The sequence below is a fragment of the Mustela erminea genome, chromosome 10 (assembly GCF_009829155.1).
Source record: "Mustela erminea isolate mMusErm1 chromosome 10, mMusErm1.Pri, whole genome shotgun sequence".
NCBI classification, from domain to species: domain Eukaryota; kingdom Metazoa; phylum Chordata; class Mammalia; order Carnivora; family Mustelidae; genus Mustela; species Mustela erminea.
In genome coordinates, this window is record NC_045623.1 from 93,182,603 (window position 1) to 93,438,889 (window position 256,287).

The 256,287-nt window shown below is 53.1% G+C and overlaps 3 protein-coding genes, 1 long non-coding RNA gene and 1 pseudogene across 11 annotated transcripts; 4 read left to right on the forward strand and 1 right to left on the reverse strand.

The window, feature by feature from the left end:
* Positions 1 to 2,511: 2,511 nt before the first annotated feature.
* Positions 2,512 to 6,033, forward strand: TEX46 (testis expressed 46). The gene is made up of 2 exons (XM_032303229.1): positions 2,512 to 2,846; positions 5,074 to 6,033. The coding sequence occupies exons 1-2, from the start codon at positions 2,655 to 2,657 to the stop codon at positions 5,368 to 5,370; spliced, it is 489 nt and encodes a 162-aa protein (XP_032159120.1). The 5' UTR covers positions 2,512 to 2,654; the 3' UTR covers positions 5,371 to 6,033.
* A 13,450-nt stretch (positions 6,034 to 19,483) lies between these two features.
* LACTBL1 (lactamase beta like 1) lies at positions 19,484 to 32,235 on the forward strand. The gene is made up of 7 exons (XM_032302981.1): positions 19,484 to 19,547; positions 21,927 to 22,036; positions 23,841 to 23,998; positions 24,990 to 25,225; positions 28,278 to 28,383; positions 29,344 to 30,365; positions 32,200 to 32,235. The coding sequence occupies exons 1-6, from the start codon at positions 19,499 to 19,501 to the stop codon at positions 30,323 to 30,325; spliced, it is 1,641 nt and encodes a 546-aa protein (XP_032158872.1). The 5' UTR covers positions 19,484 to 19,498; the 3' UTR covers positions 30,326 to 30,365; positions 32,200 to 32,235.
* Positions 32,236 to 47,868: 15,633 nt separating this feature from the next.
* Positions 47,869 to 229,812, reverse strand: EPHB2 (EPH receptor B2). Of its 4 annotated transcripts, none has more exons than XM_032302011.1 (16): positions 229,578 to 229,812; positions 167,296 to 167,360; positions 163,527 to 164,211; positions 90,830 to 90,985; positions 89,335 to 89,670; positions 72,489 to 72,613; positions 64,508 to 64,670; positions 62,365 to 62,473; positions 61,706 to 61,770; positions 54,846 to 54,968; positions 54,023 to 54,270; positions 52,822 to 53,037; positions 51,774 to 51,923; positions 50,475 to 50,668; positions 48,614 to 48,769; positions 47,869 to 48,155 (listed from the first exon to the last, which is right to left on the reverse strand). In XM_032302011.1, exons 1-16 carry the CDS (start codon positions 229,636 to 229,638, stop codon positions 48,047 to 48,049), a joined length of 2,961 nt encoding a protein of 986 aa, XP_032157902.1. In that variant the 5' UTR covers positions 229,639 to 229,812; the 3' UTR covers positions 47,869 to 48,046. The 4 variants fall into 4 exon arrangements, with proteins under 4 accessions (XP_032157902.1, XP_032157900.1, XP_032157899.1 ...); XM_032302009.1 differs by having other exon boundaries at positions 61,706 to 61,773; XM_032302008.1 differs by having other exon boundaries at positions 61,706 to 61,773; positions 64,508 to 64,577; positions 229,578 to 229,715.
* LOC116567127 lies at positions 76,631 to 77,101 on the forward strand (annotated as a pseudogene).
* On the forward strand, positions 94,775 to 116,226 carry LOC116567128. 5 transcript variants are annotated; one of them, XR_004276112.1, is made up of 5 exons: positions 94,775 to 95,002; positions 96,226 to 96,314; positions 99,637 to 99,767; positions 100,799 to 100,890; positions 102,194 to 103,034. It is a non-coding gene; the product is annotated as an uncharacterized LOC116567128 (long non-coding RNA). The 5 variants fall into 5 exon arrangements; XR_004276113.1 differs by lacking the exons at positions 96,226 to 96,314; positions 102,194 to 103,034 and adding an exon at positions 115,433 to 116,226; XR_004276115.1 differs by lacking the exons at positions 96,226 to 96,314; positions 102,194 to 103,034 and adding an exon at positions 105,483 to 105,547.
* Positions 229,813 to 256,287: the final 26,475 nt, after the last annotated feature.

Below are 256,287 nucleotides of genomic sequence, written 5' to 3' on the forward strand. Positions count from 1 at the left end.
AAGTCCAGGAAATTTAGAAGCTGTGCAAGAAAAAAAATGTAATCATAGTTCAACATATGGCTCAGCTATAAACTACACTGACATAGCCATAATAACATAAGGATTAATATTGTTTTAACCAAATCGATAGAATTATACTGAAAGGGTGGGGAAAAGAGGTGTGTGGAGGAGAGGAATGAGAGGGGTTTACAGAATCAGAGATAAAATGGGAATGGGAGAGATTCTGCCTGGGAGCTAAATTCTCATCTTCCATCATAAAAAGATCATATAAAACATCAAAATTGAAAAATCAAGAACTAACAGTACAAGCATACAATTTATATCAAGATAAATACCAGAAGAAACAGTTAAAAAGCTGGAACGGGTTGTCTGGGTCCTATAACTTGAGCATGGAAAGGGACAGATAGAGAGCAAAGATTGTTTGTTTCAAACCCTGTGGGATCTGATTGTGCATTTAACAATTTGGTAAAACTTAAAATTAGATTTTTAAAATATGTATATCTTTTAATCCAGCAATTCCACTTTCCAGAGGATATTCTAGGAAACTATTTAAGTATGTGTACAAAGATTTAACTTTAGTACTGTTTACCTCAAATTATATATAATAGCAATAAAGAAGAATTAACCTAAAGGCCCAAAAATGGCCACTAATTGAATATATTAGAGTATTATAGCCATTAAAATTGACACTTCAACATGAAGAACTCTCATACAAAATAGTGAGCATATGTCAAAGATTTATTTAACTCATTATTGAGAGAACCAGTAAGATGACAATGCTGGTTCAAAGGAAAACATGAAAATCTGATATATAGTCACTAGTCAGTGGAAAACAATGCTGGGATAAAATTGCAAAGTTAAATAAGAAACAAATGGTTTCAATGTCTTCCAAGGACATAAAACTGTAGACTTTGAGGTTATCTTTTCTATCAGACACAACTCATTCGCCTCTATTTCCAAAAACAACAACAACAACAAATGATTTGCAACTTAAGGCATTTTAAAAATTTTGTGGTAAATGATACATAATATAAAATGTATCACCTTGACCATTTTTAAGTGTATAGCTCACTGCAGTTAATTACATTCTCATGTTTGTACAATCTCTAGAACTCTCATCTTATAAAATTCTGTGCCCATTAAACCATGACTCGTCATTTCTCCCTGCCTCCTCCTGCCTCCTCCTGGCAAACACCATGCTACTTTCTGTCTCTGTAACTTTAACTACTCTGGGTATCTCACGTAAGTGGAGTCAAATGACTTTTGTGTTTTTGTGACTGGCTGCTTTCACTGAACATAACCGCCTCAAAGTTAACCCATGTTGTAGCATATGTCAGAATTTCCTTCTCTCTTTTTTTTTTTTTTTAAAGATTATGTATTTATTTGACAGAGAGGGAGAGATCACAAGTAGGCAGAGAGGCCGGCAGAGAGAGAAGGGGAAGCAGGCTCCCTGCTGAGCGGAGAGCCCTATGCGGAGCTTGATCCCAAGACTCTGGGATCATGACCTGAGCTGAAGGCAGAGGCTTCACCCACTGAGCCACCCAGGCACCCTTCCTCTTTTTTTTTTTTGTTTAATGTTAGTTCATGTCTTTTTTCAACCTGTATACAATTACGTGTACTCTGGTCTGTCCAAGCGGTAGGTCAGACAACATTTGCTACAATAACATCTGTTAAAGTGTTAGCCATAAGAACACCAGCATCACATTCATTTGAAGGGCACACCCAGCAAAGGTAATTGATGTAGCCCCTTCTCATTTACCTCAGAGATAGTATTTCAGGACGGCTGGCTTAATCATGATCCCAGGGTCCTAAAGCCCGCATCAGGCTCTCTGCTCAGCGGGGAGCCTGCTTCCTCCTCTCTCTGTCTGCCTCTCTGCCTACTTGTGATCTCTGTCAAATAAATAAACAAAATCTTAAAAAAAAAAAAAAAAGACCCAGATTTTGGGGTCTCTCTGCTCATCAGAGAGACTACATCTCCCTCTCCCACACCACCCCCACTCCCACTTGTGCTCACTCTCTGTCAAATAAAAAAGTAAAATCTTAAAAAAAAAAAAAAAGAAAGAAAAAGATCCAGCTTTCAATTACTTTAGATCTATATTCCAAAGTGTAATTGCTAGAGCGACTTATCCAACTTTTACAAAGGTAACATCTGACTTCACAGAGTCAGGACTCTATCTGATATTAAACAGTACTGTCAAAGTTACCTTCCCCTAAAGCATCAGATGACCAACAGGTAGACCAACTGGACAATATTCTAATATGACTGCATAGACAAGCTTGGAGTAATCTCTTCGTCTTATTTCCAGATCTTGGGTAGTTTTCCTTTGCAGTCTCCCTCACAATGAGGGTAAGGGCTCTGTGCTGCTGACCATTTTATTCCCAGGGGCGAGGCCCAGAAGTACTGTTGAATAAATGAAGTATCACTCTAGCCGACATCACCTGGCTGTTGTGAGGACATCATGAGATGTTGCTTACAATCTGCCTGTCAAAGTCTGGCACATAGTGGCCGCTTAAGACATATTATTGTTATGCGGCAGCAGAGCGGCTGGTTATGACTCAGAGGAGGGGGCAGCCACGGCTCCTGTCATGGAGGCCAACTGTCCTAGAGGGGTCACCAAGGCTGGGTCTTGGGGCCTGGGTGCCTCCAAGCCATAATGCTGGGGGAAATAATGTCTCTTTTTAGGTATCTCCATGGGATACTTGCTTCCTCTGGCACCGTAGGAGCACTGGTGGCTTGGCTGATAGGCTATAAGCCAGCCTTGTTTGGCTTCCTATTCCTTCTGCTGTTGCTTAGCAACTGGCTGGTCAAGCATGAACTCAAGCCCACTCCCCCAGAGCCCCCAAAGGTGAGCAAGAGGGGCCTTAGCTTCAGCTAAGGATGATGGGATATTTACAGCTAGACTGGGGGTGGGGGACAGGGAAGATGTCAGGATAATGGGGACAGGACTGAAATATCCACAGCTCTCGGTCTAAGCCCCTGTTCCACAACTCCCACTTGGGGGATGGAGGACAAAGCACTTCTTTTACAAGGTGTCAGTTGCCTGGGCTGTGAAATAGAGACCATCCCTAGATGAAAAGCAAAACAAAACAAAGAACTGGTGGTTGCCAGGGGGGTGGTAGGTGGGAAACGAATGAAATATGTAAAGGGCATTAAGAGTACACTTATCTTGATGAGCACTGAAAAGTGTATTTATACAGTCATAGAATCACCATGTTGTATACCCGAGTATACAACAATTAGTATACACTGTATACTAGTCATACTTCAATAGAAAGAAAACAAAGAGAAAAAAACTTGTTAAAAAAAATGGTGGGGGCGCCTGGGTGGCTCAGTTGGTTAAGCAACTGCCTTCGGCTCAGGTCACGGTCCCAGAGTCCCGGGATCGAGTCCCGCATCGGGCTCCCAGCTCCATGGGGAGTCTGCTTCTCCCTCTGACCTTCTCGCCTCTCATGCTCTCTCACTGTTTCTCTCTCAAATAAATAAATAAAAAATCTAAAAAAAAAAAAAAATGGTGGACCATCCCAGACTCTCCTACTTCATGTCTGACATCAACATGGTTTGGCAACAGTAACCATTACTTTAAAGTGGAAAAATCTTAAATGGATGAACTAAAGATACCGGCGGAACATAGACGCTTCTCTAGAATGGCTTAAGGAAGACCGTGGAAATGTATGCAGATTGCTATATCTTTTATGGAAAGATAAAAAAGCACATGAGACCATACACCGCCTTGTCTGTGGATGCCTGTGCATAGGGAAAATATATTAAGGTTGGATCTCTCCACCTCTGGGCGTTTGATATTTTGAGTGAGATAATTCTTGATTGTGAGGGCCTGTCCTGTGGATTGTACCATGCTTAGTGACATCCTTAGCTTCTACCCACAGATGCTAAGAGCACCTCCCGGCCCCCCTATTGTGACAACCAACAATGTCAGACATTGCCAAATGTCCAGTGAGGGAGGCAAAAGAGCCTCCCACTGAGAACCACTATGGTAAAGAAATATATGGGAAAAATAACTTCTGAGTTCGGGATTGCCGTTGAGATGAGGTTCAGAGGGAGAGGGAACTCTATGAGAAGGACCCACAGGGGACTCCAGTTACATTTGTCATATTTTATTCCTCATACTGGTATGGGAATGTGGGTATTTGTTGTAATATTCACCTTTTTTTGCATGTCTGAAATTAATTTTTTAAAGATTTTTTATTTTTATTTATTTGACACAGAGAGAGAGATCACAAGTAGGCAGAGAGGCAGGCAGAGAGGGTGGGGGAAGCAGGCTCCCCGCTGAGCAGAGAGCCCGACGTGGGACTTGATCCCAGGACCCTGAGACCATGACTCGAGCTGAAGGCAGAGGCTTCACCCACTGAGCCACCCAGGCGCCCCTGAAATTAATTTTTTAAAGATTTTTATTTATTTATTTGACACAGAGAGAGAGAGAGACAGCACACAAGCAGGGGCAGCAGCAGGCAGAGGGGGAGGGAGAAGCAGGCTCCCCACTGAGCAGGAAGCCCGATGCAGGACTCTATCCCAGGACGACCTAAGCTGAAAGCAGATGCTTAACTAACTGAGCCACCCAAGTGCCCCTGCATGCCTGAAATATTTAAAATGGTTTTAACGATGAGGATCTTGTAGCTGACTCCAAAGAGGAAAAAAAAGTATTATTAATGGCGTAGAGAAAGATGAGGATGACAGAGATCAGACAGTGTCATGAGACCACAGGAAAAATTGGCAGGTGGTGATTTTTATGAGGCCTGACAACAGTCTCAGGCACACTGGGAAAAACACACTCTCCAGGAGACAGCTATATCTTGGTTAAGTGCTTTCTGTCCCCTGTGGGTACAGATGAGCAGGCCATTTCATTTATTCCTAGGAACCAAAGGCAAGTATGGGTCCTAGGAGTTCAGGGGCTCCCAAACTGAGAAGAGGACCTTTCCTCACTGGACCCCAACTCTCTCAACAACAAGATGTGGCAAAGATGCTCTCCTTGAAGGCTGCTTGTGTGGACTGATTAATGGGCTGTTGGTAAATCGCTATTAACCAACATTTCCTTTTTTGGGGTGTGGGGAGTCTAGGAAGAGGCAGAGAAACCAAAGCCTCCTGAAGTCAAACCCAACAGCCACGCCTTGAACACGAAAGAAGTCGAGAGATTGCATGCCTGCTTTGCCCTCCAGGACAAGGTCCTTGAACGGCTTATGTTCAGTGAAATGAAGCTGAAGGTCTTAGAAAATCAGATGTTCATCGTATGGAATAGAATGAGTCATCACAAGAGGTCGAGCAGGCAGCGGACTTTCCCCATGAGGAAACACAGAGTAAGGAGACATGACTCAGTTTTCTCCATCATCTCTGACTGCACTTCAAATTCCCCCTAAAGAGGTCAGACAGACTGGGGTGGGCTGACCTCTTCAGATGTTACCTTTACTCAGTAAAACTCAGTCAGAGACTATTGAATTTTCTTAGTAAATCACACTGGAGAGCAGGATTGGAGGCTGAAAGTCCAATCGCCTTTGGGAAAGAAAGCTGTCCTCACTCGGTCAGCTGTGTTATGCTCTAAGAACAACCTGAGGGGGCTCTAGAACCTGGCTCCTCCTCTCTTTTGGCTGACCACATTAACCTAGTCCAGGGCCCTGTCCCTGTTCACCTAGAGTCTTATAATGGCCTTACCTGGGCTGCTGCAGCTCCCAGTCTTCCCCTTCCCCTTCCCCTTCACCTCTGCTCGAGGCCAGAGCCAAGCTCTGCCAAGTGGGCAAGTTCACTGCCCGTTCTTGAGCCTACACCTGCTGTGGTTGACAGAAGAAAGGACACACTCCTTACCGTGGTGTTCAGACCCTCCATGATCTGACCCCTTTTCCAGGCTTGCCCCCGATCCCCTTACTCTCCCTCATTTGCTTTATGCCTTGTGCTGAAATATCCTAAACTTCAGTCATCGGGTACCCCCTTTGTGATTTTTGCCAGAGCCACGAAGCACCTGAATGTTTAACTCAATATCGTCCCTTTAAATGGACTCATTTCCTTAAATAAATGTACCTGTGAAAGAAAAGTCATAATAAACATAACTAACTGTACATTAAAAAGCTGTATTGTTTGGCTAAAGTAGAACATAACTGTCAAAAAAAAAAAAAAAGGAAGAAGAAGCAGACAGTGAAGACAGATCCATGTTACTAAAGTTCCAACCAGAGCTTGGTTGCCCACCGGAAAAGTCTGAGCCTGGGAATTTGGGGTTAAAAAGAGAGATTAGTAACTATTAGTGTTTGAGAGATATGTTAGCACCAAGCTAAGACTTTTCTCCATAAGGAGAACTAGAAGGAAAGCACTACCTCACCATGGGATCCAGTGTGGCTTAATGCCTTGTTGGGGCCCCACCTAAAAGCATCTCTAATCAAACCAGATGGCTGGTCATCCCCCAAATGCATCCGCATTTTTGCTTGCATGATTTCTTCCCCTGGAATTCCTTATCTTCCCCCCCCTCCTTTTTAAAAAAAGAGTTTATTTATTTGACAGAGAGACACAGCAAGAGAGGGAACACAAGCAAGGGGAGTGGGAGATGGAGAAGTAGGCTTCCCACTGGGCAGGGAGCTTGATGCGGGGCTCGATCCCAGGATCCTGAAAACCCCAAGACCATGACCTGAGCCAAAGGCAGACGCCCAACCAACTGAGCCCCCCAGGTGCCCCTATCTTCCCCTTTCAACTATTAAACTCCTTTAGTAGTTCCTAAACTACACCTCCGGAGAGCTTCCCTAACCCAGCTGGGAATAGTGTCTGTCCTTGGCGAGCCCCCGCATTTTATCTTCAGTTTGGCAGTAGAAAGTATCACGATATGCTGGGATTTGATCTGCACACATTTCTGGATTCCCTCCCCATCCTCCAACTAGATTATAAATTCTCTGGGGGCAAGGACGGCATCTTGTTCCTTTGTCTACTGCCCCCAACAGGACCCAACACTGATGCTGGTGCTGGTATACAGTCAATTAGTGCTTCCTAAATAGCATCTCTGATGGTTGATCACAGTCTTATGGGTTTTCTGCACCTTCCTTTTATAATGACTCTCTTATAACTTTTTTTTTTTTTTTAAGAGCAGGATCTCTGGAGCCTCACAGCCTGGCTTTAAATCCCACCTCTATGCACTCCCAGCTGTGTGCTCTCAGACAATTCTAATTGTTCGTCCTCGCTGTACCTCAGTTTGCTCAACTGTCAAATGGGGAGAGGAGCACTATCACCCTCCTTGCATGCTATGAGGGTTTGGTGAGTTACCACGTGCCCTCAGGTCTGTCTTCCCATGACCTCCCTACCTAAAACCACAAGCCTCCCTTGTGGGTCAGGTACCTTCTCCTTGCCTCTCCAAGTCCACTCTCCACTCTGGGGTTGTGTCAGGCTACTTTAGGGCTGACTGGGTTCCTTCACAGAGGGTCACTCCTGTCAGGGAGGCTCTCTCAACAGGACCTTCTTCTTCCAGGTTCCCTTTGGAGCCGGGGGAGGTGTATCCCCCCCAGTTTTCCAGCCCAGGGGGACTACACTCTTTTTTAGATGCTTCTCACACCTTTGTCAACAGTCCCTTTCACATAGCTTCATGGGCCATTGCTAATGGTCTTGCGGTATGGCCAGGTCATGGGACCACCTAGAACTGGACCATCAGGAGCATCTCTGCTATGGAAACAGATAAAGCAATTTGGCCACAAAGTCCAAAGGAGGTGATATGTGAACGAGCTCACAGTAAAACACTGGACACTAAATCCTTCCGTGGACCTACCAATAACAAAACCATCATGGAGGTCCGAGGTGGCCCAGTGAAGATCCACTTGACCCATGAAGCACTCGTACTCACACAGTATGACTCACTTGCAAGAAATGCTGGCCTGTGGCTCAAGGTCTATCTCAAGAACTTGGTCATCTGACCAGTTCATAATGGCCAAATTGGTGGCAGTGGATTCTGACTGCCATAGACCTGATTTAGGATAGGGGGTGGCTATTCTCTTCACCCAGCTAGATTCCTAAGGTTCTGATGAGCACCTTTGCCATGTGCTAAGTGTAAGGTTTTATAGGCGAGATAAACACGACACCAGGCGAGGTAGGCACAAGGCAAGATTTATTAAAGGTGCATTCCGGCGAAGTTTCAGGACTCAGGAGAAGGGTAGCCAGGAAAGTTGTGCGGGGAGGAGGTGCCCCCTCCCACCGCCCCGCGAGGTTCTTCAGGGGAGGTTCCTCGACTCTGGAAAGGGGAGTGGGGGATAGTCGCACTGGGAGGGAGTCGGCAGGGGGGTCTTTTATTGGGCCAAGGCAGGGCATGGGCTCACATATATGTTAGGGTATTTGGTGATCAGAGGGTATGGGGTGGGGGGTCCTAATACTTCTGTTTCCTGCATAGGTATCGGGTTACCTATGAAGCTGTGACCTGGGCATACACCCTTTTGGCAGGAGAGTCAAGGGTTAAGGAAAGGGAGGGAGGGGCTTGGAAGATGGCAGGCAGGCTATCATTTCTATTGTTCCTCCTGCACTCCGGGAGCCCTCCGACCCAACACTAAGATTTCCTGCTATGACACAATCTGACAATGGAACTCTGTTTAAAGCTGCTGCCGCCCGGTTGTGGGCTCTGTCAATACGGAATTCTCTTGCTCTTCCACACTTGCCCCCTGCAGATGGTGGGTACAAGGGAGCTTTGGTATGGCTCGTTCAATGTGCCATTAGATCAGCACTCCCTCATCTTCTGTGGGCAGCTAGGAAAGAGAAGGGTACACCTGACGTGTCAGGCGGAATGCTGACTTCTGGGTTCCTGTGGAGAGCAGAACTCTGGAAAGGACAAACGATCCGGCTCTTCCCGGGTTCATGACAGCCCACAGGTGACGATCCGTCAGAAACATACGCCAGAGATCTGAGGCAACTGACCAGGCTGGAGGGCTAAATAAACTTGCCTTCTTCTCCAGAGTGGGCCAGGCAACACTGAAGGGCCTCTAGCAGCTGCTCAGGCCAGAGCCCATGGCGTGAACCTATCACAGTGCTGAACATACCCCCACACTGACCAACCCCCCCACCCTGCACCATCCCCAGCTACAGGAGATTTACCATCGACTCACTCTCTGACAATGGCAAGGACATTGTTCCTAGCTGGCCGCAGCCACCAACAGCTGTGTCTTGGGCCTCCACAACCATGTTTCCATCCCTCAGGGATGGATAATTCCTCGCATCTGGTGTGGACTGCACGGCCATCGTGGACATTGTACCATCACTCCAGGCTCTTCCTTCCCCCTCCGGTGTCTCCCCACCCCCCCATTGGCCAACAACAGCTGGAAATCCTCTTAGGAGCCCAGCTGATTTCTCCCCCCCCTTGTTTGTTACACTCTTACTGAGCTCCATCCCTAGCGGGAAGGCTTATGTTCGTGAGCCCTGGGTCAGGGGATGGACCTTGGAAAAATCTGGATTGTATGGGAAGACCCTGGGGGCTCACTCCAGGTTCCAGCAATGAGATGACAGCAGGTGGGCTCCAGGTAGCGGCTCCCGGCTCCCGTCCCCAAAGCAGAAACCACTGCACAAGGTCTCCCCTTCCCTCAGGGCCTTCAGGGACCTCAGCCCCGCAAGCAATTTCCCTAGTGCCTGAGTTCAGACCAGCTTTTCTTTACTTGCAAGGCTGACCTCACTCGGTCTATACAGTAGAGTAGTGTGGTAGGGGTGGGGGGTTAGGGGGGTGTTGGCGTGGGGTGGTGGAATCTTCTGGAACACATGTCAGGATGTTTCCGTCTTGAACCTTGAACCTCTCTCCATACGATGATGAGAGCCAGCATAATGCACCAGCACCTCATAAACTGCTGACCCGCCGCCTCTGGGTCCCCTGGTAAAGCCCAATTCGCACCCACGATGCATGACTTCATGGTCTTTGCCTCCATCCCGCACTCCCAGCTCCTCGACCTCGGCGCTCAGGGCTCAGAACCTCTTCCACTTCATTTCACTCCCTGGTGATGGCTTTAAATATTCTCTATTTTCTAATGTCAGTGATTTTCTAAATTATATCGTTGATACGGACCTCTAAGTTCCAGATTCAAATGGCCCAGTGCCTACTTCTGTACTTTCACTTGGCTCAGAATTAATGACAGTCCTGAACACTGTCCCTTTGCCCCAAACCCCTCCCACACACAGCTTCCCCATTCTGGTGGCTTTGGCCAAAACCTCTGGGGCCCTTCCTGAGTCTTCTTCTCTCCTGTTTGGCTTTAATTCACCAGCGAGTCCTATGGGGTCCAACTCCGAAGCATATCAAGAGTCTGGGACTCTAGGAGCCTCCACCGCTGCTTCTGAACAGAGCCCTGGCCTCCCCGCCCCTACCCTGGCCCTCCACACACAAGCCTGAGTGGTCCTTTAAAAATGTGAGTCAAGTCCTGGCACTCCTCTGCTCCGCACCCTACAAGGGCTCCCATATCACTCAGAGTGAGAACCAACGCCCCCTTCCCACAGCCCATGAGGTTTCCCATGACCCGGTCGCCCATTACCTTCCCCACCTGGCTGACTGCCCTGCCCCCCAGGCTGCTGAGACGCCCATCTCCTTGCTTTTTCCTTTGGCACACTGGGCACATTCTCGCCCTCCGAGAGGCCTTTGCATTGGATGTTCGCCCCACCAGGGACTCTTCCTCTCCTGGCCATATACCCAACTCCCTTACCTTCTTTGGGTGGTTTACTGGATGTTTCTTTCTCAGGGAGGCCATCCTGACCTCCCAGTGTAACCCTAGAACCCCCACCTCCAGCTCTGCTTACTTTGCATAGCCTGCAACACGGTCTAATGCGCTACTTACTTGCTCGGCTGCTTCTGCTAGAATGGAAGTTCTACAAGGTCAGGGATCTGTCTTGTTCACAGAGATAGTTCAAGCACCAGGAACAGTGTCCAGCACTTAGTAGGTGCTGAACAACTACATGCTGGGGTGCCTGGCTCGCTCAGTCGGAAGAGCCTGTAACGCTTGGTCTTGGGTCATGAGTTCAAGCCCCATATGGGGTGTACAGATTACTTACATATATACATTTTAAAAATACACATGTGTTGACAATGAGTGCTTGTTGCTACCTCTGCCTTGCCCTATGTCCACCCCTAGATCCGAGCATAAGATCCGGCAAATGGTAGATCCTTGGTAAGTGTTTGTTGGGTGAGTCAGTGGGAAAGTGAGTGGACAGGCGCGCCCGGATGGCTCAGTATGTTAAAGCCTCGGCCTTTGGCTCAGGTCATGATGCCAGTGTCCTGGAATCAAGCCCCGCATCAGGCTCTCTGCTCAGTGGGGAGACTGCTTCCCTTCCTCTCTCTCTGCCTGCCTCTCTGCCTACTTGTGATTTCTGTCAAATAAATAAATAAAATCTTAAAAAAAAAAAAAAAGAAAGAAAGAAAAGTGAGCGGACAGATGGATCAATTAATCAATACAAGCCTGACCAGGGAGAAATGCTAAGTATCTTCCCAGATACTCTGGGGAAGATACTTTCCTTTTTCAAGTTTAGTTTGTCCTTGACATCTTTTTGTCCCCTTTCTCCATTCCAAACAATCCTGATGCTGAGGGTAGGTACAGTCATTTTCTCTCTCTGGGGATGTTCTGGAGTGGATTTGGGATTTGGAGCAAGAGAGCAACCTCAAAACAATCCGGGCAGCAAGCCCCGGGGACCTCCGGAGAGAGTTTCAGGACGGGCACAGACAGAGGAAGGCAGCAAGAGTCCCTCAAGCCCACAGTCCACGTGAGCTCGGGAGCCTCTTCTCCCCCTCCGCGTTACAAGTCCTGCTCCTAGTTCTAAAAACCCGAGCATGGTCTTCAGAAAAGAGACATCAGGAAACACCTCCAGGAAGTGTTGGGACAACTGGAGCGAGTTCTGAAACTAGAGGGAGAATGATGGAGAGAAGAGGGTGGAAAGGATGGGAAGGGGAGGCGGGGGAGAAGGGGAAGGTGGGCAGAACAGGGATGAAGAAAGGGGAGGAGGCCCCGGGGCAGGGGCACGAGCGGGGAGCACTGGGAGGAGACGTAATGGGACCTTGGTCATCACAGGGGCTCACATGTGCTTAGCTAGTGCAATCCACGCTCTCACCCTAACGGGGCAGGCTCTATTTTATTGTTCTCTTTACCGATCAACACATGGGGGTCCAAGAGAAGCCCAAGAAATCCAACCAAGGGCGCGTAGTCAGTGGTGGAGCTGGGATTCCAACCCTCGCAGTCTGGCTCAAGGGTTGAATTTTGATTCTTTCGAAAAGCAGTGGGCAGGCATGGAAGGTTATTTAAGTAAAGGACGGATATGATGTCTCCCGTATAAAGAGGACAACGACTCCTCCCTCGGGGGGCTGTTGTGGGGATTATCTTTGCTCAGGCACAGAAAGCCCTGGACAAATGCCTAGAGAAGAGGTAGCGCTCCGGGGCCCAAGGGTTCTACATACGGGCCTCTGCTGCCACCGTGTGGCCGTTTTTCTGTATGACATGCTGCGGATTCTCCCCGGCTTAACTTCAGAAAGGGCAAAACTGGGCTGGGTTGATGACAGGTGGCTGCTTTGGGGAGGGAGGAGCTCTGGAAGCAGCTGGTGTCCTGGGGGTGAGGGTCTTTGTCAGCAGAGGTGTGGAACCCTGATGTGGACTGATGTGAGTATTTGGCCCCGATCTGGGGACAAACCAGAGTGAGATGTGGTCCTCACCCTGGAGGGGGTGGGAGACAACACGGGAGTCGCCCCGATATTCAGGAAACGGTGTCGGGACACAATCTGTGACCCAGCAGCAGGCTGCCCGGCAAAGACTGACCAAGTGGGCTGGGTACAGAAGACCCGGGTTCCCGCCCTGCCGCTGTCCCTAAGCTTGCTATGTGACTCCAGGAAGTCACCTCCTCTCTCAGAGCTGGTTTCACCAGCCCTACAACGTGGAGTTGGGGAAAAACCACTCAGCCCTCTTCTTGTTCTAATTTAGTAAGTCTCTATTCTGGGCCAGCCCGGATTTGGGGCCACAGGGGATGCAGACTGAGATCCAGAAGGCCTGCCTCCACCGCTTCACATAGGGGACCCTAAGCATCAACAAAGTGGGGAGAATCGTTCCAGTCCTGTCAACCAGGGGGTGGCTGGGAGACAACTGTGGGACCCTACTGAGATAAGGGTATGGCAGCTGGTGTGATCCACGAACTGTAGAGGAGACATGCTCCTCAAAATGTGGTCCATGGCCCAGCCTCGACCTCACCTGGGAGCTGGTTAGAGGTGCAGAATCTTGTGTCCTGCTCCAACCCCCTGACTCAGAGCCTGTAGTTTGACTTGACCCCAGGCTGTTCCTACAGACATTTAAAGTGAATTGGAGACATACTGCTCTAGGGCAGTGCTTCCTAACCTTGACCACACAGTGGCATCACTGAGGCCACATCCCTGAGCATCTCTAGGTGTGGAACCCAGATACCAGTGGGTTCGAAGCTCTCCAGGTGATTCCAATGTGCAGCCGTGTCTAGGGGCAGGAAAGCAAATATATTTACACTTTTTGTGTCAAGGAAGCCCAATGGGATAGTAACTTTCTAGAATGTTCACCGAGAAGGATCTGATGTCTGACACGGGGGCTGGGGAGAATTGCACCACAAAGCTACATGATCACAAGAAGCTGGTCTTTATGGGGTCTTTACTCAGTGAAGGGTCCTAGGCTACCTGCTTCACCAGCATGCTGCCATTTAAACCTCCCGTCACCAAGATAGGATTATCCCCATTTTATAGATGAAGAAATAAGAAGGTCTACATGAGCAGTAACAGAACTGGTTATTTGAATATTTAACAATTGGTTTGACCCCTGGTGGTCTTCAAAGTATGTTCATTGGAACCCCGGGTGCCTCAGAGGCAGCTGAGGAGCTGGTGTGGGGGCATGGATGGGTCTGGGAGGCCTGTGGGTCATCTCTCTGGCACACTGGGCTTGGCAGACACTCCTTCCAGAGAGAGCATTCCCTTGCCCGCCAGCCTGGAACATCTTGGATCACGTGGTGTTGCCCAGGCTCTCTGACAGATGTGCCCCCCTCCCTGCCACTCACAGACCCCTGGAATTAATCCTAATGGTGGGGGGCACGTGGAGGGATTAATGCTGGGGTAATCCACACTACATCTGCCAGCTCCTGGGGAGCCTGGGTGAAGTCTGCATCTCGGAGCCCAGGACGCCATTCCTGTCCCCTGGACCACGGGGACTCATGGAGGACCTGGCCAGCCATGGCCAGGCCTGAGTTGCCCTGTCCTTCCTGAGCCTTCCAGAAAAGGGTGAGTTGGGGCTAAGGACCTGGGGGTCAGATAGGGTTGTTTCCGAGGCTGGAAGGGGAGGCAGGGCCAGGAGGATAACCAGCTGACTTGATTTTCCCAGGATGGAGGGATCTGGAACTTTCAGTGCTAAAATCATGACAGAGCCGGGCAGACCTGCACAGCTGTTCAAGTTCGCAGGTTTTCTGAGGTGGTTCCCTTTGCCTTGGAAGTGGAGCTTCACGGCGGGGGGCGGGTGCTTCGCCCACCCCAGCCCATCCACATCACACCCCACCCCCCTCCCATCGCCTTCTCACATTTCTGTCCCCTCCTCTCTTTCCCAGACTCCAGGACCTCTCTTGGCCTTTATTCCTCTCAGTTTTCCACTCACAGGGTCTCTGGGGCTGTAGACCAGAATCCTCAAGGAGCTGGAGTCTTTCACACCATGGAGAGAATGAAGACCCAGGTGAGAGAGAGCCCCACAAGGCTTGCTTCAAATAGTGCCTAAATCGCTCCGCATCACCTTCATCGTCCTCACTAACATTTCTTCCATGGTTGGCGCCGTAGGCCAGGAACGGTTTCAAGTCGTTTACATGTACCAACCCACTGAATTCTCAAAATCAACCAGAAATCACGGCCCTTCCTTCTCATATCCCCAGGCCCCTGGCAGGAGTGCCCCCCGTTCATCCCCACTACCTCCCACCCAGAGGCTGAGTTCATGGGTTCCTTGGAGGCCCGAGAGCTGTCTGCTCATGTTCTGTTTACATCTCCCTCCCAGAGAAATTTCTGCACTAGCACCAGTTAGTGGACAGCTTTCTAGGGGCTTTGCATGCATTATCTCATTTGCCCACATCTAACTTCTATGAGGTGTAGGAATGATGGTCATTCCCATCACACAAACAAATGGAGACTCAGAGAGGTGAAGCTCAAGGCCAGTAAGGGCAGAGCCAGCATCGAGTCTTGCTTCACCTGACTCCAGAGTCCTTCTGTGTGGCCACTCCCCCATCCTGCCGGCTCCACGGGGGACAGATGTTGGCCAAAGGCTCTGTAGCACTGTGCCCAACACACAGCTGACCCCTGGAGACTGTATTCTGGATGAATGACTGGACAAGGAGGGTTATACCAAGGTGGGCAGTGAGAAGGAGAACGGAGGTGAGTGTCTTGGGTCTGTAGACTGCCTTGGGAAGGAGCTGGCGAGGGGTAGGATTTGGGGGAAGTCAGACTCTTCCTGAACCCTCCCCTTGCCAGGATGTTCCAACTGGGAAGGGAGAGGGGAGAGATTCCTAGTGGCTACTGCAAGTCAGCATGTGAGCAGCTGGTGAGCAGCTTAGAGGTGAAATACTGACTCCGCCGTTGGGTCCCTTGGAATAAATCCTGAGGCTGGAGACAGGCATGAGATGAGACTGGGCCCCAGAGGAGGGCTGTAGATCAGGAGTGCAGCAAGCCCAGTTACGTGGTGAGGTGGGGTGCGGTGCTGCAGAGCACGGAGCTCGAGTCCCATTAGGTCATGTGCTGTCCACGACTTCAGTGAGTGATTTAGAGTCTCTGAATTTCGTTCTGCACTTGGAAATGAAACGCCCATCTTCTGGCCCCTGTGACAGAGGCCTGTTGGGGGAGATCAGGTTGCCCTCCCACCAGGGCTCCCTCCCTGGCCCTGCCCCAGGGGTCTTGTGCTCATACTCAAAGGGAAGCCCCTTCCAACGTCCCTCCTACACAAACAATGTCAGAGAACCCCGCCATCCACTCCTTGTGCCTGAAGCCCCGTCTTGCATCTGATGTTACCCCTCTGACACCTAGGTGGGGAGACATCCTAACGCTCTTGGGCTCTTTAGTGGGTTCATTTGAAAAAATGGAGGTATAGTTTATGTGCATTCGAGGGTCACTCTTCTGGGTGGACAGTTCTATGAGTTTTGATAAATGCACCCAATCCTGTGACCACGATCTGGTTATAGGACGGTTCTGTCCCCTCCCACAGTCCTTTCTGCTCCTCTGTAGTCTACCCCATTCCTACCCCCAGATGGCCACCGAGTGGTTTTCTGTCCCTACAGTTCTGCCTTTTACAGAATATTATGAAAATGGGATTATATGGGCTACGGCTTTTTGAGTCTGGCTTATTTCACTTACCAGAATGCATTTGAGATTCGTTCACGTTACTGGGTGTATCAATAGCTTGTTCCTTGACACTCCTGCAAAGTGTTCCATTGTAGGGATGTAAGAGAGTTTGTCTATCCATTCACCAGTTCAGGGACATTTGGGTTATTTCCAATCTTTGGAAATTACGAATGAAGAAGGGCTTTAGTGGGAACCCCAAATTCTAGAGATGGAAATTGAATGAAATTTCCAGGTGGAAATGTTAACTGTTTACAAATAGTCCATCCTGCTCCAACGGCTGAAGACACTGGGGCCCAGCAGGGGAAGGGACTTGTCTATAGTTACAATCAGCTCAGGAAATGCGGCTGAGATTTGAACCCAAGACATCCAGCTTGCAGAACAATGTAAAATCCAAAACATATTTCCTGGGCATCCCCAGCAGAGTGCTAAGAGCTGTGGGTGTAAAGGCCAAAAAGGAAAGATCCTGGTGTGGGCGACATCTTGCCCCAAGGAGGGAGCCAGACCAAGAAGCCAGTAGTGACCAGGGCGGATTACTATTACGAGGCAGGATGGGGTGTGCCTTAGAGACAAGAGGCCCTCAATTCTGCCTAGGGGAGAATGAGAAGGCTCTAGAGATGCCCAGGGGTCTTACGGGAAGAAGAGAAGTTTGTCAGGTGAAAAGGACAGAAAGGGCCTCACAGAGGGGAATGACAGGTGCAAAGCCCTGGAGAGGGGGACGAGGCATAAAGAGGCCAGGGGGAGGGGAGGAGGAGGAGAGGCAGGAAATGGGCCCATGGAGCCAGTTAGGGTCAGCTCAGAGCAAGCCTCTCCAGCCGGACTGTTTCCTGTAGGACAGTGTCATGGTTCTGGGCTCAGCATTTGAGCTTCCTTCCTCATGGAAAAGTGTGTGGGATTGGACGGAGAGGCAAGGAATTGCAACTCAGTGAGACCCTAACAGAACAGAGCCTACAAAGCAGGCATTGGTAGGTACAGACCCTTGGTGTGTTTCAGGGACGACACAGAGGCCAGTGGGGGACAGGACTGGAGTATGTGATACATGGCGCTGAGATGACTGATTATGCACATGGAAAAAACAAAATTAGATTTCTTCTTTATACCATAACCCAAAATATTTCTGTGTATGAAAGTCTAGAAATCCACATTTACAACCTCTGTATACACACACACACACACACACACACACACACACAGAGAACAAACAAAAAAGACAATATTGATGAATTTGATTTGATTGGCAGGAGCCAAAACCAAAACTAAAAGCCCTTATTTTATTTATTTTTTTTTAAAAGATTTTATTCATTTAACGGACAGAGAGGGACAGCAAGAGAGGGAACACAGCAGGGAAGTCAGAGAGGGAGAAGCAGGCTTCCCACTGAGCAGGGAATCTGATGAGGGGCTCAATCCCAGGTCCCTGGGATTATGACCTGAGCCCAAGGCAGATGCTTAACAACTGAGCCACCCAGGCACCCCCCCAAAGCCCTCTATTTAACAATAGTATCTCCTAGAGCTTACTGTGTCAAACAAAATCTACTTTACATATATATTAACTCACTAAATCTTTACTAATTTATGAGACAAGCACTATTATCATTTCCATTTTACAGGTGCAGAAACAGGCACAGTAGGGTAAGTGACCCTCTTAAGGCCACACAGTCAGGAAGTGGTTGAACTGACATTCAAAATTAGGTAATCTGGCCACGCATTCGCCACTACACTATTCTGCCTCTCAACAAGTTATCATAAAGACAATGTAAAAAGACAAAACACGAGCAAGAGTATCCAGAACCTACAAAGAACTCTAATACATAAAGAAAATTGAATAGGAAAAAACAGGGAAAGGATCAGCACAGTCCCTTCACAGGGAAGCAAACCGAAATATACACAGTACACTCAGGAGAAAGTGGTCAACCTTCTCAATGAGAAATAGCAACGAGAATCACAGGTGGTGGGAGCGCCAGCTGGAATGACAGCACCGGAGAGCCTGGACAGTATCCAGATAAGCTGGAAAGGGCCACACTGTGCCACTCAGAAATTGCACGGCCAGCCACAGTGCTCTACTCAAATGCATAAAATAGGCACTTAAAAAAAAAAAAGATTTTACTTATTTATCTGAGATAGAGCACCCAGTTGGGGGGGGGCACACAGAAGGAAAGGGAGAGGCAGATTCTCTGCTGAGCAGGCAGCCCAACCTGGGACTCCATCCCGGGACCCCGGGGTCATGACCTGGGCCGAAGGCAGATGCTTAATGGACTGGGCCACTCAAAGCGCCAGAAAAGAGGCATGTTTTTGAGGCCTCCATGGTCTAACTAGTACACTTTGAGGTATATTCGTACAGCAGCATGCTCTACAGAAGTTGAAGTGAACAACCCAGAGCTACATGCATTGTATTGGGAAAAAGGAGGATAATACAGTAGGATATACTTTACAGGAGTTTTAAAATGTGCAAAGCGATACTACACGCTGTTTGCAGATGCAAACGCAGAGTAAACGAATGAGAACATCCTGGCAGTGGCCAACCGCGGGATCAGAATGCGCCCTCCATCCGGGAAGAAAGGGAGGAGGCGGAGTCTGCAGGTGGGACAAACAGGGCACAGGATGGACGACCACACACTAAACAAGTAACTGACATGGTCATTTTTAAAGTGTAAAGATAGGAGGAAAATAGGGTAAAATGTTAAGATCTAACAAACTCCAGCCCTGCCCTTGGAGAACTCGTACTCCATTAGGAACATCATAGTAGTCCAACAACTGTTGTATTATGGAGTTGGACTTGTATCACGATGGAGATTTGTACAAAGGGCCGTGGAGGGGACCTGGATGAGGACGGTTGGGGAAGGCTTCATGGAGGAGGTGGCATTTCAGTTAGTCTTAGGTATTTTATTAAGTACACAGGAGAGAGATGGCATACCTGGCGGAGGAAACAGGTTGTGCAAAGGCCCAGAGGTGCAGAGGTACACGTGTGGCCCGCCCGTTGAAGGGGTCATACTGGGAAGGACCTTGCTTCTACAGGTGTGATATTTCCCCCAAACTGTGGGCTCTTGTGATGTCTGGGTGAACCTAAGGCACGGTGGGGGTCCTGCTGACTGCTGGGGGAGCTATAACCTGTGTCCTTCCCCTTCTAGGTGGGGCGGCCGCCCCGCCTGCCAGGAGTGAAAAAGAAGTGGTTTTTCCCAGCTTCCTGCAGCTTCTTCTTCCTGCTCTCTGTGGTTATGACTGGCTGCTTCCTGTGGCAATACCACCTTCCCAAACTGAAGACCAGTGAGTGCACCCGCAGCCTTGGGTTGCTCCCCACCCCTGTGGGTTCTGTGGGCTGGGAGCTGCCGATCCTGATCTGAAGGTGTAGGGGCGAGGCCACAAGATTTAGACCCAGAAGCTCTGGCTTTCATTAGGACTCCGACTCTCCCTAGCTGTGTATCTTTGGGCCACTTCTGTGACTTTTCTGTGTGTTGATGCTCTCGTGGATCCCAATGCCACTCGGGTTTCCTTAAACTACCTAGTGTGGCTTTAAAACTCAGGATCCTCCAATATGTGCAAACAGAGTTTCTCTCGCCTGGTCTTCAGCCCTCATGGTAGGATCGCCGGGCCCTACCCACCTTTAAAGATCCTCCCCTAGCTGTATCTAAGACCCTGGGAGGAACAATGAGGTGTCCAAGAAATGGAGAGATGCTGCCATTTCTTGGAGCCTCTCCATCAGGGGCTGGTCAAGGCTTGACAAATGAGTCACTGCTGCTGGTAATGCCCACTGCGCCTTCTGTTGCTATAGCAACTCCTCTGACCTCCATCCTGCGGGGATCCTGGATCATCCAGAACCCCAGCTCTCCGCTAAACCCAGAGAATGTCTCGCTCCATTCCTGTCATGTTACAGATATCCAGGCCTCAGGGAGGTGGTCTGAACTCCTAAAGAGTCCCGTGGAAATTGTGCAGAAATGGCTCCTTTTATTTTCCTGCTGGTTTTTCCTTTCCCACCCCAACCTGTTCTTTCTGGAGTAAATTCCTTTATCGAGGCTTCTTAGTCCCTTAAGCAAACAGTCCCCGAGTAGGTGGGTCAGCCTGTCCTCTAGGGCCATGCTTCTTATACCAACAAACTAGCAGCCCAAAGCAAACCAGGATGACTATAAATAGATACAAATGAAATTAAGTGAAAAAAAAAGAGAGAAATTAAATGAAAAAAAAAAAAGACTATAAAATAGAAGCCCAAGTTTTAAGATTCAACACAAAATTACTCCATCAAACTGCTGTCGAAATTTCTAAATGCATGCTCTCAAATTTTCTCCTTAATTTGTTCTGAATGGGAAGCAAATGGTTCAGGGACCTGTTTGGGTCTGCTGAGCATGGGGATCTAAGCACTCTCCCTCGTGTGGGTACCCCCTGACAGCCTGTTAGATATGAGGACGCTCTGGTTCTACCCCGTATCTACTGAATCAGAACTGAATTTCTTTAAAAAGTAGGCTCCATACCCAGCCTGGGGCCCAGCATGGGGCTTGAACTCATGATCCTGAGATGAAGACTTGGGCTGAGATCATGAGTTGGACGCTTAACCGACTGACCCACCCAGGAGCCCCTCAAACTGGATTTTAAGATTCTCACGTGACCTTTTGTGCCTATTAATGCAGGGCTGGAGGAACCAGCCCCCCCAGGGTCCCACCCCAGTGACACTCCAGCTTTGGCTGAGCCCTCCCTACTCCAGCTATTAGACCTGTGTCAGAGCGTTGTTGAGAGAGTTTCCTTCAGGCTTGTCATTTTTCTGTTTGGGACCCTATCACTTACTGAATGCTGAGTAAGCCCCCAAAACTACTGGCTTCAAACAAAGTGATTTATTCCTTCTCCTTATTCTGAGGGCTTGCTGGCGGTTCTGCTGCTAGTCTATCCTGGGCTCTTTCAAGGCCAGGGCCAAGTCCCGGTAGTCTCAGGAGGCAGTGCGAGGGTTCAAGAAGACGGCCGCTCCTCTGGGCACTTATACAATCCTACTCTACACTTTTTCGAGGCTGAGGGGGAGGTCTGGGGCCGCTATGATGATCTCTCAGCCTGAATCCTGTCCTGCCGGGGTCCACACCTCCCCCTCCCCCCACCGCCCCCACCCCGAGGTCCCCAGGAAGCCATACACCTGAACCAAAGCAGAATGCGACTTAGAGCAGCTATCCCTGTCACCACTCTGGTGACAGAAGGCACTGTCCCCTATGGTTTAGGCCTGAAGCCCAAGTAGAGCCCAAGTCTACTTCTCCACCCAAATACAGAATCAGAACTAGAGAAGGAGACAAACAGACAGATGTGGCTGAACCTGACCCGAGGAGCCAGGACTTTTCTAAGTCAGCTGATTACATGGAGGGAGGAAGCTGGTCAAGCAAGAGACAGGGGCTGCCAACTGAGGGCTGTGGTGTGATTGGCATTTTGAAGGCCAGTCATCATGTGGTGGGCGTGGCACTATCCCTTCTCCCAGGGAGACTCTGCCTTTTGCCTCTCGCTGCCCATGTTAGGTCACTGTGCCCCCTGTCTTCTGGGGAGGCTGTTGCCAGCTGGGAGGGCTGGTCCCGAGGCATGGCTCTGGCCTTTGCTGCCACCTTCGCATCTCTTCTAGGGTGACCCCGGGACTCCTATCCTGATCTCTGTCTCCCGCTCACCATGTGATGTTCCTTCCAGGTTCCCTGGGACCAGAGGTGACTTCTGCCCCTGTGAGGATGTGTCCCCGGCACCCGGAGCCTGTGCCCCTGGCTCACCCCCTCCCTGTGTTGAAGGAGGCCCTGGAAAAGGTCAGTGGTGATCCAAGAGGGACCTGGGTGTGTGGGCTAGGCCTGGGCGGTGAAGGGGAGGGCACGTTCTGGGCACTGGCAGTGGTATTCACTCTCTCAATCATTCGTTCATTCAACATACAATTCTTGAGCACCTGCTCTGTGTTAGGCACCAGGGAGACGGCAGGAAGAAGGTTCTGTCCTGCTGTAAAGAAGTACTAGTCTGGAAGGGACAGAATAGTCAAGACAAGTAACAACGATAACTGGGCGGGGGGTCTGTGAGAGTGAGGGTAGGGAAAGTTTAGGAACTATGGGGTACAGAGAATTGGCTCTGGGGTCAGTGGTGTCTACACTGAGATGTGAACAAGTAGAAGATACCCAGATGATAAGCATTTTTATAGTAAGGGAGCTTGGGGGAGCGAAGCGTGTACTCTGGAGAGAGGGGCCGGCACATGCAAGGGTCCAGGGGCAGCGGAGTGAGGGCAAAGCACACACAGAGAGCTACAGGGCAATTCAGGCCGGTGGGGCCAGAGGTGGGGGAGGGAGAGGGGATGTGCGGGGAAGACAGAGCCCCAACCCCTGGAGACCAGGGCCATATCCTTAAACACACCCTACAGCGTAACTGTTAGTGCTGCTAATACGTGGTCGCCAACACGAGACGGGGCTGCTGGCCGGCGCTGGTCTGTGCCCGTCAGACCCCACTCCCAGGTCACTCACCTCAGGAGACACGCACAGAGGAGAAACACGACTGGGAATCTACAACCAGCAGCACGGCGTGGGGATGTGACGCTGTCATCTGGGATGGTGGAAGGGACAGATGTGCACACGAGAGAAGGCGTGGGCCAGCACAGAGAGACACCATCAGTGCCTGCAAATATGTGAAAAGTTTAGTGACGGAGAGGAGGCAGGGCTCCAGGGTCACAGTCAGGAAATGAAACAAAGCACCAGCGATCCCCATGGCTGCTCTCTAGTGAGCACCTAGTGTCTGGGGACCTCTTTCTGTGAACCTGAGCCTTGGTCTACAGAGGAAGACACCGAGGCACATGGAGGCAAAGCTAGCGTTGGGCTGGGAACCCCAGGTGGACAGAGCTCAGCTCCTGATCTGCGAAGCCGCTTGGCGGGTGGTCTGGCTGTGAATTAGGAGCAAGGGCTAGAGTTCGCTTGGGCTTTGAATCCTGACTCCACGAACCATTAGCCACTTGCGCAAGCCACTTCGGGTCTCATGAATCCACTTTTCTCATCTGTAAAATGGGGAGAAGCGAGCACTGCCTTGTTAGGAGGATTAAGTGAGACAATGCGTGAAAATAACTTTATATGATGCCTGGCACATGCCAAGTGTCCAACAGATAGAGGAGTTCTCACCGGCACTGCATTTCATTATTGAAAACAATGTCTTTTCAGTCAATGTTCAGAGAGGGCCTGTGCACCCTCTATCATGAATTCTCCACCATTAGGGGGTCAGAACAGGCCTCCTGGAGGTGTTCTAGGGCATCACAGGGTTCAACTAGACTAGTAGTTTAACCCCTTCCTCCTTTTGCATTTTGCCAAAGTAATATTTCTTTGAACAGAAATCTTATGAGGAAGCCCTACACAGAAAACACATTTAGTGGAGCTGGTCTGGTTGCAAGTGGGTGGGGGTCCCATGCCAGGGGGGGTTCTGAGAACCAGAGGTCCGGAGGCTCCAGCAATAGTGGGGAGAGAACGGAGGGGAGCCAGGTCGGGGCTGCTGTGGGCCAGGGGTGGTGTGGGAGTGGGCCGGGTGTGCAGAACAAGTCAGGGGTGTCTCTGCACCTGCGCTCTGAGCCTCCTGCTCTCCTCCTCCAAGGTGGACGGGATCCTGCGTCAGGCACTGTCTGCCCCGGGCCTGGCTGCCATGTCTGCCGTGGTCATCCACAATGACACTGTGCTCTGGACTGGGAACTTCGGGAGGAAGAATGGCTCAGACCCAGCCTCTGGGCCCCCCAATGAGTACACCATGTACCGGTCAGCTGGGTGATCACCGAGTCCTCTGGAGGGTGGCAGGGATGGGAGGACATGGGAGACCTAGGAGGTAGGGGGACTCAAGAGAATCATGACAGTGGGTCCAAGATGCCAGGGCTGTTATTAAGTCCTGACAATTTACAGATGAGGAGACCGAGGTCCAGAGAGAACCAGAGAGTGCCCAACATCACACCACAGGGATAATAGGTCAGGAAGGAATCCCTTCTGGAGAGCCCTTAACCCCAAACCTTCCTAACTAGAAAAGACTCCCTGTGTCCCATTCCCCCCTGCCCTTCTATCTGCCACAAAGGGACTATAACCAGTTCCTGGCCCCTTGCCCCAGGTCCCTGTCAGTCAGTAGCAGTGGTCCAGATGGAAGAAACGTGGGACCCTCTGCTCCACAGCCAGAGTCTCCCCTCTGAGGAGCTGCCTGTGAGATCCTTAAAGTTGACCATGCAGAGTGAACATGGTCACTCCCGGAGATACTTCGAGGATGTCAGGGGTTCCAATCACACTGCACCTGGTGTGCCAGGCACCGGGCCAACGATTACATTTGCTATCACTTACTGAACACGTACATACCTGCCGGGTATGCTGCCAAGCACTCTACGTGCCCAATCTCATTCAATCTTTACGACAACCTATGAAATGGACAATGACTCTCAGAGAGATCTAGTGCTTGCCCAAGACCACTTGGCCAGTGTGAGGCAGAGGTATGAGCCCAATTCACGTTTGTCCCAGATTGGGAAGGGCTTGGGTTAAGGGCTAGCATGGGGATAGGTCAGGAGTGTGCCCCCACCACTGTGGTATGTTCTTAAACATCCCAATGGCAGTTTTACAGAGGCTGGTGAATTTCCATTTGAGACACTAGGGGAGGGTAGACTCGGTGCTTTCCTAGAACTCTAGAAAGTTGGGGGGTGGGGATGCAGGGTGGAGGTGCGTTGTAGGGCCAACTGCATGTCCTCTGCACAGTTGTGCCCTTAACACTGTCCAGGATCTCCAGCATCTCCAAGATCTTTCCAGTCCTCATGCTGTACCGGCTGTGGGAGGAGGGCATCGTGGCCTCCCTAGATGACCCTCTAGAGAGGTACGCCAGCACCTTCACCATTAACAACCCGCTGGGCATGGCATCAGCCCCTGAAGAGAGCCTGATGGATGGGCTGGAGCAGGTGGGCCCAGCCCCCAGGCCTTCGCCGGTCACCCTCCGAAGGATGGCCAGCCAGCTCTCAGGTGAGCAGCTCTGAACTTTCCCAGCTCAACCCAAACTGTTTCAGGTGCGGGAACCGAGCAGCAGGCCCTCACCCAGCCTGGCCATCCCACCCATTCCCCATGCCAGGCCGGGGAATATCTACAAATGGAGAATGGCTCAAAAACCTAGGAGAGAGCTATACAATCAAATAAGATGCAGCCCGAGAAAAAAGGGGTAACAATGTTCTTTATTACGAGATGGAATAAGATATAATGTTAATTTAAGTGGGACAAAAAAGCTCAAACAACATGTCATATGCTACCATATGAATGGATAAAACAATATACACTACATAGGGTGCAAATGGGTGTATGAAAGTGTATGTGTAAGAAAGTACAATGTACATATTACATGACACACTTATATAAACTATATGAATATACACATACCAGCCATTTCATCATTTCAAATGGCCTGAAGTCTCGGTTGATGGATGTGGCTGGTTATCACTTCTGAGCCCTGATGGTGTACCCAAGGCTCAGCGAGAGGACGGAGCCACCGGAAGTAGCTCATGCAGGACAGGGTCAGTCTTCTCCTTCTTCTCCCCCCCTTTTTTTTTTTAAAGGTATTATTTATTAGCAGAGGGGCAAAGGGAGAGGGAGAAGCAGACTCCCTGCTGAGCAGGAAGCCTGACGAGGGGCTCCATCCCAGGACCCTGAGATCATGACATGAGCCGAAGGCAGATGCTTAACTCACTGAGCCACCCAGGTGCCCCAGGACCAGTCTTCTTGTGGGAGAATGACCCAGTCGTTAAGGGCATGAGCACTGAAATTCCATCTCTGCCCTCTTTGATTTTTGGCAAGTCATTGAACTTCTCTGAGCCCTACTTTTCTCCTCTGAAAATGAGTGTGGGTTACATTATTCCTGGGGATTAAATGAGCTAATGACTGTAAAACACTTAGCGGGGCACCTGGCACACAGCAGGCCCTTGTCAATGTAGCTTTGGTTATTATAGCCAGGGTTGGACCTATGTTTGGTGGGGCCTCATGTGGATATAACCCTGGGGTCCTCTTTAAGAATACATTGTTACAAAATCAAAATTAGATACAGGTCTTGGAAGGGGCCATGCAGGTGAGGAGCCTGGGAAGCTTAGGCTCTTGTTAAATCCTCCAGGGGAAGGGGGAGGTGGGGGTTGGGGGGGTGTTGTTAGAACTCTGACTCCAGGGCTCCCTCTAGGGGCTGTGTTGTGGCTTCTTGTTTACCCATAAACCCAAGGACCCCAGCACCCTGTGCTTGGTTAGTTTTAAAACATCCCACATGTCTTCTCCTACAGTCCCAAGGGACTAGCTGAGCAACGGCTGCCTGCATAACTCCATTCTAAGCTCTCAAAGTCTTCTGTGATTGACTCTCACTGTTATCTGGAGCTCTCTCCCATTCCTGGAGCTTTTCATCCCCTCTCCAAGTTAAGCCTTCTAACACCTCACCTCAACACAACACCACAGCAAGTGCTTCAGCCCATTTAAAGATGAGCAAGTAGAGGCTCAGAGAGGTAAAGTACATGGTTTGTGGCCACACAGCAAGAAGTGTCAGAGTCAGGGGGCGCCTGGGTAGCTCAGAGGTTGAGTGTCCGACTCTTGATTTCAGCTCAGGTCATGATCTCAGAGTTGTGGGATCAAACCCCATGTTGGGCTTTGCGCTGGGCATGGAGCCTGCTAAAGATTCTCTTTTCCTTTCCCTCTGCCCTTCCCTCCTCTTCTTAAAAAAAGAAAGAAAGAAAAGAAGAGAAGAAGTGCTAGAGTCGGAACTTAAACCCAGGACCAAGACTCCATCTCCCAACTGCTTAACCCAAAAGCCTTTTGAGTCACCCGGACACCTCCAATCCCCACACCCTCTACATCTCCTCCAGGAGCAAATTCTGTTGGCTCCCCACTCAAAATATATCCAGAATCCAACCACTCTGCTGCTAGCGTCCGAGTCTAAGTCACCATCCATTAAACATGGATTTTTCAAGTCTCCTTACAGGCTTCCTTGCTTCTGCCACTGCTCCTCCCTCCGCCCCCTCACCCCCAACGTCTGTTTTCAAACAGCAACTGGAGCAATCCTGATAAACTATATGTCAAATCACATCACTCCACTGCTCAAAACCCCTGTGGTGGTCAAATCCCACTCAGAGGAAAAGCCAAGTCCTTCCAGTGTCCTCTAGCACCCTGTGGCATATTCCTGTCATGTCTCAGCTCCAAAGTCCTCCCCTTCTCACTCCTCTTCAGCCACAAGGGCTATTCCTCACTGGTCCTCAAACATGCCAAGGCATTTCTGCCTCAGGGCTTTTGCACTAGCTGTTCCCTCTGTGGGAGACATTCTTTCCCCACACAGCTCTCACCTGCTCAAGGGTCACCTTCTCTCCGAGGCCTTTCTCTGATATACCCTTGGATAAAATAACAATCCCTCCCTTCTTACACACAATTATTTTTCTCTACAGGATGAATATTTATTTCTTGCCTGTCCCCTCCACTAGAATAGAAATTCCATGTGGGCAGGGACTTTATTTTGCTCACTACTGAACCCCCAGTTTCCAGAACAGTCCTTGAAACAAAAGGGATGCCTGAAAACTAGAGAGGAAGCATGGAAAGAATCCCAGTCCTGTCACCCTTCCCATATTTGTTGCATCCAATAAACAGAAAATTCCAAGTGGGCAGAGGAGCGAACTGGTTCCACAAAACCTGCTCGGGTACTGACCTCAAGAATTTGGTGGACTCAAACTTCTATGGTGGATGATAACAATTATTTTTTGAACAGTTGCTATGACCAGACCCATGCTGAGCATTTTATCTCAACTAATCCTCCCATGATCCCAACGATATAGGAAATTATTTCCCTCATGTTCCAGATGAGGGGACTGAGGCTCAGAGAGGTTAAGTGACTTGCCCAATAAAACTCAGGCACGATTAGAGTCCAGGATAGACTTTTTTTTTTTTTAAGTGATTTTGTGGTCCTTACCTCTCAGTTCATGGAAGGTGGGAGAGGGAGAGCACCCAGGGATCCACTATCCCACGATCAGCTGGCCCAGCAGGTCTGATCCATGCTCCTCTGCAGGGCTGCCCAGAAGGCTCCGATCCACTTCGCTGCTGTGGACGGGCAGCACCCAGGAGGCCCTGAGCCTGCTCAAGGATGACGTCCTGGTAGCAGACCCGGGAACCAGGTGAGGAGTGTGTCTGATGCCCCACAAAAAATAGGAACCACCCAAGGTGACATAGCCCTCCTAGGACAGAGTCTGTATCACCTTGTCCTAAACAGGGATCCCTGAATGTGTTCCCTGTTCCACAGCTGGGCGGAGAGGCCCAGACAGGGGGCACAACAAGGCATGGGGAAGCTGGGCCCAGATCTAGTGTGAACTCCGTATTCTGTCGATTCATCAACTCAGCTTTCATTGAGCATCTACTCAACTGAGATACAGCACCTGGCTATTGAGATATGGCAGGGAACATTATAACCAGGCTGCTCCTCGCCAAGTGTACATTGTTCTGAGTGAACACCGGATATTTTCATCAGTGAACAGATAAACGAGGGAAATACAGATTTTGCCAAGTGCCATAATGGAAATAAATGAAATGTTGATGAGACAGGGAGTGGATGGCTGGGGTGACCACTGAACAAATCCCACCCCCCAGCCCTCCCCCTCACCCCGGCTTTGGGAGTAGTAGAGTTTGGGAGAAGGATGGGGTGAAATCCTGCCTCCTATTTGTTATACTTGAGCTAGGAGTTCCCTGTCATTTTTGCCCTACAATCGTCTCTAGTTTTCCATTAGATAAAATAAATCATACTAAAGTGTAAAGAACTAAGATTTGTTTTATCACTCTCTTAGGGGCATCGCTGAGTCCAACTCTTCCCCAACCTGCCCTGTGCCAGTGGGCAATTCTCTGCCCATCTCTGGGCTTTAGTCTTCCCAGATGTAGGATAATGACTTGTATTCAATGACTTCTAGAGTCGCTGTTGAGTCTGACCTTCGGGGATGCAATGAAGCAGGTTTCTTCTCAACCCCATCCAGTCCAACGAAACTCTGGTGGCATTTCAGACAGTCTGAGCAGGTGGCGCGGGGCTCTTTAGGGCCTGGAGACACTCCTCCAAGGCCACATCCCAGTTTCCACCCTTCCTCTTCCAGGTGCCATTACAGCACGCTGGCCTTCTCTCTTCTGGCCCACGTCCTGGCAGCGCACACCGCTGAAGGCGATTACCAACGCTGGATCGCGGAGAACGTGCTGGAGCCGCTGGGGATGGCGGACACGGGCTTCGACCTCACGCCCCTTGTGCGCGCCCGCCTGGCCGCCGGCTTCTACGGCAGCGGGCGGCCCGCGCCGCTCTACGACCTGGGCTGGTACCGGCCGTCCGGCCAGATGTACTCCACTCCCGCCGACCTGGCCAAGCTGGCTATGGTGCTCCTGGGCAGCGGGCCCCGACGTCTCCTGCGGCCCGACGCGGCCAAGACCCTGCTGGCGCCGCTGCTGGCCTGCTCGGGCGCCTACTTCGCCAACGAGACGGGCACACCGTGGGAGTTCCACGCGCAGCGGGGCTACCGCGTGGTGCGCAAGGACGGCGACCTGGACGGCTACGCGGCCACCTTCTCCCTGGTGCCGCCGCTGCGCCTCGGCCTCGTGCTGCTGCTGGCCGGGCCGCGGCCTCCTGGGCGCGACCTGGTGGCGCAGGCCTATGACGTGCTCCTGCCCGCCATGGAGAAGGCCCTCCGGGAGGCCGAGCCCCGCCCCGCGCCGCCGCCCAGCGCGCGCCCTTTCGTGGGCTACTTCACCTTCGCCAACAAGACCTTCTACGAGGTGCACCCCGGGCCGGCGGGCGAGCTGCGCCTGCGCCAGTTCGGGCCGCGCGTCGAGGCGCTCGTGCCCCCCGCCTTCCGCACGCTGACGCTGCGTCACCTGCGCGGCCGCGTCTTCCAGCTGCACGTGGCGCGCGAGTTCCCGTGCGCGCTGCCGCTCGGCGACGCCTGGCTCTCCCTCGAGGCGCAGCACGGCCAGCTCGTCCGCTTCTACCCGGTGGACCGCCACGGGCTGTCCCCGGGCTTCGACGTGCCGGGCCTTAACACCTACCGGGTGCTGAGGCTGCAGCGCAGGCCCGTGTTCCAGCCCCAGTGACGGGGGGCTCTGGCCCTCCTGAGCCTCCCCCTTCCTCGAGGTGTGGAAGGTGGAGCTGCGGAGGTGGCTCTGGAGAAGCCGACCCCAGCTGGCTTTTGAACTGTTCGTTATGCCGGGGTGGGGGTGGGTGGAAGAGTTAAGTAGAGACATTTAGAGTACGCACTTAGAAACATTCATAGCAAGCTGACAGCGTACTTTCTTTAAAAGATTTATTGGAGGGGCGTCTGGGTGGCTCAGTGGGTTAAAGCCTCTGCCTTCGGCTCAGGTCATGATCCCAGGGTCCTGGGATCGAGCCCCACATCGGGCTCTCTGCGAGGCAGGGAGCCTGCTTCCTCCTCTCTCTCTCTCTCTGCCTGCCTCTCTGCCTACTTGTGATCTCTGTCTGTCAAATAAATAAATAAAATCTTAAAAAAAAAAAGATTTATTGGAGAGCGAGCCAGTAGGGGGAGGGGCAGAAGGAGACGGAGAATCTCACGCTGACTCTAGGCTAAGCCCGAGGGGAGGTGGGACTCGATCTGACGACCTGAGACAAAATCGAGAGTGGGCTGCTTAACGGACTGAGCCACCCTCCTCCCCAGAGTACATTTGTATCTGTTGAATATAAGACAAAACATGGGCTTGTATTTTGTCTTTTAAAAATCAACCCTACTGAGGTTTAATTTGTATGATCTATATACATTTACATAAAATGAAATGCACATATTAGGCATGATTTTGACAGATATTTATGCCCACTATTATCAAGATATGGGAAATTTCCAGTGTCCCCCAAACTTCTTTTGCTGTCAGTCTCCTCCGCTGCACCCAGCCCTAGGCAACTACTGATCTATTTTTAGCACAATGGATTAGTTTCGCCTTTTCTAGAATTTCATATAAATGGAATCATTTCATTGCCTGTTCTAGAATTTCATATAATTGGAACCCCCCCCCCCCCCGCGTGCCCCTCCTCAGGATGTTTATGAGGTCCACCCATGTTTTTGTGTTTATCAATAGTTTGTTCCTTTTTTTTTTTTTTTTTTTTGCTAAGTAGCATTCCATTGTATGGGTGTATCACATTTGCTTATCCATTCACCTGCTGATGGACATTCGGGTTGTTTCCAGATTTGGGCTATTGGGAAAAAGCATTTCTGTATAAGTCATTTTGTGAATACATGCTTTGATTTCTCTCTGACTTTTCAGCTTTAGGCATGCTAGCCGTTGCGAAGTCCTATCTCACTACGGTTTTAATTGTATTGTATTTCTTGTATTGTAAAAGTTCTCTGTATGCTCTGGATACAAACGCTTTGTCAGATCGGGTATTATACATATTTTCCCTCAGTCTTTGGTTTGCTTTTCCAGTTTCTCTCTTAATGAGAGAAGTGGGTGAAGAGCTAAAGTTTTAAAATCTTGATGAATTTTATGCCTGTTGGATCTAATATAAAATTTAGGCTTGTCTTTTGCATGTCTTTTTAAAAATTAAACTTTTTATTTTGAGGCAATTATAGGTTCACATGCAGTTGAAGGAAATAACCAATGTATCTTTCACCCAGTTTCCTCCAATGGAAACATCTTGCAAAACTGTAGTACAATAGCATAAGCAAGTAATTGACTTTGATAGAGTCAAGATACAGAATATTTTCCTCAGGGCAAGAATCCCTCTTGTTGCCCTTCTCTGACTGTGCCCATTTGCTTACCAACCCACCCCCCCCCCCCAACTCCTAGCAACCACCAATCTGGTTTCCATTTCTGTAATTCTTCCATTTCAAGAATATTATAGGTATGGAGTCATATAGTGTGTAATTTGGGGAGTTTTTTTTTTTTTAAACTCAGCATAATCCTCTGGAGATTTGTTCAAGTTGTTGCAAGTATCAACAACATTTTTCTTTTTGTTGTAGACTAATGATTGCACGGTATGGATGGACCACAGTCTATTTAACCATTCATTTGATGAAAGACATCTGGCTTGTTTCCAATTTTAGGCTGTTAAGGATAAGGCTGCTATGAACCTTTGTTTACAGGTAACTGTGTGAACATAAGTTCTTATTTCTCTGGGATGAATGCCCAGGAGTGCAACTGAGGAGGTGAATGGGAGTTGTTTGCTTTTGTTCTGTTTTGTTTTTAAGAGACTTGTCAAACTGTTTTTCAGAGTGGCTGTACCATTTTATATTCTGGTTGGCAATATAGAGTGAACCAGTTTTCTGCATATATATATATATATATATATATTTTTTTTTAGTTTCCCCACATCTGTGCCAGCATTTGGTATTGTCACTATCATTGTTTTTGTAATTCTAATTTCTTAATAATGAATGAGATTGAATTTCTTTTCATGTACTTTTTTGAACAAGTTTTTTTTTTTTAAAGATTTTATTTATTTATCTGACAGATAGAGATCACAAGTAGGCAGAGAGGCAGGCAGAGAGAGAGAGAGGGAAGCAGGCTCCCTGCCGAGCAGAGAGCCCGACGTGGGACTCGATCCCAGGACCCTGAGATCATGACCTGAGCCGAAGGCAGTGGCTTAACCCACTGAGCCACCCAGGCGCCCCATCATGTACTTTTTTGCTATCCGTATAGCCTCTTTGGTAAAATGTCTCTGTGTCTTTTGCCCATTTCCTGATTGGACTTTTTAAGAAATTGTTGAGTTTTGAGAGTTCTTTATACATTCCAGATACTAGGCCCTAGTTTGCAAATATGTTCTAGTTGGCAGCTTGTCTTTTCATCCTCTTAACAAGTGTATGGTGGTATCTCATCGTGGGCACAGCTTTGGCCCCTGGGTCATTGCCATTGTGTCTTCTATGTTCCTTGTTCCTTTCTGGTTTTACCATACTTCCCTGGCCAAACCCTGGGCAGAGATTTGTATCTCTGCCTCTGACTGCTCCCCTGACCCCAGACTCACGAGTCCCACTGTCTACTTGATGTTTAAGAGGCATCTCTACCTTATGTTCAAAACAGAACTCTCTCTCAGTCGCACCCCAGACCAGCTCCTCCTGTAGTCTGCCCATCTCAGTGGCAGCTCTGTCTTTGCGGTTGCTCGGGCCAGACTCCTGGATCCTCACTTTCTCTCACATCTGTTCTACCCACAAGTAACACTGGCTTACCTTCACACTGTGTCCAGAATCCAATCCCTTCTCACCTCCTCTGCTGCTCCTGCCTTTTCTGAGCCATCATAATAACGGTTCTCTGTCTCCCCGCTTCCACCCCTGCCCCTGTGATGGTTAGTTTTCTGTGTCAACATGACCCGGGTAGATACTCGGTCATTCAAACACTCATCCAGGTGTTACGGCAAAGGTGTTTTGTAGATGCGGTTAACATCTCCAATCAGTGGACTTGAAGTAAAGGAGATGACCTTTGATAATCTGGGTGGGCCTCATCCAATCCGCGAAAGACCCGAGGAGCAAAACCACGGTTCTCAAGGAAGAAGGCTTCTTCTGCTTCTGGATGCAGCATCGGCTCCTGCCCGAGAGTTTCCGGCCGGCCAGCCTCCCTACAGACTTTGGATTTGCCAGCCAAATCATGGAAGCCAGTTCCTCGAAATAAATCTCTTCATATATATCCTAGTGGTTCTGTTTCTCTGGAGGACCCCTGATGAATACAGTCCAGACATCGTTCTACAGAGCACTCAGAATGATCCTTTTAAAAGTCACATCACGGCCCTTGTGTTCTCCAACGCTCCCAGGGCTTTCATCTCATTCAAAGAAAAGCTGAAGTCTTTATCATGGCCTGCAGAGGACCCTGGTTCTTCTCACCCTTGTTCTCTTGGCCTCAGCCTTCCCGGCCTCCTTGTGGCTCCTTGAACATGTCAGGTGTCTGTGGCCTCTGCTCCCGCTGTCCCCTCTGCCCCTGTGTTCTTCTCCAGAAAGTCAGTTACTGGTCCCTTCCCTTCTCAGCGAGGCCTTCTTTCCACCCCGTTCTTGCAAATTGATTATTTATTTATTTATTTATTAACCTCTGTCTGTAGCTGCGTAACTGCCACCGAGATCAAGGTGTGGAATGTTTCCATCCCTTCCTGTGGTTCCCTGGGAATAACTATTTGTGAATTCTACCACCATTGATTAATTTGACTTTCCTTGATCTTTTTAAAAGTGAAATCTTAGATGGGGCGCCTGGTGGCTCAGTCAGATCTGATTTCTGCTCAGGTCGTTATCTCGGGGTCCTGGGATCGGGTCCCCAGCTGAGCTCCTTGCTCAGCGGGAAGTCTGCTTTCCCTCTCCTTCTGCCCTTTCCCCTACTCCTGTGCTCTCTCTCTCTCTCTCTCAAATAAATAAAATTAAAAAAAAAATCTTAGACTATGCACTCTTCTGTGTCACTCCTCTATTTTAAAATTACAACACAGCCCTCCTGTCCTGAGAACTCCTCAGACCCTTTGCCCACTAATTTTTCTCATGGTTTCATTTCCACCAGACATACTTGTATTCAGTTGTTTAAGCACCTATCTTCCCTCACCAGGATAAGCACTCCACATGGACAAAGTTTTCTGTGTTTTTGTTTATCACTGTATTCCCAGCGCCTGGTGAACCGACCATCAGTTGTAGGCAGTCAATACATATTTGTTCAGGAAATACTGAGTCTCCATTTTCTAGATGATGACATTGAGGCTCAGAGAGGTGAAACTACTTCCCCATGTCACACAGCATTAGTGATAGAGACAGGATTTGAATTCAGTTGTTTGAACCCAAAGACTGTGCTCTTAACCTGCGGCATTAGTCCCTCCACAAATGCAAATCCGCACACTCCTATTCATGGGTCTTTATGGAAGGGATGTGGATGGGACACGAAGGTATTAATCCATTCAGAATATTTTCTGAGTGCCTACTGTGTGTCAGGCAGTGTACCAGCACCAGGGACATAATAATTAGCACAGATACATCTGTATGTTTGGATCTGTATTTCTGTGTGCATACACGTGTGTTTAACTGTAGTGGATAAACACATGTGTGTTTGTGCCTGGAGTGCTTTTCCCTATGTGTATTTGCAGGTGTGTGTCTTCTTTTGTGTATATGAGTATAACTCTGTGCCCAAGTGTGTAGGGATATGAGATAGCACAGTTTTGGGACAGACCACCTGGGTTCTAATCCTGGCTCCTGTCCTTATCAGCGATGTAACTGTGGGCAATCTTCAAAGTGGTGTACCTTAGTTTTCTTTTTTTTTTTTTTTTTTAAAGATTTTATTTATTTATTCGACAGAGAGAGATCACAAGTAGGCAGAGAGGAAGGCAGAGAGAGAGGAGGAAGCAGGCTCCCTGCTGAGCAGAGAGCCCGATGCGGGACTCGATCCCAGGACCCTGAGATCATGACCTGAGCCGAAGGCAGCGGCTTAACCCACTGAGCCACCCGGGCGCCCCTACCTTAGTTTTCTTATCTATCAAATGGGGATAATGTCTGTTGTCCACTTTCTGGCATGCTTTAGGGAATTGCTACTCAAAATAGCGATGGGACTGATGCCTGTCCCAGAACTGTTGGTCTCTGGTCTATGACAACACAGGCACAGAAACTTCAGAAATATTTGTGGGGTTGTGACATTGCCGTCACACCCCAGTGAGAGATCAGGGACCGGTCTCATGGAACAGGGTACAAACAAGTTTGGGGGTTGAGTTCGCAGTCAGACCATACACTGATCCACAAAAGAGTAGAAATTAAAAACCAAATAAAACCCTTCAAAAACAAACCTAGTCTTTCACCACAGAGAGTTTGAGAAGCAGGGATTTAAAGGATTAAGCAGGACGATACATGTAGAGCACTCAGAACCACTTCTGGCACAGAGGAAGGATTCTGAGGGTTCCCTGTGGTCATCCCGTGGGGGTGAGTGTTGTGTATACGTGACTTGGTGTGTATGGGGGGTGTTTGTATATGAGCCCGCAGCTATGGGTGCATGTGTGTGAGTGCGTGTGTGCCTGTTTGCAGCTGATGGCAAAAATGGGTGTGTATTAACACATGGGTGCCTCTGGGTGAGATGGGGTCTTACGCATGTGGGTGAGTATATATAGGGGTGGGGTCTGGGCGAGGGGGTTGGGCAGGCTTCAGCACATTTCTTAGGACTTTCCATCACGAGGTGGGGGTGGAGAGTGGCCATGGCAGCAGCACCTGTAGAAAGAGAGTCTCAGGCTTTACCATTGTGCCATCCAGGGGACAGCAGAGGAAGAAGGGTCAGCAGGGGATGAGGGCGGGCAAGGGGTGCTACTGGCCCAGGACTCCGTGTGCTGAATCATCAGGATTCTTTAGCAGGGTTGGTCCAGGCAGACATTTTAGTCTGATGGGATTGGTGGGGGTTGGGGGAGGAGGTGAAGGTGGGGGTGGACCCTTGCTACAGTCCCACCTGGTGTGGGGGGAGGGGGTTCCATGGCTATGATGCCAAACCTAGTGAGAGTCTATGGGAGAAATCTCTTTCACTGTTTCTCTTTTCTCCTTGATGGCATCTTTTTTGTTACAGGGACCTCTCTGTCCCTGTGAAATGACCGAGACTGTGGATGCCTGTTTAGAGCCAGGAGGGGCAAAGACAGGTTCCGGCTACTCCCTGGGTGGGAAAGAGGAAGGTTGAGAGGAACATGGGTTTGGTGAGGGAGTTGGTGGGGGTGGAGCAGGAGACCCAGGTCAGTGTCCCTGAGTTGGAGCAAGCCCCCATGAGATTCTGTTGGATCTTGGAATAGGCAGGAGAGTCTACGGGGAGCCCAGGATGGACCAGGGACTGGGGCAGGTGGAAGTGGGAAGGGGATCCAGACTTCTCAGAGGAACTGGCCTAGGACTGACAGAAGCTGTCAGAGGCCCCAGGCTGTTGAAGGAGGGCCCAAGATTTGCATGTCAGGCTCTAACTGTGCTGTGTGCCCACAGGTGCTGTGTGACCTAACTGGCCTCACTGTGTGCTCTCAGAATCTCTTCCACCCAGTACCCCTAAGCCCCTGATACGAGATGGCAGCTCACAGTCTGTAAGTACAAATGGGTATAAAGAATCACTTATTATTGGTGACATCACAATTCCAGACTTCAAGCTCTATTACAAAGCTGTCATCATCAAGACAGTATGGTACTGGCATAAAAACAGACACATAATCAATGGAATAGAACAGAGATCCCAGAAATAGACCCTCAACTCTACGGTCAACTAATCTTCAACAAAGCAGGAAAGAATGTCCAATAGAAAAAAGACAGACTCTTCAGTGTTGGGAAAATTGTACAGCCACATGCAGAAGAATGAAACTGGGCCATTTCCTTACACCACACACAAAAGTAGACTCAAAATGGATGAAAGACCTCAATTTGACATAGGAATCCATCAAAATCCTTGAGGAGAACACAGGCAGCAACTTCTTCAACCTCAGGTGCAGCAAATTCTTAGAAACATCACCAAGGCAAGGGAAGCAAGGGCAAAAATGAACTATTGGGACTCCATCAAGATCAAAAGCTTTTACACAGAAAAGGGAACAGTCAACAAAACCAAAAGACAACTGACAGAATGGGAGAAGATATTCACAAATGACATAGCAGATAAAGGGCTAGTATCCAAAATCTATAAAGAACTTATCAAACGCAACACCCAAAGAAGAAATAATCCAATCAGGAAATGGGCAGAGGACATGAACAGACATTTCTGCAAAGAAGACATCCAGATGGCCAACAGGCACATGAAAAAGTGCTCCACATCACTCGGCATCAGGGAAATACAAATCAAAACCACAATGAGATAACACTTCACACCCGTCAGAATGGCTAAAATTAACAAGTCAGAAAACAACAGATGTTGGCGAGGATGTGGAGAAAGGGGAACCCTCCTACACTGTTGGTGGGAACGTAAGCTGGTGCAGCCACTCTGGAAAACAGCATGGAGGTTCCTCAAAAAGTTGAAAATAGAGCTACCCTATGACCCAGCAATCGCACTACTGTGTATTTACCCCAAAGATACAAATGTAGTGATCCGAAGGGTCACATGCACCCCAAAGTTTATAGCAGCAATTTCCACAATAGCCAAACTATGGAAAGAACCTAGATGTCCATCAACAGATGAATGGATAAAGAATATGTGATATATATATATATACACACATATATATAATATATATATACAATGCAGACAATGGAATACTATGCAGCCATCAAAAGAAACGAAATCTTGCCATTTGCAATGATGTGGATGGAACTAGAGGGTATTATGCTGAGCGAAATAAGTCAATCAGAGAAAGATAATTATCATATGATCTCTCTGATATGAGGAATTTGAGAGGCAGGGTGGGGGGTTTGGGGGGTAGGGAAGGAAAAAAATGAAAGAAGATGGGATCAGGAGGGAGACAAACCATAAAGAGACTCTTAATCTCACAAAACAAACAGGGTTGCTCGGGGGTGCGGGGGGTAGGGAGAGGGTGGTTGGGTTATGGACACCGAGGAGGGTATGTGCTATGGTAAGTGCTGTGAAATGTGTAACCCTGATGAGTCACAGACCTGTACCCCTGGGGCAAATAATACATTATATGTTAAAAAAATAATAAAAAAAAGAAATATAAAACTAAAAAAATACTAAAAAAAGAAACAATTATTATTGTTTAATATGGTAGTCATGTTTGTATTTGCATTACTTACATGGTAATTCACAAAATACCTCCATGTTGATTTCATACCTTTGCATCTGCTGTTCCCTCTACATGGAATGGTTTATCCCTAGCTTCCAGGAGAACTCCTAGGCATGTTGTAATGACCTGAGTACTTACTGGTTTCCTCAATTGACAGGGGACTTCTGTAAGTGAGGGCACGTGTGTAAATCACTACAGCATTCCTGACACCAGCCTCGCGTCTGTCACCCTGTGGGTGCCAGTTCACATGCTGTGAGGTGGTGCAAATGCCCTGAGAAACTCTCCAGGGTGAGCTGCACGCGTGGGTCATTTCTGTGTCCCCCATGACATCTCATAAAGCACCTTTTGTGGAGGGGGAATACAGTAAGTACTTTTTGAATGCATGAATAAATATTGAATGAATGAATGAAAAGACAGCCTCCTAGATCACATCTTCTCTGACTTGCTACCCCACATTGTTCCTAGGCCTGACTTCAGCCCCAGCCCTGCTCTACCTCTAAGCCCCAGAGCATTACCCAAGAGCTGGTTTACTTCTCCAAATCTGCTCCCAGGGAAACGGGTCCCATGAGATGCTCTCTTTAGAATGGCAAATGCAGCAAATGATAACACTTTTTTTTTTTTAAGATTTGTTTATTTATTTTAGAGCAGGAGGAGAAAGAGAATCTCCAGCAGACCCTCCAGCGAGCGCAGAGCCCGACACAGGGCTCCATCTCACAAGCCTGAGATCGTGACCTGATCCCAATGCAGGAGTCAGATGCTTAACCGACTGAGCCACCTAGGTAGCCCGATTACACCATTTTGGACATGCTCTTTAGCATACTCAAGGCTCTTCAGTATCCTGAAGTAAAGAAATCTGGGCAACTTGTTGAAGTCCAGAATTTGCCTAGTGGATTTGACCATGAACCCTCTTTGAATCTCTCCAGGCTTTTTTTTCCCCCAAACAGAACTTCAACTGACATTTATTTGACAAATGTTTATGGAGACTCTACTATGGGTCAGGCCTTGTCCTGCAGAACATATGACAGACACGGACCTTGCTTTCTGCTCAGCAAAACACCAAGCGCTGACATCTGTGAGTGCGAAGGACTTGCTATGCTCATCTCATTCACTCCTTATCTACCCTCTAGTGTTCGGTATTATTGCCCCATTTTACAGACGTGGAAATGAGGCTTAGAGCAATTATACGACCTCTCCAAGGATGCGGAACTGACAGATGGCAGAGTTGCGATTCCGAGGCTAGGACCCCAGACAGCAGAGCTCAAAATACCACACATGACTGAATATTCTCCGTATTGCTCCAATTCCACACCCAACCCCAGCTCAGGCCAAATCCCACCCCACCGCCAATCCCAGTCCTAGCCTTGGCTCTGTTCTTAGCCCTGGAAAACTCCTAGTCATGCTTCAGGACCCCATGGAGATCCTTTAGGAGCACCCACTCGTTCCCCAGGGAACCTCAGTAGAAAAAAAAAAAAAGAAACTACCACAAACCACAAGTCCAGGCGATAATTTTTACAATTCACATTTATTTTGGGAAAAAAAAAAAAAGGTTCTGCTAAAAATACTCCTACAAAGGCATTGGAGTAATAGGGTCAGGGTTGCTCATGGACACAGCTGGTGAGATTTCCTTGGTCACAGCAGTGGGGGTCTGGAAGAGCCAGGTCTGACCCACAGCCCTCGGAACCCCAGCCACATTGCCTCCCAACCCCCCAGCATTGTCAGAAAAACCCACGTTCACGACCAAAGGAAACAGGGTTCTGTGAAACCCTGACAGGCCCCCTGGCCTCCAGATGGGAGATCTGGCCTGCATAGCACAGGCTCAAGTAAACACCTGGCATGAGGAGGGGGGAATCCAGGTCCTCACCTCCACTGCCCATGGCTCTGACAGTGGCTCTAGGAGGCCAAGGTCAAAGAAAGTGTGCCCTGAACAGAGTGCCTCCTGGGGATCTAGGGTTTGATTGGCAAAGGGTCTGACGGGGAGTGGGGCTGAGTAGGGGCCACTGGTAGCAGCAGATAGCAGTGTTTATGAGAACAGGTACTGTGGTCAGAGACTACTGGCTACTATGTGACCCCATCTCTGAGTCTCCTAGTCTGTGGAGTGGGAATTCTAATTGTACCTGTCTCACAGAGCCGCGTGAGGGTTAAGCAACACGATGTGTATCAAAAGTTAAGAGCATTTCCTGGCAGATTGTTGGCACTCAAGACATAGCAGCTATGATTAGGATTCGGGGCTGGGTAGGATCCACCAGTAATTACTCTTCTCTGGAATCCAAAGAGGTGTGCCCTGCCCAAGTTCTTGCCCCCTGCTCACTGGAGTCTCGTCCACAGAAGGGAGTACAGCCAGACTGACCACTAGTTCTTACCAATCCAGAGGCACCTCCCTGGTCTGCCAGATCCTATAGGCAGTGGCCTCACTGGAAAGGTGAAGGGGTCCTTAGAATCAGGCAGGGGCTTGTGTGGCCATGGACATTGCATCCCAAGGGTTCGTGGCAGGGCACCTGGCTCTGGGGTTCATAGCAAGACCCTGTGGTTGCCCAGTGTCAAGACTCCGGCGCTGAAAGGAAAGGTGGTGGACTTGGGGTAGTTTCCTCAACAAACTTGAGGAAACTAAGTTTCCTGCACCTTCCACCCCAAATAAGTCTCTTCCCAAATGGAGCCCATGGGGGTCCCCTCTTGGCTTCTGAGCTGGCCTGTCCTGTCTACCAGCTAGTAGGCACTACAGCCCACCTGTGGGCTTTGCTCAGCTGGGGTACCAGGAGTATTTCTATTACTTTCCCAGGACAGAAATTCAACATCACACTCAAAAGAAAGGGTCCCGGGCCCTCGTGAGGGTACCTCTCTGACTCAAAGAATGGAGCTTTCCTAGTATTTGATTTTAGCTGTTTTTCTCAGTGTCTTTCATTCTCTTTGTGACCCCTGAGCTTTAGGGACCCATGATGGGCCCTAAAGTTTTAGGTTTTAAGTTTTAAGAGCTATCAGTCTCAAATCACATGGTGATTGAATCTGAAAAATATGAAATCCTTCTGTTAGAATTACAGGGCTTGCAATCTTAAAATCTCGGAGTCTTTTCCTCTGTGGAATGTTAGCCTGGACCCTTACAGCCTCAGCGGGGTCCCCAGTGTGCGTGGCCTGGCTCTGACCTCCCCCCTCGTTCGTACCCCTCCTCCAGCAGAGGCTGTGAGGCCCCGAGGCAGGGTCCTTCCCATGCTCTTCTCCCTTCCACGAAAGCCATGTCTGGGTCTGGGCAGGACAGTTCGAAGGGGGCAGCGTATAGGACCCTCCAGGCCGAGCTGGAAGACCTGCACTGACTTCGCCTGGCCCACCCCGCCAGGTATTGAGTGAACAGGCCTGGATTATAGCCTTGGGAGCCGCGGGGTCTCCATAGGGTGGCTCTGGGTGGGCTGGTGGGCCCCCGTGAAGTATTAAGTTCCCATTTCTTCTTACTATATCAGCTTTCCCGCGGCAGCCTTCATGCTGTGAAGCTAAACTCAGAGAGATGCGGGGTCTGGGGGTCTAACTTTCCTGAAAGCTTAGCTCAGTCTGAACACATTCCTGAGGGTCAACTCAGCTCCCCCACCCCCTTCATGGGTCCTAATCCATGTCTTGAGTTCAGACATCTTATCTGACGATGTCTTGCTTTTTGCAAATCCCTGTCTAAGCCAGACCCTCCCTCCCGGCAGACATCCGGGCATAGGTTGTCGTGGGAGAAGTGAAGAGATTTCCGTATCTGGAGGAATCTCCTGGAGCAGTTTGTTAAAAGTAGATGCCCCTGGGGGTGGCCTTGGGGATTCTGACTCAGGGGGTCACGGTGCAGCCCAGGAATCCGCAAGATGAATAAATGGCCCAGAAGATTCTAATACAGATGGGCCATGGCCGACATGTTGAGAGATCCACCCGCGATGCGGGAAGGAGAGAACACTAAAGGCAGATGGCTTGTTTGGAATGCTCTGGAAATCACCCGTGGGAATCTGTTTCCTCACTAGTAGGGGTTGGTAACACCGGTAAGAGCCCCACACGGGGGGGCCTGGCGTATGGAGTAGCATCAGTGCAATGTCTGTGGCGTCAAACTCCTGAGGCAAGACTCTCACAGCAGCGTCCCTGAGCCTTCCTGTGTCACACAGCAGAGGCCAAGTCACTGGCCAGCTCCAAGGCCGCTCTTCATGCTAAGTATTACGGCAGGAGCCATTTCACAGGAGGCTGGGTCAAGGCCAGCAAGTGGTCTAGGCATGTATAGTGCAGCTCCCTAACCTCCCTCTGGGTTGCCCCAGCATAACACACTACTGAAAGCAGCAGGACCCCAGACAGACCCTTCCAGTGTGTCTGGCTCATCTCAGCAGGGCCAGGCCTCCCAGAGCCAAGAGGAGCTTCCCAAGAAGTGTGCAAGCCACCCACCCAAGCCCTAGGTACTTCTCACCTCTGCGCTCCGTTCTGTGCCCCCAGGGCTCCGCCGTGATCACCAGCCTGCCTTCCTATGCCACCACCGCCACCCATATCTACTCAACTTGGGTCATGCCCGGCCGCTCGCAGCGAGGCCAGGCAGAAATGGGGCGAGCATCCATCGAATGCAGCTGAATTAAGAATCAGGTAGCACAGATCCAACCCCGCTGTTGCAAGCAGCTGACGTGACTCTTTGGATTATCTGCCTCAGTGAGTGAGGACGGAAAGTGAAGCGGCAGGGCTTGTGTTCTCCTGGAATAAATGAGGGCTTTTCCAGGGGGCTCTTCCTCCAGGAGGAGTGGGGGAGTTCTGAGGCATCCCGTCTCCATCCGATGGCCGGACTGACTCTTCCTCCTAGGACCCACTGCTCCTGCTCTCACTGCTCTTCTGACCAAGAGCTGGCTGTGGCTAGACTGGGCATCACTTTTAAGCTACCTTACCCCCCTCTTTGATCAACCCCTACTTCTCACCATTCCTGTGGCTCATCCAGACACAACTCCTCATGGTTGGACCATTCTGGCCTCTGTATCTTTGGTTACATTGTACCTGGAATGACCTCTCTCTCAGCTTCTGTCATTTTCAAGACAGCCTCCTCCATGAAGCCCTCCCTGACAACCCCAGCCCATTTGAGCTCTCTCTTCGCTTACCAGCCAGCCTCAGACACCGCGTGCTTTATGTCCTCTAATCGAGTACGGGGGAGTGGGTATTGGGAACAGATGAACACAGCCCTGCTCTGCCCCTTCCTGGCTGTGCAATCCTGAGCAAGTCACTTCCCCTCTCTGAGCCTCAGTTTCCCCCTACCCATGGGAGGAAATAGTCTCTCCTCACAGTACTGTGATATACAAAGTGTTTTGCATGCCTGACACACCCAGTCCAATCTTCTCATTTCACAGATGGGAGATTGAGCCTCAGTGAGGACAAATGACTCACCCAGATCCATATCTCAAGTTAGTGACAGGAGCTACACTGCCACTCCGGGGTCAGGATGCATTTTCCCTAGCATCACTGGGCATCCTGTCCTTTGAATGCATTTACATTCTTTCCTCCGGCAAGAATCTTCTCGCCTTTAGTACAGTCTGGGAACCACAGGAGCCCAGGAGAAAGGCAGGAGTGACCGAGGGCCCAGCAGTGGGGTGGGCGGTGGTCTGGACCCTGGGACCTTCCTGAGCTTCCGGGCAGAGGAAGGGCTGGCTGGGAGAGCGCAGGACCTCCCAGTCTTCCCGGACGAAACCCTGATCTAAGAGGATGCAAGGCTAGTGGCTGCACACAAGGGGGTGGCAGAGAGCTCCCTGAGAGGTGACTTCATGGAGACCAAGCAGAAATGCCGGGAAAAGGCCAGCCGATGCCATCTGAGCGGGAGGTACCGCTGGTTAGCAAACAGCACCATGCCGGTCCCTGAAGTGTCCCCGACTGCCCTCGCCACCCAGCCCCCGTTCCGAGGCCTCTGGGTCTAGCACTAAGACCATTCTCTATTCTGAGTGATCTGCCCACATCTTACCAGGTGACAGAAATTTTGAACATCATCCCCCAGGAAGAAGCCTGATGATCAACAATAACCCCACCCTGGGGGGGGGTGGTTTGGGGCAGGAGGACTACCAGCCTAGCCCTCCATAAATCTGCCTGTCACACCCTCTGAGAGCAGCTGGTCCCCATTTCCATGGTGTCCTGGCCCGTGTTTACAAGGCAGCTTTCTTTCCTCCAGTACCAACTGTGTGCAGAGCAGCCGGAAACCCCTCTGACACTGTTGGGCAGGTGGGGGGTGGCACTCGGGGAGGTTGAGCCAGGAAAGGATTAGTAACCAGGCAGCGGGAGGCTCAGAGCTGTGTGCCCAGGCCAGTGGGCAGCAGGGCCTGCCCCTCCTTGCGGAGCAGCGAGCAAGAGGTGGTGGTGGTGGGGCAGCAGGGAGAGATGGGCATCTGCCTGCACCCGAGACGGTCCCAGTGATCGCGTTTCCCTGCAGTCTGGGTGGCACCTGCACTCTGAGACGCAGGCACGTGGGGGCTCAGGCCCACGGAGGACTCTGCCCTTGAGGGTGGATGGGCAAACGAGCTGGCTAGCGGACAGCAGCCTAGCAGCTTAGGACAGGAAGCCATCTGACAGCAAGCACCGAGTGCCAGCCCCCTGTGGGGTCCCAGAGTGGTGGGGGGCGGGCTGGGGAGATGGAGTTAATCTAAAGAGCATCAGGGCAGCTCCTCCAGAAGGTGACCTTGTGTGCTAGGACAGCTGCCACCCGTGCTGGGCAGCTTTGGGGCACAAAGGGTGGCTGGCTGGGCCAAGGCTGGCCAGTCCGTGGGCAGCCAGCCAATGCCTTCCCTGTGGCTCCCTCTGCTGTTGCCCCCCAGGGGCCCCTGCTCCCCTCTTAATCCCTTCCTTCCCCTTGCATCTTGGGTTCTGGAGAACAGGTGAGTGACAGACGACAGGCTGGTTCAGGCTGCCCCCCCCGGGGCCACCTGCGGCCAGGATCCTTCCCATGGGTCAGTCTCCCACGGACAAAGGGGGAAGGTCTGAGATGTGGAGCCTCTGCCTCTCCCTCCCCACCTGGACTTGAAATCCACAGCACATACGCCTTCCGGCCTCCTCCTCCCACACAAAGATTCCGGATGGCGTGTGCGAGGAGCGCATTTGCAGAGATTAGCCTTGACCGGGATAAGCTGATCTTACCTGCGGCTTTGGCTGGAGGGGTCCATGGGTACTCCAGGACCCTCACACGACCACAATCACAGCTTATGTAACACCCTGACCCCCTTCCTCTGGCCCAGGAGGGCCGAGGGCACCCCTGTCTACCCCCTGGCCCTGATGCCTCCCATAGAGGCTCACCCTAATTTGCAGGGCATCCGACGCTGAATTCTGAGCCACTTTCAACCTGCTTCTTTTGTTGCCTGTGCCTTTGCCAAGCCAGAGTCAGAGAGGTCACGTGGACCTTTGGTGTCCTTCATCCGTTTTCTCAGCCTTGGGCCTTCTAGAAGCCCGAGGAAGGAAGGGTCCCTTAGAAGAGCATCGTGGGTCACTTGACATGTCCCAGGGTGCCAGAGTCTCTCTTGGAACTTACAGAGAACAGGGGTCGTTTTATAACTAAAATGTTTATTTCCATTCAATTCACTAACCGATTGTTCCGCTCAGGTGCCTGCGTTTGCCCACAGGAGGGACTTTGTGGCCAGACCCCACGGCTGATGGTTCTCTCCTGCCAGCCCGGCTAAGACCTTCAGACCTTGGGCAAAGGGGGGTCGGAGAGAAACCATACACTTTCCCCTCAGGGGAGGAAAGGACACGCCTCTGAGGGTGACACTCTGGAGAGCTGGGATATCACAGTGAATGATCTGAGGCCCGGCTCAGGCTCCCAGAGGCAGAACCCGGCTCTGGCCATCTGAGGGCTCTCGGGAACCTCAAAGGGGCCTATTTGCCTGGGAAGCACTGGGCAGACTGGGGCAGGGGGGTGGGGAAGTGGACAAGGTGTGTGGTTCTGCAGCCCTAGGGCTTGCTTCCTTCTCAATCTGGTGCTTTCCAAAGCAGTCCTGGGTGGGGGGCTCCTCTACCCCAGCCCCTCATCCTCACTCGGTCTCTGCATGGCCCAGATGGCCCCGTGGCAGTTGGCTTTGGTGAGGCCTGGCAGCAGGGGAGGGAAACACTCTGCAGGGGGAGGAGGGAAGAGTGTCAATGAAAACCATATAAAAAATCCAGAAATGTGCATATAAAATCTCGCCCTTGGTGTATTGCCTAAGTCAGTAAGCAGAAAGCACCTTCTTCTTGGAGAAGGATCAAGTCCTCAAAATGTAGGAAATGTCAAAGTGTCACTTCATTGTCATAAAAAAAAAAAACCCCAACAAACCCCCCAAACCAAATCCACCCCTGACCAAAATACCCCCGAGTCCACGAATTGCTGTAAACAAACCCAAATGCAGGAGCAATCCTTTCTCAGTGGCAGTCGTAGCTGATGGCAGTCACCGCAGCCAACAGGCCTCCAGGCGGGGGCTGCCGGGCACCGCACGGCGCGACAGGGATGTGGCGCGGCAGTCCTTGGGGGGCCGGTCATCCTCAGGAAGGCTGACCTTTCCGGTGTCCCCATGGTCTCTCCGACTGAGGAGGACAAAAGCCCCCTTTCAGCCCCAGGAGCCGACAGGAGAAGCCAGTCTTTTTCGTCAGAGTTTCTGAAATATTCTCCAAAGACAGAAAAATTCTGTTTGCTCAGCGGCAGTGGGAACGGTTCCCGTGACGGCGGCCACCTCTGCTTGGCCTGTGGCTGTTGAATGAATCCTGGAAGAGCAGCCCAGGGTCGGGAGAGAAGGGTGGCCCCTGTCTCTCCCTTCACATTGGTTTTCCTGAAAGTGTTTCTTGGCTCTGGCCAGGTCGCCTTCCCAGAGGCAATTGGAGAGAAACTGCTTTTGGTCTCCAGTTGGGACTAATCGCGTGGATCTCCCAAGCCCTTTTTTTTTTTTTTTTTTTTTTTTTCAAATTTTTCCCTAAGAACAATGATCGCTTTCCTTATGAGAATCCTCTTTAAAAAATATTTCTTGTATTTCCCGCCCCCTCCCAGGATCTGTTTTCTTGTGTCCCTGTTCCCTTTTTTCCATCATCTGAGTTTCACATATTCCTGGTGAGGTCTCGTGGCTGGAGCGCTGCTCGGTTCTTCCTGCTGCCCGTGGCCTCCTGGCAGGCGGCTGAGCCCGCGGTGGACGTGGACGGAGAACCAGGGGTCCGGCGTGTGGGGCGGAGGGGGCGGGGGCCTGGAGGGAGAGGTGAGCCGAGGCGGGTGAGCGTCAAACCTCCACAGACTGGATTTGGTTCATCTGTGCCCGCATCACCTGGATACTGTTCAGGATTTTTTTCTGGTGGCCAGCCAAGGTGACCCCAACCCGGAGAATGTCCCTTTGGGAGAGAAGCATGTGTGTTAGGGAAATGTGCGGGTGGGGGAGACCTTGGGCCGGGTGGAGAGCTGCCTGGGCTTCTCCAGGGGTTTCCTGCTGGAGAGAGCAAGGGAAGGGCTGAGTGGGTAGATTGCCGGTGCTGGACTGACTAGTGGGGATGGAAGGAGCCTGGGACTGGGAGTCAGGACACTCAGGTGCACGGGGTCTCCTCTGCTCCAGGGAAGGGGAAGGGAACTTGCATTTATGAATTACACACTCACTGTATATCCCTTTGATCTTCCTAACGACCTCTGGTTTACAGAAAACAGCTGGGGCGCAGGGAGGTTCTGATTTGCCCTTGGTCACAGGCAGACCTGGGGGTTGATCTGAACGTGACTCCTCGCCCTCCAGAGACCCCGGCTTGCTGGGATGGCTGGGGAGCAGTACTGGTAATGGTGGGTGAGACAGCCGGGCACTTACTCCATCATCATCTGTGACACGACATCGAAGGAGGTGAAGCCGGCGTTGGCGAAGCTCTCCTTGTATTGTCCCATCTTGATGGCCTCCAGCCACTCGTCCACCGTGTTAAAGCTGGTGTAGTCGGGGATGGTGCGGTCCAGCAGCGGCAGGTTGATTCTGGGGGCGGGGGTGGGCGACAGATGGTTAGGGCAGGTGCTGGGAGCGGGGCAAGGGTGAGTGCGGGGCGCTGCTGCGGGCTTTGTACCTGCACCTGTGTATCCATCTGTGGGGACGAAGGTGAGTGTGTGTATATGTATTTCTGTATGAGAGTGGGTGTGCATTTGCACCTATGTCAAGGGGACAGGTTTGTGTGTGACTATGTGGGCGTGTGTGTGCAGGACTCAACAATGAGGCCCCCTGGGAAGTCCAGAGGTGCCTCTGAACAGGCTGCTGGGAGGCCAGCCCACAGTGGTGAGGAGCGAGATGCTTCTCCAAGCCTCTGATGATCAGGAGGGGGGAGTTCAGCCGGACTAACTGTGCTACGAGTCGCTGTGTCCCCCGTCCTTCCCCAGGCTGGGTGTGCTCTGGGAAACTGTGGGTTGTACCTCCAAAGTCTAGACGAGGCTAGCGGTGCTCATGGGAGCAAGCCAGGATGGAAGTGACCCTCATGGGGCTCAAAGCTCAGAGGGGTTTTATCCGGAGAGCCAGGAGTGGCTGATGGGGTCCTGGTGGGAAGCAACAGGTAGAGACAAATGTTAACTATGGGCCATAAAAACTTGGCAGGTGAAAGACTTGGGCCCAAAGAGTGTTTGGACAAAGCCAGCCCTGGACCCTGAGCACCCCTGGCTGGATGCCCCAGAGAAACTCTGATAGGTTCCCAAAGAGAAAGAGTGTGCAGGGCTGGTGGGGACAGGGGTCCGGTGCAGCCACCCAAGCAAGGCGGTGGTGACCCAGGTCTGAGGGAGCATATGCCTGGGGACCACTGGGAGGAGGCAGGCCTCAGATCACCGGGGATAACGCTCGTCCAGCTGAGTCAGGAACGGTGAGTGAGCGTGCGTCTGTTTGTGTCTGTGTGTGTCCGTGTGTGTCTGTACTTCTTCTTCTTTTTTTTTTTTAAAGATTTTATTTATTTATTTGCCAGAGAGAGAGAGTGAGAGCGAGCACAGGCAGGCCAAGTGGCAGCAGAGGAAGAGGGAAAAGCAGGGTCCCCGCTGAGCAAGGAGCCCGATGTGGGACTCGATCCCAGGACGCTGGGATCATGGCCTGAGCCGAAGGCAGCTGCTTAACCAACTGAGCCACCCAGGCGTCCCTGTGTCTGTACTTCTGAACACGCAGGGAGGGTAGGCGTGAGGGCCTGCAAATGGGTGTGTATCCGTGTGTGAGACCATTTGTGGGAGAGCACAAGCATGAGTTCTTGTGCCTGACGGTGCGTAGGACTGTGTAAGTGTGCCTGTGAGTGTGTGCACGCGTGTGCATGGCAGTGCTGGGGAGGATGCAGAGGTAGGTCAGAGGGTCCAGGTTTGAGCAGGAAGGGAGCTAGGAAGGAAGCCCAGTGACCAGTCAACCTGTTTACCACCCCAGATTCTGATAATTTTTTCTTAAATGCCGTCCTCTCTGACCACGGCCATGCTTTAAAAAGTGCTTCCTTCACTGTCTCTACCGCTTCCTTCTCCTCTACTGTGTCCTGGCCTCCTCTGCACGACCAGGCAGGGTCAGTGCCCAAGGAAGCTTGTGCTGGCCTTCCTTGACCCCCAGCTGCCTGCAGCCGGGGGAGCCTGGGCAGGGCTGGGGAGGGGTTGGGATTCGGGGAGAGGAAGGGCCGGCTGAGGACGGGGGCAGAGACGCACTGGGAGGGGGGGGTGAGGCCAGACCAGAGCCGTACCCAGAGGAGAGGGGTGCCATGGCTTTGAGGCTGTTGGGGTTTCGGATCATTTTGTCCAGCGTGTTGACGATCTGGCCGAACTTAGGCCGGTGGTTGCGGTCCTTCTGCCAGCAGTCCAGCATGAGCTGGTGCAGGGCGCTGGGGCAGTCCATGGGGGGCGGCAGCCGGTAGTCCTGCTCGATGGCATTAATTACCTGCGGACGACACGGGGCCAGAGTGGGGTGGGGTGGGTGGGATAAAGAGCGTCTGCCTCTCACCTGACCTATTTTTCCCCTCGATCTCTGCAGCAAGGCAGACCTATTTGGTTGCCATGACAGCTGCCTCCGCCTCCTGGACACAGCCCCAAGGATGCCCCTCCCCTGGGTTCCCACCATCTGTGGCCTCAGTCTGACCTGGGGGCTGCGTGCCTGCCCCCTCTCCCAATCTCGGGAAAGCCGACACCCCGACATTTTGCCTCAATGTCTACCAGGCTGACCCTCTTGTGGACCACTTTTTCCTTTCCTAGGACTCCTCTCTCTGGCCCTTCACCCCCGGGTGACAACAACTCTTGTTTTTGGTGCCATTTACTGCTCCAGGTGAGACATGTCTCCTGGGTTGGACCCCACCACGTGGCTCTACATGGCTCCGCCCACTCCTCTGTCAGGAAAAGGAGTGAAAAATGCCTTTCTCCAATCTGTCCTGCCATAGGCCCAGACTCACCTTTCCCAGCTGGACTGTGGGTCACCCTCCCTGCTCGAGAAGCTTCTTTAAGTCCTTCCTGTTCTGTGTTGTTGCAAATCCAAATGTGTTGGGTTGGCTTTCAAACACTCCATTATGGAACCTTATCATCCTTTCTGACCATCTTTCCTCCCTACTGTTCCCCAGCCTGCTCCCTCAGCATCCTACCTCTGGGCCTTTGCACAGCCTATTCTTCCCCTTCGACATCCTCATGTCTCCAAGTCCTACTACAGTGTGTGCTCCCCCTGTCCTGGGAACACTTCCTGACTGATCTTGCTCACGTGGCCCCTGCCTCAACCCCTACAGGACTCGACACCCGCCTTCTCCAATTTAGCACCTGCTCGTAAAGTTCCTGATAACAACTGGTTCCTGGAATAATCGCCTTGTCCCTCAGTTACATGGAAAATACCTCAGGGACAGCTATGGTCTCATTCGGGGCTGGCCGCAAGGTGAACGCATCTTGAAGGTTTGCTGAATTGTGGATGAGTAGGTCTTTCCTACTTGACCCCCAGAGAGTCCGGGATCCTGCACAGACACTAGAATCACCCAACATTGGGCTGGGCCTGGCCCTTGGAAACTTACGTCCTGGTTGGTCATGTCCCAGTAGGGTCGCTCCCCGTAGGACATCACCTCCCACATGACGATTCCATAGCTCCACACATCACTGGCTGAGGTGAACTTCCGGTACTGGATGGCTTCTGGGGCCGTCCAGCGGATGGGAATCTTCCCACCCTGGGGAGCAGAATGAGGAGGGTTAACAGGTAGGAGGCTGATCCGTGAGGCCTCTGCTCTCAATGCTACTCCTCGCCCTCAGCCCTGTGCTGTACCAATCCCATGAAGCACCTCATTCTTTCTCGAACTCACTGTGCTGCTTCAGGCCTTGGGAGTTTGCACATGCTGTTCCCCCCACCCCCTGCGTGGAATGCCTCTTCTCACTCTGCCATCTGGAAACCTCTTCTCATCCTTTAAGTGTTTCTGAAAATCTTTCCCTATGTCCCCAAGAGTTGCTCACTCTTTTTAATCCTGTGGCCCGTGTCTCTCCATACAGGAGGCACTTCTCCTACAGGGCAGTACTCAAATCATTTGCCTGTGTGCTTGGCTCTTCTTGTCCCCCATCTGAGCTCTTTGGGCAGGGGCTGGGCCTTATGCCCTTCTGTTTTGAACTCTTCAGCAGGAGAGAGTCCTGAACTTGGCATCGAGGTTCTCCAGGGTCAGCCCTGCCTGCCTCTCCCGAGTTACTGCCCACCACCTTCCCGCTTCAGTCTGTGTTCTAGTCTCATCTTGCCTTGAGAACGTGGCATCTGACCACCTTTCATTGGCCCTTCAGCTTCCAGCTCAGATATCACCGCCTCTCAGCAAGCCTTCTTGGCTTCCCCAGACAGGCGCCCTGACTCATAGCTCTTTTTATGCCATGTTTCTCTGTACATCTGTGTCCCCACACAGCCTGTGAGTGCCAAGGGGGCAGAGACGGTGGTTTGTGTCTCTGTTTCCAGGGCCCAGCATGGTGCTTGGTACGAGCAGAAGTCGGTGAAAACATATCGTAGGGAGAGAGGGACACCTAAGCCTTCTTGCCCGGTACCACGCCCCCCACCCCCCCACCCCCGGAAAGGGTTCTCTTTTTCCATCTTACCAGCGCGCTGGTGTACGTGGGGTCTGAGGTGTCGTCCTCCAGAAAGCGTGAGAGCCCGAAGTCAGACACCTTGCAGACCAGGTTGCTGTTCACCAGGATGTTACGGGCGGCCAGGTCTCGGTGGACGTAGTTCATGTCTGCCAGGTACTTCATGCCGGCCGCGATTCCCCGCAGCATGCCCACCAGCTGGATGACTGTGAACTGCCCGTCGTTTTGCTTTGGGAGAAGTGGAGGAAACACACAGTGAGCGGAAGGGCGTGATCCAGAGCTCTGGACCATCCACACAACGGGAAACCAGAGCAGGATGCGCCACCTGGGCTTCATGCTCTCTGTGGAAAGAATTCAGATGCTTAGAGAGGCCCATGAGAGGCCAGTTTCAGGGTGGAGAAAAGATCACAGGTTTCAGAGTCGATACAGCTGATCTGACTCTGGGTCTGCCCTTTGCTGACCGTGCAACCTTGGACAAGTGACCTGACTTCTTGAGTCTGTTTTCCCATCTGGGTGTAAAATGGGGATAAGTTACACCCACCTCCCAGGGCTGAGTTAAATGAGAAGGTGCATGGAAGGTGCCTGGCACATACTAGATGCTCAGTAAATGTTTGCCCAATGGCAGCTAGTTTAGTAACATGCTTCTGTGCTCTTTGTCCAGCTGATTAACTGTGATCTCCTGGCGCGGGGTTGGGGGGCGAGTGGGGGGTCTGAAAAAACCTTCCTCTCTTGACCTTAAGCTCCAGACTCCATCCCCCAGCACATATAGCTTTGGAGAAATCCAAAATCTGGTGAAAGCCCTGGACCAGGGTTCAAGAGACCTGGTTTCAGTCCTGGCTCTCACCTTGACCCTCTAGATAAGCCCGGACAAACTCTACCTGTCTTTGAGTCTCCCTTTTCTCTTGTGCATAATGAGAAGGCTGGCTAAGAGCAGAGACAGCAACAGATTTCAGTTGTATGCCAACTCTGACTGATTGGTTGTGGTTTCCTAGAATGAAAAGGATTCTGAGATGGCTTACTGGTTTAGTGGGACAGAGTTCTGGGATTGATTAGCAATGCCTGCCATGGGTAAGGGAAAGGAAAGAGGCAGCATGAAGCCATTCCTGACTTAGATCTTTCCCAAGGCCCCACCAGGCTTTGACACCATGAAGCTATGTCCACTGCTCCTTCTCCTCCCCATCTGTGGGCCCCTGGCACTCTTGATTTCCCCTACCCGGAGGAAGGAGTCCAGGGAGCCGTTCTCCATGAACTCGGTGATGATCATCACAGGCGTGCTCTTGGTGACAACACCCTCCAGGTGGATGACGTTGGGGTGGTCGAACTGGCCCATGATGGAGGCCTCACTCAGGAAGTCCCGGCGCTGCTTCTCAGTATAGCCTGACTTGAGCGTCTTGATGGCTACAAAGATCTCTCTCTTGCCCGGTAGTTTTAGGTGGCCACTGCATACCTCGCCAAACTCCCCTGGGACACACACACCAAGAGAGGCGGGATGTCACTTGCCAGGTGGAAGTGCCACCTCCCACTCCTTGTAACCTCCACTTCTGGGTCCTGAAGGAGCTTCTTCTCCCCAGTGGTCAACTTATCCTCTTAGACAAAGAACCCCTTTGTAGAATGTGGGGGCCCAGAAAGCTCCTACCCACCACTGGGTTAAGAGTAAGCTCTTCACAGCTGTCCCATGGTATTTGGCTGGGCATGGGGCAAGGCTGTAGGGGAACCTGGGAAGATGGAGAAAGGGACCTGGATGAATGGTGGGAAGGACAAAGGACTAGACTGAGTCCAGAGAATGGGGTTCTAGACCTAGGTCAATCTCTGACATGATAGGTAAGCTCCTTCCCAGCCCTGTGCCTCAGATTCCTCATATGTTGATGAGGTGATTTTACTGGGTGACCTTTGAGGACTTTTCTACCTTTGGTATTGTGAACCTTCAGGTCTTAGAGGATCCTCTGAAGTTCCTGCCCCACATCCTACCCTCTGCCCCAAGAGTACTCCCCACTCATGGCTGAGGCCATGGTACTAGGAGAGCCCCAGACACCTACCTGCTCCAATCACCTGCTCAATTTTGACACAGGAGATGTCAATTTCCTTGGCAAACTCCCGCACTGCCTCATTGGGGTCCTCATAGGTGAAAGGGTCGATGTAGATCTTCATGCCTGGGGTCACTAAGGGATAAGACCAGCCTTGGTCACATGCACAGACTCAAGATGTGGACAGACAGAAAGGCTAGCACTAGTCTCTCTGTGGAGGGAAATACACACCCGTGCAGCCCCATAAGAACTGGGCAACCCTTTGCAAATCACTTGGCCTCTCTGGGCTTCAGTGAGCAGATGGGAATTGAGCTAAGTAGAAGGGTGAGAACAGAGAGCTTAGCAGGAGAACAAATAGGTTCAAGCTCTTGTTCCAACTCTAAATGATTAGTAATGTCTTCCCGAAGGAGCTAAAGGACTGTCAGGATTGATTAGCAATGTCTGTTATGGGTGTGGGCATAAAAGGATAGATAGGTTTGTCACTCTTGTGTTAGAGAATTAGGGGTGCAAAGCAAAGAAAAAGGAAGTCAAGAAGGAAGAGAGAGAGATTTGGAACAAAAATACAGAAAGAGCAGGCAATAGCCCATGTTCTTGGGTGTCTGCTGGAGAGACCTCTCTGTCTTTTTAGGCCTAATTAAAGCATCCTCTCCCTTAGGAAAATTCCTGGCTATCTCAGCTCTCCTAGGCAGGCCCCAGAGCCTGGATGGGCTGCCCATTCACCAGGGTCTGAGGACCCATGGTTTCTGGGGCCACTGCCCAAGTCCCTCATGAGCTAGGTCTTAAATCCTTCTAGATCTCAAATTCCCTGGTGGTCAACATAAGGCAGGACATGCGGCAAATGAATGTGACTCTTGATTTGATGTACTTTTTTATTTGGTGCAGAAATTAAGGGTGCCAAACACCAAAGACTTGGATGCCAAACACCTAATTCTGACCCTAGCACTGAGCCAGCAAAACACTTGGAAGGAAGGGAAGGATGATCCATCCCACCTTCTCCCTCCGAGGTAACTGGTCTTCTGCTGTCCAGGCCTCCCTCTGGCTTCCCCAGCTCCCTGCCCACATTCTCTTATTGCTCCAGGAGCCATGACTTTGGAGGCAGTAGCTCTAGGAGTAGGGAGCTGGAGCTCCTGGGCTTGACTGGAGTAAGGCTTAACTGGTTGGTGAGTGGGGCCACCAACCCTGCTCAGCTGTGTGACCTTGGACATGTTAGTTGACCACTCTCAGTGTCTGTTTCAGACATTCCAAGAATCTAAGGTTGGAACCTTTAACACATGTGTTGGCAAACCGGCCCACTGACCATTTGCTAAATGAAGTTTTATTGGAACACAACTTCCAGCATTCCTTTGCCTGTGGCTGCTTTCACACTCTGGCGACTGAATTGAATAGATACAATAGGACCACACAGCTATCAAAACTTAAAATATTTACTCTCCTGTCCTTTACAGAAAAGTCTGCCAACTTGCCATTCTGATACATTAGCTTTATTTTGGATTATTTATGTGTGTGTTTGTCTAGCCCATCATTTAATTTATTTATTTAAAAGGTTTTATTTTTAAGTAATCTCCACCCCCAATGTGGGGCTCGAACAAAGCTCTTCATGCAATACACACTCAGTGTCTACAGAGCTGAGCAGAATCCAGGCGATTGAGATAAAAGAATGATTGCAGCTACCGCTGGTCGAGCCCTTGTGCCCAACACTGCGTCAGGCTCTCGGTATGCATTATCTCATCCGCACCCAACAACTCTTGGGGGAAGGGAATCGTTATTCCCAATTCATGCATGGGGGAACGGCAGCTCAGAAAGAAAGTCTAAGTGATCTGCCCAAGGCCACATAGCTAGCAAATGGCACTAATTAAGGCCTAATTAAAGCATCCTCTCCCTTAGGAAAGGGGTAGGACTTGAACCCAGGTCTGTCAGACCTGAGCCAAGGGCCATAGTGTTAATCATCAGACTCATGGCCTCCTGTGTGCAGTCCAACTAGATCTGGCCCACGCCTCTTCCTCCTGGACTGTTCAACCACAACTCCCAATTAGCGCTCCTCAGAGCAGGGACATCAGTTCCTGGGAGAAGCTCCTTTTCCGGCTCAAACTCAGGGCTCTGTGGGTCTTGGTGACTGACTTTCAGCCTCCCTCCAATAGGACTGGGGGAAGCCCTTTCTGTTAGGCCAGCTGCAGAGGGAGGACAGGAATGGGTCAGCCCCGGGAGCCCCGGGAGCTGAGGAGAAGCACAGCAAGAGCTCAAAGCTGACTCAGGCACTGCCAACTGTTCAGATGCCATCCCCGACCCTTGCCCAGGAGGGCTCTCCATTGTTTGCAAGAGTTAAGGCAAGTGTCTTCACCTGGCATTCCAAGCCCTCCGTGCTGGGCCCCAGCTATAGGTCCCTGCCCCTCTATATGCCACCAAAAAGAATTATTGGTCCAGAGATCCCAGACACACCTTATAATTTCTGGCCTTTGTGCTTTGTTCGTGGGGTTACCTCCACCTGCAATGAATGCCCTTCTCTTCCTCTCTGTGTCCAGATCAAATGTCACCTCCTCTGTGAAACCTGCCTGGATCCTTACAGTGGAAATCCATGCTCTCCCTTTAGGCTCTGAAGCCCTGTCTCTGCAGCCACTTGTACAGCCCTGATGTCTGTATGGCTCTCCTACCTTGTACTAAGTCTCCCATACACATGCCCACAGCCTCCTGGCTCCCCTTTCTGGACCAGTCTGCTGCCTGTGTGGACTTGCTTTCCACTCTCTCCCTCAGGGGGACAGAGGCCACGTCTGTCTAGTTCATGCTAAATCCTAGAACCCGGCACATAGAGGATGCTCATGAAATGCATATTGAAAGAGTAACAGCATTGCCTACCGGACTGTCCTCTTCTTCTCTTTCCGCCCGTTCAGGGTCATGGATGCCTTTGAGAACTTGACAGAAGCTATGAATTCTTAGCTATGAAGCTAAGAATTTCTATGAAACAGAAATTATTCATGTGTGTGTCACACTCCCAGATTCAGCATATAATTTTGGAATGTTCATGGGCCCTTGAAGCTCTTGGGGGTCTGTGAACCCCAAGTTATGAGCTCTTGCTCTAGAATGTTTTCTCTGGAGTATGTGTGTGAAGGTGGTATTTAGTAGATGCTTAATAAACACTGATTGGATGCATGGCTCTGAGCTGTCCCTGCTTCTGTGACCCTCTGGTTTCATCTCACCGTTCATATCACAATCTGCTCACAATTCCTTGTGGGTTTGCCAGGCCCCAGGCCCTGGTCTGGGTACTTTATAGATACCTATCCAATTAACCCTCCCGACAACCCTACCTGGGAAATGCTATTATTAGGCTGAGCCTTATGAAATTGTTAGTATTTAACTGTTGCTGACCTACAAAGCAGGCAATTTCATTTGGCCCAACCTAATATTATCCCCATTGTTTGGATGAGCACACTGTGGGGATAAGAAAGGTTAGACAACCTGCCCAAGATGACACGGACAGAGCTGATATGGCAGACATGGGGTCTGAATTCAGGTCGTGTGGCTGTGAGTCTACACTCTCAGCCGCCAGGCTACTGTTTTCTTCTGGATGCCTTCCCATCCTGTGTCCTGGAATGGAAGGGGACACAGGACATGTCGTGGACATGGAATGGAAGGGAAGCTCCAGGCCCAGCTCCCAGGACGGGATATTTGCTGCACTGAAGCTGGCTGAGGATCTCTGCAGTCCGAGTCTCCAGAAAATACTGGGCTGTTGTTTGGATAACTTACGATGGCCAGGGCCACTGCGTGCTGTCCTGAACCCAGAGGGGAAATTCAGGATGAAGGAGGGAGGAGGAACCAGACATTCCGAGATCTTTGGTTTGAGTTCTGGATCTGCCGGTAATAACAGTCACAAATAAGCTGCTTTATGCGTTTGAACTGAGGATCAGTTTAATGATGTTATGAACTTGAACTGAGTTTATGAGTTTGAACTGAGGATCAACCGCACTACTGATATAGCTGTGTGCCCTTGGGGAAATTACTTAACTTCTCTGTGTTTCACTTTTTTTCATATCTACAAGGGAGCCAATAAACAGTACCTATCTCATAAGGGGACTGCAAGGATTAAATGAGAATCTTTTTAAAGGGCTTAATATAGTAGTCAGGGGATAGAAAACACTGAATAATTGTGTTATATAATTGTCTATAGAGAAGAGTTGGCTATTATTGAATATTTTTAGGAAGCACTTTCCTATCCATTAATTCATTTAATCCTCACAATTCTGTGAAAGAAGCATCATTCTGGCTACTTCCCATGTAAAGACACCAAGGTTCAGAGAGGCTCAATGACTTCCCCAAGGTCAAAGAGTGGGCCATTGGTGGAGCAGGGATGAGAAACCAGGTTGGTGCCTCTGGGCCCCATCCAGTAATCACAGATCTTGGTCCTCATTCAGCACCTGCTGAACAACGGCACATGTGAGCCAGGGAGGGTGGCTTAAGTCAGTCACACACATCTCCAGGCCTCAGCTTCTTCCTGGGTCCTGACCACACACGGTTGCTAGTGGGTGTTAGGCTACAGGGCCGGAAGTGCTTTGAAAAAACCAAAGCCCTTCTTTAGATGGAGGGCGTAGGAGCTGAGCCTTAGAATGTGTTCATCCATGAACAAATCCTGGGCTCTATTTTAAAAATAAATCCCTGCTGTCCCCTATTTCCTTGTTGGTGACTCACATGCTCAACAGTGATGTTCCCACGTGGCTCCAGGTAGCAGAGCGTGTGAGGCCCCGCTTATTCCAGCTTAGCCAGGTGTGGGCAACATGGCGTGGCAAGGAGTGTGGACCTTGGCTCTGTGTGACCTCTATGGGTCTTGGTTCCCTCGTACTCAATCATATTACAAGGATAATTTTAAGGATTAAATGAACAAATGCACGAAAAGCATTTAAACAGGTCTGGGCAACAGAGTACACTTGGTACAGTCAGCCTCTATCTATAACCATGATTTCATTACTTGGGGAATAGAAGGGGGTGATGTAATTTATGACTTTTACGTTTAGCGTACAGGTGATTTTTTTAATTTCAATGTAGTTAAATCGTTCCGCTTTTTTCTTGTGAGCCTTCCACTGCTTTTAGGCTTAGAATATCAGTGACATAGTTACCTAAATTGTCTCCTGGACATTTTTAATGGTTTAATGATTTTTTACATTTATGTCTAAAATGATTTTTTAAGCTCAGGAACTTTTACTTCAAATTGGTTGTTAACCCAGAGGCTTGATATTTAGAACTCCTTGACTCTGCTCTCTCCTGCACACCCCACATCCAATCCTGCAGCAAATCTAGTATTTTCAGAACATGCCAGAGTCGAGAATCTTCCCTGGGTGATGCCAACAGCCACCTCACAGGTCTCTCTGCTTCTGTCCTACCCGGCACCCTGCAGCCCTGTCACTCCATTTGCCTCTCAGCAGCCAGAGAAGTCCTGTCAAAACTGTAACTCAGACCATGTCAGTCTTTGGTTCAGACCCTTCTAGAGGCCCTGCAATGGCTGACAAGGATCTGCATGTTGGGATCTCTCCTGCCTTCTCACTCTGCTCCAGTCACACGAGCCTCCTGGTTATTCCTAAAACCTGCCAGGCACACTTCAGCCTCAGGGCCTTTGCACTGGCTCTTCCTTCTGCCTGGGAGGCTCTTCCCTCCGGTCTGTCCACGCAGCTCGTTCATGTGTCTGCTCAACTAAAACCTTCTCAGTGAGGCCAACCCCAACAGTCCTGTCTGAATAAGCAATTCTATTGATCTGAACTTGCAATTCTCAACCCGTCACCCTGTTCTACTTTGCTTTTTGCCATAGTGCTTTTATCTTCTAGCAGGCCATGTGCTTTTCTCAGTGACTACATGTATTTCTTTTGGTCCCCGTCCCTCCCATCAGAATCTAAGTTCTGCAAGGCTGGGGATATGTGGTTCACTAACTTGTATATCCCCAGCTACCTAAAACAGAGCCTGGCATACACAGTAGGTCACAAAGACTGTGTGACATGTGAAGGGTTACGCTGATGGCCTGTCTTACCCAGTGGCATCTCAGAAGCTGTACCCCACTGAGTACAGTTTGAGAAGCTACATTGGATCCATGTGGAATTCCTGCCAGCTGTGTGAGTGGAAGTGAGCAAGAAGCTTCTCCCCGCCGACCCCTCACCCCGGCCTGCCCTATGTTGGTTCTGCAAGGGTAAAATCGAGAGGAATCTATGTCTCTGCTGGGCCCCTTGAGAGGGGCCATCTGCTCTGGGGGTGTGGCACCTGTGTGCCCCCAGCCCTGGCCTGAGATGGGATAGGACACTGGGGAGGCACTGGGTAGGGGACAGTGGTTATCCAGAGGGATCACTAGGAAAGAGCGACAGGGCCCGCCACCTCTTAGGCCAGAGCCTGGGGTCCTCAGCATCTCATGCAACTCATGGATTTGTTGTATAAACAGGGACCTACTGTGCGCTAAGTGCCGGGCAGCGTGCTGGCGTTCAGGGACACTGGTGAGCATCAGTGTTTTGGGACCTCCCACCAAAATGTTGGGGAGACAAGGACATGGCCATCATGAGGCAGCCAGGTAAGGGGGCGCTATGCAAGCACAGACCGGGCCCTAAAGTCAGGGTGGGGTGGGGGTCAGGGGAGGCTGCTCAGAGCGGTTTGTATATGCGGCGGCTGAGGCTGAGGCTGAGGGAGACGGAGGGTCACACCGGTAAAGAGAAGGCGGGCGATGCTCTGGGCAGAGGGGACGGCAGGTGCAGAGGCCAAGAGGGGAGAGTGAGCTTGTCCCATTCCGGGAATAGCTCAACATTCAGTCTGGCTGCAGCAAGGTGGGAGGCAGTGGCAGGAGGCTGGAGAGGTTGCTGAGGAACCGACTAGCAAAGGGTCCAAGGGTGCCGGCCCCACTGGGGCGTACGTACTGTGGCCACTGGTGTAGTGCTGCAGCTTGTCCGTGTACTCCGAGTCAGCACGCTCAAACCCCCGTCTTCTGGAACAAGAGCAAAGGGCTGGAGCCACCTGCAAGCCCCTGGGGAGCTGGGAGCCACAGTGGGTGATAGGGAGAGGGAGGGCAGGCCCTCAAAACCACACCCCTGCCAGAGGGCTCCCTGTCAGTCCCTGGCCTAGCAGCCTCACTCCTCCTGGACACTCCCCCCACCCCCCCCCCCCCATCGCTTCCCATCTCTCCCACTTCAAGTCCAGGCTCACTATTTCCGCATCCCCTCTCCGGCCAAGCCCCTTTCAAAGTCCTCTCCCATGGCCCCGGAAATCCCAGGGGCTTCTGTCCATCTGACCTTATGGCCCTGTCCGTTCTACAGCGGGGATCTAAGGAAGAACATTCCTTCACACTGAAGTGTTAGTGTCTCTATGTGCCCCCTCCATGAATAATGGACTTGTCGAGGCAACTCTAGCCCGAAGGGATGGACTGGAGCGAATCGTGGCCATTTAGGTAGGAGGCCTGCCCGGACCTCTCCCTGTCCCTGGGAATGATGGGAATATCCCTTTGGCTCACAGACACTGTTCAGGATCGGTTGACTGGATGGACAGCTGGGCCTGGATGGGGCTGGGGGCACCCACCCACCTGTTGCACACGATGGCAATGACGACCACAGCGATGAGGAAGACCAGGCCAGCCGCTGAAGAGCCGATAATGAGCGGCAGCTTCTCCTGGATGCTGGTCTGGTACTCGGCTGGGGGAGAAAGCACGCGGAGTGTTGTCAGCCTGGCTCTGGGAGTCCTAATGCCCCCCACCCCGTGAGGTCTTCTGGGATCCCGACTCTGTTCCTGCTCCTGAGACAGCACCTGTCCCATGCCCAGATGGAGAACAAGCCAGTACTCACTCACACGTAACCTTGAATGAGTCTGTGGACTGAGCCAACCCTTAGTTTCTCATCTATAAAATGGGCATCATACCTCAATGTTGATATGAAAATCAATAATAAGAAGAAGCTGACATACAGAGAGGCAGCCGGAAGCCCAGACTCTGAGGCCAGACTCCTTAGGTTTGAATCCTGGCAGTGTCTTCCTGCCTGGGACCTCTGGTAAAGGGACTTACCTCTCTGCGGCTTCGTTTCCTCATCTGTAGAGTGGGGACAATAGTTCCCATCTCGGAGGGCTGCTGTGTAGAGCACTCAGAAGGACAGGTAATAGGATAGTAGCCGCTCAGTAAATATGAATTATTACTGTTATTGAGTGCTTTATTTTTGGGTCACTGTGCTAAGTATGTTACGTGTCTTGTTTGATTCTCAGAATCCTCCTATGATTCAGTGCCTATGAGAGCCCCACGTACAGATGAGGGCACTGAGGCTTAGCAATGCCATGACTGGCTTGGGGTCACACAGTTAGGAAGTGGCCAAAGCCAGCATGTGAACCCAGCTTTGTGTCCAGGCTTGAAAGAGATAATGCATAAAATGCCCCCAGCCTTGGCTCGGCTCTTGGAAACCACTTAGCACATCTTCAATGCCATGAAGACCATCATTGTTTTTAATGTAATTATTATTGTATCTCGTTTGCTTCCATGATCAGACAAGAGCTTGTTGAAGTTAGGGACCAGGTAAATTCTGGGTCCTCAACACCAGTGTGCATTGCTGAGTTAATAAAGGATCTGATGACAGTCCCCCATGCCCCAGGTCGATGACACTCATCCAACATGCAAGAGGGCCTAGAAAGGTGAAGATGCTGGTCACAAGGGGGTGGGGCTTCACAGAGGAGGTAGCGTTAGCGTCCTGGCTAAGACCATTAGCCTTAGGGAGGATGTTTGTGGTAAGACAAGAACTCATGGGTCTCCAAACCTCTGAGATGCTCAGCTAGGCAAAAGCCAAGGCCCATGACCAGTGGTAAAAGCAGACGCTAAGAGGGGACGATGCCAGAGTCTGGTCATAAGTAAAGCTATTCTGGAGCTTGGCTGGTTGGTGAAAGGGCTACCAGACTCACAGGAATGGCAACTGTGACCTTAACTCTGTGTGAGACCTCGTGCCAACTCTGGGCCAGGTTCTAATGGTTCAGCCCCATCTTTACATTAGTTTGACCATGATGATCATGATAATGAGATAGCTGTCACCATCCCCGTGTATAGATGAGAAAACCGAGACTCGGAGCTGCTCATGGCCATACAGGGCTGACTGAGCACTGTAATTTCTATCTGTCCATTCTCTTAATTCTGCTGTTCCTCAAAATTATTAGAGCAGGAAGTATACTAAGAGACCGTGGGGTCCCAGACTGGGAGACACATAGCACATGGGCTGCGGTCTCCCCTTCTCTTTCCCAGGGCAGACATCACTAATCCATCCCAGCACTTCTTCCTGCCGAACTTCAGGATTCATCTTGACCCAACTACAAGTAACTGGAACAGCACACAGATAAACGAGGTGTGCTTTCAAAGACTGAATATGACGCTTTCATTTTGTAGATGAGAAAAATTTGGACCAGGGAAGGGAAGTGATTTGCTCAGAGTGTCTCTGCAAGTTAGGGCAGAGCTCTGACAGTCCCACAAGAGGAAGCCGCCTGGCTGATGGGATGGCAATGGGGGAGTCCACGTGTTTTCCAGCCACAGACATGGGGCCTCTCTGGGTGGCTTGTTCCTGACCAGAAGGGAAGGGCTGACATCTAGAAGAGGGGACACCTTTTCTTAATTTGTCCAAAGGCACTTGGAAAGAACGGGGGCCTTCTGATTTATTCTGTTGGTGGAGCCAGTGGCCTCCTCTTGCCCTCTGGATGTTGCTCACCTTCTGTCATGGTCTGGAAGTACATCTTGCCGCTGTAGCGCCCGTAGCCCGCCACGGTGCGTGCCCGCACCTGGAAGACATAGATGGCGCCGGCTTTGAGGCCCTGCACAGTGACCGTGTTGGTGGGGCTTTTTATGGCTGTGGCGTTGTACTCACTGAGCTCCTGCCGAGGAACAGAGAAGACTGTTAGCAAGCTTGCTGCCCACAGTGGGCCCAGAGCCCACTCCTGCCACTCGGGGCGACTTTGGCCATTGGATAAACATCTGTGGTTCCCGATTCTTCATGCCCTCCCTGTCACAGAATTCCACACCCATACTTTTTGCATGTGACTTCCCAGGACCTCCCACAAAAGAAGGCAGACTATATTTCTCCACTTTGTGGATGCCAAATTTATCCATGTGTCTTGCTTTGGCTCTTGGAACGTTCTAGAGGACATGATGCAAGTGGAAGCTTTACTTGTGTTTGTTGAGTTGGCTTGGCCTCTTGTGCTCCTGCCTTCGGCCATAATGGGGCTGAGCATGGTGTAACAGCTGGTTCCAGAATAAGAAACATGTAGGAAAGACCTTGACCTAACTCCTAGGCCACTTCAGCTGACCCACAGACTCCAACCAATGAGTAAGAAAATAGGTGTTTGGAAAACTTTGTATTTTGGGGACTATTTATCTCACAGCACCATCCTCGCTGATAGCTGACTAGTACACACACGCCCAGCGGCCACTTCGTGCAGACCCTGAGCTCTAGGCTGTGAGTTCCTGGAGACAACAGGAAGAGGGCCTACCTTACCTGCTTCTTCGTCCTCCTCCCTGCCCCACGCCTTGATAGCTTACGTGGAAGGATCTTTGTTTGGCTACAGCACACTTGAGTGTGGCAAGAATTAAGGCTCAGATGGGGGAAATGAAGCTGAAGGTCATGTATGAGCCGGTGGCTGCTTTGGGACTCAAAACCAGGCTCCTACAAGGAGCTACCTTTAACATCCAAGGCTTGAATACCCAAGACCCCATGTTCCCTCCTTTGAGGGCTGCAGAATTCCAGTTCTGCCTTGTGGACCACCCAAGGTGACCCAAGGAGTACAGGATAAGACAAAGATGAGATGCTGCCATGGGAATGGAGCTGTTTGAATTGGAGGCAGGTGCCCACCAGTCTGTATGATGCTCGTGCAGACAGCTGTCCACTACCCCCCCAAACCTTCCCCAGACACCCTCTTTGCACGAGGCCCTGGGGACTCCCAGGGACCAAGGCACAGGTGCTGGATTCAGAGAGCTCAGTTCAGAAAAACAAACAGCGTGGAGCCTTCAGCCCTTGGAGGATCACGAACGCCTCTGAGAAGCTGATGAAAGCTACGAGCCTCTGTGCAGAAAAATGCACACCTGATTGTGCATGCCAGTCTCGTGCATGTGCGCTGCACAGAGCCCTTGAGAACTCTCTCAAAACAATTAAATTCAGGGTGCCTCATGTCATGACAAGCACCAGAGCCTAGAGGTTAAGATCACAAGTTGGAGCCAGACTTCCTGGGTTCAAGGCCTGACTCTCCTACTTACTACCTTCGTGACCTTGGCATGTTTCTTTCTTTCTTTTTTTTTTTCCCTTGGCATGTTTCTTAACCTCTCTTGCCTCCTTTTCATCATCTGTAAAATGGGGACAAGAAGGGTCACAGCCATCTCAATGAAATGCATTACTGTGAATAAAGCACTGATACCAGTAGGGTAAGCACAGTGTGGGGGGGGGGCATGTGTCCTCGCCTGGAGGGGCATCAGGTGAAGTCAAGCAACGTTCTCTGCAGGGTGGGGTTGTGCAGTGGAATTCTGAAGAACAAACAGAAATCACCCAGGTCAAAAAGGGGGAGGGCATGCTTGGCAAGGAGTGCCAGGTGTGAAGGCAAGGAGGTGAGAAAACTTGGGACATGGGGGCTAGAGAAGGGGCTCACCTGTGAGAGCTTCCTCCCCACCCCCTCACACCTCCCGGGGAGCAGCACATAGGAAATCTCTCTTCTTGAGCCAGCTCATCTGCCTCCTCCTCCAGGAAGTCTACTTGACCTCTCAGCCAGATGTGCCTTTCCTCCTCTGAGCCCTGGAGCACTTGCGTGGATGCCCCAGGATGGGGTTTCTGCTATGTTCCCTCATCGTAGGCACAGGCTGATCACACAACCTTGACCATAAACTCCTGAAGGAAGTGGCTGTGTTCTATCCCCCTGTATTAAGCACAGAGGCTTACACACAGAGACCTGCCCCAAAGCCCACAGGATAAAGGCTGTACTCCTTAGTTTGGCATTCCAGACCCTTCATGACTCGCCCTTTCCCAGTCTTGCCTGCCACATCCCCAGAGTCCTCCAGGCTCTAGTTATACCCAAAGGCTTCCCCTCCCTTTCTTGGTGGGGCTGCCAGATTTAGCAAATAAAAATGCAGGATGCTCAGTTAAATCTGAATTTCAGATAAACAATGAATAATTCTTTTGTATAAGTTTTTCCCATGCAATATTTAAACACAATTATACTAAGAAATTATTTTTTAAAAATTTAAATGTAACTGGTGTCCTATATTTTATTTGGCAACCCTACCTTCCCTGGACACTCTGAGCCTTGGCAAGTGCTGTTTCCCCTATTGGAAATACTCTTTCCCCATCTGCCTGTTCATCAAGACTTAGTACGAGGACCACCTTTGCTGGGGAAATTTCTCAGATGTCCCAGAAAGAGTTGAAACTCCATTGTCTGCTTTCCCACCTGTTGTTCTGATATGCATGTGCTTTCTTCAAGGACTATGGGTTTCCCAAAGGCAGAGACCTTGTCTCATTTATCTCTGGGACTGCAGGCTCAGCACACAGTAAGCGCTCACTAACTAACCGTCGGAAACAAATGAATGAACATTGTAGACTAGTTAAAAAAAAAAAGGTCTATGAATGCAGAGTGCAGTACCAGGATTGTCCACTAGGTGCCGCCAGCCAACATGGCATCCGCTCTGGTTTGAAAAGGGGATGGATTCTGCAGACTGCGTGGGTGGGGGTCCACTTAGAGAGGGAGGAAGTTTTAAGTTCCTGATTATAGGATGGAGATGGGAGGTCATGCCAGTGGCATAGGCGCCTCAGGAGAATAAGGAAACCTCATGGATTGCTTCTCTAAAGCAGCAAACAGCACAGAGCGGGGGATTGGAAGTCATTTCAAATGTCGATTCTTCCCCTTACTTGCACTGTGACCTTGGGAAAGACCCTTCACTCCCCTGGGCCTCTGTTTTCTACTCCAGAAAAGGAACAGTAAATGCCAGCCTCTCAGGGTTGATGTGATCAGGTAGTATCTGGCCCAAAGCAGCTGCCGGAAAGACCTTAGTTCTTCTCCCCCTGGGGCTGGAGCACCTTTTCTGAATAAGGACTAAGCATCAACAAGTTAGGGGAAGGAATTTAGTATTAAATCCACTAGTCCTGGAGCACCTGGGTGGCTAGGTCGGTGAAGTGTAGAACTCTTGATTTCGGCTCAGGTCACGATCTCAGGGTCATGAATAGAGCCCCACGTCGGGCTCCGCGCTCAGCACGGGGTCTGCTGGAGAATCCCTCTTTCCCTCCCCCTCCTCTCCCCCATCACTTACCCACGCTCTCTAAACAAATAAATAGATAGATAAAATCTTAAAAAAAAAAAAGAAAGAAAGAAAGAAAGAAATCCATTAGTCCTTAGTTTGAATCCTTATCTGGAGACTACGGGCCGATGAGGCACTGGGTACATTTCTTAAGCCCTCTGAGCCTTGGTCTTCTCGTCTTGAAAGTGGGATAACACCACCATATGCCACACAGAGTGGGTGTGGAGATTCAATAGGAAAAAAATGGGTAAAGCTTTTAGCATAGTCTCCAGCGCACATAAGGACTTAATAAATACTGGCTCTCACCCTTGTTCTTAATAAATACTGGCTCTCACCCTTGTTCTTATCAGCACAGTGACAGGATAAGCCTTCACCAGTACTCATGAAATGGATGAACGAATACAAAAGTGAGCGAGTGTGGGAACAAGCCTGTCCACGTCCACACTGGACAACCGTCCACACTGCTCCACATACCCTGGGCCACAAGGTAGCCTGGGCCTTCATAGCTCATCTCCACTGCCCTCAACCTTCCTTCCCTTCTGCTCTGCCAAGGAGAGATTTCTGTTGAATACACACGAATCGAGGAGGCCTACAGGGGCCCATGTGCCATAGGTGGCCCCACAAAGGAATCTTCTCCTGGAGTTCTGGGGGAGCCAAAGCCAGCATGAACCTGTGTGCTCTGGGACAGCTGCCCAAGGAGGCCACCTCCCCCAGGACGCCGGAGCTGATGGAAACAGCCAGCACCAGGCTGGCCAACACCATTCGTCAGCCGCATCCAGAAGCCTTCCAGCAAAGTGGTTTTTAGCTCCGGGCTCCGGGCAGGCTGGGAAATCCCCAGTGGAGCTGGGGCAAGGCCAAACGGAGAGCCTGCTCCAAAAAGAGCCCTTTCTAAAGAAGGAAAGGAGGAGTGGGAAAGAGGGTGGGGGCAGGGCCCGCATGGGACTGCAGGGCTCGCTGCCTAACTTCCCTACCTGGGAAGATCTGCGGCCTTCATTAAAGAAATCAATTGCAGGCACCAAGAGGATTTCAAAGTGTTAGGGAAGAGTCGGCTGTGGACTTGTCAGAAATCCACCCTACATTCTAGCTCTCCCTCCCTAATGGAAGGAAGCCCGAGAAGCTGGGGGTCGAGACCGTTCCTCTCCCTGCGAGGCCATCTCCTCTGACACTGGCCATCACTCCTTTTTCTTTCTCTCCTTAGACCTGCCATCCTCCTGATTTGGTCCATCTATTTCCGTTTTATCTCTGCACGCCCCCCCTCTGTTCTTGGCTCTACCTTTCCACCCCTGGCGAGCACCGCAGGTGCCTCTCCATGTCACAAATCCACAGTGGCCCCAGGAAAAGGCCCCACCATCCACTGGGGGTTGTCCTTCACACTTCCCTGGTCCCCTGAGTTTCAGAATACCGTCCAAATCTGCCAGCCTCTCACCTCTCTGCTGCCAGCCCCTAGTCCACGCCACCATTGTTTCTCACTTGGTGTCCTGTAAGAGCCCTCTAAAGAGTTTGTGTCCCCAGGAACCCCTTCCAGTCTGTTCTCCACACAGCAAGCTACAGGGATCTTTAACATAATCAAAGTCAGATCACATCATTCCAGAACCTTCCAATGGCTTCCTGGAGTACTTTAAATTGAATCCAGACTCCAAAGGCATGGAAGGCCCACCACAACCCAGCTCTGTCTCCCTCTCCAACTCCTTCCCTACTAATCTTGCTCTTGTTCATGTTGCTCCTCCACACTTGCCTTCTCCTGCCCCGGGGCCTTTGCATGTGCTGTTCCTGCTGTCTGGAATAACTGTTCTCAACACGTGTCTGTCTGGTGAACTCCTAGCATCTTTCAGGGCTCAACTCAAATGTCACTGAAATGAAGATATCCTCTCACTTATACCCAGATCATGGGCCCCCCCTTGGTGCCCCTAAGGACCTTTGCTGGCCCTTCTGTAGCTGTCACATGGTCACATGGCTATTTATGTCTGGATCTGTCTCTTCCCCTGGACTGTGAAGGCCCTGAGGCCTCTGAGATGTCTGGCTAATCACACTATTTCCAGTATCTAGTCCAGGTTCCACCCAAAGTTGGTGACTGAATATTGAATGAACCAGTGTCCAGGTCCCACTGGCAAGGGCCAAGCTGCCCCTCACTGCACCCCAGGCCCTGGGAGGAGGGGCTGACCGAGTAGGGCCATGTCTCACCATAGCCATACTTCGGGCCTGTCCCTCTCTCACCATTTGTACCTAAGACTCTCCTTCAGATCCTGATCTTGTCCACCTTTCAATGGTCATTCCAGAAGCATTCCTGAGAGAAAACCAGAAGGCAGGAGAGCCAGGCGAAGAGCAAGGACATAGGCCCAAATCCGTGCTCCGCCACTTAGCAGCTAGGTGCTCTTGAACAAGTCGCACAAATTCTCTGTGCCTCAGTTTCCCTCCCCATCCAAGGGGATGAATGGCCCTGCTGTGAGAGGAGCGACAGGGCGGAGGCGGAGTGTGCTCAGGATGTGCGAGCTGGGGGTGGCCGCAGCTTCTGCAGGCAGGGCGTGCTGGTCCCGCCACACCAGAAGCCTGGGGATGCCGGGCTGCAGCAGAAAGTAGGGCAGAGTGGCCTCCTGGTTCACACCTGCAGCAGCCTCCCCGGCCCCTCCCATCTTGGTAGGAAATGGGTCGGAGGCAGGACCCTCGCCGGGATTCCTCATTTCCTCTCTAGTCTTTGGGGACAAACACTTTCAGTTTCGTTTAATCATAAAGCTTCTTAATTAGTTTTTTTTTTTTTTCTTTTTTTGAATTCTTAGTAGCTAAGCTGTCCCTGCCGGAGGGGGTGAAAATGCTGCTTCCCGCAGGGCCTGGGGCTTCCTGAGCCTGGGACCAGCTGGTCTGGCTCAGGCTATAGGACACCTGGCTCCTTTAAGGTGCTCGAGGGCCCAGCGAGGGGTAGAGCAGATTCCCTGGCATCAGCCTTGGCTCAGGCCATCCAAGAGCACTGCTTGAGCACCTACTGTGTGCCAGGCCGGGGAAATAGCAGAAATTAAGGCAAACTCTCCACCCTGGAGGAACAGGCCCTGGGAAGAGATCCATTCACGTATTCATTCAACCAATATTATCAAGCATATCTTTGGAGCTGGGCAGGGAGCTGGGGAGACAGTGAACGGGGCAGATGTGGCCCCTGGCCTCTCTGAACACACTGCCTAGAGCAAGGGACAAGCAAGGACACAAGCAATCATAAACCAGCTGGCGGAGGCTGGCTACAGGTTTGCAGCCCCGTGGGACTCACCAGAGTGGGGCTGAGCTGGCAGTGAAGAGAGGGAGGGCGGGGCTGGGCTGCAGAAGGTAGAGGTCCCGCCAGGGCAGCCAGAACTGCTTCTGTCTCTTCCTCTCAGCCTTGGGGGAGAGCCTTCCTACCCATTTCTAGCTCCTTACCCACAACCAAAGCACTTCCTGTAGTCATTCACACTTTAGTCTGAATGTGATCCCAATGACACCTTTCCCAGGGGCCCTTGCAGCCTCTGTGGCTGTTTAGTGCCTCAGGACGCAGGTAGGAAAAGTCTCCAGTCACAGAGAGAGTTTCCTAGACCTCTGCTGTTGAGCAGTTCTGTCCACCCCCGGGCCCCTACTCCGAGCAGGCCCCATGTTCAAAGGAATGGGCTTCACCTAGCTCACAGGTGTAGCTCTTGCCCACCGTGCAGCAGGCAGGGCAGACGGGAGGAAGGGAAACTGCCCTCTGCTAGGGCCAGGAGCCATGCTAGGCACCCAACCTGCCTTTTCTTCTTAGCCTGTGAAGCCCCCAGTTAAGACAGGCTATCTCCTTTCGACTTGGCATAGGAGGAAACTGATGCTCAGAGAGGTAAGATGTCTGCCCAAGGTCACATGGCTAGTTCTGGATGGAGCTGGGATCCAAACCTAAGGCTTCTCACTCCCTGTCCAATGCTCTTCTACAACACCAGCGCCTTCCAACCCTGGTCCCCAGGCCCTAGGGAGGCCTGAGGGTGTAACGGGGGTCTGGTTTAAAAGTGCAAAGAGAAATCACTCTCTCCCCATACAAATGGCATCCAGAAAAATGAAAACAAGTGTTTTAGCTGGAATCGGAGCTCTACTCCCATCCTGGACAGAAGCTCTCTTGAGCGGTTTTAAATCTTGGCTTCAGAATGGGTGAAGCTTTTCGGGAAACCAATTCTTCAGAACCTCAGGCCCACTGAAGTCAAGAGGAAGGAGGGTCTCGGTGAGGAAAGGGCCGTGACCACTGGCTTCCACTGGGATTGCTGGCCCAGTGCCCCAGACCAGAAAAGCACAACTCCCACAGCTGAGGATGACCAGAGTCAGAATTGAGCCAGGCAGCCCGACTCCGAGGCCAGTGCTCTCTCTGTGTCCAGTCTCGTGGGATGGTAGAACCCCAGGGCCCAGGGAGGTGGGGGTGGGGAGTGCACCCCGGAGCACACGGGTACCTTCTCATAGTACTGTAGCTCATAGTCCAGGATGACACCGTTGGGCTGGTCAGGCTGGGACCACGACAGGGTGATGCTGTCCACGGTGCGGCTCACCTGATGCATGATGGACACGGCTGATGGAGCTGGAACAGAGGTCAGAGGTCAGGGGTCAGGGGCCGCTGGAGAGGGTGCAGCCTCTGGTCCCACTTTCGAGGTGTCCAGGCAGAGAGAGTGGAGGATCAGAGAGGGGCCGGCATCTGGCTGAGGCCACACAGCCTGCTTAGGGGGCTGATGGGGGCCAGAGGGACTTGGGGAGGACTGTGCCTGCTGCTTTCATGAAACATCTGCAGATTTCAGACCCAGACCATGCTGGTCGTCCCAGGGGAGCTCAAGCCACACCAGGTGAGAGACAGATGCCCTGGCCCTTCTCTGGCCTGGCCCAAAGCAGCTGCATGAAAGGTGTTCATCCTCTCTTGGAGCTTACAGCCCGCTGGACTAGGGAACTCAGAGACCCAACACACGATGATGGGGCTCCAGGAGAGGGGAGCAGAGAGGGTGGGAGATTCCCTCCTTCCTTCTGCAAACGTGCACCGAGTACCTACTACGTGCCAGGGATCTAGCACTGAATAAAAATGACTGCCAAAAATAAATTTATAAAAATAAACCCATAGCTCCTATGGAAAACAGTTTGGCAGCTCCTTCAAGAGTTAAACATAGAATTACCACATGACCCAGCCTTGGCACTCCTAATTTTATATCCCCAAGAACTGAAAACAGGTACTCAAACAAATAAGTCATACATGAATGTTGATAGCAGCACTGTTCGCAATAGCCAAACGGTGGGAACAGCTGAGGCGTTCATCCACGGATGAATGGGTACACAAATTATGATATACACACACCATAGACTCTTATTTAGCCATAAAAGTAAACCAAGTACTGACATACGCTCCACTGTAGATGAATTTCAAAAACACTCAGAGCGGAAGACAGACACGGAGCTCATACATTTGATGAGTCCTTTTGTATGAGATACTCAGAATAGGTTAAATCCACAGACAGCAAGCAGTTGGCAGTTGCCAGGGCTGAGGATAGGGAGGAACAGAGAATGTTCTGGGCCTAGATAGAGGAGATGGTTGCCCAGCACTGCGAATGCACTAGATGCCACTGAATCGTACACATTAAAATGGTTAATCCTACGTGAATTCTACCTTGGCAAAACCCCTCCCTCCGTCCCTCTGTCCCTCCCCCTCGTGCTGCTAGCACCATCATGGAGGTTAAAGGAAGGGGACAGGGAGTCAGGGGCGGCCTGTTTCGTGCTAGGAGGACTCTTAGAAATAATGTAGTCCTGTCCCTTCATTTTACTGATGTGGAGGCTGAGGTCCGGGGAGGGCATGTGAGCTGCCGAAGTTTGCGCGATGAGTTCATGACACCCGGCCTTTTTCTGGATTCTTCAGCTTGTATTTCACCGGATCCTGTGTTTCTGGCCTCCTTTTCAAGTGGAACGAACCCGTGCAAGGCACCTACTACGTGTCACCCACAGCCCGGGGCCCTTCGCACCTGTTTCCTGAGCTGACCATTGGGCAGGGGGGCAGTATCGGCCCCACCGATGGATTAAGACACTAAAGCTCAGAGGAGCAAGGGGCTTCCTGAGATCACACAACCCCCACATCCTCAGTGGGGGAGCTGGGATTTAAACCCAGGTCTGAGGGGGCAGGGCTTGTCCCTTGCATTGGCTGGGGCAGGGGTAGACTCCTGACGCGGTCCCTCCCCATGGTGTGACTGCAGCGAGCCCCCTTGCCTCTCTGGCCCGAGGTGTTCATGGTCTCAGGAGCCGCTGAGGACTCAGCAGGGAGAAAGGAGCACCTCCTGCAGTCTCTCGTGGCTCCCGGGCAAGTTTGTGACAAGCAGGTGCCCTGTCTCGGCCCACACAGGGGTATCTGCAGGTCGAGACGGACCCTATTCCTCCTCATCCAAATCTGGCTTCCCAGGTGTGGATGTGAGCGTGGAGCAGGGGTGGGTAGGGGCCCATCGGGACTTGAAGCCTGGCAATGACTCACCTCTTCCCTGCTCTGTTTCTGTCCCTTCAGCTCAGGGTGGAGGGAACGTTATGTTGCTTAGAAGACCCAGGCTCTGCTTCCTGGTCTGGGGCTCACTGACTGTGTGACTTTGGACAAGCCGTCTCCCACCTCTGGACCCGGTTTCATCCTCTGCACCATAGACAGAAAGCAAGATCCCTGAGGTCTTGCGGCTCCAATGCTCCCTGCTTGTCCCTCCTGGGCAGCCTTCAGCTTGGAGCTGGATCAGCCCAGTGGCCAGCATGAGTCTGAGCAGGTCCAGCTTCCCTCTATCACCCCAAATACCCAGATACCCGAGATAGGGTGGCAGCACCAGCAAGAAGGACTTGGACCTTGGTCCCGGTGTCCCTGACAAGCCTCTGTTTCTTCTGCACCCAAAGGAGCGCTGTCTGGTTCCCAGCTTGGCTCCTGGCCCTGCCTCTTGGGAAGATCAGGCCCTGCTCCCCGCAGTTCCCTCCTCCAACAGGGGGACTCTGTCTTCCTTACTGCCTCCCAGAGAATCAAGAGACTCCAAGAGCAAAGGGGCCCCACTAACCATTGTTTATTGAGCACCTACTACATGCTGGGCACTGAGCTATTTCCTGGACATGCATTAATTAATCCATTTAATACATCCTTGAAAGCAGACCTCCTTCAGCCCATTTTGCAGATGGGAAAGCTGAGCATCAAGGAAAGTGTCTTGTCTGAGGCTATAGAAACAGTAAGTGGCAGCATAAAAAATACATTCTCACCAGAAGCCTGGGGATGGGAAGTGACATTTCTGGGGCTCCATGAAGTCACCGGAAGGACTTTCAGGGCTGTGCATACATGTTTAAGCAGTAACAGTGAGAAAGCCACGAACCTAACACTGACTGAGCATTTCCTCTGCGCTGTCTGGGCTCTTTACACCTATTAACATGGGTGTCACAGAGAATTCTCACAATGGCTCCATTCGCTGGGGGCTCCTAACATCATCAGTTTATAGATGGGGAAACTGAGGCTTGGAGCCGTTCAGTAGCCTGCTCAAGGGTTGTGCAGCCAGGTGGTGCGGGGCCAGACTTGAACCCAGTCGCTCAGGCTCTTCACAAGCATCGTGCCCGCCTCTGGGGAAATGCCCCCCCGGGATCAGTGAGTGAGGTTAACTAGAGCCCAGAGGAGGGGCTGTCCGAAAGCTCTGTGACTCAGTTTCCTCATCTGTGAAATGAGCCTGAGGGTAACGTTTCCCGAGGGCTGTTGGGGGGAGAAGATGTGGGAACTCGTGTCCATTGTTCAGTGGGGCATCTGCTGGGTGCTCAGCGTCGGAAGCGTTTGCCTGTGTCACTGTGTCCTCGCCACTGTGCCCTGAGCAGCTGGCCTGTGTCACCTCCTTCGGTCCTCTCAACAGCAATGCAGGATGGGGGTTAATAGCCACAATTTTCAGAGGAGGAGACTAGGCTCAGAGAAGCATGGTGACTTCCCCAAGATCACACAGCTCGTGAGGTGCTGAGCTGGGCCTAGAGCCAAGTTATCTGGCCCCAGCCAGGCTCCAAGCTGGCCCTCAGGACAGTCCCTGCTGCTGTCCCCTCATGCTGTGACCCTGTCTCTTCCTCCAGAGATGAGCACTCGGTTCTTCCAGATTGCCGGAGGCCCCGGGTCCTCTGTGAGCCCAGGCTGTCCACCCCCAACCCCCAACTGTGTCCAAAGTGGACCCTTCCCTGGCAAGGCTGATATGAGCATGAACGGAGAAATACATATAAAAACTTGACCATGGTACCTGGCACCATCGGGAGGGAGATCTTACTAAAAACATTTCAGGGGGTGCCTGGTTGTCTTAATCTGTGGAGGGCGTGACTCTCGATCTCGGGCTCGTTTGAGTCCCACACTGGGCAGAGAATTTACTTAGGAAAAAAAAAAAGAAAATTTCGATGGGGGAGGGGCACCTGCGTGGTTCACTTGGTTGAGTGTCTGACTCTTGGTTTCAGCTCAGGTCATGATCTCAGGGTCGTGGGATCGAGCCCACTTCCAGTGCCCTCCTCAGCGGGGCATCTGCTTGAGATTCTCTCTCTCCCCCTCTCAAATAAATAAATAAATCTTTTTAAAAAGGAACATTTCACTTTTACGAAGATGGCGCCCAAAGCTAAGAAGGAAGCCTCTGCCCCTCCCAAAGCCGAAGCCAAAGCAAAGGCTTTGAAAGCCAAGAAAGCGGTGCTGAAAGGCGTCCACAGTCACAAAAAAAAGAAGATCCGCACATCACCTACGTTCCGACGACCCAAGACTCTGCGTCTCCGAAGGCAGCCCAAATACCCTTGAAAGAGCGCCCCCAGGAGAAACAAGCTTGACCACTATGCCATCATCAAGTTCCCCCTGACTACTGAGTCAGCCATGAAGAAAATAGAAGACAACAACACACTTGTGTTCATTGTGGATGTCAAGGCCAACAAGCACCAGATCAAACAGGCTGTGAAGAAGCTCTATGACACTGATGTAGCCAAGGTCAACACCTGAATCAGGCCTGATGGAGAGAAGAAGGCATACGTTCAGCTGGCCCCTGACTATGATGCTTTGGATGTTGCCAACAAAATTGGGATCATCTAAACGGAGTCCAGCTAGCTAAATCTAAATACAGTTTTTTCATGATAAAATAAATAAAAAATAAAAATAAAAAGGAACATTTCAAGAGTGTAGAATGGTGCCGGGGCTGTGGGCTGGGGGAAAGGGGGAGATGCTGGTCTAAGGGTACAAACTTCTAGCTGTAAGAAGAGTCAGTTCGGGGAGCTAACCGACAGCAAGGCGACTGTAGGAAACAATACCGCATTGTGTAATTGTAAGTTATTAAGAGAGTAGATCTTAAATGTTAGAACCACACACCAAAAAACGGCAATTACATGAAAGGAGGGAGGTGTGAACTAACTATACTGCTGTAATCATTTTACAAAATACACATTTATTCAGACATCACATCGTATACCTTACACTTTCATGTTATTTGTCAATAGTATCTCAATAAGGCTGGAAAAAGTATTTCAGTTCACAGAGTGGCTATGAGGCCAGCATGACCGTGACGTTCTGGGGCTCAAGAGAGGAACCACTCAGGTCCCTGCCTTCCAGGGGCTCAGGCTCTAACGGAAGAAAGCCTATTTGTTTCACACAGTGATTGGCTCTCCAGGCTGGAGCTCCCGGGTCCGAGCTCCCGGGTCCAAGCCCCCGGGTCAGGACTCAGCCAAAGTGATCCAGGCCTAAGAAGGGGCCACGCCATTCTCTCCCTGTGATTTCACCTCCCAGCCGTGAAGAAAAGTGGCAGAACGTGTTCCTAATGATTAGTGCACTTTGCAAACTTGAGAGGGCCTAGGGAGATAACCTTTGTTAAAACTCACTTTGCTGGGCTCGCCAGCCCCGAACCCCAAGATTCTTATTCAGTAAGGCTGGGCCTGAGGATCTGTAGTTCTAATAAGCTCCTGAGGGATGCTGACATTGCTGGTGTGTGGACCACACTTTGAGGAGTAATGAATGGATCCAGGACCAGAGAAGGAAAGTGACTCGTCCAAGGTCCCACAGCAGCTAGGGGCTGACTCTTAGAGCCTACACCAGCTGAATCTTGGGCAAGTATATTTTCTACCCCCCCACACTGTTTCTCACAGCCCGGCTCCTGTAGAGACTGGCCCTCTCATCTGCCCAGGCAGAACTTCTAGAGCCTGTGGTAGGATATAAGAAGTTGTAGGGGAGGTGCCAGGCTGAGGCTGCCCAGGAGCCTGCCCTGTCCTGAAGGCCCTGGGGAGCCACAGAAGGACTGCAGTAGGCAACCTCCTCCTCAGATAAAAACTTGTCATCTTGACAGCATCTGTGTGCCCCAGGATGCCCTGCAGAAAAACAAAACAAAGGCCAACCCCTAACACCTACTTGTTCACTCTGTGCCAGGTACTTTTCCAGATGCTTTACATACTGAACTCCTTTGACACTCACATGAACCCCATGAGGCGGGTATTATTATTATACCCATTTTACAGATGAGGAAATGGAGGCACGGAAGTGATGTAGCTTGCCAGTGTTACACAGTTAGTAGGCAGTGGAGCTGGGATTTGAACCCCGGCCCACTCAAGTCCAGCGCATCCTTCCCTCTGTTGGCTGCAGCTGGTATAGGCTGAGCAGGGAGGTCTTGAAACCAGTGGACATCCGAGGGCCTCTGAGGACACTCTGGTCCAGCTCCCATACTGTTGCTGCAAACGCATTCCGCCCGGCTCCCGCTGACTCACCTCACCCACCGCCACCCAGTCCGCCTCGGCTCCAGGAGCTCAGCTGTTGGTGGGGGCAGGACCCACACAGCCATGGGGGTCTGGGCTCGGTGGGCTTAGCTGGCAGGCTTGGGTTACAGGCAGCTCACCCGGGCTCTGATCCCATAAGCCCCGTAACCCTGGGCGTGGCAAGGAGGCGGCATTTGCTGGGAAGATGATCAAGGCGGGCCCGTGGGGGCCAAGCAGGGCTGGCCTTTCTCCTGGAATCCGGGGGGATTAATGCAGGAGAAAAGGGAACAGCTGGATGTTCTCCATCCTTCTTGCCATCCACCGCCCACCCTGGGGTATCATGTTTCCCTGCAAGTTGGTCTGCAGGGAATTCTGGTATTTTCAATTACCAGCCGGGCACGCCGGCAGGGGGCTGGGGTCAGCGGTGCCCCGTGACCCCTGCAAGGAGATGGAACCCCAGGGAGCAAGTACAAAAGAGGCTTGTGGCCGAGAAGGGAAGGGGAGGCCGGCTTGGCTGGAGCAGGTGGTCAGGGGCCCTGCTCTGCCCCCAGCGAGCCCAGAGAGAGTGTCCAGTCCCTTCATTAGCCAAGACTTGGGGAAGTAGCCTTCCGGATGTGCCTCCGTTTCCCCCTCTGGGCATGAAGGGCTTGAATGAGGAGGGACTAGGACAAGGGACGAGGAGACATTGACGGGCAGGAAGACAGGAGGCCCGTGACCCTGGCCACCTCTAGAGGGTGTGGGTTTGGGCTCTGCTCAGCTTTGTCTCCCGGAGCTCCAAGGCAGGAAGGAGACCGCCGAGAGTACTCGGCCTTTACCCTTTCACGAGTCAGAAGACCCCAGGAGCTTGCAGGAGGAGGAAGTCGCTGGGTGTTGGCAGTGTGAGTCCCCCACCTCAAGGCGCAGTCTCAGATCCTGCTGCCTCTGTGACAGTGTCCCTGCTGTCGACAGCACGCCGTGACTTCCCACCGCCCCCTGAATAACACCCAGACGCTCCACATGGCCTCTGGGCCCACCTGCCTGCCACCCAACACCTCCGCACGTGCCCTTCCTCTCCTAAGCACTGTCCCCACTGGCCATCCTTCTGTTCCCAAGCACACCAAGGTCATCATTCTCTGCTCAAGGCCTTGGCCCCACAGTCTTTCTGCCCAGACGCCCCTTCCCCACCAGATCTCCATGGCCCCCTCGGAGAGCCCTCCCTGACCACCCACCCCCTCCCATCACCTGCTGTCCCACAGCGGCTTTCTTGGCTTTGCAGTGTCAACAGCGACCTGAACTCTCTTGTTCAATCCCTTATCCCTGGTGCCTGACACAGTGTGGCAGCGTGTGGCTCAGAGTAAGCACTTATCCATAGGACTGGAGGAAGGGCAGGTTCTCTCCTTTTCTAGCACTTTCGGGAACCTGGCTGAGTCACTGACCTTGGGGGCTGGAGCGTGGAGCAGCGGCTTCAGGCAGGGCAGTTTGTGTGATGGGCACTAACCTTTCACTCTCCCTCAACCCTGAGCCCACCGGTGATGTGACCTGCTGCGGAGGCCTGGAGCCTCTCGCCGACCAGCCGGCCCACGACACGACAACCCTGCATCCCAACTGTGCGTGAATGCTCCAGGATCTACAACACGAGCACTTCGCCCGCGACAAGACTCCTGACATTTCCGGTTGGTAACAGGGTCGCTGTTTTGACTGTTAGCAATGCAGTAAACTCCTGACGATCCAGCTGCAATTCTGATCCAGCTGCAACCTGATCCTAACTGTCACAACAGAATTTCCACAAATAAAATGCTTCCAGAAAATGGGCTTTGTTTCTTTCTGATTGGACCAAACATTTGTGCTGCTCGGGTGGAAAAAAAGGAAAAGCTGAGAACTGGTTTCACGGTGGCACTTTGCTACAAAGAAAAGGAGTTCTGTGGCCAAGAAAGGTAGAGAAACACAGAGTGTTCTAGACCCCTGCTTGTGAGACCCATCCTGTGCCCTCCTTTGTTCAAGGCTCTGAGAAGTCCTGCAGGGGAGAGACCCAGTTAACCTGGCAACTGAGGTCTCATTTGGCTTCGGAAACCCTTTTTCACATAATAGTTATTAATGTCTTTTGGAAGTAGCAAGTTGTGGAACAAAAAATTTTTTTGTGGGAAAAAACCCTAAAGCAAAAGAAGTCAGGTCTAGGAGATACTGTCTTTTTCCTTGAACCCGAGAAAAGTTCCTGTCTTGGGTGGCTGTTCATCTGCTCATTCATTCATCCCTTGATTTGGTTTAGATTGAACAGCACCTTCTAGAGGCTGTGCAATCAGATGGAGTGAGGTTAATCACGCCCGTTTCACAGACGAGGAAAGTGAGAGTCAGGTCAAGTCTCCTGCCTGAGGTACCTCAGCTCACGGGCGGGATTGGGACCCAGGTCTGTCTGATTCTATAGCCTGAGTTGTTCATACTCCCTGGTTACTTGGCCTGAACCCTGTGTATGATCAGAGCAGGTTAAGGTCAGGCCCTGGGCTTGGTACTACAGATACATCCAATGGCCCACCTGCCCGTGGGATGCTGGATGGCCTTGATCTTACCTGTGGCTGCTGGATGGGACCCAGTCCTACCTCAGCACCTGGACTAGCAAGATGGTAAGAACCTGAGCTTCAGATCAGGTAGCCCAGGCAACATATCTCACCCTTCAGTGCCTCAGCTTCTCCTGTATAGAATAGGGACAGGGCATGGATGTTGGAAGGTTAAATGAAAACTTGCAGGTCAAATGCTTAGCATAGGCTTCAGTCCAGAGTCAGGGCTGGGGGACATCTGCCATATGGAGCTGTCTGGGCTGCTCAGAATCTTTTGAATCTCTCTCTTTCTCTCTCTCTCTCTCTCTTTTTTTCATCTTACTTATTTATCTTAAGTGATCTCTGCATCCAATGTGGGGCTCAAACTCACAACCCTGAGATCAAGAGTCGCACTCTGATTGAGCCAGCCAGGCGTCCCTGGGCACTCAGACCCATAAGCAGTACTGTGAGTAGCTGAGTGGTGCTGGTGCTGGTGCTGGTGGAAGGAGAAAACACAGGATCCCGGGTTCAGATCCCAGCTCTCTTACGCCCTGGCGACCGTGTGACCGTAGGCAAGTCACTTTCCTCTCTCAGCCTTTTTTCTCACCTGTCCCATGGGATGTGGCAGACATGACTTTCTGCCTGCCCACATACCCATCCTTTCTCACATTTACAAAATCTTGGTTCTTAGCTGGGCACATTAGGCCCAATAATAGACTACATTTTCCCCAAACTCTCTGGTAGCTATAAGTGGCCATGTGACAAGAGGACTGCCAATGAGATATAAAGGTAACGTAATATGTGGGATTTCCAGGAAGTCTCTCTTAAAGGGAAGGAACTTCTCACGCTCCTTCTTCCATCCTGCTGCCCGGGACATGGATGTGATAGCTGGAGCTCTCCCAGCCATTTTGGTCCATAAGGACCAGAAGCTGTGTACAGGGGAGCCTGGATCCCTGATGATTCCACGGAGGTACCCAAACTCCCACCTTCTGACATCCTTGACATAGAAGAAAAACAAGCTTCCATTTTGTCTAAGCCACTACGGTAGACTGATTGAATTATTAATCACTCCCTTGTACCTTCACTCTTTGCCCTATAATTTGTGTCATCCTGCCCCCCAGCTCTGGGCTGAGCCACGTGATTGGCCTTGGCCAATGGGATACTGGCAAACATGATCTGAGTGGAGGCTGGACAAGCCCTTGTGCACATCTGCTGGCTGTCTGGTTCCCCGTGGTTGCCACAAGAACACGCCTAGGCTGACCTAGAGATATGCAGAACAAAGTTGTTGCCCTAGTGGTCCCAGCCAGGCCCGTTCTGACTATCCGACAGCAGCCAACCCCAAATATGCAACAAAGCCCTGAAAATATCCAAAGATCTGCTGAGTGACCCAGAGTCGATGGGAGTGCAAACCTATGAATGCATCCCCCCACCAGGACCCGCCCGGCCGATCCAGAGACCATGTGATAGAAAAATTCCTCTTGCTTTTCTGCTGTTGATGTTGTGGTTGATTGTCCAACAGCATTACTGGGGCAGCTGCTATCTGTTATCTTTCTTCCAGTTCTATGCAGCCAAACTCAATCTTAACTGAGACTCGAGGCTGGCAGTGACTTCCCCGCAGAAAGCTGGGAGGGATCAAAGAGGCTGATGCGTGTGGAGGGCTTGGCCTGGGGACGAAAGTGCCCTCTTCCTCTCTCTTCATTTCTCCCAGCTTGGGTCTCACCGGGGGCTCTCTTGGCCTATCCCCTTCTGATCCTCTTGGCCTTCAGGGAGAGGAGTAGGTGAGTACACGCTCCTGCGAGCTCTACAGACTGAGCCACTATATACCTGCCCCCCAGGAGGGCGGGAGGATCAGAGGCGAATGCGCTGGCAGAAGGGGCTTTGGAAAGTTGAAAGTCTTTCCATGGAAAAGCCATGTGGAGTGGAGTCCTGGACGGGGGGCTGCGATGCCTGCCCAGGGCTTTGGAGACTGGCTCTGCCACGACCTGTGTCATTTCGCACAGCCACTTAGGAACCTCTCTGGGCCTCAGTTTACCTCTTTATGAAAAAGAGAGGTTTGTACTCCAGGGCCCCTGACCATGCTAATGTGCTTTAGTTTGGCTTATGTTACCTTCTACAACAGGCAGAATAATGCCCCCCTGAGATGTCCACATTCTGATCCCAGAATCTGTGAATATGGGACCTTACACAGCAAAAGGGCTTTGCAGATGTGATTAAGGTTATGGTTCTCGAGATGGGGAGATTTTCCTGGATTATCAAGGTAGACCCAGTATAATCTGCTGAGTCCTTGAAGGAGGAGAAGCTTTCCCAGCCCAGAGTCAGAGACCCAGAGGACTGGAGTGTAGAGAGGGCTTGAACTCCATTGTAGCTTCTGAGATTCAGGAGCCAGGGGCAAGGACTGGAAAGAGGGCCCCGTGGGCCAACGGCAGTGGCCAGTTGGCAAGGACAGGGGCACTTCACTCCTACCATCCCATGGCCCCGAGCTCTGCTAACACATGAACAAGCAAGGAAACGGATCCTCCCTTAGAGCTGTCAGAAAGGAACACCACCTGCCCACAGCATGATTTGGGCCGGTGAGATCCAGACGAGTCTCCTGCCCTACAGAGCCGGGAGGCAGGAACCGAGGCTCGTGCTAAGTTGCTAAGTCTGCAGCATTTGGTTACAGCAGCAAGAGGAAATGAAGACACCTGGTTTCTCTTGAGGCCTGGATGCCGCGTCTCACCCACGAACTACGTGCTGGGTGCTCTGTCTTCGTTGTCGCTGATCCTGCCTCCCTCCAGCACAGCGGGAAGGACAGATCGGTGCCCATTCCGGAGGCGAGGACCCCGAGGCTGGGAGAAGCAGAGCCTCCCATGCAGCCTGGTCACATAGCAAAGAGGCCCGTGCTGGAAGAGAAGGCTGAGCCCAGCACAGGTGACGCCTTTTTGCCCACACGCCCCACGAGGACGGGACGACAGGGGACCTTCCTAACTAGTTGATCTCTTACTCAGCACGGGTGATGCCAAAGACTGCCTTTGCCAGCGGGGGCTGTGGCTCGCGCAGGCCCCGTTCACAGCCTCCCTCACCTCTGCAGAAGGCCTGTCTGGCCAGCACGGGGCCCCAAGAATGTGGTGCTAGAACTATTCCACCAATGCCTGCCTGGTGCCCGGGGACAAGTCACTTAACTCTCGATGCCTCATTTTCCTTCCCCGTGAGACAGGATAATAGGGCCCACCCCATAGCATCGTCGTGAAGGCTCATCGTCAAGGACCGGGGATGTTGTCTGGCACGTAGGAAACACCTGCTACTTGGGGGCCATTGTCATGATTTGGGGGAATACAGAATGATCGCCTTTCTGACCGCCTGCATGTACCAGGCAGCCCGGGAGGCACCTTGAGACCTGAGCCCAAAGCCTCCCAGCAGTCCCGTGAGGAGGGGTGAGGACGCTCGCGAGGAGAGGCATTCAGACATGGGCTAAGTGACTTGTCGAAGGCTGTGTGCCAGTGAGCAGCCAGGCTTGAGTCAAAGCCAGGTTTATTTGCCAGATTCCCAAACCCAGACCCTCCCCGGCCCTGCTGGAACTGGGCAGAGGTGCGGCTGCCCCGAGCTTGCTCTGGGTGAGACCGTGTCTGCTGCAGCCCTGGAGGCCGGCCAAGAGGACTGGGCGCGGCCCCGAGGACAAGCCCCACGTTACTGAAATGCCGCACGTGCCCACCCCCAACCCCGGTCTGTGTGGCTGTCTCTGTTTTGTGATTTCGATCTCGGCTTAAATGCTACCACCTCGGAGAGGAGGGCATTTCTTCTGGAGCCCATTCTAAGGCTTGCCTCCTCCCTCCCAACCCCTGTGTTTTTTGGTTGGTTTGTGTCAAGGACCAGAGACTCTGGACAGCAGACTGAATCCTGGGTCTGCCCCTTCCCAGCGAGTGAGCCCGGGCACGTGCTTGAGCCCTCCCCACGCCCGTTTCCTCCTCTGTCAAGTGGGGATGTGCGGCCCAGCCTGGCCTCCTTTCTCCAGGGGCCCCTGAGAGGACGCAGGAATACGGGGCGGAAAGGCGTCCTGGAACAGCGGAGTGTGGTTCGGAGGTGGCCTGATGGCTTTATGATGTCAGAAGACAGCTCTGGCCCCGGTGAGTGCCAAGGGAGTGTGAGCAAGGCCCAGTCACTTGCCCAAAAGGAATACTTTTTCCTTTTAAGGCAATGAGCTAGATATTTATATATTGAATTTTAGGGTCTGATTAAAACCGACCACTGAATGCATCTGTCTGGAAATCAAGTCCCCAGCTTTGCTTTCCAGTCTGTGGTACCTCTCTACACCCCACCTCACTCCACGCTTCTCTGAGCCCTTCTGCAAATGTTCACTGAGCATTTGCTGTGGTGCGCCCCTGGCCAGGTGCCGGGAAAACCGTGGTAAGTAAGGAAAAGCAGACCCATTGTGTACCACCACATGCCGATGGCGGGGGAGACAGACGGGAAGGACAGGATCAAAGACATAAGGCTAAAATCCCAACCAGGGAGGCTTGAGGGCCATGGTGTGTGTGGGGGGTGATCAAGTGAAGAAGGTCAGTAACGATGAGCTAAGGTCTGAAAAAATGGTGCAGAGAAAAGCAATCCAGCTAGAGGGACCATGTGTGAAAGCACCTTGTGCTCAGGAAGAACAGAAAGAGCTCTCCCTCCAGCCTGCCTCCTGCACTTGCCTCCCCGGGACACCTTTCTCTCTACATGATTCCATCTCTGTTTCTTACAAGCGTCTCCATTCTCCAGAGTCAAACTCAAATACTTCTTCCAGGAAGCCTTCCAAGATTTGCCATTCTCCCATTCTCCAGGAAGCAAGGATCTCTTCTGCTTGTGATCTCTCTCCCCTCCCTTCTACCTCCTTGGGCCCTCATTTATGCCACAGCATTGTAGATGCTGTGTTGTGTCTCATCTTCCCAATCAGGGCATAAAGTGTCAAGGGCAAGAACCGCCTCTTCTCCAGTGTAGACTTACAGTCCCATAGTGCTGGGTTTAAATCCCAGTTGAGAACACTTAGTGGTGACTCTACCTCTCTGGGCCTCTGTTTCCTCATCTGGTAAAGGGGAATAAGGTGGTGAGGGCATGGTAAGGTTGCATGGTCCCCAGCTGGGCTCTGACCATCTGAGAAAGAGTTAGGTTATCTAGGGGCTTGAAACAAAGAGGAGGGAGAAAGGGTATTTATGACCCAGAAAGCCTCAGGGCTTTGAGGGCATACACAGGCTTAGATCCGAGTTTCCAAAATCTGTCCAATAGTAAGAAACACTTGGGCCCCTCATTAAACATGTAGATGCCCAGGGCCCACTCCTGGAATTCGGATTCCATAGGTCTGGGGCGGGGTCCAGGAACCTATGTTCTGGAGAAGCTCTCACAGGGTTCTGATCCACAGTGTGGTGGAAAAATTGAGGCCCTGAGGGAGGCAGTGCTTTCCATGAGTGTGATGGGTTGGATCAGTTTTCTCGGTTTCGCCTCTTGGAACAGGATTATGTACTGACACCCCTTGCCAAGTCACTCTGCAGGGTTCATTTGCTGTGTGTGACTGCGCCACAGGCATTAGAGAGAAGTGTTTGTGTGTCATGGCTTGGCGCAGTTGCTGGCGCTCCCAACATTCACCATGACAGAAACCAGCCTGGGTGGCGGCGGGTCCAAGGGGAATGGGAGACATGTGGAACAGACTGAAGCCAACCCACATTCTGGAGTCCTGCCCAGCTCAGCGAGCCCTGCTGCAGATTAGCTAAACCTTAGCTGCCCCACAGATGAGTGAGTGAGAAAATAAATATTTATTGTTGTAAACTACTAAGGTTTGGGGTGGTTTTGTTATGCAGCATCATCGTAGTGATAACTGACTGATACACTGAGGTCCCACAGCAAATGAATGGCAAAGTTGGAATTCAAACCCAGATCTGAATCCAGTGCTTGTTTTTTGTTGCTTCTGTCTTTCAATCCGGAGGCTTCCCCCACACCCCACACTTTTCTTTCTGGAAGCCCCTCACTTCCACTCTGCCTCATCTTTATTCTCTGGGAATATCCAGCTCTAGAAAGGAAGGGTCCAGCTTGTCAAGCAGCCCAGATTCTACCCCGTGCTGCTAATAAGCTGAGGCTTCTTGAGTAAACAGTTCTACCCCCAGGACTTCTACATGGGTGCAGAAGAGGTCCCTAGAGCCAGAGAAAGAACTCCCACCTCCCCCTTCCCCCTAGAGCCTGGGAGAGGACTTGGAAGCCTAGGCTTCCCTACCTCAGGGCCCTGGCAAGCTGGAGAGCCTCCCAGCTGAGGCTTCGTAATCTGTTAGGTGTCTTTGCCAACAGCTGTTGGCTTCGGAGGGTTCTCTCGCATTGCCTGCCTTGAGTCAACTCCTTCTGAACCTCACTCTGAGCGGAGGCTTAAACGCACCCACGACCCTGCACGAACAGCAGGCACACGCTCACAACTATGTCCTCTCCGCCACAGCAATACCGCAAACACTCGGGAACAAAACCACACTCCTTCTCGTACACAAACACATGGACAGGCAGGGCCACGTTCAGACACACAAATTCATGCTCCAACACATCCCGTTCCAAGCCCCTCGGCTTCAGACACACCCATGCTCTTGAATGCATTTATAAATAAGAAGCCACATGGCCACAGAACATGCGATCCCAATCATAAACACATGGTCACCCAAACACATAGAGTGACACACCCACACATTCTTACGAATGAGCTCACTCACACGTACTATCAGACCCACAGTCTCACCTCAAGGTTCCTTGAACATATGCTGGATTGCACCCAAGCATTGGAATCTGGTAGACCTGGTTAATTCCTGTCCCTTACCCTTCCTGCTTTGTGACTCAACTTTTCTGAGCATCATCTGTAAAATGGGGACATGGATGCCTCCTACTCAAGGAGGCCAGGGGTATGCAATGAGGTCATGTATAGACAGCACTTCTCAACCAGGTGAAGGTGGTTGGCCCCTCTCCGTCCATGTCCTTGTTCACGTGCTTTCTCACTCTCAAAAGACATTTCTTTCTACTACTCCCATAAACATTTCATTGGTCCTTTAAACTTCAGGCCAAATCCTGCTTCCTCCAGGAAGCCTTCCTAGACTTCTGTCTCTGGATCCCCTGAGCACTTACGGTGTGGGCCCCACTTGACATCTGAAAGACGAGGTGGGTAGCCCACTCACCCTCTCTCCTGGAGTCTGGCCTCCCTTGGCTCTTCCTTGGACAGGGTCCAGACCATGCCCACAGCAGGGGCTTGCCAAGGGTTGTTGAGTGAATAACAGAGGGGCACACTGCACAGGTACCATGAGGTCCTCGAAAATCTCATGTGGCCCTTGGTTGGGGATGAGCCTGGGAAGTGTCACAGGAGACCCAGGGGATGGTGGCCTCGCTGGACAGAAGGGGTCAGAAGCCTAAGAGGTGTGACCGAAGAGGGATGACAGTAGTAGTGAGACTGCAATGTTTGGCAACTTTATTTGCCATGAAGGAAGCAGGCAGAAGATGGAGGGCAATGTAAGGTCCCAGAAAGGACGAGGAAAGATGAGCTGAGGGAGAAAAGCTTGTCGGAGCGGGACTGGGGTGGGCTGAAGGCTCCCAGAAGGCGTCTATGGAAACTGCTGGATATCTACTGACCATCTCCCCACCGCCACCTGGAGAGGACCACATGGCCCAGTCTCCTTTGTGGTCTGGCAAGGTCACATGACCAGGTTCTTTCCAGGGGACCATGCACAGAAGGGATGGGTTCCAGTCCTGCTTCCCTGGGCCCTCTCTCTCCCACCTTCCTGCAGACAGACACACCTGGTGCCTCAGGGTAGCTGACGCCAACGGAAGAACCTGGGTCCCCGCGTCTCCAAGTGGATCCGACCTGCCCACAGGCCTGGACTGCTCTCCCCTGTCTGAGGGAGCCTTCAACAGCGCATGTTCGCCAAATAACAGCAATTGCTATGACCGCACGTCAAGGCAGGGGTAACGCGTCCTCTCCCAGGCGAGCGCAGCCTCGGAGCAGCAGGAGCCACTCCACAGAGGGGACGGAGGCCCTGACCGGGGCCGGCAGGGTACCCGTTCAGGTTCACGGCCCTGCTCCCCCTTAGCGGGCATCTGAAGCGCTTACCTGCCTGGTTGGTGGTGATGTTCACGGAGGCGAACTGAGGTGAGAAGGGGCTCTGGTCGGTGACGCCGTTCACGGCCTGGATCTCGAAGGTGTACTGTGTGTGGGCCAGCAGGTCGCTGATGTAGATGCGCGGCTCGGTCAGGCCCAGCTGGCGCGGCGCGTACTGCACGTTGTCCCCACAGCGCGTGCAGGCACCGCGGCCTGAGCCACAGCTCTTGCAGATGATGTTGTAGACCAGGTCCTCGCGGCCCCCTGAATCGCGGGGCGGGGTCCACTCCAGCATGAGGGAGGTCTCGTTGACACTGGAGATCACCGCCTGGGGCGCGGAGGGAATGGCTGCAGGTGGGGAGAGGTGTTGGTCAGTGGGGGCTAAGGAGGTCTGTTCCCAGGAGACGGCTCTCTGCCCCCTGCCCTGGCTTTAGCCCAGGGCCCCCAAGGTTTCCGTCAAATCCCTTCTCCCCTCCGTCCCCCTTTGGGATGCTTCTAGAATATAACTCTCATCATGCTGCACATCTGCTTAACACTCTCCCCCTGGCCTCCAGCCTCCTTGGTGTCTGTTATGAGGGTTGGTCTTCATGTGTTGGGGGGCATACCCACCCGAGATCTCTTTCCCCTTCTTTCTTTTAACAGAACCCAATTTTATTCAGGGTGGCAAGATGTCCAGCTAGAAGGCTAATTTCCTAGCCTCCTGTGAGGAAGGGCTGGCCACTGACACACTGTAGAAGTTGTCGGTCAGGACTTTTTCTTAAAAGGAGACCGTTATAAAATGTTCCTTTGTCCCTTTCCTTCTTCCTCTTTCTAGAAGGTATGTGATGGCCGGAGCTTCAGCAGCAATGTTGGACTATGCAGCAACCCCAAAGCGTAGGAACCTCACACGGAGGATGGCAGCCCAGGAAGAGCGAGCCAGATCCCAGAGAACTCCGTGGATTTGCCACAATCTCCAGGACTGCCTATCTTTGGGGTTCTGCTATGTGAGAGAATAAAGTCCTATGGTTTAAGTCACTGGGGTCGGCTCTCTGGAGCTTGCAGCTGAAATCTGCTCCTGTCTGTACAGGGGTGGTAAGATCGTCCTCCCCGTCACTCCTTTCTTAGAGAACCTTGGCCTGAGATTCAGGCGGCTGCTGCCAGGTTAGAACACTGGGCAGCCTTTTTTGTCACAGACACCACCTGTGTTGGTTCTCCTTCTGCCAAGCCTCCCACTCACCGTCCCTTTGTGAATCGAGACCTTGACTTCATGCTCCACGCGACTGGCAGGAGGAGGGACGGAGCCAGATGCCAGCTCCACGGTCGCTGTGCGTTGGCAGCACGAGGACCCCAGGATGGTCCTTTTCCAACCAGTTTTTCATTTCCCCTCCCACCAGGTGCCTGGCCGCTCCCCGAGCAGGAGAGGCTGGCTGGAGCCAGGCGGCCGCCGGCCCACCCCCTGCTCCGAGCTTTCCGTAGCGGGGCTCGGGACGCAGGGGGTCCTCGCACACTCCCGGGGCCCCGAGCGTACTTGTACACGGCATGTCGAGGGGGTCCAGGTCGGCTCGGTAGTAGCCGTTCCGGCACACACAGTTGGTCGCCCCCTCCGAGGTGGTCCGGCTGTTGATGGGACAGTGCGTGCAGGCCTCGTCCCCCTGGTTGGCTTTGAAGGTTCCAGATGGGCAACCTGGGAGAAAAGACAAGGAGAGTCTGGGGAATCCAGATGAGGAGTCGGGGGCCACAAGGCATGGGGAGACCGTGTGGTCTCTCTGAGGGGTTGCACGGCATCACGGAGGGGCCATGCAACTGCTAAGAATTCCCATCTCCTAAGGCTCTTGGGGGTCTCCAGGCTCCAATAGGGCAGTCCTATCTGTGCCCAGAAGGTTCCAGGCTGCCTGGTTTCTTGTCTCTGAAGCTGTCTATGGCTTCATCAGAGGCCACTAACAATCCCTCTTCCCCTTTCCCAGGCTGGCTGTGACACTGCTTCTAAGGTCATTCCTGAATTATTCTGAAGACCCTGAAGAAGTCTGGGGCAGGACCCAGGGCCCAGTCTTGCTCACTGATGGCTGACTGAGTCCTGATTCTTGTAACTAGATCCCCAGCGTCCAGAGGATCGTGATGATTACGTTAGAAAAGTCCTAGCACAGCGCAGGCCACATAGAAACGTGATGGAGTACAGCAGAAAAGAACATTGTCTTTGGAAGTAGACCTGGGTTGGAGCTCCAGCTTGGCCTTGGGCTAGCTGTGGGGCCATAGACAAGCCAGCTAAACCATGCTTAGAATCAGTTTCCTTATTTGTAAAATTATGATCCTAAGATCCATTTCTGAAGGCCACTGGGGGAATTTGGTCCCATGTGTAAGGCACATGGCAGGAGGTCTGGCACAGTATAGGGTGCCCAGTGAAGAGTGGCTGTTATTACAGAAGGGGTTGGAGCAATTTATTCCACCAAAGGGAGCCTGCAGTACCAGGGACAGCCTGCGGAGGGAAGTGTTTCCACTTGATGGGGCATTGGGCAATCTGGGCAGTTCCAGGGGCTTTGGCCTTCTTCCCTGCTCTGGCGGGATGTTCAGGATGTGGGTTCAGGCCCTGCAGCTCAGGGCTTAGGTTCTACAAACAATGACCAGACCTGTGTGCAAATCCACACTACCCTAGCCCTGGGCTGGGCATCAGGAGACCCGGGGTCCAGGCCCTGCCCTTTTCCTGGCCTCTGTTTCTTCTGCTTCCTGGGGTTCATCATCCCAGCACTGCTGTGGAGCCTGGGGAGGGGAGACCACATAAGGGGTAAGTGAGAAGGCAGACAGGGAAGAGCTTTGCAACAGGCAAGTTCCTCGTTGGGGTCAAAGGCGGCTCAAGCAAGTACAGGCCAGGGGCGCTTGCCTGGATCACATTCCAGGCCTGTGTCACCTCTGGCAAGCGACTCCATCCCTCGGAGCGCCCATCTCCTCCCATGTAAATGGCGAACATCAATTTCCCTAAATCATTTTTCTAGGCCCGGTCTTTAAGCTTATCCTCCATGTTCAAATCTTAGCAAACGGCCCTCCCCTTGGCCCCTATACCAGCTTCAGCCTCAGAGACCCCCGCCCTCCTTGGTGCTTACATGACTCGAGGTCAGAAAGCTTTACTCCCCTGCCACAATTATTCATTCGGGGGGTCCCCTGGCCATGCTCGTGGCCCTCTCGGGATGGGAGGCGTGTCTGATTCACAGTTCCTTCCCCTGTCCCCAGCGCAGAGCCTGGTCGGCACTCAGCACACATCTTGAAGCTGCTCGCTAACGTGGGAAGGGCTTGGGCTTTGGGGACCACGAGAACAGAAAGGCAGTGAAGACTGCTGGTTAGTGCGCCGGTGGCTTGGCAGGTCCCAGCTCTGCCTGTGCCAGCGTGTGACCTCGGGCCAGTCGCTAGAGCTATTTCCTCATCTGCAAAATGGGGACAATAGTATTTATCTCCAGTTGTTGCAAAGATTATGTTGGTTAAATTTAGGCAAAAGTGCCTAGAATAGTTCCTGGCATTACTGAACTGTATCCGGTTCAAATACCAGGTTGCTGGGTGACCTCAGACAAGTAGTTCAACCTCTCTGGGCTGAAGTTTTCTCACTGGGATGACAGCATCTAACCCATAAAGTGGCCACGAGGACTCCACGCGAGGGATGGTGTCTGGCATGGGGTGGGGAGAGGCTACAGTCATAATCTCAGGGCTTGCTGGATAAAACAAGTACGCAGTACCTACGCCCCGGACATTTCCCCCCGGGACACTAGGAAACACCCTGGTGCCTTTAGTTTACCCACGTTTTGGAGGCGGCTTCCAGAACGCGGCAGCCAACTTGACAAAGACACTAGCTGATGCCCCCTTCCCAAGCCCCGTGGGGATCTCGTGTCCAGCTCCAGTCCCGTCCTTAAGGAACTAGCGGCAAGAGCAGGGTCAGGACTAACCACCCAGGCTCTCAGGATGCCAAGGAGGTTGGCGACGAGCCCTCTGGGGGCTTATTAAGCCTTCCACTGCACAGATGGGGAAACCAGGGCTTCAGAGTGTAAATATGAAACCGCCAACACTTACTGAGTTTGTATGAAATCCTGGCACCTTTCTAAGGACTTGACCCCTGGTAACCCACCTAGTCCTTACCCAGCCCTGTGATGGAGGGAAGGTTATTGCTCCCCTTTTCAGACGGGGGGCGTAAAGGCACAGAGATGGAAGTCATTTGCTAGGATATGAGCTTACAGTGGCTCCGTCTCGAGTGGTCTGACCCTCGAGGCTTCCCTAACCACCACACTACATGGCCCTGTGCAACCTACGTTCTTGTCAATGGTCCATGAGTGCTGAGATGATCTCTGTGCACAGATAATCTCTGTGCCTCAGTTGGTTCTCCTGTAGGATGGGGGTACAGGGCTCCTGTGGGGATCTAGGATCATCCTAATAGATGCCAAAAGGTTTTGGTCCTAAGATCAGGACCCTCCTGGCTCCCTCTCAGGGGAGAGCTTGCCCAGCTTAGCTCATTTCTTCCATTGGCTGGCAATTCCCTGGGCCCGGCTAGTGGGTGGCTGTCTACTCTGCCCTCCGTGCCGTGCCAGCCCCTCCATCTGGGCCTCCTTCCTGGCTGTCCTCTCCTGTCACCATGTCTTGGCCCCATCTCAGACTCCTCAGGCTGCCTCCTCCAGAAGCCTTCCCTCATTAGATGTGCTGCCGGCCACCCTCCACCCTCTCCGTGGGCATCTATCTTTTCTCGATCTATCGAGATCAAGATTTCGAGATTTGCTCCCCCAAAACCAATCTTTCATCGGGGAAGGTGAAATCATTCTCCACCCAGTCACCAGGAACCCCGGATACCTCCTCCCTACCCTCCCCCCCTTCTGCCAATGACCAGGTCTTCCCCCGCTTCCCCTAGCTGTACCCCATTCTGGCTCTTCCCCACCGCGGTTCTACGCCTGTGGGCATCCAGAAAGCTCTTCCTACGGACTCCTTAGCCTTGTGTGACCATCTTGCCTCCTCCTACCCACCCCCCCACCCCAGCCAGCTTTCTAAAGCACACACCTTTCTGTGTCACTGAAAAACCCACAATGGCACACAATGGAATATTATTCGGCCATAAAAAGGAATAAAGTAGGGCTACGCGCCACAACATGGGTGAACCTCGACGACATTGTGCTTATGAAAGAAGCCAGACACAAAAGGCTACACAGTGTGTGCTTCCATTTATAGAACAGTGTCCAGCAGAGCCGTCGATACAGACAGGAGCAGGTTAGTGATTGCCAAGGACCGGGGAGAGCAGAGAATGGGGGGGGGGGGGGTGACGGCTAATGGGTAACAGGGTTTCTTTTTGAGGTGATGAACGTGTTCTAAAATTGTGGTCATGGCTGCAATTCTGGGCATACACTAAAAATCACTGAACTGTACAACTTAAATAGCTGAATTCTATAGAACGTGAACGATGTCACAATACAACAGCTGTTTTAAAAAAAATCCATAACAGCGCTCCAAACGCCTCAAGACCTCTAGAACCCCAGCGCGGGCGCCTGCCCCTCTCCCAGTGCCCACCACGCCCAGCCTCGTGCCTGCTGCTCCACACTGTCGACTACGTATGGTCCCTGCCCAGGTCCAGCTCCTCTGTCCGTCCTGTCCTCACTCCTGTTGTCATCAAACTCCTACGACACTTTAAGACTTGGTGCAGGCACCACCTCCTCCAGGAAGCCTTCCCTAAGCCACCATCCAGGTGCCTATTTTAATTACTTACTCGTGAATCTGTAAGTGCCTGGCTGTACGTTCAGTTCCCAGCAGGATGCCGGGTACCCGGTGGGTGAGGAGCTGGAAGAGTGTCCAGGTCACCACCTTGTGTGACATTTGAGGAAACGGAGGCCAGAGAGGACCAGACACACATGGCTCTTTGGCAGCAGAGGCTGATTCTGATCCCAGGTATCCCATGTGACTGTGTGGTGTGAGGGGCCTCCGCTTTGGCTGGCCACCTCTTCACCCCCAGAACGGTCTGGAGCAGCTGCCTGCTCTCAGCACCCAGTGCCCCAGGGGCCACGCTGCTCTGGTTTTTCAGCTGGGAGGGCATCCAGTCCTGCCAACGGCTGGGTTTCAGGCACAGAACAGGGAAGTGAACAGAACTAGCAGCTGTCCCTCTGGCAGGTGCCTTCCCTGAGCCTCGGACCCCACCTCTGGAAAAGGGGCTGATGACACCTCCAAGATGTGGGTGCGGACAGGGTCTCTGTGTGGGTCTCCCTGCCCCACTTGACCTCCCCACCAATCCCCCATGGTTGCCGGGGCGCTGTGATTAGAATGAATCAGACTCACCACACTCCGCTTATTTTACACTCATCTGGGGCTCTTCACTGCCCTGAGAACTACCCCACACGAGGCCTGGCCCACGAGGCCTGCCAGACTTGCTCTGTGGCCTTCCTGTCGCCGCTGGACATTCCCTTGGCTCAACTGTGCTCCAGCCCCTGGTGGGCAAGAGCGCTGTCCCTGCTTCCATGGCTGGCTGGTCTTCTTCTATTAGGCCCCCTGTTAAATGTCACCTCCTAGAGAGAGGCCCTCCCTGACCACCCTGGTCAGAGGGATTCTCTCAAGACACGGTCTCAGTCTCTGTTTCCTTTGTTGCCCCTCGTCACAAGCTGTAATTATCTTAGAAAGGAGCTTATCAATGTGTGTGCTATCTTTTCCCTTCCCGTAGAAGTGCCTTCAAAGGGGAAGAGGAACCAGGCTGGTGTGGCTCTCACTGGTTCCTTCACTCCTGGCAGATTGATGGGACCATAGTAGGTGCTCAATACACACACTCGTTGGATGAACGAATATGCCCCTTATGGGTGTCCTAAGAAAATGTGTGGCCAGTGATTGCCATGTCATGTCACTGGCCATGACCATGACCATGTCAGTTTCATCAGGCTGCAGAGCTGCTCAGATCCGGTTCCCTCTCGTCCTCACTCCCCACAGGTCATCCCAGGAGACTGCCTACTATGGTGACAACACATCTTACTTTTCAGACTGGAAGTCCCGTGTCCCAGAAATGGCCTCAGTCTCTAGTAAGCCTCTGGTACATGTCTCTGGCCCTATCTGTCACCTTTCACCAGTTCACGGTTCCCTTGATGCCCTGGCCACACGTGCGCGCGCGCGCGCGCGCACACACACACACACACACAGGTCCCTTTGCCTGAATGCCCTTCTCCCCATCAAGCCCCCCCTTGGGATGGGGTCTGACATGGATGCCTCGGGGAGGCCCGCCTCCACCAGCTACAGCAGACGCCTCCGACCTCCACTCAGTACCCTAGACACACACACTGGGCAGCCTTGTGCTGGCCCACAGCTATCTACAGCGGGGATGGGGGGGGGAAGCCCTGATTTGTTCTGTTTGCCAATTTCTATGGCATCAAGGCTCCCAGGGCAAATTTCAAGCTGCCCATCTGACCTAACTGACCACTGAGTTGGGAAGAGATGAGCCTAGTTGGCTCTTGTCAGCCAAGCTGGCGCCAACTGGCTTCATCCTACCACGGACCGAACCCTTCTGTGACTCATCTCCGTGCTGCCCACTGGTGGGGGAACCCTCCTGGGGGAGGGGGCTGGGTCTTTCATCCCCACCTCTCTAGCCCCTAGTGCAAGGTGTGGCACATCGTAGGTGCTCAGTCAGCTCGGTTTGCTAAATGAAGGCAGGTCTGTCTCCCCAAGTGGATAGTGAGGGGACTCAAAGGCCGGGGCTGTGGGTCTGATGGGCTGATCTGCACACAGAACACACAGCAGGCACTATGTAAATGTCAGCTGTTATTATTCGTCAAGCTGGCAAGGACAAGCCAAATTCCCAGGGGTCATGGGCTCTCCAGGGGCCGAGCCCAGGGCAGGTGACTTGCACGGATTCTCTCATGAAATCTACGTGACTACCCACCGAAGTGGTACCATTATCACCACCCCCCACCATCTTACAGATGAGGAAACTGAGGCCCTGAGGGGGCAAAATGACTGTACCAAGGTCACAGAGCTACTAAATGGCAGAGCTGAGGTTTGACTCCAAGTCTTTGTGATTCCGAAGGCCTCGTTCCCAGGCACTCTTGGACGTAGAAATCATCGAGTGACTTGAGGGTCAGTACTAGAGACCCTGTCGTCAGGCCTACGAGGGGACGGGGCTTGCTGTGTCACTCAGCAAGAGAGATGCAAAGCCTGACCCCCCAAACACAGGCCTTGGGACTGAAGCGGGCAGCCAGCACGCGCCTTCTGCAGACGCCCAGAGCCCTTGGCCAGGCAGCCCAAGGCAGGGATGGCAGCCAGCCGGGAGAGGGAGGGAGGATTAGGGGGAAACAGATTTTCTCCCCACCTGCCCCCTGGGCTCCGGGGATAGGTGATAATTGACCGAGTGAGCCCTGAGTCAGGCCGAGGCAGGGCTCCATCTGGACCTGGCACGGCGGGGCCGCTAATTGGCACTGGGTGATCTTTGCAGCCTCCTTGGCAGGCCTGCCCCCGGGTTCCTCACTCTCTTCCCAGAGACGCGGCTTTAATCCCCACACCACTGAGGGCACAGCGGAGTCCACTGCTTTCAGGCTCCGTGTGCCAGCCTTGGTCGGGGAGGAAGGAGCTTCTCTGCCTTCCTGGGGGTCCTGTGGAGCCGGGGGCTCTGTCTGGGCAGAGGTGGGCTCACCATCTAGCTCCTGGGAACCTGAGCAGGATGTCCAATGGAAGTGGACCTGGGTGTAGACCGCGGAGCTGGCTGCCAGGGCTGAATCCCGGGCCTGCTAACAGTGTGACCGGGGGCGAGGTCCCTCGCGCTCAGTTCCCTTGTCTGTGGGACGGGGAGAAGGATCACCCTGACCCTCTATTTGGAGGGAGGATTGCATGAGTTAATCTAGAGAAAGCATGTGCATCCGCACCTGCCTGGGTGACAGTGAACACGGCACAGGTGTCTGCTGTACTATCTCCGTTCACTCCGGGCCCGCCACTTGCTGTGTGCTAAGCCCTGGGGATGCAGAGACGGGGAAGCTGTGGTCCTTGCCTTCAGGCGCGTGGGTCCAGTTGGAGAGCTGGTGAGTTATGAATTTATCCAATAGGCATGTTATTAAGACCCAATTATGTGTCAGGCACTGTGACATAGAGACAAAGGCCCGGGCCTTGGCCGAATGAGGTTGACTGAGCAGGGGGCTGGGCACCTTCCTTTAGCCGGGCCTGACTGCTGGCCACTGGGACTGGAGGGAGTGGGTTCCTGGCTGGCTCTGCCCTGTTTGATGAGCAGCTGGTTCACTTTCCTGCCTCAGGGTCTCCAGGACGTTCTGGGTTTGGTCTGGGGAAAGGAGTTTGAGGGGATAGAGAAGAGTCCTGGAACCAGAGAGGGGAGGCTGGGCTCGGCTGCCCCTGAGGCTCCCTGCTCTCTTTGCTCTGTGAGCCCATACCCCTTCCTAACCACTCTGGGTATGGCTGGACCATCTCTAAGGCCTCTGCCACCTGTGAGACTCTGGCTGTGGATCCAAGCATCCAACCCTGAGTCCTATGTTCTGGTTGAGCTGTGGGTAAACTGATTTGTTTATTTTTAGGGCTTTGCACTGTGAGTACATCTGGGCTGAGCGAAAGGGGTTGGGGGGCCTTCCTCATGCAAAGTGACTTTTGCAGTTCTCATGCTTCCTGCTTTTGCTGCTGAAGTTAAACCCATGGAGTCAGTTGCCCTGGTCAGAGCTGGCCAGGGTGCCTGAGGCTCTGTATCATGGGCACAGACATGCTGGAAGCAGGTGGCAAGCTTCTGGGCCGGGAGGAGCTTCTGATCACCGGCCTGGCCGGTGCTGGGCCAGCAGCTTCCCTTGCGCATAACCTCACTCAGTCCTCACCATCTCCCTGTGTAGCAGGAGGCATCGTCCCCATTTTAGAGATGAGGAAACTGAGGCTCATAGAGAGGGATGCCTTGTCCAAAGTCACACAGAGCCTGTGCTCCCACAGTCTATGTTCTTTCTACCTCCTGCCTCCGAAGCCCTCGGTGTTCTAACTTGACGAAGAGTGCCCCCCCCCCCCCACCGCAACCGTCTTTCCACGGTTCTCCCTCGCTCCTCCCCTGAGAAGGGGGGGCCCTGCTTGGCCAGGTTAAGTCCAGCGAGTGCCTCAGGCTCATTCCCCTGCTGTGGTAGCTCCTGCTGGGACCACCCAGGGGATGTCAGTCATCTCGCCACCCCCCGACTTCCCTCACATGCCCAGGCTACCCCTGCCTGCCCCTGACGGGTCCCAGGCTCTGTGGATCCTTGCCAACAGCTGGCAGAACTACAGAAGTCAGAAGGCAGCGGCAGGAACTGTGTTAACACGTCTCCCCTTTGCCTGAGGGGGGATCCCAGGGCCTCCCAAAGCCAGTCACCACACCGGCCATCTGTGGCGTTTTCTTCTCAGCTCAAAGACCCTTCCACGGCTCCCTGGTGCCTGTGGCAAGCCCAGCCTTCTTTGGCCTCTCCTCTACGGACCACCTTGCCAGCCTGTGCCCTCAGAACCTCCGAGCAGCGGCCTGGGCCCGGCCGCAGGAGGTAGTTTCCGGTTCCCCCACCAGCTGGGTTCCATCTCCCATCTCTGGGCCTTTGCTCAGGCAGTTCCCTCTGTCCCAGTGCCAGCCTGGCTTGCTCCTTTTTTATCCTTCCAATCTCGGCTCCACCCAAATCACCTTTTGACCTTCTCCTGGGATGCCATCCCCGACCTTGTTTGGGGCCTCTTGCCTGTGCTCCCGAAGCACCTGTGTTCTGCCTCTCCCGCAGCGTGATTACACGGTTCTGAGTGTCTGCCTCCTGCACTTGGCTGTAAGCCTGGGGACAGCAGGTACCGGCGATGTCTAGAACCTCCCAGCCCCAGCGGCTGAGACGTGATGGACAGGAGGCCTCAGAATGTGTGTGTTGATTGACTGATCGACGCTCAGAAATATGAAATCTTAGGTTGAAGGTCACTCAGCCAGTGTGTGGACCGGAGACTTGGTTCTAGGCCTTTGGAGCCCCCAGACCACATCAGAGGCCCCAGAACTCCTCCCTCCACCCCCAGAAATGGGGGCTCAAGCCATCCCACCTTCACCCTTCTTGGCACTTGGCTGACACCTGTCTCTACCTCCCACTCCGCCCTTTCCATCTGACCAACTATGAGCATCATAGGGCAGCCGCCATGCCCGCCCGGTTCACTGCCAGGCAGGCCCTCTGGGACACCTCCCTGAATGACAGGCTACAAGGCCTGTAGGTGCCTCAGGCCCAAGGCTAGAGACACCAGAACTTTCCTGACCATTGGGTCTTTTGATGGCTACACCCCAGCTGTATTCGTGTGGTGTGTGGGGCAGGGTGGTGCTCACCGTCTCCTGGGAAACCAGTCTTGAACCCCACAACCAGCGCAGGCAGGATTCACACCTGGTGTGTCCAGCCGCTGGGTCCCAGCGTAGGCCCGGGTCCCGGCTCTGGTCTGCCTCCCTTCGTGCTGTCCCCAAGCAGGGGCTGAGAGCTCCCGCATGCCCCGCAGGCTGCCCCATTCCTCCAATTTCCTCCCAATTAATCAAGCTCTGAACTTTTTAATTATCTGCCTGCAGGGTGACTCCCCACTCTGGTGAAGCAATTAAGGACATTTTCAAGTGCTGAGTGGCTGCCGGGAGGCAGCTTTGACCAGGCCCCGACAGAGGAGGTGAGTGGAGGGAGCGGCTGGTGACAGGACGAGTGGACAGGAGTGCCCTTGGGCTGGGAGGCTGCTGGGAGGCTGTCCTGGGGTCCTGGCCTGGGCCATTGCAGGAATCTGGGGCCACACTGTCCAGGGCCACCCGCCATGCTTCGTAGCTAGAATCTGGCTTCGTAGACCCCACCCAGCGATGGTGTGCCAAGCACTGAGTTAGACGCTTAACGGTTGAACTGCTGGGTATCGGAAATAGAATTATGTCTCGTTTACAGAGGAGGAAACAGAGGTTCAATAACATTTCAGAGATGCAGCTGGGATCGGAAGGTAGCTCTGAGTCCACAACCACTTCATCTGTTGTCTCTTGGAGATGGGTATGGGCTGTCAGAGTGCCCAGGGTCACTGAGGAAGGCGGGCGGGTCAGGGGAAGACTCTGGAGATGCCACATGAGCTTGGGATCTGCTGAAGAACACGGGCTCTCCACATGCGGAGGGGGTGGGGGGCTGGTGGCAAAGGGTGTCGCAGGCGGAGGGGGCAGCCTGTGCACACGCACCGAGGTGTGAGACGGCATGGTATGTGTATGGGAGCTACAGATAGTTCAGGGTCACTGGAGCATGAAGTTCGAGGCTGGGGAGGCATGTGGGGTCTGGGTCACCGGAAGTCAGGAGGACCTGGTCCAAGCTCCTCATTTTATCACTAGAGAATGCACAACCCAGAGGACAACAGTGACTTGCCTCGAGTCACATGGCCCAGTTAGCGGCTGATGGAGCCTGGGTTACAGCCCAGGAATCCCGACGCCCAGGCTGGAAGGGAAGCTAGAGGGTAGAGGAGCGGAGGCTGTCAGATTACTGGTTTCCTACTTCCCACCCTTGCCGGCTTACCTCTCCACTTGCCTCTGGCTGCAATCTGTTCTCAACATCGCAGCCAGAGGGATCCTGCCGAACAGGAATCAGCGGTGTGGTGCTCCTCTGCTCAAAGGTCTTTAACAGCTCCCACCTCAGAGTGAAAAAACAACAGCCTACAAAGCCCCCTTTGCCTCTCCGGTTAAATTTATCCATGGTATTTTATTCTTTTTGATGTAACTGCATCCCCCTCCCCTCTCTGAACTCACCTCCTACTGCTTTTCCTCTTGCGTCTTACTCCACTCTGGCCCTCTGGCTATTCTGGAGCCCATCTCACCCCAGGGCCTTTGCACGTGCTGTTTCCGCTGCCTGATTCAAATCCTAGCTCAGCTACTACTTCACTATGTCCCTCTCTGAGCCTCACATCCCTCATCTATAATTGGGGTTAATGCTGCCCACCCCGCCTTGCTCCCCAGGCTAACATAGGATCCTGACGACAGAGCAGGGAACAGAGAGCTCCATAAAGGCCCTCCCTCCAGCTCTAGGCTATCACTACAAGAGGGCTTGTAAAGGTCCTCACTGGGTCCTTGAGAAAACAGGCCCTTTGATGAGCAGTGAGCTCCAGGCCCACAGACCTCAAGCTGGATCGACACATTGAAGACTCCCAACCTGCAGTCCTCGGGACTCACAGATGCTGGGAAAGCAAGTGTTAAATAATAATCACGATGTGCCGGAGGGGAAGCCGGATGTGTTGGAAAGCTTGACACATCTGGCAGGGCCAGCCCTAGTCCCCCGGCACATCTGGCTGCTGTATTGACAGGTGGTGCTGTGGGTCACTGAGGAAGGGCCTGGTGGGCCCAGTCCCGGTGCCATGAGGGTGGGGGGTGACGGCCGGATGAAGCCGGGGAGCATCTCCCACGCTGCCCACAGGCCATCGTCCTCTTGCCCGTCCCCTTCAGGCCACCTGCTATACTTTGTTGGCTGTGCTCAAAGAGGCCAACTTAGGACCCAGAACCTCGTCTGCTAGATTCTATAAGCCCTGCAACGTGTTGTCGGAGCCAGCCGCCCCTGCCCGGGCTCGGGAAGTCGGGAAAGGCCCCTCCCCTCTTCAGCTGGTGGGGGTGGATTTTCGGGGTCACCTCACGTAGCACTTCCCTTTCTATGGAATCCAGAAATGTGGTCATCAGCTCCACCTGAGGGAGCCCCCTGGGCTGAGACGGGCCTCCTCCCTCCTCCCACCTGCCCCAAGAAAGCCATGGTCATTAATAAAGGACACAATTAGCTGTCAGCGGAGAACATGTCTGGAATTTTTTACCTGCTCTGTGTGCTCGGTTAAGGCAACAAAGCCCGGGACCCCCCGGGGAAGCAGCTACCACACACCTTTCGGGGGGCCCCTTCGCCTGGGCCCAGGGCAGGAGGAGCCTGTGACTTTTTCAGTATGGGCTCCACAGGCCTGGGCCTGGGCAGGATGGTTTTTTCCAGGCTCACGGAGAAAGTGACACAGTGAGAGAGATTTCCTGGCAGAATCTGTTTTTTTTTTTTTTCTTTTTTCTTTTTTTTCAACCCAATAAGCAATATAATTCAATACAACCTTCCCCCGCTTTCTGTGCCGACTTTTGAGTCTTCAGGGCTAGAAGGACTTTAGAGAAAAGCTTGTTCAGTCTCTCATTTCACACCTCATTTTACAGCTGGGGAAACAGAGACCCAGGGAGGGGAAGTGACCTTGTTTGCGGAAATAAATATGCTTCTTTAACGCAATTCGGATTTGTGGCCAAAGTCCGAAGGAATGTTTCCAAAGACCCTCCCAGTCACTCGCCACACGCCGCCAAGTCCCAGCGGTGCTGAAGTTGGGATGCAACAGTGGGGGCCGAGGAAGACGGGGGGCAGAAGGGGCTCTGCCCTCGTGGAGCTGAAGGTCTAGGACAGTGACAGAGGGAGAGAGGCACCAGACAAACACAAACGCTGTCCACGGACTGTGATGGCCATGACGGGGACCACCACGGGCTGAGGCAGGTGTACGGGGGGTCACCTTAGGGAGTGTGGCCTTTCTGAGAGGTGGCATGTGAAAAGACAGAAGCAGGAGTAATATTTGCAAAGGTAGGATAAACTTAGTGCCTCAGTTTCTCATTCAGTGTCATGGGGGAAAGAGCTGGACATAGTTATTGGGTATTTGATGCCCACTTGACCTGAGCACCTCTGTCTTAACAATGCCATGAGTTCGGGATTTGTCACCCCTATTCTGCAGTTGAGAAATGGAGGCTCAGAGCAATAGAGGGCCTTCCTCAGGGCATATGAACAGCAAACTCAGGAGCCCAGGCCTCTAATACCTGCCTCTCTCTCTCCCTGACCTTCTGGGTGCTTTCCAGGACCACCGCTTTCCCCAGGAACCCAAAGTTGGTCTGCTTGAGCCCTGGTGGCCTCTGACTTTAATGCTAATGAAAATCCCACTCGAGAGGTCCTGGCATTTGTTGCCTCGAGGAAAAGAGCTTAGAAACAGGGAGAGGGGGAGCTTACCCACATTCACCCTGAGGTTCTTAGGTTGGGGGCCTGCAATCGCTCTCCCTCCTAGGGGTATAGAAACCATCACCTCCTCCTGTTGGCTTCTGGGGAGCAGGAGTGGGCCTTAGCTAACCCAAGCCATAAATCAAATGCACAAGATGTGGCTTGGCAGCCATCCCAGCGAAAAAGATCTGGGGGTTTGAGTTGACCACAAGCCAAAAGCTGCTGAAAAAGCCAATGTGGTCTTAGACTGTAAGAGTAGAAGTAGAGTGACAGCCCAGCATCTTCCCTGTTGCTCAGGCAGGGTCAGTCTTGAGTTCCGCATTTTATGGAGGCCCAGTGAGTGACAGCAGACAGGCTTCCTTTTTGTTTTCATCTGCAGCCATCTCTGGGTGGTTCTGGGGGTGCTTGGGGTGAGGTCCCTCATATGAACTCTCCCAGGCAGCATTGTCTGGGCCTACAGCAGAATTCCAGATCCCCACTTGGCCCTGGAACATTCTCTGGTCTGGATCCCTGGGAAGGATGAGTCCTCTCCTGAATCTGGCTCAGCCTCTGCCTCCGTGTTCTAGTTCTCCTGGACGCTGGAGATTTGTGATCATGTGTGATGATTCACTAAGGGCCCACCCTTGATTTGAGCGTGGATTTACTCAAAAAAAAAAAAAAAAAAAAAAAAAAAAGCCCAACAAGTTTTTCCCTAAGTAATGACTTTATGTACAGCTCGGCATGGAGTGGAATAAGACATGAGTCTGAAAGTCCACTTCAAAAAGGGGAAGAATGGATATGATCAGTTTGGGGTGTCGAAGGAGGTTTTCCGGGGCGGGGGGTGGTGGATTTGAACTGGGTATTGAAGGATAAGCAGGAGTTCCCTGGGGCCGGAAGAAATGAAGGACATTTCAGGCAGATGAATAGTGTGTGTAAACGTACGGAGGGGTGCAAGGCAGGGTAGGATGGCCAAGCAGAGGATAGTGGGGGGAAAGATAAGATACAAGGCAAAAGGTGATCTGGGGTTATACCACAATGGGTTATGTGTGCTCGGTGGTGGAGTCTGGGGTTTCATTTTTTAAGAGCAGGAAAGCCAGTGGTGGTCTTGGGGTAGTGCCCGGATGGCCACCAGGGCCCTCAGCGCTTTCCCCCCAGCAGCCTCCCAGGCACTTGCCAACTCATGCCCCAGCCCAGCTCTGGCCTCTGCCCACCTACCGCCCCCCCCCAAGTCTGACTCTTTCCCTGTATCTCCTCCTTGTTTTCCCCTTTTCTCTCCTCCTCCAGCTCTCAACTCCTTCTTCCTGTGTTGTGAACAGTCCCACCTCTTCCGTCTAAAAATGGACTATAAAATGAATGGAGCTATTAATAATTACTGACAATGGCAGCTACCATCTGTCTCGAGGATCTACTGTGTGCCAGGTGGAGGGCTCCATGCAAGTTATTCGTGTGCCATGCGTCACAGTGGTCAGGGGCACAGGCTCTGGAGTCCGGGTCCATCTGGCCTTGAACCCTGGCTCTCCTTACTGACCTCACACAAGTTATGCAACTTCTCTTTGTGCCTCAGTTTCCCCATCTGGAAAATGGGTCTACCAACAGGACTTTCCTTGTGAAGATACAGAGTTAAGCCCATAGAGTGTGTTAGTGTTCTCCAACAATTTTTTTTAAATTTCATTTTTTAAAGTAATCTCTGTGCTCAACATGGGGTTCGAACTCATGACCCCAAGATCAAGAGTTGCATACTCCACTGATTAAGCCAGACCGGCACACCCAACAAGGATCCTTCGAGTCACTCTCTAAAGCAGATACTATTGATAGTCACATTTATAGGAATGAGTAAAGCTCAGGAAGGACACGTAATCCCCCCCTCAGGCAGCGTCAGGGCTGGGAGCAGAGTAGTGGAGGGCTACATCTGAGGCCAAAGGCAGGGTCTTAACTACTCTATCCTATGGCCTCTTGCAGGCTCTTGCCGGGACGGGGCCTGGGGACCCAATGCTCAACAGGCTCCCAGCCTCAGGGAGAAAATGCCTAAGTAAACAGGCAGTTTCCACACAGTGTGATTAGTGCCAAGGGATGCTCGAGGGGAGGAGGGTCTGGGCTGGGGTGCCCCGAGGAGGGGATTTTCCCACTGTTGTTTCCCAGAGGTGACAACACGACAACTGTCTTGCAAGACAAAGAAGGACACAACAGAAGAATGCACGGAGGGACATGCTGGACAGAGGAGCAGTCTGTCCCAAAGTGTGGCATTGAGACCCTGTGCGGCAAGACTGAGGCCCTGTGGTGGGAACCCAGAGTCTGGGCATGCAGGGGTGCAGGGGACGAGGCCGGACAGGCGAGCAGGGGTGGGGAGCAACAAGCTGCCGGCCCGGCACTGGACGGTGTACCCACGCCTCCATGACCACCGGTAGCTCAAGTACCTCTGTTATAGCATGATGGCTTGTGAACCCACAGAGAACCGGGGAGAAGCAGGTCCAGTCCTTGGACTCGAACATTCTTGGATCATAAAGTCACCCACGGCGGGGCAGGGACCCAGGGATTCCAGCCACCTCTGCAGAGCGCCTTCAAGCCTAATCCCAAACTTTCCCAGGGACAGATGGCTTCTTAAAAGGTTATTTTAAAAACACCCCATCTCCAAAGCTTGTAAAAATCCCACACCTCAGTTTTAAAGGGTCAAAAGTTGAAAATTATGAGCCAACAGCAAGATTTACAGAAAAAAAAAATGATCTCTGGCAACAGCCAGAATACTTCATGACAAATTGCCCAGACATGGTCATTCTAGAATGATCACCTTTAAATGATGCTTCCACTTTCCCCTAAATGTCTCCTTTATTTGAACAGTGTGTTTATAGGGCCTGGGGCTGCTCTTCCCAGCTTGTATTTTGGATTTTTAAAAGAGGAGAAAACTGGGAGAGAGAGAGACAGAGAGAGAGGAGGGAGGGAGAGAGAGAACACAAGACATCAAAGCAGACGTTGAGGATAAACCTCTAATCTTATTAACTTTTATCTCAGTCTTTATAAAAATGGGGAGGCCTGGTTGTCTTTGAAAGCTCATAAACTTGACAAACATTTAGCTCTAGCACCCATAGGGAAGGACTCTAACCCCTGGAAAAAGCTGGAGTTGTAGAGTGGGGAGGCAACTTCGGGTGAAGGTGCAGAGATAGCCCACGCTGTCACCAAGTGAGGGCTGGAGAGCACAGCTTCCCAGCTTACTGTCTCTGACTTCATGGTAACACTGTTGGAGAGAGTCTCCTTGGTTACAAGAGAGGCCAGAACTAATGTTTGAACATTTGTAATCTTCTGATAAATAACAGCTTGCACTTAGAGCTTACTCTGGGCCAGGCACTGTTTTAAGTGCCTTATGTGGATTAATTCATATAATCTCAAATTAGGCTACAATGATCCTCGTTTGCAGGGGATGTAGGCACGGAGTGACAAGTCACTTCCCCAACATCACTGATTCGGTGAGCGGCGGTGCAGAGGTTTAAGCTGAGACAGGTGGCATGTGCTTTTCCTTACCTGTTCCTTGCTCACTCCTTGAGGGGTTGGGCTCCAGGCTGGACGGGGGCTTTGCTCAGCTCTGCCATCCCCTCTCCTTTCCTTGCAACATCCCAATGAACTTCTGTCCCTGTTTTACTGCCCAGCAACCCACGGCTCTAGGCTGCAGGCTTTGTGTACTTGACTGGGCTTGGAGTCCTCTTCCCAACCTGAGGGATCTGGAGCCCTGCCCAGCATTGGCTGGGTCCTCAGAGAGGCAGTACAGCACAGGGGTTAGTACCTCGCTTTAACTCCGCTCTGACACTTCCAGACTGGGTGACCTTGGGTGAGTCACATAACCTCTCTGTGCCTCAGCTTTCTCATCTGCAAAATGGGGACAATAAAGCTATGTCCTCTTGGGGCATCTGGATGGCTCAGTGGGTTGAGCCTCTGCCTTTGGCTCTGGTCATGATCTCAGGGTCCTAGGATGGAGCCCCACATTGAGCTCTCTGCTCAGCAGGGAGCCTGCTTCCCCTTCTCTCTCTGCCTGCCTCTCTGCCTACTTGTGATCTCTCTCTCTCTCTCTCTGTGTCAAATCAAAAATAAAATCTTAAAAAAAAAAAAAATCTCCCTCTTGAGGTTGTCGAGGAGATGGTGAGCCCACATGAAGTATTTAGGACATGGCCACACGTGCAGTAAGTGCTCAGTAAATGTTTGATAGCATTTTTCCGTCCTCCTCTCCCTGACAGTGGGCTCTGCGCCCTGGACCCGGTTGTCAAACCAGTTAGCCGCTGCCCAGGCCCCTGATGTTACAGATAGCTGCCTGGCCAGGTCCTGCCATCCCTGTCCCTGTAGAGAAGGAGGCATCTGGGTTCAAATCCCAACCCCTCCTCTTCCTGGCTGAGGTCTTTAGGCACATGGGCCCATCTCTCGGAGTCTCCATCATCTATAAAACAAGGTAATAGCACTTGTTTTAATAACACAGCCGTAGGAGCCGAGACTTAGACTCAGATCTGGGTCTCCGCTTCCTATGATCTGCATGGCCTTGGGACAGTTGCTTGAACCCCTGGGGCCTCAGTTTCCTCAGCTGTAAAATGGACACCTGGCCTTGCTGGTTTTTTTTTTTTTTTAAAGATTTTATTTATTTATTTGACAGAGAGAGATCACAAGTAGGCAGAGAGGCAGACAGAGAGAGAGAGAGGGAAGAAGGCTCCCTGCTGAGCAGAGAGCCCGATGCGGGACTCGATCCCAGGACCCTGAGATCATGACCTGAGCCGAAGGCAGCGGCCTAACCCACTGAGCCACCCAGGTGCCCCCGCCTTGCTGGGTTTTATACTGTGAAGACCAAATGCACTTATAGCTGGAGGATGCCATGGGCCTGGCAGGGCTGGCTGAGTGGCTGTTCGTGTTAACCACGCCTCTTGCATGGGTCATTCATTCAACCGACCTGAAGCCCTACTAGGTGCCAGCTCTGTTCTGGCTGCTGGGGACACGGCACCAAATAAGACAAGATAGTTCCTTACTCTAGTAGAGCTTCTAATCAAGTGAGGAAGATGGATGATAGACGGATAGCACACAAATACACAGTGACGTGCTACAGGGTGCTGGGGGGGGCGTGTCTTCTAGCTGGGGTAGTGAGGGAGGGCTTCTCTGAGGAGGCAACATATGAGCCAAGACCCTGAGGCTGAGATCTGGGGGTGGGGAGCGCAGAGGGAAGAGGATTCCTGGCAGAGGGAACAGCACGGGCAAAGGCTCTTCCTCGGGAGGGACTAAGAAGGCATTTGTGGGGAAAGCCTCCACGATGCCTGTGTGGCTGGAAAAGGGGAACAAGGGACAGAATGGCAGGAGGACACCAAACCCCAGGACATGGAGCTTGACTCTAAATCCACGGGAAGCCCCTGGATAGTTCTAGGCAGGGCTGCAAAGTGACCTGAGTTTGGAACAGGTCCCTGTCTGTTGTGTGGAGAGAGCAGGGGGGCTGAGCCGTGGTCCAGGCAGAGGTGACAGCGGATGGACAGAGTGATGACAAGGGGTTGGGTTTCACGAGGGCTGGTGACCACCTCTTCTGCCCATGGTAACACCCCGTGTGAACAAGAGGGGGAGCGAGGTGAGATGCTGCTTCTGGGAAGGAACAGGACATGTTTCCCTCAGAGTACTTTACTTGTCAGGCAGTGCCTTCTCCCCAAGGAGACTCCATCAGCGAGTTGAATGCACATGCTTCTGGGACAGGTGCCCGGGGGGCTGGCAGAGCCTCTCCTCTCCCGGCCACGTGGAGCCTGTGGCCATGCTGCTCCTTGGCAGAAAGTCGGAAGGAAGAAAGCTGCTGCCGGCAGTTCCTGGCCCCATTTTAAGGGTCCTCCTGCTGCCTCTCACCGAACCCCAAGCTTGCGGCTCCCCAGGCTGCCCCGAGGTCTCACAGAACCCCTGCTCAAGGTCTCAGATCTCGCCCATCTCTTGGCATCTGCCCTCTGTCCCCGGCTGTGTCTCATTCTCTCTCAACTCAGCTCATGCTGAGAGAGGCCAAGGTCGCCTCTTGGCCAGGGAATCAAAATGTTACACTGGCCATTCCCTGTAAGCATTCTAAGAAGATCCCTCCTGGAGACACCAGGCCTCCATACCAGGAGTTAAATGGTGGACATCGAAGGCACTGGGACAGGTAGGGGAGGGGTCCGACAGGGCCCGGGGCTGCCGTTCATATCTCCTATGCTTCCCTACTGCACCCACCTTCAAGACTGACCCACCCACTCATGAAACCAGCCTGTACATCACAACTTTCCAGAACAACCCCAGCTCCCACTTCCGTGTTCCCAGAGCACGGCCACCGTGCACCCCACAAGGATCCGTGAGAGGGTCATTATTCTTATGCCCCTGGGACTGAGGAGGAAAGCCAGACTCAGAGAGAGAAGTGACTGCCCAAGGTCACACGGATGGTGGAGGCAGAAGTGGGCCATGACCTCCACCTCCGGCTTTGAATCGAGTCTGGTCTCCTTGGCACGGTGCCCTCCGCCAGCCAGGTTCCTTCCTGCTCTGCAAAGACGGACATGACAGCAGGAGGCCCTGGTGAGGATCGGAGGAGTAACTGACAAGGCCACTTATGGGTGGTGACAGACAGGAATGGGCAGCAGAGCATGGGTCCTAAGTGAGCTTTAAAATTGCCCATGACATTCGCTTCGATATGACACAGCCGTCCTGGATGAGTCAGGCACTGACCACTGCCCTCCGTGCATGAATTCACAGCATTATGGGAGCCTGCCACAGTGCTCTAAGTGCAGGGCGTGCGAAGATTCATTCATTCAGCTGTTCATTCATTCATTCCACAGTGACTGAGAACCTGCCAAGTGGCATGTACCTCATAGGACAGAAAGATGTCGAACACAACCCCCCCTTGGGTGCTGCTACTTAGTACTATAGCTCTGTTTCTTCCTTTCCTTTTTTTTTTTTTTTAAAGATATTTATTATTTGAGAGAGAGAGAGTGCGAGAGAGCGAGCGAGAATGAGCAGGGGGAGGGGCAGAGGAAAGAGCAGACTCCCCTGCTAAGCAGGAAGCCCGACACAGTGCTTGATCCCAGGACCCTGGGACCATGACCTAAGCCGAAGGCAGACGCCTAACCGACTGAGCCACCCCGGTGCCCCACAGCTCTGTTTCTTCCCCTGAACTGGGAGCTTCCCCAGTGGTTAAGAAAGTGGTTTTAGGAGTCGGATCATGTCCTGGTTATGTGACCTTGGGCAACTTGCTTTTCCCCTCTCTATGTCTCAGTTCACCCCTATGAGCAATGGAGATGGTAACGATGTCTACCACATAAGTCACATAAGGTTATCGTGGGGGTTAAATGAGTTAAAAGTATCTAAGCAAAGTGTTCAGGACAATGTGTCTGCACCAAGTACTTAGCTCTGTCCTTCCACGTTCTCAAGGACTTGTAGGGTTTCCCAACCAAGTTCTTGCTGTCCCAGTGGGAACCACTGAATTTTATTTCTAATGATGGTCCCGAATAACAATTTCAGGCGCCCTCTTTTTTTTTTAAGGATCCTGGCAGAGAGCATGCAAAATTCATTTGTCAGGATCTATCTGCTGAGAGAATCTTTGCACTTGAGTTTAAACAGTCATCATTATCCTTTCAATAAATATTTTTTTTGAATACCAAGCAATATTCTAAGGGCTTTAGCAGCATTATCTTATTGAGTCCTAACAATATCCCTGTGAGGTTGGTATGATTTCCCTCATTTTGCACAGGAGAAAACAGGCTTACAGAGGCTCCGTGAACATCCACCCAATCATCCACCCACCCACATTTCTATCCAACCATCCATCCATCCATCCATCATCCATCCATCCATCCATCTACCCATTCATCCAACATTTACTGAGGTAGTACCCATCATGAGCCAGGTAAGCACTGTGCCAGTGCTAGGTTCAAGCCCCAGCCAGTAAGAAACGAGACACCATCTTTGACCTATCCGGTCTCACCAGGGAAAACCTACCTTTGTCAGATAATGAGCAGTATGATGACAGCCACAAGTGTAGGAGGGCATGGGTGAGTTGAACAGGGGCCAGACAAAGCACAAAGCTGGGTATACATTGCTGGGTTTCAGCCCAACTAGGAAAGCAACCTAGAAACTCCCTCTTCTACCTCCTAAGCCACACCTCCTAAGCCCCATCTTTGCCCCATCAACATCGCAACATTTGTCAACATTGCAAACTCCTGTTCATCGGGGTTGGCGTCTCTCCCTATAACACATTCTTGTCAATTCCTGGGCCACAGAGGTCACTGATCCCCAAGGAAGCCAATGTATCTGGACGCTGTACTGGGCCTCGTGTTTGTCATATGTTTGCTGGCTGAGTGCTGACTGCAATGTCCCCACTTTGGGAAGACTTCCTCAACCACCGCCCAGCACCCCAACCCTGTCCCTGGGCCATCAGGGTGCTCCCTTCCCTGCATTCCCAGAGAAACCCGTGTGTATCTCCAACTCGCCCCCCATCATTATTGCCCTTCGGCTTTCTTCTGCACCAGGCTATGAGGCTGTAAGCAGGCCTTACTCTTCTTGGAGCCTACCAACAAGTGGGGTATGTGGTGGGTACTCTGTTTCCAGCTGGTTTCAGGAATAAGCGGAATGGCAGAACGGGTGAGAAAATCTAGGTCTGAGTCCCAACGTGGCCGATTCTAGTCAAAGTCCTCAGACAAGGGCACGATGAGAACTCAGGGTTGGTATGCAAATAGTCTCATCTTGTGCTCCCACTTCAACCCCTTGATCGGTAGCTGCCTGGCGCTGTGCTGAGAAGGATCCTGGAGTAGCACTGGATTTAGTGAGAAGAGTATAATGACGGATTCTCAACGTCTGGATTGGAGTCAGGGAGAAATGGCAATGGGTGCTCCTCATTTCCCATATCCCCGGAAAGCCGTTTTCCTCTTTAAGGCTTTGTTTTTCCCCATCTGCAAAACGAGGAGACTAGACTCAATTATATCTGATACTCTAGGGTCTGAGCCCTGCATCTCTTCTAGTGTTATCTTTCTTCGGGGACAGGAGCCACGTGCCAGTCTAGCCCAGGGCCTGGTACACAGCAGGTGCTCAGTGAATGAATGCTGGTGGGACGAAGAGTCGTCCTTGGTCATTGTGACACTGGAAGGAGAACAGCTTTTCCACCCAGGCTAATACGAGGAAGTTGGCGCTGACAGAAATGAAGTGAAGGTTCATGCCCAGAGCCAGCTACCGCCTCCTCCAGTCCCTGGGTCTTCTGACTCCCAGGCCCGTGGCTCCTGCCCCTGGTTGGTTGCACATACCTATCCAAGCAGATATTTCCCCCGATGCCAATCAAATAATGGCCCCAGCCACAATCAGTGTTACATTTTGATTCCCCAAGGCATTTTTAGCGTCTTTATTGGACTCAAGCCTCACGAGGACTCTGGCAAGAGAGAGCGCTGACCTTCACCTTCCGTCGACAGACTGGGACGCTGATGCTCAGAGAGGGCATGTGATTTGCTAGGGTCACACAGACCCGGTCTCAAACCCAGGTCTTCCGTTCTAAAACCTCATGCTCTATCCACCTGCCCCTTACCAGCCGGTTCCTCTGTCCCACTGCTCTCTGCTCTCTCTCCTCACAGCCACCTCTGCATTTTCAATAAAAGAGCGGACAGATACATGAAGTGTAACAGGAGCTAAGCTCTCCTCTCCTGTGAGGCCAAGCCCCACCTTGGGCCTCATCTTTGAGGGAGAGGCCTTGGAGGGGAGAGAAGGGGTCGTAAGACCTGAGCAGCAGGGTGCCGGCTAGAGGACTGGCCTCCCAGGTCCTTCCCTGCGACCCCGGCCTGGGCTCACACCAGCTGGGTAAACAGGAGCCAGCCCATCCAGGGGTGGCGGGGGGGCATTCCTGCCCCTCTCAGATTGCCTGTCTGTTGCTAAGGATTCTGGGAAGGAGGCGGGGAAGGCAAAGGTGAGCAGGCACACAGAAGGACTGGTCTGGAACTGTCCTCAGGAAGATAGGGTTGACCCGGAAACAGACGGGCAAATGGCTGGACCTCGTCTGGCATCCACGCTCTGCCCTCTCTTCTGCTCCAGACAAGCCTGCTTTCATCTTACACTAAATACTCTTCAACTCTGGGTATGTAACTTGGTCTCCTGTGACTCAATTTTCCCATCTGTAAAAAGGGGCCTAGGGAGAAATCCTTCAGGACCAGAGACACACTCTTTTCTCCTATCCCCACCTTCTTTTTAGAGACCCAGACCCTCCAGGTGGAGAAACTCCTATAAACATATGACCCTATAATCACCCCCTTGGCCCCACTCCACACAGCAGTCGGCTGGACCAGGGAAAGCAGGTGTCTGTCTCCGTGTGTCTCTCCCTACCTCCCGCAGCCCTGTAGGAATTTGTCGGCATCTCTGAGAATATGAAAAAGCTTTCTGCCTTTCTTATCACTGCCCTGGACTGCCCACCTCCTGAGCCTGGTGGCTTTTAAAGGCAGGGCTCTGTCTTATCCTTTTCAGTATCCCTAATGCCCAGCACAGGGCCTACAGCGTAACAGGTACCCATTACGGAGTTATTTGCCGGATGGAAGAAATAGGAAAGAGAGCTGATCACACCCGCTCCCCGGCCCCAGGTGGAAGCTCCAAAATCCCCTCCTTTTCTTGAAACACACAGAAATGGACAGACACCATGTGGGCCCCGGCAGAGAGGGCTCAGGTTTTGAACCATCTGGTGGGATCCAAGGCCACAGAGCACAGGAGGGCCCCAGAAGGTCAAGTTCAATTAATGGCTGGCTGATCCTTGACCCAGCGGCCGCCATGACGCACTTCCTCCCGCCTGCAGGATAAAAACCGTCAATGCAGAGGACAGACTGGCGCACCACTGAGGCACCCCTCCCAGCCCCACAATGGCGATCTCCCCCCACAGCGTTCCCAAATGCTGGGGAGATGGGGACAAGCAAGGTGGCCCTGATGTCTTGTCTGGTTCATCTTGGCGCCTCGAGGGCCTGGTGCCAAGGGGGACTCGGCCAAGGCCTGGAATGAGTGGCTGACCCCGGCACTGGAGCGTGAGCCGAGCGCTCAGCAGGCCTCCCCTTGGACAACACACGCTCTGTGAGTGTAGACGATCAGAAGGCTTGGGGAAATCAAAAGCAGCTCCTCAGGAAAGGCCGGGGCCCCCGCTGGAGAGGCTGCTCTGCGGGGCTGCTGGGCCCCCGGGCCGGTGATTCATGTCTCGCTTGCTTGGGGTGGGAGCACAGGCCGAGTCTGAGCTGAATTCATAAGACCTTCTCTGTTTTATCTCACAGATGTTTCTGGGATGGATGTGTCAAGGAAAAAAAAAGGCTGAAGTTGAAAAATCCCAACTCAGCACATGTCCTCCAGCCCCTGGAGACGTGACAAGGGATTAAAACGCCTTTCTCCTCATTTGCCCAACATCTCAGGAGAAAGCTAAATTGCATGCCCGTCAGGGCTGTTCTGGGCACCTGCTGGCTACGAGGATGACCTCCTCATTAGCGCAGCTTCCTTCTGCAAGCAAGCGCACAGAAAACTGTGTTATGGGTACACGCGTGAACGTGTGTGAGCGGGTGGGGTGTCACCCACCCCTCACTCGGTAAATCCCACACTCGGTAAATGTGAGCTTCCGAGCTCCTACTGTGCTGGGCACGGCAGCCAGCACCCTGCCATTTTATCCTCACTGCCCGGTGAGGTTATGCTCTTCTTTTCCCATTTTCTAGAAGATTCGCCTCCCTACAAAAGCACAGGCTTACACACATACACGTTTGTGTGCACAAAACATGCTCATATGTACATCTCAGCCTTTCTCCATACATGCATATGCAGACAGAGCTACACAGAGGCATGTGCCTTCATACATATGTGTCTTTGTGTGTGTGTGTACACTCTCACGTGACATCCTTACTCACGAGATGGGCTGTCCATTGAGCTTCTTTCCTACAAGTCACTTTGCTTCTAGTCCTATTCTTTATGTCATCCATAATCCTGGGAAGGCAAAAGGTGTTCTCTACAGTGGGGGTCGGCAAACTATGGCCCGCTGGCCAAATTCGGCTTGCCACCTGTTTTTGAAAATAAAATTTCCTGGAACCCAGCCATGCCCTTTGGTTATGTATTGTCTGTGCTTGCTTTTCTGTTACAATGGCAGCGTTCTGTTATATATGAACTCTCCGGAGCGTAACAGTTTGCTGATGGTGAATCTGCATGTTTCATAGAAAGAAACTAAGATTCTAGCTAGGGTAATTCACTGTCCAAGGTCATGGACCAGGTAAGTGTTTAGTTAGCTGAATACCCACCTGGCCACACGCCAGACCTCTTCCCTCGTCCTTTTGGGTGTCTTGGTCGGTGTGACCTGCAATCGTGCCTCCATACATGTCACCCTCGGCCCCTGTGTGCTTCTGCACCTGGGGGAAGGCAGGTGGGTCTGCCTGAGTGCATCAAAAATATGCAGTGTTTGTAGGTTGGATTCAAAGGTCTTATACACAGGTCATTCGAGTCTAATCATTTGTGTCTACTTAGTCACTGTCTGGGAAAGCTATGCTACAATAGCTTACTAAGAACGTGAACTTGAAAATTTCTTCTTGTAAGTATATCATTTTGAGTGTTTTCTTAAATTGTTTTGAGCGGTGCCTGGGTGGTTCAGTCGTTTAAGCGTCTGCCTTCAGCTCAGGTCATGATCTCGGGGTCCTGAGATCGATCCTGCGTCGGATTCCCTGCTCAGTGTAGAGCCTGCTTCTCCCACTCCCTCTGCCAGTCTGCCCCAGCTCATGCTCTCTCTCTCTCTCAAATAAAAAAATAAAATCTTAAAAAAAAAAAAAAAAAAAGCTTAAAAAAAATCTGTTTTGAAACTATGCAACTTCAGGATTATTATACCTTCCTGGTGAATTATTCATTTTGTCATTAGTAAGGACCCTCCCTGTCCCCAATAATGCTGCTTGTCTTAAAGTCTTTTTAGTCCCCAACACTTATCTTGCTCCCAGTTTTATTACAGAGAATATTTTCTGATACATCATTTTATATCCCTTTACTTATACCCTTTGCACATCATTATCTTTCAGTTGTGTCTCTTATAAACAGAGGTGGGATTTTCTCCACCGAAACTAAGAATCTCTGTTTTTAAACAATTGAGTTTAATCCATTTTTATTTATTGTGGTTACTAATAGACAGTTGATGCTTGAACAACACAGGTTTGAACTAAGTGGGTCCATTAATACATGGATTTATTTTAGATAAATATAGGACAGTACTGTACATGTGTTTTCTCTTCCTTAAGATTTTTTAATAATATTTTCTCTGGTTTACTGTAAGAATATAGTATAGAATACAGATAATATACAAAGTATGCATTAATCGACTTTATGTTATTGGTGAGACTTCTGGTCATCAGCAGGCTTTTATTAGTAGTTAAGTTTTGGGAGAGTCAAAAGTGATGCACAGATTGGCGACTGTGTGTGTTGGGGGCAGGGTCGGTGCTCCTAAATCCGGCATTGTTCAAGGGTCAACTGTATTTGACCTTATTTATACTATCCTATGTGTTTTATTTACCATCAGTTTAAAACTTTTTTCTCCTTTCTTGCCTTCTGTGGCATTGGTTGAATTTTCTTTATGTTCTTTAATTCCTCTGCTGATTCAGAAGTTATATATTGAAGTCTTTTATGGCTGTCTTTAAATTTTTAACATGTATATTTATCTCAACCAAGCCAAAAGTTACTTGATGTCTCCATCTACTTCCCAAACAATCCTAGCATGTTTTAATTCCAGTCTAATTCCTCTTATCTTTCATTTTATGGTTGCATTTTTGTATTTTTGTTCCACTTATTACTTTAAAAAAATCCCCTAAATTAAAAAAAAAAAAAAAAGTCACCCAAGGATTTCCCTTTCTTTCAAGCTTTTGTTGAGATCATCTTCAGTGTTGTATGTTTATATGTGTGTGGGGAGATGGGGGCACCCACGTCAGCTCAATCTGCCACATTCCAGAAAGTTCACCCTTTATCTGTGCATGTGTGTACTCACTAGCCCACATGTGTGTAACTGTGTATATGCAGAACTGAATACTTACACATGACTCTACATAGACTTGCATGCCCCTCTGTGTGGGAACAGCTGCAGTCACTAACAAAATAATTATTGTGGCCCCTCCCCTTCTATAAAAAGCATGGATTGGGCCCTCAGAGTCTTAGGTGGGGGTATTTAACAATTGTACAACATCTGATAAATGCTTTAACAGAAGAAATCTGGAAAGCTGTAAGAGAGGAGGAGTACATAACTAGGCTTTGTGGTCAAGGAAGACTTCCTTGAGGAAGAGGCACCTGACCTTACTCCTGAGAAGAACAGACTGAAGAAGAGAGGCCTGGCGGGCGTGGCCCACTCTATGACCATCACTGGGTTGCAGCCTAGCCCGAGGGTTAGAAACTATGACATTTTGGGGTTCCTGGGTGTTTTAGTTGGTTGAGCATTGGACTCTTGATTTCAGCTCAGGTCATAATCTCAGGGTCCTGGGATCAAGCCCCAGTTGGGATTCCTACTCAGCAGGGAGTCTGCTTGTTTCCCTCTCCCTCTGCCCCTTGCCCCCACTTGCATGCTCTCTTTCCCTCTCTCAAATAAATTAAAAAAGAAAAGAAAAGAAAAGAATCCTTGCATGCCTCGAAGAAATATTGCGACGTCAATGAGAAAATAGACGAGAATGACCCAGACAAGCTGAGAAGAGCTATACTGGGGTCATGGTGTTAAAATCACTGCAGCGGCAACAGCCACCATTTCCTGAGTACCTACTACATGTCAGGCACAGTGTTGCTTCTGCCCAGCATGAAGAGCTGACCCTGGGCTGCCCTTCCTACTAAGGAACTACCTAAAGATCAGAGACTTGATGTGACTTACCCAAGGCCACACAGGATACAGGGCCGGTATAGTGACTCTGTGCTCTAATGGCTCTCCCCCTGATTCTGCACCCCAGCCTGGATTCTCTTACCCCTAATTTCTGGCTCTCGCACCCTCTCCCCACTCTCTGCTGAAAGAGCCAGGGGCCTTGAAGGTCCTCCAGGACTGCAAGAGAAGAAACTGATGCCATTGGCTGCTTCATTCAGGGCCTGGGGAAGCCGGATTCTTCCCCTCCCCAGTCTCCCTCCCTCCCGGGGCTCCCTCTTCAGGTTTATGTGGGGCAGAGAATCAGGTTAATGGAATCCTGGCTGCCTCTGGCTAGTGGAGGGGTTCGAATAGCCCCCCTCTGGAACCCATCATGGTCAGCCGTAGGTCTCCAGCCCAGACTATCAGAGCTCCCCCCAACCCCCCGAGCCCTTGAAGAGCCCAGGGGATGGTGTCAACATTCCACACCTTCTTGAGGAAGCCCAGATTAGCCTCTCCCACCAGTAGCTACCATGGGGACTTGATTTCAGTGTTCATTTTGGACATTCCCTTGAAACGTCTCAGTCAGCAATTCTCGGTATCTATGTCACCACAGTACGACGTAGGGCTAAGGCTCTTGATTCAGAAAGCCCTGGATTCCTTCCTTGCTCCATGTGACCTCACGCAAAACCCTCCCTGAACCTCAGTTTCTTCTTCTGTAAAGTGGAAATAATAGTGGACTTGTTCATAAGGGTTTTGGGGTTTAAATGAGATCATCCATGCAAAGGTCTAGCAGGTTGCCTGACACGTAGTAGAAACTCAATGACTATTGTTCGGTAGATACCTGCTATTATTCTAAAGAGCGTGCAAAGTGCCTACAGCTGAGTTTTTGTGCAAAATGCTGCCATTTAGCAGGGGATAGTCCTCCCATCTGAGTTTTGGGTTTGTAACTAGTGCTCACTTACCCGACCATAATCCCTCCCAGGGCCTGAACACCTAACTGTGCAATATACTCTGTGAGGTGCTTTGTTAAAAAAACCATGAGACAGTGGAGGGGTTTATTGCTTGTCTTGTCATCCCTGCTTTGGATCTGGGGTTTCATACACTACCCCTCTTCATTCACCTAGCTCCCCCACTCTGGGCAGCCAAATAATGGGCCATTCTGCCTCTGAGATTTTCTGGTCTCTGTTTGCCAACCTGTCAAATGGGGTGGCTGGACTAAATGTTTATTGCCGATTCTAGGACTACTGGCGTAAAGGGAACATATAGGAATTGCAAGCCTATAGGGGTCAGGCATCCATTCCCTCCTGGCAGCCCTGTGGGGGAGAGTCGGTCATCAGCCCTGCGTTACAGTCAGGGAAACTGAGTCTTGGGAAGATAATGTAGCTTGCTTAACTGACTCAGCAACATGAGGCCAGTCTGGGATTTGAGCACAGAGCTGTCTGGCCCTTTTCCTGGTGTGCAAGGCCTCCTGCTCTGAGAAAACAACCACAGAGACTGCCAAGAACTGGAAGGAATCATGCGGTCCCCGAGCGGGACCTGCTCAAAGCCTGAGCACCTCCCCCTGGCCCTCAGAGCATGGTGTCTGCTGCTGGCCCCTGTGGACAAAAGCTACAGAGCCAGCACCCCTTAGCCCAGCCCTGGAATTCCCGCGAAAGCCCTTTCTCTGTTTTTGGAACCCAGCCCAGGGTCGGCCCACCAGTCCTGGGAAGGAATTTGTAGTTTTTCATTTCTAAAGAAAGGAAAAGCAAACCGTAAGCTCTAGTCCTCCTTCCCGACAGTCAGACTGGAGCACCGTCATGAACCTGCGTAGCCATTTAACATTTACAAATCCCAACCTCCTTAGCCTGGCACTCCAAGCCTCCACCCAGTGCTCAACCTACTTCTCCTGCCCCATTTCCATCAGTTGGCACCTTTTGCACTGCCTGAGCAAAAGCTCCCTGATGATTCTCGAACACAACCCACACACAGCTGTCTCTGGGCCTTTGCTCCTTCTGCTTCCCCTCCTTGGAGTGCCCTCATCACCATCCCTATATACTCAGATTCTGCCTACTTCTAAGACCCAGCCCCTCCTCCAGGAAGGCCTCCATGATGCTCTGGCTGTTTCTCCCACCTCTGACCTCCGCACTTTCTCTGTTTTCCCAAAGAGCCCCCATCATGCTGTTTCTTAGGGCAAGGGGATATTTTGATTCGTATTCATCTCCCCAGTGCCCAGAACAGGGATTGGCCCTCAGAAGGTTATCTGAAAACAGAGAATGAATGAATGAATGAATGGTGGGGGAAGGGTGTTGGGTGAAGATCAACGTGGTCATCTGCGCACCAGACAGGAAGGTGAGGGTCAGGGCACGTGGGGGAAGGTCTTTGGGAATCACGCACCCACAGCCCCTCACACCCTGGCTAGGAATCTGGGCGGGGGCCTGCAAAGCCAACCCCATGAGGCCTCAGGCTTTCTGCCCACACACTAGAAGCTGACTGAGCAGACCCCTAAGACTCAGGTTAACAAAAGGAGAAACACTGTTCCATGCTTTCCTGCTCTGGGTATATGTTGGGGGCTGTGAGGGGCCAAGAACAGGCCCGGGCAACTGCTCCCACCTTCCCAGCTAAGACTCGAGCTCCTGGCCCCCAGGCTCCACCCTGAGGTCCCAGAGCAGGTGCTTCGTGGCTGCTGTCGGGGCTAAGGAGTTAGTAGGTGTCAGGCGCTTTGCACAATACAAGTGAGAGGTTCCCCCAGCTCTCACATTCCCTAATGCTTGAGTGTGACATTATAGCACCTGAAGACTGAAAGACTCTGTACTCTCCACGAGGACATTCTACTCCTGGAGCGTTCTGGAATTCCCAAGACTACAAGTGAACGTTCTATGCGTATGAGCTTGTTTACTGTAACAGGCCACAGTTCCATGACTGTAACATTTTAAAATTCCTGCTTGTAAAGCTAAATTTTTAATATTCCACAGTTGTAAAATTCTATAATTCTATGATTATGACCTTTTGATGCCTGCAACGTTCTGAAACTCTTGCTTCTTAGGCTTTTATGTGCTTAATTAGTCTTCTTAGAGCTTCTATGATTATATGATTGTAACATTCTATAATGCCATGATTATAACCTTTCCAGGCCTGTAACATTCTAAAATTCTTGCTTGCCTGTGATTTTAACGCCGCACAATTCTACGGCCATAACGGGCAGTGACTGGAACGTCTCGGGAGCTGGCAATTCCGGGCCATTCCCCGACCTCCAGCCCCTGGCTGTTTGCACTTCCAGCAGGACTCACGGTCCCTCTGAAAGGTCTCGGGCTTTCTTCCAGAGTCTGGGCCCTTGGGCCTCTTCCTGCCAGAATGAGGATCAGGCGAACTCCATGTTCATCAGCACAGATGTGAAAGAGGCCTCAGGGGCTCCTGGACTGGGGTGGGTAGGACTCGGGGGCTTCTGGAGGAGGCCTGGATGCCTTGGCTGGTTTCCTGCCTTGATTGCTGGGAGGGTCTTGGAGCAGCCCAGACGCTGCTGATACATCCCACCAGCATCGACGAACACACGTGCGTACCCCCCAGAAGCCCCAAGTCAGAAGAAGCCAAACTACCATGAAGTCCCCCCAGTGCCTGTAGAGCCAAGACCCTGGTGGCGGTTCTGTTCCAGGTGCCAACATGAGACGGAAACAGCCCCGACCCCTGGGGGCTGACTCAGCCTAGACAGAACCGAGCAGCTATGGCCGACCCCCACCCAGGGAACCAGGGGACAGTGGGGTTCTCAGCCCTGCAGCTCCTGCTTTGAAATGTTTGCTTTTGCATGGCAGCCATCAAAAGCCGTCTCCTTCTCCTAAGTGTGTGCGCATCTCTGTGTGTGTGTGTGTGTGCGCGTGTGTGTGTGCACGCGCATGCATACACACACGATGCTGGGTGCCATGTCTGTAGCTCTGGTCCGTCTCTGGGGGTGTCTCTGTGCATGTCCCTGGTATGTGGGTCTCTGCTAAAGCCCCATGGGACATGGCCAAAGCCAAGGGTCTGGTCACCTTTCAGCTGGTAATCCCTCCAGCAGCCGCACGAACCCTGGCCCAGCTGTCTCCCGGTGAGTGAGAAAGGGCAGCACGGGTCTCACCCAGGACCAGCCCCTACACTGAGAACTAGGCTTTGAACTCCACGCTGGGTCTGTGTGAAGCACTCTGCCCCCAGATGTGGGGATCCTGGGGCGCTGGCTTGGGGCTCTCGTGCTTCCTCCCTGCCGTCACTGGCTGGTTTCCTGGAGGAATTACTACATGCCAGGCTCTATTCTTGGATTCCCTCAGTTAAGTCCTCGCAGAGACCCTGGGAGGTAAGTGCTCTCATTACCCATTTTCCAGATGAGAAAACAGAGACTTCAAGCGATGCGGCCCAAGGCTGCCAGTGAGCTGGGGGAAGAAGTGCTGGAGAAGCCGAGGCCTGAAGCCATCCTTGACCGTCATGCTGTCAGCCAGGCTGACCAGGCCCCTCTCCTAAGAATCCGGCTCCCAGAGCGTGTCTGTTCCCCCTAGCTCAGGGTAAGGGACACTCTTCCCCCTGCTCTATAGTCTCCCTGCTGGGAGCCAGGCATGTGGTGCGGGGCGGGGGTGCAGGTGGTCAGGAGGGAGGAGGGGACACAGACGTGGAAGCAATTCAGTTCCTGGCCCTAAAGACGGAAGACACGAGGCAAGACGGGGGTCCGGGGAGCAGCACATGTTCCTGGGGCTCTGAGGTCTGACAGCCGCATTTGTTAGGGGAAAGCAGCGGGGTGGGGGTGGGGCTCTCTGGAAGTGCACCGGGAGTGGTGTGAACTAGACCTGGGGAAACGGGCAGGGTTGCCACGGGGCAGGGCCCAGGAGGAGAGAAGGGCAAGTTTTCTTCTCTGTAGGAGTCTTGTGCACCGGTGTGTCTGTGTGGGGTGGTGTGGGAGCTCTGAATTCCACACTAATTTACTGAGCATTTCAGGAAAAACTGGTTTGGCTCCACTGGACTGAAAACAAAGATCAGCTGGAGGTCAAAGGCAGTGGGGAGGGGGCCTGTGGGGCATCCAGAGAGAGAATTCACCTCAATTCACAAACCTTCCCTGGGTTCAGGCCGGTGTCAGGCTGTGGGGACGCCAAGACGGGCCAGAAATAGATTCGGTGTTGGAAGAGCTCGCTGTCCTGAGGGAAGGCGGGTCTGACAGCATTTCTCAGAGCTGGGCAAGGCTCGGGCCCTTTGGAAAGGGAACTGTTCCTCCGCAGACCCTGGAGGCTATCTCTCCAGACCCCAGATGCCTGGCTGGGAAACAGGGATGTGTGAGGCCACCATGGGATCCGTGCTGCTTTACAAGCGGTCGGAACAAAACAAACAATTGGGGATCAGCATGAAAATCTAAATGCAAATGCTAAATTCTCTTACAATTCCTAGACCCCTGAGAATTCATCTCCCTCCCTCTGCTCTGCAACCCCCATCCTGGACTTTGCAGACGCCGTCTGAGAAAGCGTGAGCTACAACCTCGGAACCGGTGCCACGTGGAAACTACTCACAGAGAACATATTCGTCAAGCCCAAGGCCATGGGGCGAGGGAGGTGCACCCTGCCTTTTCTAAAGAGCATGCACTTTACGTCTATTAGCTTGCTGCTTCTGGAAGTCTGGCTGAGCCGGCCTCTGTGAGGCTTCACTGCCTTGAGTAAGACGGCAGCCCCCTTGCGGCCTCCTCTCTCCTCATTCCTCCTCTCCTTGCTCCTCATTTCACTTCACTTGCCCCCCACCGGCGGCCAATCTCCTGATCCTGCCACACTCCTGCTCAAAACCCTGCCATGGCTCCCCAGTACCCTCCACATCACAGCTAAACTCCTTAGCTGGCATACCTGCTTCAGAGAGGGCGTCCTCACTCCTCAAGCCTGGGACCCCACTCCCTGCCCTGCACTCACAGCTCCCAGCTAAGAAAAGGCGGACGAGGGGTCCTGATTCAGCTTCTCACTCCTCCCCACATCTGCCACCTGCCAGGCTCCCCCGAGATGTTCCTCATTTGTCTAACTACCTTGGCAGAAGCTTCTCTGGCTCCCATCATGGGGCAGGCATGTTTGTTTCCCACCTGCAGCAGGACCTTGTAACCAAGGCAGCCACCTCCTCCCTGTAGTGCCTACTTTGCAAGGCAAAGTTCACAGACCTCACCTGACCCCTAGCTCCCAGTTCCCACCTAGACCTCCTGCTGCAGAGTTGGGTTCTCTGAGCCAGCTGCATAGGGATTCTCCAACCCTGGTCAGAGCACGATGGGGCTCAGCACATCTTATTTTTCCCTCCCCTGCCTCTTCCAACTTACGGATGGGAGTGGGGCAGAAGCCCAGAGAGGCTGTGAGATCTAGTGTTGTAGCAGAGCTGGGATTGGGACCGGGGCATTCCAGACTCCTGCTCCAGTGCTCCCCTCACCTGATGTGGGTTCACTCTAAGCCCTTTCCATTCCTGTGGAAGGGTGGCTCTGCCTGGTCAGTGAGGGAGTTGGGCGTGCAGATCACCCCTGATGAATGCATCCTTGTTAGGAACGGAGTGCAACGCCTAGATCATCAGCTCAATTTCGCAGGGGCTCAGAGAGGTCAGGCACTTTTCTTAAGGCCACACAGCTCAAAAGGACCAGAACTAAGATATGAATCTCGGTCTTTCGGAACACAGAGCCCATGTCCAGAAAGTGTGGTTGGTTTATGGAGCCTGCCTGAGACCAAGGCAAGGTCACAGTCTGTGCTCCCGCCTGACGAATGTTCTGGGAGCCACTGGTGACACAAGAACACTCCCTTGAGACGGGGAGGAAAGTGTCCAGTCCCCAAGTTCTCTGCCCCCCGGGCCAAGGAGGAGCCACGCTCTGTGGCCAGCTCAGCCCAACCCTGGGCTGCTGGGCAATGCCACTCCGGGAACCTCGCTTTGGCCAGCCCACCCTGCCCTGGCCAGGGGAGCCCTGGGACAGAATGCTCACCGGGCTGCCATCCTGGGCAGGAGCTGAAAATTAAATTAAAGCCACGACAGGGACAGTTAATTAAAGCAGATTAGCGCGAGACTAATTAGGGACACTGACACTGGAACTATCGCACTCCAAGATGTTAATTAGCTGTTCGTTAATGTCAGCTCCCCGTTCAAGAGAGAAGGATGAACAGCCCTTCTCCGGGGCTTCATTCTGGAGCTGAGTAAACGGGCGGCTGCCCATTGGCAGCCTGAGCCCCAACCCAGGCTCCCTCCCTCCCTCTGGCCCTTGTGTCTGCTCACTCCCTTTGTTCCCTCCTATACCAGCTTCAGTGTGGATGTTGCCAGAACCCTGGACTCCTGGGAAGGAAGAGCTCAGCCAGGGCCCAACACATGGAGGCTTCAGAAGCAACGTGGCTTGTCTGTTTTGCAAACCAGCCTTGAGCACTGGGAACCCCCATCCCTCCCTTACCACCCTCGGGTCTGGGGTAGGAGGAGGCCATTCTGCCCCCCTCCCGTCTTCCCTTTCGTCCTTCCTTGTATACATCCATCCACCCTTTAGTCCTTCCACCCAAACGATCTTTACCTCCCATACACACAAATGCTCACACACGTTCTGCGTACAATTTCCATTCCCCTGTTCCTTTTGTCCAGTCTTTGGTCTGTCCATCCAACCACCCATCAGTTCATCTAGTCAAACATCCCCTGATCCCCTATAGGCACACATCCCAATTTGGTTACAATTTCCATCCATCCCTCTGTCCATCTGTCTGCCATCCATCCGCCCTTCCTTCCATCCAACCAGCTGTCAGTTCTACCCATCCACAACGCATACCCATCTGTAAGTCTTGCATTCATTCTTTTCATTCATTGACGGAGCCTTTCTTCAAAAACCCACCTACTTATGAGCGCACCCCCAAATATCTATCCTCCTTTCTGCTAGTCCACGCACCTAGACATTCACCCGTGCACTCCTCTGTGAACCCATCCCCCAGCCAACCTCCCATCCATGAACTCCCTGGTCCACCTGCTGAATGTTCGTTCACATACCAGGTGGACCCCTCCCCCCTCTAAACACGGACACCTCTGTCTGCCTACCATCCACCCATCTACTCCTCTCATACACGTCCACTGAACACTAACTGTGTGCCAGGCCCTATGTACGCAGGAGAGCAAGAGAAGGAATACAGAAATGAGGAAGAGCTGAGACACTGGGATCCCTACTCTCATCTCCACTTTACAGACGAGGAAACCAAGAAAGAGGCCACCCATCAAATTATTCATGCAACTAGGAATAAGTGCCCATTACACACCACTCGAGGGTACAGTGACAGATGTGGTTCCTAACGCCAAGAGCACACAGCCTAGAGCAGTGATTCTCCAGGAAACCGGTGAAAGCTGCCCCCTGCCAAGTGCCCGTAAGCACACCTAGAAAACATTCTGCGGACAAGTCTAGCGAGTCTAGGGACCTCCTGAAAGCTCCCCTACGCAGCTCAGATCAAGACCCACGGTGGTGGTTGGGGAGACACACAAGGAAATATAGCGTCAAGCTCCGAGTTCTGCACATGATGTGGCTGACCCCTGAACATAGGGATTACAGCCTGTGACCCCTGCACAGTTGAAAATCTGTGTATAACTTTTGACGCCCCCAAAAGTACTAACACCCTACTGTTGATCAGAAGGCTTACTAATAATAGTTGAATAACACATCTTCTTTGTTCTCTGGATCAAGACTGTATTCTTACTATGAAGTACGCTAGATAAAAGAAAAAAAAATTTTTTTTAAAGATTTATTTATTTACTTGACAGACAGAGATCACAAGTAGGCACAGAGGCAGGCAGAGGGAGAGGAAGGGAAGCAGGCCTCTGGCTGAGCAGAGAGCCCGATGTGGGGCTCGATCCCAGGACCCTGGGATCATGACCAGAGCTGAAGGCAGAGGTTTTAACCCACTGAGCCACCCAGGTGCCCCAAAAGAAAATGTTTTTAAGAAAATCATAAGGAAGGGGGAGCCTGGAGTGGTTCAGTTGGTTAAGCATCCAACTCTTGATTTCAGCTCAGGTCATGACCTCGGGGGGTGAGATGGAGCCCCCCCACCCCCGGGCTCTGTGCTCTGTGTGGAGTCTAGTTGAGATCTGTTTCCCTGTGTCCACCCACCTCCCACCCCAATCCTGTATGCGCTCTCTCTCAATAAATAAATAAAATCTTTTAAAAAGAGAAAATCCAAAGGAAGAGAGAGTACATGTACAGTATTGTACTGTATTCATCAAAAACAGTCTGCATATATGTGGACCTGTGTATTCAAACCCATGCTGTTCAAGGGTCAGCTGTAATACAGAGTGAGGAGGGGTCACTGAAGGCTTCCTGGAGGAGGTGATAACCACATTAAGTTGGAAAAGATGGTCAGGGTTAGCTGAGTGGAGGCCAGCCCAACTCTGTTTGCATGCTTTATGCACATGCCAGTCATGGAGTGAGGCTGTGGAGGGCGCTGTCTGGGACCTGTGGGGGTGCGGGCTGGGGTGTGACCGGCCCTGCCGTGTGCAGGGATATGGCAGAGTTAAGACTTGAACCCAGGTTCCCTGTCCAGTTCCTCTCCTTGGCCAGGCAGAGGGAGCTCTGTTCCAGGCATGAACCTCAGCCGTGAGGCTCTGGGGCCACAGCCGCCCTCATCCCAGCCTCTGTCTGAGGGTAGGGATTGGGAAGCAGGGGTGGGAGTCTCCATGGGCACCAGGCCTGGAATAGTGCAGGAACCAGCTGAGAGCGGGACAGAGCAGGGCGGAGCAGGCACTCTGGGAGTGAGTCCCAGCTCTGGCCCAGAGGCCAGGGTATGTCTAACCCAGGGCTGGTCATTCATCTTTCCCTTCACTCTTGCCTGCTTCAGTCTCGCTCTGTGATGGCAGGCACCTGGCTCCATCAGCGCAAGGTCACGGCTTTACTGGAGGCAACCAGCTCTTCCCAAAGAAGCAGGAATTTAGGAGACAGAAAGACCCAGTTTCAAATCATACTTCTGCCATTTAGGCCAGACATGACTTCAGGGGAGTCCCCTTACTGTTGTGAGCCTCAGCCAAGGGACAAGCAGGATATTTCCACTCTAGCATTTTTTTCCCGTCTGGATATTTAATTTGTTTCTGCTTGTTTTTGTCTCTTTTCATCCCTTTACTTTTGATCTTTCACCGTTTTGCTTTAGATGTGTCTTTCAAAAAGAACATGGAGCTGGACTTATTTTTAGGTCTATATGAGAGTCCTTGTCCATTACTGGGAGATATAACCTATTCACATTTAGTGTAGCACTGTATTGGTGCCTAGGAAATATGTGACAAAGACTATTCTTTCCTCCCAGCATCACCCTAGGACCTGATCCATTACTGCTCGGTACCCACTGACCCTCCCCCAAGTTCTGCCTCTGGAGCCTCATTTGCTAGCACTAGGGTTATATCCACTAAGCAAGAACTACTACTAGCTTCTGAGTATTGCATAAGCTATCAGAGCAGGAAAGGTCTTCAAGATCCTCAGACCAGAATACCAAGGGCCAAGGTCATCCATATTTATTTAGTAGAGATGTTGGGAACAGAATAAAGTTCTCTCTGTTACTGGGGGTTAAAAGAAGCCCCAAAGTGCCAGTGACCAAAGGCCCTGGAGGGGGAAGGGGGGAAGGGGGAAAATGAGAGAAATAATCCAAGCACCAGAAGAAAGGCACCAGAATGTTGGAGAGATGAAGGGTGTTGTGCCAAGAGCTTGGGTCTTACTACTGAATTTGGCTCTGCACCAATTTTCTGCTTCATCCTGGGCAAGTCATAGCCCCTCTTTGGGCTTAGATGCCTCCTCTGGGCTATTAGGAAGTTGGGTTTAGTGACTCTCCAGACTGTACTTAAAATTCTGTTTATACATCTAGGGGGCAATTAGAGTGATGCTAATGGATGTCACTAATAACTGTCCCAAATCTAGTCTCTTCTCCTTCCTCAGTAACAGCCCCTGATTTTTAGCTGTGTACATGGTCTCCTGGAATCAAGCTTACATTTCCTACCTGTGTTGCACATCATATGATTTAGTGCTGGCCACTGAGATGTTACAAAAATGGTAGGTGCAATTTCTGGAAAGTGTCCTTAAAGGAAACATGCATATCTGTCATTACCTTCTCTTCCTTCTTGCAGAATGGGATGTGGATGTGATGGCTGGAGCTCTAGCAGCCAACTCAGACCATGAAACCAAGAAAGAGGGAGCATGGGATCTTCACAATGGTGGAGCTGCCATTCTAGCCTTGAACGACTTACCCGGGACTTCATTTAGTTGAGAGAGGAATAAACATCTATCTTGTTTAAGTCACTGATATTTGGTTTTCTAAAATTCCCAATCCACACTGAAACAGTTGGTTAAAAGCATATGTTGTAGATTCAAAAAGACGCTGTTTGAATTCTAGTTCTAACCCCAACAACCTGAAAGGTCTGACGCAAGTCACTTAACCTCTGAGTCTCAGTTTCCCTACCCGAAATGGTTATAATGAAGCATATTTGTCAGTAGGACATGACCTACAGACGGAAAACTATTGGCATAGTCTCTGCTTCACAATTAAGGGCTCAGTAGGTCATAGCTGCTGTTGTTGTCCATATTATTATAATCATCTTACCTCTTCCCTGGGAGCTCAGCGAAAGTTGTGACTCCAGGAAGGGCCAATGGTGGGGTCACTCTCCAGAGGAAGTGGGACCTGAGACTGCACCTTCAGGAAGTGCTGAATGGATGGGACATGGGAAGCATGGGTATGACCAGCCTTGCTCTTGGCTTTTCTGGAGAGTAAAGTCATGCCATCACTCATCTTTTGGCCTAACTAGCCCTGAGGGGGTGGTTAGGATGCCCGGAGAAAAACCAAATCTCCATTAAAAAAAAAAAACAAAACCCAATCAATTTGCAGCAATCTAAATAAAAGCCATTAGATGTGGCTTCCCCACTGGAGACACCCAGGGGCCTCTTCCCCACTAGGATCCCAGGAAATTGATTGGCAATTACTGACACTAATGGGGGCCGGAGAGGCCTGGTGACTTCCCCATCGCTCTCCGGGGACAGTGATGACACGTGAAGATCTGTCAGGCTGAGTTCGTCCTGGGGCAGTCGGGACCCCAGATCTGGCCAGAGACAGAGCAGCCAGCTGGGCTCGGTCCCCCTTGGGACCCTCACCCCTTTATTTATTTATGGCTTCGTTTGACTCATAGTGAGTTAATGGCCCTACTGGGGCTGTGCAGATGGCAGGTCCCGTGACGGGAGGCTGGTAGGGGGACTCAGAGCCTTCCATGCCTGCCCTTCGACCTGGATCTGGGGTTGCATGAAGGAGGCCTCAGTCCTCACAGGAAGTCTGGGGCAGAAAGGGACAGAAAGAGTCACCAGACAGGCTGAAAGAGAAGTTATGAGAGGCGGTGGCTGGAGAGGGAATGAAAAGGCACAGAGGGCCGCGGAGAGAGGAGCATCACAGGAGACCAAGGACATGGAACTGTAGAGCGGGCAGGGCCCTGAGCAGTCTCCTAGTTCAGCCTCATATTTTTATAACAGATCCTTGGCGGCGAAGGCACAGAGAGGGGAAGGCAGTGGCCCCAGGTCTCACAGCACAGCCCTGGAAGAGATGCGACTAGAACCTGACTGGCCGTGCAGTGAGCAGGAAAGTGAGGTTCAAGCTGGGACAGGGCACTGGGGCTGGAGAGGCCATCTCAGAGCCTAGGGGAGATGCGATCTCCTGTCTAGTGGGCAGGGAGACGTGTAAATAGACAATGACAATGAGGAGGGATAGAGGCCGCGACCGGGCTGTGGGAGCTCAGCATGGCCCAGCGTTGGGGAGTGGTGGCTAAGGAAGGTTCCGGAAGGAGGTGATGTCCAAACTGACACCTGAGGGATAAGAGGGTATTGGACAGGAGGGGAGAAGGGGGGAGAGGAGAGAAGGGAATTCTAGGCTAAGAGCAAAGCGGGTGTGTGCAAAGGCTCCGGGGTAGGCCCAAGCACATCCAGCTGCCCAGCCTGGCTGGAGGCAGAGGGGTGCTAAGGGAAGAGGGGAGTGAGGGGGCTGGGGTTGTCACCAGATGGTGACAGGCCTTCCCTGCAGCAGGGGAAGGAGTGTGAGCTTGCCTCTGTGCGCAGTCAGGATGCGTTAGGTAGACACGACCAGCTTTCCATTTTAGAAAGATGGTTCTGGAACTGCCAGAGGGGAGGTGGGAGGAGGCAGAAAGCGGTTTGAACGGCTGCTGCACAAATCCAGGGGAAAGACGACCAGGCCTGGACCAGAGCAGGGGTGCAGAGGGACCTGATGGGAAGGCGGCCACGCCAGTATTCGGCGGGGTCGGAGCGGGGCGGGGCGGGGGCGGGAATAGGATTTGGCACCTGACTGGATGGCAGTCATGGAGGTGAGCACTGCTGGCAGAGGACTCGGATGGGGCTGAGGGAGGAGGCAATGTGAGACTGGCCTGGGGCCCTGGGCTTGAGGGGTAGAAGGGACGGGTACAATGACTCTGAATGAGGTGGAACCACGTGGCCTGGGGAAAGGGGAAAGGGGAAAGGGAGGTGACAGACTGAGGCTCAGAGAGGTTAAGTGTCTTATCCAAGGTCACACAGCAAGGACGGGCCCAGCCGGGTTTAACCCCAAAGCCTACAACATTTCCCACCACTTAGGGAGAAGACTGAAAGGCCGGGCCCTTCCCACCCAGCAATTCCACATCTTGTGCCCTGCCCATCTATCCCTGTTTTTAGCCTAGCCCCAGGAAGCTTAGGGCCGCGGTTTCTCCTGCCTCACCTGGGAGGTATAGGGCTGGCAAAGCCTCAGGCTGGCCCATTCTTGGCTACAGGCCTGCCATCCTGTGGCAGATGGGCAGTGAGGCTGAGTTCACTGCGGGTTAAGGGTTTAGGCCCCTGAGAATTTGTGCCAGTCACGGGCTCTTCCATGTCAAGTGACCTTGGGGGCCAGGCCTACTTTTAATCCTGCCTGCCGTGGGGGCTCTGGCAGAGGAGGGGCACCTGCTTCTCTCAACCTGTCCAGGAAAGCCTGGCCAAAGCACATTCCAAGTCTTGAAAATGCAGCCCCGGAGCCTAAGCTCCAGGGTCCAGACTAAGGAGAGGGCTGGAATGGGGCCCCAAGCGGGCATTTGGAGAAGGGCTCGGCCGGGTGTGTGGGGGGCCGCGGAGCTCTCTGCATGACGAAAAAGGCCAAATACCCTCCAGCAGCATGGGCTTTGAGTCAAGCAAAGGTAGCGGGTTCTGGTCCTGCCTGGGACACTTCCTAAGCTGTGGGACCCAGGGTATGGCACTAAACCTTCCGTGTCGCCTTATATATCTATGAAATCGGGATGAGAGCAGAACCTGCCTCAGAGGGGGGTTGTGCGGATCCACTGAGTTAAAACTGCTAAAAACAAGCAAACTTAGCGTGCTGGGTGGTCCAGCAATGTTGCTTGGCTCCGGGGAGGATGGCGATGGCCACAGGTGGTCACATCAAATCCACGTCTTTCTGGTCTGGCCTGGGCTGACCCTGCAGAGGCAGCAGGCCTGGTTGTGTTTATTCTTGGCCCATTGTGCCCCTTGGGGGCTGGCTGTGGCATGCAGCGAGGCTGCCCGTCCTCCGCGGCATCGATCTTCTGTCTCTCAGGAAGGTGAGATGCACTTAGCGCATCCGCCAGCACTGGCGGGTCGCCCCGGCTGGGAACCCGCCCGTCCGCCTGCACTTCCGCAAGTGGGTCAGGAAGTGGGAGGAAATGAAACTTCGCAGAGGGGCCCCGAGGATAGTCCAGGGCTCCAAGGTATGGAAGCCCTCTTCAAAGTCTTTATAGGAACTTTGGATTGTGGATCTGGTTTGGGACCCAGCCCCCCAGGATGGCCTCAGCCACATCACTCAGGCACCACCCGCCTTGTCGCGTCTGAGTTTATAAACCTCATTCCTATCCATCACCTCATCTGACCCTCACAACCACCCTGGGAGGTGAACAGCGCACCGCTTATCATCCCTTCTTTATAGAGGGGGAAACTGAGTCTCAGGAGGGCTCAGCCACTAGTTTGTCCAAGGTCATGCTACAGGTACGAGGTCTAGTCAGGCTTTGGGTCTGTCTGGCTCCCCACCCAGGCCTACCCCAACGTGGGTGCTGTGGGGAGTCACCGAGCAGACATCAGGGACAGGTGGGTAGGGATAGGGCTCTTGGGCCAATGAGAACAATTGGAAGGAGGAACCCTAGGGATGGCAGTGAGGTGTGGAGAGCCTAAAAGGCAGAGATGGGGCTGTGACCAGAGAGAGACTTCCAGGGGCACACGGGCAGGTATGAGCATTCTGGGCCACCAAGGGCTTCAGCCCAGCTCACGCCTCCCCCCCCACCTCCACCATGACAGGACCCAGAAGGGTTGGGCCTCAGGGTCAGAAAGACCTGGTTAAGGTGGGCTGGCCATCCCACGACTGCAGGTCAGGCTTCCAGCTTGGACAGGGACTGCCGAAGCCACATCAGAGGCAAGTGTTGACCAGCCCTGGAGGGGACTGTTCTCTGACTCATCCCACATATGCCAGAGAGGAGATGGGAGCGGAGAGTTGGGCTTGAGGAACAAGTGGGAGAGAGGGGGCGCCCAGAGAGGTGAAGCAATTGGCCTCAGGTCACACAGCCTGTGAGTGGCAAAGCTGGATTCTAAAGTCTGTCCCGCTGTTGCCAACACCCACGCTCCTTCTGCTCCTCAGAACAGCAGAAGCTCCAGCGGACTCAGCAGCTTCGCAGGCTGGGTCTTGGGAGAGAAAACTGGGGGCTCGGGCTGCCAGGAGCTCCGCCTCCAGTGCCACGCAGGCCTCACAGCGTGCTGCCAGCCCCGGACCCCCACCCTGCCTTGGGGACCTTCGCCCAGGACCTCAAACCACTCTGGAAACCGTGAACAACAGCCTTTGTAAACACAACAGATTCTGGAAACTTTAAATAGTTTTTGGAGCCTCCAAACAGCTTCCAGGACTGACAAATTGCTTCCAATATGTTCAAATGCCTTTGGAATCTTTGAACAGCCCCTGAGACTTGGACCCAAATTGAGAGCCAAGAAGGGCCCGGGGCCAAGGCAGGACTCAGGCCGTCTTCCCAGCCCGCAAGCCCTCCTCCAAACGTGGGCTGGCTGCACTCTGGCCGTGGCCTCTGCCGCCGGGCCCAGCCACACCTCAGGTCTGACCGAGCAGCTGCACGGTGGCCCAGAATGAGCACTGGGCTCGGAGGAGAGGGCGACGAGGCTTCCTCTGGCCTCTACCTTGCTGAGTGACCTCGATCATATCACTTCTGTCCGGGCCTTGGTTTCCCCCACTTATGGGGTAGCCGTGTGAGAGTTTTAGGGTGTAGAGATGTGCAGCCCATCTTTGGGATTCAAACCCGGTCCCCACCCGCCCACCACCATTCCCCGCCTGGCTTCAGCCTGTCCAGAGGCCAAGGGCAGTGGGCTGGGGAAAAAGCACCGCCTCAATGGGTAGAGCAGGGATGGGGGTGCCTGAGAGTGGCGCCCCCAGCCCACAGGGCTCTATGGTCGATGGCGTAGGCTCGACCTTTTCGCTTTCCGTGGGAGCCAGATTCAAACCCCCACCCCTGGGCCTCAACGAGTGTGTCTCAGGAAAAGGCCTCTGTGGGTGCCCCACCCAGCGTGGCGCCGACCCCAGCACCTGGCAGCCTTTCCGCGTGGCCACAGAGGGCGGCCGATTTCAGCCACCCAGAGCCGTCTCCATGGTGACGGGCATGGAGCCGAGCTGGGCTTTTGAAGAACACTCATAAAGACGCAAACTTACCCCAGATGAGCCCGTCATGCATTTGTGAAGCAAAACATCTCGAGCCAGCCCTGTACCTTGTAAACCATGGCTGGCCGGTGGCCTCGGCTGGCCTGGCGAGGACATAGCTTCTGACCTGCCGAGGACATAGCTTCTGACCTGCCCTGGGCCTGGAGCTCCTGCTTCCTCCCAGTACCTTTGGGCCCCACCTCAGGCCCACCCCACCCCCACCCTGGCAACTTGGGAGGTGGTTGCAACTCAACTCGGGTCAGCTTCTTGGCTGTGTGACTCTGAGCGAGGGCATTCACCTCTCTGAGCCTCAGCGTCCTTATCTGGAAAATGGGCAAGAAGCTGTAATGACGCCTTGTGAGAAGGCAAGAACTGGCAGGGCGTGGTGCAGAGCAGGCGCCAGCTTGCCTCCACGTCTCCCTTTATTTCAGGGTCACCCCTGCATCGCCACAAGGAGGGCCACCTCCTCGTGGCAGTGTCAGAGGCCCCCGCCCCCTGCTGTGGCGGCACCCCATGTGTCTCCCTGCATCGGATCCCTCAGCATCCTGAACTGTCCTCACCTGTTTACTCCTCTTCCAGCCAAGCCTGACTCACTGGCACGGGGGCCCTACTGTTTTCACCGAGTGTGGCTTGAGGGTGGCCCTCGACAGATCTTCAGTAAATGTGTAAGAACAAACATGGTGACTACTGTTTCTGAAGCTCAGATCGAGGGGTGTGGTCTGGCGATCACCGGGGGTGAGGGGCATATTTCAGAGTGGGGGGCGGAGGGGTTGGCCGCTGGAATGGGATACAGGTAACTCACGGGGATACAGCCCCTGGGCCCTGAGTGCTTCTGGGCGACGGGCTGGCCCCCAGGCTCAGCCTCTGACCTGTGATAGCCAACCTCATCCCCCTTTTTCTTTACCCCACCCCCAGCAGCTCCCTTTCCCTCTTTGACTCCTTTATGGCAGGCTCCAAACTGCCTGGAATGTCCCACCCAGAAGGAATCCACTCTAGCTGACAGTGCCCCACGAACGCAAAAGACCCAGACTCTGACTTCGGGCCCTGCCGCTTAAGAGCTGTGTGATCTTTGACAAGCTGCTGAACCTCTCTGAGCCTGGATTTCTCTCCTGGAAAACAGGAGGAGAAGAGGACCTGCCCGACGGGTTGTTGTGAGGGTAAAGCAAATTGAGGAGTGTGGACGTGTTTTATAAACAGAAAAGTACTAGGGAGGCAGTGGACTTTAGAGATCTGCAATGGATTATGATACCAAAATGAAAACACAAATATATAATACGCCTCATTCTAATTAATTACAAACAATCACTGAAAAGGGTCATGGTGTCAGCAGCTGGCTAGGAGGTTGAGGGGAAAAGAAGAGAAACGTACAATGCATATTTAAGCTCCTGGGCCCAGTAAGTATGGTCAACAGTCATTCATCCATCTCTTTGTCTGTCAGTCCGTCCACCCACCAGTCCACCACGCATCAATCTGGCCACTCTACCCACACTCATCAAAGCTCTGCTGGGTGCAGGGTGTTTGCACCTGCTCTGCTCGGATGGGGCTAGCAGCAGCGCGCCCCCCCTCAACAATGAAGGCCAATACCAGCTACTGATCATGGAGCCCCAGTGACACCAGACTTGTTCCCAGTCCTCCTTTAATCCTCACGCCCATTTTACAGATGAGGACACTGAGGCTCAGAGAGGCTGAGGCCAGGATTCAGTGACGGGGAAGGACCTCTTCACCTCTGTGCCACATCACTCTTCCTCATTGGCTGGCCCTACTGTCTTCGTTGGCAACATCATTTCATTGTGACTTCCGAGCACCTCACTCTCCACAGCACCCACTCCTAACTTCCCTCATTCTGAAAGACCCCCCCCGCCCCGCACACACACCGCCTCCACTGCCATCGGTGTAGGTGGGTGGGTTTGGCACCCCTTCCCCCCGGGTTCCAAGGGCTCACAATTTCCACTTCCTTCTGTCCCTTATTAATTTTCCTTCAATATGCGTTCCATGATTTCACTGACATCACTGCTGGCCGCTCTGAGTGGGAGACTTGGAGAAAGTTCCTGAGGAGGCCCTGGAGCCCCCCGCTTCCCCGCTCTTCCAGTGACACCTCCCTCAGCAGGCTGCCCCTTCCCTGCTTCCTGCAAGGCTGTCTGCTATCTTCGGCTGGACAGGGCGTCTGGGGCAAGACGGCCTCAGCTGGTGGGGCCTAACTTTGCAGTTAGTTCTTGTTCCTCCCAATATCCAGAGGGGTAGGTGCCTGCATTTTACATCAAATGCCCAGGGGTGTGGAGATGAGAGCTGACTGGCGGGGCCACACAGCTAAGCAGGGCTGGGGCAGAGGCTAAGCCCGGGCCGGGTCTGCAGGCTTATCCCCTTGGCCTAGTGTACATGGTTTTTGCCCTCCACTCCCGGTGCCCATGGGGGTTATTTTCAGTTCCTTATCTTGGCCAGGCCACTCAGGAGCACAGACTGGCTCAGGGACCAGCCACATTGAGAGGGGAAAGTGAGGGAAAAGGTGACATTCTGGCCAGGACATCCAGAGTGTGGTGGGGCCATCGGTGCCTGCTCTGTGGTCCTGGTCGTCCGGGTGTGGGCGGTCCAAGCTGGGTTAAATACAGAAGCAGAGTTTCCCGGAGCAGGACTTGGCCCTCAGGGATGCCCTAGGGCGGCAGTGCTCGAAGCACGGGATGGCCGGGCCCCTCCTCAGACCAAGAGAATCAGAGATAGGCGTGGGGCCTGGGACATTCTCATTCTCCTAGCCGAGCCTGTATCATTGTACAGACGAGAAAATGGAGGCTCAGAGAGGACAAGGAGCCCACTCAGGGTCACAGAGCAAGTGGGCTATCAAGCTGAGACCAGACCCTGTTTCTTCTGACTCCCCAGTGTAGACCCTTATCATTTCACCCCGAAGACAGGGTAAAGGGCATTTTTTAGTAAGAGGTCCCTCAGGGGCTGCCTGTGGGCTGGGTGGGGCGGGACAAGGACTTGAGGCCACCAGGCTCCTGCCCAAATATATACCCTCTTTGGTGTGTCAGGATATCTGAAAGCCCCTCATTTGAGCTTCTCCAGCCTTCGGGTGGGATGACAGGGCTAAGTGACACCTCAGGGGAGATTAGGGGACAAGGAATAAGATGGGGCCCAGATGGGGTGGGTCAGGGAGGCAGAGAGGTTAGAGGACAATCTTCCTGCCTTGTCAGCTCTGCCAGAGGCAGTTGTCACAGGAAGTCCTTAAACTCCCCGCCCCGTCCCCACTACTGAGGAACTCCCCAAAGGCCCAGCTTTGCATTCACTTTCTCACAGAACTCTGGGATGCAGGGGCATATGGCCCTTTGGAGACCTCCGGTTTACTTCCTTCTTTGACTTCTGGGGAGACTATGAGCCAGAGAAGTGACTTGTCCCAGGTCACAGAGTTAGTTAGTGACGGCCTGATTTCGGGAGTGAGGGAGGACAGATGGATCTGTAGCTCCTGGAGGACAGCAAGGAGGAGGTGTCTCAATGGCCAAGCTTCCACCTTGTTCCTCCCCCAGCCACCAGGGAAACAGAAGAAAGGCCGGTGGCCTGGGGAACCAGCTGTGTGGTCCTGCGCTGGGAGATGGGCCCTTCCTGCTATAGGATGTGTCAGCAGCTACTGGGAGCAGCTCCGGGTCCCTTCTCTAGTGCCCGGTCCAATCTGCTTAGCCTTCAAGACCCTTAACCATCTGCCCCACTGTCCTCTATGTTCTCTCTCCTCCTTCCGCACCCCAGTGATCTCACCAGACACAGACTGAACTGGGGGCCATTTTCCCCAGCACACGGAGCCTTGGAGGGTTTGTGCTGAGCTCTGCACCTGGGACGTCCTTTGGCCCATCTTCATCTGGCAGGTTCCTCTTCAGCCTTCACAGTCAAAAACAAGGTTTATTTCCTCAGTGAGATCCTACCAACCCTTAGATCTATTCGAACTGACCATACCTTCCTGGCTCATGTAGTGGACAACGTATCCCTCCAACATGGCCCCTCCCAGGGCAGGGAAGGGGTCTCACACTCGTATTCTTCTCCGTGCCTGGTGCAGAGGAGGTGTGCAGCACCCACTGGGTCTTTTCTTGCTGGGGAACCATCCTAGGGGCCTAACATAGTGCTACACATACTCGGACTGGGAAGGAGACCCACTATGGTAAGAAGGAGAGCCTTGGAGTCAGATGGACCTGGGGCCAGATTCCAGCTCCTCCGTGTGACCTGGGAGAGGTCTCCTAACCTTGCAGGGCCTCAGTTTTCTTATCTGGAAAATGGGAATAACTGTGTCTACCTTTCAGAAAGGAGAGGATTCAACAAAGGAACCTAGGTAAGGAGCCCAGCACATAGAAAATGCTCAGTGAATGAATGTATGTGTGTATCCACATACATAGACACACAGACACACAGACACACACGATAACACACACATATAAGATATATGTCATATGTATTAATATATCATATACTTGTAAGAATGAATAAAGACCCCGGTTCCCTGGAAACTTGTTCTCAGGCACTGATCCCTTGGAAAAACATCTTAGAAGGGTTTCCATCTGATCCGTAGACATCTCTGCACCCCAGCCTAAGCTCCACTTAATTGTCTTGCTCTGAGGGTGCCGAGTAAATACTCCAGGCCAGCTGGTGCCTGGAAACCGCCAATTGCCGGGGAGCAGCTCGTTAATTTTCCCGTCTCTGCATACAGACCCTGCAGCTTCTGCAACTCATCTTGGGAAATTGAGTGAAGCGGGTCAGGCCGGGGCCAGGGGTCGCAGGAAGTGGGGCTGGGGGTGCCAGGGGACTTGAAAGGGCCTGCAGAGGCACCATTGGGAAGCGATCCAGGCTGGAGGAAGTGGGCCCGGAGCTGCCGAAAGGCAGATGGATCCCAGGCCCAGCCTGGCCCTGCCGGCTCTGACTCAGCTTTCGGGTCTCCACTCAGAGGGGAGGAAGCGGGGGGCTCACGGCAAGGCAGGACACACACCCGCTCTCGGGATGGCAACTTTGGGGGCCCAGAGGTCCCATGCCGAGAGAGGAGAGGCCGGGTAGTGTAGGGGTCGAGAGCCCAAATCCCTGGGTTTGAATTCCAGCCCTGCCCTTCGGCCAGTTATTCAACCCCTTTATGCCTCAGCTTCCCCCTCTGTAAAATGAGGAGGACGAAGGGGAAGACGACTCAGGGCACAGGGTGTTGTGGGACTCAAACACACATAAAGAGCTTAGAACCATGCCGCGCATGTGGAAATCACTCCGCAAACGTGAACCGACTAGTACTATTATTACCATCCCTTCTTCCCCACTCGGAAGCGGCCTCCTTGGAAATTCTCCCCTACAGACTGTGAACCTGGACTTGACTCTGCAGTCACACACTCGTCGCCCCTCGAGCCAGCTCCACGGTGCCTGCCTGCAGCCCTTCTGGATGGGGCAGAGGAGTACAGCGATGGACTTGGGATGTCTGGCCTGGGCCTGGAGTGGAGCGTGGGAGCCCAGGGACCTATCACACACCTTCCCTGGGACGTTTCCTTCCTCAGCAGGTCTTGACTGAGCTCCCGCCTGGTGCTAGCCCTGGGCTAGGCCCCGAGATACAATGGTGAGCAAAACGGATGTGGTTTCCCAATGGCATCAAAAGTCCAGTGGGAGGGGCGCTTGGGTGGCTCAGTGGGGTAAAGCCTCTGCCTTCAGCTCAGGTCATGATCCCAGGGTCCTGGGATCAAGCCCTGCATCAGGCTCTCCGCTCAGCAGGGAGCCTGCTTCCTCCCCTCTCTCTGCCTGCCTCTCTGCCTACTTGTGATCTCTGTCTGTCAAAGAAATAAATAAAAAATCTTAAAAAAAAAAAAAAAGTCCGGTGCGGGGGGGTCTCTTATTAGCTGGTCTCAAAAGTCCTTGCAATTCAGAACAATGGAAAGTGGCAAGAAGGGGAAGGGGTTGCAGTAATGCCTGGCGGCAGGGCACAGGCCCCCCTTCTAGCGCTACTGTTCTATGTGACCTTAGACCAGTCACTCAGCCAGCCTGGGCCTCTGTCCCCTCATCCACAATGGGCACAGTGACACTTGTCCTGCCTGGATGGCTCACCTTGCTTGAAATTTGCTTTCCTTTTTTATTTCCCTGCCCTTTGCCTTGAATGCTTTTGCCCACTGTCCTCTTTTTTCGAGAATAACTATTCATCCCTGAGCATTAGCTCGAATATTCCCACCTCTCCCTGCAAACAGTCACTCCCCGCTCTGTGGTGCCAGAGAATTCCACAGAGCTCTCTGCTACCTCAGGGCCTTGCCACGTACACGGGTCTGTCTGGGGCATCTTCCCTTCGATGGCAGCTCCTGGAGGGTACGGCTATGTCTGTGTCCGCTTCCACAGCCAGAACAACCAGAATGCCTGGCACATGGCACAGACTCAGTCTTTGGGGGCTGAGGCAGGTGGGGAGCAGGACCAGACGACCCTTTGACCCCCCAGGAGGTTGGGCCTCTAGTATGCTTAGATCCAACTAATACACTCTGGTCAGAAACCCCTCGCCTTGCACGCTGGTTCTGCTCCTTCCTTTGCCGCGCTTGGCTAAGTTACTGAGCCATTCTGAGCCTCAGCATCTCCGCCTATAAAATGGGGCTACCTCAGAATTATGCTCGGCAAACTCAAAGAGTCCTGGCATACAGCACATGCTCAACAGAAGCCATCTTTCCCTTTTCCTTCCTTCTTAAGGCGACACAGGGGCCAGCATCAGTGCCCTGCCATGCCCAGATCAGACACAGGTTTTGGAAGAAAACACACAGGTAGCTGGTATTCTTAAAAGGAGGGCCCAGAAGACTAAGGGGACGGAGGAGGAGAAAGGAATGTGGCAGGCTCCTTGAAGGTACCCAGCTGGAGTGGTACCCACAGGCTGTTCCTCAAAGAGGAGGACCCATGGCCCACGTGGGATGGGCCGCCCTGGGGGTCCTCAGCCATTCCCACTGCCCAGCCTCTCCAGAAAGTGCTCCCACCCTTCCCTTGCGTGAGGCGCCCGCCTCTTGGTGCAGGAGCCTCCATGCTGATAATAAAGGCACCTCTGTGTGTCTCTGGGGAAGCGGGGCCGGGGCGGTGGTGAGGGGGGGCCCACAAAGCTCCCGCAGCTGTGTGTTTGCAAACAGGGGAGCTGAGCTGTGCAGAGGGGCTGAAAGCACTGATTGTCTTTAATTAAAGGAGGTTGGAGGCAGCGCAGGCTTTGACAAAAGAGGTTTCCAGCCTGTTAGCAGCTTCAGCCTACGCGGAGGCTGGGCGGCCCAGGCGCGCCCCCGGCTTTGTCCCCATGGGGCCTGGCCCTGTGGAGGGCACAGCCAACACCTGCCTGGTGGGGGTGGGGACGGGAGCCAAGCACACGCAGTAGGGCTGGAATGAGAGAGCTGGGCTCCGGGGCCTGGGAAGATGTCGTTGTGGCCAAGCCCCCCTCCCCCCCCACCGCTTGCTTGGTCACTCTGCAAGCATGGTCACGCACTTGCCATGTGCCGGGCCGCGGCTCAGACCTGGGGGCGCAGTGAGTGGATGGTCCCCACGTTTCGGGGACTCCACATTCTAAGAGGCCGCACGGTGCGGCGACTGCCAGGTACAAGCCTGGCCTTGAACCCTGGCTTTGCCGCCTGTGAGCTGTACGTTCTCGAGCAAGTCGCGTCGCTGCTCTGTGCCTCAGTTTCCGCATCCGTCAAAGGAGGAGGATGAACACCTCCCATGCTTCACGGGCTCTATGAGGATTCCCGAGGTAGCCTACAATGTTTGCCCACCAGGCCACGTGACAAACACCAATCATCACCGCTCCTTCATTCATCCAACTCTGTCCCTGTTGAGGGGGGGTGCTCCCCGGGGGAATCCTGGTCTAGGAGACTGGCTGGGCTCCAGGCCCAGATCCGTCAGTTACTTGTCATGTGGCTTCCCAGCCTCAGTTTCTCCACTTGTACAGTTGCGGCTGAGGTATGCAAGGGAGGTATGCGGAGGCTCTGGCAGACGCAGACGTCTCCATGATCCCTCCAGTGCCCTGGGAATCGAGACTCCTCTGAAAAGCCCGCCTCGCTGGGCTCCTGCTCCTGCTGCATACAAATGGGCTCAGCTTCCCACCCCAGCGGCTTCTCCAGCTTCCTCCATTCTTTTGTCTTCTCTCTCCCAGGCTTGCCTTCCCCGGGTCCTCCGCCACATCTGCAAGCCCCCAGCAGGCACACGTGCACTGGCGATCTCTTGCTTTCTCTCTCTCACACGCACACACGCACCTGCTTGATTCTTGCCCTCAGCCCCAATCCCACCTGACAGAATCACAGTCTCTGTCCCCCTCCCCCTCTCCAAGGCTTGAGGACTTCCTGGGTCCAGGGTGGGTGGGAGCGGGTTGGCGGGGGCAGGGGGAGGTGGCTCACAGCCTCTGATGGCCTCCCGGCGGCCCAGCTGGCTGGGCTGGGTGGTCGCAGGGAGGTGGAGGGAGGGGGCGGAGGGCACCAGCGTCCTGGGGCCAGACTCCTCAGGCAGTGGGAGGGGAGGTCAGTTCCTGAAAAAGAGGGCCCAAGTCGGGCCACCAGGGGAGGGCAGGTCTGGAATCTGCACACAGAGGGGCACTGCTGGAGGCTGGGGGTTTACCTAACGCCCACTCTGGGCCCACAGCCCCTTGTTTAATTGACTCAAAGGCCCTGACTAGGAAACTGGGGCTCAGAGAGGCTGATGTGGCACAAACCGAACCAGGACACCACTCTGGCCCTTCAGAGCCCATTGTCTACAGTCCCTTCAGAATGAGCAGGCCAGGCCGACTGATAGAGATGACAGGTGGGTGATGTGGACTCTAGGGACAGGGTGACTCATCCCATCCCTGCAGGGGACACTGATACAAACCTGTGGGAATCTAGCCGTGGTGGGAAGGAGAGGAGCTGATGGACAGACGGACTCTGTATGGGCCCGGCCTTAGTCGGGACCCTCAGCGATGGCTCCCACCGAGGCCCCCAACTCAGCATCACCCAGGACTGAGGCTGACCTCTTCCCTAGGACCCCTGACCCCCACCGGGTCCCTCAACCTGCTCTTCCATGTTGACCTCAGGGGCAAAGGCCTGTACCAGCTCTCTAGAGCCCGAGGGGGGCGAATTCTCCCAGATATCTGCCTTCCACTGCACCCTTAGTCCCCTGAGGGCAGATCCCAGACTTCTCTCTCGTCTTCCACGGCCACCCCGGAGCCCCTACTGTGTCAGGCAGAAACAACGAGCTAGAGCTGGCTCCAGCTCATCTGAGCTTCGCGCAGCCCTTACAGGCCACCTTTCCTGTCCCCATTTTACAGACAAGAAAACTGAGGCTCCAAGTTGGAGGCTCCTGGCTCATGACATGGAGGAAATCCAAACCAGGGCTATGTGAATCCTGTGGAGTCTGGGTTGGGTTTCTCCTAGGCCTCTCTTGGGCTGGGGTTGCTCAGTAAGTGTGTATAGCCAACAAGCTGCTGAGTAAGGAGTGCGCCCAGCCTGGCCAGATGATTCCACCAGTTGGCAGATGAAGAGACTTGAGGCCACCAGAGCCCCTCCCCCCACCTGTATGGGTGCACCATGCCCCTCCCTAAAGGGGAAGGTGGGCTGTTGCTGGACCCCTAAGGGTCTGGGTAGAGAACACTCCGTAGCCTACAACTCACTAGGCATCCAGGCAGGGGCAGGTGGTCCCCTTAGGGCCTGAGGGAAGAAGTGAGGAGGGCAGCAGGGAGGGCAGAAGAAGGCTTAGACCAGAAGGCGGATCAAGGCAGACACCAAGAGAGGAGAGAAGAAAGCAGAACACGGAAGAGGAGGGGAAGGAGGGACGAAAGGACTGAGGAGGGAAGAAGGGGGCGGGGAGGAGTCAAGTTCACAGGGAGTGGAGGAGTGGGTTTGCTGCTGCAGTGGGAAGGGCTGGCAGGCCAGGGCTGAGCCCAGAGAGGCCCACTGCCACTGGAGCTCCTGTCCTAGCCTGACGCACCGGCCGGGGGGGAGGGCGTGAGGGGGTCTGTATGGCCGCATGTGTGTGCTTCGGGGTGTGCGTGTGTTTCTCAGGCCCAGGCCGGTGTGGGAAGCACACTGGGGTGTCTTTTCTTGCTCTCTCGAGTCTACATGCCCGTCTCATTTTGCATTCACAAGAACCGAGCTGAAAGATTAATTCATATTTAATAGAGCCGTCGCTGCGGGGTGGGGGTTGGCATAGTTTATGTCTTAAAAAGAAGGCACCAGGTAAGGAAGAATCGATCAACGGATTGATAGGTTTCATCCACCCAGCACTCACTCATTGAGCACCCACCATGCGCCAGCCACCGTGGGGGGGGGCCCGGGGGGCGAGGGAGAGCACCCAGACCGCAAAGCCAGTCCACGCAGACCTGCAGCGACTGCCGCAGCCTGGAGGGGAGGGAGAGGTCCATGGGGTCCTGAGCTTAAGTGTTGGGTCCATAAACTGACATGCTCTGTGAGTCGGGGCAAGTCCCTTGGCCTCTCTGAACCCATTTTCTCACTAGCTACACCGGGTGGTGATTCCTGCCCCCTGGAATTGGTGTGGGATGAGGAGATACCGCAGGGAAGGGGCCTGGCGAGACAAGTGTGGGTCCTCTAGCACTGTGCTCTCAGGCGCTGGGGCCTCCTCACTACCACCACTGGCTGGGGCCGCCTGGGGACCCCCTCTGGCTCTCCAGTCCCATCCTGTGGTGATTCTTACTGCCGATGCTGAGCCTCCAGAAGCTGCCAAGTCTGTCAGGCTGGGGAGGCGGCCACAGCTGTGCAACCCCGCTGGGGCACTGGGGAGGGAGGTGGGTCAGCCCTGCCCAGCCCAGGCAGCTGTGGAATGAGGAGGGGGACAAGGGTGGGCAGGTGCCCCACCCTGGGAAGCCCCATGCCTGCCCTGCCTCTCAGGCCTGTAAGACCCAGGTTTTCCTCAAGCTATTTCTGCATGTCCTCCAGGTCTTTGCTCAGGTGCCCCCTCCTTCAGGAAGACCTCTGGGACTTTGAGGCTGAGTGAGGTCTCCTCGCTACCCTCCAGGCCCCTCTGTGGGTTCTCACAGTCCTCAGCTCCCCCCTTCACACCCTCCATCCTCTGGACTTCAGGGTCTCATCTCTCTTGGTCTCTCTCCTGGAAGCAGAGACCATGTCAGAGCCCCTCCTGTGTTCAGGCCTAGCATGAGGCCCCGCACGCTATGCTATAGGCTCTCCATTTCCAGAGGCGCTGGGGCATTTGCTGATCATGGGCAGAGGGCCAGACCGTATTCTGTCTGGTGCTCCTGGGGACAGGGATGAGGCTGCTGCTGTCCCTGAGGGACAAAAATCCACTTTCTCAGATACCATATCCCTCCTTGGGGACATAGGGACTCTCCTCGGGATCAAGAGGTTGGGGGTGGGGTCATGGTGACATCGGGATTAGGAATAGGGAATAAGGAACTCCAGCTCTGCCCTGACAGGCCTCATTCTCCTTAGCTGTACAGCCGGAGGGTAGCTTCGAGGCAGCAGGTGGAGAAGGGCAGGGTCTTGGTCTTAGCCTGGAGGCCATGCCGAGGAGTGGCTTGTGGTGGCCCTCTCTCTAGATATCCTCTCGCATTGGCTGGCCCCTCCCCATCACTTGGGATTCCCACCCCCCCCCCCCATCATATGTAAAGTATTTAGCAAAAGAAATTCTAGACAATAGCCCATCCTTGCAATCACATCAACCCCAAAAGCCCCTCCTAGGTGGCTATTCTCATATTGTCCCCCACAGCAAGCGGACCCAAGCTTGGTGGCCAGCTCTTCTTTAGTCTAGCTTTGGGCTTTAAACTTCCAGGCCCCAAATGGGGAACCAAAGGGCCCTAGTGGACCCTCACATCCCCAAGCACCCCAGCAGGTCAGGGTGGCCACTCCTTACCCAGCCGGCCTGCCTCCCACCTCCTTCCCCCCTCTTCCCCTAGCTGGGTTCCGCACTGAGCCGTGAGGCCTCCCTCCACTCTCCACTGGGACGTGACATTCACCAGCGTCACTGCTGGTCCCATCTGCAGAGCGCCCCCCACCCCCACCCTGGGCAGCTAATCCCCACAAAGCCCAGCGCAGGGCCCGGCATGACAAGCAGGCCCTGCGTGCCTGCAGCTCCAGCGGGCGTGCTCAGAGCGGCCGAGGCGGGATTCGGCGCGGCTGTCACTCTCTCTGTCCGCTCCCCTAATTGGATTCCCAACACGCAGAGGTCAGCAGAAACGCTGGAGAGAAGAGAATCAAAGGGAAGGGGCATTGGGGAGATAAAGAGAGGCATTCTTCCTGGGCCACAAAGACTGCAGCTCGAGGGGTCGGAGGGGAACCCCATCTGGAGGGGGAAGGGGCAGGGAAAGCCCGAGCAGGCAGGCGGCCGGGGCAGAGAACCCATGGGCTTGCTTTCCATCAGCCTGCTGCTTCCTCACCTCGCTCACACCATGCCTTGGGCTTGTGCGCCATCCTGGCCCCCGGGGGGGTTCTGGGCATCCTTCAAGGCCTGGCCTCTTACTCCCGCCCGCTCTAGGACGTGTTCTTGGAATGCAGCGGGAAGGCTCAGGAGATGGATGGGCCTGGATCCCCATTCTGGCTTGCCACCTGCTACTCCCTGTGGGGTTCAGGCAAGACCTCGGGATTTTCTGGCCTCAGTTTCCTCCTCTGTGGGATGAGGATAATACCAGCTGCCACAGAGGGCAGTGGCCGGTGACATCAGTGACACAGAAGGGACGTTAGCCCAGTCCTTGGCGCCCAGAGCCCGTGCACAGTAGGGGTGCACAGTTCACATATGCCCTTCCTTGTCTCATAGAAGAACCACGGCTCCTCCACTGGTCTGTCCAGGACCCGCCTGGCTTTGGGGTATTGTGTAGACATAGAAGGAGAAAGTGCTGCGTAAACATAACACCCGAGACACGTGTGAGAGGAATGACAATCCCCAGCCTGGGTGGGGGGCTTCGTCATCACGCCCTCTCCGCAACTCCAGTCTCCGGGAAGTGAAGGGAAGTGCCCGAGGCCAGTCGATTGGAAAACAGGGAGCCAGGATGAACACCCTGACCCCAGCCCCACACTCTCACTAAGTACCCCAGGGTCTGCCATGCTTTCCTGTGAATGCTAATAAGCAGATTCTGCATATACGCGTCCTTTGCACAACTGGGGCGGGGGTGGGGGAGGCAGGTCGGCCAGCCTTGCTACAAAACGGGCCCTATTTGCTTTAAGAACGTTGCAATCGCTGACTCTGGTTCATGAAAGAGACATGAAGAGAACCTCAAAGGGAATTTCTAAGAGACAGAAAATCAATGGCCCTGACATCCTGGCCCCTAGAAAGTGTGTGTGTGTGTGCATGTGTGCGTGTGTGTGTGTGCGCGCGCGTGCACAGTCTGCTAATTGACCCAGTGCGTGCACACACACACACACACACACACACACACACACACTTACATGCTCACAAATACTTACAAGTGCATATACCCTGGCTTGCTACAACATAGACATGTACGCAGGAATACATACACTCTGACCGGGTCTCCATTTGACCCAGGACACACACGCCCAAGGACGAAGGCAGGGGCCCTCATGTGCGAGGATGGGTGCACACACCTATTTGATGTAGCACACGCCTCCCTTCACACATACCGGTGCCGCTGATCCAGCACACACGTGAGTGTGCGCCCCCCTGTGCACACACACGTTGGGGCAGGTCAGGGAGACAAGAGGCACACATGAATGCAGGGGCGATAATGACTTGCTGTGGGCTCCAGGGTGACCTGCTTGGACAAGAGCATGTATCCGTCCCACCCCCGAAATGTATGCACCTGCTCATACACCCAGAAATGTTCCAGCCGCACATGTGGATGTTGGGTCAGTGGGTGTACTTGTACACATAGAGACACACAAATGCACTCCCAGCAGGCCCAGTGAATACTCCCACACACCAGATGGGGCCAGTGCACACGCGCACACACACACGTGTGTACACGCACACACATACCAGGATGCTCTGTGCTGACCCAGCACATGTGTGCACACACACCCCTCCCAGGCCTCCAGGGAGCTCCCACAGACAGACAGTTCTGACGGCAGGGGGTGGGGGGAGGGTAGCCAGGCCTGGGGTTGCCAGCGATACGGATGCAGGGCTCCCAAAGCTGCATGGCCGCCCAGGCAGCGCAAAAAGGCCAGCGACCACTCTTAGGTCTTTAAAATGTTGCTAAACAGATGGCAACACCTTTAAGGGAAGAAACTTGAGTCTGGTTTCCTAGAAGACACCAGGGGAACGTGAGGACATAGAAACAGAAGTGAGCAGAGCTCTAAGGGCCCCCAAGGCCCAACGAGCCCACCACCCACACTCCACTGCATAATAGGGTTATAAGCCTTATTTGCTGTGTGGCCTGGAGCAAGTCACTTGCCCTCTCTGAACCTTACTTCCCTCTTCCGTAAAAGGGGTTGGTAACAGCGCTGAGCACTTAGTTAGCAAGGTACTAACCACATGCCACCTGCTGGGTGCTGTGCCCAGTGCCCTACTTTCATTATCATCGCCTCCTCATGGCTTCGCTGGTAATGTTCCATTTAGTATTATACCCACTTTACAGATGAAGATATTGAGGCTTTGGGAAGTGAGTCACCTGTCCAGGGTCACAGGGGCAGTCAACATTGGAGCCAGCATTTGTACCTAGGCAGATGGCTCTTGCCTCTGTCACTACACCCTCCTGGCAGGCAACGTGGGGTCATTATCTTCATGTCACAGACGGTCATGGCTGTCCTGCTGGCCTCACCGGGGAGGGAGGGGCGCACTGTGAGGACCCGGCATCACAGAAGCAGAGGCTGTTAGTGTAGCAGAGTCCTTCATAGGTGGTGACACTGAGGCAGGAGGGCAGGGGTTTCCTCTGCCAGGAAGCCAGGGCAAGCGGGGCACAGCCCAAATTTGGACCCAGGCACCCTGACTCTGTGAGCTGCTTCTGTGCTGCTAAGTAAAAGTACCCAGTCTGGTGAAAATGATGCCATTCCACAAGTACGTATTAGACGCCTGCTGTTTGCCCAGACTTGCTTGTAACTGAGAAGGGATTACCAGCCAGCCCCTGCCCCCTGAGACATGAGCACGCAGCCGGTGCTCCAGGAGCTCTGCCAGGGGACTGACGGGTGCCCGCCTGAGAAACATTCCTTCCTGGAGCAGGAGGACCCTTCACTCTTCTGAGGACCCTTCACTCTTCTGAGCCTCTCCCGAACTCTGTGAAGCTGGGAACGCAGGTCCCATTGAACAATGAGGAAACTATGGCTTTGACCCACTGAGTCAGGCAGCAAGGTCAGGGCCTAAACCCACGACCTGGAGAGACTTGGAGTGCTGGATGCCTCCTCCCCGTCTCCTCCAGCTCTCTGTCTGCACAGACCCGGGCACACAGTGGGCACCCCCATGCTCCTAGAGAGAGACGGAATTACATTTTGTGATGTAAGAACACAGTAAGATGGGAAGATGTTCTCTGAGGCCCGCAACTCCGAGAGGGATTTGGGATTTTATGGGAAATGCAGAGTATTAAGAATAAGGACCCTCCATCCATGCCTAGAAACATCGGTCTCAACAGACAGACCTGCTGGCCATGCTGGTCCCCGCAGAGCCCACTGAAGGTGGTAGGAAGAAGCCGAGCCTCACCAAGAGCCTTTGCTAGTAACATCTTGAACATCGGGACTGGCAGGGTCCAGCCTCTGAGATGGGGGGAGCGGGCTCCACAGTAAACCTTTCCTGAGTAGCTCCGAGGAGCTAGCACTACTCTAGAAAGGGGACACCGGGGCGCCTAAGACGGAAATGCCTGTCCTCAAGGAGCTGCATCCAGCTGGGAGGGACAAGCAGTAAAGGAACAAGCAAGTGAACGCACAGCGTGTCTGACAGTGACAAGGACCGTGGAGAGAAATAAAGCAGGGACAGGGGCAGGAGGTGCATAACCGTGTGTGTGTGTGTGTGTGTGTGTGTGTGTGTGTGTGTGTGTGCACAGGAGCACTGTTTTCAGAGCTAGGGCAATGGGGGGCATTGGTGAGAAGGTGATATTCAGGCAGAGACCTGAAGAAGGGGCGAGGGCTGGCTGACTGCAGAACCTTCCAGGCAGAAGAGACCACCAAAGAGACCTGTATGTCTTGGGGGAAGGGGGAAGGAGGGAGATCTCAGAGACACAGAAGGGAAGAACAGATTTGGAGGCCCTTTTTTAGGACCTTGGCTTTTGCTTAGTGTACAAGGAGAGGCCTCAGGGATTCCGAGTAGAGGTATGGTGTCCCTAATTTTTAGATGGAGCCCCGGCTTCAGGGTGCAGAGGATACTGTAGGGGAGAGGAGGGAAGTAGGATGGAGATGTCCAGGAGATAGCTGGGTATGTGAGTCTGGCTTCAGACATGGAGCCCAGGCCAGAGGGAAGGCCTGTACAGAATCACCCACAGATGGGAGAGGGAAGAGGAACAGAAGGACTCAGCACTGGGTCCTTTGAGGCGACGATGAGTTGGAACTGGCTAGAAGCACCAAGAGAGGCAGCAGGGACGCCAGGAGACAGCGCGGGCCCAGAAGACATAGCGGTCGCTTTGTCAAAGGCCACAGGCAGGTCCAGGAAGCTGAGGCCTGGGACTTGCCCCTCCCTGATTTATGACGCGGATGTCATAGGGGAACCTGATTTGGAGCAGGTTTTTTTTTTTTTTCTTAAGATTTTATTTATTTATTTATTTTAAAAAGAGAGACAGTACAAGCAGGGGGATTGGCAGAGGGAGAGCCAGAGAATCACAAGCAGACTTAGTGCTGAGCCCGATGTGGGGCTTGATCCCACGACCCACGAGATCATGACCTGAGCGGGGACCAAGAGTTGGATGTTTAACCCACTGAGCCACCCAGTCGCCCCAATTTTGAGCTGTTTTAATGCAAAGGTATGACGTGAGTGGGTTCAAGAGAGGACCTGGCACAGGACAGAGCTGCAAGGCTGGGAGGTAAGTGCCTGGGCACCAGGGTCCAACAGGCCTGGCAACCGGCCGTGGTCCCGGCTCTGAGCCTTCCCAGCCGTGACCCTGGGACAGCTCACTCCACGTCACTGAGCCTTAATTTCTTCATCTGAAGGGTGGGGGTAAGACCCCCATACTTCCCAGGTTCTTGAGCATCAAATGAAGTCAAGAATTGTGAGAAAATTTTACTAACAATGAAACACTGTACGTATATTCCGGGGGAAGAGGACCGATTTTGGATTTCATTTCTGGCTCATCATTCATTAGCTGTGCTCTGGGGCTGGTTTTTTTTTTAACCTCCCTGAGTTTCCACTTCCTCCTCTCTAGAAACGAGAGTACTAACCGTAGCCTGCGTCTGGAGCCTGCAAGGATTCTGCGAAATATCCCAAAGCAAGCCTAGGGCAGAAGGCCTGACGACTCGCACACACACCGCCACTGCATGTCCCTTCCTTCCCAGGCTTTTGTCTCTGGTATCCACAACTGCGGTCTGGAAGGAGGTGCGGGGAGCTGGGGTAGGACCCTGACCGGAGGGTCCTTGGACAAGTCATTTCTTCTGACACCTTTGAGCCTCAGTTTTTATAACCATGAGGCTGGTGATCAGCTGCCACGGGCCCTTCCTGTGAGGGAGCAGAGAGGACGGGAGACAGAGCGAGTATGCTGCTCAGATGTCGGGCAATAGCAATGCTATTGGTGGGCCTGTCGGTTGGCTGGACAGACAAGCCACCAGGACGGGCTCTGTGGGAAAAGACTGGAAGGGCCTGGGGAAGACACAACGGGCCAGATGTACCAGACAGGGTGGGAGTCCCAAGGCCGGCCCAACTTCAAAGGGACCCTGGCTGGTCTCTTGGGCATGAGCTAGTTTATCTGGCAAGGTTGTCAGGAACACGTTGGCCCTTCTCACCAAACCCTCCCCCACACCCCTCTGCACACAAACCTTACATTCTCTGAGCTGTGAGGGGACCCTTTCCCGGGGCGAACCACCTGTTCCCAGCTGGGATGCAGACTGAGGTCCCCTGTGGTGTTTCATGGGGGACCCGGGGTCCCATCCCTGCAGAGATGGAGGGAAAGGGTGGAGGCCGTGTTTCTGAACATCTCGCAGACAACGAGGGGCTCCAGAAAGAGCCCCAGAGAACTGGGTTCTCGTCCTGGTTCTGCCCTAGAGTGCAGTATGACCCTGGGAAAGTTGGGTCTTCTCCTGCCTTCCGTTTCGCCTGTCTCTACAATGGCGACAGGAACGTTCGCTTTGCTTCTCTCCTGTGTGCAGCATGCAGATCAAAGTATCTCATATAGGGTGAGGCCAAATGCTATATGAGAGCGGCCTCTAATCTCTTCTGGAACAGGGCAGGGTGTGAGTACATAAATACTGTACATATGTAAGACATTATAATTACAAACAGTACCCCCCTCCACCCCCCGCCCCGAGCTATGGAAAAAACCCACCAGTTTGGTAGAGTGCGAAGAATTCTCATTAGGACTTTGGGAGGCCTGGGTTCTGATCCCGGCTCTGTCCCTGACAAGGTGAATGAATGTGGGCAAGTCACCCCATCCCCCACCGCCTGTCCAAAGCCCTGGAAGGTTTAGAATACATGTTGCTCCCAGAGGGGCTGTGTCAGTTCTGCCGATGAGGAATTAACAGTATAATGTCCCCCATCTCTGCCCAGAAAGCCGTCTGGGGTGGGGGAAGGCACGCAGGCAGGCAGGCCACTTCAAGACTCTTACCTGCCTTGTGGCCCTGGCCAACTCCTGGAATTCCCCTCTCTGGGCCTTTTCCTCCTTTGAGGTCAAAGTTCATTCCTATAAGTTCCAAGTTGGGGGGGGTGCGAACAGGGAGAAGCAGCGGGACGGGGGGGGGGGGGGGGGGGCTGAGGACAAAGGGCCCCGGGGAGCAGGGGGTGCCCCAGCAGGGCGGGGTTGAGGCCGGAGTGGGGCCTGTGGGGCCTGAGCCAGCTGCCGCAGAGCAATGAAAATCTCTTAACCACACAGAATTGTTAACGGCTCCCAAATCCTGTTGTACCACAGGCTTAGAAAGGCTTAAACTGTTAAATGCATAAACTTCCTCAATAAACGGGCCTCTCTCTCGCCAGATGTAAAGGCGGCGGCTGGAGGGAGGGAAGCTTCCCCAGCTGTTTATGGTCTTGCTGGAGTGCTGTGGAGAGAGCCTGGGACCAAACCGTCAACTGGTGCCTTCGGGGTCCCCCGCCAGGCTGGGGGTAGAGAGAGGACAGCAGGGAGGAGGCTACAGGGGCGGGCGACCTGGGTTCCAGTCCGGTCCCTTCCTAACCAGGTCCCCTCAGACAAGCTGCTCACTCTCCCTGGGCCTCAGTTTCCTCTTCTGTAAAACAGGAATGATGATCCCTGACCCCAAGAGGGTCTGAGAGTCAGTGAGACCCTGAGAGAGAGAGAGAGCTGCCTGGTTTACGGAAACCTCCTAACAAACGTGAGTGCTGGCTGCTGGCCACAGAGCCCTCCTGCCACTTGTGCAAGAGCGGGAGAAATCATAAGTGGGCGGCACGAGAGTGCACACCTGCCTGTCACCTCCAAGGAGTGTGACCATCCCAGTCTGCTTCCCACTCTGATGGGGGCATTCGATAAGGTTAGCATGCAGTTAGAGATAGAAGGTGAGCGCTTGGTAAAAGCCGTGTGGGGGTGGACAGGCTCTTCTCTCTGGCCAGAGGTTAGCCACGGGTGGGTGCGTCTCCCTCCTGGAGGTCTTCTCCCCCTGAGCAGGAGAAGACACCCCCTGGGGCTTCTTCTCCACCCCTGAGCCTTTGCCCTGGGACCACATTCCACTGTGCCCAGCATCTCCATAGGAAAGCAACTTGTCCTTCAAGGCCCAGCCACAAGCCTCCCTCTTCCACCCTGAAGCCCTCCAGTTTGCCCCAGCAGGGTGGCCCCGCAGTCCTGAGCAAGAGTCCCTCCCACAGTTATTTGTCAAACCTTTCATTTCCCCCATCTCCCCGCCCCCCCGGCAATCTGGGAGGTGAGCCGACAGAGCACATTCAGGCCTCTCCCCATTCTGGTTAATCAGTTGTTTCAACAGTTGAAGATAACCAGGTTCCCACTCTGCCTCTGCTGCTTGCTGGCTGTGTGGTCCTGGGCAGCGGGCTGATCTTCCCCGGACCTCAGTCTTATCATCTGTAAAATGGAGCTAATCGTATCAACAAAAGATTCCAAAAGACAATGGAGTGCGGCATGGGACACAGTGCCGGGCACAGAGGAGAGACTGTTCAGTCCTGGCCCTTAGGACTCCTTGTAGCCTCTGCCTCACTCAGTCCTTTGATAGCATGGAACTAAAAAGCCTGGCAGCCCCTCTACCCTCGTCCTTTAGCCAACGTTTCTCCTCTCCCCATCTCCCACCCCCTCCCCCAGGTGGCTGTATCTTGTCTGAGGCTCAGCAAAAGACCAGAGTTAAAAGTCTGTATCATTTCTGATCATCTTTTTCTGGACTAATTCCTGCTCCTGTTTCCTTCCATTTTCCAGAATCCTGGGAAATGGCTTCTCCTCCAGGCAGCCTCCCCCATCTTACCGTGACTCCCTCCTAAGTGCTCCAAGGCTACAGTTACACATTGAGAGCCATCTCCCCCGCCCCTGACTTGAAGCTCTCGGAGGGCAAGAAGGGCCTTCATCACCTCTGCAGTCCCTGCATCTGGCTCAGAGTCTGGTGCACAGAAGGTTCTTGGGGGGAGGAGGGGTGTTATGAGTATCAGGGGCCAAAATTGCTCACTATTTCCTGTCCAGACCCCTGAGGGCATATGAAGACCACGTCGTCCATGTCCTGATATCCAGATCCTTCCACTTGGTTGACTTAAAGAGGAAACTGGGCATAAGTAGCCCTCCCTCCCTTTTTAAGAACACGCACTCTGCCTGCCTCTGGGTCTTTGCACCTGCTCCCCGCTCCCCTGGCTAACTCCTGCTCCTCACTCGGCTTCCATTTACAGGCTCCCCTTCCCAGAAGCCTTCCCCTGAGCTGGTGCTCCCCTGGGTGGGTTGGGGCCTTTGTTTCCACCTCTACTATCTGCACATATATCTGTTGACATCTCTAGACTGGGTGGTCTTCGAGAGCAGGGTCTACGGCTGATCTTTCCAAAAACCCCAATGCCTGGCACAGCACCTGGCATATTTCTATGTTAGCCTCCTGGTCCTCCATGAAGACATCACTGACCCCCCCAGGAAGCAAAAAAAAAAAGTTAGAAGCTGGTGTTTAGTCAATCTCTGATGGCTGTCTGGCTGGATAGGCAGACCAGCATAGGGACAGAGGGATGGATAACTGTCCACAAAGATGCTCGGAGAGCATACGCAAAGGGAAAGTGGGGGAAGGGGGCACTTCCATTTTTAAGAGCCAAGAACTGAATGATCTGAGAGGGTTGGCCAGGTTCCCCACCCAATCCCTTCTCCAAAGGCTGGCCTGTGTGGTCTCAGGCCTGGCCCGAGCCTGGGGTTCTGGAGGGGAGTCTGTTAGCAACCCCCTCCCCCAGCTGGGCTTCTCCACCCTGCCCTTCAAGTGATGCAGCAGAACTTCTGTGTGGGGGTCTGGGCCTCTCTTCCCACCCACCCAGCATTCCAACCCTCACACCCTTTCCCCAGCCAGCACAGGCCCTGCCAGCTGGCGGCCTCCCTCCTCCTCACCCCAAGACTGACCGCACCCTACCCCACAGCCTCACCAGATACATCTGAGCCGTGGGTCCAACCTCTATGGGAAAGGCTAGAGATGAGAGCATGGTAGGAAGGCAGCCACCCGAGCAGTCCCCAGGATCCAACCCTGAAGGCCCAGAGACATCGCTCTGGGCCTCTCCCTACCCTGGCTAAGGGAGCACAGGATTCTGGGAGAAAAGCAGAAAATACAGCGACAGGCAGAATATCTCCTGCTTGTGGGGAAACAGGCACTCAGAACGTCTGCTGCTAGGAGAGTACACGGGCCATGGCTTTCTGGGGAGTAACTTGGCATTGTGTGTCAAAGCTCTAAAAAACATACATACCTTTGACCCCATGATTACACATCTGGAAACATATCTATTCAAATACCAATAACAGTGGACAAAAATACAGGGACAATGATGTGCATCCCGGCATTTGTTAAGATAGTGGAAAATGGCCAGTAATCTAGTGTCGATCAACAGAGGCTTGGTAAATAAGTTATGACACATCTTTCCTATGGAATTCCAAGAGCCTTCCAGAATGATGCTAGAGATATAACATGACATGCAAAAGTGCCCACAAAATTTTAATCAGTCAAAAACCCTTGCGTATTTTTAGCAGGAAGTTCACTTTTTCTTTAAACATAATCAATGTGCATGAACGCACCCAGAAGGATCTCCACCAGCCTGTTCACAGTGGCTTCTCTGAATGATTTTATTTTCCTCCTTTTGCTTCTCAATAATTTCTAAAGATTCTACAACAAACCTACACTGCTTTTGTGATAAGAAAAGGTTTGTTTTTCCTCCAAGTAAAAAGCTCATCAGAGACAAACAAACAAAAAAACCCGCAAAACAAAACAAAACAAAAAACAAAAAAACCCAACAACAGAAAAAACCTCAAACATTCACAGCAGAAGACAGTGTTGGTGGAAGTCCCTGTTCGTATTTTTGAAACACTTTTCTAGGTATTTCCTCCTTTACTCTGTATGGCAGCCCTTTGTGTTTATCCTGTTTTGCAGACGGGAAAACAAAGACTGGGAGAGGGTCAGTTGCTTGCCCAAGGTCACACAGCTAGGCCAAGCTGGGGTTTGAAACCAGGTCTCCACGGCCAAGGTCAAGGAGAGGCCACAGCTGAGCGGGGAGAGCGGGGCTGGGGGCTGCCAGGCAGGGCAGGGTGGAGGAGAGGGAGAGGCTGTGAGAAGTCCAGCAGCTGGGAACTGGGAGTCTAAGCTAGAGCCAGAGGATCAACATGTGCGTGCAACCGCTCCCCCGCCCCCAGCCCCGTACCCCTTCCCACTGGCTCGCAGCCCCTCTCCCTGTCCAAGCTAAATATTAAAAATCCCGTTACACCCCGACAGCACGCAGCAATCATGATCAGCGTGGAGCTCCCGCCTGACCGGTTTTAGATGCAGGTCTGCTGTTGGGAGAGAGGAGGGCAGGGCCCCCAGCAGGGGTTACGCGATGGGAATCTGATGGGCAGGGGTAGAGTAGGGGCTTGAGCTAGGGAAGGAGAGACCAAGAGAAATAGGGCGACGGAGACATACTTGGAGACACTGAGGCAGAGGCACCTTCCCCATCGAGCCCATGAACATCTGGAAAGAGTCAGGCAAACAGACTTGGGAGCTTGGGGGGAGCTGCTGCTGCAGGGAAGGAATTCCAGAGCCCAGAGCCCCCTGCCCCTCCGCCCCGCCCCCAGCAGATCTGCTGGCTACAAACCTCAGTGGGGACCGTGACGGGGCTGGGGACTTTGGAGGAGAGGAGGCCAGAGCTCTTCGGAAGAAAGTCTCCGGAGTCCCTCACCTGGCAGCTGTATGGCCACTGCAGGTCCTGACCAGGTGCCCAATAAAAACTGGACAAACGCATGAGTAGGGAGGTGTCATACCCTGACACCCGCCCCGGGTGAGACACTGGATACCCACCAAACACACCCAGTACTATCATACGTCGGGGCATTATTCATGCAGTTGGTTCCTTGATCTACAATGACTTCCCTCCCTTCACCCATCCAAATCCTACTCACTCTTTAGGGCCTAATTCAAATGCCACCTCCTCCTTGAAGCCTTCCTAGACCTCCAGTCAGAAAAGATGCCTTCCTTCTCACATTCTCAAAATGCTGTGACTGGCTGTAATTCATTTCTGGAAGGACCATACTCGGCCATCCTCTCAGTCTACTGCTCACCCAAGCAGCCTTCCCTGGCCCCTCTGGCTAACACGAGTCTTCCTTTGATCTCTACTGCTACATCTCCCCACCCCCCCTTTCATTCATCACAGCTTATAACTATTTTATTCATCTGCTCACTAACTTTTCTCCTCCATGTTCTTCTGTCCAGAGACTCAGACTAAAAATTCTGGAAGGGCAGGGAAAGTATGCCTCTCATTCCAACCTGTGTTCCCCACCACTGGTATGTGCATGGTTCATAAACGGTACTCAAGATAGACAGATCTGACTCGACGTACCATGGGGTTCCATACTGATGAACCCACTGTAAGCTGAAAATATTTTAAGTGGAAAGCTCACTTAACCCCCCTAACCCCCCGAACATCAGGGCTTAGCCTGGTGTACCTAAAGCTTGCTCAGCTGAGTGACCTCGTCTAACACAAAGCCTGTTACATCTCATGCCATTGACCAGACACAGTACTGAACTGGAAAAAAGACTGGTCACGTGGACGCAGAAGGAATGCACGTGGATCGCCTGTTTACCACCCCCAGCTGCCCAGCGTAAGGAGAGAATCAGACCAGCCATCACTAGCCCAGGAAAAGATCAGAACTCAAACTCCAAAGAAGGGTTTCTGCTGAATATGCATCACCACGGCACCCTTGGAATGTGGAAAAACGAGAAGTTGGACGGCTGTAAGTCGAGCCATCGTCAATCGGGACAGTCTGTATTGGCCGGAGGGCCAATGGCACACAGAGAGGGTCCTTCATACAAGCTTGCTGAGTGGTTGACCGGCTTCTCCAGGCCCCTCCGTTGCCCACTCTGCCCTGCACACAGTTGGCCCTGGAGGAAGCCGGTCACATTGCCTCGGGGGAGCCTACAGTTTTGGGAAATGCTCAGGGCACTGGGAGCTCCCCGCCCTTCCTCAGCCACCCTGCTCACCCCTGGGATGTCTGTGCCACTCCCATGAGGACTCACGAGCTTGCCATCTGTCAAACAGATTTTAACCGGCCTTATCATCTCCAATTTGTATTAATGAAGCAATGGATTTTTGCTTATCAAATTCTGTTTTGATATCAAATGGATCTTCCCAAACCCCACTCTCCCAGAGATTCTGCTGACGACCCCTTCCCCCACTCAGGGTGGATGCTTGGGGCGGTCAGGCCAGAGGTCCGGGGAGGAGGGAGCCGGATCCACTCGCAAGGAGAAGCTCAGCCTTGGAGGACCTGCCTGTGCCAGGCAACCCCTCTTCTAGCCCCAGTGACCGCCCCCCGCCCCCCATCCTGGCACTCTCAGCCCATGTAATTGAATTGGGGAAAAACTGGGGGACTAGCTTTTGACAAAGAGAATATGGCAGAAGTGATGAGATGCCACTTTTGAGACGAGGTCATAAAAGGATGATGGTTTCTGTCGTGGCTGCTCTCTCGAACTCTCTTGGGTCATTTGCTCTGGGGGAAGCCATTGCCCACGTGACTCCCCACGAGGGACTGAAGCCCGCACACAATCATGTGGGCGAATATGGAAGCAGACCCTGCCCCAGCGTGGCCGCTGGAGGACACCGAAGCCCCAGGAGTGACCTTGCCCCAGGACCATCTGCCTGAGCCACACCTGGATCCCTGGCCCTCAGACACCGTGAGATTACAAACGCTTGTTGTTTTCAGCTATGACACTTTGGGGTGACTTGCTGGGCAACAATGGGTAACTAATGTACCTCTTCCTCTAGGCACCTTCCAGAACACCTCTTCCTTCCTTGCTCCCCAAGTCCTTAGCCACGGCCCTACCAGACGCCGTGCCAGTCTCCCCAGTGGAACACGCTGCTTCCCGTCCCCAGATCCTTGCAGATCCCTCCTCTGGAAGGCCCAGGCCACCTAGTCAACATATCCCTCTCCCAGGACTCAGCTCCAGTGTCACCTCCTCTGTGTCGCCTCCCCATCTCCCTCCACCAATCACCCCAGCCCAGGTGGTTCCAGTCAGAGCCAGTCAAAGGCACTCCCTCCCTTGTTCACGTCTAGCCTGTCTCCCCAGCTAGACTGTGGCTCCTAGAAGGCAGAGGCACAGTTGCCTTCTTCTCTCTTCCCTGACCATCCACACAAGGTCTCACACAGAGCAGGCGCGGGTGAGGTTTGATGAGTGAATAAATAATGAGCAAGGAGGGACTGATTCTGTGCCTCCCCACCATGGCCCGCCACCTCCCAAGGCTGTGCCATTTTCACACTCAAGTACAGAAAACCAGCTCTGCTATCTTCCCCCAGAAACCAGCCTTTTCACCCAATGTCCCTGAGTCTTTTCCAGGACCATCACCTCCCCGCAAGCCGGAAATGCCTCCTTCCTCCTTTCTAGCCCACGTGTTCATGTCATCCTTCTCATTTATCCTCCTCACATCCCTTGATCCTAGCACCATGGGTGCCCCGTCCGGACACCCACTACCTCTCGAGAGCACGGGCCACTGCTCCTCTCTCAGGCACCCCTGTTTTTCTGCCCAGGGACCTCTAAAATGCTGCTTCAGCTCACGGAGGGAGGAGCCATGGCGATGGTGGACGCAGCAGCATTTTATGAAAGAGAGGGTCACTGCAGCCACCTGAGGCCACCCAGTGACTGGCACTTTAGGAACCCCAGAATTGGGTCCAAACCTTAGCCTGGCATTTGGAGGACCCCCAGGATCTGATCCCAACAGGAAAGGCAAGAGGAGGTGGTAGAAGTAAGCTTTAAATCACCACCCAGCTCACGTTGTGGAATACCCGCCCCAGGCCAGGTTTTGTAGACACTGCATCCCATTTAGTTAACATGTATTAAGCATCTACTGCATACCCACAAGCCATTCTAAGTGCTTTACAGTCTTGAATTGTTAAGTCTTCACAAGTGCCCTAAGAAAGAGGGTTTCCGGCGTAGCCCAGGACAGACAGCCAATAATAGGCAGGGCTGGGATTTGAACCCAGGTCTATCTACCTTCACAGCCTTCTTACGACCATGCAATCCCTCCTACAAACTTCTTAGGCTTGCCGACCACCTTCACGATTGTTTGCCCCAATCAACAGCACCTGCACTATTGCTTCCTTGGGACCTCTCCTTAAATCACCCCAAGTGGCACAATGGCTGAGGGGTGGGCTTGGAATTGTACTACCTGGATAAGACCCCTGGCTCCCCTACTTAACTCTCTGAACCTCGATTTCTTCCTGTAAAATGGCCCCATCCCTCCCAGGCTTCTTGAGAGGAGTAGTAAGTTAGATACACAAGTGCTCAGCACACAGTATGACTGGCGGTCAGGAGGCCTGGCTCACGGCCCACCTGCGTGTCCCCTCCCCCCTCCCCCCTTCCTCGCACCGGAAGGAAGTGTGTGACTCGCCTCAGCCACTGAAGCGTGCAGGGGAGCGGAGCGGTATGTGTGCCACCACCGGCAGAGCTCAGGACCACAGCATGCCATCCACCTCACACTCCTTCTCTCTGTCCTCACAGTCCCCAAATTCCAAATGACGGCTGCTCCATCCCGCTTGGCTCCCTGAGCGGGGACTCCCCAGCTGACCCCCGATGGACAGGCAGCCGAGAGTGAGAAATGAACTTTTGACTGTTTGGTCACTTCCGTCGAGCCTGGCCTGTACTGACGGACACAGCCGAAGCCCAATAAATGTCAACTTACCCCCATTCTTTACTGGGCCTTATTTCCTTCACAATCAAATGACATCACTTTTGTAAATGAAGATCTACAGCACGGCTTGCTGATGTTAATATTCACGTAAGAATTAAAATGAGAAATGTTTAGGGGCGCCTGGGTGGCTCAGTCAGTTAAACGTCTGCCTTCAGCTCAGGTCATGATCTTGGGGTCCAGGGATCCAGTCCCGCATTGGGCTCCCTGCTCACCGGGGCGGGATGGCGGGGGAGAGTCTGCTTCTCCCTCTGCCTCTCCCTGTGCTGCTTCCCCTGCCTGTGTTCTCTCTCTCCCTCTCTCTCTGTGCCAAATAAATAAATAAGATCTTTAAAATCACAAAACAATAAAAAATAAAATGAGAACCATTTATCCCCACACCTATGAAAATCACCTTGCATGCTCCCCGTGGGACATACACCTGCCACCATTCCAGAAGCACCCTTCAAACGCTTCCTTCTAAGAAACGGACATCGGCTGCGGATTGGGGAGGCCCAGCCAGAGAGGGCCTCCCAGTCAGCTCCAGGCCACTGCCCTGGCCAGCCTGAGCACCCCCCCAAGCCCATGTCTGCAGCCAGTTGCAACTCTACACCCCTGCAGGGGTGCCCGCCCCGCCGCAGCCCTCACCTCTGCAGACCGTGCCGTTCTCCGCCGCCTCGAAGCCCGCTTTGCACATGCAGCGTCCGATGGGCACCAGCCACTCGCCGTCCCCGTTACAGTAGAGCTTGATAGGCACATCCACCTCCTCGGCGTTGGCAATGCAACTGCCCCGGGCGGCCACCAGCGAGGTGCTCTCGGCCCCCGACAGGGTCTCTTGGAAGACAGCGCCGTTCTGGATGACGCGGGGACACTTGCGGTAGAAGACGCGCACCGCGATGAGGGACATGCAGCCGCCGTAGTCCTGGAAGGCCAGGTAGAAGCCGCTGCGGGACACAGGCCCGAAGCTCCGCACCTCGGTGTTGATCTTCATGACCCGGCCGCCCAGGTCCACCTGCGAGAAGCTCTCGTCGGCCGCGATGGTGTCCACCTTCACCCACGGATTCTCCATCCAGTTGGGGAAGGTCTTGGTGGCCGAGTCGAAGTCGGCCTCATAGTAATAGAGGTTGAAGGTCTCCTTGCAGGAGCCGGGCACGCTGGGGATGCTGCTGCAGTCACGCACCGAGAACTTCATCTCCACGTGGATGCGGTGGGCGCCCCGGCGCCGGATGAACTTGGTCCGTAGCCAGTTGTTCTGGCTCGACTCAAACACATTGCACACCTGGTACGTGCGGATCGTGTTCATGTTCTCATCGTAGCCGCTCACTTCTTCCCACTGTGGGTGAAATGCTAGTCAGGGGGTGGGGGAGGGGGCTCAGCCCTGTCTGTCTAGAGGGGAGACACAGATCCTGTCTCAGGGAATCCTTTCAGTCCGACAGGGGGAAGTAGGACTCTCACCACTGGGGGCCTCCTAGTCTAATGGGGGAGGCACAGACTCTGTCTTAGGTATGTTCTAGTCTGATGAGGGAGACGCGATTCCTCATCAGAGAGGTCCTGAGGGGAGGGAGAGACATGGCCTTGGCCCTGAGGAGTTCCCCAGTCTGTGAGTAGAGGGAGACATGCCTATCTGATGGGAAGGGCACACACCCTGTTCTTGGGAGATGTGACCCTCACCCCCTCCCCCGGTGATAAAGGGGACATGGCCCCGGCTCGTGGGAGGCGCCCACCTGGAAGGGAGAAAAGGGAGAGGCCCACCCTGAGGGAATTCCCTCTCCTGAGAGCAGATACAGCTTTGTGCTTGAGGAGTGCTGGTCTGATGGGGGAGTCAGAACATCTGCCTACTGGGAGCTCCTATTCTGATCAGGGAGACAGTCCTTGCCTCAGGGGATTCCCAGTCTGACAGAAGAAGAGCCCTTACCCCACGATGGGGAAGACAGGCAGTCTGCTGGGGCCTTATGTGGTTATGATACCACCAAAGTGGTTAGGGGACCTGGAGAGAGACTTTCCACCCTTCCTGCCTATGGCAGGTGCCTTGGCACTCTCCCTGGGCCCCAGCCTGTCTCTCACACATGCAGCTGAGAGTTCCCGAGCCCCATTGCTGCAGAAGGGGGCTGGGCAGGGCCACGGAAGGCTGGAATGAAGGGCCCCGACCCCATGGTATCTCCTCACAGACCCACACAAGCCAAGCTCACTCACGTGCTGAGCTTTTGTTCACAATTCTGTACCCTCCTTGAGTACCCTCTTGTCTTCTCTGTCCATCCTTCTGGAGCCTCTTGGAGCAGGCTCTCTCTGGCTGCAGAGTTTGCATCTGCCGATTCTCCGGTGGGCCTTTGGGGACCACCAGCCTGGGCGAGGGCCGGGCACCCTTGGGCCTCTCGGCCTGGTCTCCCCAGTGGGGCTGAGAGCTTGCTGAGAGTAGCTCCCCACCCCCTCCTTCTCCTGTATCCCCTTTGGTCCTGGGCTAGCTTTCCCAAAAGAGCTGAAACAGCAGATCACCCCCTCCCACTCATGCTGGCCTGGGTGGGTGCTGGAGGGGGACCTCAGTTCTTTGTCATGATTATCACGCATAGTGTAGCATCATCTCCATTCTACAGGTGAGCGAGTAGAGACCAGGGAAGTGAGGCCGCTTGACCCAGGTCACATAGACCTAGACCTGTTCCCATGCTTGTGCACGCTGCCTGGAAACACAATGACCCACAGGTAATCCAGGAGTCCTGGGTTTTGTCCCAGCTCTCCTAACTCAATGCATGGCCTTAGGCAAGTCACTTCCCTTTGCTGAGCCTCTATTTGCCCGACTGCCAAATGGGACCATGGGTGGTGGTGGTGAGGCTGGTAGCGGCAGAGCTGTGACCCTCGAGTAGGTGCTGTTTGTTCTGCTGCCTTCCTCAGATATCTGGGCCAAGTCCGTGTGAGGCGTGCAGTGGCTGCCGGCCTGGGGAGGGCTGGTGTTGTGAGGGGCCAGCGCCCGTAGAGAAGGCTGTGCTGGAGCCTGCTGGCCCAGCCTCCACATCCATGGCGGCTCTAAAGCTCCCTACATTGCCTTTTTTTTTTTTTTTTGGTGGCACCATGTGACAAAGTCAGCCCCTTGTTACAACCACTGCTCTTCTTCAGAACTTAATTAGAGCACTTAATTAGAGCACTCTGCCTTTCTCCCCTCTCTCTAATTAACATGCGGAGGCCCTGCAGCCTAAACACCCCAAATAATTGCGTCCGGGGGCCCTGCAGCCCAGCCTGGCCTCATTCCTGCTGGGGTGGGGCTGCGGGCCCGGCCGCCTTCGCAGATGGAAAACTGGTGACAAGAAAGAGCCCCAGAAAGAGGCCTGACCCTAGGGCCCTGCCTATTGAGAGCACAGGTCTGGGCTGGGGAGGTGAGGGTGGTTGGTGGGGGGGGGGGGATGCAGCTCCTTGGGGCAGCGGCTGAGTGGGAGGAGCTGGGATGGGGGGAAGAGAAGGGATGGGCGGTGGGGGGGGAGCCCAGGGAGATGAGGAGGGAATGCTATAAAAACTGCTGACCGTGACGATGATGATATGATGGTGGTACAACTATAGCTATTCATCTTGTGCGGGGGCGCCCTCTGCCAGGCACTGTGCTAGACACCGTGCAGGAAAATCTCACAGCGGTCCAATGCAGAGGACATGACTACCATCATTTTATAGATGAGGAAACTGAAGCTCAGACAGGTTAAGCACCTGGCCCCAAATCACGTGGCTGCTGAGTGGCAGAATTGGGACAGAATTTTAGGCGCGTCTGGCCCCACAGCCTGCATGTAAGTTGGTGCTGGAAGAAAGAGGAATCTCAGATTGTGCCTCCTCTTCTCCTGAGGGACTCACAGCCTACCTGGGCTCAGATCACTGGTCCCAGGGAAGTATGGGCTCACGGAAGTGTGATGATAAGAGCTCAGGGAAGGGGAGCCCCGTGTTATGGGGACCCAGAAAGGAGGCCCAGAAGGGGGGTCAGAGCCTTGGATACAAACCAGACCCCCATCACTAACTAGGTATAATACTCCAGTCAGGAAGCTACAAGTCTCTGAGCCTCAGTTTCCTTACCTGTAAAATGCAGGTGTTTCTTCCCCATATGATTGGATTGGATGTGTATAAAGGTGCTTCTTTGATACAGTATATGACACAGTAGGTGCTCAGAAAATGACAGCTCACTTTCCTCATCTGTAAAATGGGGGCAGCGTGGGTTCCTACTTCTCAGCCTCACCCTGAGGATGCCAAGGGATAAAGGCTGCAAGCTGCCAGCATGTTGTCATGGTAACCGGCACTCCACCAATAGTACGGGACCAGGAGGCAATGAGAGGCCAGCCCTGGGCCCTGAAGGAGGGAAAGGGGCTGGAATTTAGGGGGCATCCAGGCCCTGTAGCAGAACCCGAGGTCCTCTGGGGGACCGGGCAGGGTGTGGGGACCACCGACTCACCCCTGATGGTGGATGCACGATCCAGCCCAGCTCCGCGGTCGCTGTGGTGGAGTCCATCAACGTTTCTGTGAGGAAAAGCAAAGAGTCACTGCCGTCCACCGACCGAGTGCTGTCAATCACCCCAAGACCCCCACCCCTCAAGGGCCTCCTTTACAGAGCGCCACCTACTTCCATCGCATCAATCAATCATCTCGCTGTACTGCGGCAGACTACCCTCCCTCTAGGTCTCCCACTCCATGATCCCACCCACTCCCACGTTCCAGCCAATCATCTGATTCTATCCCCCTCCAGGCTCCACCCCCTTGAAGCCCAGCTCCAGCCCTTCTGCCCATGGTCGTGTCTCCTCACCGCCCATCATGTCACACCAACCTGTCTACTGCCACTTCCCTCCCTTGCTGATGGAGAAGGGTCTTAACCTGGACTGTGCTGGGGGTGGGGGGGGCGCTTCAGAGAGCCCACCAGGCAGCCCTGGAAAGTTTACATCAGACTTAGGGTGTCTGTCTGCTTTTTTGCCTGCATCTAATTCTCAAAAACTAGAATGTGGCCCTTGGAAAGGCCTCTCTTTGGTCCCAGCTGAGCCCCATCAGTTACCCCACCTTGGCTCTCTGGCCCAAACTTCCTATCAGGGACACCTTCCCCCCTTCTCCAGGCACCTGGAGTCCTCCATAGTGTCCCCACACTGGGGCTCCCTCCCAGAAGGCTAAGTCAACTGCTCCTAGGATAGGGCCTTAGGAGTGGGGGATGGTGGTGTTGAGGGTGAGCACTGTGGAAAGTTGCTCTAGTTTGTCACCTGCCCCCTGGGGCGAGGGGGCATTGAGGAAATTCAAATGAGCTTCTGAACCAGCCCAGGAAGGGGGGGGGGGGCTTGCCCCTCCCCCAACTCCAGTAGCTGGAAGGAAGGAGCTGCACAACCTATGGTGAAGAAGACCCCCAGGGCCGGAAAGAGCCTCATTCATCCCAGACATGGCCCAGGGCCCCTTCCCACTTCCCCTTTGCTGCCATAGGGAATTCAAAACACTTCTGGAGCTGAACTGCATTGAGCAGATTTAATTGGCCCCTTTCAAGCATTCATTCAACAAATAGACCCGGATACACTGGGGACCCTGAGAGAGAAAACAGTGAAGAGTGAGACCCTAGTTGTTCGCAATCTAGTAGTGGTGATAAGGCGTGACTACAAATAGCCAAGAGAGAGGAGGCAGAGAAACGTAGAAGGTCACAGCTGGACCTTCTACACCATCTAGCCCAGCGGGCACAGGTGAAGTCTGCTTGCTGCCGTGCCCCCACTTCTGCGCCCCGGCAGACCTCACCAATCAATCCCTGCACTCTGTGGCCACAGATGCTCCTGGTCGCTGAGCCAGGAAACAAACCCCCACCATGGGAGATGCTGTTCCTGGCCCAGCCCCACAGCTTCATTTTAGAGATTAGGCAGCTGAGGCACAGAGACGGGGAGAGACTTCCTAAAGATGCCATAAGAGTTGGTGGCAGACTGGGAGGGGCAGGTCTCCTGCCTCCGACCCTTTAAACTTCTAGATACTTAGTTGGATGGCCTGGGCTGGATGAACTTGGGTGAGAACAGTAGGGGCAGGGTGCACCGTGCCCAGGCCGCTGTGAAGGTCAAAATGGGAGCAACAAGGTATTGAACTAGGGCAAGAGCAGCGTGGATGGGAGGACGCATTCAGCCAGAAGTGACCCCAGTCAGACCCATGAGTTGACAATAGAGGAAACAGCAATGTCCCCATGACCGCCTGCAGCTTCTGTCTGTGGTCACTGTGTCCCTTTGCTGGGGGGGGGGCGCTGGTAAGGGGGGAGGAGGGGTGCCAGGGACGGTGGAGTCCAGTGCCAAGGGCATCTTTTTGATGGCAAATTGGAGGGAAGTTCTATTGTGCTGCTTTGGAGCTGAAAAAAGGGTTCCTTTTCACACTCCGAATGCTACAGATTTTTCTTCCTGGAGAGAACAAGGGCTGAACTTTTAACCTGTTTTCTCTCATCGGCCTCAGCCAGAGACGCGCCAAGCCGGGCTCTCTGCCTGGGCCTGAGGAACAGCTGCTGGGAGCCGTGTGGAACAAGGGAGAGAAGACTCTGCTTGGGACTAGAAAGGGCTCGGGTGGGGGAGGCAAGCCTGCCAAGCAGGTGGCCCCACCCCTTGGCTGGATTCTTGGGCTGACCCAGAGGCCAAGCACTAGAGGATTCCACGGCCCAGAGGAGGGGCTGTGAGCTGACAACTTCATTGTAGGGATGGAAGCTCAGGCCCAGAGAGGGCAAATGACTGGCCGAAAGTCATGGACTAAAGGCTGGTGCTCAAGCTCCAGGCTCCCAGGGACCTCAGCCTCGGGGGTGCTCCATAGCCCCCCTCTGTCTCCCACCCGACACGTAACAAGCAAAGGGAGGATCTCAGGAGGCCGGAAGTCAAGGGCTAGTTGGGTTCAGACAGGAAGGGGTGAAGAGGGAATGTGAAATTTGCACATGCTCCGGGAGGGATGCACGGAGTTCCCTTCTCCCGGTGCCAGTCCTGGCTTTGCCTGGAAGCCTGCCTCTGGGAAAGCTGTTAGTCCTTGGGGCTGGGGCAAGAGGACACCCATGGGTGCTCTCCCTACAGCTTCCCCTCTGCCTTTTGCTTTTCAATGTTGACATCTCCCTGCACCCACTGCATGCAAGGCAGGTCGGCAGAGCAGATGAATCAGGGGGCGGGAGGTCAGAGGGACTGACACCTACTTGCCTCGTAACCTTGGACCTGTAACCTTCCTAAGCCTCAGTTTCTTCACCTGGGAAATGGCCACAGTGCCCTCTGAGTGGGGCCAGGAGGACAGAAGGACACGGAAGTGTGTTCACTTGGAGCCCAGCACAAAGCAGAGCCTTGGTGAGTGGCAGATGCTCTTTTTTTAGATAGAGCGCGGTGCTTTTATGCTTTTTGGCCCAGGGTCTGCATACACGCCATTTCCTCTGGGCTCATGAGGTGGCCCCTGAAAGTGAAGGCAGGTCCGAGAGGCTCCCCCCACACTCCAGACGGGGCCTGCCAACATCTGACAAACATCAGCCTCTTGCTCCCGTGCCGCAGCCTCTGAGGAGCCTTTCCTGGCCCGTCTGACGCTGCTTTCCTGGGATGCCCTGAGTTTCCTCTTTGTTCCTCTCAAAACGAGCACAAAAGTCACATTCGGTTTCCTCGGGCGTCTGGGGCTAGTAGCTCTTGCCCCAGGAACCTGGGTGGGTTCAGGAAGCCAGGACTCCCTCCGCCACCAGCACTTCCTTCCTTCTCCCCATATCAACCCAGACATCTCCCTCCATTCCCAAAAATCTGCAAAAGGGAGAGAGAGAACTCATGGTCCCTGAGACGGAGACCTTTCTACTAGGAGGTGGAGACCCTCACCAATGTCCTTCCAAAATGCCAAGACACCGTTGATACCATCCCATTTTACAGATGGGAAAACTGAGGCTTACAAAGGGTCAAGAACTTGCCCAAGGTCATACATCTTGCATTCACAAGCTGTGCTCTAGCTGCATGGTCTGTGTGGGGCTCTCTCACCCTTGTACCCCATACACACTGTTGCTTCTGATCGTCTCCCCCGCCACACTTCCTCTGGCTGCCCTCACGCAGCACAGGGGCTTGGCACATAAAAGGTCTACAGTCAGAAGCCAAAATCCCCGCCATCCCCAGGCTAATGTTCGGCTCCATCAGAACAACATTCCTGACTTCAGCCATTTCCACCTACAACCTGCACTATATTTAGTTACTATTTTTCTTCCAGCCGACTCTTCTTTTAAGTGTATTTTAAAGAGGAAAGAGTTATCATTATTATAAATGGGAAACCAATATCACTTGCCATAAAAAGAAGGAAAATAAACACAGAACTACTACAATTAAAAATGTTCCTCTGAAAACTACCTGTCATTTCACTTCCCACACTTTGGGGACCGCGGGACGGTGCCGAGCTGCTTCCGAAGCGCTCGAAATGTCCCCATCCCATGCCCACTGTGACAATGACAATCCCTCATGCAGGGTAAGCTGTTTTTGCTGTACACATAATTAATCACCACACAATGTGACAAAGACTGTGACAGGGACGCGCATGGGGTACCGTGGGTGTGAGAACTGGGTGTGGAAAGAGAGGAAGAAAACCTCAAACTTAGGGATGGCTTTCCTGGAGGAAGTGACACTTGAGTGGAGGCTTGAAGAATGAGTTAAGAGGGAGTTGGAGACGCTGAATGGGAAGGGCATGTGAGGCAGAGGGAACAGTAGAGGCAAAGGTGAGGAGGTGAGCAACAGCGTGGTGGGAATGGGTCAGAGCTGGCAACGGTCGGCAGCTCTCTGAGGCCTCCTGGCTGGACCACGTCCACCTGCCCACATCCCTGCCCACTTCTCTGTGCACCCCCACCCCAGCCCTGCCCCATGCTGCCCCTTTCCTCACCCCTGGACCCTCCCACCCCAGCGAGCCCTGAGGAAGGGTCTTCTTTGCAAGCCCTGAGTGCGCTCCGTGACCATCTTTTAAAATCCCAATGGCTAGATGAGGAGACTGAGGCTGTGCGGACAGATTCTCGGCACCCTGGAGAAAGCCGGAGCCAGGGTCTCCAGCCGCTGACTTGGGCAGCCTGCCTCGGTGGGAAAACCGGGTTTGCGCCACGAGCCCCATTGCGCCCGCACCCCCTCTCCTTCCTGGAGACTGCACAGAAGAAAGCAATCAGGAGGCCCTGATTGCACAGACTGGGGAGGCCCGTAGGCCCCTCTGGCTATGTGTGAACGAGCAGTGTGCATTTCAGAAATATTTGAGCTAAAAGGGGAGACACACTGAAGTCGTTAGTGTGGAGCCGACAGGAGGGTGGCTGTACGAGGAGGCGCTGGCCGAGGCTCCCAACGCCGCTGATTCAGGCTGGAGCAGGCGGCCACCCTCTGCTCGCCAATCGAGCCCCGGTCAGCTTGGCCTGACCGCCCCGTGGGGGCCATGGACACTGTCTGGATGAATGGCAGTGTGCGAGTTCCAAAGAGAGGGGGAGGAACTTTCAGTGAGCACCTACTGTGTGCAGGGCACCGAGAGGGGCATTCTTAATATGGCTTCTGGCTCATGATGACCTGTTGGGTATATGCTATTAAACCCATTTTATAGATGAAGAAACTGAGGTCAGGAATGTATAGCAACCTTCACAAGGGCCCACAGGCGAGGCTGGCATCTGAAATCACATCTGTCTCACTTTACATCTGCAGGACTGTTTTTTTTGTTTTTGAGAGAGAGAGAGCAAGTGGAGGGGTGGAGCAGAAGGAGAGGGAGAGAGTCTTAAGCAGGCTCCATACTTAGCACAGAGCCTGACATGGGGCTCAATCTCACCATCCTGAGATCATGACCTGAGCCAAAATCAAGAGTCAGACACTTAACTGACTCAACCACCTAGGCACCCCCATCTGCATAATTTTTAAGATGTTGCAAGTATAGCCTTAAAAAAACAGATAACACACACACACACACACACACACACACACACACACACACACACAATTACTGGGGCTCTCTGTACGTGTTTACTCTCTCCTTCTGTGTAGGCCTGGGTGAGGACGGGAGGAGAAGAGGGAAGGGCAATAGGGGAGTAGCGCTCAGACTGTCCAGGCAAGAACTTTGGCTCTGGCACTCTCCAGGGTGTAAACACAGGCAAGCCTGTGCTCCTCTCTGGCTCTCAGTTTCCCATCTGTAAAATGGGTCATGTGAGCATTAGATGGGGGAGTCCTGCTGATCTGCCGTTTCCCAGGGTCCTCATTCTGGGGGAGCTCTGGTCTGCCTCCTTTACTGCTATATCCCAGGACCGAGACTTGGTTCTGGCCCACAGTAGTTGTATTTGACCTCCATGTGGCAGCTGGGTGATGTTTCTGAAGTCCATGTCTGATCACGTCTTAACTCATCGTTATGCCCTTCAGAGCTTCCACTGGTGGCCAAGAGATAGTCTTAGCTCCTAGCTCCCTGCCTTCAAGGTTGCTGCTTGACCAGGTCAGTTAATTATCTTCCAGCCATGCTCTCCTATGTCCCTAGTGTCCAGCCACCCTCAATTTCCTTCTGCAAGCATGGCTCTGGTCACTTGACCATTCCAGGTTTTTCTGCCAAGAATGCCTGGCCCTTCCAGCTTTGTTAGCCTGGCTAACTTCTCTCCCATAACTTAACTCAAAGTCTCTTTCTTCCTGACATCTATCCCTGAATTCTCCTGGGTTAAGTAACAAGAACATGGTCATTCCATGAATATCTATTCTACCTACTGTGTGCCAGGCCCTGTGCTGGGCACTGGGGATATCAAAATAGATGAGCAAACACTTCCCTCAAGGAGCTTCCAGATTAGTGCCTGACACAGGAACTTTCTACACAAAGAGGCAGGGTGAGAATGCTGGTCCCAGTGAGGGACCAGGAAACCCAGGGACAGAAGGTGTTATTGAGCAGGAAATTAGCAAAGTGGAGATGGTGTTTGAGATGGACAAGGGAAGATCAGGGAATATCAGGGGCACGGCGGCATCCAATTTTCATGGATGCCTGAAAATTCCAGGGCACTTTGGACCATAGTAAGACCTGAGGACTGGTTCTCAGTCATGAGCCCGGGGCTAAGGGTTTAGCATTCATTACCTCATTTCATCATACTGATTTGTAAAGTAGGTACTTGGTTATCTCCCTTTACAGATGGGAAGACTGAAGTTAGGAGAGATGGTTCAAGGTCTGCATGGCCAGGAAGTGGTGCCTCTGGGTCTGCCGTCCATCAGAGAGCAGTACTTAAACTTGCGCCAGGCTAGAGTTTCTGTCCCATGTAGTAGGAGCAAAATGCTTCACAGAAGGCTTAGGGTGGGGACAGAACTTTTAGAGCCTTCTTGAATGTGGGGCTAAGGACTTTGGATCTTGTCCCATAGGCAAGGGGGAGTTTGGAGGATTCCTGAGAAGGGGAGTGACGTGGTCTCTCCTGAAAATGGACAGACACGTGGGGTCTTTGCTCCAGACCGGCCAGCATCCCACAGCCCAGGTGGCAAATCAGCCTGGTGCTGCACTGGACCATTTCTGGCAGCTCCGGCTGCTCCCTGTCTGGGGCTAATAGGGCTGTGGTGACTCGAACACCAGCAGCCGATGTCTGGGAGTTGGCACACTCTTTCCACAGTCCACATCCATATTAGAAATTCCAAGAGGAGGCAACAGGCAGGAACCAGGAGATAAAGTTCAAGGCCATTGACAAACTGGGTGACTTGGAAAAGTCGCTTCACCTCTCTGAACCTCAGTTTCCTCCTCTGTAAAGAGAGGACCACAAGGTCCTTGCTCTGTGTACTTTACACGGTTGCTCTGAAGATCCAAGGAGGTATTGGGTGCAAACCATTTTTTAAAAAATTTTAAGATTTATTTAGTTATTTGAGGGGTATCTGGGTGGCTCAGTCATTAAGAGTCTGTCTGCCTTCAGCTTAGGTCATGATCCCAGAGTCCTGGGATTAAGCCCTGCATCGGGCTCCCTGCTTCTCCCTCTCCTCCCACTCCCCCTGCTTGAATTCCCTCTCTCTGTGTCAAATAAATAAAGTCTTACCAAAAAAAAAAAAAAAGTTATTTGAGACAGAGAGTGCATGAGCAGGGGTGGGGCACAGGGAGGAGGAGACTCTCCAGCAGACTCCCCACTAAGCATGGAGCCAGACATGGTGTTCGATCTAATGACCCTGAGATCATGACTGAGCCAAAATCAGGAGTCAGATGCTTAATCCACTGAGGCAACCAGGCGCCCTGCGAAGGGGAGGCAACAGTGAAACCCACGAACACTCCTGAAGGCTGACCCTGAGAAGGTACTTCATCAACATTGTCTGTCTCACTGTAGCCAGAGCAAGCTTCTGGGGAAACCGAGACTTGGAGGGATCAAGAACTCCGCCGGGACCACATCGTCAGTAAGGGGTGAGGCAGGATCTGACCCCTCTGGTCTGACCAGGCTATGCTGCCTCACAAAGGGGAGGGAAAAATCACAGTTTGTGTCCCACGCCCTCGGTGCCAGATCCTGAGCCAGTCACTCCACACCCCTGGCAAAGCTGGCTTTAGTGAGCCTATCGTGCGAATCAGGAAACCGAGTTCAGAAAGGCTAACACACTTGCCCAAAGTCACACAGCCAGAAAGCAGCAGAGTTGGATTTGAACCCAGATCAGCCCCATCGGCTTCCCCCAGGCTTCTCCCCTGAAAACCAGAGCAGATCGGTGGCTGAGTGAGTCTCGGCCCCAAGCAAGGAGAGTGGGGGTGGGGTGGGGGTGCTGAAGGGAGGGGGGCAATGCCGGAGGAGCCCCGAGGAGTTGCCTCCCGGAAGACCACGGGCTTTCTAAGGTGAAACAGCCAACAGGCAACGCGTTGTTTTTCCAGTTCACCGCCCACCCGCCCCCTACCCCGGTTCCGCCCTCAGGCTCACGGGAAGGGGACCCAGCTAATGTAAAATCCTTCTGCCCCTGCCCCTCCTGGTCCTCCTGCCGCTCAGAGGCCCTCCTCTGCCTCGGTTGCCTGCCTGGAGCCGGCTCTTGTTTTCATTCTCAGGCTCAGGCGGAGGAGTCCCCGCGACGCCGGGTCCTCCGCTGCGTCCCCCGCCTGCCCGCTGCCGGCCTGGGCATCCGCCAGCGCCGGCCGCCCGCCTGAAACCCAATCCTCCGGGGCAGCCGGGTTGCTCGCTAACAGCGGGCCGCATTGTGCGGCAGGGGCTTCGGGAGAGTTTGGATTCGCTGCTTGGGGACCCACTTAACCTCCGCAAAGGACAGGATGATGGATGGAGGTCTGGGAAGGGGTTGCTGGGGGTGGGGCGGGAGGTAAACGAACACCAGGGCTTGCCTGGGGAAGGGGGAGAAGGGAAGCAGGGACGGAACGGCTCTGCACGGAGAAGAGCTTCAGGAGTCCTCACGACAACCCCGAGGGATGCCGGTTCCGGGCCCCATTTGACGCACAAGGAAACTGAAGATCCGAGAGGTTAGGTGACTTGGCCAAGGCCACACAGCACATCAGAAGTTGAACCGAAGCGAATTGCCCTTGAGCCTTCCTGACGCCCCAAGCTGCCTCCCGCTGGCCAGCATCGGCTCTGTGATTTTTAACCTTTAAAGCCCCTTTCCTTAAGTGAATCCGCAGACCCTTCCTTAAGTAGGTAATAAAAATAGTGATGGCCGTGGGCATTACTGAGTGCCAACTGCGCGCCCCGTGTGTGCTGAGTGCTCTTTGACTTCATTTCATGAGATCCTCACAATGACGGATTGGTTGAGAGCAACGGTCAAGGCCATTTAAAAGGAGAGGAGAGAAGGCCAACTATACTTCAACGATAAAAATTAAGAAAATAAGTAAGAAGAGAGGAAACTTGTCACCCTGCCCTGTGACCTTGACTCGTCAGCCCGACTGGACTGTGAGCGCCTTGCGGGCCCGGCTGCGTCTGGCTCGCTGCTCAGACCATCTACTCCCCCACCTCATCCCCATGACCCAGACATCACATGCTCTCTCCTTCTTACACCATCCGTCTGGGTGACTGGATTTTTCCTCCAGGAAATATAGTCTCCGGTATCAAGATGACTCCTTATACTACTATATCATTCTAAGTGCTTACTCAGTGCCAACCACTGTGCTGTCACCTGAGATAGAATTATTAGTATCCCCATTCGCTCAACCACCCATCATCCGTCTACCCATTCACCCACTCACCCTCACTCACCTTCTCCATCTGTCTGCCATTCCCTGGGCCCCATAACCCACCGCTGGTTCGCCCACCCACCCCGCACAGCTAGCATCCCGCTTCAGGAAGCCATTCATCATTCATACGTTATTCCATGAAGCCAGCTTCCCTTCCTTCCGTCATCTCTTCCTCCCCGGCTTCCCACACGTGGGAGAACGAGCTTCAGAGAGGTGAAGTACCTTGCCCAGTGTCACAAAGCTGGCCAGCAGCACATCCGGGAGCGGAACACAGGTATGCTGTTAACCATGCTGCTCGTAGCCTCCCACACTCTCACTTTATTTTGAACCGTCCCGTTGCACGCAGGTTTACTACTCTGTCACCACACATCCTTTTGGATATGTGTGTGGAGTGTAAATTACAAATCAGTAAGACACAGGCCACTGTAAGTCCAAGCCAGGGTCTGTCAGGTTGGACTCAATTAGCAAGCCTGCTACGGGACCTGCTGGGACTGGATCTATTTGCCTAATTGGCACTGGTTTCTCCCAGTGAAGGACAATTAACTCAAATCCCAGAATCCAGACCACCCCTCTGCTTCTGGGCAAGATGTCAGGCATTTAGCTACATGAAATTTTACTGTTCATTCATCTACCCACTGACCTGCACCCCCACTCATCCGTCTTTCCAACCGTCGAATCCTTGCAATCATCCAGAAAATTTCTCGCTATCTATTCACCCATCCACCTGCCTACTTACCCACCTGCGCACCCTTATCCTTCCATCCATCTGTCTACCCACTCACTTACCCAACGGTCCACCCACCTGTCCATCTACCTACCCATTCTCATACCCGTCCATCCACTGAACCACCAAATCCAAGCAAATACGCCTGAAATCATTCTGCCTTCTTGCCATTTGCCCATCCATCCATCTGTCCATCCATCCATCCATCCATCCGTCCATCCATCCATTCCCCCCTCACCCCATTCATCAGTCTGTTCTTCTATTCCCCAATAATCCACCATCCACTTGCCACCCCAACATCTAGCATCCCACTCAGGTATCTGCCCCGCCGTCCGCCATCCATCTTTCCATTGAACCAACCTCCTTCCCCGCCTTTCTTTCCTTTTGTCTATCTACCTGTCCATTCATGTACCTGTCCTTCTACTCACACCACTTACATTCCTAAAAATCTGCTACCTGTCTATCCACTTCTGCCATCCGGCTGGGCTGCATATATGTGTTAGGTTCATGCTAAATACCGGGGAATCAAAAACAGACACTGTCACTTCCCTCAAGAAGTGTTCTGATTTGGGACAAACTCAGAGGAGGCTTCCCAAATGGGTGATACCTGACCTGAACCCCAAATACTGACTCAGAGAGAGACAGCCAGCCTGGAAGGAGAGAAAAAGAGAAAGAGAAAGGATCAAACTGTGTAAATGCCAGAAGGAGAGAATGTGCATGGCCCCTACAAGGAGTCCTAAGATGGAGAAGGAAGGCCTAGAAGAACTCCAGACACCACAAAGAGCCTTGAATGCCTGGCCAACAGGCTGAGATCATCCTGAGGGCAGCAGGGAGCCTTTGGAAGACTGGGGGATGGGGGGGGAGGGTGGCCTGATTCAGCTGTCACTGAATTCTCTTGAGTAACTGATCCTTTTTTTTATTTGTATTTTTGGGTTTTTTTCCTTTTTTAAAAAATTAATTATTTATTTATTTGACAGACAGAGATCACAAGTAGGCAGAGAGGCAGGCAGAGAGAGAGGAAGGGAAGCAGGCTCCCCGCTGAGCAGAGAGCCCAATGTGGGCCTCGATCCCAGGACCTTGGGATCATGACCCGAGCCGAAGGCAGAGGCTTTAATCCACTGAGCCACCAGGCGCTCTGATCAATTTTTTAAAAAAGATTTTTAAAATTTATTTATTTGACAGAGATCACAAGAAGGCAGAGAGCGGGAGAAGCAGGCTCCCTGCCAAACAGAGAGCCAGATGTGGAGCTCGATCCCAGGACCCTGGGATCATGACCTGAGCCAAAGGCAGAGGCTTTAACCCACTGAGCCACCCAGGCGCCCTGTAACTGATCCATTTATGGATGAAGAAATTGCAGCCCGGGGGTCAGAGAGATACAGAGGACTGTCCCAGGCTACACAGCTAGTCACAAGCAGAACAAAAATTCCACCCCAGTTTTGATGGCTCCAAAGCCCTCGCTCATTCTGAGAGCAGCTGCTGTCTCAGAGGAGCAGTTTCCAGAATGCCTCCCTCCTATGTTAACACTCCCCTCCAGCTCCGCGGCTGTGGCCCTCGGCAGCATGGGTGCAGTGACAGAACCCCCAGGGCGCCGTCTCTGCTCGGCGTGACTCCACCTGCTTCCTCTTGGTCCCCGGGCTCGCTTGCCAACTGCGCCCAGCATCTCGGGCAGTTTAGCAAACATGGCTCTGCTGGGGCTTTCTCTCATGGGTCCGTGTTTCACAGGAGAGCCACCCAGCAAGCTCCTGTCATCGTCTTTGTGCTCACAGCCTCCATGTCTTTGTCATCAGCTACCGTTCATTCCCCACGGCCCCTGACACCCTGAGATGATGCCAGACGAAGAGCTCCTGGCATGGGCTGCTGGGGCTCGTGACACGGCTGTGCACAGAGGCGTAGATGACAGAGGAAGGACTGGGAAGGCACAGGGTTTGACAGGTGGAGAGGACACTGGGAGAGGGGCACCCTGAGCCAGGCAGGAAGGGGACAGGCCAGAGAGGGAGGGAATATAACCGCCCCCCTCCCAGCATCCCCATCACCATGGAGAGATGTTGACAGAGCACCTCCTCTATGCCAGGCCCCGTGCCATGCCGTGGACATCCAGGATCGCACCTAAGTTCATTCAAGCTTCCCCCAAACCTTCAAGGGATGTATCACCATCCCCATTTTGCAGATAAGCAAACTGAGGCTCAGCGAGGCCGAGTTAGTGGGCAAGGATCCCCTGTAAGTCAGCGATGACAGTGGACTAATGTCTGAGCTGAGTGACCCAAACTCCTTTCATGACTCTGGGGAGTCCACAGGCTAGGGGGTGAGGGCCAAAGCAGGGGGTAGGGTCAGGAAGCAGGAGCTTCTAGGCCTGAGGGTGGCAGCATGGAATCAGGGAGGTTCGGTCTGATCTGGAGGCAGGAGGCTGTGGCCAGGGAAGGTGATTGCTGACACCGAGTCTGGTGCTCTTCCCACCACCACTGCTGGGTGCCTTTGTAGCCTGATAGTGTGAGGAGGGGGGCGCTGCCTGCTCTAGGAGGGACCTGGGGTGGGCGGTGACAGTCACCTCACCTGCAATGGGCTTTTCTGGGCTTCTGGTATGGCTGGTGGCAGAGCAGACTTCTTGCCCATGTGAGAGATCATTTCATTTCATGAAGTCATGGAAGGCTTCCAAGGGGAGTTGGTCCCAGTGCTGGGAGGGCAGGGCCCCTCTTCCTCACCTCTGATTTTATAGCACTGCCCTGGGAAGCTGACCAGGTACCCCGCCTGGCCAGGCAGAGATGCTGTCATCAGTTGCCCTGAGGGGACCCGCTCCAGATCCATCTGACAGTCAAGGCCTTCTAGGGGTGGGCCCTGGCCTCTGACCCCGACAGCACCTCCCCCCACCCCACAGGGCCAGGCTGTTCCCTAGTGGAGGCCACGCCTTCAGCTGTCCCATGGCTGAGGCATTTCTCTTCATCATACCCCTGCCTGGAACACCCTCTCTGAAAAGATGGAAGCATAGCAGGCAGGCAGCAGGAGCAAGGCCCAGGGCAGGGAAGAGGAGCTCCCCAAATGTTCTAGACGCTTCCTTTGCCTCCATCACCTGCCTAAGCTGCCTCCCTCTTCACCCCCCCCTTTTTTTTTAAGATTTTATTTATTTTTATTTCTTTGACACAGAAAGAGAGATCACAAGTAGGCAGAGGCAGGCAGAGATAGAGGGGGAAGCAGGCTCCCCGCCGAGCAGAGAGCCTGAGGCAGGGCTCGATCCCAGGACCCTGATATCATGACCCAAACGGAAGGCAGAGGCCCAACCCACTGAGCCACCCAGGCCCCCCTTCACTCCACCTTCTTAACCTGGAAAATTCCTCTTTACGCTTTAAGACTTAAACTCAGGTGTCTCTTCTTCCAGGAAGCCTTCCTGACCCCCATCACCCCTTTCCCCGACTTGGGTCATATAGCCTTTCTCTGGACAACAAGTCACCTGAGTTTGTCTGATGCCCCTTCCAAGCTGGTACTTGGACGGGGCAGGGGTCCTGCAAGGCTGGCTGTGTAGTGGAACATGGTGGCCCTTGGTGTCCAGGGTGACCAGGAGCTGGCTTCCACTGGGCACCAGGGGAGGCTATGTGAGACAGGGAGCAGATGGCCTCAAGCTCACAAACATGGCAGGCTCAGCCTGCCTCAGAGCTGAGCCGACCAGGCGCCTTCCCAAGCTGCTGGCTGTGCCTCTTGGCTTGTCCATCAGGGAGCAGGAGACCACGGCACTGCTGGCTGCAGTCAGGCCAGCGCCCTGCCCTGATCAGCTCTCAATCCCCCAGTCCCACATGGGCCTCTTCCTCACCAGGAATTCTGGGGCGGCGGCAGCTCTGGCAGACGTGATGCTGGGAGCAGGCTGAGGGATTCCTGTTCTAATTAAGGAAGTGGATCTGGAACCTCTGCCTTGTGGCCCTCAGCCCACTGCGTGTACCCTGCTAGTACGGGATGCTTCTCTGACAGGGTCAAGGTATGTGGTGGGTGGTCCTGCGCCCTCATGCCAACTGGAGCTCCTGAACCTGCCCCAGGTCTGCCCCCTGCCGTGACCTCATCTGGGACATGGGAGCACTAAACAAGACTTACCTATGTGTATGGATGCAAAGCTCTTATCTTAGCACAGGGCCTGGTACGGTCACCCTGGCTCGGGAGAGGTTAGTACCAGTTTTTATCACCCCTGCCTGCCAGGACGCCAATGGGACTGCAGACAGCTCCCGAAGAAAGTTCTGGGTAGGGTGGGATGGGCAGCTGCATTTGAGCAGGGATAATTGTCGTAATCCAGACATCTGGCTATTGAGTACCTACTAGGTGTCAGGCACTATGCTAGCTTCTCACCATAAGTGATGCTATTTGGTCCCCATTCGACAGATGAGAAAACTAAGGCTCAGAGAAGGGCAGTGACTTGCCTGTGGTCTCTAGGGAGCTGGTGGCAGCATGGGGATTCTCAGCGAGATCTGGGACTTCCCGCTGCCTCCCATCAACACTCAGAAAGTCCCCCGTGCTGGGCCTGGCAGGGAGCATTAACTTGGCCTTATTTAAAGTTGCAATTATCTGTCCCATTTCCCGCTGGTTATAGCTGAGCTCTCCAGGGAGGTGGGAAGACCCTGATGGAGGATGCCATGAACAGGGAGTTCCTCAGGAATCCTTCTCTGAGCCTGTGACTAAGTGAGCACAGAGGATGTGTGTTCTCATCCTATTCCTGGGCCTCTCTCCCTCTGCCCCTGCCCCAGGGAGCTGGCCAGGCTAGCATGGGGGCTGGGAGAGTGGATGGTGCCTTGTCAGTCCTGCCGAGGCTGCAAAGGGCTCATACCAAGGGTCAAGGATGAGATAGCACCCAATGTAGAGATGGGGAGACTGAGGCCACAGTGTGCGTGGGACACAGACCCAGAGAAGGGCCTCAGAAAGCCCACTGAGAGGTGGAAAGAGGGAGTTGGGAAAGGGCCCTGAGTACTGAGTAGAGAGTAACAGGGCTCGCAGAATGGATTCGGGCTTTTGAATGGGCCGCTGCTTTCTGAAGGCCTTACGGGGGACAGAGCGTCACTGGAGTCCCATTCCAAAGACGAAAATCCTCAGAAAGGAAAGGCTGGGCCAAGGCTGCATGTCGGCCGCTAGAGGGTATGGCCAGCATCAAGCTCAGTGAAGAGAGGTCAGTGGGCCAAGATCCTGTGCAGGTCGGTGAGGAAGGTAGACTTCAGTTTTTGGGCTGTGTAACCCAAACTCCTTTCCTGACCCCAAGCCCAGGTAGTCTGGATGCCCATCCCCCTCTTCCCACTCCAACACAGAATGATTCAGGCACACACCCATTCCCTTTTCCTGCATGAGGTCTCAATGCCCCCCCCCCCCCCCCCCCCCCCCCGTCTTCTCTCCTCTGATCTCAACAGACTCCCTCTCTGGGCGCATGCTGTGTGGCCACAGCCCCTGCCTGGAGGCTCCCAGGCTGCTAGAGGGATACCCAGCAAGCAGTTCTGTGCTTACCATCAGGGCGAGGCGCATACGCTGGGCTGGGGGACGAGGGGAGCAGGAGATCAGGAACCCGGGTGTTGGGTCCAAACACAGGGAAAAAGCATATCCTGCAGGATGGTGTGGGCTCAGCGGCCAGAGCTACATTTGAGCTCTCTTCCTACCCCGTGACCTCAGGCTAGCCACTTCCTCCCCATCTCTGAGCTGTGGGATGGGAACAACATTAGCACCGTGCAGGTGGCCATGACAATACGTGAGCTCATGCACGAGGATGCTGAGCCCAGTGCCTGGCTGTAGTAAGTGCTTAGTAAAAAAGTGGCTGTCGTTACTAGAAGTCCAGGTTCTACACAACTTGGCACAGTCACTCAGTAAAGGAAGTTTTGGTATTGTGATTGCCCCCCGACATTAGCCAGACCCCTCTGGTCAAGGCCAAAGCTGACTCTAGGTCTGCAGTAGATAGAACTATGCCCCCTCCACACAGAAGTCCATGACTTCATCCCCAGAACCTGTGACGGTTTTACAGACCAAAAAGGACTTTGCAAACAAGATCAAGTTGAGGATGGCGAGATGGGTAGAGTTCCCTGCATTGTCCAGATGGGTCCGACGCAGTCACCAGGATCGAGGTGAGAGGCAGGAGGGCCAAGGTCTCAGAGATGGGGGACATGAGCACAGGGCACCGTGGGACACTGCAGACAGAGGGGCTTAAAACCAGGGAAAGAAGCTGGAAGAGGCAATGAAATGGATTCGTGCCCAGAGCTCCTGGGGAGATGCTGCCCCACTGACACCCAGTTCAGACTTCTGACCTCCAGTGCCATAAGACAGGAATTGTGCTGTTTTAATCACTTGTTACGGCACCAGTAGGAAACCACGATACCATCCTTAATAAAGAAAGTGCTCATTTCCTGCGCACTGGCAACCACTCCATCCTTCAGAACCCAAGGAAAGGCCCAGCCCCTCTGCTGAGAGAGGGCAGTGGTGGAGGCTGGGGGTCCACGGCTGCGGTGATGACAGCTGCCCCCCTGCCCCCCACCTCCAGCATTCCCAACCTGCCTGCCAGTGGTATACGTGTCCTGTGGCTGTGGCAAGCCAAGGGCCGGTCCCATGTAACTGGGCACCAGGGAGGCCCAGCAAGTCTCTGTTCTGGACTCATGAGACAGCCGGTAGGGACGGGCTATTCTAGGCGCTACCGTCTCTCTAGTACCTACCATGTGCCAAACCCTGCCCAGAACCCAGTCTTCACAGAGCCTGAGAACTATGAACCAGCCCCATTTTATGGATGAAGAAACTGAGGCCCAGAGAATGAAGCAACATGCCCAAGGTTGTCTGGCTTCCACACGTACAAGCACAGGTGTGGGCAGCCCCGGCCCTCTCTGGATTCCCTGTTTGCACCCAGGCCACGCAGCTCTGCCAGTCCCAGCCTGGGGCCCTCCGTTGCAGGCGGCTGTGGCACCTGGGACTACTCCCTGGGGTCTCAGGGGTACGTCTGCCTCACAGAGGTCAGCACGGTAGCCAAGGTCACAGGGGCCGGACGCCCTTCAGAGTGCTGGGCCCTGCTGGGGAGGAAGAGGCGCTCTGAGAAATGGCAGAAACAGGACCTCTGGATGGAAGCCAGCCCTTCCTCATGGGGAGCGGCTGCCGCTCTGTGCAAAGCCCTCTCCCATAGGATCTCACTCAGGCTTCCTCCAGCTCGCCAGCCCGTTCCCATTGCGCAGAAAACGAGAGGGAGAATGATTCTAGTAAGGGCCATTTGTGGAGCCCCTGGCCGCACCAGGCGCCAGGCTACGCCAGCCGCTGTCCTCTCATTCTGTCCTGTGACACCTCCCCTAGGAGGACACTCTGAAATCATGCTTGTTTTCAACGAGCACACTGGGGTTCAAAAGCCCAGCCCTGCACCCCTCCTGGGCCTCTGTTCATGTCCTTGCCGTGCAGAAGAGCGAATGTGCCCAGGGAAGCTCCTGGCCTGCTCCATGCCCAGAGAGTGAACACAGGAGTGGGCCGCAAACCCAGGTCTCCGGGCCCCCGATGAGTTCGCCTTCCTTTTGGTCACAGGGCATCCCTTGTGTGACACCCTTGGGAGGCAGGGGTTCCAGCTGAATGCCTTGGGAGTCTGGGGGCGGCGGATGGATTCTGAGTCTGCCCAGGGCGGTGGCATATGGCTCTAAATGCATCCACTACCCGGGGCACAAACAGTTAGGACCTGGGAAGCTGGAACTGGAGGTTCCCCAATGAGCCCCGGTACTCACAGGGACACTGGCTGTACCCCGGCCCCTCCCAGGAGCTGTTCGCCTCAGATGACTTCCCGGTGGTGTCGGTGCCCGGCTGGGAGGAGGGAGGAGGCAGGCGGCGCGTCTCTGCCACAGCAGGCCTCAGAGCCCCGCTCGGAATCCCAATTGAGCTATTTTTAATGTGCTTCAATTTTCATTTTCTTTTATTGGAAAACACAGATGGTGACTTGCTGCCCCTCACACACGGAGCGAGGCGCCAGCAGGAGAGATGCGCAGCGAACGCACAAACACCCCTCCTCCCCAAGCTGGGGCGACTGGAGCCGCGACCAGGTCCTGCAGCTGCGCTGTGCCTCAGTTTCCCCAGCCACAAAGCGGGGCCGGCTGAGGCAGCCCCCAAAGCCCCTGCTGGCTGCACAGTCTCTGAAGGTCTGGGTTGGGGCAGGGGAGGAGGCTCCCCTGGATGCTGGCGGCAAAGGGTGTCCAACGGCGGGGGCAGCGTCACCAGGGAAAGACAGGCGTGACGTGCACGGGCAGGAAGGACAGTCGCCGGCTGCGGGGGATGATGCTGTTTAACCCTTCCAGCCACACTCGGGGGATTTCCTGTTCCCATTTAACAGATGAGGAAACAAGAGGCCCTGCCCGAGAGCCCAGTAGCTGGGGAGGGGGTCTGTGTGGGCACATCTCCGGTTCTCCTTCTTGGCCCTCTCCAAACTGCTCCTGTCCACGGTTGTTTACTTTCCTCATTATACAAGCCGTATATGCTCATTACAGACGATATGGAAAATGCAGAAAAGGCAGAAGGGAATGTGAAATACAAAATCATCATCTCCTCAGCTATTGTCCTTCCACCCCTACGTGACCTACTGCTAACATTCTGGTATGTTCTTTCTGCTCTTTGTTTTTTAATTCACATAATTTGTGATGCTTTTAACAGCATCTGCTGGTGGCACAGGGGAGCAGCTGGCTGTGCATCACAATGGACACAGGTGCCTTTTAAAAAACACCGATCCCGGCTGTCCCTTACCCTGTAAGACAGAACGAATTAGAATCTTGGGAACGGCTGGCACTCGGTGGCTGGGAATCTGTATTTCCAACCAGCTTCCCAGGTAATAGGGGAGCAGCCAGCCCTGATCAGCCCACCTGCACTTAGTGTGGCCGTGAGCTGGACCAAGATCCACCTGCCCGGACCATGGTCTGAGCTGTGTGGCCTTGGATGAGTGAATCCCCCTCTCTGAGCTGCAGTTTCCTCATCTGGGAAAATGGGAACCTCCTCTGCAGGGTGATGGGGAGGAGGAGAGGAAAAGGCCAAACAGGCTCTTACATCTGCCTAACACATGGCCACCCTCCCAAGGCTGTCATCAAAACTGTCCCCAAACCATCAACATAAGGGTCCTAAGGCCACGTTCCTTGGGTACAGCTGGTAGGGTGGAGAGGGCCCCAGGGGAGAGAGAAATGGGTACAACAGAGGAAGCAACACCACAAGATCGGGGATATGATCAGCTGTCTCATGTCCCCAGGCACATCGGCCCTCCTGGACTCAGGAGCACGTGGGAACCACAGGCCCCCGCCATCCCTCCTGCAGGACACAAGGGGGGGGGAAGACAGGACGCAGGCTTGGGGACCAGGCTTTGGGAAGGGTGGGAGGCTGCTCCCTGAGGCCAGGCCTATGTAAAGCCACCTGGAGCCAGGGGAGAGGGGCGCAGGTGAGGCAGGGGGCACTTTGAGAAGGAAAAGCACAATATATGTGATCAAGACCCTGTCTCTGCCTTCCCAGAGCATCCCCTTCCAAGGCACAACTCAGACCCTGTCACTCCAGGATTATCGGTGGCTCCTCACTACCACAGACTTCCTGAGAACCCACGAGGCACCAAGCTTCCAGAATGAAGCTCCTGCATTCCCTTCCCTGCTCCTACCTGCCCCACCTCCTCCACACACCAACCACTCTAGTCCCTTAAACAGCCCCTACCCTGCCTGGAATTGACCTTAGCCCAGCCCACCCTACCTGCCAAAATTCTTTTCACTCTCAGGGCCTGGCTCAGAGGTCACCTGCTGAGCTCCCTGGGCCCCTTTCTGTGTGTCCCCGCCCCTGACTCATGCTGAGATAGAATGGTTTCAGTGCCCCACCCGCAGCAAACTGTGGGGTCTAGGAGGGCGGGGTTGGGTCAGATTCCATTCTGTCTGGATAAACCAAGCATGAGCAGCAATCTGAGTCTCAGTTTTCCTAGCTGTGAAATGGGCGAGTCATGTTATTTCTCTCACGTGCCTCAGAGGTTTGTCATCTATAGTAAATTAGAGGGTGTGGATGCATTTTGAAAACTGTAAGTACATAAGCCTCAAGCTGGTGGGCAGAATTGCATGGGTGGGATCTGAAGCAGGTCCCTGAGGTGCCCCTGCCCCCCACACACACACATACCCAGGCCTGCTGTCAGCTAAACCCAAAGTCTGGCATTGCAGGCCATGGGCTGCAGGAGCTGTCGGGAAAATGTGGTTGTGGTGGGGGTGGGGGGCCCTCTGAGGGCGCTACTGTCATTAGGGGAGGTGAGCTGCTAATTGCTCCGTGTGAGAACAACGTTGCCCACACCTCCTCTACAGTGTGGCGCAGAACACAGTACGGGTGGGGGTGGAAAATACTTTGAATTCTCTGCCCAGAGGCTCAGAGACACCTAGAGAAGTGGCCCTTAAAGGCAGAGCCATAGAGGGTAAGTGGTCAGTGTGGCCAGAGGCCAAGATGAGACTCCTTCCAGATGGTGGCCCAGCGCACCACAGTTTACAAGGCACTGGCCCCTTCATCATCTAGTGCTTCTCTTACCACAATTCTGCCACACGGACATTCATTCATTCCTCGCCCCTTCCCTGAGCATCCCCTATCTGCCTCGGGCTGGAGGAATGGGTTCCAGCCCCTGGGGCAATGCTGACTACAAGGAGGTGGGGACAGGATGTGCACGGGGCAGACAGAGCGCCCTCCTTATGTGTAATAAAGGGTAACAGGTACTGCCTCAAGGGGCGCACATGGGGCCACGTGGGAAACAGTTCTTGGTGGCCTCATTGTACAAGTGAGGCCAAGGGTTTGGCTCAAGGCCCATGGCGACTGATGGCTATGCTGTGCTCTTCCGGGAGGCCTTGTGGCTGGTGAGGGAGTGAGCCAGGAAGATAATGGGAACAAATGTTCCAAGCAGAACAAAGAGTAAGTGCAAAGGCCCTGAGGAGGGCGTATTCATTATCTGATTCCAGAGTGTTCATTGGCTACCTAGAGGATGGGCGCCATGGTGTCCTACTTCTGGGTGTCCTGTACGCCCATTTGGGAGGCAGCGCCCATGCAAATGAGCGACGGCTGCCTCTAGATACCCAGGCCTGAGGGGCTTTGATCCAAGGACTGACTTGCCTGGTGCTCTTGCCAGGTGCACCCAATCTCCCTGCCCTCGACCAGCTGCCTCAGGAAGCCCTTTCCAGGAGGAACTGCCTCCCCTCTGTGTTGCTCCGCGCAACCCTCTCTGACCCACTGCCTTTCCAGGTTGAGCTGCTGGAGATCTGGCAGGGGGCGTCAAGCTCTGCAGGGTCATCCCCAGCTTTGGGGACCCCCATACCTAAAAATAATGACTGACACATAGTAAGCACAGTCTTATTTTTAGGATCCCCACTGCACAGATGAGAAAACTGAGGCTCAGAGAGAGGACAAAATTTACTCAGGGTCCCACAGTTGCTAAGTAAAAAGAGCAAAGACTTACATTCACATCCGAATCCAGACTCTAATCTGCTCCAGTCCTTCTAGAATGCCCTTAGCTCTCTTTCCCATCTAGCCAAATCTTACTATACTTCAAGGGCCACTGCCTTTGGGAAACCCTCCTCTAGTGGCCCGATTCCCCTCAAATGCTCCCTACAGCCTGTCTGCCTGTGGGTCAGTATGGTCTTCTGGCGGGGGGTGGAGGGGGGCCTGGGCAGCGATCTCAGCAGAGGCAGAATGACCCAAACCCTGAGGCCCTGGCAACAGCAGCCTGCCCATCCCCCAGAGCATGGAGAAGGTCCTCCCTTCTTTCTCTGACATGGCACCCCGCCATTACTCTGAATTTTAAAAACATGGTTTTTAAGTGAAAGACGTATATGCTTATTATAAGACACTGAAACATTATTGAAGAGTATAAAATGGAAAGTCAAAGCTCTTTCTCCAGAGGGAGTCACAATTAGGAATCATTTAGACATTTCCCGTGCATAAAATGTATATAGAGAGGCATAAATGCACATCTCTCCCTCTGAAAGTCACAGACGACATCATACTCAACGTACTGTTTGTAACCTGCTCTCAACGTTTTATAGACACCTTCTGACCCTGGTACAGAAAGCTCTGGCGCATTCTTTCTCCTGGCGACTGGTGTGGGACAGCTTCGTCCAATCTAAGATTCGAGGATGCAGCCCCCCCCTCTGCTCACCCCTCAGGGAGTCTGTGAGGAGAAACTGAGGCAACAGGTGCAGGGGCTTCCGGGAATGGCGGGTGGAATGACCTGGGGTTGTGCCCTCTGCTGGGCCCGCTGGGTTCCGAGGTGGAAGTGGGGTCAGAGCAGGTCCACGGGCTAGAGAAGATCCTCCCACTCTCCCCTCTTCCAACAGGCTTGTCTCCCGCGCCCACTACCGCCGCCTGCCTCGGCCCACTTCCCCCACACCTCATAAATCTGCAGACAGCCAGGCCTGCTCAACCTGCCGGGACACCCTCCAGGGACTCCCAGATAAAGCTGCAAATGGGCAGAGGGCTGGGTCTCTAGGGCCCGTTCGGCCCCTCTGGCCCAGACCCTGACCCAGCTGGGCTTGCCCTGGACGGGGAGGCGGGGGGCGGGGGGGGGGGTGCGTCCTGGGGGTCAATCTGACCGAAGGTTGCCTGTGCCCGTCTCAGGGGACCATTCCAGTCCAGCTGCCCGGCCAAGCTTCAGCCTCCCCTCTGGACCTTTCCACCGCCCATCCATCCTGAAACCGCAGCCACACAGACCTTTCCTGAACACCCCTTTTATCATATCACTCCCTGCTCGTGGCCGGCTGGTGGCTCCCCGGGGCCTGTGGGAGAAAGTGCGAACTTCTTCCCCCGGAATTCCTGAGCCAGCCCCAGCGGCCCTTCCATCCTGATGTCTCCACACCCCCACCCCAGGGCCCCTCAACCAAGGGGGGGTCGGCTCCTCTCACTGCATGTTCCCACCTCCCTACTCTGCCTAAGTCCACGTGGTGAATATCCATGAACCCAGAGACAGATGTGGGCTGCACCCGACAATGATGTGACTGTGGGCACATCACTTGTGCTGTTGGAGCCCTATCTTCTTATGGGACAGGGAGCTGCCTTTCTAGAGTTGTGGGCATTGCATAGAAGTAGATATGCAGAGGGGCGCCTGGGTGGGTTAAGCCTCTGCTGTGCTCAGGTCATGATCTTAGGGTCCTGGGATCGAGGTCCACATTGGGCTTTCTGCTCAGCAGGGAGTCTGCTTCCCACCCCGTCTCTCTGCCTGCTTCTCTGCCTACTTGTGATCTCTCTCAGTGTCAAACAAATAAATAAAAATCTTAAAAAAAAAAAAAAAGAAGTAGATATGCAGAGGCGCTTGGGTGTCTGTTGGTGAGGTCTGCCTTTAGCTCAGGTCTAGATTTCAGGGTCCTGGAATGGAGCCCTCTGTCCCTTCTGTGCGAACATCATACTCAACATACTGTTTGTAACCTGCTCTCAACGTTTTATCCTTCTGTACCCCTCCCTCTGCTTGTGCTCTCTCTCTCTCAAATAAATAAATAAAATCTTAAAAGAAAAAGATAAAAAAAGAATGAGCTAAGCCCATCTTGGCCTTTCAGAAGAACCTCCTTCCTCTCCTCCCTGTGCTCCTGCACGATCACCGCGATCATCGTATCAGCAAACACACGTAGTGCCTGTGCCCGGACAGCTGGAAACATTTACATGTATCTCACTTTATTTAATCGTAACACTCCTGTAAGACAGGCACCGTATTTTCCCCATTTCACAGATGAGAAAACTGAGGTCCAATGCAGTGAAGTAACTGTCCAAGGCCATTGGCAGAGGGGGGCAGAACAAAAACTTGAGCCCTGGGAACCTAGCATCCCCAGGTAACCTCTCCTCCAAAAAGCCTTTGGAAGCTTCGGGAGATGGTCTTCGCTCTGTCTTAACGTCATTTCTGCAATAGCAAGAATTCAGAGTCACCCTGAGGACACTGAACCTGGGTGGGGGCAAAGGGTGGGGAGGAGGCGGGGACAGTTGGGACAGAAGTCTTTCTTTCCGGGGCTCTGTCCTTTCCATCAGACCACAGCTTTGCTGAAGGCAGCCCCCTGCCTATTCAGTTTTGGGGACCTCCCCTCTCCTGTATCCATGTCAAAAATATTTCCTGGTGTTTATATTTCAAAACCCTGTAAAATTGAGTGCAAATGGACTGGGGGCAGGCAGGTCAGGGTCGTGAAAGGAGGACCGAGTTTTCCAGGTTCCCTGTGACGTGGACGAGCCCCTTTTGCTCCTAGACCCGTTTCTCACGGGGACCATCTGCGAGAGGATTCAGCGGGACCTGAAACCGTTTCCTAGAATGCTGCACAGTGAGAACGTTTCTCCCTGTCCAGTTCCCTTCAATCCCCTGACCACAAAGTGAAAGCCTCCACTGGGGGCTGCTGAGACTTCAACGCCTTCCTGAAACATCGCTGGGGTTTTTAACAGTAAGTGGCAAGCGGGCCTCGAACTCAGGGTCTATGAAGAGCTGCCCCTGGTGCTCTGCTCTCCGCCTCACCTGCGGCCCTCCCCTTCCAGCCCCAGTGCCTGAGGGGCCTCTACCGTCTCACTTTTAGCAAACAGGGACATGCCCGGGAAGCAAGTTCCCATGAGCAACCTTGGCTAGGGAGGGGGACGGGGCCAGTCTGAGGCTCCGTCCCGACATCCTGGTGAGACTGAGCCCCAGGTGTCTGCAGCCATGACCAGCTTTGGGCCATGCCCTTGCATGGCCTTTGCTCTCTTCCTGGTGCCCCTCTGGTCCCCCAAATCCCACCTCGGGCTCTGTTCCTTTCTGCCAGGGCCCAGCTAGGAGAGGGAGTGTGGGCTGGAGCCCGACCACAGCCATGCTGTCCTCCCTCTGCTGTGTTCATAGTTCATTCCCTTCTGCTTGTGTCGAGAGATAGTGCTGTTTTATTGATTGCCGGGAGATGGACTTTCCTTCTAATACCTTTACTCCAGTAAACAGAAAAGTGAGGTATTTCAAGAACAGCACTGAGAACGTGGCTCGAGCAGATAGAAGCTGAGACTGACCCCTGGGAGCCACAGGACGAAAAAGGTCTCTGCACCCCTTTAAGCCCTAACGTTCTGGTTCAGTGTGGGGACATTTCTGCTATTTTTGTGCATTGAAATAGCTTCTTGGCTGCCCCATCTCTCTCCTGTGGTGGCCACAGGGGGCCCCACTTCTCTGGGGTGCCCCTGAGGGGCCCACTGATGCCCCGGTGGGCAGAGGGCTCAGGCCCAGGCTGCAGGGTCCTGTAGCAGAGCCTGGAGCCCCTACCCTGACCCGAGTATCTTTGGCCTGGGGAAAGATGAAGCCGGGGTCAGGGAGCAGACTGAGTCCTTCCCTTGTCCCCCCCAATCCCAGCACCCTCTGGGCTCGAGGTAGAGGTTCTGGGAAGGCCGCCTCACCACATCTGCAGCTCGTTATGCCGAGAAGCTGGAGAGTCGGAGGATATAAATGGGTCCAGCAAGGGTTTAGATAAATATGGGGATGATAGATCCGCGCCAGGTTATTGAGGGGAAGTGAAAGGATGTTCGAGGAAGATCCTTAACCTTGTCAAGCTCCTCGACAAACTGTCCCCGGGGGGGCCGTCTGCTCAGCAGCCTCATCTCCTGCCTCTCCCCCACACGCAGTCCAAGCGCGGCCGTCCAAGCACGGCCAAAGGCAGAGACGGCTCCCTCTCAGGACACCAAGAGCCCAGCCCTCTGCCTGGTGTGCTCTTCCTGTCCCCTTTCACGGGGCTTCGGGAAGCTGTCCTTGGCCACCCAGGCTGGGTGTGACACCTGGCCTTCCTCCTCCAGTGCCTGGGCTGGATTGTCTCGTATGTCTGCCCAGCTACTGGACTCGGCCCCAGGAGTCTAGTGGACGGCCCAGGGTGTCGAAATATAGGACAGCAAGAACTGCCCCCATTTAGCAAGTGCCCACCGTGGGCCAGGATGGACACTCCACACTCCACACGTGTCCACTCATCTAAGCCCCATGACAGCCTGGTGAGTCAGGGCCTCTCATCATCCCCATTTTACAGATAAGGATGCTGAAGCTCAGAGAGGGGAAGCAACTTGCCCAGGGTCACACAGCCAGAAAGAAGGGCACGGAGCGCAGGCTCTTTCTTCCGCATCACGATACCTCACCCGAGTTGTGGGCGAACAATGACCGCGGGCCGGGAAAATGAATGGGAAACCAGGTATCTGCTCAGATCCAACTCCTCACGGTCCTTTCCAAAGCATCTTACTGAAAAAGGGTTCTGATTCCCTTGTATGTCCTGTCTACACGGTAGGAGGGCCGCATGGTGATTTTTCTATCACATGAGGCATGCAAACGGTCATGAGTAACATCCGTACAGGGCCTTGGACCTTACAGAGAACATTCATCACGTAAGTCTCCAAATAGCCTTGCGTGGTAGGTTTCGTTTGACAGATGAGGAGATGGAGACTGAGGAAGAGAAACGACCCACCCAAGGCCACAGGCTCTAGCGTTCAGCCAGGGAGTGGGACCCCCGCCCTCAGGGTGACATGCAGACCACCTCCTGGCTTCGGGAAAAGCTGCCCCCTCCCCACCCACAGGACCTAGGTCTTCTCATCTCTGTGATGGAGACAGTGACCCCCCCATTCAGTTTCCTTCAGCAGAGCCTTCTGCCCCTCCAGGACAGAGGTGGCCCTTTCAGGGACTGTGAAAGAAGCTAGCTGAGCCGTGACACCCACTCCCACCTTTCTGGGCAGCTGGGCCCACTTCAGCTCACACACACACACCCCCACACCCCACTAACTGTCCCTGATTTTGTTCATCCTCACTCTACATAGGAGGACAGCAAAGCCCAGAGAGGCGAAGCATCTGGGTCCATCACAGGACCACAGTTTGAACCCAGGTCAGCTATGCCTCTGCAAAGCAGAGGCTGTGGAACCTACTGGAAAGGTATGAAAGTGGGAAGGTAAGCAGGGACACGTGGCTGAGGACAGAGCTCTGCACTCAGGCTGAAAGAAGTCCTGGGAGAGAAGGTAGAAAATGTGAGGAAAGTCAGCTCAGAGGTGACCCGGAGGCTGTTGGGGTGAGGGCCTGTCTGTGCTGGGCACAGCAGACACGGGGATCGTGTTACCCACACACTTGCAGGCGGGGAGAGCATCTCAGCCCTCCCGCCGCCTGGCGTCCCATCAGCCCCTTGCGGGATGCAGACAGGTGTGAGCTGCAGGTGAGCCCCCCCCCCCCCACTCCTGCCCCCATCCGCCCTGGAGGCTGTGTGACCTCAGGCAGGTCCTGTCCCCAATCTGGGCTTCAGCTTCCCCATCTGGTAGAGGAGGGGCTTGGACTAGCGTGGATCTTCTCAAAACCGGTCACTCCCAAATTATTTTTAGGACTTTGGCCGCATCTATGTAACCACTTGAACTCTGGTTTACCTTTCAATGAACTCACCTATTTTTACTGAAATAACGCTCATTAGCAAAGGAGAAACCGGGCCGCCCTGTCAGTAGAAGAAAGCCAGCACCGATTCCTGTAACCAGACGTAGTTTGGCGAGGTGGTGGAGAACACAGCCTCAGCCTACTCATCTGTAAGATACAGATAATAACGATGCTGATCTCATAAAGTTGTTATGAGGATAAAAGGAGTTTGTATTTGCAAAGCCCATAGATGTGTCTATTAAAATAAAAATATGAAAACAAGCTAGGCACCCTGAAAGCAAGACGACGCCCTGGCATTCCAGCTCCCCAGTAGGGTCTGAGCCTGAGGCCTGCTTTTCCCTATTGAAAAGAGAGATTAGCGGCTGTCACAGAGGTGTGAGAGACATGTTGGCAGGAAACAGAGACTTTCTCCGTGAGTAATCAACAGGCGCGCAGGAGAGAGGAAGGGGGACTTTCTTACCGGGTGATTTGGTGTTATTTAATGCCATTTCCGTGTCTCTCTCCTCCCCCCTAACCCCACCCCGTCCCACACCTCCCCAGACTCTGCGCTGTTGGACACCCCGGTAAACACAGGGTAAAGCACATCCACCCCAGCCTGGCTCTGTTGCCCTGGGACTCCAGGAAGAGAGGAGAGCAAACCTCTGACGCCACACAAGGGTCCGGGCCAGGGATTTTCCCGGGTCAGCCCCGTTTCAACTGTCGCACTCTGTTTCTCTTCGCAGGGAGGTGGTTCCCCAGGAGGCGTGGAGCGAAAAGATTCTGGGACTTTGAATTTCATTTCTGACTTGCCTCGGAAGAGTCTTATCCTGGGCTCTGGAGCATTTCTTCAGCTGCCAGATAAGGCTAAACTACCTACCTGCGAGGGTTAGCCCAGGCATCGGCACGGCAGTGCTGCTTGAGGGCTTAGCACAGCTCTGGGCACAGAACGAGCACACAGTCAGTGATCGAGCACACAGTCAGTGATTGTGGTCGTGGTTGTTTCAGATAAATGCAAAATCGGAGAAAGAAGTCCTTTGTCCGACCCTGCGTCTTAATTACAGTAACTGTAATGTTTCATGCCTCCCCTTCTCATACCCACCTTTCCGTCTGTCTGTCCTTCTGAGAGCTCCGTGAGGACAGGGACCGGCTGGCTCCTGTCAGTGCCCTCAGCCCCCAGCGTAGGGCGGGAACGCCCCAGAAGCCCAGCTGCCCAAGAGTTTGTTGAATGAATGAATGAAGTCATGGCTCGGGGGACCTAAGACAGCCTGAGGACAGAGGGAGGTAGTGTCCACCCTTCTCCATACCGGACCTTATCCCTTCAGTTTCCTTTCCCCTTCCCTGAACATAGCACTGGAGGGACAACTCTCCTCAGTGGGCGCTGATGTCATGCTAGGATTTGTGATGTCACACAACCAAAAACATCTTCTGTAGTCACCCCCAAAACTGAACACCTTCGTCTGGAGCCCTTGATTCATGCCCTTGTCTCTGCTGGGGGTTTATGAATGGAGTGTGAGGGGAGACAGGGCCAAAGGGAATGCACATCCCAGGCTCTGCCCTCCGTTCCTCTTTCTCCACATCAACATGTGCTGGTGACCAGCAGTCACGAGGTACAGAAGAATGGGACAGGCCCTGATGGTAGGAGCTCACAGAGAAGAGACTTCAGCACATGTGTAGCCTGCCCTGTTGGCTTTTATAAAATACTATATACTCGGCTCTTTCTAGAAAGAATTTGAGAGAAATTTATAATTAAAAAAAAAATCTATATATGACAGCTAAACTACACTTAAGTTAAAAAAAAAAAAAAAAACCCCAAACGCTTAGAGGTAAGGGAAAAAGAACTGTTCCATGAATCTGGAATGACAGCATAACTGTAATCAGGAAACAATGTTTTGCCCTGAGCTTCCTGGCAGCCAAAGTGAGAAAGGAAACAGGTTGGGGTTGGGGGGGAAGAGGAAGGGCAATCACAACAATGGTCAAAACTTACTGAGTGCTCAGTCTGTGCCAGGCATTAAGAGCTTTATGTGTGGAAGCGATATAACAAAGTAACCCTGTGAAAGAGATAAGATCATTGGCCTCATTGTACAGATGGAGAAATGGAGGCAAGAAAGGATTGGGATGTGCTCAAGGGGCCAGCAAACGGAGAAGTGAAGACACGAACTAGGAAATGTAGCTCTAGAGCCACGCCAGCGGCTAGACACCACGCGGTACTGCCAGGCCTTATTCCCATGCTTTCCCCCTGGCTTCCCTTAGGCCTACCAGGCAGCATGATTATCTGCATCTGCCAAATGACATAACCAAAGCACAGAGAGGTAAAGTGACCTCCCCAAAGTTACACAGCGTGCCAATAGCACAGTGGGCCCTGGCCAACCTCCCTGTCCTTCCCCCTTCAAATACTGGCTCAGCTCCATGGCACGACAGCTTGGAGAGTTCATGCCACCGACAATAGGAAGCAAAGGGTTCATTCCCGGTGATGAGACAGGTCACATCTGAGCCCCCAAATGGCAGGGGCATCCTGGCAGCTTGACTGTCTGCTCACCTAGAGGCCGTCCCCTGTCGGCACAGGTCCCTGCTGACTGGGGGGTCTGGCAATGCCGGTTCACACAGGCCACAAGCCATGCCAAGGTGTTTGCTTTGCTCCCCTGAGCGGGTGAGTAATCTAAAACCCTGCCTCCTGCCTGTGCTTGTGTGGGGTGTCCGCAGAAGGGATATGGAGGATCCCAAACCCCTCTCGACTTGCCCACCTGGATCACAGAGCTTCTGGAAGAGCCTGGCCTGTCCAGAGCCCACAGACCTTAATGGAGTTTGGGCAGGTAACTTCATTACTAGTGGGGGAACAGCAAGGCCCGGCTAAAATAATTCAGTAAAAGCAATGGTGTCTGGCACATAGAAAGTACCTTAGGTGATATTAATGCAATTAACCTGGCCTGGGCCTCTCTGGGGTCCACAGCTGCTCTGACCATGGTGGACAGATACGAGCCTGCCTCACTAGGGCCCCAGCCCAGCGACGGAGGTCAGAGCAAAAGACAGTTCTGTTCTGTCTACCGCTCTGCCTGGGCTTCTGGTATAAAGCAGTCGGTGCAGAAAGCAGAGTTTCCATCCCAGCCCTGCTTCCGGCTGGCTGTGTGATCTGGGGTCAGTCCATCCCCCTCACTGGGCTTCAGTCTCCCCTTCTATAAAATAAGGGGCTGGGACTGAGGGGCTCCCCGACCCTGACCCCTCGTCATTTCATCCTTTACTTCATCTGGCTTCCCAACACCACCAAGGAGGGAGGCAGCGTGGGTCCTGACCCCCCTCCAGAGAGGAGGAAAGCAAGACTGAGTGAGAAGTGAAGAATTTACACCCCGAGGCTGTTGTAGAAAGAAGGGCGCAGCGGGAAGCGTGTGGACACAGCCTCGGACGGAGCTGGGTTTGGAGCCCAGCCCTTCCACTCCCTCGCTGGAAGGTAGCGAAGGAAAGGCTTCACCCCGTCCTGACCTGACTTCTGCACCTGAAAGGGAGGGAGACCCCCTTGCAAGAGAGGGTCAGGAAGAGGAAGGTGCCCAGGGGCCAGCACGGTACACCCCAGGTGGTCAGTGAGGAGGCTTTGTAGTTCTTCTCAAAGACCAATTTCACCATCTCCTCTCTCTTCTGCAGGAAAGTCTGGAATGTCTTCCTGTTGCCCCAAATATGAGGATACACAGGGTGGGGCTTAAGCAAGAGCTACAGGCCTCCCTGCTTCATCCCCTCTTCTCCCTTTCCAACCCCTTAGGTTCTCTCGGCTGCCAATAATCCACACTCCTGCTGTGTCTTTGCCCAAGCTATGGCCCCCACTTGGTGTAACCTCCCTTCCCTCTAGGCCAGGTCAGCTCCCATTCATCTTTCAGGCCACACTTGTATGTCACCTCCTCCAGGAAGCCTTCCTTGGCCTCCCTATCAGATCCAGTCCTCCCTTACAACCTCTTCTGAAGTAGCTAATAAGGGGTTGTCCCACATCTATGAGGTTCTCTGATGACTGTTTGCTCAGTCAACAGGCTCTATGTTTCTTGAGGGGCAGGCGTCTTGCGTGGTCTTGCCACTACTGTGGCAAACCCCTAGCTTAGGGCCCGGTCCACAGTGGATGCCCAGTCCTTACTGGATCTTGCTCAATGCAGAGCCAACAAAGCCAATCACTATGTGGCTGGAGGTCCTGTGCACAAAGCCTTGGTGGCATGTTGAGAGGTCAAAGTGATCCCACCGTGTCCCCATTTTACAGACGGATCACAAGGGTGTGGGAATGGGGGTTGGGCAGAGAGACAAGCTTTGAAAGAGAAGCTGCAGATCATCACAGAAACCAGATGAGTTTCTGGCCCCTCTGGTCACATCTGTGGGCAGACACCAGCCCCTCTTTGGCTCAAGGCTACTGACCCCTCTTGGCCCAGCCTGGGCCCTACACGACAACATCAACAAAGTCCCCACAGCTGAGCACCCGCCGTGTGTCAGGGCCCCGCACGGATGGTGATTCTCTCATTAAATTCTCAAAACCCCCTGACGTAAGGATTGTCACCCTCTTCTAGAGATGAAAGGAACTAACACTCAGAGAGGTAGAACCACTTACCCCAAGTTACAGTATCAGAAAATGGAGAGGGGCACTGTTTGAATTGTAATCTTTTCATTGAGGTATAATACCCATACAGTAAGGTGCACAGATACGACGTGTATAGCTTGATGGTCAAATGTCTATACTCACATAACTACTACCCAGAATGTTCTTCGTGTCCCTGTCTCCGCACCGACCACCACAGGCAGTCACTAGCTTCTACCACCATTGATTAGTTCTGCCTGTTTGTGAAGTTCCCGTCAATGAATCACTCAGATCGTATTCTTTGGTGTCCGGCCTTTTTCCCTCAGCATAGGGATTTTAAGATTTATCCACAAAGCTGTGTTGCCAGCAATTTGTTCTTTTTTATTGCTATGTGGTATTCTCTTGTGTGGATACACCATGATTGATTTTTCCAGTCTTTGTAGATGGACATTTGGGTCTTTTCCAATTTGGGGCTATTACGAGCAAAGCTTCTGCGAACGTTCAAGCCCAATACGTGCATTGGTGAGCGTGTGCACTCATTTCCTTTAGGTATACACTGGATGGGGAGTAGGGCAGCTGGGCCATGGGGTAGGCACACATCTAGCTGTATTAGAACGTGCAAAACTATTTTCCAAAAGGTCTTATGTGACCGTACTCCCATCATCACCCTAAACTGTTTCTTAGGGAAATCATGGTGTGGGGTGATTTGGTTATTTTGGATAAAGTTGATTTATTGTGTTAATAATCACATGGGACTGGACTCTTTGCAATACTACCGGTGATTGCCATTAGAAATAAACTCACAGGGGCACCTGGGTGGCTCAGTGGCTTAAGCCTCTGCCTTCAGCTCAGGTCATGATCTCAGGGTCCTGGGATCGAGCCCCGCATCGGGCTTTCTCCTCCACAGGTAGCCTGCTTCCCCCACCTCTCTGCCTGCCTCTCTGTCTACTTGTGATCTCTATGTCAAATAAATAAATAAAATCTTTATTTAAAAAAAGAAAGAAAGAAACTCACAAATCAATTATAAGCTCTTTATCAGACTTCCTATGTGCAATTTGGGGTTTCAGACAAATGTGGCCCCATTGATGGCTGACCCAGACAACAGGTCAGGCTCTTGGACTTGGAGTCAGGGGCTCTAGACCAGAAGCAGATGAAATGACCATTTATAGAGGTGTAGGAAGAGGCTGGGTCCTGTGTACAAGGCTTCTATTCATTTCCTTTAGTCCTCCCAAATGTATTGTGAAGCAGTAATGACTATCCCATTTTATAGAGGAGGAAACTGAGGCTCAGAGAAGGACGTGCCTCAGCCTGGGTCTCACAGAAAAGAAGTGCACAGAAAGAGTGGCTTCCTGGTGTTGCAGGTCAGAAGCTGATCAGGGCATTAAGAACAGCCCTGGCATCATGGAGCCCTAGGTTAATGTGACCACTAACAGCCACTGCGTGCCCAAGCGAACAATGCCAGCACAGGTCTGTGCCCAAGAAAGGCTTGCTAATAACTGAAAGACCAGTGAGTGTAGCTAATGTCAAGATGGAAACAGAACAAGGATGCTTGGGCAAAGTTGGGGGTTAACTTCTCTGCCCAGACAGACAATATCAAAGCGCTTCGAATAGAGGGTCGATAAACACTGTTCCTCTCTTGTGCTGGGGGAGGCCAGGACCTGGGAACGCTGTTTAGAGCTCTAGCTCTAGCGGTGTTGCCCGCACCTCAACCCTTGCCACCAACATTCCATCCATGACTCCCGACCGGCCCCCGATGCCTGCTCTGACTGCAGAAATGGCCGTCTGTCTCCAACATGTCTCGTTCCAGGCTCCGTGCTTCATCAGCCTAGCAGTCTCTAGGCCAGTGACTGTGGGACCTGACCATACCATGAGCCCAGAACTGTGCCAGAGCCAGTGTAGCCTCTGGACTCATCAGGCCAGCAGGGGGATATGCTCAGACCCCCGGAGCTGGGGCCCTGGTGCTAACCCTGGCTTGGCCCCCACCCACTTATTCACCCAGGGCCTTTAGGTAAGTTCCCCTCTCTGAGCCTGTCTTCCCATCTGTAACAGGAGGAGGTTGTGAGGAAAATAAAACAGGGCAGAGGAGACGTGGGGGCAGGGCTGTTGTGCCTGGGCCTTGGAGGCTCACGCCAAGTTCAAATCCCCACTCTACCACATCCCTTCGGGGGCAGGTGCTTTAACCCACACTGAGCTTCAAATTTTTTTGCATCTGAAACAGGGAGAAAAAAATAGCGCCCACCTCACAGATGGGCAAGAAAGGCAATTAGCCCAGTGCGTGGCACGTTTCAAGTTCTGGGGCGGGTTGCGACTATTCCTGCCGCGCTCGTCATTACTGCTCTTGCTCGGCGACTTGAGAAACTGATCAAGTTTTTTTGCTGGGAAGAAAACCGGGCTGTCAGAGCGAACACACCCTGCCTTCCCGGAGGCTTTTCGATTTCATTCCAGATCTCTGAACAGGAGGAACAGATGGGCCCCACGGCCCATCCGCTCACTCAACAAGTATTTGAGTGCCTACTATGTGCCAGGAGTTATTCTAAGTGTCAGGCAGTGAGTGAGTGGCTCACGTGCGACGGTGGTTTTGTGGGGGGAGGCGGGGGCGAGAATCCCCTTATCTCTCAAGGAGAGACAAGATGGCTTGGGATTTAGATAAGAGGGAGCCGAGGGGACGTGGGCTGGGGGCGAGAACAGCCAGGTGTCAGGAGGGGAGGGAAAGCAGACGGCTCTAGGAACTCGGTCTTCAGGAGTTTTACTTAGAAGGAGGATAAAGCAGAGGGGACAGACTTTCAAGGTGTCAGTTGAGGGAGACAAGTCCCAGCAGCCGTGGTGTGCGTGAGGAGACATCTCCCAAGGCTGCCGCTTCAGGGAGAGCCTTGGGGCGGGGGGTGGGCAATGGGACAGAATAAGAAGATAAGAGGATGAGGGTCTCTGAAGCCAGTGCCAGCCCCACAGAACCCCCCCTTAGCCCACCCCCACCGGTGCACACTGGACCCCACACATCCGGGCCCTGGATGTGGGACTGCCCCCTCCACTTCCTCGTGGTGGGCGGGTGGGGGGCAGCAGTGAGCAGAGCGCCCCAGCCAGGGTGCCCGTCCCTGCGTTCAGTGAGCGAAGTCATGGCCAGGGCAGGGGCGGCTCACCCTCACCTGGTGCCCACTTGACTGAGCACCCAATTAAGAGCTTTGCACAAACCCCGCCCCACAACTGAGGGCAGAAATTTCTATTTCGCTCCTCCTCTTAGGGATGAAGACAATGAGCCTTGGGGAGCCCAAGAAAAAGTCCAAGGCCACCAAACATTGGTAACGGCGGAGAAAACACTACGCTGCTGACTGCTCTATACAGGGGTCTGTGGACTGAGGGACTGGGTATCTGGAAGGGAACGGAGTGGGTGGGGAAGGGCATTCCAGGGGCAGGCAGGGCAGTGTGGAAAGGCAGGGTGAGTAAGAGGCAGAGCAAGACATTGAGGGTAGCAGAACATGGGGCCGTGAGGAGGGCAGTAGGTCCAACTGGGCACCCTGCCCCCTGGTTGGCATGGAGAAAGGCGTCGAGGCAGCTCTGATCGCCATATGATGACAGACGTGCGGGCACGCTTGCTCACAATGGACTCCATGGCAGTGCCATTGACAGCCCGCTAGCTCACAGAACCCCAGGGCCATGGGGCCAACATTGAAGAACCGTGGAGGCCCAGTGGGGGTTGCTCTTGGCCTTTACAGAGTGGAGCCTGGGCAGTGAAATATTCTGCAGTGGGCAGAACACTCCCACAAGAGGAGGAACTGTCCTGGCCAAGATATGAACAGCAGCCTTGTTTAATAAATAAAAGTAGATTAGACTAATCATGACACCTACCCCCTAATAGGAGAACCCTACCCCAGTGACCCTATGTGAAGAGAACTATAGTGAGGCCGAATGACGGGGACATCACCCAGATGGCAAGGACCTGGCTGTGTTGGTACCACTGAAAGAGATCTCAGGGTCACAGGGGACCTCAAGCTGAGTACAAGGAAGCAACAAAAGGCTCAGGCAAATCGTTTGGGCCTGAAGCTTCAAAAACGGGGTTTATTTAGATAATCCCTCCCCAGGCCTCCTTGCCTCAGCGCCTGGTTTCTCTAAGGATTTATTTTGTGAAAATGTCTCTCTCAACAAGTAAGTTATCCTACCCTGAGCCGACGAGGGAATTCTTCTCTGCGTTCAAAACCACAAACCCTGGGCAGCCCTTCTGCAGCCCAGCAAACTTTCTGCAGCGTCAGGTTATGAATCACTCATCAAATCCAAGTCTGATTCCAGGCCAGGCAGGGTGTGGGGGCAGGGAGCCTGTGCTGCGCTCCCAGCTCCGGGGCTGGGCTGGGCTGGGCTGGGGCCGGGGCTGGGCTGCCTTGCAGGGTGGGCTCAGGCCAGTCTCTTCTGATTCTGACCCCCCAGGGGTCAGCCCTGTGTGCCACCAGAAATACCCAGACTGGCTCGGGTCTGACCTCTGAGGCCGTGCCCTCTGCACAGGTGAGCTCTTTGGAGCCTTGGAATGGCCAGGCGAGCGGGGCAGTTTAGCTCACTCCAGAAATGAGGCTCAGGGAAGGGGGAGTGTAATGAAAAGGAAAAGGTGGCAGGTAAGCCTAGAAGCTCTGGGAGATGAGGCCACAACCCTGAGTGTGCCTCAGTTTCCCAACCCGGACTCCTGAGCATGTTCGCTCACTCACTGCTGAAGGCCAGGGGCACTGTCCCCAACCTGCCAGACTTTGGGGACACCTTGACCCTCGGGGTTCCTCCATCCTGGCTTGAGAACACCTCTCCTCCTCTCTACTGATCTCTTTTCCCCTGGAAACCTCTGCAGCGGAGCCCTGGCACATAGTAGTAGGTCCTCAGTAAACTGCTGAATGCAAGGCATGAGTAGGTGATGGGAATGACTGAAGACGGCACAAAGCTCTCTTGTGAGCTGATGAATGAATGAACGAGAAGACTGAAGGATGCAGTGTGGTCCCCGGACAGAAAAGTGCAAGGAACTCACATGGAGATTTGAATCCCGGCTCTGCCACTTACGAGCTGGGTGACTTCAGGTTAGTGACCTGGCTTCCGGGAGCCTTGGTTTTCTCATCTGCAGTATGGGGAGAATGGTAGCACCCATTCCAGGGTGCTTGTTCTGAAGATGCCATGGGCTAAGCTACCAGCAGCATTCAGCCCAGCACCTGCTGTCCAGGCATGCTCGGAGATGGAAGCTGTTAGTCTAGAGACCATCATCTGCATGGATTTCCAGAGCAGAACCATTACCCTGATGCTCGAGGGCCTGAGACCAAGGACATTTGAGGTTTCCCAGCTTTGGAAGGATCATCGACACAGACACGGATAGAGCCAGGCATATTTAGGGACAAGAAAGTGATAAAGGGAAGAGAAGAAGGGAAAGCGAAGACCAGACTCCCAAGGGAATAAAGCCATCTGTGCTGCTGTGAAAATCATCCCCAAAGAGGGGGCTGGGCCAGGGTGGGCCCCCAAGGCTGAGTCCCTCCAGCCCTAAAGTGGGGATTTCTCATCTCTGAGAGGAGTTGGTGTTTTTCACCTGGATATGGCTTCATTAGGTCATGCTCAAGGCAGGGCATGAACGCAAGAGCTTTTGAAGGCGGGGCTGATAAAAGAGCCACCTTGTTCTGGCCCGAGACCCAGTTCCAGGCTCCTTCTAGGTTCTGCCTAGTTTTTGCTGCATCGGGAACAGCCTGTGCGTTGTGATCACTTCCTCCCACTTCTAAGGTCTTGAGAGGGCGTCACGCTGAGTTGTAAATGCTTCTAGGATAGAGGAGGAAGTTATTTTTATGGGCAGACAGTGTCTTCATTCATTCCCTCATTCATAAAGCATTGGTTTAAGAGTGTGCTGGTAACAGACCCTGTGCTGGGCATTGGCAGCCCTATGATGAGTCAGATCAGAAAAGTCTCTACATTCTAGTCTAACAGGAAGGCTAATGCAGACAAAGTTAGCTACATTTTATTGTTATAAGGTCATCTATAAAGGAGTTGTGAATAAAGGGCCGAGGGTGGGTGCCAAGCAGGATACACAAAGCGGGAGAGAGGGGGTGGGAGAGGGGACATTTGAGTTGGGCCTTGAAGGATGACTAGGAGTTTGCTAGATGGAAAGGGCATTCATTCTAGGCAATAGCTAGAGCCTGAACAAAGGTCTAGAGGCACAGGAGTTTATGGCATTTATGTATGGAAGCTTCAGGGTGAGAATGACGAGGGCAGGCAGGGAGGTCAGCAGGGACCAGGTCACCAAGCAGCTGGGTTAGTAAAACCAGGAGAAGGTGTTTGACTTTGATTTTTGAGACAACGAAGAACCCAAGGTCTGAGCAGGGGAAGAAGAGGGTCTGAGCTGCAGTTGAGAAGACTCAGTGGTGATAGATCTATGGGGTTTAGAGATCCCTGAGATGGTCCAGGAGAGGAAGGGCGAGGCCTTGAGCTCAGGTGGTGGCTGGAGGGACGGAGAGTCAGGGAGCTGCTGGAATGGCCAGGGAGAAAGGGAGGCACAGATGAAGGTGACTGTGCTCGCTCCGGCCCGGGGACTCTCCCAAGATCCATAAGCCAGTCAAATTAGGAAACTGAGGCATTGGAGGACTGGCCCAAGAGTCCTGGTCCGGCCAATGGCTGGATTCACAGATACCCAGAGGCCTCTAGGGGGAGTCTCCCTTCAGAAAGAGCCATTGCCAAGGTGGCAGCTGACATTTCTAAGCCAACCAGCACCCCCCAGCCTCCCCCGACAACCCCCCTACCCCCGCTCTGATGAGGGGCACTGAGGGGGCAGGCGGGGTCCTGTGTCTCCATCAACGAAGTTCCATTATCCTCTGAGGCTGGATGACCCCCTGCCGCCACCTCACAGTGTGCTGGGAAGAAAAGCTCCTCTCTGACAAGAAAGCCCCATTCCAGGCTGGGCCCGGGGTCTGGGCAGGGCCTTTATCCACGGTGACCCTGCCGCAGTGTCAGCGGCACAGACGTGGCGGGCTGCAGAGGCTGCCTCCACCCCCAAAGGGCCCTGCGCTGAAGCTGGGAAGGGGCCTCCTATGGGAACCAGACTGCGGCCTGCAGGCCCCACTGAGGCTCCCAGGCCTCGTCCCGCCCCCCAGGGGGAATCAGTCTCGGGCCAGCATGGCGACCAAGGCAGGCTGGTGAAGTTCAGGGCGGGGGTGGAGGCGGGCAGGGAGCTAAACAGAGCCCCTGCGTATGTGCTGGGAAGGGGGCCCCGAGGAACTCTTTGTCCAGCCTCCAGAATTATTTGGGAGAGAAGTTGAAGGGGAAAGTCTTTTGTGCCTCTCGGCCCAACCCCTAGGCCTCACTCCCCACACCAACCAGGCAAGAGGGGCCTCCTTGTCCCCAACCCCCCCGCCACACCCTCCCCACTGGGCTGCTCGCTCCTCCCTCAACCCCCTCCAGGTACAGTCTTGCCAAGGAGGAAAGGGAGGCCTCACCCTGCCCAGCCTCCTGCAGAACCCATGCAGTCAGTGCAATCTCCCACACACGCACCCCGCCTCTGTGGAAGGCAACAACAATGACGACCAACCCCTCGGCTTCACCCAGCACTTCCCCGGTGCCTGGCACGCCATCATGGGCCTCTTTGTGCTATATTATCATCCTCGATTTACTAACAGAAAACGGAGGCTCAGAGAGGGAAAGAGGCCTGTCTGAGGTAACAGAGCATTACAAGTGGCCGAGCCAGGATTCAAACTCACACCTGTCAGACTCTGGAGCCCACGCTCTTAACCACCACACGAGGCTCTCGTGGCTGCTCTGCTAATGAGGGGTGAACGGGCAGGGGTTCTCCTCTAAGTCCGGTGACCTCATCACCTCCCCAGCCCTCGGGCAGACGCATTTCCGGAAGAGCTCTGAGGACCTTGGAAGAATGAGGAGGTTACCCTGGGGTGGGAGGGGCAGTTTCAGGGAAGACAGGCTCCCCAAATTAGATAAAGTTCCATTTGGATGAGTCCAAAGGAGTCCAGGGTAAACCGCAGATTTTCCAGTCATAGAGAATGGAGAGGGGCTGTCCTCAGATCAGACCCCTGAGAAGCGGATGTAGAGTCACCATGCTGGGAATTCGGGGAGTTAGAGAATCAGTCCTTGCTCCGGTTAAGGGCTCGGTTAAGCCAGCACTCCTCCTGCAGAGGCCACGGACTTCGAACTTCCTCAGAGCATCTGATTCTCGGCATGAGCCTCCAGAGGATGTTGTGACCCTGGGCCCCCTGCCTCAGGCCGGGTGTAATGGAGTGCAACCTGCAGACCGGGGCAGAGCTGCCTCAAACCGCTACTGGGCAGCCTTAGCGAGCGCTACCGTCTCTGAGCCTCAGTTTCCCCACCTCGCAGGCCTGTTACAAGGATTAAATGAAAAAAATGTGTCTATGGCATCAAACACCCTGCCTGCCACAGAGGAGTGGCTCAGTGAAAGGGTGCTGTCTTCATCGTCATTGGCACCACAGAGCAATACAACAGAAGCTCTGAGTCTGCGTCCCCTAAAATTGTACACAAAAGCATGTGGGCGTGTCTCCAATTTTCTGGGACGTGGGAAGTTCACAGCTTCTTAAGGTTCCTCGTGACCCCAAAGAAGTTAAGAATATTAAAAAAAAAAAAAAAAAAAGCCTGATGTTTCTATAGCACCCTCCTGGGGTATATATATCTCCGGGCCTCAGTTTCTCTAAGACTAAGGAGCCCCCACCTTGCTGGTCTCAAGAGGAGGTTCAGAATCTCAGTCGAGAGTGGAGGTAAAAGGACCCTGCAAAGTGTTGGGCTTGCTCCTGAGCCCCACACAAAGGGGCCTGGGAGAGCTACCAGTCCCCCGCCCCACCCCAGGCTGGCCTCTAGTGGGCGGAGGCGGGGGGCGGCCAGGGCATAGCTCTGTCCTCCCTACTCACAAGCTCCTGATGGAGGTGGCCTCTTGGGTGCACTTTTATTTCTGGAAGCCAGGGGGCCAAGAGTCCTGAGTTCAACTCCTGCCTCTGTCCCCACCAAGTCCCACCAGCCCAATATAACAGTTTTGAGCATGGGCTGTGGACTCAGAAGATCATGGGTTCAAATCCCGGCTCTGCCACTTCCTGGCCACATGGTCTCGGGCCAGGTACCAAACCTCTCAGAGATTCACTTTTCTTATCTTGAAGGCGGCGATAACAATGGTCCTGCCTCACAGCTGATTCAACAAAGCACTGGAACTCACACAGGGTAAGTCCGCTGGATATGCTCAAGTCGCTTATATGAACCTGCTTTATAAAGTCAACACCATCTCAACGCTCTCTGTCCTTCCCATCATGACCCATCCCTGTGTGACCGTGCACAAGTCCGTTGTCCTCACTGGGTCTGGCCCCCCCGCCGTGAAAATAAAGGGGCTGACTAGAAAAGGCAGACATGAAGGGGCAGCCAAAGAGGGGACACAGAGCAGGTGGACAGTCCTGGGCTTGAATCAGAGCAAAACCCTACCTCTCTGAGCCTCAGTTTCCCCATCTGTACATGGGCTTCCTTCCTCATCTGTATTCAACAGACACCAGCTGGGTTGGAGTGTGGAACATGCCAGGCCCAGGGCCAGATGCCGCTGGCAGAAAGATGATGACGGTGTGGTGACCCCTCCAGGTGGTGGATCACAGTGATGTTCACTCCCAGGACTGCAGGGAGAGGGGGCAATTCAGACAGGACAGGACCTGTGAACGCGCCTTTTACACTGCAGAGAGCTGTGGTGTCAGCCTTGTTGGGGTCCCTCAAGGACCTCAAATTATAAATCGGAAAATAGAGGGGAGGTCCCCTAAATATTTACCTGCTAAGCAAACAAACAAACAAACAAAAAACAAAAAAGAACCCTCTAGCAGAGGCACAAAAGGCAGTTTTAACATCTAGTTCTGTGTGCGTGTGTGTGTGTGTGTGTGTGTGTGAGCGCGCGCTGGGGGGCGTGGAATGAAATGAGGTCATATGGAAATGGACTATTTTTGTTTCAACACAGCATTTTAAAAATACTCTTAATTATATGAAGATGGGGGAAAGGTTTTCTCAAAAATTAAAGAGAACTGTTAGAGCCGCCCTCGGGCCGCCCCCAAGCCCTTCCCAGGTCTTCCCTTCTCCCATCTCCAGGGATCTGTCAGCCACCTTCCCCAGTCCCCGCCTCACCTTTCCCAGGGCCCTCAGCTCTCCGCTCCCACTCCTGGGAGGCAGCTAGCCCATACATCTGGGCAGAAGGGAGCCAGAATTCACGGAGCCCCACCCTCTGAGCCCTTTCCAAATTTCATCCTCTCAGGAACCCTGGGAGGCAACTCTTCTTATCCCCACCTCACAGATGGGGACACTCATCACGCCAGAGCTCAGAGAGGCTGTGTCCACAGCCTAAGGTTACACAGCCTGCCCACGGTCTCTGGGGCCCTGAAGCGGAGTCCTTTTCTCTAGAGGGCTCTGACTCCCTGACCTCGGCAGCTGGGCTCTGCAAGGTCGGAGACCCAAGGGACCCAGGATCAGGCAGATTCTCCTCGGATGTGGACTGGGTCGGGGCATGGCCTTTGAGGCCTTTGCACCTCTGGCTTCTGTGCCCTGTGCTCTACCCAGTGATGATGACCATTTACTGAGCACTTACTTCGTGTCAGAACTGAGTAAGTTAAGTGTGGGCTATCATCGTTGCCCATCTACAGGCCAGGAAACTGGGATTCTGAGAGGCAAAGCCACTTGTCCTGGGTCATGTCTAGCAAGAGCTGGTGTCGGGACTTGAAACCAGCTGGTCAGCGGCCCTCCACTGCAGCCCAGAGCCTGGCTTTCATTAACCACCCAGGATCTCCTATACATCTATTATTCAACCCAGTTGGCTGGCTGCGACTGGCCTCCTTGAGGGTGGCAGCAAGGCCCAGTCCTCTCTGTGCTGCTCTACGGATCTCGGCACGTGGCAGGTGCTTCCTGAGCACGGGCCTTGGGATGCCAGCCAGCGGTCATGCCGGCCATGGCAGAAGGTCCTAAGTCTCATTCTCTCATTCTAGATAGATGGGCCATGGCCCAAAGAGGGAAAGGCATGGTACAGTCACCCTGTGGGTCCTGACCAGGTCTGGGACGGGACCCAGGCCAGGCCTGTCCCCTGCCCTCTGCCCGCCAGTCCCCGAGAGCAGCCCAGTGTTTGCTGGGGCTGCCAACATGGCTGCCAGGAGATCGAGTCATCAATAAATTATTAATTTCTGTTAGAAACAAGAAGACAGATACTTCCACATCGCAAATGCCAATAGGGCCTCCTGGGGCAGGGGGAGGGGTAAAGGGTCAGGACCGGAAGAAATGTACCGTGCTTCTTCCCCTCCTCCCAAACTGAATGAAGCAGTTCAGGGAGTAAGACTAGAGCAGTCTATCAACAGCTTGCCACCCGCCCCTCCATCATCTCCTGCCTGGACCCCGCCTCACCGGTGTCTCCAGATCTGTTCCCTTGACAGCAGTCAGGGCAGTGCCTTATGAATACAGATCAGATCCCACCACCTCCTCAAAACCATCCATTGCTCCTATCTTGTTCAAGATGGAGGCCAAGTCCTGATGGTGGTCCCTGCCCCTCTGATGTCATCTCCTCCCACTCGCCTCCTCCCACCCCGGGTCATCCTGCCTCTGTGCATATTCCTCCCTCAGGACCTTTGCACTGACTGCCCCTCTGCCTAGAACACCTTCCTCGAGGTCTCTACAGCACACCCTCACTTCGTGCAGGCCTTTGCTCAAATATCACATCCTTTAAAGGGCCTCTCCTGACCTCTCTCCTCTGCCCTAGTCTTCTCAGCACCCTCACCACTCACCTGACTCACTGGATGTTATTTCCAGTCTTGCCCACTAGAAAGAAAACTCCCTAGGGCAGGACAGTCCATACTGCCTCCAGTCCCACCGGGAAGAGATTTGGATGTCAAGGCACCAGGCCATAGACCCCCAGAGGCCAGGGACCTGCTGGCAGCCCCCATCTGAGTGAGAAGCAGGGGAAGGGTCAGTAGGCTGATGTCCACCATATCTTAGGGTACATCTGTTCCCACTTACCTACTGTGTGGCCCCACCAAACTATATCTCCTCTCTGAGTATACAAAGCCTCTTCCCTCTGTCTAGAATATTCCCCATGGGCTCTGCCTCCCAGAGGGCTGGGCACATCCAGTATGCTGAGCTCCTGAAGGCAAAGCCCATGATGCCTGATGCACTGTGGGTACCCCCACCCCCACCCTGGGGCCTGGCCCTGTGCCAAGCCCCTGCAGACTTCAATACCAGTCTGTTCAATTAAAGAGAGATGACGGATGTCACAGCACTCAGCCAACTGTCACCCAAAAGAACAAACAGAAGCGTACCCTCCTTTCGTTTATCCTGAGAACTATTCGCTCATTCATTCATTCTCCCAATCAATACATACTTACTGAGCACTTACTATGGGCCAGGCCCTATGCTAGGTCTGGGGAACCTAGTGATAAAGCAATTCAATAAGGGTCCCTGCTCTTATGGAATTTACAGTCTGGCGGGACAGACAGATGAGCAAAGAAACACATTAATTATATTTAAAGTGATGACTTGGACAAATGCTGCACAAGATCGGCCTGTGGAGCTCTCAGGAAACTCAAGGAATCTTCCCTGGAGAAATGGAGGATGGGTAAGAATTATCCAGGCGATGAGTGAAGGGAACAGCATTCCAAGAAGAGGGACCAGCCAGTGCAAAGCAAGTGCCAGAAGGGAGTGTGAGGGATGAAAGATCAGAGTGGCTGGAACCCCTAACTGAGGTGGGTGATGGAGGCAAGCTAGAGAAAGGGCAGAGGTGGGTCTTTATTCTAAAAGAATTAGGAATGTTTGAGAGAGAGAAGATGGGATTCAAAATCCAATTCCAGGTGATGCTCCCTTAACATAGGTCCATATGTTTGTGTCCGTGTCACAGCGTGGTCAGGGTTGGTGGGATCAAACTCAAGTACCCCGGTTTGGAGGCTTCAAGGCAAAAGATCCTCTCCTTGCAGTATCTCAGGGCAAGGTGAGAACACCTGCCAGGACTGAGCCTTCCAAAGCTGTCTCGGTGTCTGCTGCCTGAGGTCTCCTTGCTGCCCAAGGTCTGCCCAACAGAACAGTTGTCACAGAGAATTAAAATCCACCCAGAAACTCAGGAAACTCGGCGCGGCTCCCCCTGTGATCTGGGAGGCATTACCCCAGTGAGCAGATTATCAGGATGTGTAATTTCTGGAATAAACACAGCTGTGTTTGTTTCTCCGAGCAGCGCTCCAGACAGAGCGGCAGCCCGGCCGCCGCGTGCAGCTGGAGCCTCGCACCTTGGGACGGACGCCATCAGGGAGACGACGCCCCTCCCGAGGGCCACCGGCTGCTGCCGTCCAGGTGGATCTGTCTGGAGGCCAAACCGGGGCCCCTCGGGAGTGCAAGGAGAGACCTCGGAAATGCTGGCGTCCCAGGAGAGGAGGCGAGCGTCGAGCGACCTCTGGAGACCTTTTCTCTTTGGAATGGGAGTTGGTCACCATGGGCAGGACAGCTGGCCATAGGGTTGTCAGCTGGGATGGAGGAGGGAAGGGGAAAGGCCTCCTTAGTGGTAGAGCTCCATGTGGAAGGACCCCGGGAAGGCCAGTGTCCAGCTCGGGAGCTTTCCAGATAGGAAAATGGAGGTCCGGGGAAGGGGAAGGGGGGCGAACGGAGTGACAGGCACCACACCTCCAGCTCTGCTTGGTGCCAGACCCTGAACTAGGTCCCAGAAACGCCACGGCACTCGCTCAGCTCTGCAGCCCCTGTGCACCTGTGGGGTCCCCCAGGGCTGGGCTTCCAGGCCAGCAATATCGCTCCGGGGCCCTGGGACCAGGGGCAAGTCCTAGAGACTCGCTGAGCCTCAGCCTTCCCGGCGGTGCAGTGGAGGTCATCACAGCCACCCCTCTGACTGGCTCTGAGACGAAGCGGCCGTCTGCACGTAAAAGCCTTTGTGTAGCATCTGGCGCATAGTAAGGAGTCCACGAAGGATAATGCTCCCTTATTCATTCGCGCATTTGCCGATGACTGACACTATGTCCCAGACACCAAGCTGGACACGTGCAAACAAGAGACCAAAAGCCCCGCCTTTACGAAGCTTACAGTCTTACAGGGAGAAAAACAATGACTATCGGATGCTCTGAAATTTTTTCCCCATTATTATTATTCCCATTTTACAGAAGGGTTTATAAACTGAAGACCAAAATGGTTTTAAGTCATTTTTAAACATCTCCGTTACTTATTTTTTATTTATTTATTTTTTTAATTTAATTTTTTTTTAATCTTTCATTTATTTATTTGACAGAGAGACATCACAAGTAGACGGAGAGGCAGGCATGGGGAGGGGGGGAAGCAGGCTCCCCACTGAGCAGAGAGCCCGATGTGGGACTCGATCCCAGGACTCCGAGATCATGACCTGAGCCGAAGGCAGTGGCTTAACCCACTGAGCCACCCAGGCGCCCTCCGTTACTTATTTTTATCACACCTCGCTCTTGAAAGGACTAGAGGCAGATATGAAATGCGTAATCCAAGTCCCTAGAGCGGGGAAAGGGAGCCGCTGATGTTACCGATCCTGTCTGCCTCGTAAAGAGTTTTAGCGGCTATGGACCGAGCCCTAAGATCCAGGCCAGCGGCTGGCTCTGTGTGACCTCAGGTGGTGTGCTGTCCCTTTCTGGGCCTCAGTTTCCCCATATGTCCGGCTCTAGCATTTTAAGTGCTGTGATGGTTCCAGGTGTGCTGTTTGTCCAGGCTCTGTAGATGAGCTGAGCCCTAGCAGAGTGGCCACAACCCTTCCCTGGCACAGAGGGGTGAGGTGAGGGTGGGGGTAGGGAGGACAGGATCCCAAAGAACATTCTGGAAGGTGGGAGGCTCTGGGGAGGGAAGAAGGGGCTAGGCAGCTGCCCTCCCCTGATATATTCACTCTGTCAGGGTCCCCACCATTCTGGCCCACCTTCCCCCCGCCCGTACTGGCTACATTCTGGCCCCACCCCCAGCCAGAGTAGCTGGCCAACTGCTCTGCACCCAGGCTCTGGCTTATTTGAGGCCAGCCCTGGGCAGCCCCTCCCCTCAGCCTCGAGCCTGCCTCTCCTCGCTCTGGATCTGCCCTGGATGCCAGCCTCCGTGGCCACCTTCCTGAACCCTTCCCTGCTTTTGCTTTCCTTCAGTGGCTCCTCATTGCCTCCAAGTCCAAACCCCCTCGCTTGTACTCAAGGGCTCTCTTCCGTGGCTCAAACCTTCCCTTCCAGCCTCACCTCGCATTTCCCTAACACACTTTCATTCCCTGTGGCTCCTGAGAACCTGCCCTCTCCCAGCCTCTAGGTCTTTGCTCAGGCTGTTCCCACTGCGAAGCATGTCCCTCATTCCATTCCTTGTGTGTCAAAAATCCTAGGTCGACAAACCTGCCTCCCCCGACAGCCCAGGCTGGAAGACATTCCCCTGTAGCACTCAGTATAGACCATCATCTCTGAACCTGCTTTTTCATCTGCAAAGCAAGTGCTGCTAACTATTACCTACAGCTGCTGCGGGGAGTCAGCGGGAACGTGTCTGAAAATCAGCCAGTATGGGGCCTAGCCTGTAACAGGGACTCGGTGGTGGGAGGCGGTTCTGATGACGAGGTTAATGGAGAAGAGAAGAAAGAGAACAAGAAGGGGAAGGAACAAGAGATGGAAACGAAAGAAGAGGAAGGGGACCTGTCCCACCACTCTACTGGGATACAACTCATTGACATCAGAATGCGAATTCTGTTGAATTCCTATGTCCTTTGGCATCCTATAAGCTTTCATTAAGGACTACTGAATGAATAGACAATGGATGGATGGATGGATGGATGGATGGACAGACGGATGGATAGAAGGAAGGTGGAATATGGAAAGGAAGGAAGGGTGTGTGGACAGATGAACAGAAACAGAGAGGTCTGGAGGCGACTGAGTGTGCTATCCCAGAAGCCTAGCAGCACGGCATCCCACTGGCAGATGAGGATTCTGGGACCACATGCCAAATCTGTTCCCCCTGGCTCCAAGCTCCTGTGCTCCCGGCCAGCATCGGTCTGCTCTCAAGGTTGAGCGAGTGGAAGCTCAGGGCAGCTGATGCCCAGGGGAGTTCCCGCTCTTCCTCCACCTGTCACCAGCCTCTGAGAGCACCGGCCCCTGACAGCAGGAACATATCTCCAAAAATATGAGCCAAGTCAATGGGAAAATAGGATTTACTTTACAGAAATTCACTTTGGGGGCCAACTTCTCCAGAACTCCCCAGTGCAGAAAGTTTGGCAAATCCACAGTCAATGGCTCAGAAGAGTTCTCCAAACCTGGGGAGTATGCTGTTTGCCAGCACTTTCCAGGGCCAGAAACTGGAGAATAAGGAAATATCACAGTCTAGATACCAGAGGGCATCTAGAGAGGTGGAGAACTGCACTGCGGTTTCGGTGTTTGCTAATTTTTCTACCCATTTATCCATCCGGCTATCTAAAATATGCAGCTATCCGCCATTAGCCAGCCAGCCAGCCAACCAACCGTCCGTCCATCCATGCAACTATCCATTCATTCATTCATCCTCTTTCCATCCAGCCTCTTACCCATCCAACCGTCAATCAAGCAATGGGTGCTCAAGCACCCATCCAACGGTTGAGCTGCTCTCCACTCATCCAATTGTACACTACCCAACCAGTATGGTTGAGGACCTCCCAGTATGGCTGGGGGTGGGGGAGTAAGACAGGCATGTCGACACAGTACACATTATAAAATGGGTATGTACAGAGGCCACCAAGGATAGTTGGCTCAACATCGTACATAGCAGCAGGAAGGACCAGAGAGAGAGGTCAGAGCAAGCTTCAAACAGGAGGAGATGCTCAAGCTTGGTCTTGATAAGCAGCAGAAATTAGCCAGAGAGAGGGCCACCCAGGAAAGGGGTCATCAGGAAACAGCATGGTGGATTCTAGAAGTCCAAAGGCCTGAGTCCCTATAACCACCTGGTTAACTGTGAACCATGGGCCAGTTCTCAGTTTTTCCAAGTCCACTGGACTCTATAATTTCCTCTCGATACCCAGAAAGAAAGGGCCACATTATTCTGTAGCTGGGAACCAAACTGCCCTCTGCTGACCTGGGTTGCATTCTGGTGGTGACAATAGGGGTACATCCAGAAGGGAGAAAAGTGGGTCCCCCAACATTTTGTGGGACAGGCTTTGCTGTCACGCAGATGCAGGTATAAATCCCAACCTCATATTTTGCTTGAAATTACTTAAACTCTGAGTTTTTCCTTCCCTCTTCCAAAACTGAAAAAGCCACGACTGGCTCCCGCCTTGGCCATGGTGGGGACTGAATGAGCAAACCAGTGGGAAGTAGCTGGTTGGCTAGAGGGAACCCTACTTACTCTCCCCAGTCGCTGCCAAGGTTCAGCATGTGATCTAACATAGTGGTTAAGAACATGGGCTTTATCTGCCTTCGACTCAGGTTGTGATCCCAGGGTCCTGGGATCGAGTCCCGCACCAGGCTCTCTGCTCAGCAGGGAGCCTACTTTCCCCTCTCTCTCTGCCTACTTGTGATCTCTGTCTGTCAAAATAAATAAATAAAATCTTAAAAAAAAAAAAAAAAAAGAAGAACGTGGGCTTTAGACTTGCATATGTCAGTTCTCAATAATACTAGTTCTTTGTCCACGCCTGTAAGTTCTGGTCAAACACGCACATACGTGCACACATACCCGTACCCAGAGGGGAGCAGATGGGGCAAAATCTTCCATAACTGTTGAATCTGGGTGAAGGATCCATAGGTGTTTATTGTACTACACTTTCAACTTTCCTGTATATTTGAAACATTAAAGAGAAGAAGAAATCAACTCTTTGTTGATCTGTCGTAAAGTCAGGCTCCCTGAGATAGGATTCCAGCTCCATTACTGACTGTAGGCAAATTACTTAACATCTCTGAGCCTTAATTTTCTTGTCTCTAGGACGCAGGTCCTAGTAACACCCAAATCCCGTGGCTGGTCTCTAGCAAGCCCTCAGTAAATGTTAGTTGCTGCTCTGATGATTCTTCTTCTTCTTCTCACAGGAACCGCTGAGAAGCTGAGGTGGGGAGGGGTTCAGCAAACACCTGCTTTTCATACGTCATCTCTTTTAACTCCCCCAGACGACGCCACAGGGCAGGCGAGATCATCCTCATTTTACAGACGAGAGAAACTGAGGCGGAGGAGGATGAAGTGACCTACCCCCAGGTGACACAACAGACACGTGGAGAAGCCGGGATTGGAACGGTCTGCCCATCTCCAACATCCAGGATCTTCCTTTGGGGTCTCCTGCCTCTTCCACGTCCCTGGACCCAGGCCAAGGGGACATCAGAACGCTTTCAACTCCAGAAGGGAGTCCCAAGCTTTGCTGGCATGGCCGGGCTTCCGGGCCGGCTCAGGGACACCCAGCGTCAGGGCCTCTCGGCTGTTCTCCCGAGAGCCACGGGAGCTGCCATCTGAGGCCGTGGGGGAATGACAGCTGACGCTGATGGGGACAGGCAAGAGGACGGATGGGCCGGGGCCCTGACTCGAACAGACTCCCTGGGCCACGGCCTTTCGTGGGTTCCAGAAAGGCCCTGCGGGCTCTGGCCGAGGCTGTTCCCAGGCTCTGCCTCCCCGTGAGAGGCGGAGAAGCCCCATTCAGGCGGGACGCATCCCACTGTGCGCTAAGCCGCTTTCTCCCCACTTACATGTTTCCGATGCTTTTTGTCCTTCCGGCTTCCCATGGACTCAGGCCAAGTGACAAGTTGGTGCTGTGGACATATGTCGTCGCCATAATGGGAATGTTGACCCCACGCTCTCTCCCTGCTGCGGCCAGGCAGCTTGCACCCCGCCCTGGTGCTTGGCACGCCCTGTTCTCAGCCACACAGGGCCCTCTCCAGCTCCCCGGCGCACCGCACACTCAGAGGCCCCCCGCCCGGACCTTTGCAGATGCCATCCCATCGCCTACAATGCCTGCCTCGCCGCGTCTTCCCCGGCTCCTCCTTAAGAATCATCTAAGAAGTTGCTTCTTAGGAAGACTTTCCTAGCCCAGTGTCACAGAGGAAGAAATGGTGGCTCAAGGAGGTAAGTTAAAGGGCCAAGGTCATGCTGTGGAGTCAAGCCGAAGGTCCAACCTGGCACGGTTCTATTGTAAGACCAAGGGCTTTCCACTCCAGCCACTCTACCTCAAAGAAGAAACCCAACGGAAGACATGCCCTTTGCTTTCAAACACGGCAGATAGCTGCAAGAAGGAGCTTATGCTTCTGGGTTGTTCTGGAAGGCAGGAAGAGGAAGTGTGGAGCGAAATTACAGGGAAAGGAATCCCCCGATTCAAGATTAACACCCACTTCCGGCAACCTCCCTACCTACGAGCTGTGTGACCTGGGGTGAGTCACTTCAGCTCTTGGCACCCCCGTTTCTCCATCTGTAAAATGGGGATAACGATGCTCTTGCTATGTGGCTCCTCCCCCCGCCCCCGCCCCCAACACACCTGAACCAGAGCTTGTCAACTGCCAGTCAGTGAACGAGATCCAGCCCCCAAACATGGTTTGGGTTGACCAGGACTATGTTTTAGAATGCACTGCACAAACGTGTAAAAGCTCTTTTTTCCCATACACATCAAAACACTGAAAAATCAGAGGATGTGAGAGAATTGAACCCCAATTCCAGCACAGCAACACAGTCAGGAGCGGGTAGCACCTGCCTTCCTTGGAGGACAGGTCCTATCTCTGGGACACTGTCGTCTAACAATCGGCTCCCACTCAGAGCTCAGTGTCCCCCCAACCCACTCCATCTCCCCACTGGCACAACATATCTGGGCACTCTGGGCCAACCTATGGTCCAAACTTAGATCTGACAGCAGCAGGCCAATGCCTCTAGACTTCTTAGTTTCCGCCAAGGCTTCCCTACCCCTGTAGTGGCCCTTGGCCAAGGTGGGAGTGACAAACTGGTCACACCGTTACAGGTTCTTTTACAGCTCAGTGAAGAACACAGTTGCTCCTTGCCATGGCCTTCTGAGGTGGGTGAAATCATGATCCTCAATTTTACTGATAAGGAAACTGAGGCCCTGAGGGGTGATGTGTCCTGCCCCAGGCCACAGGGGTGCCTTGGCCCCATTCTCCAAATTCAGTTCCACCAAACCAGGGCCCCCTTCTCTGATCTTATGCCTCATGCCAGATCTTGAATATCTGTGATTCTGGCTGCCGTGTTTAATTATTTGTCATTTGCTGCATAAACATCTATTTCATGCCTGTCACGAGCTTTGTGCTGAGCATGGGATAAGGTGAAGAGGAGAGTCCCTCGCCCTCTCGGGGGAGACAGATCACCCTGGAAGCCAGTGCAGGGAAGCAGTGTGGGGGGGTGGAGTGGGAGGGAAGAGAAGGTAGGGAGTAGGGTTTCTGGCTTCCTGTTCTACACACCCCTGCACCAGACTATAAGCTCCCTGTAGCAGATCGTCTCCAAATATGGCCACTGCTAATGCCTCCCATTGGCATGGCTAGACACAAAGCCACTCCTCCCATTAAGGGGGCGGGTCTAAGCCCAAATTTGGCCCACAGGTTGGCTCAGAGCACTTGGAGATGTGTGCCGGTGGCGAAGTGGGTGGGTGGGAGATACCAATCTCCTCCAAAGATGTGCTGAAGACCATGGGCAATGCAGAGCCAAATTTTATGTGTTAAAGCACTGAGCTAGAAATGGGGCTTTCTTGGGAGCACCTGGCTGGCTCAGTCAGCAGGATGTGCGACTTTTGCTCTCAGGGTTGTGAGTTCGAGCCCCACACAAGGCACAGAGCTTACTTAGAAAGAAAGAAGGAAAGAAAGAAAGAAAGAAAGAAATGGGACTTTCCTTTAACAAATGAGCAGAAAATCCAGCCCAGTTTATTTTCCCCCACCTTGAACCTGATAAGGAAGTCCAGGAGGAATCTAATAAGGCTCTGTGACCTTTTTTTGGTGGCAGGGGTGTTATTTTGTAACATTACAGCCTGGGTCTTCAGAAGTCTGGGTGGTTTCTGCTTCCCCATCCTGAGAACCAACCACCATGGAAAGCAAGTCAGTCTGGACCACTGCTGGTGAGAGATCCTGAGGAAGGTGAGAGCAGGCCCAGCCCCCGCCATCCTGACCAGGGCCTTGGAGAGGTACATGAGGCCACAATGGACCTTCCGGCACAACCTAGCTGAGTGTGGGCTCAAGAGTGATCCCAGCTAATGTCACAAGGAGCAGAATGAATGCTGGGCAGAACCCAGGCTGTCCACGGAATCAGAACAAATAATAACTCATTGTTTTAAGCCAGCAAGTTTTGGGATGACTTGTTACGCAGCAAAAGATAACTGATACACTTTCCAGGAACAGATCCCTGTGCTTTTTATAGCTCTCCCCTTCCCTTCCCTGCCTGGAGCCTGGCATTGGGCATTGAATGCAGGAGCTGGGAGGGACCTCCCAAACCATGGAGTCCCACCTCTTCATTTTACGAAAAGAGGCAGCTAAGGCCCAGAGAGGAGCAGTAATTTACTCCAGATCACACAGGGAGAAGGGGGCAGATCTAGAAGGAAAACTTGTGCCTCTAGGGGCAAGAAGAGTTACACAGGGGTGCCCAGGGGGCTCAGTCATTAAGCATCTGCCTTCAGCTCAGGTCATGATCCCAGGGTCCTGGGATCGAGCCCCGCATCAGGCTCCCTGCTCAGTGGGAAGCCTGCTTCTTCCTTCCCCCCTCCCTCTGCTTGTGTTCCTTCTCTCACTTTCTCTCTCTCTCTGTCAAATAAATAAATAAAATCTTTTTTTTTTTTTAAGATTTTATTTATTTGACAGACAGAGATCACAAGTAGGCAGAGAGGCAGGCAGGGGGCGGGGTGGGGGGGGAGAAGCAGACTCCCTGCTGAGCAGAGAGCCCAATACAGGGCTTGATCCCAGAACCCTGAGATCATGACCTGAGCCGAAGGCAGAGGCTTTAACCCACTGAGCCACCCAGGCACCCCAAATAAATAAAATCTTTAAAAAGAAGAAATAGAAGAAGGAGGAGGAGGAGGAGGAGAAGAAGAGTTACACAAAGGTGTAACGCAAATTGTTAGCAAGTTACCCCCAGCTCTCAAGCCGTTGGAAGAGGCAGCCACTACTCGGCTCCACCAACTGTGGCCGTGTCGGATGTGCGCCCAGCGAAGCCAGATTGTCTGACTTTTCACAGAAGCCAGAAAGAGGATTTCTCTCTAAAATCTCTTGATTTTTAAATGTTGGCAAAGAATTCAAATTGGATTGATGATCTCTGGGCCATTGAGATTGGCCTTGGGCTTCCAGCTTGGTCTGGCTGCTGACCTTGGGCAAGCAGTGTTATCCCCCCAGGCCTCAGTTTTCTCATCTCGAAAATGGGCCCCCTGGCTCCTGCCCACTTATTAGGTTGCTGTGAGAACCCGATGAGCTAATAGATTTGGAAGTACAAGCTACAAATGGCGCGGTGTCTCCCATCTCTGTGGAGGTGCCCCTTACAATATAACGAGTTAACACCCGATTTGTCTAAGTTAGAACAACATTATTCTGGCCATTATGACAGAGATTGCATTTTTATGGCAGGTTTGTGAGTTCCAGAACCCTCCCGCTTGCATTATCTCAGGATGTTGATGGAGTCAGAGGTTGGACGGCTGCCCTGGAGACCCTCGCCAGAGCCAAGCCCTTTCTCTGGGCTGGGAGGCACATTCCAGAAGCGGCTTGAGTGGCAGTAAGCAGCAAGAGCTTTGGAGTCATCTGGACCTAGGTTTGAATTCCCAACTCCCATTGCGTAGCTTTAGGTCCTTGGGCTAAAACTCTGAGCTTCAGTTTTCTCATCTGTACAATGGGCATGACACTAAAACCGGATGGTGTCTCCTGGGGCACTTGCACCAGATAACATACACGATGCCCGATGTCTGGCCCAAGAATCGATGGCCGTTATCATTACCATGGCACATTGCCAGGCAGGCAGAGACAAGAAGGAACACATAGCTATAGAAGAGCCCACCGCTCTCCTGAGATTAGGGAGGCAGAACTGGGGAAGGGATGGGTCCCAGAGAGAGAGAGGCTGAAGGGGTCTCTCAACTACCCAGGAAGAGTCAGATCCTTGCCCTAGAAGGCTCAGAACTTGATACTGTATCTCTGGTCTTTCCCGACGGTCAAGTGAAGTGGTGTGGGGGGAGACGGAGCCGGAGTCCCCCAGTGAGTCAGCACCCATGCTTCCCCACTTGGAAGCCCATTTGCTGTTGGTATAGGGCAGTAACGACTGGTTAATATTTACCCCATGGCCATCAGCCCTGACGCACACACTCGCCTTTATCTTGTGTGGATTAACACGTTCATTCCTCACAACCACCTCAAGAGCAGGAAACCATCCCCATCTCGTTTTTGTTTTTTTTTTTTTAAGATCTTATTTATCGAGAGAGAAAAGTGAGAGAGAGCGAGAGTGTGTAACTGCACAAACTGGGGGCTGGGTCGGGGGGAGAGGCAGAGGGAGAAGCAGACCCCCCCCCCCCGCTGAGCAGGGAACCTGATGCGGGACTCGAACCCAGGACCCTGGGATCATGACCTGAGCCAAAGGCAGATGCTTAACCGACTGAACCACCCAGGTGTTGCTGTTATCCCCATTTTAGAGAACAGGGTGCTTGGACTCAGACAGGTTCAGTAATCCACCAGAGGACACGCAGTAAAGTATGGTCTGACTCCAGAACCCTTTCCTGTAGCACCCAGGCTAGGCTGTTTATGGAACAAGAGAGAAAGTGGTCAGGGCTAAGCTAAAGGGCTGTGGGGTTTCAGAGAAAGGAGCAAGCACTCTGGCGAGGAGTGAAGGTGCTGACATTTCACAGTAATGACAACCAGTGAACGTCCAGAAACAACCACGGGGCAGGTTGCACGGCTGGTCATTGTTATAGCATCTCATTTAATCCTCTCCAGGAGCCGGAGCGAAACAAATACATTTACATCTCCGGGTTAATGTGAGGGAGCTAAGGTTCGGCACATCACTTGTCATGGGCCACAGAGCAGGCCTCCTCCCTGAGGACACCCCCTGCCCCCAGGGGGCTACAGCGGGGTGATAGATAGTTCCAGGAAGCTCACCTTGCATGGGCCAGGCTAACGTGGCCTGCCCAAGCTCCCCAGGTGACACAGGGGCGCCAAAGGGACAGGTGTCCCTTCTCCCACCCTCCAGAAGGCAGCTGCCTTAAGAGGCCCTAAAGGGATTTCCAGCCGCCTTATCAGACTGAGCCGATCCCAATCAGGAAGCTTCTAGGTGCTGTCGCATCAACGGCCTGCCCCACCCCCGGGAGCTGTGCAAACATTCTTCCCTGCCCTCCCCCCAGCCCAGCCTCTCCGTTCACCAGCAGGCAGGCAGCCCGGGCAGGTGGCGCTAACTCTGATTGATTTCGCTTCATTTCAGTCTTTTCCAGTTTCCCGCTGCGGCTTCTCTTCCTTTTTCCCAGGAGTCCTGTGGTTTATCTTAGGCCTCTGGGGGACAAATCTGTCTGCCCAATGGAAAAGACCAGGGGAATGTGTTAAAGACACAGACTCCTAGGCCTTGTTCTTGATCTATCAAATCTCCAGCTAAGTCAGGCAAGCAGGCCAGGCCCACCTCTGCCAGGAGGCCGTCCGGATCGCACCCCTCCACCCAGGGAGAGAGCACAGCTCCCCTACCTTGCCCGGTCCAGGCCTCCTGTCCTCAGCCAGCTCCATCCACACCTTCCTGCGGGGGTCGGACCTGCAGCCTAAACTCATAGGTGAGCCCGGGGTGGCGGAGTTGCCCTGCTGTCACCCTGGGCTTTGCTGAGAGCCCGGCACAGCTGCCCAGAGAACCTCCTGCTCTCAAGCCGATGCAAAACCTTCATGGAGTTGTTGGGGGGGAGAGAGGCAAAAGCACCAGGAAGAACCACCTCATGGGAGGGCCTGGGGCCACAGCAGAGCAGAAGGGCTGGCAGGGGTGGGAGCAAATCTGGGATTCCAGAGTTAGGAGAAGCAAGCCCCCCACTGCGTGCGTTAGTGTTCTCACCATTAGTGAGCAACTTCTGAAACTAAGGACCCTCTTCCTAGGAAAATCTGTATAAACATCCAATACTCAATTACATTCTCAGGGTGATCACAGATGCCCAGAACTAAGGAGGCCTGTGGACCCCTGCTGAGAGTCCCTCTGGTAGAAGAACCCAAGTACTTGCCCCCAACAAAGCGTGGAGGAGGAGGCGGAAATGGAGCTCAGGGCCCTCCCACGCTTGGGGGCTTGCCATCCCAAGACTGGGGGGCGCTGGGAGCCCCCACCATGGGTTGAGAGAGACACTGAGGGTTGATTTGTTGCCTGCACAATCCAAATGCCAAAAAGGAGGCCATATTAGGACACGGCCATAACAGACTACGCCTACGCTCCAAGGGAGGGGTCCTTGAAAGGGCCCGGATGTTCAGGGCCACGTGCCTGAGTTTCTGACACTTTATGTGGGTGTCCACTGAAACCCGTGGGGGAACAGAAGTCCAGGGGATCTGAGTTCCTTGCCTAGGACACAGCACGCTGGGATTTTAAACCCAGATCCGACTGCCTTAGAATGTGGTGTTTCTTCTCTACCCCACGCTGGCTCTGTTTCCCCTCCGAAGCCAGTACGCCTTCCCCCGACCCTGCACCTGACATGGATTGGGTGCCCATGGATGGATGTGGGAATGAATGAATAAGTCAACTTGCTTCTGAATTATACAGCGTTTGGGTTTTAAATCTAAGCCCAGATTTCCTGGCTAAGACGGATACATGAAAGCAGCCTCCTTTAAAAATGAAAAGCAGAAGAAACAAGCATAAAAGGAAAACCAATTCCAAATTAATCCCACTGAAGGTCGCTGGGCCTTAGGCAATGCCCAAGAGGTAGGCCCAGGAGAGAGCCAGGAGGGGGTGGTGGCAGAGACCAGAAGGGTGTTGGGGGGAGGGCGGGCTCCCTCCAGCCTCACAAGAAGGGGACGACGTCTAGCACATAGGGGCTGCTCACCTATTTAAACCCTCAGGCCTGGCTGAGCTTTGTCCTGCGTACCTGTTCCAGCCGGACCCTCAGCTTCTCCCTCCGGAGAGACTGCCTTCCTCTCTCCGGCCAGGTGGACTCTCTCTTTGATCTCTGTGTCATTCCCCTGACCCTTACCACAGAACACAATGTGATATATTCGTTCACGCGCTCAACTCGGCACACATTCATTGAATGACATTGTGTCATTCAATTCCCGGGGACCCATGGGACCGGGTGCAGTTCTAGGCACGGGGATGCCACAGCAAACACGGTCGCTAACAGCCTCTTCCCTCCCAGAGTTCACAGTCTAGCAGGCCAGGTGAATACTAAACAAGGAAAGGAACAACGCCGTGGTACCGAGTCGCGTGGCCGTGCGTGCTAGGAAGCAAAACAAAGCAGGTGGGTTAGAAAGTGGCGGGACTGAGTCTGTTTTAGATGAGGTAATCACGGAAGGCCTCTGGGGAGGTGGCATTGGAACTGACCTCTTTTTACCACAACTGCGGACATAAAGTAAGCCAGGTACGTATCCTCAGGGAGCTCACAGTCTAGCTGAGAACAGCCAAGCCGGCCTTCTCTCAAGTGCGTGGGGCCACGTTTGGCTCCTCTGAACATCCCACACACTGGCTGGCGGAGATCTTTCCAAACACAAATCTGGCCAGGTCCCTCTATGGCTCCCCACTGCCCTCAGCATCAAGCCCAAATTCCTCAGCCTTCCGTCCTAGCCTTTCGGGACTTTCCTGCCCTCGACTTTCAGCCTCAACCCCCCCTTGCTGCCTTCAACACCCGCCGTCCTCGGACACACCCAAGTGAGCCCCCAGCCCACGCTTCCACGTGCGTCCACACACTGCTTCTCTTTCCAGGTAAAATCCTCCTCGTCCTCTAGTCCCAAAGGCAGCTTCCTTCACTTTTAGAGAACACAGTTCTTTATTGTGACAGGTGGTTGGGGAAGTTTCATTGCAGGAAGAATGAAACAGGGAGAGAGAATGAGGCAAAAACTAAAGCCATAAAAGAGGAAATAGCCCTCTCCCATCCTTAAACGGTCCCTGAGCCCCAGGTGGTGCCCGACTTCCTCCTGGCAACACTCTGGGGCACACTTATCACATTATATACTGCCAACTGTTTTCCCTATCAGCTTGTCCCCTATCTCCCTGCTGGCCCCAGGGTCTAGCACCACAGCAGCCAGAGAGGAAACTCCACAAACATTTGGAGACCAAATGAGCAAATGCACAGAGACCGATTTTCTCTAGACTTCAACCTTGGGATTCCATCTAGTGGCTGGTCTGTCACTGGCCTCTTCTCCTGTTGGATGTGTCCCCAGAGCACTTCCATCCCTCTCTAAGCCCCCACTCCAGATGCTCCAGACTGTGTTTCCCTGGGTGAGAGGGCGGGGAGTATCTCATGGTTTGGGGGAGTTACTGAGCTTGCCATACTTACCCTGGAGCTCCCCGCCATTCCCCCAGGAGCACATACACCTTCTCTCCCCTCTCTCATTCTAAAGCCTGGGGGTTTCCTAAGATCTTGATGCTCGGGACAACCTTGTTGGCACAGGTATGAGGAGCAGGGAGGGAAGGGAGTGCTGGCCATGTGACTCGGGCGACTCTTTGCCTCGGGGGCAGTCCTCCCGACACCCCAAGCTGCAGACCTGTCTCCACAGACTGCACCGTTCCCAGCTGAACCCCGTCTCTTCTGGGATGAGCCACGAGCAGCCCTGCCCATCCTCATCCCCCACCTCCCAAAGGCCATACACAGCTCCTTAAGGTGGGCTTTTCTTGTCCGTTATGTGGTATGAATTTCACAAACACCCCCGTGAGACAGAAAGGATGGGCCCTATAATTGCGCCTTCGCCTGACGAGGAAGAAACAGGCTCAGAGAGAGCAAGTGGGTGCATATCATGGAACCCCAAGAGACCTCCTAGACCATTTTACACAGGGGCACACTGAGGCCGCTGTAAGGGAGGGAGATAACCCAGGGTCCTGGGGTAAATTAGAAGCAGGGCCCTTGACCTCCACCTCACACCACAGCCCCATCTGTTTGGCTAGCTCCTGGTTAACCCCTAACAGACAAGATTGCTTCGTATCTTGGGGGTGGAGGGGCAAAGGAAGGGCCTGAAGCAAGGTTTGGAGTGCCCTCCCCCACCCCAGCAGCCATCCCCTCCCGTGATGTCAGCAGCCGATCAGCTCTGTGTTCCGGGGCCCATAGTCCAGCCAAGCCACGGTCTACCAGATCCCAACCATCCCCAGCCAGGGCCACGGCCGGACAGGCACGGGCCTTCCATCCACCCCATGGTAATTAAAAACACACCCAGGCCTCTTCCAACGCGAGAGGGGCCAATTTTCTTCCCCTCCAGCACCGCTGACGGCAACCTAAAGAGCAATATTTATGCCAAGCTCCCCATAATACTGTAAACATCCCAATGTATAGCGGGCCAACACATGAGTCATTTCCCCAAAGCCATAGTTAATAAGTGGTACCTCAGCCATATTCCAGGGAACTCCTGCCAGCAGCCAGGCCCGGGGCTGCCCTCCACACCCAGGGCCCGTGCCACCCTTGGTGCCCCAGTGGCCCCACTCTGGGAAACCACAGGCAACCGCCAAATCCTCTAGGAGCTGAAGGACAGCTGCCTGCGTTTGAGAAACCGGCTGCCATCTAGGGACACCCCTCTACCCCCAAACTGTGGTCACTAAAGCACACACACACACACACCACACACAAAAGTGCAAAACTAAAGTTACAGCATGGGGTTCCCCATCATGCCCTTTGCAGCAGCCACAGTCCTGCTCCTGGTCTGATCAGGTTTTTGTTCTGTTGTTTTTGTTTTTGTTTTGAGTTGCAAAAGAAGAAGGGGCTCCCCACCCACCTAAAGCGGCCTGAGATGAAGGGAACATATGCTTCACCCCTCAGCCTGGGGTGGCAGAATCCTAGAAGGGCTCACCAGGTTCAGGGGCAAGAAAAGCCAGCAATATGAGCAGAGCCCAGGCTTCAGAGACCCCAGCCCTGGGTTCTGTCTTTTATCAGGCAAAGGCCATGGGCGAGCCGCTGACCCTTCTGAGCCTCAATTTCCCTTTCTATTAAAAGGGAGTAACAATCATACCCACCCGGCTTCTGCGGAAGACTTATTTTGGGGAATCCAACAAAATTGTGGGTGGGAAAGCACTTTGTAAAGCTTAGAGTACCTTGTCAACTGTGCAGCACGTTGTAAACCACTGAGAGCTGCATGTAGTGCGAAGTACTTCATAAACTGTAAAGCGGGTTGGAAACTGTAAAGTGCAGTACGCATGAGAATCATTATTCGTATTCATTTCTCGCCCTACAAGCTTGGCCATCTCTGTGGACACACCCAGAGCCCACTAACTTTCCCTCCAGAGCAAGCTGGCTCGGGAGACCTGGCAGCCACCCTGACCCCTTGGGGGTCGGGTGGTACCAACACACGAAGCCATGGGGAGAGGGACCGGCGACCCCGGCCAAGGCCAACACATGGCAAGAGCATCTGGTCCGGCCCTGGCGGCAGCTGGAGAGTTCCCGGGGCTCCAGCGGCCACGCTGAGCTCTGCCGCCAGCGGGGCGGTGGCCGGCAGGGGTGCCCGGAGACCCCGCGCCGCGGAGAGATGCCCACGGACCCATCCCCCGCCCCCCGGAGTCCTCCCCGGGAGGGGACCCCATTGTACGCCGCGGGCGATGGGCAGGCACCGGCGCAGGGGGGCTGGCGCGTTCACTTCCACTCTGCCAGTCCCCCCCCACCCCTGCTCTTCGGGGCGCCGGCCGCATCCCGGGGGCGCAGACCGCGGGCCCCCGCCCCGGCCAGCCGCGGTGCCGCCCTCCCTCTGCTCCCTGCCAAACTTTCCAGCCCCGACTGAGCGCCGGGCCCCCGGGCCGGCGCCCCTGCACCCCGTGCCGAGCCAGGCCAGGCCCGCACGGAGGGGGTGCCCGGGCCGGGGGCGGCGAGCGCGCGTGGGCAGCCCCCGGCCCTGGGCGGCGCTCGCCGGGCTGGCTACAAAGCCTCGGCAAGATGGTCCCTTCGCCTCCTCCTGGCACAGTCAATCAGCGCCCGCCGCTCCCCGGGCGCCCGCGGGGCCCGCGCCTCCCGGCGCGGCCGGACACACCTCCCCGCGGCCACCTGCGCCCGGCGCGAGCCCCCGGGCAAACTTTGCGGGCCGCGGGGCGGAGGTGGGCGCCGGCGGCCGCCGGTGCCCGGCCGCTCCCCGCCCCCATCGCCCGCCCGCCCGCCCGCCCGCTCACCTTCCACCGCGGCGAGCAGAGGCAGCAGCAGCAGCGCGGCCCCCAGCCTCCGCAGGGCCATGGCTGCGCTTCCCGGGGCCTCGGGCCGCGGCGCCGCGGGGCCCGGGCGGCAGCGCGCGCCCCGGGCTCGGGGGGCCGGGGGGGAGCGGCGAGGCGCGGCGCACACACAGCCGCCGCCACCGCGCAGCCAGCAGAATGAGCCATCCAGCCCGGGCAGAACGGGGACCCGGGCTCCGCCAGCGCTGGGCACGGCCCACCTGAGCCGCGGGCGCGGGGGGAGCCCGGCCTCGCCGCCGCCCCCCGCTCGCACCCGGGACCCCAGCTGGCCGCGCGCGCCCCCCGAGCCCGAGCACCCCCCGCGCCTGCGGGCCCACCCCGGGGGCGGCGCGGGTGCTGGTGCACGGAGACCTCTCGCGTCGGGGCGATAGAGACCCGGAGCTCCCCCCGCGCAGCAGTGGTCTCTCCCGGCGCTGTGGCTCCTCCAGATAAAGCAGCGATTTCAGCCCAAATGTTTCTGAATTTTTATTGAATGCTGCAAAGCCGGAGAGCGTCTGGCGCGGCTGACAGGGGCAGGGAGAGGGGACCCGGGGGGAGGGCGGGGAAGGGGCTGCCCAAAGCGAGGGTTGGCCCTACCTGTCAGGGCCGGGAGTGCCACCCCCTTGCCTCAGCCCTGCCACCCGGGTCCCTGCGGCTCCGAAAGGGACCGAACTGCAATGAATGAAAAAAAAGAGAGAGAGAGAGAGAGAGAAAGAGAGAGAGAAGGGGGGTTGGAGATGGGAACAAAACAGGCGGCTTTCCCAGGCGCTGGGGCTGGGTTGGGGCCTCCGCCCGGGAGAGTGGGCCTTGGCGCTTAACACGAGGGCCTGGGGGGGGGGGTCACTCCGGCGGGGGTGGGCCGGGCCTGGCAGACAGACCCCAGGCCTACCCTCCCCGCCTTGTTCTGAGCGAGCCCGCGAGCCCCTCCCTGCAGACCCTTCTATCTGTACATTAGGATTCTCTTTCTCTGTTCGTCTTGTTCTTAATGCAGTTTGGGGGTGAAAGAGGCGGATGGGGGGCATCTGCGGAAGCCTTCCCTGGGTGGAATGGACCTCACGGTGCAGCCATGGTTTTGTGCACGGCTTTCCCTTCGGGGAGGACACAACCCCTTTTCCATCCCTGTGGGCCCAGCCCTGCTCTGACAGCTTTCATCACTATCATCATTAACAGGCCTTGCAAGACTGGATGGTGGGCAAGCTTCACGGGGCCTGCGGGAATCACCCAGGCAGGGCCCTTGGCCTTTTTGAGCTGCCTCCTGACAAACAAGACTTAACCAGGACCTTCCTGCTCTGTGGAGTGGGTGTAAGAGCTCAGTAGAGGTATGGACAGTTTAAATTCACTGCACACCACCCAGACCTGTCCTGCCCCTTTGTCCCACAAACTCTCAAAATGTCCCCACAATCCCCTCCCTTCAGAGCCCTCTCCATACCAAGAAAAGGGGACCACAGACTCTGAGAGCCCATCTAAGATTTGGAAAATTGGGTCATCTTTGGAAGCTTCGGGAGTCCGATCCTAGAAAGTCACCAGGAGGAAGTGGGCCCTGACGGCTGGGGTAGACTGCTTGGGAAGGAGCCAGCGGAAGAAATTGGGGGGGGGGGGGGTAGGGGGGTCTATCCCCCTCCCAAGCCCGTGGGTTCCTCCTTGACCAGGGTCAAGATCCGCTGGAGGTAGGGCTGGCCTTTATTTTCAGTTCTTGCTTTGTCAGACTTTGCAGAAGATCTAGGGTTTGGGAGACCCTGAGCTTGGCCCATCCTGGGACAAGACTCCCTCTCCTGGGCAGAGCAGCCCAAGCTACTGCACACACTGAGAGCCATCACCCAGGTGCCCCATCCCTTCCCAATTCAACAAATGTTTCTGGAGCACCTGTTACTATGTGTGCCATGGACCGAGCTCTTCTGCATGGTTTCTCTCCTTGTGCCCTTGTCACCACCTACCCACTCCATCGGTACCTCCTCCTTTGACCCAAAATAGGGACAGTGGAGGCATTAATCATGGATCTGGTACCAGATCCTTGTTCCCTTATAGCTTGTTCCCTGAAACTTTCAGCCCTGTGAGGTAGGTGCTCACCTTTTCAGACAAGGAAACGGAGGACCAGAAAACTCGTCCAAGGTCATACAGCAAGTCAGAGCTAGGGTTCCACGCCAGGCTTGTCTGAGCCCAGCTCTGTCCCCTCTCAGGACTTTCATGGATCCTTCAAACTCAGGAACCCATTTATCAACTTCCTATATCCCCTCTACACTGATAAGGAAACTGAGGCCTGAAGAGGGAAATGACTTACTCAACATTATATAATTAAATACAGATCAGTCCAGGGGCTTTAACTGGCTCTAAAGAAAAATAATGATAATAATAAAATAAAGCCCCCTTAGCTCCCATCTTTTTCTCCCTAAACAATATCTTACTCCCCATTTGGGACCCTCTGGCTGCGCCTCTCCTCACCGATCTCAGGCAACTGCCCTTGGCCATGCCTTTGTCCCGCTGTGCAGTCTGCCAGGGTGCTGCCCTTTGCTCTGCAGGCTTCAATTTGGCCCCCCTCACCCCCCACCAAGAGCTTTAATTGACCTTGGCCTCACTCCCTCTCCGAGCTTTTGCACTTTGCAGTTTCCTGAAAGATGGTCAGCCCCCTGCAGAACCTTTGCTGGGGTCTCAGATTGTTTGTTTCTGATTTGCATCTTATCTCCGCCACCCCTGCAGACTGTGAGCTGCCTGCAGGCAGCGCTGGGACTCAGAATAATAAACCTGCAGGGCAGGAGGCCCCGGAAAGCAGCTGACCCACTCCCCTCAGCTGCGAGGAAGACACGGCTTAACTTCATTTGTCTAATGACAACAGCTACTCACATTTGCAATCACGCTTTAACAGTTTACAAAGCAGTGTTCACACCCATCAGCTCGACTGATGCTAATTCAACCAGCCTATCCTGCCAGCCAGCCTGGCAGCAGTGGAAGCTCCATTTTTCAGAAGGGGAAACTGGGGCCCAGAGAGGGGAAAAAAAGTACTTACCCAAGGACACACAGCAGATTTGGGGGTAGGTGTACGGCTGCAACTAGCCTTCAGTCACCCGATTCGTCCAGATCTCTTCCAATCCAATTTGATTAATAAACATCAATGGAGCACTTCCTACATGCCAGGCATGGGGGAGGCAGGGCCAGGTGCGAGAAGGCCCTGCTCTTCTAGAACCTTCCTTCTGCCGTATAAGACCGTTACATGGAAAAGATAACTAAGGTACTGATACATGCCAGGAAGACGCTAAAACAGGGTGATGGGAACTTGGGTGACTGGTGCGGGAGGAAGCTACTCTAGCTGGAGAATCAGAGAAGTCCTCTTTGAAGACTGAAACATAGACATGACAGCTTAAACCTGGATGATGAGGGGGCCACCATGTACAAGGGTGGAAAAAAGAGTCCCAAGGAGAAACTGCAAATGCGAAGGCCCTGAGGTGAGCCTATCCTGAGCACCTTCTAGGAATCGTAGCTGAAGCATGGCAAGCAACCGGAGTGTGGAGCAGATTAGGTCAGAGAGAAGAAAAATGGATTGTATTTTAAGCACAATGGGGAGGAATCAAGGATTATAAAGAGAGAATCGCTGTGTGACCTTGGGCAGTGCACTCACCCTCTCTGGGCCCCACTTGCCAGGAACACAGAATGAAGGCCTTGGCTGAGGTGGTTTTCTGAGGCCACTTTCTGCTCTGACTCCATTGTTGTGGATTCAGCGGAGACAACAAAAGCTGTGTCCTCATCTCCCCCATACCAGCAGAATGAGTCCTGGGTCTTCTGGGCTCTGAGGCCTTCTTCCTGAGGGCTTTCTGAAAAGGAAACTTGTTATGCCGAGTGACAGACGTAGAGGTCACCTCACAGTGTAATTATGTCTCTAACTTCCATCCCAATGCCTCTTCTCTCCCCACACGCAGGACCTGTGGGGGACACGGCCAGGGGTGGGTCAGACCCCAGTTGGAGCCAGTGCGAGACCAGACAGAGTTCAAGTTCTAGTTCTGCTGCTCCTTTGCTGTGAGACCTTGGACAGGGCCTTTCCCCTCTCTGGACCTGCGCAAGCCCGGGCAGATCTTTCCTCACAGATCCTTCCTCATGAAATTCACAGACCAGCACTGTCCAGCAAGATATAATATAAGACCCACACACAATTTTTAAATTTTCCGGTAACCACATTAAAAAAAAAAAAAAAAAACAGGGCGAAGTTTGTTTTAATACATTTATCTAACCCGGTATGTTCAAAATACTAGTTTCAACATGCAATTAATGAACCATTTGACTTTTTTTTTCGTACTAAGTCTTTGAAATCTGGTGTGTATTTTTTTTTTTAAGATTTTATTTATTTATTTGACAGAGATCACAAGTAGGCAGAGAGGCAGGCAGAGAGAGAGGGGGAAGCAGGTCCCTGCTGAGGAGAGAGCCCGATGTGGGGCTTGATCCCAGGACCCTGAGATCATGACCTGAGCCGAAGGCAGAGGCTTTAACCCACTGAGCCACCCAGGCGCCCTGGTGTGTATTTTATATTTTAGCATCTCTCAATTTACACCAGCCACATCTCAAGGGCTCTGCCCTTGGCTACATGTGACTAGTGGCTAGTGGTTACCATATTGAATAGCATAGATTTAGACACTGACGTCAATAATTACCCTACGGAGCAAAAAGTGCTCTTTAATACAAGCTGTTCAAACACTCGAGGGGCACAGAGGACGAAGTCACTCCCTCCCTCCAGAGAAGGAAGGCTTCCTGGAGGAGGTGACAATTGAAAGATGAAAGAATCTTACTGATGGTCCATATCTTTCCTTTCTCTTTTAAGAAAACATTTTATACCTCATGATAAAAGTGGAACATACCCACTGATAAAAATAAAGAAGATATAAAAGAGTTTGGGGGAAAACAAAAACCACCCATCATTTCCCCAACCTGAGAGCCACTGTTCATGGTTTTTTTTTTTTAAAGAATTTTATTTTTAAAAAGATTTTATTTATTTATTTATTTATTTTAAGATTTTCTTTATTTATTTGACAGACAGAGATCACAAGTAGGCAGAGAAGCAGGCAGAGGAAGAGGAGGAAGCAGGCTCCCTGCTGAGCAGAGAGCCCAATGCGGGGCTTGATCCCAGGACCCTGGGATCATGACCCTGGAAGAAGGCAGAGGCTTTAACCCACTGAGCCCCCGAGGCGCCCCCACTGTTCATGTTTTGAACCATTTCCTTTCAGGCATTTTTCTAGACGCAAGTAATTTGCACATAACTAGAAGCTTTCCAAATGCACAGTGTTCTGTCCTATTCCCCCCCCCACCAACCCCCCCGCCCGCTGTGTGTGGGGGGGTGCATTTCCCTGGGTTGTTGAAAACTCTCCTGCAGGGACGCCTGGGTGGCTCGGTCGGTTAAGCCGCTGCCTTCGGCTCAGGTCATAACCCCAGGGTCCTGGAATCGAGTCCTGCAGTGGGCTCCTTGCTCGGCAGGGAGCCTGCTTCTCTCTCTGGCTCTGCCTGCCACTCTGCCTGCTTGTATGCTCTCTATCTCTCTCTCTGACAAATAAGTAAATAAAATCTTTAGGAAAAGAAAACCAAAAACTCTCCTGCAGCTGTATTGCTATCAGCTGTGTACTATTCCAGGGCCCGAATGACCATAAAGCTGGCAACTTTGTGCACCTTCCGGCTTCACCTAAAGATACCTGTAAACCCATCTCCGCTTTGGATGCCCCTCTGAGCACAGAGCCTGCAGGGATTTTGGCGAGGAGCAACCAGGAGGGGAGAGTCCCCTGAAAGTCTCACTGTGCCTCACTCCTCACTGGCAGCCCTGGGTCTTTGTGGCTGGGAGCGGGAGGCTGGGCTGGGCTGAGGCTCCGAGCAGGCAGACTCCCCACTGCCACCTGGCGGCCGCGGAAGTTAATGCACCCTCCGGGAGCGCCAGCAGAAGGTAGAGAGACCCAGGCAGGAGGTGCTGGAGTGGAGGGTTTCCACATCTGGGTCTCCACCAGACTTTGTGATCAGTCTTCTGCAGTGGAGGTCATCTGAGCATCTATTCTGGAGAAGAGCTTCCCTTCTGCTCCCATTTTGAAGGGCCACAGGTGTGGAAGAGGGACAGCCTGGGTTCAAACCCAGCTCTACATTTTCTGAGCCCTGTGACCTTGGGCTTGCCACTCCACTTTTCTGTGTCTCCCTTTCCTCATCTATAACATAAGCTAATGATACTGTCCATCTCCTAGAGTGGTGAAATGAGACATTACATGAAATGCTCACCACAGAGCCCGTGTTTTAAATTAACTGATGTCAGAGGGAAGCTATATAGCCTCGTCCTTTTTGTCTAGGTCTTTGCTCATGACCCTCCAGCTCCTGGAAGGTTTTCCTGAAACTCTAAATCTTCAATTGAGCCACTTTCTTGCTCAAAAGTCTTCAATGGCTCTCCATTGCTCCCTGAAAGAAATACAAACTCTGTACTTGATATTAGAGGTCCTTCAGAAACAGGACCCAGCCCAGCTTCCCAGTCTCACCTCCCACTGTTCTCCTCTGGGTTCCCTCTGGTCCAGCCAAAGGGTTGTCCTCAGTGCCCCAGGAGTACCCTCCATGTTCTCATATCCAGGTTCTTCTCACATCCTGTTTCACCCTAGACCACATTCTCTCCATCCTGTCTTCAGAAGATTACTCAGCTTCCAAAGTCCTGGTCACATCCCACCTCCTCCAGGAAGCCTTCCACAGGTCACTCCCCCTCAGGGTCCCCAGCACTGATGGCACACAGCCTGCTGTCCTTCATCTTGTGTTCTTGCAGCCTCACAGGGTGGAAAGAGTCTGGGCTTTGCAGTTAAGGGAGGTATGTGTTCAGATATGCGTGATCTGAACCTCTTTAAGCCTCAGTTTCTTTCTTCGCAAAATGGGCCTAATCCTTCAAGGCTTGTCAGGAGTACGGAATGAGAGGGCATGATGCAAAATGCTTGCCCCAAGCAGGAACCTGCAGGATGTTACTTTCCTTTTCCTGCTAATTCATGCTCTCTCCAGACAGGAATCCCCTTTGGGGCGGACGGCGTACTGTTCCCCTCTGAACCCCAGAGGGCCTGGCACCTGGGGACTGAATAATTGCTCACTCTAGTGAGTGGAAACTTCTTCCCCAACAGCAGAAAGAACCTGCTTGGCTTTGGAAACAGGTGGTAAAATACTCTTCAGTATCCATGACCGTGGGAATTACTACTTAGGGCCAGAGTCACTCCCTGCAGGAAGCAGTGTGCAGCCCAGGGTCCTGGTAGGGGAGGGTGGGTGAGGGTCCCAGTGGGCAGCCTGTCTCCACAGCCTGTTCCCACCTTTCATCTGCTGTGATCCTTACAGCAATCTCATGAGCATGGCAGCCTTCCCCACTCTACGGTGGAGGAAACAGCAGCCTGGAGAGGAAGTGACTTAGCTAAGGTCACTCAACAGACTCCTCAATGCTGGGCCGGGAGCCAGCTTCCCTGACCCCCAGGTGAAGGCCCCTTTGAAGTCCCTTTGAAAAGTCATCAGATGAAATGTTGGGAGACCAGAGTTCAAATCCTGGTGCCGCCATTTACATTCTGCGTGGCTTTGCGTGGCTGTGTCACTTCCTGAGCCCCATTGTCCCTGCGGCGGGGCCCCCGTTGGGAGATGAAAGGCGCCGGGAGATGGGAACCTCCTCTGTAAACTGTGGGTGCTGGATCCAGGTAAAAGGTTGTGAGGCGGCCCATCTAGCCCGATAGAGGATGCTTTGATCTTTGCGCCACTCCGGAGTACACAGGGTTTTTATGGCTGGTCACCTGGCGGGCCATTTCCCGATTCACCTTTCTCTTGGAGTTTGAAAGAGCGGTTTGGGTGGGTGCCTGGCAAGAGAGGTGCAGGAGGGTGGGGTTGCTGGGCGGGAAAGCTGGGTGCTGGGCGTGGAGGCGCTGAAGACTAGGAGAGCTGCCCTCCTCCAGGCACACTCAGAAAAGACCCAGGCTGAGCTGGGCACTGGGGTTGCAGGATTGCAGAGAAAACAGGGCTCAGGCAGTGTTTAAGGACCACTGCTCGGGAACAGAAAAAGTCATAGAACCAGGTGTAGTTCAGCTCTCTGGAAAGGTTCTGGGGGAGGAGTAGAGGTCCAGCAGGGCAAAGATTCTAGCTCGTTCCCACCGAAACAAGAACAGGCACAGGGAGGTGTTCTAGAAGTATTTACCAGCCAGGAGAGCGGGTGAGTGGATGGATGGATGGTTGAAAGGGAGGGAGGATGAAGACAAGAAGGTCTGCTTCCAGGAGGCGTTGGCATAGGATCGTGACAATTCTCTGGATCATGAGAAATGGACTCAGGACACATCTGGCAATCAAAAACCAGGAAGCTCTACTCCGTGATCGGGACTTAATAGAACCCAGCAAAAGGAGGCCTGAACATGACTTGTGATCATTCAGAGTTGAAGGCATCTCTAACCACTGAGATCATGAGCGTAATAATGAGGGCTCTGTTGAGCATTTCACCAATGTGAGCTCATTTAGCCCTCAAAAAATTCTCCCAGGGTGCTTGCCTGGGGCTCTGAGCCCTCCCTTCTCTCTGCAGGCTGTTCCCCCCATTACTGCCTGACTCTGCTTTTTGGGAGAGTCTGGGGTCAGCCCAGATCTGTGTACAGCACAGACAGTGTCCATCCTCCTCCCGGGCCGCTGATCAGTCCAAAGTCCTGCTGCCCTTTGGTCTTGTGCTGTCTGGGATCTCAGGTCGGTTGGAGCAGTGTCAGGACTAGAACTCAGATCTCCCAGGAGCAGGCATCAGGGGTCCAGAATAGGTTCTGAGAAGCAAAAAAGAAGAAGGGGCTTTGAGGTCAGTGGGCCCAAACTTCTCAGCCTTCCCACACTTCTCTCGGACAGACTGTTTCTGGAAAGAGGCCTCAAGATGTGTCTCCATGCAAATGATGATAAGGATAGAACCGGAAAATTTCTAAATTCGCAAGAGCCTGGCATCAGCTTCTCTACCCGTCTCATTTTACAGATGTAGGAACTGAATCTCAGAGAAGGAAAGTGATTAACTCAAGGTCACACAGCGAGTTAGTGATAAGATGTTCCCTGGGTTATGAAGTGGAATTAGCAAATGGTTTCAGACTTCAAACGATGGGGCCGGGACAAGGAGCTCAAGGGGAGTCCAAGGAGACCCAGGCAGGGGGCTCTCCTCTTTCTGGGACCATCGTGAAGGCGAAGTGAATGAAGTTCAGCGATGTAACTGTCTGAGATGGCCTTGGAAAGCAGCCAGCTTGTCAATTCTCCCTATTAACTAATAGTCTATTATTTTCCTCTGGGATTAATTTTTAAATGCAAACGGTATGTTTTATCACACACTTGAACACTTAACATCCACCGATAGCTGATCTTTGAGCGGGGTCCAGACCTTCCTTCCTTCAGTAACTCCAGGGGCCCAAGCAGCCCCAGGGCAACGCAGAGTTGGAGGGACACGCGGCCGCCCGTTCAAACCTCTGGTGCCCGAACCCCGATTCTGCTCCATACCATGCCATATTTGAGAGGGGTGAGCAGTCGGGATAGCACGAGGGGACAACGGTTGGAAATCAGGATCCGGTCTTCCCTGTCCAGGACATTTTCCTCCACATAATTAATATCACAAAGAGACTCTGAGTCTGCATTGGATTGTGGGGATTATGCAAATGAGGCCATAGAAAGGGAGATTCCTGAGCTCCCGGTTGCTCTGGTTGCAGGAAAGGCCCGTCCAGAAAGCACCCAGCATGGCCGAAGCAGGGACAAGGACCACGGGGAGGCGGTTGGATTGGAGGGAACCTGACTTCACAGGGCCCAGCCAAGGGCCAGAAATTCTAGAGGGAATCTGGAGGCAGGTTTTCCTGGCAGAGAGGAGTTTGCATTGACCATCCTTACAGGAGCTCAGCCAGAGAAGCAGAACGGACTTCTCCAAGCAGGCGGAGGCAGAGGAGAAAGGGTAAAGCCCGTGGAGTCCGCATCCCTGCTCTGCTACCTGTTGGCTGTGTGGCCCTGGCCGAGCCGAATCACTCCTAGAAGCCTCATGTCCTGTCATCAGCGTCACCCTCCTGGGGTTGAGGTGAGCACCAGAGGAGATGCCGTCCGTTAAATGGTGGGTCTCCTTGGCCACCTGCTTCATGTGGAATGAACATAACCATGATTCACGTAATATTATAATGGTAGTAGCATAAACAGTATAATAACATAACATCAAACAGACACAGAAACAGGTGTCATAGAGCAGCAAACGCTTGAGGAGAACCAACAGGAGCTGGAGAATGTTCTGAGCTCCGCACAGACGCTAGTTCGTTTGAAGGCTGTAGCAGCCCTATGAGGTAAATACAATGCACCCATTGAATGGATAAGGAAACTGAGGTAAGTTAAGAGACTTGCTTAAAGTCACATAGCTGGTAAGTTGCCAAGCCGGGATGGCTAGTTGATTCCCACCTATGAGCAGGGCAATCATGTTTCTCTCACCTTCCTCAGCTAAGGAAGGGGATGGCAGATACCTCAAGGTCAGGAGACCCAGGGTCTGGGTCTGGCTTTCCCTCAGACTACAGGGCCTGGGTGTCCTAAGCTGGCATCCCCGGGAGTATGTGCATAAGGAGGGACACATTTGTTGTGCTCTCTCCTCTGAGCAGAGCCTGGCTGGTCAGGGGTCCTCATTACCAGCTGCTTATTTTATTTTATATATATGTATTTTAAGATCTTATTTATTTATTTGACAGACAGAGATCACAAATAGTCAGAGAAGCAGGCAGAGAGAGAGGAAGGGAAGCAGGCTCCCCGCCAAGCAGAGAGCCCGATGTGGGGCTCGATCCCAGGAACCTGGGATCATGACCTGAGCCGAAGGCAGAAGTTTAACCCACTGAGCCACCCAGGTGCCCCTTATTTTATTTTATATTTTTAAAAGATTTTATTTATTTATTTGACACATCCAGAGAGAGAGCAAGTAGCAGGCAGAGGGAGAGGGAGAAGCAGGTTCCCCGTGAGCAGGGAGCCTGATGTGGGGCTCCATCCCAGGACCCTGGGATCATGGCCTGAGCCAAAGACAGAGGCTTAACTGACTGAGCCACCCAGACACCCCTGATTACCAGCTGTTTTGATGCCACAGAAGGGCCCTAACGTTCATCAGGTTTGACCTGCCCATTTTACAGTGAGGGAACTGGAGGCTCCTGGAGAGAAAATAACTCATCCAGGGTAGCAGCTGGCATTAGGAGCAGGTCTTCTGTTGGCCAGCCCAGAGTTTTCCTCCCTCCCTGCCCCCACTCACACAGGGGAACGGATTTCTGAGCCACTAACAGCCTCACGGGCTGAGAATGTTTGCAAACTTGAGTCATGAGCTCTGAGCGAGACCCTGGGGTGGGGACAGGCACGAAAGCTGAACGGCCTTCCCGCTTGTCTGACCACAGAGAGATGCCCAGACAGAGGGGGAGCTCTGGGTCAGGTGCCGGGGCAGGGGCTAGGTTGTGTGTGTGGTGGGGGGAGGGCAGAAGAAAACAGAGCCTGGGTCCTGCCATCCAGGAACGCACTGCCTGGTGGGATAGTCAGACCTATGACAGTTACACTTGCCACTGCCAGCAGTGGTGTTTATTCAAAGCTTACCCCATAGTGTACACCGTGCTACAGGCTTTATGCTCATCCTCCTTGTACGTCTTCGCCACAATCACTGGCTGGTATAATCATAATATATAAACCAGTGATATATTAATAATAGTAGCACACGTGGACTATAATGGTACCACCTATAGAATCAGAGCCCATCTAGAAATCATAGCCATTTTGCAGATAGAGGCTTTGAGGCTCAGAGAAACTGAATTACTTGCCCAAGGCCACATGGCACGGCAGCAGATGAAGGAGGGGGGGCCTCACCCCAGCTTCTGTGGGTCCCCAGGGCCTGTGTTTTCCTACCGCTCTGTCTAATATGGTGGCCACAGACCACACGTGCTAATGAGCAACTGATACGTGGCTAGTACCAACTGAAATTGCCATCATGTAAATAGACACTAAATCTTGCAGACTTAGTAAGAAAAAAAGAAAAAGAACGTAAGATATCTCATTAACAGTTTTAAAAAAAAATATTGGTGACATGTTGAAATAATATTCAAGATATATTAGGTTAAATAAAATGTTATTAGAATTAGTTTTACCTGGTATTTGTTTGTTTGTTTGTTTTGGTGTGGCTACCAGAAGATTTCAAATTACCCGCTGGTGGGCAGTTTAATCCTTCTGGACGGTGCTGATAGGGATTTCTGCCGTGATACAATGGGCCATTCTGCATGGTCCACTGTGGTATTACTAAGTCATAGACGGCCATCAAGAGCTTGGAAGAGGACGATTGTGACTGAGAAAGTGAGTTTTTAATTTTATTTCATTTAATTAATTTATATTTCAGTGTAAGTGGCTGCCTGTGGCTAGTAGCTACCTACAGATGGCAGATCTCCAGACCATTAGGATTTTCTGCCCCGTGAAGACACATAAGCACCCCAGTAGGCTAGAGGATTCCTGGTAGGTATGTTCATACAGGGTATGGGGCTTCGTAGATCTTGCTGTCTCTGAGCAGTTGTAGAAACAGAGGCTCAGAGAGGTTTAGAGATTGCCCAGGGGCACACAGTGCAGGGGTGGTAGAGTCAGGACAGCCTCACTCCAAGCCCCAGGCTTGAACTCAAGCTTTACCCCCTCCTTTGCTGGGGGGGGACTGTCTCCAAGGACAGTGGCCTGGATCCCCAGGCCCCAGAGCCTGCCCAACCTTCCCCTCACCCTGCTGTAAACCCTTGGATGTGATCACCTGCCTCCGTCTGCTCTCGGGTACAGCTGACACCTGGCACAGGTCTCCCCATCACTCCCCCGCCCTCATCCCTCGACACTTCACGCTCCGATGGCCACTTCTCTGCGCCGGCCGTGCCCTGTCTCGTCCCAATCCGCTCGCACACTCACCAGACCCTTTTCATCCTGTGCCGCCCTCTTCTTCTGGAAGAGTCACGGCCTTGTTCATGACCGGCCGGATTTCCATGGCTTCTCAAACATCCCCCCATAGTTGAGGACGCAGACCCTGAGCTCCTGTCCCGTGGGGAAACAGTAACAGAAACAGAAACACCAAGCTGATCGTGGGCCGAGTTTCAAGCCCAGCTCTGCCACCAAAGTCTGGGTGCCTCTAGGCAAATCACATCTCTGCCAGCCTTGGTTTTCTCATCTGTAAAATGGAAATAATGACCCCTTAGGCTTCTTCTGAACATGCAGGGTACTAAGGGATGCAAAGAACACTATTAATTGTCAAAAGAAACACAAATTGGGCAGAGGATCATGGGGCTTCCTGGGGGACACTCACTCATCCTCCGCCAAGCATTTTCATGCTGTTGTTGTTGGAAAATATGTCCCCAAATTCTCAGGTCCTCCTCCCTTCAGGGGGTGGAGGCTGATTCCTTCCCCTGGAGGATGGTTGGGACTTAGCGACCTGCTTCTGACTAATAGCACAAGGCAAATGCTATGTGACTCTGGAGACTAGGTCATAAGGAGGCATTTGACTTTCTCCTCTTGTTTGGATCATTCTGGGGAAAGTCAGCTCCCATGTCTGAGGACATTCAGGTACGTATCTGGGGGCCCAGGTAGAGAGGAATCCAGCCCTGCCGTCAGCTGGTTGGGGGAGGCATCTGGTGGGGGGACCTGCCACCTGCAACCAGACCCTCACATGACCGCAGCCCCTACTGGCGTTCCAACTGTGACCTGGTGGGACCCTATGCCACCAGCACCCAGCCGAGCCACTCCCAAGTTCCTGACCTACAGAAACCGCCATGTGATAACTGGTTGTTATTTGAGGCCAAGAAGTTTATATGTAATAATGAGAACACACATAGGATCACATTTAACTTTTGTAACATATATGTGGGTGTTATTATCCCCATTTTACAGATGAGAACATTGAAGCCCAGAAAGGAGAAGACTCTCGCTTAAAGCCACTCAGGAAGGATGTGGTGGGCTCAAGACCTCAGCCTTGGCTCATTTGAATTAAGAGCTGCTTCGAGTGGAAGTCTGTGCCCTACACTTCGAGAGGTGCTCCCGGGATTGAGTACAGGTCTTCCTGGGCTCCATTATAAGCCGGCGGACTCCCAAGAGCAGAGGCTGTAAGCTACACATCTTGATCTCATCCCCATACCTGGCAACCTCATTGAGTAAGTGTTTGAATGAGAGACAAGGCATTTGGATCACGTGTGGCCCTGGGCAGTTCCCTTGGCTGAACTCATCCAGACATATGTGGGGTCTGAGGCAAGATACAAATGGAGTTCCTCATACCATATATCTGAACATTTAAAAGGTAAGAAGCAGGGATGCCTGGGTGGCTCAGTTGGTTAAGTGTCTGCCTTTGGCTCAGATCATGATCCCAGGGTCCTGGGATCAAGTCCTGCATCAGGCTCCTTCTCAGTGGGGAGCCTGCTTCTCCTTCTGCCTGCTGCTCTCCCTGCTTGTGCTCTCTCTTTCTATGGCAAATAAATAAATAAAATATTTTTAAAAATAAATAAATAAAATTTTAAAAAGAAACCAATCAATAGTAAATGAGTTATGACAAATATACCTTTGGTATAACAAAATTTAAAGTATGTGTAAAGCTATGATTTCTGTATGACTGAAAGTCAGCAAAATATCAAAGACTATTGGATCAAATTATTATCACATGTCTGGGTTGTCTCATGAGGGGTTGATGACATTTGAGTGAGTGATAAAATTTCCAAATAAACCTCCTGTGATTCATAAATTATATATTTACTCTATCAATTTTGTTTTTCTTGCCTAACTCAAGCAAAATCAGTAATTGTGTTGTTATAATCAAGATTTTCACATAATTTCTGTTCCGTTGATAGTAATATGAAATTAGACAATCTTTCTCAAGTCATTGTATTCCTTAGATGGATTTTAATTAATTTCGGTTTGGGAAACACTTGCTCTGTTGAGAAGGTAGCAACAAATTGTCCATAATATCCTTAAAGCAATATTTAGATTAGAAAATGAGCCATGCATTTTACACGGCGAGCTCGAATGCCGTAATGGGGTTGCATACGTTATGATTATTGTGGAAAATATTACAAACAGTTGAAGCTCTTCGTTTAAATCCTATCATGTGTATCTTGATTTTTACCATCTGTCAAAGCAATATCTAGACCCAACAGTCAGTCATGGAAGCAACTGGTTATTGTGCTGTAAGCGTGTTACCTCTCGACTCCATACATACAAATATAAGGGATTATGAATTATTTGATATTGTGATATCATGAAATGTTCTCCAACAACGCTGTGCAGCTCTTGCGGACACCAGGGCCTTTTCTGAGTACCGCCGGAACCACAAACTGGGACACGAAGCCAAGCAAGGAGATGCACGCTTGGTCCCTCTGAGCACCGATGTCATTTGTCCTGAGAGGAAGGACTTGAATTATTTGGTCTTTTCTCTTACCTAAGAGCAAAGGCTTCCCTCGCCCTGATGAAAGCCTCTTCCTTGTGCTCCATGGCGGTCCCCGTGCAGTGTCGGTCACCCCACAGTCTACAAGCTTTGGTGGCACGTGGACGCAGCTGTTCTTTGTGTCGAGGACACGGAGCGAGAGATGAGCAAGAAAGCGTTTTCCTCGTCTCCCTGGGGCCTGAGCCGCTCAGTCACGAGGGCGGGTGTTGACCGTGAGGGGCTGTGCGGATGCCAAGTGACCGGGGCTGCACGTGTTCCTTAATCAATTGTTTGCGTCTGTGACATGGGGGTCTCTGTGTCCCTCCTGTGTGGTCTGGTAGGGCTGTGGCTGGTGCAGGAGCTGGCAGAAACCCAGAGGGTTTCAAAACTTTTATAGCCATAGCGCTGGCGTTCGCCATTCTAGTAATTCCTCTCTTTTTTTGTAATTATTTTATGAAATGTTCTAAGACAAATATGTTTCTCTCATTTCCTGTCTAATTTTAGTGCTGTTGCTTTAGGAAGCATTGACTGTCATTTCATTTTTTTTTTCTAAGATTTTATTTATTGATTTGTCAGAGAGGCTATAAGCGGGGGAGCAGCAGGCAGAGGGAGAAGCAGGCTCCCCGCTGAGCAAGGAGGCTGACGTGGGACTCGATCCCAGAACCCCGGGATCATGACCCGAACTGAAGGCAGACGCTTAACTGACTGAACCACCCAGGTGTCCCTTAAGTGCCATTTCAGAAGATTTTCTATATCGACATCCGTATCACTTTGAGCTATAAAACTTTTCTTTTTAATTGTGGCGGAAAACACATAATATAAAATTGACCATCTTAACCATTTTTAAGTTTAGTTGTTCAGTATATTCATAGGCTTGTGAAACAGATCCTGAGAATGGTTTCGTCTTTCTGAATGGAAAATCTCTACCCTTTCAACAACAACTCCCCCCGCCCCCCGCCTCTGGTAACCACCATGCTGCCGTTTCTATGAATGGGACCCCTTTGGATCGCTCGTTTCTAGTAGTTCATTTTTATTGTCTTTTATAAAAGTATCAGTCTATGACAGATCAGAAATTTAAAAAACAAAACGGTCCTTCACGATGGTAGTGTGAGAAGCACCGGTCACCAAGGGCAGAGGGTAGGGCCCCGTCCTCCTTGCCCAGGTGGGTCTACAGGCATTTCAGATTTCCGTTGCTGGACCTCAGTCTCCCGAGTATAAGAAGGCGGTGACAGAACCGCAGTGCTGCAAAGGGCTCTGAAGCCAGATCACCCCAAGATGCTCTGGTGATTGGAATTCGCCCCGTCGAGACCGGGCTGCGCGGCCCGGCAGCCACCCTCCATCCCCTCCCGGTGGGCCCTGCTCCAAGTCCTATTTCACGCGCCGAGGACTCTTTTGTCTCCACTGACACCTGGTTTCCTGCCTCTGCCGTCACAGAAGGGCCTTCTCATGGATGACACACTTGGGCAGCTTCCACTGCTCACGTCCTGGCCAAAAGTTCACAGCAGCCCCCCCCCACCCCGACCAAATCCACATTCCTGTCCGGTTGACTATATCCCTCCTGTTTGCCCTGATTCACACAAGGGCTGGAAGGGACGAGCCGAGGTTAATGAGGGTGCAGCCAAGGAGGTGGGGGGAGCATGCTAGAATTTCAGAGCTGAAAGGACTTGATTCTATTTTTTCTCTTATTTCACAAGTAACCCACGATCGCTGCAAAACAATGCCCCAAGATGGTATAGATGGTATGTGTATATTCTTCTTTAAGATTTTATTTACTTCCTAGAGAGAGAGAGAGAGCAGAGTGAGAGGGCACAAGCAAAGGGAGCAACAGAGGGAGAAGGAGAAGCAGACTCCCCGCTGAGTAGGGAGCCCCACGTGGGGCTCCATCCCATGACCCTGAGATCATGACCTGAGCCAAAGGGAGACACTTAACCGATCGAGCTTCTCAGTGCCCCCATATGTGTATTTTTTTTTAAGATTTTATTTATTTATTTGACACAGAGAGAGAGATCACAAGTAGACAGAGAGAGAGGTCACAAGCAGGCAGAGGGGAGGGGGAAGCAGGTTCCCTGTTGAGCAGAGAGCCTGATGCTGGGCTCGATCCCAGGACCCTGAGACCATGAACTGAGCCAAAGGCAGAGGCTTAACCTACTAAGCCACCCAGGAGCCCCTCTGTATATTTTTATTTTTTTATTTTTTTATTTTTATTTATTTATTTATTTTTTTTAAAGATTTTATTTATTTATTTGACAGAGAGAGATCACAAGTAGGCAGAGAGGCAGGCAGAGAGAGAGAGGAGGAAGCAGGCTCCCCGCTGAGCAGAGAGCCCGATGCGGGACTCGATCCCAGGACTCTGAGATCACGACCCGAGCTGAAGGCAGCGGCCTAACCCACTGAGCCACCCAGGCACCCCCCTCTGTATATTTTTAAAAGCCACCAGAATCTGGGACACCTGAGTGGCTCAGTCAGTTAAGTGTCTGCCTCTGGCTCGGGTCAGGATCCCAGGGTCCTGGGGTCGAGTCCCACATCAAGGTCTTTGCTTATTGGCGAGCCTACTTCTCCCTCTGCGTGTCCCTCCCCCTGCTTGTGCGTGCTCTCTCTCTCTCTCTGACACATAAATTTAAAAAGTCTTAAAAAAAAAAAAAGCAACAAGAATCCAGTGATAATCACCTTTAACATTTTAGTGAATATATTGCCTGTTATTTCAAACATACTTTCAAAACAACATTAACAGGAATGTGTTACCTGTGTTGTTTATAATTCATTCAATATTTTTTCCATTCAGGATTTTTTTCCACTCAGCATTTTTTCTGCATGAACCACTGGCTACCTCATCAGTGTGAGTGGCTGCAAAGTATCTCACTGTGAGTCCTTAGACTGGACGTCTGTTCTCTCTCTCTCTCTCTCTTATCTGCTTCCTCACTATTACAAACAATCAACAACATTCCTGAAGTCAATTTTTTCATTATTTTCATTCCTGAAGTCAATTTTTTCATTTTCATTATTCAATTTCATTCCTCAGAATGAAATTCTAGAAGTGGAGTTTCTAGGCCAAAGGCTTTGTATACTGTATTTTAAAGACTTTGGCTGAGCACCTGGGTGGCACAGTCAGTGAAGCATCTGACTCTTGGTTTCGGCTCAGGTCATGATCTCAGGGTGGTGAGACTGAGCCGAGTGTCAGGCTCTGTGCTGAGTGCAGAGTCTGAGTTTTCCTTCCATCTCCCTCTATACCCCCATCCACACGCATTCTTTTTCTCTCCAAGATAAATAAAATAAATACATCTTTAAAAGGCTTTGGCTATAAGGTTTGACAGTATTGATGAATGTTGCCTTCAAAAATATCAAGAGTGCCAATTTCAACTCATGCCTGCCAGCACTAGGTATTATCACTTTTTGTTTCATTGTTGTTTTAATTTGTATTTCTTTGGACATGTTATTATGCTTATTGATCAATTATACTGACAAATATTTTGGAGCTTATCTATTTAGCCCTTTATTTTGACAGTTACAAAAACAGGCTCAGAGGTGAGGAACTTCTTCCCCAAGCAAGTTAGGGAAAACCCACAATGGAAACCAAGTTTCCAATGCTTGGGAAAGGAGGTTTCCCCATGATCGTGGGGTCCCTTGAGTTGATAAAGGGAGATGCAGGGTTATGAGTCAAGAATGGAAAAGGCTCCTCCTGTGTTCCATGTCACTCTGTGGCATGAAATGAATAACTCCTCCCATCCGAGCCTCAGTTTCTCACCTGTACAATGAGGAGGCTGGCTAATTGTGTTGGGTAGCTCTTCTCTCAGCCCTTGGGATTAAGGCTATCCTACCATCTCCAAGTTCCTTCCCATTGCCAAGAGTTATAATGAAAATATGACAATGCATAGCCCCTTACGGTTTACAAAACATTTCTGTGAAGTAGAGAGGAGCAGTCGTGTCACTGATGCCATCTCACGGATAAGCAAATGGAGGTCCTGGGATCGAGCCTCGCATCAGGCTCCCTGCTCAGTGGGGAGCCTGCTTCTCCCTCTCCCTCTGCTGCTCCCCCTGGTTGTGCTCTCTCTGTGTCTGTCTCTCTCTGTCAAATATATAAAAAATAAAAAAAACTTTTAAAAAGAAATATTTATTATTTCAAAGTAGCAATAATAAACCCATGACACATTAAAATAAAGAATAGATTTTTATTAAAGATAACTGTACTTTCCAACATGAGAGTCTTTAGTGGGCAGAGTGGCATTGTTTTAAATCCTTGTAGATCTCTTTTATGTCTGGCTTATTATCGTGAAAAACTTTTGATCTCACAAACTCCCCGAAGGGGTCTTGGGGATCCACACTCTGAGGCAGATGAACGGATGGGGGGGATCCTGGAGAAACAGGGGCCAGTGAGGAGGCGGCCTTTGTATCACTTCCCCTCCTGGGAGCAGGGCAGGGTGACAACTGAGGGCTGGGGGAGGAGGGAGGTGGGGGCAGATGGACAGGAGGGCTGGGAGTCAGAGTCTGGGTGCCTGCTTAGGGCTGGGCCAGGGTTCTGGTGCAGGAGCCAATTTGGGAAGGGGATGATAAATCATGTTTGGAACTTCCGGCGCTCAAAGTGTGTGTGGTTCCCCCCTACCGATTGGCACTGGGGCCTTGGAGGTGGGATGGGTTTGTGTGGGAGAGAAAGTGCCACTGAGGACCAGGGGAATGGTCCCTGATCTGGGGTACACCTGCAGCTGTTGTGGGACCAAGGGGAGAGGTTGGTAAGGGGGGGTGTGGCCTGGATCCTGCTCGCCAGACAACCGGGAGCCATGGTGGGTGGGGGGGAGCTGTGGGGTTCTGTCTCCTTCCAGCTTGCTGAGCAAACACTGCCTGATCCAAGCCAGCTCCATGGAGGGGCAGCCAAGGAGAGGCTTAGTGAGAGCTCAGCCCAGAGGGGAAGTGGGGACACAGTGAGGGGTGAGCTGGGGGCCCAGAAGATGGGGTCCAGAGAGGGTGTACGATATGTCCAGAGGTGGGAGACATTCATGTGCAGGCCATCACTGATGAAGAGACTATGGTCTCTTATGGCTGAGTTGGGCCATGGGAATGCCAACCCCAGGCTGCCCCGGTCCTTCCTCAGGCAACAGGGTGAGACCCGCCCACTTGCTAGCCCCACCCTGGCACAGCTGGCTCCAGGCCCTCACACGAGGTTGGCAGTCCCCTTGCCTCGATTTCCCTCCTCAAGGGCTTTGTCCTCAAGTGTTCCCTCCCCAAGCATTGGCAAGGCGGCTTCCTCCATAGTAAGCCAAGGGGGGAAAAGGACACCTTCTTCTCAATATTTGTCCACAAAATTCCCAGACAGATTGTTGTCGCCTGGACATGAGTCACGTGCCAGCTTTGGAACAGGTTCCCGCGGGCTGAGAGTAACAGGCTGTGCGGATTGGCCAGGCCTGGGATGTGTGCCTGCTCTTGGACTGGGGGGGTAGGATGGGTGGGGGCCCCAGTGTCAGCCTCTCCCAAATGACAGAGTGCCAGGAGGGACAGGAGTTCCCCAGAGGAAATCTGAGACGTCGCTGCCTGAAGAAGGGGAGCGGCCTCGGGCCGCTGACAGCCGTTCCTTCAGACTGAAGCCCACAGAGCCAAGGGCCTTCCTCGCCCAGAAGCAACGAGCATCCAGCCCCCCCCTTACATGCAGTGTAGAGCCGGGGTCCCCACATAGCACTTGGGGGTCGGTCAGATTCTGCTTCCATCTCAGCTGCCCAACCTCCGGCTGTGGGACCTGGAGGGAGTCATTTCTCTCTGGGCCTCAGTTTCCTCCTCTGTGGAAGGGAGTGAGTCTTTGTAAGAGGACACAGAGGGAGGCCGTGTGAAGACAGAGGTGGAGCCTGTCTTCCAGGTGGAGCCTGGAGGGACGCTGTCATAAGCCAGGAAAAGCCAGGAGCTTCCACAAACTGGAAGGGGCAAAGAGGGGTTCTCCCTTCAGAGGGAGCGCGGCCCCGCCACAGTGCAGATCCAGACCCCGGGGCTTGGGGCCTGTGAGATGCTATGCTTTGGTTGTTCCGAGTCGCCCAATCTGTGGCGTTTTGTTGTAGCAGTCCCAGGACAATAGCACAGCATCCAAAATTTTATTTATTTATGTGTTGATTCCCCATGCTTCTCCGCAAGGGATCAGCTCCATGAGACACCATGAGACGCCATGGGCGCCATCTCTTTTTATCACTGCTGTGTCCCTAGTAGCTGGAACACGACCTGTTGCACAGGAGATGCTCACGAAACATTTGGCCAAATCAAAGAATGGCTGAATGCATGAATTCAATGCCTGGCATTCTTGGAGGACATTTTCTCGGCCTGGCCCCAACCTGCCGTTCCATTCAGGCCCTTCCCAGACCCTTCCCCCCAACCTCCCAGGGATTTTGCTTTGGCAAATTGCAGTGGTGACAGGCCATGTTCCCATCCCCTTCTTCCCCCTAGACACACCCTTGTCCCTACAAGGGCAGTGCAGTCTAGTGGAGACAGGAGGTGTGGGGACCCCAGAGCTGATTTAAATTCTGGCCCTGGCTTGCCCAAGGACATCACTCGGACTGGTCCCTTAGCTCTCTGTTTATTTCTCTAGAAATGGGGATAGGATCCCCATCCTTTTGGTGCCTAGAACACAGTAGGTGCTCAATAAATGGTAGCTAGAGTCAACTCTCCTTGGACATCCTCTCTTCCCCCATGAGGCTGGCCCAAGTCTTTTCCTCCTACAGGAAGCCCTCCCAGACCTCCCTCGCTCTGACCCCAGCTCTCCACAGCTGACCCTCTGAATGGCTCCCTTGCCGCTCAGCACGGTCTGCCTGGGATCATTAGTTCTCTTTTTGTGCATACGTGGCCCGTCTTCCTGGTTGCCTCAGCCGTTGGCCATGTTTTAATGAGGATTTCTCTTTGTGAATAAAGAAGTAGGTCTTTGATGTCCCTTCTGGAATTGGCTGTCTTTGATAGTCTGCACTGAGTAACTGCTGAGAGCCAGGCCGGAATGCAAGTCTGGGCACTGCGGCTGCTCACTCTTGGACCCTTGGCAGGTGGCCTTCCTTCTCCCAGCCTCAGTTTCTCCTCCAGTGAAAAAGGCTCATGCTGAGCAGACATTCTGTTGTATGTTAATTAGCTCATCCATGAATTCAACGAAATGTCACCTTAGCCCTGATTCTTTCACAATATCCGCTTCTCAAATTTCAACTACAAATCGGTAATTATCCCCAGCTTACTGAGGAGGAAAAGTGAGGCCGCGAGAGGGGAAGTAACTTGTCCGACCCCGTCAACCACGTATGGGGTAGAGACGGGATTTGAACCGTGGTTATCAAATTCCTAGTCTTACTTATTTCTGTAACCTCAAGGCCAAGGTTAACTGGGAATGTTGTGGTCCGCTGGTAGCATCTTGGGGTGAATCAGAATCAGGACCTCACTGGGGCTCACTGTGCTCTGGGAAGGGGGGAAATCCAAGAGCTTTGGGCAGGAGGTCAGGTTGGGTGATTGAGATGGGGGTCCCTAGGGGCACAGGGTGTGGAAGGTTTGTCCAGGGAGGCCAAAAGAGACACTAGGATTTGGAGGAAGAAACTTTTCCAAAGGTCAATACAGTTCTTACGTAACTTCTCAAATCACCGAATGGCCCTGGTTCTTGGGGATGGTGTATGTGCAGCCAAAGCGAGCACCCTGGTTCTTGGGGATGGAGTGTTTGTGAGGCCATGTACCCCCAGCTGGGTACACAGAGGAAGAAGGTCTATGAGAAGAGCAAAGAGTTGCCTGGGATTGGCTCTACACGATGACCCAGAGGGACAAGACCTGTCTGGGAAGCTCCCAGGAGAGCCCCTGGTTCAGGGCAAGGGACACGTGGCTAGGTTCTCTGGGGCAAAGTGTGCCATGGGTGGGGACAGGGCAGAGCAAGCAAGAGAGAGGAGGGACAGTGTGAGAGACAGGAGAGATAGTGTGTGAGAGAAGAGACAGAGAAATGGAAAACATGTAGCAAAATAATAGCAAGGAAGGCAGCGGGGAGGCAGAGGAGAGAGGACAGAACCACAGACTCACTTCCATTCTCTGGGCAGAGCCCACTTCCGGAGCTGGGCAATGGAGAGGCTGGGACAGTTTATAGGCCTGTTTCAACCAGAACTAGAAGACCCTGACCGCCTCGCCCCTGTGTGACCCCTCAGCAGAGGGAGGCTTGTGGGAGTCAGGGCCAGATCCCCTCAGGGAGGGGAGAGGCTGGCTGGAGGCCTGGGCTGTGCTCTAGAGGTAGGTGATCTTCTGACAGGTGTGGCCCCTTTCCTGAGCCTCAGTTTCGGCGTCTGTAACATGGTCGGTGTAGGGCTGGGGCGGGGGTGTGTGTGTCTAGAGGACAGCATCTGCCTCTGATATCCTGGATTCCAGCCCTCCTGGGCTTCACAGGGCTGGGAAGTCAGGGGTGGGGGCAGCTGGTCCACAGTCCCCTCTCTGGAAGGGATTCAGCCTGGACCTCAGCTGCTACCTCCCCTTCTCCATCCCAGCACGTCCTTACCCTTTGCCTGAGTCCTTCTTCACTCCGCCAGATAAACCCCAACCATGGGGAGTAAAAAGGAGTCTTTGGGGCCAGCCATCAACGGGCAGAAACTCAGTGCTTCCTTCTCTTCCCATTCTGGGATCCGACCTGCTCTAGGCCATTCAATACTGACTGTGGCTGCCATTATTGAGCACCTGCTGTGTGCCAGGCCCAGAACTAACATCTTAAATACGTCCTCTCATCGAACCCTCATGAACCCTTTCTGGGTTGCTGGGGCGGGGTGTAGGGATAGGGTGGTTGTGTTATGGACACTGGGGAGGGTATGTGCTATGGTGAGTGCTGTGAAATGTGTAAGCCTGACGATTCACAGACCTGTACCCCTGGGGCAAATAATACATTATATGTTAATTAAAATAATTAAAAAAAAAAACCCTCTCTGCCAGTGCCCACTTCACATTTGAGGGCAGGGAGGTTGGGGCAGGGCAGGGACCAGCCTGAGGATGTGAGTCTCAGATGGCAGAGCAGGCCCTGGGGCCCACCTCAGGCAGAGGCTGACGCCAGGGCTCCCCAGACCACCACCCCAACTCTGGCACTACAGAGAGGCTGGACAAGCAGCCAGAGAGATGACTTTGGTCCCGGTTCTGTTCCTGCCCTCAAGGACATCACCCTCCCGCTCTGAACCCCAGCTTCTTCATCAACAAGATGGGACAAATAACGTTACCTGTCCCCCCTCAAAGCCACTGTGAACCGCTCCGTAACCAATAACAGCAAACACTGTGGGACACTTAAAGGCGAACTAGACACCATTCTAAGCGACTCTAAGTAATGACTTAATTAAATTAGCGCTTGGAACAACGCTATGAGGTGGTTAATGTTACTCCATTTTACAGGTGAAGTCCTTGAGGCCCATAGAGGCTAACTTGCCCAAGGCCGCCCATGGAGTTACGGGGGCTGGGACCTGGGACCGGGGTACAGTCAGGACTTTATGAGGTCTGTGACTACGGGCAGATCACCTTCTGCCCTGGGCCTCAGTTTCCCCATCTGTCCAAGGGTGGTTGCGAGAAAGAGGTGTGGGAGAGCTCTGGCTGAGTGAACCACAGTTACGCAGATGAGTGAATTGAGATTTGGCCCCCAGCTGAGACCCAGCTCTGCTGTATAGCAGCTGGGTGACTCTGGGCAAGTGCCACCTTGCCGAGCCCATTTGTCAAACAGGGTGCTGCAAGGAACACAGAAAGTCTGAGTACAAAGGGCCCCACTGAGGGCCTGGCGCTTAGGGAGGACCTTGGATCGCAGCCCCTCCCCTCCTCCCCTGTCCCCTAGCCCCAGCCTGGCGCATGGGTGTGGGAAGGGAAGGCACAGGGCAGGCAGGGATTAGCCCGGGGTCCCCCTCCTGGGGCGGTGCTTTTAACCGCCTTCTCTTGCCGGCACAGCCCTGCCCCCTCCCAGGCCCTGGGCCAGGCCTGTGTTTGCTGTGGGGATCTGGGCCGTCCAGGCCCGTCTTTCATTCCTGGGCAGCTTTTGCTTGCTTTCTGCCGTGGGGCCGGCCGGCCGGGTATGCCCGGCTCCCCGGGAGCAGATGGGCCGCAGTGGGAAAGCGCGGCGCTGGCCCTAAGAGGATTGGCGTCTTTCTTCCCACCCTTTGTGCCGCTCCCTGAGGCCGCCTGAGCCCAGACCACAAAGGCCGCTTGTTTGACTGCCTCCAGGGGCGCAGGGGTCACAGCTGACAGTGGCGCCCTGGGAGACCACGGCACCCTGTGTGTGCTGGAGCGCCCGGGCTCTGGGAAGGACCAGAAGTCCTGGGATCCCCCGAGGGGTTAGCAGAAAGCATGCTCTCAGGCAGGGAGCAGGGGGTGATGCCTAGGACACGTTCAGAGAGGATCTGCGTCTGCACTCATCACCTCGTTGAGAGCCCGAGACCCGGAGGGGTTGGGACGTAGCCAAGTCACAGGGCAAGTTAGAGGGGTTGGGACGTAGCCAAGTCACAGGGCAAGTTAGTGCCTTGCCTGTTCTTGCTTGGGGGGGGGGGCATCACCCAGCGTTTCCCTTCCATCTTCAAAATGTGCTCTCCCTTCTCTGAGGGCTCATTCCTCATGAGTGTGGGGATCAGGAAAAGCTGTGGAAGGAAGGTTGGGGCCAGCAGAAACGGGAGGGACTTGGCCGGCTGGAGCCGGGAAACAGGGAATTGTCCCAGCGCGGACATCTGACAGCATTTGAGACCAGGCTCCAAGCAAGACGTGGCAGCTGCGGAGAGGAAAGGGACAGGAATTATCTTACCGATGAAAGAATAATTGAAAATTGTTATTAAGGGACGCCTGGGTGGCTCAGTCAGTTAAGGGTTGGCCTTTGACTCAGGTCATGATCCTGGGGTCCTGGGATTGAGGCCCAGGTTGGGCTCCCTGCTCAGCAGGGAGTCTGCTTCTGCCTCTGTCCATCACCCAGTTTGTGCGCTCTCTCGTTCTCTCTCTCAAATAAATAGTTTTTAAAAAATACTAAAATGGGGTGCCTGGGTGGCTCAGTGGGTTAAAGCCTCTGCCTTCGGCTCAGGTCATGGTCTCGGGCTCCTGGAGCCCTGCATCAGGTTCTCTGCTCAGCGGGGAGCCTGCTTCCTCCTCTCTCCCTGCCTGCCTCTCTGCCTACTTGTAATCTCTGTCTATCAAATAAATAAATAAAATATTTAAAATAAACAAACAAACAAACAAACAAACAAATAAATAATAAAAATGCTGAAATAAATAAATAAATAAATAAATAAATAAATAATATTTGTCTTTAAAAAACTGCTGAGTGCATACTTTCTGGGCCATGCAGAGGAAACAGAGAACTAAGATCAGGTCCTACCCTTAAGGGCCCTCAGTGTG

Excerpts from the sequence above, each read along its gene's own strand:
- EPHB2 (XM_032302009.1), bottom strand. The coding sequence starts at position 229,638 with ATGGCCCTGCGGAGGCTGGGGGCCGCGCTGCTGCTGCTGCCTCTGCTC. Across the intron at positions 54,969-61,705 it reads GCACTACACCAGTGGCCACA|TGACCCCAGGCATGAAGATC; the intron begins GTACGTACGCCC and ends CTTATCCCTTAG. Across the intron at positions 51,924-52,821 it reads CCACGTACACCAGCGCGCTG|GGTGGGAAGATTCCCATCCG; the intron begins GTAAGATGGAAA and ends TCTGCTCCCCAG.
- TEX46 (XM_032303229.1), top strand. The coding sequence starts at position 2,655 with ATGCTGGGGGAAATAATGTCTCTTTTTAGGTATCTCCATGGGATACTT. Across the intron at positions 2,847-5,073 it reads CTCCCCCAGAGCCCCCAAAG|GAAGAGGCAGAGAAACCAAA; the intron begins GTGAGCAAGAGG and ends TGGGGAGTCTAG.
- LACTBL1 (XM_032302981.1), top strand. The coding sequence starts at position 19,499 with ATGACTGGCTGCTTCCTGTGGCAATACCACCTTCCCAAACTGAAGACC. Across the intron at positions 22,037-23,840 it reads TGAAGGAGGCCCTGGAAAAG|GTGGACGGGATCCTGCGTCA; the intron begins GTCAGTGGTGAT and ends TCCTCCTCCAAG. Across the intron at positions 25,226-28,277 it reads GATGGCCAGCCAGCTCTCAG|GGCTGCCCAGAAGGCTCCGA; the intron begins GTGAGCAGCTCT and ends GCTCCTCTGCAG.